Here is a 288,358-nt window from a genome sequence, read left to right as displayed (position 1 = left end):
AGGGACAGAGCCAATTCCACAGGAACCTATTCGTCAAGAGGAAACCATCATTGCAGAGTCAGATACTCTGAGCACTGCTCAGGAGCAGCTGGTGGCTTCACCACAAACGAGCAGGGACTTTACTGTTAGACGTTCACAAAGGACTCACAAGCCACCAGAGAGATTGATACTGAACTGTTAGATTCGTCAAGTATGGAACATGATGAATGGAGACTCCTTATGTGACCCTCAGGAATGGTTGTTTGTTAAGAAATTCATACTGAAATCTTAAGGGGGGAGGGATATAGTAATCTGGGATGTTATGATTAAGGTTATCCACCAGGTGGTGCTGTAGCCAATTCTGCTGCTAAGGTCAGAGGTTTGCTTCCTGTTAAGGTCAGAGGTTTGCTTCCTGTCTAGGTCAAAAGGTGAAATGCCAGGATGCAGGCATGATGTTTGTTACTCTGTTTGTTAATAAAGTACTCGTGTTAATTCTACGATATCGCCTCTTCGCGTCCTTGTCTCACTACATGGATTTATCACATTTTAATAATTACTATATTCGCTGCTTGCAGTGCGGTCTCCTCTACATTGGAGAGACCAAATGCAGATTGGGTGATCGCTTTGTGGAACACCTCCATTCAGTCTGTAAGCGTGACCCCGAGCTTCCGGTCTCCTGTTACTTTAATCCTCCACTCCACTCCCACTCTGACCTCGGCCTTTTACACTGTTCCAACGAAGCTCAAGGAATAGCACCTCATCTTTCAATTAGGCACTTTACAGCCTTCTGGACTCAACATCGAGTTCAACAATTTCAGACCATAACCTCTGCCCCCATTTTTTCAGATGGCAGCTGTTGATGATTCTGCCATTCCCATTTACACCTCTTCTAGACTCATCTTTTGTTTCTTTACTTGTCCAATTTCCATCTCCTTTTGCTTTGTACAATCATCCCTTTTGTCATTTAATCTCTCCTGCTTTCCACCCAATCACAGACCATTCCTTTTGTTCTTTCCCCTCCCTCCTTTCCTTGCCTCTGCCCTTGCTTAAAATCTGTTTATCTCTAACTTTTTCCAATTCTGACAAAAGGTCATTGACCTGAAACATTAACTCTGCTTCTCTCTCCACAGATGCTGCCTGACCTGCTGAGTATTTCCATAATTTTCTGTTTTTATTTCAGATTTCCAGCATCTGCAGTATTTTACTTGTATCACAATATTCTAACTATGGTCTAATAGGTTAAGTTCAACATTAGCTTCTTGCTTTTGTATTCTATGTCTCTAGAAACAAAACCAAATAATTCAGTTTGCCTTTTTTATGGTTATGCAATTTTGTAAAAAAAAATGCCTGTCAGCAAAGTAAACCATTCAAGTGTCACACATTCTTCAGCCATTTTCCTTCCAAGTTTCTCCCCTCCTGAGCTGAAGGCACTGGCTCTTCCGGGGGAAAGGTAAACAGGTGCTGGCAGCTCTCCACTACTTCATTAAAGTGGTAATTCTTCATGTGTGAGCCTCAACATTGAGTATTAGCAGGTTATCTGACCATGGAGGGATATCACAGTTGACCCTGATCCTGTCCTCCTGACATCCTTCCACTTGCACTTTTCAGCAGGGATCACGGGACAGCCATCAGGGATCAGGACACTGATTTGTTTTTGTGCCCTAGCTAGCCTAGGAACACTGTGTTACACTTTTTCTATCCGCTCCAACTTTCTCCTCACTGTCTCCATTGCTGGGAGATGGTTCCATGCTTGCTAAACCTCCTCTGGTCCTGAACATCAACAACCAGCAGGCTATTCAACAGTCATGGAAAATCACAATTGACCCCATCCTGTTGTTATCAGATGTGCATTTCCAGAAGAGGCTGCTGGATAGCGATCAGGAGCAAGAAGCCTGACAGATTTTTCCTTCCTTAACCTAGGGCCACTGAAAACAACTGTAGCCCCCCTTTTTGCTACATTGGCGGTGATCAGCTAACTCTGCACAGACCAGAGATTGAAACTAGGTCATTCAATTATTTACTTAAAATCTGTCTATTATGTGTAACTGTCATAGGCTCTCATGCGGAGAAAATTTCTCAGATTAAGACACAAATTTAAAAACTGATATAATTGCATTGTACACAGTGGCGCTGCAGCCAAAATCACCACAATTTAAAACATTTTTTGGAGTACTTTCTAAAATACCCTTGCATTAAAAACACAAACGGCATCCTGTTTCCTTCAATTGCTCCAATATAGAATTGATTCTGAGTGCATTACAAGGCTCAAAATCAAACAGGATTTCAGACTACACCATGTGCTGCTTGTTTGTGAACTTTTCAATTGAATTAGCAGCTTGATAATCTCTCCCTTGTCTTCATTGAATGTACTTTATGAAACGCTAAGTTATGTTTGTTAACCCTATTTTTCCTCTTTTTGTTCCAGTGCCATACTCCCATGCCCCCTGCTCCCAACAGATGTGGGCGGGAAACCTGCTCCCAGACCTTCAGGAGGTGGTGGGAGTGACCTGGAGTGACTCAGCTGCCAATTTTCCTTCCAGCTGGAGAAGCATGTAGCCTCATCTCTGCAAAGGCATGGCTGAAAGCAGAAGCTCAAACACTCAATCCTGTGTCCTACCAGTCTGCGCTTCTGTGCACCAAACACAATACTCTATTCTGCCCCTATCTTTTTTTTTTCCATTTATTTTTTTCTCTCTCTCTCACATGGCAGCTGTCTTTCACTCTGCCAGTGCCATTTACACTTCATCTAGAGCCATCTTTTGTTTCTTAACTTGTCCCATTACCATCTCCTTTTGCCTTGCACCATTATTCCTTTTGTCTCTTAATCTCTCCTGCCTTCCATCCTATCACAGACCTTCCCTTTTGTTCTTTCCTCCCCTCCCCCCCCTTTCCCTGCCCCTGCACTTGCTTAAAAACCTGTTCCATCTCCAGCTTTTTCCAGTTCTGACGAAGGGTCATCGACCCGAAACGTTAACTCTGTTTCTCTCTCCACAGATGCTGCCTGAACTGCTGAGTATTTCCAGCATTTTCTGTTTTTATTTCAGATTTCCAGCATCCGCAGTATTTTGCTTTTATTTTATACTACTCTATTCCCTCGACAGTGTGAGATTTAAATAAATATTTTTTTCTTACAGCCACACAGGGCTGATAGTGAGGATGAAAAAGGCCCCAGATATGTTGCTCACAGGAGAAGCTCTTATAAAGAATTGGGGGAATATCTGGGGCAGTTCCAGGTTTGGAATGAGGAGTTGGGTTAAGTGCTGACTTCCTCCCCACCCCCAACCACAGTGGTTCTATCTATAGTTCATAGTGATGTAGGATCTAAAGGTATTTAGCATTGCATGGCACGGCAAGAGATATAACTTTAGGATTTATTCAGTGGAACTTTATGGGTTCATAAATTATACAATAGGTTGCTGCATAATAACAGAACTGATGTATTTATGGAATTAAGACTAGGGACTTTATCACATTAAAATTAAAGTGAAAACGTACAAAGTTTACTATCCCTCCAAAATTTTAAAATGATTTTTCCTCCCCATGTTAAGGTGCTTTTAGAATGATTTTAAAAACTGTGGGGCAGCATTGCAACTTCAAACACTAAACTGAACAAGACTGGCTGAAAAAAGTTTTAAATCTTTACAGGAATACAAAAGTTATGGATATGGCAACATCTTGGACCACTGTACATTTACAAATCGCTTTGATATGAGATTATACAAACCATGAACAGGTGACATAACAATTACAACCCTTTTAAGTTTGTTTAGACCTGTCATCACTTACTTACCAGTTGTTACCCCATTCAATCATGGTCCCCGGCTGGAAAGGGAAAAAATAAATCACATTTGGTATTAGATTCGCTGTCCAACTGATAATTGTTAGAATAAAATAAATCCCTTTAAGCAACTAATGTATTGAGTTCTCGTAACTAGAGTAAAATCTATTGGCCGGATCCTAATAAATTAAAAAAAAAAATGTCACCTTAACCTACAGCTGAGAATGCAGCAAATGCATTCAGCTCTTCACCATCCTGATTAAAATGCTGATTATGGCCATTCTGATGGTCTGTGCTGAGTGTATGATGCGGACAATAAACAGCTCTTCCACGTGGAAGTTGAGCATGTGGTTACGATGGTGTGTTGAAAGAAAAAAACCTACATTTTTTTTTCTCCTTTTAAGTCCCCCTGCACCACAGACTATTTGCAGTCAGGATCTGCTCCCAGGCCTGTGCCAATGGCACGCTGTGACTAGCTAGTCGCTTGTTAATGGAAGCAGTACATGGAAATTCAGCTCTGTGTTTTGGGCCTTCAGTGAAGTATTTTTCACACACATCTCTCTCTCTCTGTTATGTACCCTCCCAGTTATAATTTCAAAATGATCTGGCGATTCGTTGTTACCACAAATACCTCCCTTCACCCCCCGTGCCCTGCCAATAAGATTTTCTTGCGGAAATGTTGTAGCCTTTTGGATTGACATTTTTAAGCTGGTGCCATCACAGAGTGTTCAGAAGGAAGTTTGTCCCCACAATTCTCCACATGCCGAAATCTTCCTTGGGGTGGCACTGAGTGCAGGGTTGGTGTTTCTCCGCAGCGAGGGGACAAAAAAAGGAATGAGTCACCTCAAGTCACTCTCACAGAGAGTGAGACTGGCAGAGGCTAACAGGTAGGTTTCCATATTATTAGATAGGGATGGTGATGGAGAAGGGAGATAATGCATTACAAAGAGGGAGCCTATCTCAACACACATTCCACCAAAAACCAATTAATATATTACACACGGCTCAAATTTCCAGTTTACTAGTAGAAATACTACTGTATTTGATGAAATATAATGGAAGTTGCATCACAATGTGAACTCTGGAGTAGAATTTCAGAGCAGTTTTAGCAGAAAGATCTTGTTTTTCTCTCAGTAGTTACTTATGCTCAATTGGTGTATAGAATCATAGGTCGGAATTTCCTTGGAGCTGCTCCTACTCTGCCGCTATATCCTCACTGGATGGAAGTGGGTCAGAAACCCCGCTCACTCTGAGGAAATTCACAGCCATAGAATTTTACAGCAGAGAAGGAAGCCATTCAACTCATTGGACATGTGCTAGTTCTCCGAAATAGCTATCCATTCCCCTACCTTTTAAATCTACCGTTGATTCCTACAAGGCACTGGACATTAAATTCTCTATTAGAGTGATCTACCTTTAAATAGTAGGTCCTAAGTTCATAAATATTAGGTCCTGGCCTTGGTAATGGTTCATTCCAAAAACTGAATTCCAAGAGTAACTGATTCTTACGAGCCAGCAACATCTTGCTTCTTTCCTTTCGGTATTCCAAATATTCCTGAAAAATATGGAAAGCAGTCAATCATCCAAATGCTCAAACAGGAATACACTAGAAAGAGTCTCAACATTTCCAATAAACTGACAATAAAACCAGTAGTTTTACACAACAACAACCTGCATTTATTTATCTGACACTTTCAACTTAATAAAATATCCCAAAGCACTTCACAGAAGTGAAACCAGACATTGAGCAGAGTTGGGGAAGCTGACTAAAGGCATGGTCAGTCGAGTAGGGTTTCAGGAGAATTTTGAGGAAGGTAACAAGACAGAGAGATTTGGGAAAAGTATTCTGGTGTTAGGGCCAGGACGGCTGAAGAGGAACCCTGATTCAGAAAAACAGTGGGCCTGTGCTGGCACATAAGGAAGGTTCCAGAGATGGGGCAGGACAAGGCCATGGAATGAGTGGCTTGTAGATGAGGGCATGGATTTGGGTGTTGGGGATCCAATGGAGGTTGGGAAGGATAAGGGGATGTAAGGGACCAAGATTTACTGGGACAGAATTTCAGGGGAAGAGTTTTGGATGAGTTTTCTGATATCTAGAAAGACTGGAGATGAGAGTATTAGAATGATTGAGCCTAACAGTGATGATTGCATGGATGAGAATTTTAGTGGCAATGGATGAAGTAGGGGCTGAGGGGGGTGATGATGATGAGATGAAAATAGGCAGATGTTAGTGGCTATGATATGGGGTTTGAAGCTCAGTTTAGGGTCAAACAGGCACTGATGGGTTAAGCCTGAGTGAGAAGCCAGAGGAAGGGATGAAACCAGGGACTAGAGTGTGGGCTTTTTAAATGGGAAAACATGATGGCTTCAATCTTGCCAATATTAAGATGGGGAAAGTTAATCCATGGCTTGATACTGGACAAGCAGTTGAACGGCACACTGGTGGCTGTGGGGTTAAGGGTTGTGATGCAGAGATTGAGTTGGGTGTCAATATACGCATGGAAGCTGACCCCATGCCTATGATGATGTCACAAATGGGCAGCATATAGATGAGGAAAAAGGGCCACGGATGGAACATTGGGGCACACCTGAGGTGTCCATGCATTTTTAGGGGGACAAGCCACTAGAGAAGAAGCCACAGCAGGAAATGCGCTTGCTGCGTTGGGACAGGTAGATGTGGAACCAAGCTAGGGCACTGCCATGGAGGTGAAATGATAGAGAAGTATGGGATGGTCACTTTTGTCCAAGTTGTCCACACCAGCAGTAATGACTGGTGGTCTGAAATTTGTTTAAATAAGTCAGTCATTTTTAACCTTTACATTGGCATGTCTTATAGTCATAGAAAACACACAGTATCACAATATCAGGTCACATCAGCATTAGCGTATTTGTCTTAATCCATTCTTCTTCTCAACACAGTTATTCATTTACACACTACCCATTAGAAAAATACAAGCATGTGTACAGACTAATGTTGACTGTATAAAGTGAAAATAAATTTAACTGTCTGAGGTTGGATGTCTGAAGCATTGGCTTTCATCTATTACCTTATTTTGTTTAAGCTTCTCCATAGCATCTGTCAAAGCAGGATAACCACCAGAAAACCGCCACAAATGCACTGTGCAAAATAAAACGATGACAAATTTGCCGTGTACACAAAAACGGTGTTACAGTATGAAAGAAGAAATCTGGTTATATGCAGTAATAAATTATATGCCACGGGCATTTTGAGGAGTTCCTCCACAATAATGAACCTTTGCTAAGGTTATTGCAATGTAAAAGGCAAAATACTGCGATGCTGGAAATCTGAAATATAAACAGAAAATGCTGGAAATACTCAGCAGGTCAGGCAGCATTTGTGGAGCGAGAAACAGAGTTGATGTTTCAGGTCTGTGACCCTTCGGGTTAACTCTGTTTCTCTCTCCACAGATGCTGCTGAGTATTTCCAGCTTTTTCTGTTTACATTTCATACAATGTAACCTCTACTGGTTTATCTTGCCAGTGCAATTTAGCTGTACATAGTTGGCACCAGGTAATGTTTTGTCAGATGGCGTGTAGCAGGTAATGAGTGATACACTGTGGACACAGCAGCCCCACAGCCCACGTATGCACTTCTGAAGTTTTAAAGGACCCATTTGGTCAGAAGACAAAAATCAGGCTCGTGTAAACTCAAGCATACCGAAGATTCTGCATGCAAACATCCTTCTTTTTTAAATTAAGAAACCAAAGTGAAAGGTCCACACTCATATTGCAGGGCACCACCAAGGTTAGAGTTGAGGCAAATCAAGAATCAGTGTTTAGCTTGGATTTTAAAAGCTATAAATTGTAGCAGAAAGCAGAGAGGCAAGTAGTTCCATAGTTCTGAGGTCCTGGGAAAGAATGAATGAGTTAAATGAGGAAATGTTGCAGTCAGGCTTAATTTCAACAGCAGGAGGATGAAGACTATGCAGGAATATGCATTTGTAACCTGAGTGGAAGAAGAGAGGAAAGTTTAGAGGAACAATGAGCATATAGTATCGACAAATTAAAGCAAGGGGAAACAAATTGTGACACAGAAAGGAAGTTTGGTGGCTAGAGCTGAGAGAGGGAGCACTTACCTAACAACAACATTTTATGTTTATATTCAGCAGTGTGAGAAAGGCACTGGAGGAGCAAATATGGAAGCAGTCTTCAAGTCTTGTGCTTCAAAGAATTGTTGAAGGCAAAAGGAGTGTTTGGTACGAAAGAGAAAACCAAACTTTCTGGAGGCAGCTTTAGCCTCAGGAGGAGATGGTGGATTCTTGACTTGCCGCCCAGGTGTAAAACCATTGTTGCGGATCGGTGCCGATTATAGAAACCACCTGATTGTCATTACCATTGATTTCAACTGCAGTGAAAATTGGACAGTTTCTATATCGGGTGGCCGATTCACAATGGCAGTTTCAGGCTTGAGTAGCAAATTGAAAATCTACCCTAGTGAGGCCAAGAGTGATAGCAAATGAAGAAAATCTTGATGGCTCTAACCATAGTCTAAGAGGGAAAATGAGGAAAATTAAAATAGGGTACAAATTGAATCAAGGCTGAATGGAAGACTTACCCGATTGGTCCTGTTCACCATACCACGTATTCCAGCTCCCTACGATCTCACATGGGTATTCAGGGTCGTTGTGTAGCTTTTGCAATATTTGCTCCCTGTGGTCATTAACAAAGGATTTTTATTTACCAAAAGACAAACAATCTAAATCTAGGCACATCAAATGCATCTTTCAGTGGAGCTGAATATCAATATTGGTATTTTAATATTTTGTGAAAAATGAAGAAGTTAGTTCCAAAAAAACACGCAATCCCTTAGTAAATTTATATATTTCAAATTTATTAATATGGGTGGGGCTCTAGTTTTTAATCAACAATTGGCCTGATATTTGTGGAAATATAGACAGCACAAAATAATATGGTCACTAATATTTGAAGAGAAAATGAAACCACGATGAATATTAACAAGCTTTTAGTTCAAAAGTTTATTCATAAATAATTTGCCAGGACATGAAAGATTAGGTGGCCTAAGGCACTAAGGTCAGAGTACATGACTATGAAGAAATGGTGCTACATTTTTTGAGTGAAATAACATGTTAAATTACTGAAATTTAGTAAGGCAGGTGGTAACATTTCTTGGACAGAAATAAAGGTCTCTCAAAGCACAAGGAGCTGACAGTGAAGTAACTTAAGCAATTGTAAGCAGAAAAGTCTTCCCCCAGTTTATAATGCTTTTGTGTTTCGCTGCACAGTGCTTACTAATTATTTAAAAAATTTAGATTTTTGAAAATGATCATGGTTGAGGCATTGTTCGGTTTTCACAGTACCTCACCATTCTTTTCTCTGCTGGTTGCTGCAAGGAAACTACAGTAATTTAGTTCTGTATGAACCAGCTGGAATGAGTCAAGTAGAAGAAATTAGACAAAACTTGCACAACACCAAACACAGCAAGGAAAGGCAAAGGTCACTGGGAACTACTGGAGCAATAGCCTAGCAACCCAGAGATTGTGTAAATCCCACCACAGCAAGTTGTGAAAATTGGTCATTTGTGGGCTATCATCCAGAGTGTCGTTAAAAACCCAAGTGGTTCCTTAATGTCCTTCACCTGCCACCACAACATGGAACCTCAGTCTCACAATATGATGTTGACTCTTAATGCCCTCTGGAGTAGTTTAGAAAGCGACTGAGCTGTAAAACAACTGCGTAAAAAAGAAAGAGCAGTAAGAGAAAGAAAATGGCCCAGGCATTATATTAAACTATTGCTTCACCATCACCGGGTCAAGACCTTGGAATTCTCGACCTCCCACGATAGTGGAAGCAACATCACTACAAGGACTGCAGTGGTTCAAGAAAGTAGCCCGCCACCATCTTCTCAGGGAAACTAGGGATGGGCATTAAATATGGTCTTGTCAGCATCGTCTGCAGCCAGAGAACAAATATTAAAAAAGTACTAAGATATTTGGTGGGAGAGAACACAAGGAAAGCTAAACAAATTTTATCCTACAGGGTGTTTGTGAGGGTGGAGAGCATCATTAGGTTAATTTTTTTCTTGGAATACAATTTATTATTTAACAGTCAAATGAAAGTATTCATATCACATGAAATAAGGTGAAGATAAAAAACAGGATACTACATTTAAACATGCAGAACTGACAATTTGCACACGTGGCAAGTTGCTGGTGTGCTACGATTGCTGAGTTTTTCCAGCATTTTCTGTTGTTATTTATGCTGGTGTGCTATGTTTGGTCAAGTGGTTTGGTGAAGCCACGGCCGCCAATGGTGGAGCGATTAAAATCGGGGATGTGCAAGAGACCAGAACTGGAGGAGCGCAGATATCTCAGGGGGCTGTAGGAGGTTACAGAGATAGGGAGGGGCGAGGCTATGCAACTGTATGGAATGTGCTGGTGTGGAGGAATTCATCACAGAAAGTAACACACAAAATGCCATATCACACAGCTTTAGAGGCCACGGCCACTCTATAAATAACATCAACTGATTTTTAAGAGGTAGGGAACTTACGATAAACTGTTGTATGCATCCAGACATTCTGGCTTCACATTATGAACTAAGACAAAAACAAAGATCTTTCAGTATGAGTTAAACTATCAGTTGCATTTTGATATAATGATTAAAAGGTGTGGACTGAACAATTCGCACTTACACTGCATTTTGTACAAGCTGCTGGTCTCCTTCTTGGAAAGAAGATTCGAGTGAGCATCTTTTCTTTGATTTACTCTGTGGACAAAGAATGATCGAAACCACCCTTTATCCTGTTGCTCTCCTTTGCTATTTGCCCTGAAAGCACAAAAAATGATGGAAAAGTTCATGTGTGTTAATATAGAAATGGAGAAGAGTAATTATTGGCTGTTTCTGTCCTACAGGCCTGTGTATAGACACTGAAGTGTAAACACCAAAGTGGAAAATACTTCAGCTTCTTTGTGCAGACAAGAGGCACGGTGCTCCAAGCGCTACAGGGTGGCAGGGCCACTGCCAGACTGTAGCTGTACCAACAGACAGAGACAGCAAGTATAAAATCACACAGGTTCATGCACCTTCTGAAGGGCAACTAGGGATGGGCAATAAATGCTGGCCTTGCCAGCGATGCCCACGCCCCATGAATGAATTAAAAAAAAACCTCCTCTCCCAATCCATTCGTACATATGGTGGCCAGCTTAAATTGGCCTTGACAATGGCTTGGAAGCAGGTATTGTATACCCAAATCATTACCATTTCTTTACTGTTGAGAAGCCTATTTGAAGGGCCAATGCCCCAAGTGCAGCAAAGTAAAAATGAATGGGAGAAAGGATAAGGCAAATCAAAAAGTGTTCAGGTGGCCTCAAGCTTTGGTTTTTAAGGGGCCATTTTGCAAGGCAAGGCTCCTGTAATTTGTCTTGCAAAATAATTTATCAGATCGGTAAACGGAAAGAGTACAATCAGCAGTTTCAACCATCTCATTGTATCCCTCAGTACAAAATTTATCTTTTCAATTAGGTTGCAAACATTGTAATAGTTCACATTGCAGCACAAAGTTGCCACAGAGTTGCCTACCATAGGGTTTTCATAACACGATCCCAAACTCATTAAGGAAATAAGAGATAAAATATTTTATTGGCAGATGTACCTACCTATATCTGAAATTAAACAGTAGTTACCAATCTAAGTATCTGACAACTGCTATGTACAGTTGGAAGACTCGTTATACTGTAGACTGATCGCAGTCTGACAGGCACTGAGGTAAAGTGGCAATCGAGCTCTCCACGTATGCTTTCTGACATATGTCCAGTGCTCTGCTCTCCTGACAGTAAGTTTAATGTTAAGAAATTAAGAGAGAAGCATTTGCTTTATCCTAACATTAAAAAGATTATTTAGATAAAAGTAGAGTATTTTTGTCCAATGTTAATGGCTCCTCTCTTTGTACTGCATTTCTTAGCTTTAATAGCAAGTTATTTTAAGATACCACCCTCAAAATTGCTTTCAGCAAATGCATGCTAGGAAACTAGCTTTGCTTCATGCATATCAGAAAAAAAATCGTTCATGCTAACAATGTTGATTACTAACAGATCTTCTTAGGCAGTCCCTTGGAACTGAGGATGACTTGCTTCCACATTAAAAATGAGTTCTCAGGTGACTGATGAGTCCAATGCGGGACCTACAGTCTCTGTCACAGGTGGGGCAGACGGTGGTTGAAGGGGCGGGTGGGTGGGGTGCTTGGGTTGACGTGCGCACCTTGCGCTTGGCTTCCGCTTGCTCCTGGCGAAGAGACTCGAGGTGTCCGGCGCCTTCCCGGATGCTTCTCCTCCACTTTGTGCAGTCTTGGGCCAGGGATTCCCAGGTTTCAGTGGGGATGTTGCACTTTTTCAAGGAGGCTTTGAGGGTGTCCTTGAAGTCTTTCCTCTGCCCACCTGGGGCTCTCTTGCCATGTCAGAGCTCCAAGTAGAGCGCTTGTTTTGGGAGTCTTGTATCGGGCATGCGGACGATGTGACCCGTCCATCGGAGCTGATCGAGCGTGGCCAAAGCTTCGATGCTGGGGATGTTGGCCTGCGCGAGAACACTGATGTTGGTGCGCCTATCCTGTCAATGGATTTGCAGGATCTTGCTGAAGCAGTGTTGGTGGTACCTCTCCAGTGCTTTGAGGTGCCTGCTGTACATGGTCCATGTCTCTGAGGCATACAGCAGGGCGGGTATCACTGCTGCTCTGTAGACCATGAGCTTAGTGCCGGGTTTGAGGTCCTGGTCTTCAAACACTCTCTTTCCATACCTCAAGAGCCTACTGTCAACAAGGGCAGACGTCGATGACGAAGTCCACTAACAGATATGTGTCTGAAGTCATCCAAGTGCTAAAAATAATTAAGTTATGTCAACAGGCCACAACATTATCTGATCAGAGTAGCTTCAGCAGAGACAGCTCTCGTCAGACACCACAAGTCATTGGCATGGTTTGTGTATTTGTAATCGAACTACCTGATCATTCTCTAACTAAAACATCTTGGTCTTGAAGGAGAGACTGTATTTCAAAGGATTTCAGTCGGTGCAAAGATCACACACTTTAGATTTACTAGCTAGTTGTGGTTTTAGCTTGGTTGCAACAGACTCTGCAGACAGGAACACCCATATAATTTCAAGACTATAATCAGAATGGACTGAATGGCTAGAAATGTTTAAAGATCATTTGTCTGAAATATCTGCAAAGAATGTCAGTCAAAGGAGCTCAACTGACCAATTTGATTATTTAACCCTTACATGAACTGATTCAAAGCTAACGTGTTACCTAAACTTACAACTGACAGGTATTGTTTGCTGCTGTAAATCATCTTACATGTTTGGTAGTTTAGTCTATCATGAAAGTATCTGGTGTGACTGATATTAATTATCCTCTGAAATGATGGATATAAGGAAACCCTACATGTTATCCTGAAAATAAATGGGTGTAAGATATACTAATCCTAGATTACTTTTCAAACAAGGTCTTGTTTCAGTTTATAGGAAGCAGCTGGGCATAAGGAAAAGTATCTGGAGAAGCCTGAAACCTAACAAATCTATTTGAAGTTTCAAAGTTCCCAGAGGTTGATGCATCAACCAGAGAACATTTAAAATGTGGCTTTGCACTAGACTGGAGTTATTCTGCAGCTAGTGTAGGAGTTTTTAAAAAGGGCTCGCGCTACTTGGCGAGACTGTACTTGGGTGTCAGATCAGGACCTGACATCCGAGTAGAAGTACCTATTCTCACCTTGATGTACACCCAAAACCACAGTATAAGTGCACTCTAATGGCACATTCACACTCCACCTGCTTAGTGGCAGTATGAAGTCGAAACAGCTTTCCATCAACACTGAACTGAATTGGGTGTCAAGGCCCAACCTGACTTTAAAGGGAAGCATTGCTTGCCTACCTTCTCCATGGAATCTTACTCTGCTTTGTTCCGGTGTCAGGTTAAGCCATGACATCAGATTCTGCCTGCATTTACACTCTAACTAGTGTTGGTGCGAAGCTAAACCACTTTTGCACCAATGCTACAGTTTATAATGTGAATGCACCCTGAGCTAGAGACAGTAAATATGATTGGTTTATTTAACTATAAGACATGACAATTTTTTTTGAACATCTTACTTTGGAAAGTGGGCAATTTTTCACTGTCAATTCATCACAATTAAAAAAAAACCTATGAAACAGAGAATTTAGTTAAAAAATCAAAATAATTTGAGAATTCCACTCATTTCATAACATTTATTATTGAGAAGAGTGAGGGAGTAGGAATCAAATACCCCAACCCACACACATAAAAGTAAGTTTTAATTTGTAGCTAACAGCAAAATATTGAGTAAATACAACTGACTGTAAGAACCTGGTTAGAACTATAACATTGTGTCAAAGTACAAACTTCAAATGGTTACATTTCACAGCGTTCTGAAGCAGAATCGCAGTGTTGTTTTTGAATGGGACACATTAAGCACGCGGTAATAATACCATGAACAGAAAGATCACTCCTTCAGCACTGGGACCTGTTCCGCAGGGTCTCTGCCAGCGGACGGGGAACATTGCTAGCACAGGGACACAGAAGCCGGCCAGAGGCTACGGCATTACCTGGTGAAAGTCAGTGCCACCGCAGTCCGCGTTAACACTGCCGGCGATTTCCACATCCGAGCAGGCCACATCGCCGCCATCTTCTTGTTTTTTTTCTGGCTGGAAAGGTCGGCGTTTGTGTGTTTTTCTTCCAAGGTCTGCCAAAGTCCTCTCGGCGAACGTCGTTCAGCAGGGGACGTGAGCGCCACATCAGTGCACATAGGCAGGAAATGGAAAGTGCTCTGGTCGTGTTCCTGTCTAATTGTATATAATGTGTATCATTTGATATTTGAGAAATAATATCGAAATAGTACAATATAGTGCAGCATGCTTTGGAGTCCACCTGTAATAAATTTCTATGGAAGTAACATTTTAATCAGAAATTTATGTTTTTCAAATCCAATATTCCAATTTGTCAACAAAATATAGGACTGGACTTTAAAATCTATGTATGAATTATGTATATACGCACACATTATATTTAGATCTATAGATAGATAGAAACAAATATCCCATTCCTCTTTGGGCCAGATTTTGCTCTCAAAATAACAATGAGGCAAATGGCACTCGCCATTATTTTTGTGTAAATGGTTCACCAACTTCAGGTGAGTGGCAGGTGCGCGGTTAAATGCCAATATCCAAAAGTTGCTGTCCGAGTTGCGCCACACCGTTGTTAGCTTTGCGGAAGCAGCACCATGCTGTCTGCCTCATCATTGAAAAATGTAAGAAGTCACACAACACCAGGTTATAGTCCAACAGTTTTATTTGAAATCACAAGCTTTCGGAGCGCTGCTCCTTCGTCAGGTGAAGTGGAGAGATGCATAAAGACACAGCTTATATAGTCAGAGAATAATGCCAGATGATTACAGGTAATCTTTCTAACTGCCATTTATCACACCTCGGCAGAGAGATAATCACAGCAATCAAAGGTGTGAATGGTGTCCAAACAGGTCAGTCAGGAAAACATTACACCAAAGAACAATGAGGTGGGGTCTCAAGGAGTCAAATGTTGCAGATGCTGGAGTCTGTATGAAAAACAAAAAACAGACAAAAAAACATTTTTTTTGCTGGAAATCACAGCAGGTCCGGCCGCATCTGTGTAGAGAGAACAAGCCAACGACAACGCGAGTCTGGATGACCCTACGTCAGGTGGGGGTACATGTAGCGTGACATGAACCCAAGATCCCGGTTGAGGCCGTCCTCATGAGTGCGGAACTTGGCTATCAGTTTCTGCTAGACGATTTTGCGTTGTCGTGTGTCTCGAAGGCCGCCTTGGAGAATGCTTACCCGAAGATCGGAGGCTGAATGTCCTTGACTGCTGAAGTGTTCCCCGACTGGGAGGGAACACTCCTGCCTGGCGATTGTTGCGCGGTGTCCGTTCATCCGTTGTCGCAGTGTCTGCATGGTCTCGCCGATGTACCATGCTCCAGGGCATCCTTTCCTGCAACGTATGAGGTAGACAACATTGGCCGAGTCACATGAGTATGTACCATGTACCTGGTGGGTGGTGTCCTCACGTGTGATGATGGTATCTGTGTTGATGATCTGGCATGTCTTGCAGAGGTTGCCGTGGCAGGGTTGTGTGGTGTTGTGGTCGCTGTTCTCCTGAAAGCTGGGTAATTTGCTGCAAACGATGGTCTGTTTGAGGTTAGGTGGCTGTTTGAAGGCGAGTAGTGGAGGCGTGGGGATGGCCTTAGCGAGGTGTTCGTCGTCATCGATGACATGTTGAAGGTAGCGAAGAACATGGCGTAGTTTCTCCGCTCCGGGGAAGTACTGGACGATGAAGGGTACACTGTTGTAGGGTCGTAGGATCATCCAGACTCGAGTCATCGTTGGCTTGTTCTCTCTACACAGATGCGGCCGGACCTGCTGTGATTTCCAGCAAAAAAAATGTTTTTTTGTCTTTTTTGTTTTTCATACAGACCCCAGCATCTGCAACATTTGACCCCTTGTGACCCCACAATGGCCCAGAAATTCGAGTCGGGGGCTTGCCGCGCATGTAAGCCCCCGATCTGCACTTACCCGACGCGCCGGCCGTTGAGCTTCAGGGACGCCTGGAATTGCTGTTTTAAAATGTTGACTCCTGGGCAGCGTCTGACGTCACGCCGCCCAGGAGTGCAGCCAGCGCGAAGCCTGTAGCGCGCTGTGCAACTGAGACACGCCCCTTGAGGTCTCAGTTTAATAGGACACGCCCCCAATGTTTCTCACAAGCTGCTAAGCATTTTTACATGCAAAGCAGCATTTTAAATAGGTTTTTGGTATTTTTATGAAGCTTTTGGTAACTGTTATAAACTTTTAAAAACGTTTACATTAAAACTACTTCAGATTCTTCAAAATAAACAGAATTAAAGCAATTTAAAGACTTTTAAAAGCCCTAAAAGAATTTTTTAAATTCCATTTATTTATTTAGCAATGTCGTCATCATACGTGTCTTCACACTGTTCCCTTTGGGGAACTGTATGAAGTGGTGGAAGGATTTATGGCCGTGATTAACGCTCATTCCGTGACCGTAACCATCTTTGAACCAGCCATTAGGGCGGTTAGTCCTATGGCGGGAGGGTTTTACGGGCTCCCACAAGCTATACAAGGAGGGGGGGCCATCCACACCCACGGACGCAAATATCCCACTGGATTTCAACCCAGAATTTAGAGCCGGAGCTCCGACTCCGCTTGCCGGGACTGTCTGGAGCGGGGTTCGAAACCCTACCCTGATCTGGCCCAGCGGCGGGGATCCTACCGCTATGCCAAAGGCCCAATCCGATTAGCAAAGTGAAATGGCTTGAATGAGCACAATTCACGGCATTAAAAGAACTCACAATTGAACTGATGATGACCTCAGCAATCTCCTCAAGGAGGTGGAGGCGCGCAGCGCCTGCTCATCATTGGTAATGAGAAGTCAAAGGCGCCGCAAAAAGGGCAGATGATAGCTTGGTCTTTCAAGTGGCAGCATAGGGCTCCAGTCACGGGGAGGGAAAAGGCGCAGGAAACGTATGGGTGTCACCTTTTGTGCGGAGTGGGCCTTTTGCGTAGCAGTAAGCATCCCTGCCGCTGGGCCAGAAGGAGTAGGGTTTCGAACCCCGCTCCAGACAGTCCCGGCAAGTGGAGTCGGAGCTCCAACTATAAATTCTGGGTGGACATCCAGCGGGATACTTGCGTCCGTGGGTGTGGGTGGCCCCCCCCCTCAGATGGGTTGTGGGAGCCCGTAAAACCCTCACGCCATAGGACTAACCACCCTAATGGCTGGTTCAAAGATGGTTACGGTCACGGAATGAGCGTTAATCACGGCCATAAATCCTTCCACCACTTCATACAGTTCCCGAAAGGGAACAGTGTGAGGAAACGTACGACGATGACCTCTTGCGCAATGCACCTCCTTGGACCCTCAGTCGCAGATGCGAGGGGGCAAATCGTGCAATTGTTAAATTTTTCATTTTATTGACATGTAAAATGTTGGCCCAGTAATTCCATTCCAAATGCGCGAGTACGGTCGGGGTACTTATGCGTCTGGCCGGAGGAAATGCCGGTTTTCAGCATGCACAGTGCATGTGGGGAAAACCGGCATTTCCTGTCCTCTGAACGAAGGGGTTCAGAGGCAGAACGCGTGCGACTGCACAGGCAGCGCGTGCGCAGTAAAATTCGCCGCTTTCATTCATGCTTTCAGTGAGGTCAAGTCCTTACAACTTACACATGAAAAAAGCATGGGTACAGTTGCTCCAGAGGCTGCGGAGGAAGATATTTCTTATCGTGGAGCTTCTGAAAGTATGTATGTCTGTATATATTCCTTTGCGTGTTATGTATATATTCCTTTACTTATGTGTATGAATGTATTATTTAATTATGACTTTCAGAGAAAGTAACTTATTGGAAAATCATAATTAAAAACATACATTCATACACATAAGTAAAGGAATATAAAACATACATACATATACGTAAAGGAATATATGCGGACATACATACATAATTACTTATTACCGATGAAAAGTTTCTTTCTTAAAAGTGCTGGAAATGTTACATTACTCATTTTAGAACACTCATTTTCACATTCCATTCACACAGCCACAATTGCTCCTTCTACCTACCGTTCTGAAAACCCGTTTAAAAAAAAAAATTTAAACTTTAAAACTTACTTAAAATTTCTTAAAATAACTTCCCTCCCTTTCCCAAACAAAAATATTGCCTTTCAGAAGCTCCACGATAAAATATATCTTCCTCCGCAGTCTTGGAGCAACTTTACACATGCTTTTTTCAAGTGTAACTTGTAAGGACTTACCCTCACTGAATCCATGAATGAAATCGACGAAGTTCACTGCGCAAGTGCTGCCTGTGCAGTCGCACGCGCTGTGCCTCTGAACCCCTTCGTTCAGAGGACTGGAAATGCCGGCGTTCCCCGCATGCGCTGTGCATGCTGAACGCCGGCATTTCCACCGGCCAGATGCGTGAGTACCCAGACCGTACTCACGCATTTGGACACGAATTTCTGGCCCAATGTTTTCCTGACTGACCTGTTTGGGCACCATTCACACCTTTGATTGCTGTGATTATCTCTCTGCCGAGGTGTGATAAATGGCAGTTAGAAAGATTACCTGTAATCATCTGGCATTATTCTCTGACTATATAAGCTGTGTCTTTATGCATCTCTCCACTTCACCGGACGAAGGAGCAGCGCTCCGAAAGCTTGTGATTTCAAATAAAACTGTTGGACTATAACCTGGTGTTGTGTGACTTCTTACATTTGTCCACCCCAGTCCAACACCAGCATCTCCACACCATGGCTACTATCGACACCACAAACTGCCGGCTCAAAGTGGAGAGGATCTCCAAGAAGATCGCGCATATCGACACAGACATCAAGTTTCTACAGAGATGCAAGAAAGCAGACAAAATCCTGAAAGGACTACAGATCACGAACCCACTCAAGTCGACCTACAACACAGACTACGCTGAGAGACTCTGCTGTCGTACCTCTCGCACACTCCTCAACCATCTCGTACACCAACTCTACAGCAGACGCCGCAACCTCGAAACCGAGATAGAGTCCATGTTCTCAGCCTGTGCTCAGGACACAGCAGACCAGCTATGAGACACCGCCAAACAGACGAGGCAACGGAACTACACTGCCTACATGCACACCAAGAACAGGAAGCTTGAGAAACTCGGCATCACCACCAGCAGCAACCAAGCCTCCCCCGGTACCACAGTTGAAACCACAGGGAAGTCCATCGTCAACTTGTCCGGCCACACCCTTCAACCAGACGAAATTGAAGTTCTCAGCCGAGGGCTCAATTTCTGCCCCACCACCAAAATGGACCCCATCGGTCTCGCGGCAGACACAGAGGAATTCATCAGGAGAATGAGGCTCCGGGAATTCTTCCACAAATCCCAAGATGTCAGCAGCGAACCTAATGAGACAACCAATGATCCGGAACAGCAGACAGAGGGATCCGCAGTGCAGCAACCGAAGAAGAAAGAGTCAAATTGGACCCCTCCGGAGGGTCGCTGCCCTAAGCTTGACATGTATGCTCAAGCTGTCAGGAGATGCATCAACGCCAGATTCATCAGCCGCACTCACAAGACAGTCCAGAATGTCACCCGAGCACAATGCAACGCCATCCACGCTCTCAAGACCAACCGCAACATCGTCATCAAGCCAGCAGACAAAGGAGGAGCCATCGTCATACAGAACAGAAGGGACTATTGCAAAGAAGCATACCGACAACTGGACAACCAGGAACATTACAGACAGTTACCCACAGATCCGACCAAAGAACACACCCGCCAACTCAACAGACTGATAAAGACCTTCGATCCAGACCTTCAAAGCATCCTACACGCTCTCATCCCACGTACTCCCCGCGTGGGAGACTGCTACTGCCTCCCAAAGATACACAAAGCCAACATACCCGGACGTCCTATCGTATCAGGCAATGGAACCCTGTATGAGAACCTCTCTGGATACGTCGAGGGCATCCTGAAACCCATCGTACAGGGAACCCCCAGCTTCTGTTGCGACACTACAGACTTCTTACAGAAACTCAGCACCCATGGACCAGTTGAACCAGGAACACTCCTCACCACGATGGACGTCTCGGCACTCTACACCAGTATCCCCCACGATGACAGCATCACTGCGACAGCCTCAGTACTCAACACCAACAACAGCCAATCTCCAGACGCCATCCTACAACTCATCCGCTTCATCCTTGACCACAATGTCTTCACCTTCGACAACCAGTTCTTTACCCAAACACACGGAACAGCCATGGGGACCAAATTCGCACCCCAATACGCCAACGTCTTCATGCACAAGTTCGAGCAAGACTTCTTCACTGCACAGGACCTCCAACCAACGCTATACACCAGATACATCGACGACATTTTCTTCCTATGGACCCACGGCGAAGAATCACTGAAAAGACTACACGATAACATCAACAAGTTCCATCCCACCATCAAACTCACCATGGACTACTCCTCAGAATCGGTTTCATTCTTGGACACATGAATCTCCATCAAAGACGGATACCTCAGCACTTCACTCTACCGCAAGCCCACGGACAACCTCAGGATGCTCCACTTCTCCAGCTTCCACCCTAACCACATTAAAGAAGCCATCCCCTATGGACAAGCTCTGCGAATACACAGGATCTGCTCAGACGAGGAGGAACGCGATGGACACCTACAAACGCTGAAAGACGCCCTCGTAACAACGGGATAGGATGCTCGACTCGTCGATCGACAGTTCCGACGGGCCACAGCAAAAAATCGCATAGACCTCCTCAGAAGACAAACACGGGACACAACCAACAGAGTACCCTTCGTCGTCCAATACTTCCCCGGAGCGGAGAAACTACGCCATGTTCTTCGCAACCTTCAACATGTCATCGATGACGACGAACACCTCGCTAAGGCCATCCCCACGCCTCCACTACTCGCCTTCAAACAGCCGCCTAACCTCAAACAGACCATCATTCGCAGCAAATTACCCAGCTTTCAGGAGAACAGCGACCACGACACCACACAACCCTGCCACGGCAACCTCTGCAAGACATGCCAGATCATCAACACAGATACCATCATCACACGTGAGGACACCACCCACCAGGTACATGGTACATACTCATGTGACTCGGCCAACATTGTCTACCTCATACGTTGCAGGAAAGGAGCATGGTACATCAGCGAGACCATGCAGACACTACGGCAACGGATGAACGGACACTGCGCAACAATCGCCAGGCAGGAGTGTTCCCTCCCAGTCGGGGAACACTTCAGCAGTCAAGGACATTCAGCCTCCGATCTTCGGGTAAGCAATCTCCAAGGCGGCCTTCAAGACACACGACAACGCAAAATCGTAGAGCAGAAACTGATAGCCAAGTTCCGCACTCATGAGGACGGCCTCAACCGGGATCTTGGGTTCATGTCACGCTACATGTAACCTCACCTGACGTAGGGTCATCCAGACTCGAGTCGTCATTGGCTTGTTCTCTCTACACAGATGCGGCCGGACCTGCTGTGATTTCCAGCAAAAAAAAAATGTTTGTCTGTTTTTTGTTTTTCATACAGACTCCAGCATCTGCAACACTCTAATTTACTCTTGCTTCTCTGTTAATGTCACAGTCCTTCAATCTGATTGGTTAAGGAGATGCACAGTTGGTTGCTCTGCTCCCTCAGGTCCCAGATGTCCTGTTTCCCTCGCTGCACTGTCAGCAGCTCACACTTTCAGCAACTTGCCATACAAAAAATTAAAAAACTTAAACGTACAAGGACAAGTCTAACTAGCAGAGGCTCTGCTACAGCAGAATGTGGCCTGAAGTTTTTTTTTGGTCAGCCAATGTCTGATGTGCATCCATATAGGCACAAAAAAAATCACAACTGGCTAACCAGAAGATCGTTAACTGTCTGAATGATTACTTCCTCCAAATGTTCACAAGGGAACACATGAGTAACATGACCTCCCAAAAAGAGATAATCAAAGTGAATGCAATTACTTTGATATAAATCAGATGGAAGTCTCAGACAGGCTAAAAGAGATCAAAACAAAAAAATCACCAGGGGTCGATAATATTTATCCCATAGAGCTGAAAGAGACTAGGGAGGAGATTTGTGAAGCATTCATACCATTATGAGGGAATCACTGGACACTGGGGAGATACCAGTACATTGGAACAGGCCAATGTGGTGCTCATGTTCAATAAGGGAATAAAACTGATACAGGCAACTACAGAGCCATTAGTCTCACCTCCATTCTGTGTTACATCAATTTTCATGAGTAAACTCAAGGAGTATTTATATAATAACCTAGTTAACAGTAGCCAACGTGGACTTAGACGGGGAAGATCATGCCTGACTAATCTCCTTGACTTTGAGGAAGTAACATCCCAAGTGGACTATAAAAAGCCCGACAACATAGCGTACCTAGACTTACAAAAGGCATTGGATAAACCCCCTCATGAAAGAGCATTAATTAAACTAAAATCTGTGAGGATTCAGGGTAAATGTTAGGAATGGATAAGAAACTAACTGAAGTGTAGAAAGCAATGACTACTTATTAGGGGAATGATGTCAGGGTGGAAAGGAAGTATGAGTGGAGTGCTCCAGGGCTCTGTGTTAGGATTACTGTTTTCTATTTACAAATGGTAGGGTAACCATTTTTTCTAAACCGAATCCGGGGACACACAGGGTGGGAGAACAGCAAAGTAGCCAATACTGAAAATGTAGGTTGCGCAGCGAAGCAAAGGTTTTTAGTAGCCTATATTTTAACAGTTGCACATATACACTATGCAAAACAAGTGTGCATATAATCACTGCGGAAGTGACATCACACTATTGAAGTGTAATCAGACACATTCCCCCCCCAGTGACTGAGGTCACACCCGACCCCGCCCCCCAGTGACTAAGGTCACACCTGACCCGCAAACCGCCCCCCCTCGCCCCCAGTGGCTGAGGTCACACCTGACCCCACCCCCCAGTGACTAAGGTCACACCTGACCCGCAACCCCCCCGCCCCCAGTGGCTGAGGTCACACCTGACCCGTTCTCTACCCCCCCAACCCCCACAGTGACTGAGGTCACACTTGACCATCCCCCTAGTGACTGAGGTCACATCTGACCCCTCCTCCCAGTGACTGAGGTCACACCAGACCCACCACCCCCCCACAGTGACTGAGGTAACACCTGACCTGCCCCACCCCAAAGACTGAGGTCACACTTGACCCCTACCCCCAGTGACTGAGGTCACACTTGACCCCTACCCCCAGTGACTGAGGTCACACCTGACCCCCTCCCCCCCAGTGACTGAGGTCACACCTGACCTGCCCCCCCAGTGACAGGTCGCACCTGACCCGCCCCCTCCCCCAGTGACTGAGATCACACCCGACCCCCGCACAGTGTCTAGGATTAGCCCGCCCCCCACCTTTCACCGGTGACAGTGACTGGGCCCTCCCCTGCAGCCTCTCCCTCAACCGCTCCAGTTGCCATGCTCCTAGGCACTTCTGGCGCCGACAATCCACCAGCACAAGCCCAGCCGGAAACTCAGAAACAACAACTGGCACATGCGCAGGAAGACCGCTCAGTCGCGCATGCGCAGTGAGTCACTCTGGACATTGTACAAGTTGTTGTTTAATTTAGCCTTAGAGCCACAAACTAATAACTCACTGCCCAGGGGTACACTTTGGGAATGAGTTTTGTGAACCAGGGATTCTTCCAGGGACATTGCCCGGGGACACAGTACCTCACCTGGGGATTGTCCCCGGAAAAGGGGGCGTATGGTCACCCTAACATATGGACCTGACTCACAAACGCAATGCAAAATGGTCATATTTGCTTCTGTACTAAACCAAGTGGGGCAGTGGGATTGGAGGAAGCAGCTCAGAAACTGCAGAGTGAATTGGACAAAGTTAGCATGTGGGCAGATCAATGATGAATGCAATTTAATGCAAACAAGTTCAAAATAGTGCACATAGGATGGAAAAACAACACACATCCATAAATAGTGTAGAGGTAGCTAAAGATGAAGTGGAAAGAGACGAGTCTTAAACTGAACACTAAACTATTTGAATAGACTATTTGAATTAGATAGGTTAGGGAGAATTGGGAGATATGAGTGCAAGATATGAAAGCATAGAATTAGGTTAGATGTCAGGAGGATTTTCTTTTTGCAGAATATCATTGACCTCTGGAACAAGTTGCTGCCTCAAGTGGTCAGAGCAAATTTGCTGCAAATGCTCAAGAGGTGGATGGAAATGTTCCTGGCTGAGGCTGATAGCACTGTGTACAAGAGATAGCTGAGTTGTTGGGTGATATGCCTCGTGGCACTGTGGTCTTCTGAACTTGCTTTGGCTGCCTTCAGGGAATTTCCCAGAATTCTTTTTTCCCTGAATTGGCTTTCTGGTTTCTTGCCTCACCCATGGTATTACATGGCTGCTGGCGGGCAGGAAAATTGAGGGGTCATGATGCTTAGTTGCAATATGACTGTACAGGACAGGCTTGATGGACCAGCTGGCCATTTCCTGTCTGTCTTGTTTGTATGTCCAACCAGTATAGGGCAGCAATTTACAAAGCCAATAGAATGTTGAACTAGGTAGCCAAAACAGATGAACTTAAGCCAGAAGAAGTCATGATCAAACTGGACGTTGCTCTACTCAGACCACACATTGAATACTGTAGCCAGTACTGGTCACCAAGACACAAAGGAGACATTCAAGTATTGGAGGCAGTGCAGAGAAGAGTCATACGGCTGATCCCTGGTGTCAAGGCCCTGAGTTATGAGGAAAGAATAAAGACTACTTTAGGACCTATATCAGAAAGTTCTTCTTCGTGCAGAAAGTAATCAAAACTTGGAACGGATGTCACAGTAGAATGGTGGTGGTGAAAACCCTGGATACATTTAAGAAACAACTGGAAACTGCAATGGCCTAACTGGAGTGTGCTTCTGGATGGATGAAATAATATGGGCTGAATGGTCTTCCTCATCTGTAATTATCTTGTGAAAAGGCGGGGGCACCTTGTTCCCCTCCCCCTACAAACTTTTATTTTCTCCTTTTCCTCCTTCACTCCAAATGCCAGAATTTCCCCTGTTGTTCCATTCATTAAACTTCGTAAACCTGGTTCCACCTCTGTACATGGAAACTTATCACCTTGCATAAGAGGTGGAGGCTGGGTCATTGAATATATTTATGGTGGAGATAGACAGATTTTTGAACGATAAGGGAGTTCAAGGGTTATGGGGAGCGGGCAGGGAAGTGGAGTTGAGGCCAAGATCAGATCAGCCATGATCTTATTGAATGGCGGAGCAGGTTCGAGGGGCCAAATGGCCGACTCCTGCTCCTATTTATTATGTTCTTATGAGTGTCCAAACTAAGTGTTATCAATTTCATGGGTATACATTAGATAGTCTCTTGTGTTTGGTGTCACTGGTCACTTACCTCATGATCCTTACAATCTGGATTTACTGCCCAATATCTAGTTAAACAATAGCCAAATCCAGAGATCATAACACTAGACCCTTCATTGTTGATACTATGATTCCATAGCAGTTTGGACTCCGATGGCAGAGGACATAATTGAACAGACAATACAGATGCCATGATCAGGGGAGAGGGTGGCATTTCATTCACCTTGAGGTAGAAGGTGATTTCATTCATGGTGGTAACTTAATTATAATCGCTCAACCATTGGTGGCCATGCCTTCTGTCGCCTAGGCCCTAAGCTCTGGAATTCCCTGCCTAAACCTCTCCGCCTCACTACCTCTCTTTCCTCCTTTAAGTCGCTCCTTAAAACCTACCTCTCTGACCAAGCTTTTGGTCACCTGCCCTAATTTCTCCTTATGTGGCTCGGTGTCAAATTTTTTGTCTTTTAATACTCCTGTGAAGAGCGTTGGGACGTTTTACTACGTTAAAGGTGCTATATAAATACAAGTTTTTGTTGTTGTTTGATTGAAAGCTCAGTAAGCCAATCCTCAACACACAGAGCTGAGGGAGTGAGGGTGTGGGGGTCAGAGAACCGTGTAAGATTACTTTAATTTCTTGTTCAGAATACAAAAGGCTAAGAAATCAAATGAGACACTGTAGTTATTTTCTAACATTAAAGAACTTAATTTGACATACAACGCGACAGTTTGTACCAGAAACCTTTTTCTTTCTAGCGAGTACAGCTCAAGACAAAGAATTGATCAGATTCTTTGTCTTGGGGAGAAAGCAAAGGTTCCTTTCCTGTGGCTTCTTATTCTGATGTCATCCATGGTTCTCCCCAAAACCCTTGTAGAATGAACTGCTTTACATGATTTCCTTTCCAAAATCTGCTGTTTAATTATCAAACATCAAAGAATCAGTTTGCAGGCCTTGCTTCCTTATCTCTGCATTTTTTTCAGGTACAGGAAACTTTGTGCTATCCGGCACCGACGGGACCGAGCTGTTGCCGTCCCATCAAAACTGCCGGACAAACCAGCGCTAATGTTGAAACATATGGAGATTTTGAGCTCCGTATCTGGCAACAAACCCTGTTGCTTAGCAACAGCTTCTAAACAGTCGGCCGTACCTTGCAAGCGTCTCTGTAGCTTAGCAACAGCTTCAGCGAGACCTTGCAGAGCCTGACTGGTGAAAAAAAAGCAACGAAAAGAAAAAAAACCTAATGAAACGGCTCCTGATTTTTGCTGGTGGCTCGAGCATTCCAGACAGTTAACCTCCGGATAAACCAAAGTTTCCTGTAGAATCTTATGAAGACTCCATTTCATCTGGCTAACACATAGGTTTCTCTCTCTCAGCATCCTGGAAAATATGCATCCTAACTTCAGTCAAGCTGATAGCAGTGTTCTTTATCAAGAAAGTGAGGGTTTCATTCCAAGCCCATTATTTTAGTCTTTAAAGCAAGTATCAAAAGTTCAAAATCCTTCAACTATCTTTGTTTTCTCTCTCTCTCACTCCCTCTCTGTGAGAGAGGGGGGCATTGTGGAACAGTCTATTTCTAGCAATGAGTGTAGGTTGGTCAGAAACACACATACGGGCTTAAGTATGGTAGGGTGAACCAATACTGCTTGAAATCAAAACTAGGGCCAGAACTTTGCTGACCTCAGTGGGACCGGGGCGGGCGACGTCGGTGGTGGGTCCCGACCCCGCTGCTGGCTCCATCTTGCTGCCTAAAATGATTTTCCCTTGATAGGGCATGTTAAGCTCGCCCAGTGCATTTTCCAGTCCAATTAGAGGAAGTGGGTCTGAAGACGTCATTCATGATGCGTCATCAGTCGGTTTCCTTAACGGGACCATGGCCAACTTAATTTTGACATTTGTGCTGTCGGTGTTCTACAGCATTGAGGTGCTGCAAACACTGACAATCATTGCACAGAGGGGCAGGGCTGCACCCAGGTTCTCCCTTGACTCCCTCCATATGCTTATGGAGGGAGTCAGAGCACGCAGGGTGGTCCTCTTCCCTTCCGATGGGCGAAAGAGACCTCCCCAGGACACCAACACAGCCTGGTTGCACACTGCACAGGAAGTTATAAGCAGGGATGTCGTCAGGAGGACCTGGATGCAGTGCCGCAAACCTTTCAATTATCACATTAGATCACGAAACATTAGTACAAAGCCACACTCACCTTCATCCTGCTGTGCCTCTCATCACATCCCCATCACTCTGCCTTCCTTATCCTACTCCTGAACATCCTTACTCACACCAACTTACCTTGCACCTCCACCCATCCCTCCCTATCTACATTATCACATCCCCATCTCACTAGCCACCCCTCACACTCACCCTCATCCTATTGCAATCATACCAACTAACACACAAGGGTAGCCACGTGGTTGTTTTATTCAATGTTCATGTAAAGTTTCTGTTAATGTGCTGTCAAACATTGAAACCTTTATTTTCAACACTTTGCGTTCTTGGACAGATTTGTGTGTACCTTTGGAAGTGGCTTAGTGAGTTGCAGTGAATGGTGAGACATAACCGTACCCCCCACAATGGTGATGAGTGTGAAAGGAATGGCTTGGACATTGTAGGGATGCTTTCTGGTGTTGGTGTGGGGTGGTGCCAACCTGGCACATCATGTGGCAGCCAGGGTGTCCAGTGAAGTAAATCTGGCCATGGTGAGGCCATCGATGGTGTCCCGGGCAGCAATGTGCTCGGGTGCTGATGCCCTGTGTCCTGTGCAGCATCAGGTGATAGCGGAGAAGGTTGGCGTTGTTGTTGGTGCTGCTGGTGTGCCTGGTGCTGCTGGTGTTGGGGCTGATTGTGGTCGGATTCAAGGTGAGACAGTATAAAGGGCACCCATGTTGATGGAATAGATGGCAGGTGAAGTAGAGATGACAATGGTGAAAGAGTTCTTCCAACGAGGTGATACTGGATGGAGAGTGGAAAGTGGAAAACCTGCAGAATCTGTACTGGAAATGGACTGAGAAACAGCTTGTGGCTGAGAAAAGTGATGATCTGTCAGGTGGGAGCTTTTACTGCACATTTGAAGCTGGCAAGTAATCAGCCGGAGCAATGGCCACTGAACTCCCACCTCAGGTTGACAGCTATGGTCCCCGAACAGTGTGGTTCCCATGGCCATGAAGGTAAAGTGAAAAGTTAAGTTAAAAAAGCCTGTTAATGATCTGTCAACTAGATGTTAATGAGATTAATTGGGTCGCCCACTGCTGCCTGTCGGGACTGCTCAGCACTGATAGACCCGACATTGGGAAAGGCTCGTGGCGGCAGGTTCACTGTGGGGTCCCGACACGCTGTCAAAAAAAAGCACTTTCCCACCTGACCCGCCACCGATCCCGCCCACTGACACCCCGGAAAATTCCGGCCTTAGTGTCAGTCAGTTCAGAGACAGCTAACTTGCAGGTGAGTTGGTGAGTTTAGCTTATAATGGAGTCAAAATTGTGTATTTTGTTGTTTTATGGTATGAGGAGCAGTAGGAAATAGATGTATCTCACTGAGAAATTGTATTCTGATCAGTCATGTATTCTATGCAACATAAATGAGTTTACTGGTTTATAATTAGCCTGACCTCAGTTGTGTGCTTTTCAATCTGCCTTCCATAAAGACAGAACACATGACATGACAATGACATCCCATCATCTCAAAGCTTATGTAACATGCAAAAGTACACAATTTGATGGCACTTCTATTTAGGGCCCCACCTAATCATATTGTGCAAGATTCTAAATGGCTTGTGTATTTCTGGGAGTTAATCCTTTATAAGGTGAACCTGGCTGTATTTCAATAACATAATAACTTAAAATAAATCAAAATTCCTTCCAGGCCAAATAGATAAAAGCCCTAAAGTGTTACATCAGGCTACAGAGAAATCCACATAGGTAGAATTTCTGTATTTTTAAAAATTCGCTCATGGGATGTGGGTGTCACTGGCAAGGCCGGCATTTATTGCCCATCCCTAATTGCCTTTGAGAAGGTGGTGGTGAGCCGCCTTTTTGAACCACAGAGGGCAGTTAAGAGTCAATCACATTGCTGCGGGTCTGGAGTCACATATAGGCCAGACCAGCAGATTTCCTTTCCTAAAGGACATTAGTGAACCAGATGGGTTTTTACAACAATCCGGTGGTTTCATGGTCACCATTACTGATACTAGCTTTTTAATTCCAGATTAATTTAATTCATTGAATTTAAATTCCCCAGCTGCCTGTGGTGGGATTTGAACTCATATTTCCTGATCATCTGCTAGATTACTAGTCCAGTAACATAACCACTATGCTACCGCTCCCCAATATGGAGTGTACACTGTCTCTCCATACCTTCATCGAGAGATTAGGCATAAATTGGCAAGAATCAAGCCTTATGGAACCTCCATGGATGCTACAGTTTAGCCAATTAAAACTGCAATTTATGAACACAGAGCCTAGTAAAATACCTGCTGCTTGTCCAGCCAGAAGGACCCTATCTGTTACTTGTACTTCTTGCAATCTAGTATACTGTATTCGCTGCTAACGATGTGGACTCCTCTACATTGGGGAGACCAAACGCAGATTGGGTGACCGCTTTGCGGAACACCTCCGTTCAGTCTGTAAGGGTGACCCCGAGCTTCCGGTTGCCTGTCATTTCAATTCACCGTTCCATTCCCACTCAGACCTCACCGTCTGCGGCCTCTTGCATTGTTCCACGGAAGCTCAGCGTAAGCTCGAGGAACAGCACCTCATCTTCCGATTAGGCACATTACAGCCTTCCGGACACAATATCAAGTTCAACAATTTCAGATCATAACCTCGGCCCCTATTATATTTTTTATCCACACTTTTGGTTTGTGCCTTTTCCCTTTTTTTTCTCTCTCCCACATGGCAGCTGTCTCTCACTCTGCCAGCGCATTTCACACTTCATCTAGAGCCATTGTCTGTTTCTTTACCTGTCCTATTACTCTCTCATCTCACCTTGAATATCTCTTAATGTCTCTTCTTTCATCCCCTCCCCCATTTCCCAGCCCCCAAACTGCATTTTAATCTGTTTCATTTCCTGCTTTTTTTTCTCAGTTCTGAAGAAGGGTTTCGACCTGCAACATTGACTCTGTTTCTCTCTATGGATGTTGCCTGGCCTGCTGAGTTTTTCCAGCGTTTTCTGTTGTTATTTCCTATCTGTTAGGACATTGACTTACAGGGTTATCAGGAGGTGAATGGGAAAAATTTCAAGTACCATTAATGAGCCAGGCTGGCTGACTAATTATCAACAGTGCCCTGGAGTACTGCAGATGAGATCACAATAAAACCTTTCTTAAGTGTATGTGGAAAACTTGTTTGAACAAGCTTTACCCATGCATGGTGGAATCACCTACCTGTATATAGTACAGCTTGTGATGTGCCAGCCACCTGATTGTTTGAGTGTCCAAGTCCAATGTCATATATTAAGCTTGCTTGTTGTCAACTGCTTAATGCAGGTTCTCAAGTGAGGAGCTTTACCAGATAAACATGGTGTCGGTGAGCCTGACTTCACCTTCAAGGTGATCAGTAACTAGTTGTGTAGATCAGAGCCCTCTCTCCCGATAATCATTTCCCCTTTTTTCTATAAATTCACCTCACAGTTGATTATGGATCTCGCACATGGGCTAAAGGAAGTCCTTCCGCTTTGTGCTAAATTTGTCGCAATTGGGTAGGCGATCCAAAATTAAAAACAGAAAATGCAGGAAATACTCAGCAGGTCAGACAGCATCTGTGGAGAGAGAAGCAGAGGTAATGTTTCAGGTCGATGACCTGTCGTCAAAAATTGTATTTCTCTCTGCACAGATGCTGCCTGACCTGCTGAGTATTTCCAGCATTTTCTGTTTTTATTTCAGATTTCCAGCATCCGCAGTATTTTGCTTTTGTAAACTATCCTTCCTTGTCCTTTTTGACCTGTCTGCAGCCTTTGACATGGGTGACCACACCATCCTCCTCCAATGCCTCTTCACCGTCATCCAACTGAGTGGGACTACGCTCTCCTGTTCCCATTCTTATCTATCTAATCGTAGCCAGAGAATCACCTGCAATGGCCTCTCTTCCCACTCCCGCACCATTACCTCTGGTGTCCCCCAAGGATCTATCCCTGGCCCTCTCCTATTTCTAATCTACATGCTGCCCCTCGGCGACATCATCTGAAAACACAGGCCGGAATTTTTACCGTGGAGTCGGGGCGGGTGCATGTGGGCCGTGTAACGGGTCGGGAATGTGATGTTCTGAGCAGCGCGTTCCTCAGAGCGACTTTAACTTAATGACCCCAACTGAGAGACTCATGCGCGTTTCCCAGCCCTATTAAATAGTGCGGGTCTGATGACAACAGCAATGACTCATTTTCAGCGCCCATATTTAAAGCAGCCTTGCACTCAACTCATTTGAAGGTTGCTAGAGGAGGGTGGAACCTGACAAACAAAGGCCTGAGTTCTGTTATAAAGCAGCAAGGATGGATAGCCAAAGGCAGAGGGCTACACCACGCTTTTCATATTCATCCCCGCATACTCTGGTGGAGGAAGTCAGAGCACGCAGGGAGGTCCTCTTCCCTGCTGATAGGCGACGGAGACCTCCACAAGAGACCAAAAGAGCCTGGATGGATATAGCTGAGGAGGTCAGCAGCAGGGATGAGATGAGGAGGCCCTGGATCCAATCCAATCCAACAATTCAATGATCTCATGAGGTCAGGAAAGGTGAGTGTAATGCCACACTCACCTTCATCCTGATGTGCCCAACACATCCCCATCACTCTGCCTTCCCAAGCCTACTCCAGCACATCATTCCTCACACCAACATACCTTGCACGTCCACCCATCCCTCTCTCTCTATGTACATACTCACATCCCCATCTGACTAACCACCCCTCACACCCACCCTCATCCTAATGCAATCATAGCAAGTAACCGCCCCATCAGTCTACTCTCAATCATCAGCAAAGTGATGGAAGGTGTCATCGACAGTGCTATCAAGCGGCACTTACTCACCAATCACCTGCTCACTGATGCCCAGTTTGGGTTCCGCCAAGACCACTCGGCTCCCGACCTCATTATAGCCTTGATCCAAACAGGAACAAAGGAGCTGAATTCCAGAGGTGAGGTGAGAGTGACTGCCCTTGACATCAAGGCAGCATTTGACCGAGTCTGGCATCAAGGAGCCCTAGTAAAACTGAAGTCAATGGGAATCAGGGGGAAAACGCTCCACTGGCTGGAGTCATACCTAGCACAAAGGAAGATGGTTGTGGTGGTTGAAGGTCAATCATCACAGCCCCAGGACATCACTGCAGGAGTTCCTCAGAGCAGTGCCCTAGACCCAACCATCTTCAGCTGCTTCATCAATGACCTTCCCTTCAACATAAGGTCAGAAATGGGGATGTTCGCTGATGACTGCACAGTGTTCAGCACCATTCACAACTCCTCAGATAATGAAGCAGTCCGTGCCCGCATGCAACAAGACCTGGACGTTCAGGCTTGGGCTGATAAGTGGCAGGTAACATTCACGCCACTGAAGTGCTAGGCAATGACTATCTCCAACAAGCGAGAGTCTAACCACCTCCCCTTGACATTCAATGGCATTACCATCGCCGAATCCCCCCACTATCAACATCCTGGGGGTCACCATTAGCCAGAAACTTAACTGGACCAGCCACATAAATACTGTGGTAACAAGAGCAGGTCAGAGGCTAGGTATTCTGCGGCGAGTGTCTCACCTCCTGACTCCCCAAAGCCGTTCCTCCATCTACAAGGCACAAGTAAGGAGTGTGATGGAATACTCTCCACTTGCCTGGATGAGTGCAGCTCCAACAACACTCAAGAAGCTCGACACCATCCAGGACAAAGCAGCCCGCTTGATTGGCCATCCACCACCTTAAACATTCACTCCCTTCACCACTGGCGTACCGTGGCTGCAGTGTGGACCATCTACAAGATGCACTGTAGCAACTCGTCAAGGCTTCTTCGGCAGCACCTCCCAAACCTGCGACCTCTTCCACCTAGAAGGACAAGGGCAGCAGGTGCATGGGAACACCACCACCTCCAAGTTCCCCTCCAAGTCACACGCCATCCTGACTTAGAATTATATCACCGGTCCTTCGTTGTCGCTGGGTCAAAATCCTGGAAATCCCTCCCTAATAGCACTGTGGGAGTACCTTCACCACACGGACTGCAGCGGTTCAAGAAGGCGGCTCACCACCACCTTCTCAAGGGCAATTAGGGAAGGGCAGTAAATGCTGGCCTTGCCAGTGATGCCCAGATCCCATAAAAGCGAATTAAAAAAAAAACACAGAAGGAGGCCATTTAGCATTGGCACCCCACTCCCTCATATCGCCCTCTGCAGATGTAACCCATCCATTCCTTACACTCATTCCATCACTCTCACTCAAACTTCTCTTTCCTTCCTTGCAGGAGAAAAAAGCCCAGAACACACGAGAGAGATAGAGAACCGGAGGTGGCCCTCCAGTCTTCACCCAGCTAACAGCAGCAAAGGAGGGGACTCTGGGGATCGCGGGAGTTGGAGAGATGCTGGCGGTCGGAGACAGAGAGGGGGACATCCCAGCAACCTGGTGACATAATCACATCTCATAAAGTCACATGGCATACAACAGTCACTCATATGGTGACTGATGGCAGCAGCCAGTGAAATGCCATCATGTGCATAATGGCAACGTTACCCATTCTTATTATAACATTTCGAATTAATCTCTTTACTCTCCCACAGGTCCATCAAATGTTCCCCCCACCGTCCAGCCGGAGGAGGAAGATGACACCTCAGAGGAGTCTTCAGCCTCTGAGGGTGCACCGTCAGCAGACCCAAGCACACCCAGCACCAGCGCAGATACGCACACCTCGGTGGGTCCTTTGCGCCATAGAGTAGAATTGTCACCTGGTGTCTTGCAATTCACATGTGAGCAAGAGCAGGTGGTGTTGACAGGGACAGCAGTGGAGTGTCCTCGCCAGAGGGTGCAGGAAGCTCCTAGCTCTGCTGAGCTGCATACAGACGCTGAGCCTCGGGGGCCAACGAGAAAGAGGGTGATCTTGGAGGGGCAGCAACAATTGCAGGAGGCTCTGTCATCTTTTGCAGCCGCGATGTCTGCAAATGTTCAGAAAATGGACAAGTCCATAAGAACATAAGAGCATAAGAACATAAGAATTAGGAGCAGGAGTAGGCCATACAGCCCCTTGAGCTTGCTCTGCCATTCAATAAGATCATGGCTGATCTACGACCTAAACATCACTTTCCTGCCCTATCCCCATATCCCTTGATTCCCCTAGAGTCCAAAAGTCTATCTATCTCAGCCTTGAATATACTCAACGACTGGGCAGCCACAGTCCATCTCCAACATGAGCACCACCATGTCGCAGGCAATGGCGACAATGTGCTGTACCATGGAAAGGATGGCCACCTGCATGGAGCAGCAAATGCGCCAGTCACATAAGCACATGCTAGCTGTGGACAACAGATGGCAGGCGCTCATAGACCTCCTCTCAAGGAATGATGTAAACGTAGATTTGGGCGTTCATCGCCCCACTGCTATGCAGCAAGATGCTCTCCAGCCCCTTGCTAGCAGGAAAGTGCGGGTGGCTCATGGGAGGGATGATGGTGAGAGGGGACATGGAAGTGGGGGCTCTTCTCAAAGCGCTCCCACTTCTCTCTCATTGCCTCCCCTTTAGTCAGAGCCCAACATGCTTCCTTGGATCCTGATGGCCAAGTCTGCCCTTCACAGTTGCTGGCGGAGCAGACTTTGGCGAGGCCATCACAGGCTTCAAAACCCAGAGGACCCAGGGTAAAATGGAACCAAAGACTGACAGGAAAAACTGTAATGGAACAATGGGTGATCTTTAAGGAGGAGATGTTCCAAGTACAGGCTAGGTACATTCCAACAAGAGGGAAGGGTAAGGGAACCAAAGCAAGGGCTCCTTGGATGATGAGGGAGATAGAGAAGATGATAAAACAAAGAAAGAGAGTGTATGATGCATGTCAGGTGAATTCTTCAAGGGAGAACCAGACCAAATACATAAGTTGAGAGGGGATGTGAAAATGAAAATAAGATTGGCAAAGAGAGAATATGAGAGTAGAATGGCAGCGAACATAAAAGGGAACCCAAAAATCTTCTACCAGCATGTAAACCATAAATGGGTAGTAAGAGGCGGGGTGGGGCCTATTAGAGACAAAGAAGATGATGTATGCTAGAGGTGCAGGGCAAGGCTAGAATACTCAATGAGTACTTTGTATCGGTGTTTACTAAGGAGGTGGATGCTGACAAAATACCAGTAGAAGTGGAAATTGTAGATGCAATGGAAGGGGTGAAAATTGATAGACAGGATGTACTAGAAAGGCTGGGTGTGCTTAGAGTGGACAAGTCGCCTGGTCCAGATGGCTTGCATCCCAGGTTGCTAAGGGAATTGGGGGAGGAGATAGCAGAAGGGCTTGCCATAATTTTCCAATCTTCCCTAGATGCGAGGGAAGTGCCTGAGGATTTGGAAGTGGCAAATGTGACACCATTGTTCAAGGGTGTAAGGACAATCCTAGTAACTACAGTGGTGGGTAAAGTTTTAGAAACAATAATCAAGGAAAAAATTAAAAGGCACTTGGAGAGGTTTAAGCTAATTAAGGAGTGCCAACATGGATTTGTAAAAGGAAGATCGTGTTTGTCTAATCTAATTGAATTTTTTGATGAAGTAACAGAGAGGATTGATGAAGGGAATGCAATGGCTGTTGTCTACATGGATTTTTGGAAGGTGTTTGACAAAGTACCACATAGAAGGCTGGTTAACAGAATTGAGGCTCATGGACTAGGTGGGCCAGTGGCAGCTTGGATAAGAAATTGGCTTAAGGACAGAAAACAGCGAGTTGTGGTAAATGGCTGTTTTTCAGACTGGAGGATGGCAGACAGTGGTGTTCCCCAAGGGTCAGTGCTGGGGGCCACTGCTTTTTAAAATATATATAAATGACCTGGATATTGGAATACAGAGTAGAATTTCTAAATTTGCCAATGACACCAAACTTGGGGTGTGTGGCAAACAGTGATGATGATATCAATCGACAAGTGGCAGATGGAATTTAATACAGAGAAGTGTGAGGTGATGCATTTTGGCAGAAGGAACAGGGAGAGGCAATATACACTTAATGGCACAGTTTTAAAGAGTGTGCAGGGACAGAGGGACCTGGGAGTTAATGTGCATAGGTCCCTGAAGGTGGCAGGACATATTGAGAGAGTAGTTAACAAAGCATAGGGGATCTTGGGCTTCATAAATAGAGGTATTGAGTACAAAAGTAGAGAAGTTATGCTGAACCTTTATAAAGCGCTGATTAGGCCACAACTGGAGTATTGCATCCAGTTCTGGTCACCACACTTTAGGAAGGATGTGAAGGCCCTTGAGAGGGTGCAGAGGAGATTTACCAAAATGGTTCTGGGGATGGGGGATCTTAGCTACAAGGACAGGTTGGAGAAGCTGGATTTGTTTTTATTAGAGCAAAGGAGGTTGAGGGGTGATTTGATGGAGGTCTACAAGATTATGACGGGTTTGGATAGGCTAGACAGGAAAAGGCTGTTCCCACTAGTTGATGGTACAAGAACTAGGGAACACAGATTTAAGGTTTTGGGCAAGAGATACGGGGGGAGGCGAGGAAAAACTTTTTTATGCAGCGAGTGGTGATGACCTGGAATTCGCTGCTGACGGAAGTGGTGGAAGCGGAGACACTCAATGTTTTCAAGGGGAGACTGGATAGGCACTTGAGTGAAATAAACTTGCAGGGCTACGGGGATAGAGTGGGGGAATGGGACTGACTGGATTGCTCTACAGAGAGCCGACGCGGACTCGATGCGCCGCCGAATGGCCTCCTTTTATGCCTTTATGACTGTATGAGGTCTGCCAAAAGTGTCTAAGGAGTCGCAGCAGGGAAGTGAGCAGCCTTCAACTACCTCTGCTGAAGCCACAAGGGTTGCACCTCATAGAAGCACATTGAGGGAGTGGAAGTCGTTGCGGTTCACAAACACTCCTGGGTGATGCTGGGATGCCTTGATGGCCACATGTGTGCAGTCAATGATGCTCTGTACCTGTGGGAAGTCAGCCAGAGCCGCAAAGCCGAGCTCCCGCTCAGTAACACTGGCTTCATCAGTGGCAAAGTTGACATAATTGGCTGACTTGTGGAACATGGTATCGGTCACCTTTGTGATGCATCTGTGGGCGGCCGACTGCAAGATCCCACAAATGTCTGCTGCAGATCCCTGGAAGGAGTCTGAGGTGAAGATGTTGAGGGCGGTGGTGACTTTGACAGCCACTGGTAAGGAGTGTCCACCAGGACCTCTGGGCAGCAGGTCTTGTTCCAGCAAACTACGAATGTCTGCGATGACCTGGCGCGACAGCCTGAGCCTCCTGAAGCACTGCTGCTCATGTTGAGGAAGCTCATTCTCTGCCTGTATGCCCTGTGTTGGGGGTTTCGCCTCCGGCATGCTGCAGCCCTGTGGTGCCACCCTCTCTCCTGTGGAGCATCAGGTCGTTGAGGAGATGGCTGCTGCTGTGGTTGCTGCTGGTGTGGCTGGTGTTGTTGGTGGTGGTGCTCATCTTGGTCCGATTCTGAGGGCCAAGGTGAGATAGTATAAGCGGCATGCATGCTGATATAGTAGATGGCAGGTAAAGTAGCAATCAGGGGGACAATCCCTCAATGTTGTGATAGTGAGTAGCAATGTGGTGAGAGTGGCCTCTGAGGTTTCAAAAATGACCTGAAAGCTGCAAACACCCAAATCTGTGGACAGAATGGTGTGAGCAAAAGCCTTTCTATGAGGCAAGTAATGATGTGTAATGTTGGAGTATTTATGTGCTTTTCCCAGCTGTCAAAGAATAAACTCACCAATGGCCACTGAGCTTCCGCCTTTCCTTCACAGGCAAGGTACCCGACCTCCGTGAATCCCGTGCTCCAACAGTTAAAGACAAAAGCTGGCATTAAAATCGCTCTTCAGGGTCTGTAAACAAGCACTTAATGATTTCAATGAGGTTGCCCGCCTCTGCTGATCGTGTCCCTGTCACACCTTCAAAGCCGCTAAGTTAAAGGCACGAAGCGGCAGGATGATGGCGGGTTCCCAAACCCGCACGCTTGGCAACAGGAAAATTCTGGCCACAGTGTCAGTTTCCACATGTACGCTGACGACACCCAGCTCTACCTCACCACCACCTCTCTTGACCCCTCCACGGTCTCTAAGTTGTCAGACTGCTTGTCCGGCAACCAGTACTGGATGAGCAGAAATTTCCTCCTATTAAATATTGGGAAGACTGAAGCCATTGGGCTGGACTTTCATTCAGAAGTTGGGTTGGAGGCGGGACTACAACTTTTGGGGTTGTAGTCCCGCCTCCATCGAGATGCGGCCAATCCACGCGATTTTAACTTGATTGACCTTGTTGAGCCCGCCCAGCGGACTCAGCAGGCCAATTAAGGGCCACCTGGCAACAGGTGACGTCACAGACTGAAATTTCATCTGTCAAGACGTTTTGACAGATGAAATATCAGTGTTTCACAGCTGTTTGAAGCTGTCAAACACTGATAGTCTTACTTCTAACATGAGTCCTTCTCCACAGACTCAGTTAGAAATCTCTCCTGCACAGAAAGCTGCAGGCTGTCACTTTTGACAGATTGCAGCCATTCTGCTTTCTGTGCCGGTGAGATGAGGGACTCCCCGTACCTAAAGGAAGGCTGAAAAGGTAAGAAAATGTATGTAAAACTTCTTTAATCACTTTAGACACACCAAACACACTTACCTTTGTACTCATGCACACATCACTCACCTGAACACCGACATCTCGACCCCTCCAAGCCCTTCAACCCGACAGCCCGACTCCTCCAACTTGGCGTGGTTTGGAGCCATCGGGAATCCCACAGTTCAAGCTTAAAAATAGGGATTAGGCTAAAAACTGCCTGTTAACTACCTGTTAACAGGCAGTTAATTGGCACTAATCCCCTTCCCGCCTCGGGTAGGTGGGTCCCAGTGCGGGGCGGATACCCGCCTCCTTTGAAATTGGCATGGAGGCGGGTTGGGGGCGGGATGGGGTCGGGACCCCTGATTTCGGGAATTTAACCCCCCGCACGCCTCCAAACCCGACTCTACGGCACAATGAAAATCGAGCCCATTGTCTTCGGGCCCCGCCACAAACTCTGTTCCCTAGCCACCGACTCCATCCCTCTCTCCAGCAACTGTCTGAGGCTGAACCAGACTGTTTGCAAGGGTTGACCCTGAAATGAGCTTCCGATCACATATCTGTGCCATCACTAAGACCGCCTATTTCCACCTCTGGTACATCGCCCGACTCTGCCCCTGCCTCAGCTTATCTGCTGCTGAAACCCTCATCCATGCCTTTGTTACCTTCAGACTTGACTATTCCAACACACTCCTGGCTGGCCTCCCACGTTCTACCCTACGTAAACTTAAGGTCATCCAAAACTCTGCTGCCCATGTCCTAACTCGCACCAAGTCCCGTTCACCCATCACCCCTGTGCTCACTGACCTACATTGGCTCCCAGTTAAGCAACGCCTCGATTTCAACATTCTCATCCTTGTTTTCAAATCCCTCCATTGTTTCACCCCTCCCCGTCTCTGTAATCTCCAGCCCCACAACCCTCTGAGATATCTGCGCTCCTCTAATTCTGGCCTCTTCAGCATCCCCAATTTTAATCGCTCAACTATTGGTGGCCGTCCCTTCAGCTGCCTAGGCCCTAAGCTCTGGAATTCTCTCCCTAAACCCCTCCACCTCTCTTTCGTCCTTCAAGACACTCTTTAAAACCTACCTCTTTTGGTCATCTGCCCGAATATCTCCTTATATGGCTTGGTGTCAAATTTTGTTTGATAACACTCCTGTGAAGCGCCTTGGGACGTTTACTACTTTAACGGCGCTATATAAATACAAGTTGTTATTGTTGATTAGACGTATTTCAAATTCTTTATTGGACACAATTTACTAACCTTTTAAGTTACAATTTTTTTCCACAGACATAATACAAGAGGAAGAGTACCGAGGTGAAGAGAGAATAACAGCAGATGATTCATTTCAGCAAAATCATAAACAACCCAAAGGGTTTATGAAGGACTGAGTAAGCAAGAAGAAGATAAAGTGAAGGCAAGAATCATGTGAAAACCCACATCCCCAAGGGGTGGGTTGTGTGAAAGGTCACAAGAAGATGCAGGTTGTGTCAGAATGCCACTGTACAAGACTATCACTAGGTCAGAATCAAAGTGATTCACTGAACCAGTATCTGTGATTTAATAAACTTTGACCAGAATGGTAAATGAACAGCTTATTTTAATTCATCAGCCAGTCATGACAATGGTGTTCAATGACATTCATCAAATGTTTGTTTAACTATGAGCATTGAATAGACCGTGTATATCATTAGAGAATGTCATTAGGAAGTTAACCTATTTATTTTCCAAATTCTACAAAGCTCAGTGTTGAGCAGCATGTTTTGACTTTCAATGCAATGTTCACCGGTGTCTATTGATGTTTACAGGAGAAACAATAAACTAAAAAAACAAATTGAAGTGGCAGCATTTATCATTTAAAAGCATAACATAATATAAGTAATCTGGAACTGTGCAGTGCAGTGGATTGGCACAGTATTCTTTCACATCCGGGACCTGGATTTGCATTCAGTCTAGATTAATGGGACGAGAGTCATCTATCTTTGTTAGCTTTAGCATTTGGGCAATCTCCACCCTAAGTGGGTATATAGTCTAGAACAGAATTCAGTGCAAATTGAAAATCGTAGTGGTCACAAAGATGGATAGTGAGAGAAATGGAAATATTTATACTTGTGAAATAGGGGATTAGAGTAAAGGTCTCTATTTTGTATCTAGTTAATATTGTACTGGATGTGGGAGTACTAATAGTTAAAGAGTGTTCCACTCCCCAATCTTACTGCGTTATTTATATTTAGTTGAATCTGTTTTGCAATGATGAATTAACAGTGGTACAATTTCCAAATGATGTAAAATAATACTTTTCTAACCACTAGAGGGAGCAAACATTAATTGCTGTATTCTGAAACAATTTTCAATTGGGAATGAACAAACCACAGCATATGGTCTACTGATAATTCGAAGTTGGTTGTTACGCTAACAAATGAATTATCCAATAACTTGAATGAAGCACAATAAAAAAATACACAGTAGAATGGAAATTTATTGGGAATGTATAATTTTGACTTTGCTATATCAGCAGGAGTGCAGCCCTGATTTCAACCTTGCTGCCATGGAAAGTTGGTAAGTGGAGGTTAGTGTAGTTATGGGTTGTGGGAGTAGGGGAAAACAAATAGCTATTCTCCCGATACAACTTGCATATATCTTCTAGTTAACTTGCTGTACACTGATACTGGTGGATCCTTGAGAGCAGGGCCCCAAATTTACTCTGTTCTATGGTGTTATAATGCTGTGATTTGGACAGGGGGTGAAAACCATGGCAGGACTCTTTTTCATATTTGTTCTTAGCATATGGGCGATGCTGCTAAGGTTTTGTATTAGTTGGGAGAGGGGAAGGTTTGCAAAGTGGCAAGATGTTTCTTTAGGGGTGAGGTAGGACTCTGAGGTGTGTAGTGCAGTATAAAATAAGGAATTCAGGAGAAACTTCTTTACCCAGTGAGTGGTTAGAACATGGAACTCTGTGGGACCCGCTACAAGGAGTAGTTGAGGCGAATAGCATAGATGCATTTAAGAAGAAGCTAGATGAACACATGAGGGAGAATGGAAAGATAAAGTTGTTGGGGTTAGATGAAGACGGGTGGGAGGAGGCTTGTGTGGAGCATAAACTCCGGCATGGACCTTGACATGAATCTTGTCATTCATATGGAAATGACTTATGAAGTAATACTGGGTGGCCTGCTGGTGGTGCTGTCCAGGGAGAGTATAAATACTCGGGCATGGGCCCAGCTTGCTCAGGACATTCTTTAACAGGAACTAGTGAAGGACACAACTAGATCTCCATGTTGAAAAACAGTTGATTAAAGCCTTGTTTAATACTCAGACCAAGTGCCTAGTAGTTGTCTTATGTCAGACCTTTTGGGCTGAATGGCCTGTTTCTGTGCTGTAAATACTATGTAACTATAAGTCTACAAATTCTTTGTTGATTTGGGTGGGATCGGAGGCCCTCTGCTTTCCTGATTTAGCAGTTCTGTTTTGTGAGGCAGTCACAGGATGTGATGTTAGAAGTTTCACCAGCTGCTGTTGCAAGGTTTACAACAGGCATTTCCCCTCCTGCTGTCACAGGGTACATGTCAGGAGATTCCGCTGTTTGTCCCCTTGCTCATGGTATTTAGCCCTGGTGGGGTTGGGAGCCTTCTTTTGCTCCCACTGATAACAGGCTGTTGAGCTCGCCTCTGGTTTATGATCGAGGCTTGCTCATTGCTTTCTGATTATTATCTTTTGTGCTGAGTTACCAGCTCCATTATCCTTTGCTCCATGTCCTTCTAGGTCTGCATTATTCTGCTCCTCAGTGGAGGAGAAGGCAATCATATGGTCCTGAGGTCTGCCTTGATGATTTTCCAGAGTAACGTAAGAGAGTCATATTGCGGTTTCAGAATTGAGGCATTAAATAAGATTTAACACGGTTTGTATTTAACCAAAATGTTCAATTTTTTGGACTAAAATTAATTGTTGTACTAGATGTATAGTTGACAAAATGCAACTGATAATTTCATTCAGTTGCAGAAATTATTAATACAGTTTCTACTTTAATAATTGTTATTGTTGTGTGGCAATTAGAAATTCTTCAGAAATGTTGTAAAATAGAATCATAGATTGGTTACAGGACAGAAGCAGGCCATTCAGCCCATCGAGCCCATGTCAGCTCTCTGCAAGAGCACTTCAGCTAGTCCCACTCCCCCGCCCTTTCCCTGTAGACCTGCAATTTTTTTTCCTTCAGGTACTTATCCAATTCCCTTTTGAAAGCCACATTTCAATCTTCCACCACCACCCTATCAGGCAGTGCATTCCAGATCCTAACCACTCACTGCGTAAAAAAGTTTTCCCTCATGTCGCCTTTGTTTCTTCTGCCAATCACCTTAAATCTGTGTCCTCTGGTTCTCGACGCTTCCGCCAATGGGAACAGTTTCTCTCTATCTACTCTGTCTAGACCCCTCATGATTTTGAATACCTCTATCAAATCTCCTCGCAACCTTCTCTGCTCTAAGGAGAACAACCCCAGCTTCTCCATGTAACTGAAGTCCCTCATCCATGAAACCATTCTTGTAAATATTTTCTGCACCCTCTCTAAGGCCTTCACATCCTTCCTAAAGTGCGGTGCCCAGAATTGGACACAATACTCCAGGTGAAGCCAAACCAGCGTTTTTTAAAGGTTCATCATAACTTCCTTGCTTTTGTACTCTATGCCTTTATTTATGAAGTCCAGCATCCCGTATGCTTTTTTAATCGTTTTCTCAACCTGCCCTGCCACCTTCAACGATTTGTGCACATATACCCCCAGGTCTCTCTGTTCATGCACCCCCTTTAGGATTGTACCCTTTAGTTTATATTGCCTCTCCTCGTTCTTCCTACCAAAATGCATCACTTCGCACTTTTCTGCGTTAAATTTCATCTGCCACGTGTCAGCCCATTCCACCAGGCTGTCTATGTCCTCCTGAAGTCTATCACTATCCTCCTCACTGTTCACTATACTTCCAAGTTTTGTGTCATCTGCAAATTTTGAAATTGTGCCCTGTACACCCAAGTCCAAGTCATTAATATATATCAAGAGAAGCAGTGGTCCTAGTACCGACCCCATGGGAACCCCACTGTGTACCTTCCTCCAGTCCGATAAACAACCGTTCACCACTACTCTTTGTTTCCTGTCACTTAGCCAATTTTGTATCCATGCTGCCACTGTCCCTTTTATTCCATGGGCTTCAACTTTGCTGGCAAGCCTATAATGTGGCACTTTATCGAATGCCTTTTGGAAGTCCATGTACACCACATCAACCACATTGCCCTCATCAAAAAACTCAATCAAGTTGGTTAAACACGATTTGCCTTCAACAAATCCATGCTCACTTTCCTTAATTAATCCACACTTGTCCAAGTGACTGTTAATCTTGTCCCTGATTATTGTTTCTAAAAGCTTCCGCACTACCGAGGTTAAACTGACTGGCCTGTAGTTGCTGGGTTTATCCTTACACCTGTTTTTTATCAAGGGTATGACATTTTAAATTCTCCAGTCCTCTGGCATCACCCCCATATCTAAGGAGGATTATGGCCAGTACCTCTGCAATTTCAACCTTTACTTCCCTCAGCATCCTAGGATGCATCCCATCTGGTCCTGGTGACCTATCTACTTTAAGTACAACCAGCCTTTCTAGTACCTCCTCTTTACCAATTTTTATCCCATCCAGTATCTGAACTACCTCCTCTTTCACTATGACTTTGGCAGCATCTTCTTCCTGGATGCATGAATCCTTCAATGTTTTCATTTTGTTAGGTAGCACAACAACAACACATTTATAAAGTGCCTTTAACGTAGAATAATGTCCCAAGGCAGTTCACAGAGGCGTAATCAGAAAAGAATGGATGCAAAACCAAAGAAGGAAATATTAGGAGGGGTGACCAAAAGCTTGGCCGAAGAGGAGGGTTTTAAGGAGAGTCTTAAAGTGAGGTAGCGATGTGCAGAGATTTACAAAGGGAATTCCAGATTGAATTTTTTGAAGAGCTGACTAAAGTAGTGGATATTATTTATATGGACTTCCGGAAGGCATTTGATAAAGTCCCACATAAGAGACTGTTATCTAAGGTAGAAGCCCACGGAATTGAGGGCAAATTATTGACAAGGTTAGGAAATTGGCTGAGCGGCAAGCAACAGAGAGTAGGGATAATGGGTGGGTATTCTAATTGGCAGGATGTGACTAGTGGTGTCCTGCAGGGATCTGCGTTGGGGCCTCAACTATTCACAATATTTATTAACGACTTAGATGATGGCATAGAAAGTCATATATCCAAATTTGCTGATGACACAAAGATTAGCGGCATTGTAGGCAGGTGAAAACATAAAATTAAAAAGGGATATTGATAGATTAAGTGAATGGGCAAAATTGTGGCAAATGGATTTTAATGTAAGCAAATGTGAGGTCATCCACCTTGGACCTAAATGGTGAAAATCTAAAAACAGTGGATGTCCAAAGAGACTTGGGGGGTCTAGGTACATAGATCATTAAAATGTCACGAACAGGTAAAGAAAATAATCAAAAATGTTAATGGAATGCTGGCCTTTATATCTAGAGGACTAGAATACAAGGGGGTAAAAGTTATGCTGCAGCTATACAAAATCCTTGAGCACTGTGAGCAATTCTGGCACCACACCTTAGGAAGGATACATTGACCTTGGAGGGAGTGCAGCGTAGGTTTACTAGAATGATACCCAGACTTCAAGGGTTAAGTTATGAGGAGAGATTACACAAATTAGGGTTGTATTCCCTAGAATTTAGAAGGTTAAGGGGTGATCTGATCGAAGTTTTCAAGATATTAAGGGGAACAGATAGGGTAGAGAGAAACTATTTCTGCTGGTTGGGGATTCTAGGACTAGCGGGCATAGTCTAAAAATTAGAGCCAGACCTTTCAGGAGTGAAATGAGGAAACACTGCCACGCAAAAAGGGTGGTAGAAGTTTGGAACTCTCTTTCGCAAATGGCAATTGATGCTAGATCAATTGTTAATTTTAAATCTGAGATTGATAGCTTTTTGTTAGCCAAAGCTATTAAGGGATATGGACCAAAGGCGGAAATATGGAGTTAGGTCACAGATCAGCCACTATCTCATTGAATGCCGGAACAGGCTGGAGGGGCTGAATGGCCTACTCCTGTTCCTATGTTCCTAAGACTGCTTTATCCTGACAATGGTGCAGAAAATGGGGGAAAAATTATTACCAGGCAGTGGAAATGCTCACCTTTAATAAAAGAAATTTAAAATGAGTTTGGTTAAAATTAAAAAATAACTTTTCCAGAATCATAACTCTAGTTGTAATGCAAATGAGATAAAGGGCAACAAGATAAATGTTTGCCAATTCTCTGGAAAGCAGCTGAGACCTGATAGTAGTAGAAATTCCAGTCCTGATACAGACATTGAAAAGCAACCTCCTTTTCTTCCTCTCTCCAGCTAAAAGTAGATTGGTGAAAAACATTGTTACAGTAGTTCTTGCTATTAAATTTGCATGTCAAATTTCTAGCTTGATGGTTGCATATTATTTATTCTATATTTTAGACCTAACCAAAGTCACAAGCAGTATTCTCTGTGACTGTGACCATGGTGAATTATTCCTCCTCATCCTTCTTGACCTCTCTGTAGCCTTTGACACAATTAACCACAGCATCCTCCTCCAGTGTTTCTCCTCCAATGTCCAGTTTGGTGGGACTGTCCTCATTTGTGTCCACTCTTACCTATCCAATCATAGCCAGAGCAACTCAACCAATTGCTTTTCTTCCCACCCCCGCACTGCCACCTCGGGAGTCCTCCAAGGATCCATCCTTGGCCTTTTCCTCTTCTACATGCTGCCCTTGGCAACGTCATCCACAGATATGAGGTCAACCTGCATGTATGCTGATGCCACCCAGTTCTACTTCTCCACCACCTCTCTCAACCCCTCCACTGCTTCTGTGTTGTTAGACTGCTTTTCCGACATCCAGTCTTAAATGAGCAGCAATTTCTTCCAGTTAAATATTGGGAAGACTGAAACCATCATCTTTGGCCACTGCCACAAACTCCGTACCCTCACCACTGACTCCATCTTACTTGGACTCACAGCTCCCCAAAACCTCAAATTTTAAATTCTCATCACTTGTGTTTAAATCCTCCATGGCCTTGCTCCTCCCCTTCACTAACCTCCTCCAGTACTGCAACACCACTGAACTCTTTGTTCCACTTGTTCATTTCTCTCCTTCTTGTCCTACCACTGGTGACCGTACCTTCAGCCGCCTAGATGCTATGATCTGGAATTCCCTCCCCAAACCCCTCTGCTTGTCTACTCTCTCCTCTCTCCTCCTCCTTAAAACCCACCTCTGACCAAGCTTTTGGTCATCTCTCCTAATATCTTTCTTTGGCTTGCATCCATTTTTATTTCCTTCCACCTCTGTGATGTGCTGTGGGACATTTTTCTACATTAAAGGAGCTATGTAAATGTAAGTTGTTAAGTTTTTATTTGCATTTCTACTCCTTTAAGTTAAAGGTAACCATATGTACTTGGCATCAATAGTTGGGAGAGCCGATCAATTTCAAAAGTATAGCATAAACATGACTTTCAAATTGGGTTTATATTAAAATGTAATTGTTGCACACCTTAAAATGATAAATATATAAAATGTAATAGTTTTTATATAGTAATTTAATAATGTTTAATATACTTAAATTTGAAGAACATAGATACAATATTAGAATATAATAACAAAGAAGATTTTAGTCCAATACTTTAACCAAATTAGAGCACATTAACGGCATTTAATTCAAAGTCCGCAGCATTCCCGGTTTTCTTTATATCCCTAAATCGAGGAATCACCGGTGTCAGATTAAGATGACCCCTGCTCCTCTCCTGTTTCAAAAGTTGTAAAGGTTCCTCCCACCCCATGTGGTTGCAATCAGCAGGATGCACGATGTAACGGTCCTTTCCTGCAATCCCGAACCTCTTGGTGTGACATACACACTACTTACGGGACTTGGCCTGGAGGGTGTTGCACGGAGCAGTCCAGTGCAATAAGGTTTTAAGTGGACTCCCAGGCCGTCTGCCTTTTCTGTGGCCTGGAGGAGTCTGTGTCCCATGTTTATACTGAGTGTGAGAGGTTGCAGCTCCTCTTCCATTATTTGAAGGGGCTGCTCCTCGATTTTTGGCTGCACTTCAGTCCCACGCTCCTGATCTTCGGTCACCCGGTGCGGAGGAGAGCAGGCAGGTCGGGGGAACCTCCTTGTAGGACTGCTCCTGGGCCTGGCCAAAGTGGCCATCAACTGGTCCAGGCAGCGGGCGGTCGAGGGGAGGGGGGGGCTCGTTCGGCCCGACTGCCTGCCTCTCTTCCGCGGCCATGTTCGTGCCCGGGTGGCCCTGGAGACGGAGCACGCGGTGTCCGCCGGCACACTCGAGGTGTGCCGCGACCGGTGGGACTGGAGTGCGTCATCACCCCGGCCAACCAAATTTTAATTTAAATATGATAGCAAAATACTGCAGATGCTGGAAATCCAAAATAACAACAGAAAATGCTGGAAAAACTCAGCAGGCCAGGTAACATCCGTGGAGAGAAAATAAAATCAACGTTTCGGGTGAAAACCCTTTGTCAAGACTAAAGAAGCACAGGAAATGAAATAGATTAAGAGGCCAGGCTGGGAGAGCCTTAATTTAAGTATGTTAACTAAAAAAAAATTAAAGAAAACTTAACAGTTTATGTGTTTTACAGTGTGCACCAAAAGAGTACACACGACTCACAACGCAGCTCGACAGCGACTTCCTCGTGATTGACAGTTGGCAGTGGCCAACCGAACTTTGAGTTTTGCGCGCAACGCGGCCGTTGAGCCAATCAGCGGGTAGGATGGGCGGGACCTCGCACCCGGGTGTGGGTGGGGCGGGGCTGGAAGCAGCTTCAAGTTCAGTCAGCTGGTGGCGGGCGAGGGGAAGCGGAGCTGGCAATCGGTGGGAATGGCAGCACTGCCTCGGGTTACCCTCTCCGCCTCATTGCTAATTGTTTAACCAACCACTACCCTCTCACCTATAAAGTTTAACTGCGGCCGGAGCCGGGATACTGGGCGATGGATTGATGGAAACTGAAGGCCGCGTCGCTACTGCCTTTTTTTTAATAAGAAAGTTTGGGGGTGGGGGGAGAAAGAAAGTTAGGAGTTTGTAGGTAATCATCGGTGGGAAGAACGACGTCTTATCCCAGGGGAGAGGAGGGGGAAAGTCAAATCACAAGAAGGTGGCAAAGGAAAACCATCCGGTTTGCAAACTAACGGGTTACCATAGAAACCTTCCGCTCCCCTAGCAACCGTCACCGGGCCAGCTCCAGCAGTGGCGGGCGCTGCTGATCTTGGCGGCCAGGATGTCGGTGGCCAGCAGCATAGCCGCGAAAATGAACCTCGGCTCCTTGAAGAGGAAGCGGATGAAAACTTTCAGTGTTCGGATTCTTACCATCGATGCCGAGATGGAGTTTAGCTGCGAGGTACTGTACTTTGCACTCGCTTGTTGCAGGTTTTGTGTTGTCACCTTCTGTTTTGACAGCATTTCACCCCCCCCCCCACCATTCCACCGAAAAAGTTAGCACAATCTTTTTATAGCCATCTTATGCGGTTTTCTTTAGAGAAGCATTAAAAAATAGAAAACTCCGTTTTGTAATCCAAACATTACAAATTTTTAATAACAACAGAAAATGCTGGAAAAACTCAGCAGGTCAGGCAACATCCGTGGAGAGAAATTTGAGTTGACGTTTCGGGTTTGACCCTTCTTCAAAACTGGAGAGAAAAGGAACTAGATCGAAGGCAGGGCTACAAATTTTTAGCTGGCTGAGAATGCGTTAAAAGGTTCTCCGCAGTATGAACAGAGAATGACTTTGGAGCAGTTTATAGCCAATTGAACCCCCCTCCAAATTTGTTAGAATTAAAAGGACGACAATACTCTGGGGAAAATCTTTACCTTAAAAAAAGTACATAATAATAAAAAGTACTTTCCTGTAAATAAGTTCGTTTTTTTTTATAACTACCCTACCCAAGAGACGTTCCAACTTTTCAGAGCAATTCATTTAGCAGGACCCCATATCTTCGAGTGCATTACTTTTTAATTGTATTGAAACACCAGGATCAAAACCATTGCCCAACACCGAGAGGCAGACAATTGCATCTTTTTCCAGTGGGAGATCAAAAACAAGTGTTCAATAGGCTACATTGGTGAAAAATGTGGGAATATTGGTCCACTTTAAGTGCTTGAAGTCAGTTTTTTTTTTAACATAGGTCATTTTTGTCTTCTATGTTTGCAGTTACCTTTTTTTCCTCCCTTAAGAACATTGTAATACACATCTGAGAGTAAAATGTAGGAAAAATTGGTAAATTTTTCACAGTAGATAAGTTCATCAGCTGTTCAGTATATATCAAAGCATTTTGCAGTGATTTGCTAGAGTAATGTGACAGAAATTAGTTGGCTTGGCCACATAGAGGAAGCTAAGAATATTTGGATCCAACTGTGATGGCAGGAAAATTTACAGCATTTGTGTATAACAGTATTGTGGAAAATGACCGCTGGTAAGAATTTGCATTAGGTAGTGAGAGTAACAAAATGTTCAACCAGTTTATAAAACAGCCAAGAAATGGCAATTATATAAGATATACGGCACAGAAACAGGCCATTCGGCCCAATCGGTCCATGCGAATTAAAAGATTGAGACTCTAACTATTTTATCTTTTAACTCACTTAAAATAATGAAATCTTGAGGGAAAAATACTTTTTTGGAGTGGGAAGAGAATTTGTCAAATATGAGAATTTAATGTAGAACAACATTCCATGGAAGGTTTTGAGAAGTTCCATTGCATTGTGCTAGAGGGAAGTAGTTGGAAACTTGAAAAATATATTGATTGATGGTCTTCAGTTTAAATTTATCAACTGAATTGTGTTTTTTAGCCACCAATCTTGCAATGATGTAAACCATGAGAATAAAGAAACTGATTAAACTATTTGGTCCCATGAAAGCACAAAGCTAATTGTGGATACTATAAATAATGCTTCTTGCAAAAAATAAAACTGGCTTGTCAAGACTGAGTCTTAAAAGGAGGAGGCCTACCACAAATACGAGGTCCAAAGCATTTATATACTTGTCAAAATTATTGGGTACAAAATAGCTTAGTAAAGCTGTTTGGTGATCAAATGTATTTGCCAATCAGTTGTTTTGTTGGTGTATGTTGACAAAGATGTAAAAAGCAAATTATGAAAATTGTAGTATACAGATTATTAACAGTCTGCTTCATTACTGCTGATACAAATCTTATTTCAACAGAAATGCAGAACATATCTTTCATTTATGTTGTATTTTAGTATGGGGTATGCAGAGTGGAGAGTTAGAATATTATTTTTCTGTTGTACAAAAGACTTACTATTTTGAATCAAATATACTAGTATTGCCAATTACTTAGCCATCAAATATTCCAGTGCTTATTAAAACAGTCATTTAAACCAGCAGATTTACCATGGTGTTATTCATAAGTCAAAGGATATGCTGTTTCATAGTAATAGGGCTGTTATGCCATGTATGGGATAACCTCAGGGCCACTGTTTACAGTGACTGAATAAGTCTAAATCCATTTGTATTAAATTTATATTCTGAGAATTTTACTGGAGCTTTGGGAACCAAATTCCACAGCTGTCCATTATTCCATGAAAACCATAAATAACTGACCTTTATATGTATTATTTACCCATGTATTTAATTTTTATCCCTTACCAGAATGTGAGCTAACACAGCAACATGTACCAGTTGGAGTTGGATATCTGGGGGTAGAGTTTCCGCCTTGGGGCCAATCGGCAATTCCAACGCAAATTGCGCCTGTTTCCGCTCACTCATTTGCATATCACCAAACGCAAAATCTGCCATGAACTAGCGCTATCGGGCAGCGTTTTAATACGTGATTTAAAAAAAATTGCTTTAAAAATTATTCCATGATATATTTAAGAGTGGTAACTTGGTAAAGTTTGATTAATACAGCTAAAAACTGGTTCATCACAAAAAATAAGCATTTTAAATTAGTGTCAATCCACTATTTAAATGACTGAAAATGACTTCTAAAAAAGATACAAAACTATTTTCTAGTTAGATTGGGGTACAGTAGTCAGTTCCTTTAGTAAATTAAAAAAAAAAAAAAATGAATTCAAAATCTTTCCAAACGTACCTATTAGTGTCCTTGCGCCCAAAAGATCCAGCTTAATTTTTTGAGCTTCCTTGAAGGCCTGCAAATTAGCGGAAACTCCCAATGGTGATTAATTCACCCTGGGGGCGTGGGCAGGGCCTGCTTCTAGCACGATATTTAAAAAACTAGCGCAAAAGATCGTGGAAACTCGAGATGCGCTGAACGCAATTTGTGCTTAAAATTCCACAATGCTTTGCGGCGGTTACGGCGATATTGGATGAAATGCGCCAAAAAAAAAGCACAATCAAAGTGGAAACTTCAGGCCCTGGTATTTAGCGGTACTGGGTAGGGGAATGGGGTTTACATAGAAGATTGGAGCAGGAGTAGGCCATTCGGCCCCTCGAGCCTGCTCTGCCATTCAATGAGATCATGGCCGATCATCCAAATTCAGTACCCTGTCCCTGCCTTCTCCTCATATCCCTTGATCCCTTTAGCCTTAAGAAATATATCTAGCTCCTTCTTGTCCGATCCTGTCACTGTTTTCCAAGTGCTCTGCTATTACACCTTTTATAATGGACTCTAGCATTTTCCCCACTACCGATGTCAAGTTTACCGGTCTATAATTCCCTGTTTTCTCTCTACCACCTTTTTTGAATAGTGGGGTAACATTAGCTACCCTCCAATCCATGGGAACTGTTCGAGTCTATCGAATTTTGGAAGATGACCAGCAATGCATCTACTATTTCTAGGGCCACTTCCTTGAGTACCCTAGGATGTAGATTATCAGGCCCTGGGGATTTATCAGCCTTCAATCCCATCAATTTCCCTAACACCATTTCCCTACAAATACTGACTTCTTTCAGTTCTTCTCTCTCATCAGACCTTGTGTTCCCCGACATCTCTGGGAGGTTATTTGTGTCTTCCTTTGTGAAGACAGAACCAAAGTATGTATTTAATTGGTCTGCCATTTCTTTGTTCCCCATTATAAATTCCCCTGATTCTGACTGCAAGGGACCTACGCTTGACTTCACCAATTTTGTTCTCTTCACATATCTATAAAAGCTTTTACAGTCAGTTTTTATGTTCCCTGCAGTTAGTGTGGTACTGCACTTTGGTGGAGGTTGGAGCAGTCCTTGGCTTGGATGGGCCTCGGGGATGTTGGAGCTTTTGTCGCACTGGGTGAACGTGCTGGGTTTTGGCAGCACTGTGGTGGCTCTGCTGGGGTCTTGCAGCGTTGAGGAGGAGGGGATCCTTTGGTCTGGCATCGCCGTGGAGGAAAAATTTGGGATTTGGCAGAATTATGGAGGGATAACTTGAGGTTTGGCAGAACTAAGGGATGAATTTTGGCGTTTGGCTCACTAGTAGATTCCTAGTATGTGTGAGCGGTGAGGGGAGGCATGTGTCTGACAACACTGGATCTGGTAGCACTGATCTAACATTTTAAGAGATCACTGTAAACATTGCAAGTTCTTTTTCTCTTTCTTTGTGTAGTATTGCTGCGTTGAACGTACTTCAGTTTGTGTTATTGCTTATAATAAAATACAGTTGGAGCGTGTGGTGCTTTTTATCAGACTTGTTTCGTTGGCTACAGGTGGACAGCAGTAGATAATCGCTTCCTGCAATTGAATAGTGTGGTTTGGACTGCGCTGATTTTGTACTGTGATTTGAACTGCAGTGAATTTGGGGTTTACTTCACTGCAAGGAAATGCATATCCTCCATCTATGTACATCTCTCTCTCTCTCTCTCTCTCTCTCTCTTTATAGATATAGTCAGCTGTGGCTCAGTTGGTAGCACACTTACCACACAATGAGTCAGAAGGTTGTGGGTTCAAGTCCCACACATAAATCTAGGCTGACACTCCAGTGCAGTGCTGAGGGAGTGCTGCACTGTCTGAGGTGCCATCTTTCGGATGAGACGTTAAACCGAGGCCCGGTCTGCTCTCTCAGGTAGATGTAAAAGAACCCATGGCACTATTTCGAAGAAGAGCAGGGGAGTTATTACCTGGTGTCCTGGCCAACAGTTATCCCTCAATTAACATAACAAAAACAGATTATCTGGTCATTATCACATTGCTGTTTGTGGGAGCTTGCTGTGCGCAGATTGGCTGCTGCGTTTACCACATCACAACAGTGACTACACTCCAAAAAAAAGTACTTAATTGGATGTAAAGCGCTTTGAGACGTCCGGTGGTCGAGAAAGGCGCTATATAAATGTAAGTTGTTTTTTTTTCTCTTTTTCTTCCCCCCCCTTCCCCCCCCCCTCCCTTCCCCCCTCCCTCCTTCCCCCCCTCCCTTCTTCCCCCCCTCCCTTCTTCCCCCCTCCCTTCTTCCCCCCCTCCCTTCTTCCCCCCCTCCCTTCTTCCCCCCCTCCCTTCTTCCCCCCCTCCCTTCTTCCCCCCCTCCCTTCTTCCCCCCCTCCCTTCTTCCCCCCCTCCCTTCTTCCCCCCCTCCCTTCTTCCCCCCCTCCCTTCTTCCCCCCCTCCCTTCTTCCCCCCCTCCCTTCTTCCCCCCCTCCCTTCTTCTCCCCCTCCCTTCTTCTCCCCCTCCCTTCTTCCCCCCCCTCCCTTCTTCCCCCCCCTCCCTTCTTCCCCCCCCTCCCTTCTTCCCCCCCTCCCTTCTTCCCCCCTCCCTTCTTCCCCCCTCCCTTCTTCCCCCCTCCCTTCTTCCCCCCTCCCTTCTTCCCCCCTCCCTTCTTCCCCCCCCTCCCTTCTTCCCCCCCTCCCTTCTTCCCCCCCTCCCTTCTTCCCCCCCTCCCTTCTTCCCCCCCTCCCTTCTTCCCCCCCTCCCTTCTTCCCCCCCTCCCTTCTTCCCCCCCTCCCTTCTTCCCCCCCTCCCTTCTTCCCCCCCTCCCTTCTTCCCCCCCTCCCTTCTTCCCCCCCTCCCTTCTTCCCCCCCTCCCTTCTTCCCCCCTCCCTTCTTCCCCCCCTCCCTTCTTCCCCCCCTCCCTTCTTCCCCCCCCTCCCTTCTTCCCCCCCTCCCTTCTTCCCCCCCTCCCTTCTTCCCCCCCCTCCCTTCTTCCCCCCCCTCCCTTCTTCCCCCCCCTCCCTTCTTCCCCCCCCTCCCTTCTTCCCCCCCCTCCCTTCTTCCCCCCCCTCCCTTCTTCCCCCCCCTCCCTTCTTCCCCCCCCTCCCTTCTTCCCCCCCCTCCCTTCTTCCCCCCCTCCCTTCTTCCCCCCCCTCCCTTCTTCCCCCCCCTCCCTTCTTCCCCCCCTCCCTTCTTCCCCCCCCTCCCTTCTTCCCCCCCCTCCCTTCTTCCCCCCCCTCCCTTCTTCCCCCCCCCTCCCTTCTTCCCCCCCTCCCTTCTTCCCCCCCCTCCCTTCTTCCCCCCCCTCCCTTCTTCCCCCCCCTCCCTTCTTCCCCCCCCTCCCTTCTTCCCCCCCTCCCTTCTTCCCCCCTCCCTTCTTCCCCCCTCCCTTCTTCCCCCCTCCCTTCTTCCCCCCTCCCTTCTTCCCCCCCTCCCTTCTTCCCCCCCTCCCTTCTTCCCCCCCTCCCTTCTTCCCCCCCTCCCTTCTTCCCCCCCCTCCCTTCTTCCCCCCCCTCCCTTCTTCCCCCCCCTCCCTTCTTCCCCCCCCTCCCTTCTTTTCCCCCCCCCCCCCAATTCAAATCGCTTTATTGGCATGATGAGGTACATCTTATGTTGTTAAAGTATCGAAAAACATTTATGGTTGAACACAGAAATGCAGATCTATCCATACAGTGTATAAACATATATCCCTGAGTGTATAAGTATACATTCATATAATTTGTATATACTTTTTTCTTAGATTTAATGGTTGTCCCTCTGTTTATGGCAAGCTGTAACATAGTGTGCCGCTAAGGTTACACAATTTCTCTGTTCCCCTAGTAGGTATTGGAGTTTTTGGTCGTCATTCAAATTTCTGAATTCAGGTCATATTTTTGTGAATTTTGGGTAGAAATTCTCCCTTATGCCCTGATATTTTCCACAAGCTGTGAGGAAGTGCATCTCTGTCTCCACCACTCCCTGACTGCAGTGAGAGCATATCCTGTTCTCTCGTCAGCCAGGTCTGTCTGTGTCTGCCTTTTTCGATAGCCAGGCTATGCTCACTAAGTCTGTACATAGTCAAGGTTTTTCTCAATTTGCTATCTTTTACCGTGGTCAGGTATTCAGCCATGTTGTATTGTCTGTTTAGGGCCAAGTAGCAATTGAGTTTGTTTTGGGTTTTTGATGTTTCTGCCCAATATGACAGATATTTTTCCTTTTGCTTAGTGACAATTGTGTTGGGTCGAATTCTCTGTGCTACGATGTCACTGTTCTGGGGCTGGTTATTGTTAGTAGTGTTAGTAGGTACTTCACTGAGTCCCAGGACTAGTTGACTGAGGGTATTCTTCTTTATGATCCTCTCTTGGCATTTCAGGGCTTCGTAATGATAGCAGTGGAGGTTGCTCATCTTTAGGTGTTTCCAAAATTTGGTGGCTCTTTTTTGGATAGCAATTATTAATGGATATTGGCCTAGTTCTGCCCTGCATGCATTGTTTACGGTTTTCCTTTGAGTCCGGAGGATACTTTTACAGAATTCTGCATGTAGGATCTCAATTGGGTGTTTGTCCCATTTTGCAAATTCTTGTTGTGTTAGTGGTCCCCACACCTCACTGCCATAGAGTGCAATTGGTTCAATTACTGATTTGAAAATTTTGAGCCAAATGCTAATTGGGATTTCTATTTGGATTGATTTTTTAATGGCATAGAAAGCCCCCCTTGCTTTCTCTTTCAGTTCATTCACAGCCAGATGAAAATTTCCCGTAGAACTGATTTTTAAGCCCAAGTGTGTGTAGTTAGTGGTTTGTTCAATTTTAGTTGTTCCTAGTGTGAAATTTATTCTGGGTCCCTGATCTCTCTCTCTCTCTCTCTCTCTCTCTTTCTCCCCCCCCCTGCTATTTTATATAATTTCAAAGGTAACTTCTTCAAAAACGTCACAATCAGAATGACCTTTTTTTTGGAATTTTTCTTACTGAGACCTACACTATACGTAACCAAAGTGCTGTGAGTCTCCGTGCACCTGAAATTATTCAGATTCTGCCCCACCTCCCCATGTCTTTAGAGGGATTAAATAACTGGAATGGCCTTCCCAATTGGCTTTACCAGCCGTTCTGCATAATAATGCAACCGGAGCAGCAGAGGCTCCGAGAGTGAGATGCCATATCGGAAGACCGCAGCTCACTTGCAATTATACCTATTGGTGGCACTGCATTTCCGCTTGCTTTATGCCATATTTATGTTCTGGTGTAGGCAAATGAGCTCGGCAGGAAGTATGGGCATAAGTTCCCGTCGGCATGATCCTGCAGAATCTGGTACAACTTTGGATGCAATTAAGATCCAGGAAATTCGGGGCTATATATGTAGCCTGGCGAAATGGAGCAGCACAGGACACGAACTTTCGTTTTTGGGGTTTTTTATTCTGTATTAATAACTTGGGTCTAGGTTTAGGATGAAATTGTAAATACATAAAACACAGTCGACAAAATACGGCAGTGGCTTGCTGTAAAACAGAACATGAGGTAAACCACAAATCATTATACAAAACAAAACATATCATACCATACATTCGTATGTCCCGTTATCACTTGTTACCTCTTACAAGCAAACAGAAAGTATTTAACTCGTTCGAAACGTAGCCCCAAGGACTCAACAACAATTTTAACAAAGGTTAACACCAGCACATGGTGGGACAATCTACAAGCATCCCCGTGATATCGAGTGATTTGGGAAACAATATCACTTTAAAACTATGTCTGGCTGCACTAAATGCTGTTTTAGTTGTACTTTACGCAGACTAAGTTCATTTCAAAAGTCATATTCACCCCAACTCTCCTCAGAGCACACCCCTCACGCTGGATCTAGAAAATGGAGGCTGTGAAGAAAGGGGAGGTTCCTTTGGCATCACATGGCCCTTCCCATAACCCTTTTCTCCTTTTTTCAAATTCTAAAGGGGAAAATGAACCGCGCCATCTAGTGGACTTAAATATTCACTGCATTTTCCCACTTGGCTACATTCTCCCCTGCTTTAAAGTCAACGTCCTCGGTGACTTAGCACCCGTTTTTCACTTCTTTTACAGCTTCTTGAAAAAAGGCAGTACCCAGACTCGATAAAACATGAGAGAACACCTCAGGACTGAGTGAGACTGCATTACAGGCTGACTGAGGCAAATGGTATGGGTTAGGGTTTACCCCAGCATTGGCTCTTTTAGTTCTGCGAGGAGCCGGAATGGGTACCTCAACCTCAGTCCCACACTCAGAAGGATCTGAATGCTCTGGCTCAGAAACAGCCTCTGATTCCTGTACATCTTGGGCGTTACCAACAGGATCATTGTTTACTTTTTCCTCCTGAGTTAACTCTGGATAGGTGACTTCCTCTACCACAACAAACTCAGTATCAGAGGGCTCTGGCAACGATTCTGTCAAAAGAGTGACAGGGGGTACGGTGACGGGGGACTTGGTTCTCGTCCGCCTAGGCTCAGGGACAGGGGGTGACACATGGCCTAAGATTAACTCTATGGACCCTTTTTAAAGGACCGCCCTCTACAGGCTCAACTGCATGTGTAGTACCCTGTACCTCCACCACTCTGTACACAGTAGGACCCCAAGCATCCTGAATTTTGTTCCTACCCAAAGGCCTGTGTCGTAAGTATACCAACTGACCCACCTCAATGGTTGGACAGTACACTTTGTCTTTGTTAAGTTCAATTCTTTGAGCTGATTTCTTTTCAGTGTACTCTCTTGCCCTTGCATGTGCCTCCTTCAAACGCTCTTGGTGGACAACCAACCACTCATGTTTCTTGTCTAACACTTGCTCCTGACCTAATAAAGCATCTACAGGAAGGTGTGGATGAACCCCGAAAAGCAGATAGTACGGTGAGTAGCCAGTCGTAGCATGGGGTGCTACATTGTAGGCATACACCAACTCAGATAAGTGCTCAGGCCAGCGGTGCTTCTTTTCTGGAGGCAGTGTACGCAAAAGATCATGTAAAGATCTGTTGAATCTCTCACATTGAGCATTTCCTTCTGGGTGGTGTGGGGTAGTGCGGGTTTTCTTTACACCATAAAGCTTACACAGCTCGGCAATGATTTCACTCTCAAAATTTCGACCTCTGTCTGAATGCAATCTTTCTGGGGCCCCATACTTCATGAACCACTCTTTGAGAAGGACTTTTGCCGTGGTATCAGCCTTTTGGTCCCAAGTAGGGAAGGCTTGTGTGAATTTAGTGAAAACATCGGTCACCACTAACACATTCTCACGACCATCGGAGGCCGGTTCCAGCATGGTGAAATCTACAGCAACTACTTCAAGGGGCCGGGAGGCTAGAAATGATTTCATAGGGGCATGTATCTTGGGGTGGGGCATTTTTGTCAAAACACACCTCTCGCATTTCTTGACCCACTGTTCCACATCCCCATACATCCCAACCCAAAAACATCTCTGTCTCAAAAGGTTCTGTGTGCGCTCTATTCCCTGATGGCCCATACGATCATGCACACCTTCAAGCACGACTTCTTTCAAACAAGAGGGCAGTAGTAGCTGGTGACACTCACCAACATGGACATCCTCGATTACACGGTACAACAAACCATCTTGCTCACAAATACGGGGCCACTGCTTTAACGTGGATAATACTAGCTTGGATAACTGCGACCTCTCCTTGTAAGTTGGCCTTCGCTGCTCACCCCAAAACTTCCTAAACACGCTGAGGGTGGGGTCTGTGTCCTGAAACTTACGTAGTTCCTCTTTAGAGTAACCGGGAAGTGTTGGTGTGTTACCCTGCAACTCACTACGCTCAGTACTTTCTTCTGCGTCCGAAACACGGATCTGTCTGACTTTACAGCACTTGACTCCTGCTGTCCCTAAGTCTGGTCCTAGAGCTGTTCCCTTGTGAGTGACATTACATATGGCCACACAACCATCATAGTCCGCATCCCCACTGTCTGACTCGGGCTCCCCTGCTAACGGCTGCCTAGAGAGGGCATCTGCTGCTGCATTACAGCGGCCTGGGCGGTACTTGACGTCAAAGTCAAAAACAGCTAACTGAGCCACCCATCTTTGCTCAACAGCACCTAACTTAGCTGTAGAAAGGTGACACAGGGGGTTGTTACCTGTTATGACAGTGAACTTGGAACCTAGAAGGTAACCTCGAAATTTCTCTGAAACAGCCCATTTGAGGGCGAGGAGCTCTAGTTTCATACTGCTGTAGTTTCTGTCATTTCTTTCAGCATTACGGAGCCTCCTACTGGCATATGCTATCACTCTCTTCCTATCTCCCTGCTGCTGGTGGAGGATGGCACCTAATCCTAGGTTACTGGCATCCGTCTCTACAATAAAAGGCTGAGTGAAATCTGCGTAACCTAACACTGGAGCACTGATCAGCTTTTCTTTCAGCTGTTCGAAAGCAACTTGGCACGCCGCTGTCCATGAACCTTCAAACAACCGTTTTGCTGGGCTGTCTTCCCTAAGGCATGCATTGACTACGTCATGGAGAGGGCCAGCTCGTTTAGAAAAATCCTCAATGAACCTCCTGTAATAACTACAGAAACCAAGAAATGACCTCAGATCTTTGACTGTACTGGGGACCGGCCACTTCTTTACGGCGGCAATTTTCTCTGGATCTGTCCCTATACCCTCCCCTGAAATTTGATGCCCAAGGAACCTGACTTCCTGCTGCAGGAAGTGACACTTTTCAAGCTTTACTTTCAAACCTGTCTCTTTCAGTCGTCTTAGAGCTGTCTCAAGCCTCTCTAAATGGTCCGGGAAGGTCTGAGAGAACACAAGGATGTCATCTAAATACACTAATAGGATGTGGAACACTAAATCGCTCATAGTCGCTTGCATAAGTCGTTGAAAAGTCGCAGGTCCATTACAGACACCAAAAAGCATTCTGAGGTACTCAAAAAGGCCAAAAGGAGTTGTAAAAGCAGTCTTAGGCCTGTCACTTTCACGAACAGCAACCTGGTGGTACCCACTTGCAAGATCAATGGTCGAGAAGAACTTTGCACCATGAAGGGCATCAAAACTCTCGTCAATGCGGGGCAAAGGAAATGCGTTACGTCTGGTTTTTGAGTTTAGTTTCCTAAAGTCAACACATAGTCGTATGTCTCCATCAGTCTTACGAACTACCACTATGGGTGAAGCGTATGAACTATTGCTCTCCTGGATGACACGCTTTCTTAAAAGCTTAGTGATGTGGTCCCTCACCTCTTTGTACAGTGTAGGTGGGATACGACGGTATGGCTCTGTAACTGGTGCGTCATCTACCAAGTTAATCTCATGCTCAACTTTATCAGTGTAGCCTAGGTCCTCATCCTTAAAAGCAAATACTTCCGAATACCTGGCTAAAAGTGCACCTAACTCTGCTTGTTGGCCCTGTGTGCCACCTATGTGTAGTTTGTCCAAAAGCAACTGAATGTCTTGGTCTGTCATCTGTCCTTCTTGTCTGCCAACAGTTACTTCCTCTGTGTTAGCGGAGATGCGTTGAAATCGCACCTCACAGGAGTCCTTGTCTACACACTCTGCCTGAGTCGGAATACCAAGCCTGGTCCTGGGGTTTAACCACACATCCTCCTCAGAGAAATTTACCACCTGCACTGGAAATAAATGTCCCTTTGATTCAACTAGAGTGGGGACAACTACCAGGCCACCTGGCAATGGTGTGTTACCTGGCTCCAACAGCATTTTAGTGCTGCCACCTGACTGAGTTTTAAGTCCCTTTACATAGACTGTAGCTATGGAAGACGCAGGCACATGTACAGCACCCCTACCAGCTACACGGACAGAAGATGACTTTGGAGTGATGTTACACTGTTGTACTTGCTGAAATGCTTCCCTCCAATCTGAATCCAACTTTCCCCCTAGAGCAGTGTCAAACTCAGCATGAACTAGTTGTCTGCATCGGCTGATGATGTTCATACCAATAAGACCTGGTGCTGCAGGCTGTGACTGCTGATGCTCTTTGACTACCAGGAAACCACATTCGGGTAAGGTTATGCCCATAGTTTCAACGTCTAACTCAAGGTAGCCCAAGTAGGGAATGTCCAACCCGTTGGCGGCAGTGATCTTAAGCCACCCGGTTGTAGGCAGCATATCCTCATCCCTCCCAAGTAAGTGCTCTCTGAAAAAAACTTCAGTAATAGTGCTGACTTGGCTCCCGGTATCCAGTAAACAGTTAGCAGTAACCCCCCCAATCTTGAGATCTACTACTGGACATTTACCTACTGCACGGTCAAGAAATCTGTCACGAATACCAGTACTGTTCTGAGAGCCTGCAGGTTTTCCTCGCATTGCCCGGCTCATGGCAATCGAGGGAGTTAGTTTTCCTGCACCCCAGCCAGCATTGGTGGATGTGTTTGCTACCTCGTGCTTCTGAGGACACTGTTTGGCAATGTGCCCCGCCCCGTTGCACTTAAAGCAAATAGGCTGACCTTCATCAGTGAACTTTGGCTTGGCTCTAGGTTTCCCAACCTTGTCATTACCCGTGTTTTCCTTCTGTAGAGCAAGACCCCGTACTGCCTCTGTTAGTTCCCCGATAGCTTTACCCTGTTCCGCCACCACTTTAAGAACATCCTGTAAAGTGACAGCCTGGCTGCCTGGTACCCCAATGGCAGAACACTGAAGATCCCTCCCCGTACTGTCACACACTACATTCTTGCTCTTTGCAACTTTAGTGCTACAGGGCTGGTCTTCTAAGGACCATAAGACAGCTTCCTCACGTACATCGAACAGGGTAGACTGGGGGTTGTCTCGTACAAACTTGCGCAACTCTCTCCGGAGTGAGGGATCTCTAACACCATCAACAAATCTGTTTCTGACAACCCGTTTTGTGTCCGGCACAGCATCAGGTGATTGCTTTACCAAAGTTCTAATAATCTGAGAGAGTGCATGTGAGTATTCTTGGAAACCTTCACCCTCTTCTTGCTTGCGTCCATAGAAAGTTTCTAACAGCTGGGACTCACTGCGTTTTTCGGTGAAAGCCCCCCTTAGGTAACTGAACAGGTCACTGGGCTGCTTAGACTCTCCACCCAACCGTAACCTAATTTCCTGTAGGGCTGCCCCCCTCAACAAAGATCGAATGAAATCTACCTGCTCTGCAGGAGTCTGATCTCTAGCTCGTAGTACACTTTCAACCTCTTCAATGAACTCATCAACTGAACGACTATCTTTAGATACCTCACCACTGAATGGTTGGATCTGACGCTCTCTGGGTACATACACATATGACTTGGTTGCCCCATTACCTAGAGTGGCAATAATTGCCATTGCTTGGTCATGGTTTTTTTTCAACTCTGAAATTTGTGCCTTGAGTTGATCTATCTGGTTGCCCTCACCCACACTCGAGGTATTGTCCTCACCATCCGAATTGTGAGCTCCACCCGCCTCCTCAGGAGGGTCTAACATTTTGACTCAGTTCACAAGTCCCTGACAGTCACTGAATGGGATGGCCGCTGTGACGATTCTTCTCCAATGGTGTCCCTCCTCGGTGCCTTGATGGGTCCTCTCCCAGATTGGTCCTGGCGCCCTCTGGATCCCGTCTGTCTGGTCTGGTCCTCCTTAGCAACCCCAGGCAGCACTCTCCGTCCGTCTCCAGGTCCACTTGGCACCACACCGCTCTTCCCCCACTGCCGTATTTTATGTAACTTTCCCAAACCTGAGAAACTCCAAGCTAACAGACCCCACTCCTGGTACCAAAATGTGTAGCCTGGCGAAATGGAGCAGCACAGGACACGAACTTTCGTTTTTGGGGTTTTTTATTCTGTATTAATAACTTGGGTCTAGGTTTAGGATGAAATTGTAAATACATAAAACACAGTCGACAAAATACGGCAGTGGCTTGCTGTAAAACAGAACATGAGGTAAACCACAAATCATTATACAAAACAAAACATATCATACCATACATTCGTATGTCCCGTTATCACTTGTTACCTCTTACAAGCAAACAGAAAGTATTTAACTCGTTCGAAACGTAGCCCCAAGGACTCAACAACAATTTTAACAAAGGTTAACACCAGCACATGGTGGGACAATCTACAAGCATCCCCGTGATATCGAGTGATTTGGGAAACAATATCACTTTAAAACTATGTCTGGCTGCACTAAATGCTGTTTTAGTTGTACTTTACGCAGACTAAGTTCATTTCAAAAGTCATATTCACCCCAACTCTCCTCAGAGCACACCCCTCACGCTGGATCTAGAAAATGGAGGCTGTGAAGAAAGGGGAGGTTCCTTTGGCATCACATGGCCCTTCCCATAACCCTTTTCTCCTTTTTTCAAATTCTAAAGGGGAAAATGAACCGCGCCATCTAGTGGACTTAAATATTCACTGCATTTTCCCACTTGGCTACATATAGTTTAAAACCAATGTTCCTGTTAATTAGCACATACCTCGAGCTGCGGGTACTAACGGCTCTTGAAGTTCTGATTTAAGATTTGCCTGTTAATGCAGCAGTAGCGCTAAGAGCAGTCTTTTCGAAACAAGATAAACCAGCGAATAAGAAGTCAAAGAACTAATGGAAGAGCTCGTTGGCTGCATTGCTAGGGCTTGAGGATTGCATTTGATCCGTGGAACTTATTTTTACATCCTTGATGTAATGGCAAATAAATTCCATTTGAAACAATGGAAGTATATTTAAATGTGAATCCATTGACCGCTTTAAACTCTCTTCTACTTGATTGTATAAATAGTGACAATTTTTATAGCATGAATAAACTTTCCCACATCTGTAGATTGTTATTTACATGTTCTTCATTTTATGTTGTTGGGATCGAGATATGTTGGCAAGGTGCTGAGTTAGCGTGGTCCAAAAACTTGAAAGCAAGCTTGCATTTAGATGAAATTGCCATATCCTGCTTGAAGACTGTAAAGGAAGTGTACAAAATCTGCTAATGCAGTTAACGCAAAAGCAGTTCTTTCTCGAAATCTGCTTTTTTAATGTTTTAACATTCTACTGCTATTTAAACATTGTATCAAGCAATTTCAATGTACCCCTGTAAAGGTGAATACCGGGAAGTATTTGATAAGTAATGCAATAACCTCCAAGAATAAAAAAAAACATTATTTCAAAGGAACTGATTTATCTGTGATTTAGTGGTGTAGGAATAACTGTGATTACATCTGTGCCAACTGGGCATAGGCTGAAGTCCTAGGGCTGCCTGTTTCTTATGGTACAGTTATACCACAACTTTTAAAAGAAAGAAACTTTTATGATGATGCAGCAATGTGGTTTTGGTTATTGATTAATGCAACATTGTCAGCTTGACTCTGGAGTCGAATTCCTATCTGACTAGTATGCATTAAAACCAGCCAGTATGAAACCCGATTGAGAAGACTCGAATGTGAGGTGAAGCTGGGTTTAAAAGCTGCTCAGGGGGTCTGTTGGATCTTCTGGATACTTTCAAAACATACTTACTGCAGTGTCTTATGTTTTGAGACTTTCATCTTCTGTGACTTAAATATTTAATGTTTGAGAGCACAGATGTATTACCTGGGAGGCAGATTATGTTTACCAGAATGTGTAATTGCTAGCATGAGCAGGCAAAGTGCAATTCACAGCCTGTTTCATAACAGTAGGTCTTGTCAACTGCTTATTTTTCTCAGACCACTGGTGCAATATAACCTCAGCCTCATATCTGGTTTAAATAACTAGTTCTTGGACAAACTATTAGGTGTTGCATCTCATGGTAGCAGTGTTCAACTTGAAGGGAAAAACATACCTTTTATTTTTCTTTGAGCTTTGGTTGCCCGATCGCAAGCAGGTTTTGAAAGATGAGTTTCTGGGTTTGCCCTTTTGGCCAAAGGAGGTCATGTGGAAGAGCTTGCCATGAGAAACTTAAATTAAAAAAAAAAAAAAGGGTGATTTTAAGTTTAGAATTCATTTTATGTGTCATACTTTAATTGACCGGTTCAGTCCAGCAGAAAGCGCTACTACAGCATTGATTGCAATATTGTGCATGGTTTTTGTATTTCAGAACTTAGATAAAAATGAATGCATAATATCTTGACAAGTTAAAGCCTGACGAATGTTTACCAAATTTGCAACGCCGTGCAGATATCAACAGCAACTTGCATTTATATAGCGCCTTTAACATGGCAAAACGTCCTAAGGCATTTTACGAGAGCATTATCAATCGGAATTGGACACTGAGCCACAGAAGGAGATATCGGGACAGATGACCAAAAGCTTGGTCAAAGAGGTAGGTTAAAGGGACCATCATAAAGGAGGAGAGAGAGAACTAGAGAGGCGGAGAGGTTTAGGGAGGGAATTCTAGAGCGTGGAGTGATTAAAATCGGGGATGTGCAAGATGCCAGAATTGCAGGAGTGCAGAGATCGCGAAGGCTTGTAGGGCTGGAGGAGGTTGCAGAGATGGGGAGGGACATGGAAGGATTTGAAAACAAGGATGAGAATTTTAAAATTGAGGCGTTGCCGGACCGGGAGCCAATGTAGGTTAGCAAGCACAGGGTGATGGGTGAACGGAACAGCGAGTTAAGCTACGGGCAGCAGAGTTTTGGATGAGCACAAGTTTTATGTAGGGTGGAAGATATGTGGCCGGCCATGAGAGCATTGGAATAGTCAAATCTAGAGTTAACAAAAGCATGATTATGGGGGATTTTAATTATCATATTAACTGGACAAATCAAATTGGGCAGAGCAGCCTTGAGGATGAGTTCATTGAGTGTATTAGGGATGGGTTTCTTGAGCAGTATGTAACTGAACCGACCAGGGGGCAAGCAACCTTAGATTTGGTCCTGTGTAATGAGACAGGATTAATTAAAAATGTCCTAGTAAAGGATCCCCTTGGAATGAGTGACCATAACATGGTTGAATTCCATATTCAATTAGAGGGTGAGAAGGTTGGATCTCAAACAAGCGTGCTGAGCTTGAATAAAGGCGACTATGAAGGTATGAGAGCGGAATTGATTAGAGTGGACTGGGAAAATAGATTAAAGGGTAAGACAGTACATGATCAGTGGTGTACATTTAAGGAGTTATTTTACAACTTCCAAAAAAAAAATATTCCACTGAGGGGGGAAAAAAGGGTGTAAAAGAAAAGATAGCCATCCGTGGCTAAGTAAAGTAATTAAGGATAGTATCCGACTAAAAACAAGGGCATATAAGGTAGCCAAATCTAGTGGGAGGATGGAAGATTGGAAAGTCTTTAAAAGACAGCAAAAAATAACTAAAAGATTGATTAAGAAAGGGAAGATAGATTATGAAAGTAAATTAGCAAAAAATATAAAAACAGACAGCAAAAGTTTCTATAGTTATATAAAAAGAAAAAGGGTGGCTAAAGTAAATGTTGGTCCCTTAGAGGATGAGACCGGGAAATTAATGGTGGGAAACATGGAGATGGCAAAAACGCTGAACAATTATTTTGTATCAGTCTTTACAGTAGAGGACACTAAGAATATCCCAACACTGGACAAACAGGGGGCTCGGGGGGGGCGGACTAAATACGATTAAAATCACTAAGGAAGTGGTACTTGGTAAAATAATGGGACTGAAGGCGGATAAATCCCCTGGACCTGATGGCTTGCATCCTAGGGTCTTGAGGGAAGTGGCGGTAGGGATTGTGGATGCATTGGTAATCATTTTCCAAAACTCCCTGGACTCAGCAAAGGTCCCGGCAGATTGGAAAACTGCTAATGTAACACCCTTATTTAAAAAGGGTAGTAGGCAGAAGGCTGGAAACTATAGACCTGTTAGCCTAACATCTGTGGTTGGTAAAATGTTGGAGTCTATTATTAAGGAGACAGTAACGGGACATTTGGATAAACATAATTTAATAGGACAAACTCAGCATGGCTTCATGAAGGGGAAGTCATGTTTGACAAATTTGCTGGAGTTTTTTGAGGAAGTAACATACAGGGTGGATAAAGGGGAACCAGTGGACGTAGTGTATTTAGACTTCCAAAAGGCATTTGACAAGGTGCCACACAAGATTATTGCTCAAGATTAAAAAATCACGGGATTGGGGGTAATATTCTGGTGTGGGTGGAGGATTGGCTCTCTAACAGAAAGCAGAGAGTTGGGATAAATGGTTCGTTCTCAGATTGGCAACCAGTAACTAGTGGTGTTCCGCAGGGGTCAGTGCTGGGTCCCCAACTCTTTACAATCTATATTAACGATTTGGAGGAGGGGACCGAGTGTAACATATCAAAGTTGGCAGATGATACAAAGATGGGAGGGAAAGTAGTGAGTGAGGAGGACATAAAAAACTTGCAAGGGGACATAGACAGGCTAAGTAAGTGGGCAGAGATTTGGCAGATGGAATACAATACTGGAAAGTGTGAGGTTATGCACTTTGGCAGGAAAAATCATAGAGCAAGTTATTATCTTAATGGCAAGAAACTGGAAAGCACTGTAGTACAAAGGGATCTGAGGGTCCTGGTGCACGAAACTCAAAGTTAGTATGCAGGTGCAGCAATTGATCAAGAAGGCCAATGGAATGTTGGCTTTTGTTGCTAGGGGGATGGAATATAAAAACAGGGAGGTATTGCTGCAGTTGTACAAGGTATTGGTGAGACCGCACCTGGAATACTGCATACAGTTTTTGTGTCCATACTTAAGAAAAGACATACTTGCTCTCGAGTCAGTACAAAGAAGGTTCACTTGGTTAATCCCGGGGATGAGGGGGTGGTCATATGAGGAGAGGTTGAGTAGATTGGGACTCTACTCATTGGAGTTCAGAAGAATGAGAGGCGATCTTATTGAAACATATAAGATTGTGAAGGGGCTTGATCGGGTGGATGCGGTGAGGATGTTCCCACTGATGGGTGAAACTAGAACTAGGGGGCATAATCTTAGACTAAGGGGCTGCTCTTTCAAAACTGAGATGAGGAGAAACTTCTTCACTCAGAGGGTGGTAGGTTTGTGGAATTTGCTGCCCCAGAAAGCTGTGGAAGCTACATCATTAAATAAATTTAAAACAGAAATAGATAGTTTCCTAGAAGTAAAGGGAATTAAGGGTTACGGGGAGCGGGCAGGAAATTGGACATGAGTCTAGGTTCGGAATGGTCATGGCCCTGTGGGTAGTGGAGTGGACCCAGGGGCCGTGTAGCCTGGTTCTGCTCCTACTGTGTTCTAATTCTATGTTAGATTTCAGGAGATGGTTTTATTCCTGTTCCTGGCTGGGGTGGAGATCGCCTTTACAGAAGGTAAGTACTGTAGAAAATATAGGGATAGAGTGATCTCCTGGAAGAATTTCGATCGCCTAGATGGGTCGGAGAGGAATTTCCCAGATTTTTTTTCTCCCAAATTGGCCATTGGGTCTTTTATCTGGTTTTTCACCTCTCCCGGGAGATCACATGGGTTCGGGTGGATGGAGAGTGATAGAAGATTTGAGGTTAGGATCAGATCAGCCATGATCTTATTGAATGGTGGGGCGGGCTCGAGGGGCCGATTGGCCTACTCCTGCTCCTATTTCTTATGTTCTTATGGATGAGGGTTTCAGCAGCAGATGAGCTGAGGTAGGGGCAGAGTCAGGCGATGTTACGGAGGTGGAAGTAGGCAGTCTTGGTGATGGAGCGGATAAGAACATATGAAATAGGAGCAAAAGTAGGCCATTTGGCTGATCTTCTACCTCATCTCCACCTTCCTGCACTATACCCATAATCCCTTGATTCCCTTAATATTCAAAAACCTATCGGTCTCTCTCTTGAATATACTCAACGACTGAGCCTCCACAGCCCTTTCGGGTAGAGAATTCCGAAGATTCACCACCCTCCTGAATGAAGAAATTTTTCCTCATCTCAGTCCTAAATGTCCGACCCCTTATTCTGAGACTGTGATCCCTGGTTCTAGATTCCCCAGCCAGGGGAAACATTCCCCCACCCCCCTGCATCTACCCGGTCAAGTCCTGTAAGAATTTTGTATGTTTCAAAAAAAATCACCCCTCATTCTTCTAAACTCAAGAGAATATAGGCCTAGTCTACTCAACCTCGCCTCATAGGACAATCCTCCCATCCCAGGAACCAGTCTGGTGAACCTTCGTTGCACTCCCTCTATAGCAAGTATATCTTTTCTTGGGGGTAAGGAGACCAAAACTGCACACAGTACTCCAGGTGTGGTCTTGCCAAAGCCCTATATAATTGCAGTAAGACGTCTTTACTCTTATACTCAAATCCTCTTGTAATATAGGCCAACATACCATTTGCTTTCCTAATTCCTGCTGTACCCAGGGTTGCAAAATTCCAGGAAGTTTTAAAAGAGGAAACTTTCCATGGGAACTTTTGGGAATTTATGGGAATTTTGAGTGTTTTTGCACACTGATGGATTTTGTCTCTGACCCTTATATTATCTTTGTCATCAAAATAGACATACTGTTCCAGTCAAATAAAAACAGGCTTTCAAAACTTTATTTAGGTTATAATTTTGAACTTTATTGAACCCCCACAAAAAAGACACATCTAAAATAAAATAAAAAGAGCGTCAGCTTATTTAGCCTGTAATTTGTCCTTATTTTGTCCCTTTTGAGTCTTCTACTCATCATTGCTCCTCCTGATTCTCTGGCTCTGACGTGTCCATTTCCTCTTCTGTGTCACTGTCTAGCTGTATGGTGGACACTTCTGTATCTGGCTCAATAAGTTGTAGGTTTGCCCGGATAGCCACCAGTTTCTCCACTCTCTCGTTAGTCAGCCTGTTGCGCACCTTTGTGTGCATATTCCCAAAAAGTGACCAGTTTCGTTCAAAGGCCGCTGATGAAGGTAGGATTTGGAGTATCACCGATGCAATAGGTGACAGGGCCTCAGATGCACAAAGTCTCTTCCACCAGGTATGTGCACTGATATGCTTGCATGATTCCCATATCCCGTCCCCATTCCAAAGACCTTGCTTGGTAGAGAACTTTGCCAGACTTCCCAGAACTTTGCCCACGTCCAGATTGAGGTGGCATGAGAGGGCAAAAATCACACTAAGCGCTGTTGATCTGTTCTCCAGAAAGTATTGGTCTCCCAACATGCTTTGGGTCCAGCATGTATGCTGCAGCATGAATTGGCTTGACACAAAATTCTTGACGCGTCTATGAATTGAACAATTGCCTTCTCCTCTGCTTTGAGCAGCAGGGATGTGGGTAGGGCAATGCTGATTTGTACTTTTAAATCAGCAAAAAGCTTGAACATTTAACAAGACAGCATCATTTCCTTCAATCTGAGCAATTGCAGATGCTACTGGTGAGAGTAGTTTAAGGCTGCTAACCACTCTCTCCCAAAACACATCATCCAGCAGTATTTTCTTGATGGTGGTTTCCATATCCCCAGACTGGGATATTGCCATTTCTTGCAGCGACTCCTTACCCTCCAGAAGGCTGTTGTACATTATGACAACACCACCCCATCTAGTGCTGCTGGGCAGCTTCAGTGTGGTGTTCTTGTTCTTTGTCGTTTGCTTGGAGTTGTAGGTTGCTGCAACTACCTGTTTTCCCCTGACATACTTAACAACTTGCTTGGCTCTCTTGTATAGTGTTTCCATGGTTCTCAAACCCATGATGTCCTTGAGGAGCCGGTTGAGCCATGAGCTGCGCACCCAATAGATGCAATATGAGGGTAGGCCTCCTCCACTTGAGCCCAAGCAGCCTTCATATTTGCAGTATTGTCAGTAACTACTTTAAAGACCTTTTGTGATCCAAGATCATTGATGACCGCTTTCAGCTTATCAGCAATGTATGTGTCTGTTGTCCTTAGTGTCTGTGCTCTTGAACACTGGGAGAGGAGTGGAGACGATGTAGTTTATGATGCCCTCCCTTTGTACATTTGAACACCCATCTGAGATAACTGCAACACTCGTTGCATCTCTATCATTTCTTTGAGCTTTCCTTGGACTCTGTTATACTCAGCCTCCAGCAAATAAGTAGACAAAGCATGTCTGGTGGGAGGACAGTATGCAGGGCAAATAACATTGAAAAATCGCTTCCAGTACACATTGGCTGTGAGCATGAGGAGTGAGCCTGTTGCATATACAGCTCGAGCAAGGCACTCATCTGCATTCTTCTGGCTATGGTTATCCATTGTATCGAACCTTCCAAGTGGGCCAGGAGTTGCTGATAAGGAGGAGCCTGATGCTGAATGTGAACCATAATTTTCTTGAATGGAAGCAGAGGAACTCTGGGTAGACTGCTGTGAGCTTTGAGTGAAGTTGTTGCATTTGGATAAATGCTGCTGCATCTTTGTGGCATTCTTTACATCTGGCTTTGTACAGTGTTTGCACATGTACACAGTCTTTCCATCTTTAATGCCTGGGGTAAAATGCAGTAAATGTGGCATTGTTCTATGCAGAGAAATAAAGGGCATTCATCTCTGTGTCGAACTGCGGTCGATCAGTACGATTGCAACAGGGTGAGTAAATTTTTCCTGATGCTCCATGTGATGGAAGCATGACCTGTGCACGCACGACGCTACATCACCAATAGAGGGAGCTAATCGCTCATCCACTCATCCAACCAATCAGGACACATTTGTTCACAGTCGCACACACAACTTGTAATTATTAAAACAAGTCAAGTAAGAAGATAAACATATTGATTTAAGAAATTCCTTAATAATAATTAAGATTCCATCTCTGTTAGTAATTTTAAGAGAGGACCTGTGAAAAGAAATGAAAGAAATACAAAAAAAAATATGCTAGTAAGTGCTTTTTTGGGCAAAATTCCCAAGCTAAACTTCCCGTGGAAAATTTCCAGAAATTTCCCGGAAACTTTCCACCCCTTCGCAACCCTAGCTGTACCTGCATGTTAACTTTCAGTGATTTGTGTACAAGGACGCCCAGGTAGCTTGACTTCATGAGTTTCCCAGAGCTATTGCTGTCTGTTCAAGAGATTACAATTCCCAACACGCATCTGTGCCTAGAATATTTTTCAAAATAACCATTCACAGAATGTTGCTGTTTATAAGCCCACCCCCTCTTCTGCTTCTGCCCGTTGATAGAAAATGACTGAGGACTAGGGAAAGCATTTTTAGGTACAGTGAAAGTATCCAGGATTTGTTTTTTTTATCTAAAGCATCAAAAAAAAGTAATGCGTGTTCTCTTCAACCTTTTCTGAGGCAACTTTGCTAAGAGAAAACAATGTAAATTCCTGTAGTCAAGGGATTGTTGATTTAGCGAATACATCATGTTACAGATGTGTCAGTGGGAACAAATGTTTTTTTTTTGTTCATATACAGGATGTGGGCATCATTGGCAAGGCCAGCATTTATTGCTCTTGAGAAAGTGGTGGTGAGCTGCCGCCTTGAACCGCTGAAGTCCATGTGGTGAAGGTACTCCCACAGTGCTGTTAGGTAGGGAGTTCCAGGATTTTGACCCAGTGACCATGAAGGAACAGCGATATATTTCCAAGTCAGGATGGTGTGTTGCTTGGAGGGGAGCTTGGAGGTGATGGTGTTCCCATGTGCCTGCTGCCCTTGTCCTTCTAGGTAGTAGAGGTCGTGGGTTTGGAAGGTGCTGTCAAAGAAGCCTTGGCGAGTTGCTGCAGTGCATTGGTGGTGGAGGGAGTGAATGTTTAAGGTGCCCAGTCCAGTTCCCTGACCAGTATTTACATCCCAAAAACAGCCTTCCATCATCACCATCACAACTTCAGACCTTGGGGCCGCCTCTCACTACTCGCATATCCCATTGTCACTCTTGAGCTCCACCAGTGCTCTCAGACCATACTGTCACAATACTCCTATACCTTGATACCCCTTTCTGCAGTCTTTCCAAACTCCCTGACCTCTTTAAAGCTCCTACACCCTGATATCACTCATGCCATGTTCCCAGATCACACTACCCATACACTCATGATCCCCCTCAATCCCTGCCACATCCCAGAACCACAGTTGCAAAGATCCCACACCAAATGTACTCTCTCAACCCAGGATCTCTCTCCCAGTACTTGAAGACCCCGATGCTCCTTTCCCTCCCCATTCCTCTAATACCCCAATACCCCGTCCCACTCTATCACATCCTGGCATCCCCTTCCCACTGCTCCCAAATGCTAAGAGCCCAGGACTGCTGTCCCACTTCTCTTGTGTCCTGGTATTTCTCTTTCCCCTCCCCGCCCCCCACCTTTTGATCACTCATCCCTATCCTTTACCCAGTGCTACCAAATTCTACAAATCTGTCCAGTAATTACATCCCGGATTGAGCCTTCCATCACCACTGTTACGACCTCATACCTTGGGTCTCCTCTCCGTACTCTCATATCCCATGACACCTCCACGTACCCCAAATTACCTTCCCCATTTTTGCCACACCCTGAACTTTCAATTCTTCCAAACCTGACACTTTCCTCTCCAATAGATATATAATGTGTTCCTTTAAAAAAACAACAACTTTCCTATATGCCTTCCTCTCATCATTTTCTCCTTCAATACTCGCCCTAACTCTCTTTCCTGCATGTTATCCCACCAGTGTTTCTCATTGACCACTACTAAACTCTCTACAATCCCTAACTTCTGCTTCAGCCTCTAATCTTTCATCACTGGTCATCTTTCAGCCCAAACTCCTGCTTTACCATCCACTTAGCAACATCAAACTCTCTGAAGTTCTGTTCTTTCCTCCTCCTTTCAGCTGCTATTTTATACCTGCCCCCCCCCCCCCCGCCAATGTAGCATCCAACTTCATATTTGTCTAATAAACTCCCAACACAACCCCGTCCCCTTTGAAAACACGTCTTCAAAACATTGTGCCGCAACTTGCTGCCTTATGATGCATCTCTGTCACACATTAATCAACATAAACACTGTAGTGTCTGTGTGTAGATAAAGACACTGAAGACAGGAGTTGGTTCATAGGTATTTACTAAGCAAAGTCTGGGGGGGGTTCTAAAGGATATACACAATACACAGGCTTATATAGCCCAAGTGGCAATTACCGGCATTACGCACACCTGGGGCTCTTAAAGGCACATACACCACAATTCCTCCCCTTTTAGCTAACCAGTACATCATATTTTAAGTAATTATTAATTACATGTTATATGCAAAATAATATACATTGCTGCAATTAATTAATTAGAAGTTAGTCTCTCGGGAGGCTTCCTGACTCGGTCTGGATAACGCCTCGGGGGTGTAGTAGTTTCTGGTGGTGTAGTAGGTTCTTCTGGCAAGGCTGATTCGGCTTGAATGCCAGTGTCGGGTTCATCGGGTTCCAGTATCACCGGATCGGAGGTAGATATGGGTATCTACTTCATCGTTAGATGTATAGAGTGGTGGTGTAGGTTGTCCCTTTTCGGATGACTTTATGATTTGGTCAGCATGGCGCCTTATGCTTTCTCTGATGTCCACGGTATACATCAGTGGTCCTAGTCGTGTGCAGATAGTTCCAGGCTGCCATTTCTCGGTACGGTAGTCCCGGGCCAAAACCTGTTGGCCTATCTGGAAGGCCCTAGTTGGCCTTTCATTCATGCCTTGAAACTGCCGGTTCTCCACGTCCCTTCTGATGTTGGGCTTGACCAAATCCAGCCGGCATCTTAGGTTTCTATTGAAGAACATCATGGCAGGAGTTTGGTTGGTAACCATATGTGTTGCATTCCTGTATGCGAATAAGAAATTATCCACCTTGTGCTGAAGTTTTATGTCTTCATTACTCATGGCCTTTATGGCCTTCTTGAAGGTCTGGACAAACCTTTCCACCAATCCATTGGTGGCGGGATGGTATGGGGCGGACGTGTAGTGCTTTACCCCATTGTTTTTTTAAGAACTTTCTGAATTCTTCGGACGCAAATTGCGGTCCATTATCAGAACATAGCTGTTCCGGCAGCCCATTCCTGGCAAATATGGTCCTTAATACTGTGATGGTTTTTTCCGTGGTGGTGGAGGGCATCTTTATTACCTCCGGCCACTTGGAGTGTGCATCAACCGCGATTAAGAACATTGAGTCCATAAATGGACCAGCAAAGTCGATGTGCACTTTGCCAGGGAGATGAGGGCCACTCCCATGGATGTAGAGGGGCCTGTGGTGGAGCGTTTTGGAACTTCTGGCATCCTAGGCAGCTCTTGGTCATGTCTTCGATGTCTCCATCGATACCTGGCCACCATACAAACGCCCTAGCTAGGTTCTTCATTTTCACTCCACCCAGCTGCCCCTCGTGAAGCTCCTTTAGCACTTTATCCTGGAGTTTGGGTGGAACCACCACTCTGGATCCACACATCAAGGTTCCTCGGCACACTGACAGCTGTTCTCTTCTTTGCGAGAATGCTGGCAACAGTGGTTCGCCATGTCCTGGCCATCCCTTCACTGTTAAATCGTAGACCTGAGAGAGTCTGGTCATTTCTTGTCTCCCTTTCAATGGCAGAATTTGTCACTGGTAGACATTCCACTATGGTAGAGTGGAATATCTCTACTGGGTCTACTGTAGGTGCCTCTTCTATCGTTGGCAACGGTAGGTGCGATAAACCGTCAGCATTCCCATGCTGTTTTGACCCTTTGTATTCTATGTTGTATTGGTGTGCCCCTAGAAAAAGGGACCACCTCTGTAGCCTTTGTGCTGTCATAATGGGAACACCTTTTTTAGGGTTGAATATGGAGATGAGGGGTTGATGGTCAGTCAACAAGGTAAATTTTTGTCCGTGTAGGTAATGGTTGAATTTCTTCACTCCCCATACCAGGCTGAGTGCTTCCCTGTCTATTTGGGCATAGTTACGCTCAGCTGAGTTTAATGAGCGTGACGCAAAAGCTATCGGCCGTTCTGAGCCATCAGGGAATTTATGGGATAATACTGCTCCTATGCCGTAAGGGGATGCATCGCACGCCAGTCTGATTGGTAGTGATGGGTTGTAATGAGCCAAAACTTTTTCGGATGTGATTAAGTCTTTGCATTTATGGAAGGCACGTTTACAGTCTTCGTTCCACTTCCAAATTACTCCTGTTTGTAGCAGTTCATTAAGAGGGTGTAGGAGAGTTGATAAGTTCAGTAAAAATTTATGATAGTAATTTATTAATCCCAGGAATGACCTTAATTGTGAAACATTTTCAGGTGCTGGGGCTTTTATAACTGCTTCAATTTTTTCAGGTGATTTATGCAACCCTTCATTATTAATTATGTGGCCACAATATGATATCTGATTTTGGAAAAATTCGCACTTGGGGCGATTTGCTCGTAGGCCCCGTTCTTTCAGCCTAGTGAGCACCTGCTCCAAATTGGCAAGGTGCTCGTTGTCGTTTTCTCCTGTTATAAGGATGTCGTCTAGGTAGCATTGAGTTCCCGGAATCCCTTGCAGGACTTGCTCCATAGCTCTTTGCCAGATAGCTGGAGCTGATGCTACTCCAAAAACCAGTCGATTTTACTGGTACAGGCCTTTGTGTGTGTTTATTGTGAGCTATTTTTTAGAGGCGTCCTCAACCTCCATCTGTAGATATGCCTGTGCCAAGTCAATTTTGGTGAAACGTTTCCCTCCGGATAGTGAGGCGAAAATATCTTCTATCCTCGGAAGAGGATACTGTACCGTGTGAAGGACCGGGTTTACAGTCACCTTGAAGTCACCACAGATGCGAATTTTTCTCTCTTCAGAGTTATTTTTCAATGCTTTTTTCATGACTGGAACGATGGGTGTTGCCCATTCGCTCCAATCTATTTTGGATAATACGCCTGCTTTTTCCAAATTCTCCAGCTCTGCCTCGACTGCTGGACGTATTGCGTATGGCACTGGTCTTGCCTTAAAATTTTTTGGAATTGCTGCATCTTCCACTTTTATTAAGGCGGTGATGCCTTTCAAGGTTCCTAGTTTCTCTTGAAACACTTCTTTGGCATTGGCCAAGATGTCTTTTAATCGTTCAGGTATGATGTCATCATTGTTTTTTTCCTTACTGGTCACCGTCAGTGCCTGAATGGAGTGCCAGTCTAAACGTATCTTCCTGATCCATTCACGTCCCAACAACGGTGGACCACCATCTTGTAGAATGTATAAATACAACTTTTGTATTTCTTTGCCGTTGTATACAACAGGCACCCTTATTTTTCCTTTGGGGTATACTTTCTGCCCCGTATACGTTTTTAAGATAATGGATGTGTCTTTTAGAGGTATATGCGAAAATAGCCTCTCGTAATCTTGTCGATTTATTACGGTTAGAGCTGATCCTGTATCTAGCTCCATTTTAACTGGGGACCCTGCTATTGTGAGGGTAACCCAAATGGTTTGGTAATCCTCTTTGGCAAGTACATTATGTAATTTGAGACAGCTTAGTCTCTTGTTTTTGAAGTCGCTATCGCTCTTCTGGTCTTCGGAGCTACTGTCCGTCATCATTTGTACCTTCCTGTACTTTTCTTTATTGATTTTTTGTTTTCTGTCAGTGGATTTATTTTGTCCAGATTGGCATACCCGTGCAATGTGTCCAATCTTCCCGCATTGCTTGCATGCTTTGTCCTTGAACCAGCAGTCCCTCTGCTTATGGGTGGATCTGCCGCAGCGATAACATCTTCCGAACCCCTGTGTCATTTCATGGGTGCCGAAGTCCTGTGTCTTTTGTTGTATCTCTGCAGCTCCTTTTGCTGCTGCTTTGTATGATACAGCCATACTGAAAGCTTTGTCCAATGTTAAATCTTTTTCAGAAAGTCTTTTTTGTGTTCCTTCACTTAAGAGACCGCAAACGAATTTGTCTCGAAGATAATCTGATAGTCCTGCCCCGAATTGGCAGTACTTTGATAGCTTTCTTAATTCGGTTCGGTAATCAGCGTTACTTTCATTCTTGTGTTGATTTCTCTTGAAGAACTTGAATCGTTCCGCTATCAGCAGCGGTGTTGGGTTTAAGTGCTCCTGCAGGGTATCAACAATTTCTTTAAAATTCTTGTCCTTCCTTTGGTTTGGCTGGAGTGATTAAGTTTCGTAACAGCCCGTATGTCTTTGCGCCCATTAAGTTCAGAAGTACTGAAGCTTTTTTTCATCTTCTATTCCATTTGCAGTGCAATATACCTCTACCCTTTCCACGTATGTGGTCCAATCCTCTATTTCGCTATCAAAAGCATCAATATTACCAGATTTAGGCATTTCAGAAAAGATATGGCGCTTCCCGCGCTTTCCCGCCGCTGCTGCCGATAACAATGCTGTTTTACTGCAGTTTCCGTTTATTCACTGTTGGAGACTCGTTCCCGCCGGAGGTCTGAACGCTGACCTGCTTGCTGCGCCGGCCGTCTCCCGAGTGCTCCCTCCCAGTCAGTTATTGCTTGCCTCCGATTTCGCTGCCTGTCTCCGCTGTAGAGCCAGCCGCTGGAGCCCCAGCCTGACGCCCAGGAAGGATTAGCGCAGTACCTGCCACCAGCTTGGCCAGCTGGTGAAACCACAGTTTCTCTCACTTCCTTGAGTCTTCTGGACGCCTGAGGAATCGATGTCCTTGAGGTGCTGCCGAATTGCAGGTAAGTCCGTTTCCACTTCGTTGCCACTGTAGTGTCCGTGTGTAGCTAAAGACACTGAAGACAGGAGTTGGTTCATAGGTATTTACTAAGCAAGGGGGGGGGGGTGCGGTTTAAAGGATATACACAATACACAGGCTTATATAGCCCAAGTGGCAATTACCGGCATTACGCACACCTGGGGCTCTTAAAGGCACATACACCACAAACACTACTTTCTGCAGCACACAAACTGACATTCTCACAAATATAAACTCACCAGTGTTTATTTAGCAACAGCAGCCGATTGAACTTTGTATGAACACAGAATTTACTTAACAGCATTTAGACTTTGTTGCCTTCAGAGATACAGATTTAGCTTAGCAGTAGTTAATATACTGTGCATTACATGGCATACGCTCCAGACTTTATGGAACAGTGCAAGAAAGAAAGAACTTATTATAATTATATAGTCCCTTATCTGCAAAACACTTCACATTCAGTCAAGTACTTTTTGAAGTGCAATCAATGATGTTATATGGTTAAACACTACAGTCAACTTTTTGGAAAGTTATAAAGCCCAAACCGACACATAGCAGAAACTGACCAATTAAATCACTAAAATAATTTGGTGCAGTTGATTTGGGTTGCCATCTTGAATTTTAACCTATCTGAAAATGTACCAGTATAAGTAACGTTAAAACATACAAACCTGTATAAGTAACACTTATAACACACACATCCATTCAAAGTCAAACAGTTCAGTATAAATGCTTTGACTCGGTGGGGTGGGGGGGGGGGGGGGCAGAGAGAGAAAGAAAAAACCTGTTTCTATGGCACGGTTTGGCGTCTCATCTGAGGGACGGCACCTCTGGCGGTGCGGCGCTCCCTTTGTGCTGCACTGGAGTGTCGGCCTGGATTTTGTGCTCGCGTCTCTGGAGTGGTGTATTAACCCTCTGTGCCACTGGGGAGTTGATCAAGTTATCTAGATGAGAATGTAAAGTCTAAAATTCTGAGGAGTTGATAGTGTTGAGTGCTGGTTCGTGACTTTTATTTTGGAAGGTTCTGTGACTTTATTACACAGTAACTGGGATGCCTTTGATGTGCTAAAGGATTAGATCTGTGTTTGCTGGCAAATCTCTCTCCCAAAAGAATGACCTATAATCATCAATGCAGTCTTCAACTACCAGTAATTAATGAATCTAACCAATATTTATAACCTCAAGTTTTGATATTTCATGGCCTACATCTATCCGTCACCAGCTACACCTCATGGAGAGGCGAGAAACGCAGCTGGGCTGACGATTCCTTCACTGTGACATTTTAATAAGATAAATTGCTGCTGCTTCTAGTTGCTATTCCAAGCTTCAAGTGGTTGAGGGAGTATTCAAGTAGGCGATGTGATGTATAGAGTGCTTCCACACATTGCACACTCACTCCTGTGTTTATGGAAGCTGTTCTTCTCTTTATTGGTGGGTTTTTATTTTGTATTGTAATGGTTTTGGATCAGTCATAGAGAAGTATAGAACTCTTCCCCCCACCCACTCCCCGTCTGACTTTAGGGCAATGGTAATGAGATGTTCTAGTGATTTCAAAAGGAAAAGCTTCAATTTAACAAAGCACCAGAAAGGCTAAGAGGAGATTTGATAGAGGTGTTTAAAATCATGAAGGATTTAGACAGAATAAATAAAGGGAAGCTGTTTCCAATGGCTGAAGGGTCGATAACCAGAGGGCACAGATTTAAGGTGATTGGCAAAAGAACCAGAGACGACATGAGGAAAAACTTTCTTGTGCAACGAGTGGTTGAGATTTGGAATGCACTGCCTGATAGGGTGGTGGATACAGATTCAATAGTAACCTTCAAAAGGGAATTGGATAAATACTTAAAGGAGAAAAAATTGCAGGGATATGGGGAAAGAGCGGGGAGTGGGACTAACTGGATTGCTCTTCGAAAGAGCCGGCGCAGGCTCGATGGGCCGAATGGTCTCCTCCTGTGCTGTACTATTCTGATTCTATTACGTTTCTCAGGACGTCCCAAAATGCTTCACATTCACCAAGTTACTTTTTTGAAGGGCAGTCATCCGTGTTATGGGAATAAACATGGCAGTCAATTTGTACACAGCAAGGTTCCACAAACTGCAAATGAGGTGAATGATTAGTTAATCTGTTTCTGGTGGTCTTTTAAGGGACGCATATTGACTAGGACACCAGAAGAACTCCCTGATCTTTGAATTTTTATGTCTATTTTAACCGTACAGGTGAACAGGATCTTTGTCTGACAACGCAGCACTTGCTCAGTACTGCACTGAAGTGTCAGACTAGATCATAAATTGAAGTACCAGCTTGGGGTTTGGATCAATAAGCTGCTGACCCGGGTGAGCGTGAAACCAACTGTGCTAAATTGACAAGTGTATTATCCGACTTGTTTAGTATTAACAAGTAAAATGACCATAAACTTTGGGTATATAATTCACACCCCCTAATTTATGGATGGCATTTTAATAAAGTATCATTATATATCAGTAGGGGTAAGGTAATGTAGTGGTTATGTTACTGGACTAGTAATCCAGGGGGCTAGACTAATCAGTGAAAATGAGTTCAAAATCATGACAGTTTGAGAAGTTGAATTCACTTTATAAAAAAAAAAAAAAAAATCTTGAAATTAAAAAGCTGATCTCAGTAAAAGTGACCATGAAGCTGGCGGATTGTTGTAAAAACATTAACTGGTTCAGTAATGTGAAGGAAACTTGCCATCCTTACCCAGCCTGGCCTATATGTAACTCCAGTCCCACAACAACGTGGTTAACTCTTAACTGCTCTCTGGTGGCTTATCAAGCCATTCAGTTGTATCCAACCAGGGCAACTAGAGATGGTCAATAAATGCTGGCCTTGCCAGTGATGCCCACATCCTGAGAATTAATAAAAAACATTTAGAGATGATAAAGATATGCATAAACATGTGACTTTATAATACATCAAGACAAAAATGGATAGTCTTTGCTATGAAGTCCAGAGCAACAGTGACGATCATTAACCAGTAAATCAGCAGGGTTATAGGTTTTTTATATGCTTGGTTTCAAAATAGTTGCTATGTGCTTTTCAGTATTCTAAATGGTTCTGTGAGTAATCGGCACTTGCAGCACACCACTAATGTCACTAATTAATTTTGCCTGCCAAGTAGCTAGATGCAATGGATTAAGAGAACTAGGCAACGAATGCTTGAACTGACTCCTTTTTCATTTAGAACACATACTGACTCATGTGGCGGGCACGTGTGTTTAATGCACCTTTTTTATAAGTGCCTAAAAAATAACATTAAAATTGCAAGAAGCAGCAATTTTCCTGAGAGCTAGGATTACCATGCATAGAAACAGGAACTCCCCCAGAACCAGGATGTTCAATTCCAGGCTTATCTTGTTAGATAATCTTTGGTAAAAGTGCTACAAGTTGTTGTCTGTGTATAATAAGACACAGACTGCAGGAGAATGGTACAACAGGTGTTTACTCAACGTGGCTCATAGTGGAACTGATCTGTACAGATTACTACTCAGTGCTATATACAGGTGTGGTCACTGCCGGTACTGCAGTATACATGAGCTGTAAAAGATAGTTCCCCCCCCTTAAAGGTATATACATTACAATTCCTCCCCTTTTTAGATTAACAGTACCATAACACTCATTTAACAATGAAATATCAAACTAATTACAATTAACACTTTTAACATGCAACATTAGCTGAAAATAGTCTATTTATATATTCAGTCTTTGGGGAGGCTTCCTGATCCTTTCTGGATAGCGCCTTTCCCGAGTGTCTTGCTCTTGCTGCGGAGGCGATTCTGGCCCCCTGTCGTCTGTTGGTTCATCAGCTTCCGATGCTACTGTTTCTGGGGTAGATGCGACCTGTACATCGGGTTCATCACCAGGTACGTATGGGCGAGGCATGGGGTTGACTTGTTCCTGTGACTCTAGGATCTGGTCAGCATGGCGTCTCACGATGCTCTCCCCAACGTCCACTGTGTACATTAGTGGGCCCTGCCGTGTGCATATCGTTCCTGGCTGCCATTTTTCTGTTCGGTAGCCGCGGGCCAAGACTGGTTGCCCTACATTGAAGCTCCTTGTTGGCTTCTCATGGATGTGCTGGAATTGCTTACTCTCAACATCTCTTCGTATGTTTGGTCTGAGCAAATCCAGGCGAGATCTTAACCTTCGGTTAAAGAACATCATGGCTGGGGCCTGGTTGGTGACTGCATGTGTCGCATTCCGGTAGGCGAACAGGAAATTGTCCACCTTGTGCTGCAGCGGAATGTTGCCATTGTACATAGCCTTTATTGCCTTCTTAAAGGTTTGTACGAACCTCTCAGCCAATCCATTTGTGGCTGGATGATACGGGGCGGATGTGTAATGCCTTACCCCATTCTTTTTCAAGAACCTCCGGAACTCTTCGGACACAAACTGTGGTCCGTTGTCGGAGCAAATCTGTTCTGGCAAGCCATTCCTGGCAAAAATGGTCCGTAGGACTGCAATAGTTTTCTCCGTGGTGGTGGAGGACATTTTGATGACCTCAGGCCATTTCGAGTGCGCATCCACGGCTATTAAAAACATTGAGTCCATGAATGGACCAGCAAAATCAATATGCACCCGTTGCCATGGAGATGAGGGCCACTCCCATGGGTGTAGAGGGGCCTGTGGTGGTGTATTTTGGACTTTCTGGCATCCTGAGCAATTCTTGGTCAGGTCCTCAATTTGTTTATCGATTCCCGGCCACCACACGAGCCCTGGCTAGGCTTTTCATTTTTACCCCTCCCAGATGACCCTCATGAAGCTCATTTAGCACTCTATCCCTTAACTTGGGTGGAATTACCACTCTGGATCCACAAATCAAGGTCCCCCGGCACACTGACAGCTGTTCTCTCCTTGTCGAGAATGCTGGCAACAGTGAGTCGCCATGTGCTGGCCATCCCTTCACCGTCAAATCATATACCCGAGACAGTGTCGGGTCATTTCGGGCTTCCTTTTCGATACAAGCATTAGTTACCGGTAGGTATTCAACTACAGTCGAATGGAATATTTCGACAGGATCCACTGCTGGTGCTTCCTCCGCAGTAGGCAGTGGCAGGCGTGATAGCCCATCAGCATTTCCATGCTGTTTTGTGCCCTTCTATTCAATCTCATAGTGGTGCACCCCTAGAAAAAGTGACCATCTTTGTAGTCGTTGCGCAGTCATCACCGGAACGCCCTTCTTCGGATTAAAAATGGAGACATAAGGCTGGTGATCAGTCAGCAAGGTGAATTTCTGCCCGTGCAGATAGTGATTGAACTTTTTCACTCTCCACACTAGGCTGAGGGCCTCCCTGTCAATCTGAGCGTAGTTAAGCTCGGCTGAGGTTAGTGATCGTGACGCAAAGGCTATTGGCCTCTCTGAGCCGTCCGAGAATTTGTGCGACAGCACCGCTCCAATGCCGTAGGGTGACGCATCACGTGCCAACCGAATTGGTAATGCCGGGTTGTAATGGGCCAATACCTCTTTCGATGTGATTAGTGTTTTGCTCTTCTGGAAAGCTCGTCTACATTCGTCACTCCACTTCCATGGCACCCCAGTTTGCAGTAGGGTGTTCAGTGGGTGTAGTATTGTAGACAAATTTGGCAAGAACTTATGGTAGTAGTTTACCAGCCCGAGGAACGACCTCCGTTGTGACACATTTTCCGGTGCTGGAGCCTTGACTACTGCTTCAATCTTCTCTGGGGACTTATGTAACCCCTCTTTATCGATAACGTGGCCACAATACGAGATCTGTTTTCTAAAAAACTCGCATTTGGGGCGGTTAGCTTGGAGCCCATATTCCTTCAATCTAGTGAGCACCTGCTCCAGGTTGGCAAGGTGATCACTGTCATTTTCGCCCGTGACTAGGATGTTGTCCAAATAACACTGGGTCCCTGGGATCCCTTGCAGGACTTGTTCCATTGCCCTCTGCCAAATCGCCGGAGCTGATGCTACCCCGAATACCAGCCGGTTGTATTGGTAGAGACCTTTATGGGTGTTGATTGTGAGGTATTTTTTTGATGCTTCTTCTACCTCCATTTGCAGATACGCCTGGGCCAGATCAATCTTAGTGAAGCGTTTCCCTCCAGATAGCGAGGCGAAAATATCTTCAATCCGCAGAAGTGGATATTGTACGGTGTGAAGGACCGGGTTCACTGTTACCTTAAAGTCCCCACAGATGCGAACCTTCCTTGGTTCCCCAGGCGTGCTGCTCAATGAATTTTTCATCACCGGGGCGATGGGTGTAGCCCACTCGCTCTAGTCTACCTTTGACAGTGCACCTGAACGTTCCAGACTCTCCAGCTCTGCTTTGACGGCTGGGCGGATCGAAATAAGGTACCGGTCTGGCCTTAAAAAATTTGGGGCTTGCGTTTTCTTCAATTTTAATCGTCGCTGTCATGCCTTTTAGCGTTCCGAGTCCTTGCTGAAACACTTCTTTCGCGTCAGTTAGGATCTTTGACAGTCGCCCAGGTGTGACGTCGTCATCCTTTTTGTCAGCCACAATCAGTGCCTGTATGGAATGCCAATCCAGTTGTATTTTCCGGATCCATTCACGTCCCAGTAATGGTGGTCCTCCATCTTGCAATACATACAGGTCTAGTTTTGGTGTTTCCTTACCGTTAGATATAACGGTCACCCTTATTTTTCCTTTGGGGTAGACTTTTTGCCCCGTGTACGTCTTCAAAATAATTTTTGTGTCTCTCAAGGGTATGTGTGAGAATAGCCGCTCGTAGTCCTGTCAGTTTATGACTGTTAGGGCTGATCCTGTGTCCAATTCCATCTTTACCTGGACTCCTGCTATCTTGAGAGTGACCCAAATGGTTCGGTGATCCTCCGTTGTGATCACATTATGTAGTTTCAGACAACTCGGTTCCCTGCTTTCGGAGTCGTTATCACTCTTTTGTTCATCTGAACTATTCTCCGTCATCTTATGTACCTTCTTGTCCTTTCCTTTGGTAGGTTTCTTATTGCTGGTTTTCTTTCCCGACCTGCAGACTCGTGCTATGTCCTACTTTTCCACACTGTCTGCACACTTTGTCTTTGAACCAGCAATCATTCTGGTCGTGTGTTCTGCCGCAGCGATAGCACTTCTCTGTTCCATATGACATTTCGTTTGTGCCATATTCTTGCGGTCTCTGTTGTATCTCTGCAGCACCCCGTGCTGCTGCTTCATATGATACCGCAATGCTGAAAGCCTTTTCCAGCGTAAGGTCCTTTTCAGATAAAAGCCATTTCTGGGTTCCTTCACTTTGAAGCCCACACACAAACTTGTCCCTTAAGGTATCTGCCAGTCCCGCTCCAAACTGGCAGTGTTTCGATAGTTTGCGCAGTTCTGTTAAATAATCAGCATTGCTTTCATCCTTATGCTGGTTCCGTTTGTGAAACTTGAATCTTTCTGCTATCAGCAGTGGTGTGGGGTTTAAATGTTCCTGTAGTATCGTTACTATGTCTTCAAAACTCTTTTCCATTGGCTTCGTTGGGGTTACTAGATTTCGTAATAAACCATACGTCTTTGCACCCATTAAATTTAACAATACCGATGCTTTCTTGTCATCTGACACCTCATTTGCCTTGCAGTATACCTCTATTCGTTCGACATATGTAGTCCAATCTTCGACTTCATTGTCAAATGCGGTGATACTGCCACTCTTCGGCATTTTGGGTGTGGTTTAAAATGGCATCTCCCAATGGCTTAAAATGGCGTCTCCCGCGCTTTCCTTCCTCCCCCGCTGCTGCCAACGCCGCTCCCGGCGGTTCTCGTGGCAATGGCGGCGTCTCGCGGGTTTCTGCGCGTCTCTCCTCTCTCTCTCCCTCTCTTCGACGCTGCTCGGCCCTTGCACACCGGCTGCGCTCTGCCCCCTCTCTCTCTTCCCCCGTCGACGCTGCTCGGCCCTTTGCTGTGCCGCTCGGTCGGGCTCTCGCCCGCCGCTGTCCGGGAAGGGTCTGCGCACTACCTGTTGCCAGCCCGTTTCGCTGGACCACCTCGACTGGAAAGCCAAGCCTGGCTCTCGACAGCCTCCCCCGCAATTCTCGAGTCTCTGCTGGATGACTGGGCGGTTGCCCGTGGTCGACGCCCGAGTCTCTGGCCTTGACCTCCAATCCACTGATCTCCAGGAACGAATCCCCGGGACGTGATGCAGAGTTGCAGGTAGGTTCGAACTTGCCTTGTCGCCAATGTTGTGTCCGTGTATAATAAGACACAGACTGCAGGAGAAACGGTACAACAGGTGTTTACTCAACGTGGGTCATAGTGGAACTGATCTGTACAGATTACTACTCAGTGCTATATACAGGTGTGGTCACTGCCGGTACTGCAGTATACATGAGCTGTAAAAGATAGTTCCCCCCCTTAAAGGTATATACATTACACAAGTGTTCTAGCATCCCCAGATTAGGGAAAAGGAAATGCAGCCAGTGTCCTGGCTCCTGATCATTTCCAGCACAGGCTACTAGAGAGAGGGCAGGATTGGGTTCAGCTGTGATCCCCCCCCCCCACCTCTCCCCCGGCCCCATGGCTGAATAACCAGCAACAGACTGTCTAGTTTCACAAATAAAAGTGGCCACATGGGCGAGCTACAAGAAGGCAACTGCCATCATTGGCACTGCATCTCCGCATGGACTTAACGCTTTCAAGAGGTGAGAGGAGAAAACATTTATTTCTAATTTTATGGTGAGGGTGATCGTGGATTTAAATTTGTGTTGTGTTTTTAAACACTGGGTGGGAAAAAAACCTTCTAATTAATTTACAGGGTAAATGCATGAACATTAGAAGTACAGACCCTGCTTGTGATTTTAGGACGACTTTGACTAACAATTGTTGTTTAATTGGCATAAATGGTCTGAAATTGATTTAAACTTTAAGATCTATGAAACATGCTTTGAAGTTTGAAAGTTCATTAGAACTTTAATATTTATTGAATATTCTAGATGTTATGCTTCATTTAATGCATGTGTCTCGTAATTTAAATTGTCTGTGATTTGTGCCAGAGGATGTGAAATTAAGGGAGTGATGATATAGGGCAGGGCTTCTCTATCAAAATGTCTGTCAGTGCTTGTGGATCTTCGACAGTAGCAGTAATAGAATGGACTAGTGGTTGATGCAGTTGACTGGTTTGCCTTCAAAATCAGTGGCAGACCAGTGAACCAATTCTTTACCTTTGGCAGCATTCATTCCATTTGAATGGCTTTTCTTTCTTTTAAATCATTGGAGGATCGAAAAATGATTTTAATCCTTTTCAGGACATTAAAAGCATATTTACCAAGTAATTGATATTGAAATTAGATTTAGACACAACAAAGAATGTTCATATTTAATTAAAAGAACACTATTTGTCCTGTTGGTAGTATATGATTCAATAATTGTCATTTTTTTTGTGTGCTGTACATCCACGGTATTGCGTTGTATTTATGCAGCATAGGAATCCGTTACAAGACTTTAGTTCAGTCACAGAGCTTAGATGACCTCAAAACCCATCCTTCTTTGTTTCTGCGTTGCCCTTTTCAGTGTTTCCTCATTATTGCATGCTTGTCTCTTTCTCCCTATGTCAATGGCCTTTTCTGTTCTACGGTCTCCTTTCCAAAGTGCTATTTTAAAATGTCCATCTTCCAGTTGAATTAGTCTAGCTTTCTAGATTCCTACCAGATAAATGATGACTCTCAGAAACTGTTCTACCCAGGTATATGAGAATCAGTGCTCTAAATTATTGTAGTATAAACCCATATGATCATTTACTGCTTCACAATTGCCTTTTTCCAGCCCTCTTCCCCCTTCATGGTACTCTCTTTGGTCTGAGTTCAGCAGCTACTCACTTCTCAAATTCTTGTGTGGTTGCTTTCCTATAGTTGAGTAATTTCACATGTTCAAAATTGCACTGGGCCAACTTATAAATTCTAAAGAACATTACCAATATTTTTTCTGGAAGGAACTAGTTTTTTTTTAAATGGATTTTCAAATAAGCCAAATATTGTTTATTTAAGCAGCAGTTTCTGTCTTAAATCTTTATCATCTGTTCCATTATAAGAATTTTTGTAGAAATTTGGAGGGGTTGGAGTTAGTATTTAATCATCAGCAATAACCACAAGGTGGCAGTCATTGAAAGGAATTAAAAAGTAGACATCCTAGGGTAAAGTTTAAAGAACTACCATATAAAATACAACATAACAATTGTGACCATGATCCCTATATGGCCTCCATGGAAGCACCATCTTGTAAACTTTATATTACTTGTTTTGTCCAAATCCTACTATTTCATAACAATCCCTCACCTGAGGCAGCAGCATGAATACTGGATTATCCTGAAGTACTGCATTATGGCTGTTCTGTCATTCATTAAAAATATATTTGGTAAGCTGTTCATTGTCATGTATTTTTTTTCATCTCAAAAATGATTCCTCTATTTGAGTATCATTCATTTAATGCCTAGGCAAAAGCAAGGCACTGTTTTCTGGGAGCTTGTCCATCAGGTCCCCGCATTCATATTTTTTTCTTTCTCTCTTGACCTTTCAGCCATAAATACTTTTTATGCAGTTCTGAAAGAATCACCTTTGGATGCAACTGACCCATTGCTTCCACAGGGGTTCAATGGCCTGAAATTGTCTGTAGCAATGTTCAAATCTTGGATCGGCTTGAGCTTTATAGGAAATTAAGAGTCGTTGGGGGAAATAAGCTTTTGGCACAAAAGAAGAAATGCTTCAGCACCGGCGATGATGGAGTTCAATTTGAGATCTGAGGAGTTAGCAAGGCTGGAATCTCAACAGATGAAGTCCTCAAAGATCCTTCAGGGTATTGAAAAATTGTACCATGGCTCTGAGAATGATAAGGAGGCATTGGATGTCGCTCAAGAAAGGGACGATGAACAGACAGATCAGATATAACTACTTTTTACAGAGGCTGGTAAATGTATGAAATGGACTGTCTAGGGAGGTGACTGAGGCTGATAACATCAGTTGTTTTAAGAAGGAATTGGACAGACCTATATTGGGGAATATAGGTAGTGAACTGTGTATTCTGTTCTTGAACTCTGGGGCTGGTCATATGGATCAAAGTAGTCATTTCTATAGAGTTGATTTTGATTGTGTGGTGCTCATCAGGCAGGTGGTGGGTACAGCGACAGAATGCATCAGCAAGAGCCCAGAACCATTTTGATGGTCGGGTTTCATATGAATCTCATAGGTGAGCTGCCCGTGCATTTACAGCATTGATTGGCAGCTCACTGATTTGGAGAATGGAATATCCAGCAGGCCTGATGCCTATTTAAAATGGGCTTGCATCTCTTAAAGCAGAGGGATCTTTTAATTTCTTGCTTCGTTCAGCCACAAATATCAAGCTTTGGGTGTCTCCTGCAAGGGCACCACGATTTGGTGTAATGAATAAGTAACAGCCAAGCTGTTCCAGTACAGCTACAACACTGGCATCTATCTGACAATGTGGAAAACTGTCCAGGTATGTCCTGTCCACAAAAAGCAGGACAAATCCAATCCGGCCAATTACCACCCCATCAGTCTACTCTCAATCATCAGCAAAGTGATGGAAGGTATTATCAACAGTGCTATCAAGCAGCACTTACTCACCAATAACCTGCTCACAGATGCCCAGTTTGGGTTCCGCCAAGACCACTCTGCTCCCAACCTCATTACAGCCTTGGTCCAAACATGGACAAAAGAGCTGAATTCCAGAGGTGAGGTGAGAGTGACTGCCCTTGACATCAATGCAGCATTTGACAGAGTGTGGCATCAAGAAGCCCTAGTAAAACTGAAGTCAATGGGAATCGGGGGGGAAAACGCTCCAATGGCTTGAGTCATACCTAGCACAAAGGAAGATGGTTGTGGCAGTTGAAGGTCAATCATCACAGCCCCGGGACATCGCTGCAGGAGTTCCTCAGGGCAGTGTCCTAGGCCCAACCATCATCTTCAGCTGCTACATCAATGACCTTCCCTCCAACATAAGGTCAGAAATAGGGATATTTGCTGATGACTGCAGTGTTCAGCGCCATTCACAACTCCTCAGATAATGAAGCAGTCCATGCCCGCATGCAACAAGACCTGGACGACGTTCAGGCTTGGGCTGATAAGTGGCAGGTAACATTCGTGCCACACAAGTGCCAGGCAATGACTATCTCCAACAAGTGATAGTCTAACCACCTCCCCCTGCCATTCAACGGTATTACCATCGCTGAATCCCCCACCATTAACATCCTGGGGGTCACCATTGACCAGAAACTTAACTGGACCAGCCACATAAATACTGTGGCAACAAGGGCAGGTCAGAGGCTAGGTATTCTGCGGTGAGTGTCTCACCTCCTGACTATCCAAAGCCTTTCCACCATCTACAAGGCACAAGTCAGGAGTGTGATGGAATACTCTCCACTTGCCTGGATGAGTGCAGCTCCAACAACACTCAAAGCTCGACACTATCCAGGACAAAGCTGCCCGCTTGATTGGCACCCCATCCACCACCTTAAACATTCATTCCCTCAGCCACCGGCGTACTGTGGCTGCAGTGTGTACCATCTACAAGATGCACTGCAGCAACTCGCCAAGGCTTCTTCGGCAGCACCTCCCAAACCCGCGATCTCTTCCACCTAGAAGGACAAGGGCATGGGAACACACCACCACCTCAAAGTTCCCCTCCAAGTCACACACTACCCTGACTTAGAAGTATAGCGCCAATCCTTCATCGTCACTGGGTCAAAATCCTGGAACTTCGTCCCTAACAGCGCTGTGGGAGTACCTTCACCACACGGACTGCAGCGGTTCAAGAAGGTGGCTCACCACCACCTTCTCGAGCATTTTGGGATGGGCAATAAATGCTGGCGTTGCCAGCGATGCCCACATCCCATATACGAATAAAAAAAGTGTGTGGATGGAGCCCCTGCAGAACCTATGAGTTAATGGAAAACTAATCAAGTGCAAAAGTGTGTAATTTAAGAGGAAACTAGATAACCATGAATGTAGCTTTGTTGCGAGGCCATATGATAACTTATTTATAAATGCCTGATACCTGATCCTTGCTAAAGCTTTGAAGGTGTCCAAGGCAATGAATCCCAAAAATGATCAAGGGCAGTGTTCCAGAGGTACGCAACATAGACAACAAGGTGGAATGGACAGGCTGAAAGCCATACTGGTAATCGTGGATTATGCCAGGACAACGTGAGGGATAATTTGAGAGTTGGCAGCAGCTGCCATAATTGTGGAAAGTACTGACGCAAAGACAACAGAGTGCTAATTCAAAGGGTATTTAGGATCACCTGTCTAGGGATAGAGAGAACATGAGCAAATTTCCAAGGAGAAAGAAAGGTGCTGTGAGAGCGATTGAAAAAGCAACATAGAATTGTGCTGTTTGGAGGATGATGGTTTGGGACACCATAAGGTGGTGGGTGGGTCTGGCGGGGTGGGTCGGGCGGGGGTTGGGGTGGGGGGTCTTCTTGGGCTACAGAGAACTAAGGACCTGACTGGTGGGGATAAAACGTGATGTCATTCATAATGGTTGAACAAAATGGCGCAGTGATCTGAGGCTTGATCCCAGGATTGTCAAGATTGAAATTGGAGGAGAAAAGTAACACAAAATGATCAGCTCTCTGTTTTGAGGTGCTCTAACTGTACAATCAGTATGGAAAAGAGGATCCACAGAAATTACAGGAAAATGTTTTGGTAAGAGACCAGAAGGAGTGGCTACTGAAAGAGCAGGAAGATAGTCGTTGATTCTTTTCAGTAAAGTTGAGTTTAGCAAATCTGCTAGTAGATTTATAAAAAATTATGAGCAGAGATAAATTTGGCTAGGATGTTTATGGGCCATTGTGAAAGGTAAGGTTTGCAACCCTTCTTGCATTGTCAATGAAATAAATACAAGAGTAAGGAAGTCTCGCTACAATTGTACAGGGCTTTGGTGAGACCACACCTGGCGTACTGTGCACAGTTTTGGTCTCCCTTTCTGAGGAAAGATATACTTGCCTTGGAGGCGGTGTAACAAAGGTTCACTAGATTGATTCCTGGGATGAGAGGGTTATCCTATGAGTAGATTGGGCCTATACTCTCTCGAGTTTAGAAGAATGAGAGGTGATCTCATTGAAACATGCAAGATTCTGAGGGAGATTGACAGGGTAGATGCTGAGAGGTTGTTTCCCTTGGGTGGGGAGTCTAGAACTAGGGGGCATAGTCTGCTAATAAGGGGTCAGCCACTTAAGACCGAGATGAAGAGGAATTCTTCACTCAGGGTTGTGAGTGGATGCTGAATTGTTGAGTTTACTCAAGGCTGAGATAGATATATTTTTGGAATCCAGGGATATAGAGATCGGGCAGGAAAGTGGCATTGAGGTCAAAGATCAGTCATGATCTTATTAAATGGTGGAGCAGGCTCGAGGGGCCATATGGCCTACTCCTGCTCCTAACTTCTTATGTTCTTATCATTATAGTAGCCTTGATTATTAAGCTGCAACCCAGATATTAAGACTACTTCTGCTAGTCCTCTGCAGGTGTGGTAGTAATCATTTCCTTTGATATTTAAGATATATGGAGGTAACACATCATAATCCCACCTTCATCTTGAACTATTTAGTCTTTTCACCTTGGCCCAGCCTAACCTACTCCTGTAAAAGCTTTACAGTATGGAGGCAGTTTTTTTTTTTTTTGCTGGGTACTAATAAAACACTTAAAAAGCATATGAACAGATGTTTCCTGTACTGTCTCTACTTTTCAAAGACCAGCCTAAGGGTGAAGATCTGCTCCATGTTACTTCTGCATCTCAAAACCTAGCTTGTAATTCTGAGGGAATGTCTTCAGTCTGACTTCTGACCTATTTCAGGATGATGGTCATTACTGATTCTGCAGTTATTTGTTGTCGCTCGTCTAACTATCTGCATTGCTTAATTCCAGTCTTAAGTTTTCCAGATTGCTCCTGACATCCACTTTTTAAAAAAAAAACCTGCAATAAACAAGAAAATATCAGACCAAAAAGATTAAATGAAAGAAGTTTTTGAACAACAGATTAACAAATACAAAAACGTGAAAATGCTGGAATTACACAGTAGAACAGTATCACCTGTCAAGATGGAAAAAGCAAGTGTGTGTTTTGGGTGTAACCTTTTGTCAGAACCTAACTTCTGTGCATTTCTAGCATTTTCTGTTTATCTCCGATATCCAGAATTTGCAGGTTTTTTTCTTTCTAAAGATACAGTAATAGAATACAGATGTGAAAGTGTATGTTAGGATGTGGCTAAGAGAGGAATTATGGCGCGTGAGGCAAAGTTGAATACAGTAGAACCATGAAAGAGATTGCATAGCTTGGAATAGAGCAGATAGAGCTAGGAACAGAGTGATGAAGTAGAGCCAGAGCAGTCTTAAAGCAACGAGAGGAAACGCTGATCTTGGGGAATGTAGGAAACCAAGTTCACAGAGCCAAGATAGAACTTGGGAAAAGTAATATGCATCTAATCAGAACTGAAAGATGAAATAAGAAAGAGAATCTGAATTTGCATTACACAGAATCGGGATTTACAGTCAGCATTTTGACAGCTTGCTCACTGGCTCTTGTCCTGGAAATTAAGGTGGTTACTGTGCATCTAAGGTGCACTAACTTAGTACTGTTTTTATTTTATTGAGGAAAATATATTATTGAAAAGAGAATTTGGGATGTACAGAGTGAGTAATAAGGTTGTAATCTCATTTTGGCATTTTGGTTGCTGGTAAGATGATAACCTGGAATTTGCAGTTGTTATGCTGGTGAAACTGTCAGCGCTCGCCATCATCACTGTGTAAAACTGACAGCAACTTCTGGCAAGTAAACACGGAAATCCGGAAGTTGCCATCAGTGATGCCCTGCTCCTCCACAGGGTGTGCTTCTGCAGTCTTTGCAGATGCAGTCGACACAATCAGTGATTTGACGTGAACTTCAGCTTTTTACGCACTGTTCTTGCTGTAAAAACCATTGAAAAAGTTGAGCCTTGTTGAATGAGGTGTAACTGAGTTTTTAACAGCGTATTAGATCATAATTACTGGTGAACAACCTCTCTGGCCCTGAAAAACTAATTTTATAAGTATGGAGTGTCATTCTCCTCCATTCCATGATAAAAATTCCATACTTTTAAAATATATATTTTTTAAAGTTTCTTTATGATATTTCAGCTTCTAACTTAATCCCTTGTGTATGTTCCAATCTTTAATTCGCTTTCTGTAAAATGATTAAAACATGATTAATAATCAGTGCTTTTTACTTCCTGGTTTGTCATCTTTGAGAATTTTAGGCTGCTCAGCCTGCTTGAAGTCTTCACTGTTCCTGGACATCACAGATCCCCTACAGATAGTGCTAGATAGAAACTGATGACGGAGTAGGGAATATCGATGTTACAGAGCCCGCTAAATCTTTGTCCTTTCGCCACTGACCACAAAATCCAGGCCATTGTCAACAGAATATCTCAAATTATGAAGTTATTATTCACACCAAACCATTCTTTATTCCATTATTAACTCACTTGTACCTGTAGGAATACCTGTAACTAATGGAAGACCCTGTATTTTTAATATTCATTTTACTTTCTGCATCAAAAGATTTACTGTAATCTGCAGTATCTTTTGAATTACCAGTTTTCCTTTCATCCACACCCCAACATTAACTTAAAAAAAAACAAAGATTTTATTGCATATTGAAATGACAGCATCAATTGCATACTATTCATGTATTCTAGTCATGTGATCAGATAAGACACTAATATGAACAGGCTTATTGCTTCAGTATTGTAGAAATCAATATCAAAAACTACTGGTACAGTAAATTGATTTGCCATGCATGTTGATAAAATGCTACTTGCGGCTTGGCAGGGACAATGCTACACTCATCACCTACCATTTGAATTGATGACCAAATCCAAAATGCAAATGGCTGTATAGCCACTCTTGACAAATATTCTAAGTGAAAGGTTCCAATTTGCTTTTGAAGTAAATATTATGCTGAATGTAAAATAGTTAAAATGTTAATCTATAGTATGGAAAAGCACATGCTAAGTTACTTTGCCCTGAAATTATGCTGTGGGTAATCACATATGAAAGCATTCACCTGAAATTCCTCTTGCCTGATAACCCATCTATTTTAATGAGGTTAATCCTGCCACTAATATCACAAGAGAAAGAAATCCAGAAAAACATATTAATGTATTCAAATGTGATTGTCCACAATATAATTCAAAATGAATCTCTTTTCTATGGTAAACACATGTTTTATTAAATGACAGGTTATAATTTTCACAACACTATCCAAAGCACTATAACATTGAGGGGTTCATGTTTCAGATGCACCTTTTCCTATAAATTACTTTTTTTTTTCAGCAGTATGTTTTTATAGGCAGAAAGGGTGAGTAAAAGAGTACTGCCTATATTTTTAAAAAAATGCAAATTATGGATGACCCTCTGTTCAGTGTCAAATCTCAACACAAGTGCACTTAAAAATCTAGTGCCAGATATTCCTGGAACTTCTCTGACAAGCTAGGGGGTATCTCCTAGTACCCTGTCTAGATAGAATCATACAGCACAGACGGAGGCCATTTTGCCCATCATGTCTGTGTTGGCGCTTTGAAAGGCAGGTCCCACTCCCCTGCAAATTTTTCCTTTTCAAGTATATATCTAATTCTCTTTTGAAAGTTACTATTGAATCTGCTTCCACCACGCTTTCAGGCAGTGCAGTTCAGATCATCACTCATTGTGTAAAAAGCAATTCTCCTAATCTTCCCCGTTTCTTTTGCCAATAATCTTAATTCTATGTCTTCTAATTACTGACCGTCCTACCAGTGGAAACTGTTCCCCCTTATTCGATCAAAACTCATAATTTTGAACACCAATATTAAATCTCCCCTTAACCTTCTCTGCGCTAAGGAGAGCCACCCCAGCTTCTCTAGTCTCTCCACATTACAGAAGTCCCTCATTCCTAGTACCATTCTAGTAAATCTCCTCTGCACCCTCCAAGGCGTTCACATCCTTCTGAAAGTGTAGTGCCGAGAATTTATACCGTACTCCATCTGCGGCCGACCCAGTAATTTATAAATGTTTACCATAACTTCCTTGCTTTTGTACTCTGCTTCTATTTATAAAGCCATGGATTTTTTTTTTTAACTGTCTGTCCTGCCACCTTCAAAGATTTGTGTATGTGAACCCCCAGGTGTCTCTGTTCCTACATTTAGTTTATATTGCCTCACTTCATTCTTCCAAAATGCATCACTTCACGTTTCTCTGCATTAAATTTCATGTGCCATGTGTCTGCCCATTTCACCTGTCTGTCTATGTCGTCCTCACTGTTTACTACATTTCCAAGTTGTGTGTGAAATTATGCACCCTATACCCAAGTCCAGGTCATTAATGTATATCAAAAAGAACAATGGTCCTACCCCTGGAGGCCACCATTATATATTTCCATCCAGTCTGGAAAAACAACTACTCCCTGCTTTCTAAAGTCTCAGCCTGTTTCGTATCCACACAGCCACTGGCCCTTTTAATCTCATGTGCTTCAATTTTGCTAACAAGTCTATTATTTGGCACTTTATTAAATGCCTTTGAAAGTCCATATATATATGAACTGCACTGCCTTCATTAAATTTATTAAATCAAAGAACACAATTCAGTTTGTCAGATGCAATTTGCCAGATAGTTTGTATAAAGTATCATTTGTGCATTTAAAGCTTCTATGTGCACAAAGCAATTCAAAAGGTCCATCTGGAAATCTTGAACAGGTTGATTCGATGGATCAGTACGCTGGTGTAGTTTTTTGTTAGGTAATTTTTTGCTAATCGAAAGAAAGAAACAAAGGAAATACTTGCATTTATATAGTAACTTCCATAACCTCAGAACGTCTCAAAGAACTTCAGTCAAGGAATTCTTTTTTTGAAATGTAGTCACTTGTTATGTAGGCAAATGCAGCATTCAATTTGCACACAGCAACATTCCACAAATAGCCTCTCCTCCTTTAAGATGCTCCTTTAAAACTTTCCTCTTTGACCAAGCTTTTGGCTACCTGTCCTAAAATCTCCTTACATGGCTCGGTGTCAAATTTTGTTTGATAGCTCCATGTGAAGCACGTTGGGACGGCTTACTGCATTAAAGACACTAGATAAGTGCAAGTTGTTGTTGTTCCACTAAAGTGTCAATCTAGTTTTGTGCTCAAGTCCTGGAAATGAGCTTGAACCCATGAGCTTCTGACTCCGAGATGACAACTCTACCACTGTAATCAAGTCAATTGACTAATTACTGGTGAATTATTTCCTGCTCTCCCAGCCATCTAAAGTGTGTCTTGGACAGATATTCAGAAAAGAAAAAGATTTTCATATTTCAGTTTATCTTGCTTGCATTGCCATGCACTGAGCACACAAAATTGATTGACTGAGCTTTGATGATTTCCTGAAGGGTTCTAAAATATTTATTTGCAGCGTGTATCAAGCATGTTAAATGTCTTCAGAACATTACATTTTGAGTGCCAGTTTCTAGTAATCTAATTGTGTGTGACCGTAATGTAAAGATTAATATTTACAAATGACCATAGTTCTGTTATAAATGACATTGTGCCATTTCTAATTTCTACACCGTTTCCTATATATTGTCTTATGTTCACAAACAATTTGTTTCTACATGCTGATGCAGAAAGGAATGCAAGTTCTAAATGATTCATTGGGGTATATATCGTGCCCCCCCCCCCCCCCCCCAACAATGAGCGGGAGAGGGGCGGGGTTAAAAATGTAAAAATCACAGAACGTGACTCCAATCAGCCACGTATGTGCCTGCTGCCATTTTGCGGTGGTGGGTTGCATACTGTATTTGTGTCCTGCTTTCAAGAGGCGGGGCACCTCATTATAATTATAATTAAATAGGGCTCCCACAGTGCAGTTGGGATTTAAATTTAACGCTGGCCGGCTGGCTGGGTTTCCCAGGGCTCGGGAAACCCGGCAGCTAAATGGAGATTGGAGCAGCCAGATCAAGCAGGTAGGTGCTTTTTATAGCAAAATGTATTTTGGTGTTATCGCCTCATGCCTTTTTCACTGCACAGTTTGAGTGAATAATACAATATTTATTCTGTTTTGTTTTTGTGGACTGTTCAAACTGACCTGGATAGATGATGTACCGTTGCAATACTTCAGAAGCAACTTATAACTTGTACTTTTGAATTCTCGTTTTGGCATCAACTCTATATTTGTCTCTTTATTTGGCAGATACTTGGGGGGGAAAAATTTGGTTGCTTTGCACCTCCCGTTGGCACCCTAAGAGGGAGCTAACGGGGGCTAAGCAACTAGCGTCCGGGCGTGGCGCCGCCAACGCCTCCCTCAAAATTCAGCGGGAGGTTAGCGGCGGCGGTAACTGTTGGCACCCCGCGGCACTGCGCCACTGGCGATGACATCATTGTCGTGCGCAGCGCCCTGGCCGCAATCTTCGGTAGTGCCCCCCTGACTTGCCGCCGGACGCTATGTCCGACGGGGTCAGGGGGACCTACCTGCGGCCGGGGCAGTGCTAATTAAAGGTGAGGTGCTGGGCGGACATTTTTGTTGTTGGCTGCCTGCCAGCACCTGCCCCCGTTGCCATCCCTGGCCTCCTCCGCAGCCTCCCCGTGGAGTGCCGGCTGCGCTCCGTGAGCCCGGCACTTCTCTTGAGTGCCGGGCTCTTTTGCCGGCACTCCGATCCCTGGTGGCCCAGTTGGGCCCCGGGTCGCGCTGTGCAAGGCCCCTCCCCTTTTAAGGAGAGGAAGGCCTGCAATACCGCCGCGCGACGTGCCACAGCGTGTGGCGCTGCGGCATGTAGCGCCGTGATATTCCCTCGCAACACCCCAAGAGGGAGGCAGGGCGCTTCCTGTAGCGTCCCGCTTCCCTCTTGGGGCGCTACCGATGAATTTCGGCCGCGGGGGCGCTAATTTTTTCGGGGCGCTAAAAGTAAAGCCCCGGCGAAGTTAGTGCCCCAAAGGGGGCGCAACTCAATTTTTTTCCCCCTAAAATGTTTCCAAATACTGCTGCTGCTTAGTGAGGTGCAAGAGCATTTGCTGAACTACTATAAGCGGCAACTATTTAAAAAGAAAATGAATACTAATCTACTTTCCCTGATTTGTCCCATATTTGGATTTAGAATATATCAATCTCAGTGTGTGATAAATAAGCATATTACTGATTCTGTAAGAAGCTTTGACGTGTAGGGAGAAAAGGGAAAACAATGTAACGTTTTGTTATAAGCAGGTTCAAATAATTCAACTTACCATGATAAACATTTCATTTTTTAAATTTCAATTCTTAAACTTTTAAACTACAGTTGCTTAAAAGAATGAACAGTGTGGGGCACAATTTGATAGGTTTATATTCTACTAGTAAGGTTAATCCTGAAGGGACAGCCTCACTTGGCTATAAAATAGACATTAAGGGCTGGATTTTGTGAATGGAGGTGAGTTGGAAGCGGGACTGCTGCTTGTCGTGTCAATGTCCTGCCTCCATCCTCGCCTGACCATTCAGAGGGATTTTCCCCTGATTGAGCTTGTTAAGCCTGCCCGGCGGGTTCAGCAAGCCAGTTAGGGAAGAAGTCACTGACAGATCACGTCAACATCAGACGTGCTATCTGTCAAGACTTCTTGAAAGAAGAAATGACAGCGTTTGACAGCTCTGTGAAGCTGTTAAACACTGACATTCTCTTTAGTTTGATGAGTCTTTGTGGTAAGGACTCAACAAACATTGAAAATAAGTAAATTTCTGATGGATCAGAGGGTCCATCAGCCATTACCTGAAATTGACAAGGTGGATGTCCGTTCTCCCAATCCAGCGCAGCTAAAGACTATAGAAGGAAAAAAGGTAAGTAAACACTTTTTTAAACTTATCACTCGCCTTGCATACTTACCACTCCTCACTTTCACCCGTCACTCACCACTACACCTTACTTCCAGGTGCCCTGACCACCGCAGACCTCCTCCACGTCTACTCCAACCCGGTGGGGTTCTCCCGAGGTCAGGAAGCCTTCACCTGTGAAGGTAAAATGGCACTAATCCTTTTGTATGCCTGTTAACTATCTGTTAACAGGCAGTTAAAAGGATTAAAAGCCTTTCCCGCCTCCAGGAGACGGGATCCAAAGCTTCACATCTTCCCGCCTCCTGGCAAGTGGGCACGGAGGCAGGATGGGGGCGGGTTTGCCATCCGCCCTCACTTTCTCCGATTTTTACGGGCTGTCCCGCCTCCATGCCCGCCTCCTCGGGGCTTGGAAAATCCAGACCTAAATGTTTCCATTCTGTATCTTTATATTTGAAAGTGCAGGTATTGAGTATACATTTAGATTTTTTTGCACACAGTTCTCCTCTTGCATGATCATACTCTCAATAAACAGCAATGTTAAGCCAGGGCTTTTCTGTTACAGTCTAGAGATTTACCAATCTCCTCCCTTGCAGTAATGGAGACTGAGCTGTAAAATTATGTTTAAAATCATGGTTCTTAATGCACAGAGTGTGCTAAATAATAAGCCGTGTGGATGAATTGATTAGGAAGCAATGAGACAAAAGACACCAAAGACCCCTCTTCTTCACTTCCCACCACGCCCCCCCCCCCCCCATCTCCTACAGCTTGTTTGTACTTACAATCTTGCACAGTTTTTAAACTATAATAATGACAATTCTAGAATATCACTGTGAATATCAACTTGTACATATTGTTCTCCAATTGGTGATTTTTTGGTGAACTTGATTTCATTTTGAATTCATAAATTTAGAAATCAGATTTGATTAGAATTGGAATTAAGCAGTACATTCAAACAGAGCAGTAACACACATAGATTAAACTTTTTCAGACTTTGCAAGCATTGTATTGGAGTGAGTAATATCTGTCCGTCATGTAAGCATCTAATGTTGAAGTACTTGCAGCTAATCAGTGGGCATATAGATGTTTTACATCAAACTGTGACAAGTGGGGGGTGGAATGGGGAGGAGAATGATGACAATATTGGCATTTCAAATACTTCAGTGTGGCACTACAGCTTGGTTAACCTGACGACAACTGTACTAGACTAGAATTCTAAGTTACTAAAGCAAAATACTGCGGATGCTGGAAATCTGAAATAAAAACTGGAAATGCTGAGCAGGTACTCCGTTGTAAATACTCTGACGAAAGGTCATCGACCTGAAACGTTAACTCTCTTTCTCTCTCCACAGATGCTGCCTGGCCTGAGTATTTCCAGCATTTTCTGTTTTTATTTTGGAATTCTAATTTCGCCACTTCTGTGACCGCTCCGAGTTACTGTACTAGTGTGACATTTTCCATTTCCCACACTGGACATTCTCTCCAAGTGAAGTTGGCAATTACTACTAGTTTGTGCAGTGATTCCCATGCCAACTGGAAGCTGGATCGAGACTGCCCCAACTCCTTTCACATTTGACTGTAACAGATAGGAAACTTTCATTTCATCAGTCTGTGGTAGATTCAAACCTAGATTTCAGTGAAAGGGCAGTGTGCCAAACCTTGTGCACCAAATATAATTTTATATTTTGTTTCATACAGTAAGTAAACTGCTTCACTTAGATTGCTGTAACTCTTCTGAAGTTCAAAGGTCAATATTTCTACTTTCTCAGGTTTTCCTATATTAAAATATTTTTGTGAAACTCCTTGATTCAAATGGTATTTTAATAAATGTATTTAAATTTTAACAACAGTAAATAAATTGTGTATTTTTCATCTTTGTTCAATCTTTAAGCCATGTATATTGCTTTAGAAATTCCTGTTTTCAGTTAAAGATTTGAAATCATCTTGTGGAAATACTAAAAATGTGAACTTTCTTCAATGTACTTTAGGTAAAATGGAAGGGTAAGGACCTCTTTGATTTGGTCTGCCGGACAATTGGACTGAGAGAATCCTGGTTCTTTGGCTTGCAGTATGCAGTGAAAGACACAGTTGCATGGCTGAAAATGGATAAAAAGGTACTCTGCATAATGATGGCTATTTTTAAGTATTGAAGTTACTAGTTTTTTAAAAAGAAAATGACAATTGTAAAGATAAAAGAAAGTAATTTTCAAAATCTGATCTATGGTATCTAATAGGTCGTGGATCATGATGTTTCTAAAGAAGAACCAGTCATTTTCTATTTTCTTGCCAAGTTCTATCCTGAGAATGCGGAAGAAGAGCTGGTACAAGAGATCACCCAACATTTATTTTTTCTACAGGTATTGGATAGATCTTAGTACTTCTTTTACAAATTTAATAGTGCAGTGCATTTTGAACATTTTACCTCATTCAGCATCTCTATGTTACAGGAGGATATCTAGGTTGATAACCTGGAGAATCAATATAGGTGTAGACCTTGCGAGATGTTTTGATACCATGGGGCTGGCACTGAATTCTTCTGACAGTCCCTTTTTATTTCCCATATAAAGCGGTTTGCTGTAGATTGCTGCGTCCATTCTTTCCTCCACTGTTAACCGAGCAGTTGCTCTTTGCTGTTGTTTCCACTCAGTTTGTTGTGATTGCACATTTTTGGATTCTTTCTTTCTGCAATTAGCATTTATATTTATAACTTTGGCTGGGATTAAACAACATAAAGCCAGAAGGTATGTAACAGTATATTTACTGTCACTGTATCTGGCACCTTGGTGTTGAAAAATTCCATTGATTTCTGCTAGTCTTTGTAGGGTGGCCTTTTTAAAAATCAAGACCGACACCAAGGCCCCAATATTTACTCAGGCTGGGAAAAGAGTGGGGGTGGGAGGATTTAAGGAGGGGAAACCCAGAAGTATAGGTTTCCTAGACATCCTGCAGAAATTAACCACAGGACGTCTTTTAAATTTTTTCAACAGATTTCCTGCCCAGCAGCTAACCAGATTGACTGGCTGGCTGCCTGTCGGGCGGAAAAGCACCAGGGAGCGGATGTCGGTTAATTCGGACATCGCGGGGTGTGGGTTGGGGCTTGGACATCGTGGTGGTGAGGGGTCGGACATGGGAGAGGTGGGGGGGGTCACAGGGAGTGAATCGGACATCCCGGGAGGGAGGGGGGTGTTGGTGTGGTGGGAGATTTGGCTGATTTGTCTGGTCCAGATCACAAGTGAATTTCACTGTTGTACTCCTGAGTCCCGTTACTATGTTAAAAGGTACAGGGCAGTGGTCAACTTCTATTTATTTAAAAAAAAGACATAACCAGACCACTTAAGGGAGTGATCCAACCTGATACCTGAGGCAGATTTGAATTCACAGGGTCTTTCCTTTGATATTCTCTGGGGCACAATGATGCTAGGGACTCCTCTAAGCAGTCCGAGTGTGTCAGTACTATCCAATCTTTATACGTTCGTTTAACCTGCGGTTTAGTCCCTTGTGATCTCAACTAGATATTCATGTCCTTCGCATGTGTGCTTCTTGAGCTTCTTCAAAGGCGTACCATGAAAACACTTGGTAAGGCAAGATATCAATCATTAAGCTTCTTTATTTCACAGTGCATGAACATCCAGAGCAACTGTTATGATCAGCTCTAAGGTTAAGAGTCATTTTGATCGTGCTGCTCTGTACCTTCTCCAGCTCAATATTGTCTGTGCTAAGTGCTTTCTGCAAAGTGGCTAAGTCATCAATTCTGATGGTAGAAAAGCACCTGTTACTGACTGGTATAGAAAGTATCAACACTGGTATCACTCAATCCATGCCCATATCCGCTTAATATAGTTTGGCCTTGGCTTTAGAATTCGCACGGATTTTGCTAAAAATGTGAAGGACATGTCAAGAATCCGCACTCTGAACTTCCTGTTCAGCCTGTTAGGGATTCACATTGTATGTTATTATGTTACACACATGACTCCTCTAGAAAAGAATTGATCTATCAGCTTGGGAGGAGGTAGCTTTGTACAGTGCTGGAAGGAAAAGTCTTAAACTAGTGGTATGATGCCATTTATGTCACAAATTTCTTTAAAGTTCTTATTGATTCTTCCTGTTGGCAATGTGGGTTGACTCCTACGGTATGTGGAAGATGCTTTTATTTGGAAAAATAGGGAAGATTCAAATGGAGGGTAAGTTTACAACAAAGGCTACAGTCTACTTTGAATAAAGCTCAGGGATTGGTTGACACTCTTTATCCATTGTCTTTGTGGCTCAGTTATGCAGGTTTCCTTGGTGATCAGTCCTTCTTTTGCATCAACCATGAGGCGCGGCTCCGTAATCCTTTTGATTTCAGCCAGTCCGGAGCATATTTTTATTTTCTCCTTTTTATACAAAACCTTCTTTTGTTGTGTGAAAATTCTAAATAAGTACCATGCAAAAATTATAACAATATTAGTAGTTAATTTGAATTAAATCAAAATTTATGATTGGCATGATGATTGGCACATGCTTAAATTTCTTATTGATAAAATCTCTTTGCTCCCCAAAAAAGTACTGAAATTAAATCTAAAAATGGGTTATCCTAAAAAATGTATTCATAATTGTACTTTTTGATTGAATAGATTCTACTCTGGAAAAGGAGACTGTTGGCTCATTATTTTAATCAGCTTTCTGTAACCTATTCCAGCATGGAGCCTCCTCGATCATTCTATTGCCTCAGTGCAAAGTTAGAATCGAATTTGTTCATAGACAACAGATTTTTGCCAGTGGCTGAAATTGTCACAAGCCAATTTGATTTTCACCAGCAAAACTCATTTAAGCTGGCCTCAGTGGCAAACTAGAAATTGAATACTCTGGATTGGATGTTGAGACCTTGCTAGCACATATTTGTTAGTGTTGGTAAAGATGATTGCCAGATTTAAAAAAAAAAAATCACTTTTTATGTTTCTAACCTTTTGTATATCTTATTAATAATGGATACTTCTAGTGAAGTATTTCTAATGAGCTCATAAATGAAGATGGGAATAACTCTTTGCAGTGTGTGAAAAAATTAACATTCGGTTGTGAGTACAGTCATTTGTAGAAAACTGTTCCACTGTATCTACAATCTAAAGAGAATCCTGTGTAACTACCCTATCTTTATCTGCAACCGGTATCAAAAAAGAGTTTGCTTTACAAGTAACCAGATTAGCAGAAATATTTTTTAAAAAATGTACTGTTGTATTGTTCTGTCTCTGGGCATGAAGACTAAGTCGGTAGCAAACATTGGGTAATTGCTTGCATTTATCACTTAGTGCATGATTTAATATTTTCTGAGGTTGATTTACAGACTGATGTAATCATACAAATCAAACCGTTTAAAAGCCAAAAATGAACCACTTGCCCTTTGATAACAATGCAGATCTAGTTTCCTCTGGTACCTGGTCTAAAATCCTACTAAAATATAAGCCATGTTTTGTAGAATACATGCTTTGTACAATTAATTGTGTCTCAGTTGTGAGTCCAGCACCATTCACATCTTGGGCAAGCCATGACATCCCCTGGTTAACCTGGTAGGTTTTTCTGTTCACTATTTCTTTGGGATTTTGGTAATTTGTCCCTTCTGGTCTACAACAAAAACCCTCTGGGGAAACTTGTGGGCAGTTAGGGTGGTACCAGGGCCAGGCAAATCTTTATTAAATCTTCTAAGTTGTTTAAAGGTTTTGGGGGAAAAATTCAGTTGGTAGCGCCACCCGTTAGCGCCTTAAGAGGGCGCTAAGTGGGGCGCAAACCAACTAGCGCCCGGGCGCGGCGACATCTGCGCCTCTCGCGAAATTGACCGGACATTTTACGGCGGCGCTAAACACTACCGCCACAATCTCCTGCGTCTGCAGATCGTGACGTCAGTCGAGTGCGCAACGCCCCGGTAGCGCCCCGGACTGGAAATTGAGTGGCGTCCCCTGCCTTAACACCTGCCGCTAGCAACGACAGGTTGAGGGGAGCGTTTTGCAGTCGGGAAGGGACTAGGGGAGCGCTATTTAAAGGCGACCGCTTCCTGCCTTTTTTTGTTGGTGACATTTTTGCACCATGCATTCTGAGAGAGAGACTTCTGGAGAGATTCTACACTGTGTGAAGGAGTTTTGGGTACTGAGCAGCACTTTGCAGGTTCATTTTGATTTGCCCTTGTATCAATTTAGAAGAGACTGTGGGGGCTGCACTCTGAGCTCTTTCCCTGGATGTCTCCATTGTTCTTTCCAGCAGATTTGATGTACAGGTCTCTCCAGGCCGAGACTCAATGCTGCAATGAACAGGATGTAGATGGAGACCAAGATAAACCCTCCCCTTTAAGATAAAAACAGAAAATGCTGGAGAAACTCAGCAGGTCAAGCAGCATCTGTGAAGAGAGAAACAGAGTTAACGTTTCAGGTCGATGATCATTCATCAGAACTCCCCTTTAAGAATTGGCTGGTGCCAGTGTGTCTGCGTTCCATTGCTGACTGACATCACATGAGCTTTGCCAGCGCTGTGAGCGCCTCGCTCCTTGGCATTTGCGCCTTAAGACAGATGTGAAGCACCTGATTTAGCGCTCCAATCACCTCCAGGGATGACAAAGGCCAAGTTTGCATTCAGAGGTGATAATTAGCGCCAGGCGCTAATCTTTGCGCCCGGCCGATAATTGCGCCCCAAATGGGGCGATACCAAATTTCTCCCCCTTTGTTTCTCAGACCTGCCAACTCAGCAATTGTCTTCAAGCACAGACGAAAGGTACAGCAAGTCCCATGTTCTTCCAGAGAAAAGGCAAGCAACTGGATATTTGGTGTGGGAGTCTTTATTCATAGGAACGCTGTATATAACCTATTACCAGGTTATAAAATTTGGCTTCTGCCGTAGCTTATTAATAGGTCTGAGAGTCTACTTTCAACAACTTTATTACTTATTAAGAAATACAAGATTTAGCCTCTGCCTTATCTTGTATTGATACATGCAATCATAGTAAACATGCAAGTGACATATCTGTATATTTACATGTAGACAACTTGCTGGATGAACATCTGGTCGCAGGATATGATGTAACCATAAGCACCTGTGCTAATCTTTTTTTCTCTCGACCCATGATGCTTTCTGCTCATGTAGTTATCCTAATTTAGCCATTTTGTATGTGCAGATTTCACCATGTGCACATTGGTTTAATTTTGTGCATAACCAGTTGACCTAAATTGATATCACTACTCAAATTTCTATATATTGGTAGAAACTGGCTATAGACACATGCAGCAAACATAAGCCAGCTGGTGTAGTTCCTTCAAAAGTCAGCAGCATTGAAGCAGTGACCATGGCCAAGATTTTCCAGGGTGTCAGCAGACTGGATCGGTGGCAGGTTGGGTTGGAAAGTGTTTTTTTTTTTGACAGAGGGTTGGGAACCCACTGTCGACACGCCTTTCCCAATGTCAAGTCTGTCAGCGCTGAGCAGGCCCGACGGGCAGTGGCGGGTGACCCAATTAAACTCATTAGCATCTAGTTGACAGATGATTAAGAGGCTTTTTTAACTTACCTTTTGACTTTAATTCATGGTCACAGGAACCACACTGTTCGGCTGTCAACCTGAGGCAGGAGTTCAGTGGCCACTGCTCCAGCTGATTACTTGACAGCTTTAAATATACAGTAAAAGCTCCCACTTGACGGATCATCACTTTCCTCAGCCACAAGCTGTTTCTCAGTCCATTTCCAGCACAGATTCTGCAGGCTTTCCACTCTCTCCATCCAGCCTCACCTCATTGGAAGAATTCTCACCAGTGACGGAATGCTTCTGTCATCTCTACTTCACCTGCCATCTACGGGTGCCCTTTATACTGTCTCACCTTGGTCCTCAGAATCTGACCACGATCAGCCCCAACACCAGCAGCACCAGGCACACCAACAGCACCAATCTTCTCCGCAATCACCTGATGCTGCACAGGATGAGGGCATTAGCACCCAAGCACATTGCTGCCCAGGAGGCCAGCGATGGCCTCCTCATGGCCAGATTTACTTCACTTGACGCTGTACACCCTGGATGCCACATGATGTGCCAGGTTGGCACCACCCCACACCAACACCTTAAAGCATCTCTACAATGTCCAAGCCATTCCTTTCACACTCACCACCATTGCGGGGGTGGGTATCGTTATGCCTCACCATTCACTGCAACTCACTAAGACACTTCCAGACGTGCGCACAAATCTGTCCAAGAATGGAAAGTGTTGAAAATAAAAGTTTCAATGTTTGACAGCAATTTAACAAACTTTATATGAACATTGGATAAAACACCCAAGTGGCTACCCTTGTGTGTTGTTAGTTGGTATGATTGCACTAAGATGAGGGTGAGTGTGAGGGGTGGCTAGTGAAATGGAGATGTGATAATGTAGATAGGGAGAGAGGGATGGGTGGAGGTGCAAGGTGAGTTGGTGTGAGTAAGGATGTTCAGGAGTAGGGTAAGGAAGGTAGAGTGATGGGGATGTGAAGAAAGGCACAGCAGGATGAAGGCGAGTGTGGCTTTGTACTAACGTTTCGTGATCTAATGAGATCATTGAAAGGTTTGCGCCACTGCACCCAGGTCCTCCTGAACACATCCCTGCTTGTGACCACTCTGCAATGTGCAACCAGGCTGTGTTGGTGTCCTGGGGAGGTGTCTTCTGCCCATCGGAAGGGAAGAGGATCTCCCTGCATGCCCTGACTCCCTCCATAAGCATGGGAGAACATGAGTGCAGCCCTGCACCTCTCTGCAGTGATTCAGTGTGTGCAGCACTTCAATGCTGTAGAACACTGACAGCACAAATGTCAAAATAAAGTTGGCGATGGTCCCTTTAAGGAAACCGGCTGATGATGTGTCATGAATGACATTACTAGACCCGCTTCCGCTAATTGGACCGGGAAGCGCACTGGGTGGGCTTAACAAGCCATATCAATGCAAATTAATTTTCCAGAGCGGGATGGAGCTAGCAGTGGGGTCAGGACCTGCCACTGACCCCAGCCGCACTGGACCCGCCGAGATAAGGAAAATCTCGTCCCATAAGTTTGTTTGCTTCTTGAAAAAGAGTAAGATTAAAAGTATGGGAGAGTGCAGTTAATGGAATTAACTTGGTATCTCATGGTGAAAAACACTGGTGTAAGTTTGATGGGCTGAATGGCCTATTTCTGTGCTGTAACATTCAATTAATGTTAGTGAAAGGATGTGTTAGAAGGAAAAAAAAGTTATTCTGTCCTTTCAAAAAAAGAGCAGTGTACCTACAGAGATTAATAGCAAAATGCCTGGCTAAAATTTAAAAATTAAAGTGTGACTATAGGAAATGACTTCAATAAGCTCAACAAGATGACCGGGTTAAGCTGCTCCATTGTAAAAGTCTACAAAGCAAGGGTAAAGATAGGGCTGTGCAATAAAAATAAATTACTTTTTTCAACTTTTCTATCTCATGACCATGCAGCAGAGTACATCCACTATGTCAGAATATAGGTAAGTTACTTACGTACATCATTATCATGTAATTTACTGTGTAAAATATAAACTATACCCAATATAAGTTAATATGTATTTGGCAAAAATATATTAAACATCATCTTAAACACATGCTGGTAGATTAGTGATTTATATGGCAGTCTCTAATTAATTAAAAAAAAAATAATGTTCAAAGTTATATTTTCATAAATCATTTTTTTAATACCTACACAGATTATTAGTCCATATGATAAACCATATCTGGTTCCTCTGAAGAAACCATCATGGTAATATCTGAGAAATAGGATTAAGTCAAGAAGGAGGAAGAAAGGGTGGCATCATTGGCAACATGAAATGTCATTCAACATCCAAGAAGCGTAAAGCAGCCACAAGAGCATGGCACCTTACAATATATTGCATAGGATGTTTTGCAAAAAGGCAAGATTCCATTTTATTGCACCTGGAACCCATTTACCTACAGGGGTCAGTTGTTACCCTTTGAATGCCTATACTCTCATGTTTTAAGGCAGCAGAAGATGGGAATTGTGAGGGGACAAAACATTGTGAATAACCAGGTGCATAGGGATATTTCATCCTTGCATCATACAAGGCAGTTTGGCAAGGAGTTAGCTAAGTAAGTCAGATTTCTTCTCAATCTGCTGACTACACTCCCCTGCGAATTTCACCCTTCATGCAATCAAGGATCTTGCTAGTCAAACTTCCTTAGAGTTATCTGATAGCCAGTCCAATTCAGTTGTTGGAACTGTGGCTGATGTGCCACTCGTCTCTCGAGTTTGGCCTCGTGGGGGGTCCTATTACTGATGGTTCCTCCTGAAGTTTGGATTTGAACAATGTTATTTTTATGAAAAGATAATGGCACTCACCATTCATTGCACTTAGTCTGTGGGCTTTTACACTGCGATTTGTGGTAATTAGAGAGCTGAAACAGTGCGGCGCTCCCTACTTGAGATCTGGGACCCGTGTGAACAAGACAAGCAATGTTGTGTCTCTTTAACCAATCAGATTGAAGAATCCTTACTGAGACATGCAGTCTAAACCAGGAAGTGTAAGTTAGAATATTTAATTCAATGTAAAATCATGTACTAGTGAAATAGAGAGGGAAAGAAAGATGGGATTAACAGAGGGAGATGAAGGAAAAAGTTTAAAAAAAAAAATGTAATTAAAAAAAATCTCCAACATTGATTAAAATCTGAAGGAATAAGACTCCACACTTGTAAAAGTAAATTTTCAGTACCGGAGAAGTTGTTTGGCAGTAATTAAAACTTCTCATGCTGTTAAAAATTCACTTAAACTTGAATGGACAAGCCCTAATTTTTTCTGGCGTGTTAAGTGGGTAAGCACCACAACTTCACTGCGTTGCATGTATGTGGATGCCGAGTCTCTTGGCGAGGTACGGGTGTAGCGAAGCTTGTGGAAGAGCAGGGCAAGTCGGACAGCAACTTCCTGATTTCCATGTTTAACTGTGCATGTGTGGACGCTGAACGTTGCTGTCCAATTTACACTTTAATAACGGAGACGCTGATAGCCTCACCGTTGTTCTTACCACAAAATCCGGGCCAATCAGTACTGAAGTTAACTACTAATGATTTTCCTTTACTGTGTAGCTATTGCTTTGTTACTAATGAATGCATTTAAATAAAGTTTTTCTCATTACTTTGTGTTCCTGGTTCTTTATTGATTATGTGGAAAAATTGACTACCATTTAAAATAAAATGTAAAACATTATGGTAGCAGAATTGTGAAGCGGCTCTCTATCTTGTCTATACTTTTTTGGGAGTCTCTTATCCAGTATACTATGCCTTTATCCTCAGTCCTTAATTCCTTAATACTGTACATATGTGCCCAGTGTGGCTTCCTTATACAAGTATATATCGTCAAAATAACTAGAAAGGTACAATTTCATATATATATAATTAAATATACTTCCTCTAACCACTGTTTTAATGCAGACATTAACCTGGTTATTTTAAGTGGGTTAAAGCCGCTGTTAAAATTGTGGGCAAAGGATTGTATTATGAAAGCATTCAGCATTCAGCATTGTTCTGCTAATATTGTCAACAATAATTTCTAGGTTGCTTTTGTGATTCTATCATAGTACAAGTTACAAAGGTTTTATAAATCACAGTTCTTTATGTAGCAGAATGAATATGGTAGATTTCTGATTGAGCTTTTCTCTTTTATGGAAGGGTAGTATTTAATCTTACTCCTGGCTTTTACTGCATGTTTTATTGGATAGGCATTTGCAGGAAATAAACTTGCAGGGCTACGGGAATAGAGCGGGGGAATGGGACTGACTGGATTGCTCTGCAGAGAGCTGGCACTGGCTCGATGGGCCGAATGGCCTCCTCCTGTGCCATTATGACTGTACAAAAAAGGGTACAAGATCTTTATTGGGTGTATTTAGCATATCCATCCTTTAATTTTTTTTTGTAATTTATTACTATAAATGCTAATATATAATGTATGATATAAAATAAAGTAATTTTTTTTCTCCTATCCCATGTTATCGCTGTCACCCGGACTAACACAGAACTAAATTTAGAACATTCTTGATCTGTGCAATACACAAGGTATTTTACTCACTCAGCCATTCAGGAAGCTAGCAAAACTAATTTTGATGTAGAAATATTAATTTTGTGATGAATTCCAAATACTTTAAAACACTACTGCAGAAAAGATGATTCCTTTCAAATCTAACTGACTAGTTGTGGAAATCTTGCACACAAAAATAAATTAGAATTACTTGTGGTTTCCTCACCTTATAATCATATCCACAGATCTCTTCAGATTCCCTAGAAAGAACTTAGTGCCATAGATGATTACATCACAGAAGAAAGCCATTAGGTCCATCATATCTGCTAGTTGTTTGCTAGAGCAATCTAAAACAATTCTGCTGCCTGACTTTCTACCTATACCCCTTATCTGTCTGTTTCAGATTTTTATGCACTTTTTGCTTCTATGCACTTCTAAGAATCTGCCTACAACTAACATTAGATTAACTGGTCTGTAGTTTCCCAGTTTATCTTTCTCTCCCTTTTAGTTTGAAGGGAGAAATTCTAAATCTCCCAAAGCGCTTAGCTTATTGATTTAAGATTCAGCACCATTCTTATTGACCTTTTAATAAACTTTTTGCAGTGCCGCGATCTCTCTAACTACAATGACCTAAATTTAATATATAGTCTAACTGTTGTCTAACCACTGCTTTATATTGCTTTTTAAAAAATACTTGATAGAGCTATCCTTGTAGGTTATCTGCTTTTATTTCCTCCCACACAGTTTCAAAAACCTTTCAATGTTTGGTACTCTAAATCTTCTACCTTGTCAGATTGCTTTATTACTGCTACCTGCTTTTCCTCCTAGTGTCACTCTTAACTCACTACTTAACATTCTTCAAGACTGCCACCCTATTTGACAGTATCTGATTCTATGAACAACTCCATCTCCCTCCCTCTATCTCGGTCTTTGCATGACCCCTTATAACCAGTGGAACATATTTTAGGGCCGAGACAAGTCAGTTTACAAAGTCTAGACAAATCGGAAGTGTTAATGTATTAACTAAATAACACCGGGAAACTGCAACACGGAAGACTTGCCTTTGCTTATCACATTTAAGTGCATATTGGGAAAAATAACAGCAAATGGAAATGTAGTCTGAACAGTAAATTTCTCAATAGAATGGAAGAACAGAGATATAGGGCACAGATAGATTTTTAAAAGCTGGCTTGCTGGTGAAAAAAGCCATTAAAAAGAGCAAATTGCATTCTGGATTTTAAACATGGCTGCATTGAATAGAGGAGCAAGGAGATGCTAAATCTGTATAGGATATTGGTTAGCCCACAGTTGAGAGTACTGTATGCAGTTTTGGGCCCCCATTGTAGAAAACCTACTGAAGCTGTAGAAAAGGTGATACCTGGAAAGAGGGATTATAGTTATGATGCAAGACTTGAAAAAACTAGGGCTACATTCACTGGAATAGTAAAAGTTAAGGGTGATCTAGTAGAAGAATTTCAAAGCTTTTGAGAGGGTAAATAGTGTCTTGTTTTGCACACTTTGTACAAAAATAATAAATTGCAGGACAACAGAGTATTACAGTTTAAACTCTTGTATGAAGCATCAGGTCTGTGATCTCAATCATACAACACAGTGGGGACAAGATGATGTTAGGACCCCTAGCCTGGGTCTTCCAAAACAATAGCAGTCCTTACAGATGCCTGCAGGCCAATGACAACTCAGCATGTGATCACATGTGAATATAATAGGTATTCCTTACAGATGCCTGTGGGCCAATGATAATTCAATATGCAAATGTTACAAATAGTATTAAGTTATTTCCACAGATCATTGTTTTGTAAATTTAGGTTTAGCACTAGAAGCATAAAGGGAAAGCTTAGAAGATTTTTTTCCATGCAAAGGACTATTAGCATATGAGACATTACCATAAGTGAAGCTGAGTCAATCAAAATATTTAAGAATAAATTAGATAAACGCTGGATGTAAAATGTTAAAGGGCCTGGAGAAAGAGCATGGAAGGGAAATGAGATTTGACTAGATAGCTCCCATGTGGAGCTAGTGCTTCACTGGAATGATGGGTTGAATGGCTGCCTTCAGTGCTAAAGTTTGAGATTTTATTTGTATATTATTCATACATACATATATATAATATATGAAATTTCAGTTTGTGAACAATGCCAACCAGAGCTCAGTTATGTTTTTAAAATTTGTTTATGGGATGTGGGCGTCGCTAGCAAGGCCAGCATTTATTGCCCATCCCTAATTGCCCTTGAGAAAGTGGTGGTGAGCTGCCGCCTTGAAACGCTGCAGCCTGTGTGGTGAAGGTACTCCCACAGTGCTGTTGGGGAGGGTGTTCCAGGATTTTGATCCAGTGCCAGTGAAGGATCAGCGTTTTACTTCTGAGTCAGGATGGTGTGTGACTTGGAGGGGAACTTGGAGGTGGTGGTGTTCCCATGCGCCTGCTGCCCTTGTCTTTCTAGGTGGAAATGGTCGCAGGTTTGGGAGGTGCTGCCGACAAAGCCTTGGCGAGTTGCTGCAGTGCATCTTGTAGATGGTACACACTGCAGCCACGGTACGCCGGTGGTGGAGGGAGTGAATGTTTAAGGTGATGGATGGGGTGCCAATCGAGTGGGCTGCTTTGTCCTGGATGTTGTCGATCTTCTTGAGTGTTGTTGGAGCTGCACTCATCCAGGCAAGTAGAGAGTATTCCCTCATGTGATGTTACTGAGACGTTACATATACTCCAGCATGTGGTATTTAGCTTCAATCTCAAAATCACCAGTGAGCCCTTTGACCTGTTTAGGAAGATCCTGACTTAAATGTCCTCGTCTTCAAATTTACGGTTTAGAGCAGTATTTTGAATTACTGTAAGTCAGCTGCATTTCTGTTGCAGATGGAGTCCTGACACACAGATCTTTGCCTTGCCTAAGAACATGTTAGGACACCTAGGAGGCCAGGCCACAACTTGGAGGAATTTATATTTTTTTAAAAATGGAAAGTGGAAACTTCAACATCAAGGAGACTTTAGGATCAGGTTGCTGTAGCGCCTTCTCCTGTAATTAAACAAATAATTGAGGAAAAGTTAAAAGAAAATAATTTGGATTTAGTTGCCTGTAATCTGTTTAAGATGTGGTGAACAGAGAGATTTCCCTCCCTACCTACTCCTAACCCTGCTTTCAACCAACTTCCTCCACTAGTTTGGGAGTGGCATGCACATTATTGATGTTGGATCATGTAATTCATCAACAAACCAACCCAAACTGTTTCATTTTGTCATATTCAACATTTCAGCTGCTGTGATCAAAATGTACTGCCTGCCACTATTTTTATTCTGTAAACTGACCAAACAAAATAGATATATCATATAAAATTACATTTGAACTATGAGTAGTAAATATCTGTCAGAAGAATTAATTTAAGTACTTCACGAATATCTATATCTGCTGTCTTTCCCAGGTCAAGAAATGGATTTTGGAAGAAGAAATATATTGTCCACCAGAAGCTTCTGTTCTTTTGGCTTCCTATGCTGTTCAAGCTAAGGTAAATAGGGTTTAATTTAAATAAATATAACAATGGACAACTAAAAGGAATAGCAAATTAAAATAACATCGAATATTAGAGGAGCAAAACATTCAAAATGAGTAATACATTTGGAATCTGTTTAAATTTCCCTCGAGCAGTGCCAACATTTTGTAAAATATTTAATGGTTGCTAAATCTTTATAATAAAATGTGTCTGTCATGAACGTGACTGCTGTCTATATTGAGCTATCAGTCATTTTTCTTCTTCATTATTGATTAAGTATTTACATGTGATTTTCCTATTGCTAATATTCTACCTTTTTTGTTATTCACCAATTTTATTACACAAATCCTTTCTCCCTAAATTCAATTTTCTCCCCGTCACCAAACAAAGTTCCACACAATCACATTCCATCAAAAAATATTTCAACTTGATTCCAGCAAGTAAGAATTTTGTAAGATACAGCTGCAATGACTATTTCCTCACCCTGCACTGCCCCAAGCCCCATGCTTTGCTGCTTCCTCCCACACTCGACCTTGAGTTGGCTGCCAAATGCTCACAAGCCTGCTTTCACAGGCCCCACTCAATCTACCCTTGCTCCACATATAAGCCTATTTCTGTCTAGCTCCCTCCAGACAATGTCCTGTGCTCAACTCTGGGCTTTCCACTATCTCTGCTGATGTTTGCTCAAGCCCCTGTCTTTGTCACTTGCTCCATTCTCTCTGTCCTAGCCCCTCTCATACCCGGGATTGGTGCAACAGTTGCTGCACTTGTGAACACGGGGTAAGGATTCCTCTGGTCATTAAATTCAGAAATCTATTCTAATGAATGCATTTACAATATCATTACACATAGTGACCAGAGGATTTCTTGGTTCATTATTGGGATCCTTCATCCAAACAGTGCTACTCCTGACTTGTAAATGTTTAATATTAATACTGGTTGTAAAACATGGAAAAAATATCCCAATTATCTGGCACTGACATCCTTCACTTTAATAAGTGCAAACATTCACCGAAAGTGTAATTTAATGGCATGTAAAAGAATGAGGGAAAGTTTTATTAGGTAGTTTTAAGTGACCTCAGGCATTCTAATGATTTTTTTAAATTTAGGAATTGATTTTAGAACAGAATCACAGAAACCCCACAGTGCAGATAGAGGCCATTTCGGCCCATCGAGCCTGCACCGACACATATCCCACCCGATCCCCATAACCCCACGTATTTAATCCCCCCTAACACTAAGGGTCAATTTATCATAGCCAATCAACCTAACCCGCACATCTTTGGACTGTAGGAGGAAACCGGAGCACCCGGAGGAAACCCACGCAAACACGGGGAGAATGTGCAAACTGCACACAGACAGTCGCCCGAGGCCAGATTTGAACCCGGGTCCCTGGCGCTGTGAGGCAACAGTGCTAACCACTATGCCACCGTGCTGCCCTATGTCCTGAAATAAATCACTTCTCAAAGAACAAGTGCGAAGATCTTCTTCAAAATATTAACACATTTCTGCCTTATTGTTTATTTTTGAACATAGGAAAAATCAAACATATGCAACTATTTGGCATTAAAAAAATTACAGAACCTTTTGAATGTCACCCTTTTCAAGGCAAAAGCATGTTGATAAGCATTCAAACAACTGAGATGCAATTATGCCTGTTTATTTATTGTGCTATCTTGGCAGCATTTATTTTAAGAATAACCATCAGCGCTGGCAGCAATTAAGTCCATCTTTGCAAAGGATGAGAATAAATTGCGTTTATTTTTTTCTTGCATTAAACCAAATGAATTAAACAGCTGCTGTAGGGAAACAGTATCTACATGATGAACCTTAACTCTTAAATTGCATTAATTCACTAAGTATTCTATTCACCGAGACACATTGTGGCAACTAGGCAAATGCATAAGGAAGGAAATAGGGGGAGAAATTACGATGCATCTCTGACATTTTCGGGGCCCAAGTTGAATACAGCAGCATGATATTCTGCTCCGAAAGTGTGTGTAATGCCATATTATTCCAAGTGCTTGATAGGCATCCATGGCGCACGCCTGCAACAAGCGCAGGCTTAATTTAAATATGATAACAAGGGTCTTGCACTTGAATTAAGGATCTTTTTTAAAAGATACATGCCTGAAACATCACTTCCTTAACCTGCCCAGCAAATCATGGCGGGAACAGTTGGTAAGCAGCTTTCGCAAGTGGTATTTAAAAGGATCCTCACCACCATCAAGGTAAGTATCTGCTTGGCCATTTTAGGCTGCTTGGGTGCTTTTGGGTCAGGTTTTTTGGCTGTTTTGGCAATTGTTTCTCTGTTTAATACTTTTGCAAAGTGAGTTTGTGGAGGGCAAGAACTGTTCCACCTGAACCACATAAAGGAGCAGTGTGTAATGTGGCTGTGTTTTAACAGGGAGACGGACACTTGCTTGTGTCATCTATTGCAGCGAGAATTGGAGTCCAAAACCATGGCATACACCGCACTGCCTGAGGCACTGAAAGTCATCGTGGCTCTAAATTTTTATGCCTATGGCTTCTTCCAAACTGCTTCTAGTGACATCAGCAACGTCAGTCAGTTTGCTGTCCGCACAGCCATCCAGCAGGTCACTGATGCAAAGTGTCAACAGTTCATTACTTTTCCCATTGGTGCTGATGAGCAGGAAGAAAGAGCACTGGGATTTTCCTGGATTCGGGTGCATTATACCAGAGACTGCATGCACGTAGCAAGTTATCCAGGTCTGTGCCTAGTTTCCTGGCAGTAGTCCAAAGATGTGCGGGTTAGGTTGATTGGCCATTTTAAAAAATAAAAAATAAATTGACCCTTAGTGTTAGGGGGGATTAAATACGTGGGGTTACGGGGATAGGGCTTGGGTGGGATGGCTGTCGGTGTAGGGACCGGGTGCTAGGGTTTGGATGATCAGCCATGATCTCGTTGAATGGCGGAGCAGGCTCGAAGGGCCGAATGGCCTACTCCTGCTCCTATCTTCTATGTTTCATACTGCGCCAGTCCTCAATCCCCTCTGTTTCATCAAGACCATCAGGTGGCAGGCTGACAGCTGGGGGGACACGGGCTATCCCCATACCAACTGGCTCATGACTCCTGTCAGGAACCCGGCACAAACGTGAAGTACCGATATAACGAGAGCTATGCAGCAACAAGGGTTCTGATTGAGCAGACCATTGTTGTTCTGTAACAGCGGTTTGACAGTCTGGACAGCTCGCGAGGGATCCTGCAGTACAGCCCAGAGTGAGTCGATCTGTTATTGTTTGCTGCATGCTCCACAATCTTGCTATCCAAAGGGGAGTGCCTTGGAGCTGCCTCAGGAGGAAGAAGTGGAGCAGAAGGGGATGAGGATCCAGGCAAAGCAGAAGAGCAGCATAACTCCTCAGTACAGTGAGCTGCCAGAGCTGTAAGGCAGCAATTTATTAGGAGAGATTCTTCTGAACAAAAGAAAAATACTGCGGATGCTGGAAATCTGAAATAAAAACAGAAAATGCTGGAAATACTCAGCAGGTCAGGCAGCATCTGCGGAGAGAGAAACAAAGTTAACCTGAACCGTTCACTTTGTTCCTCTCTCCACAGATGCTGCCTGACCTGCTGAGTATTTCAAGCATTTTCTGTTCTCCTGAATGATTGATTTTCTCCCCGCCCTGAGCGCCAGCACTCCCTCCTTCAAGTCCTGACGCCACCCTATCAATGCTCTCAAACATTACAACTTCATGGGTGTTCTTGGTCTTCATAATCTTAGTGATGTAACAACAGCTATACCAAAACAAAACATTTTTATTTCCAAAAGAATCCATTCTTGATTTCACAAATGGTTACATGACTGCTACATATCTAGAAATCACCCTTGTGCAAAGCCCTAGTGCCTGCCGTGTGCTATTTTACCTATTCTAGTACTCCTATGAAATGATTCTCCATGGATACAGCTTGGGAAGTGAAACTTCCACTCCGTGCTCTTGAGGTGGTGTGATGGGCAACCTCGAGAAGCTCGGGTCATTGAGGACCAGACTGCTTGGCCTTGTCTTCGGCTAGAGCAATCTGGCCCAGCTAACTAGCTGGCAACAGCAAGGGTACAAGTTAGGATGTTTACTGCCACATGATTGGGCACTGCGCATTCTGTGCATAAAATAGCACACAGCAATTTCTACCGCATAGATTCTTAAACCCTGATTTTTCCAAGTCTGTCAAAATTGAGGCTGAGCCTCTACCAGCAGTGGGAAGGGCTGACCTTACTGAATTTTGTAGAAAGATCCTCCATTTGAATAGGCACCATGTGCGTAGAAAGCATGCACAAGGAGTCCGTCCTGCAAGCTGGTCGACTGCAAATCAGAAATTTGGGAAAAGTAGCAGCTGTTAACGGGCTGCTACTTTACCTTAAAGATAAGTTACCGGCAATTGTTCGGCTGAAGGAATCCCACATTTGGAAGCAACATTGAGGGCGGCAGCACTAAAGATGGCTTTCAGTAAAAACTCATTGGAGTTGTTGTTGTAGGAAGTATCGTGAGGTAAGGTGGGCTGTTTGGTGATGAAGAACACCCATTTGTAAAATTCCTGGTACAAGCTGCATGGAGTGAGTGAATGAATTCAGCCTCTCGGGTCTGATGTACCTGAGAGCAAATGAAGAAGTTTAGTGTCAAGAGAAGTGCCAAGATAAGTGTAGGCACCTTTGTATACATACAGGGGGGGATTTTAACTCGGGTGCGGGATGGTGTCGTGCTATCTGAATTTCGTGTTTCCCACACAAATCTAAATGGATGTGGGAGATTGATGCAATTTTAACTGAATTGGCCAATTGATTTCCAACGTGTGGGAAGCCTTTGCAAATGGGTTTTTCATGACAAAGTCCCCTCCGATGACGTCATCATTGCTGCTGCATTTAAGGTCCACAGCAAGCCTTGCTTCTGCAGACTGCCAAGCTTCTTGACTGTGCAGTGAGAGGGAGCTGCTGCAAATATGACAAGCGGGAGGGCCAGATCAGCTCCTCGCTTTGACGAGGTGGCACTGCAGGCATTAGTGGATGGGGCTAGGGCCAACAGGGAGGTGCTCTTCCCTTCATCAGGGAGGAAGAGGCCTCCCACTCAGACCAAGGCAGTGTGGATGCAGGTGGCTGAGGAGATCAACTCCTTGGGAGTCACCCGCAGAACCTGGATACAGTGCAGGAAAAGATTTCATGACCTTCAGTGAGTATGAATTTCCCATCACCCTCAATCTGATCCCCATTGCCTTTCCTCACCACCACTCAGCTTTAGCAATCTCTTCCTCCACATCCCACTTGACACTGACATCCATGCACCCTTACCCATTCCCTCTCTCTCTCTCTCTATGTTCACATAACTATTCGACCATCCAGCCCTCTCACTCCCCATCACTCTGATGCTTTGAACACAACTGACAACACACAGGGAGGGCCCTTGGTCTTGCAACCTCACTCCATCTTTGTCTCCTTCTAAGTATCTATGCTATGCAATCTCTACACTCTCTCCTTCATTCTCACTCAACCTCCACTTGTCTCCCTTATTGCAGGAAAAGAGAGCTCACAACAAAAGAGAGCGAGCCAGGACCGGAGGAGGGACAGCCTCAATAGCCCACCTGACCCCCTGGGAGGAGGCAGTCCTGGAAATTATGGGAATAGAGGATGATTCGCGCGTGGGGGACGGACAGACGGGTGTAACACAGCAAGCTGTTGATAGAAAAGTTTCCCATCTCTTTGACATTGCATGAGTCGCTGATAATGATTGTGAAGCTGTAACAGATGGACTTATGAGCATCTGCAAAAAGCTATGTGCATGTAGCTTTTGCATCACATCTCTGACTCTTTCCTTTACTCTCCCACAGGACCATCACAAGCATCCGTTCCCCCTCGCCAGGAAGAAGAGGCTGAGCAGCCAGACTCCTCAGAGGAAGCTGCAACCTCTGAGGGCGCAGCGTCAGCAGAATTCAGTGCACCCAGCACCAGTGCAGACACTCGCACCTCGGTGGGACTTTCGGGACATAGAGTAGTGTTGTCACCTGGTGTATCACAGCTCACAAGTGAGCATCAGCAGATTGTGGAGACAGGGACAGCAGTGGAGAGTCCTAGCCGGAGGGCGCAGGACTCTGCAAGCTCGGCTCAGCAGCATGTCGACCCTCTGCCTCTGGGTCCATCCATAAGATCAGAGGTGATGGAACTCCAGGCACAGATGCAGGAGTCTCTGGCAGGTTTTGTCTCTAGGATCGCTGCAAGTGTGGAGCGAATGGAGGAGACCATAGTGAACATGAGCAGAGTCTTTGTGGAGTCATTGGCGCATGAACGCATCACCACGGAAAGGATAGCTACCTCTGTGGTAAGGTTGGCTACCGTAGAGGAGAGGATGGCTACGGTAGAGGAGAGGATGGCTACGGCCATGGAGGAGCTTAGTCGCCAGGGTATGGAAAACATGGTCATTGTTCAGAATAGAATGACATCTCTTGAGTGATGAGCATCTATTGAACAGAGAAACCAGACCTTCATGGAAGCCCTTCTGAGTAGGACTGCCATTGCAGATACGGGTCCCCATGGCCACCTGATGTGCAGCAAGGTGCTTTCCAGCCACTTGCAGGCGCTGAGGGGGACCTGACCCATGAGAGGGAGGTTGGTGGCAGACTTCAAGGAAGTGGGGGCTCCTCTCCAAGCGCTTACACTTCCATGCCACTACAGAGCCCTCGGTCAGAGCCCCACCGGAGTCCACAAGTGAGATAGACGTCTCAACCCCTGCACAGCCGCAGGAGCAGCAGACTGTTGACGAGCCCTCACGGGCTCGCAACCCCAGAGGACGCCCGCCAAAGGTGTTGTGACAGGAGCAGCAGGAAAGTGAGCAGGGGGCCTCCACATCTGCTGAAGCCACAGGGGAGGCACCATGTAGGAGCACGTGTAAGAGGAAAATTCTGCACAAATAGTCACAAGGGTAGTCACTTGGGTGCAATTTTGTGTTTATTGTAAAAATGCCATCACGTCGTTATTGAGCATAAAAATTCTGATGGCAAATGTTGCAGTTGTGGCGTCTGTCATTTCGCTATTGGGACTTCCACATTGAGGCCTTAGGAATACTTGCAACTGTCAGTATGGTGGTCAGAGTGCTAGGAATCCTCTGGTTCTTGGCCATTGTCAAAGCTCTGGTAAGAAGCAGCGAGGCAAAAGTGTTTGAGTAGGCTAAGCAAATCTGGCCAGGATGAGTGCATTCCTTGCATCCCGGGCAGCAATGTTTTCGCGTAATGCTGCCGCTGGTTGATGGGCTTCTGCAGGATGCTGCTGCTGCTGCTGCATCTCCATCTCGGCATCTCCATCTCGGCATCTCAAGCGCATGGATCTGGTGGAAATGTGGCGCTCAGCTTCGTTGGCTGGCCTCCTCAACGACGTCATTAGCCACGTCCTCGGGATAGCCCTTGTCTCCAAGTAGCCATCCGTTAAGTTGGTCTGGCAGACTGAATAGCGGAGGCACACTAGACTGGCGCAGTATGAAGGAGTCATGGCAACTGCCAGGGTACATGGCACAAACATGCAAAATTTCCTTCTTGTGGTCACACACCAGCTGAACGTTGAGGGAGTGGAAGCCCTTGCGGTTGACAAAAATACCTGGATTGCGATGGGGTGCCCTAAGGGCCACGTGTGCAGTCAACGATGCCCTGCACCCTTGGAAAGCCTGCCAGATTAGCTAATCCAACCGCTCGCGCCGTGACACTTGCTCGATCCTTGGTGAAATGGATGTGATTGTGCGCGAGGGCATCGGTTACCTGCGTGATGCAAGTGTGTGCGGCCGCCTGGGAGATGCCACTGATGTCTGCTGCTGATACCTGGAATGAGCCTGAGGCAAAAAAGTTGATTGCGATGGTGACTTTGATGGCCACTGGTAATACTTGTCCACCTGGTCCTCTGGGCAGCAGGTCTTGCTGTAGCATTGCGCAGATGTCAGCCACTACACCTCTCGAAAGTCAGAGCTGCCTTTGGCACTGCTGCTCAGACATGTTGAGGTAGCAGATCCTGTTTGGGGGGTATCTCCTGCGCCGATTGGCTTCCAGGCGCTGGCACCTTCTGTCCTGTGCAGCTTCAGGTGGGTGAGCAGCAGCCTGGCGCTCCTGCTGCTGCTGTTGCTGCTGTTCCTGGTTCTGCTGCTGCCACGGCTGGTGCTCGAGCTCCTCTAATGCCCAGATGGGAAAGAAAGAAATGGCTCCCATGCTTCTGGTATATGCCTCCATTGAGGGTCCCGCCCGCCCGCCAGTGTTTGCGATTTTTTAACCCCCCGCACGCCTCCAAGCCCGTCTCCATGGCTCAATGAAAACGAGGCCATATACTCTTCCTTCTAACAAGACATGGAAACAATATAAATGTTCATCTGCATTTTCAGCAATGAGCTGGAAAGTAGGCACAGAGCTTTGACCTCTTCATTCAACAGAAGTTGTTGCATGGCCCATTTGCAGTAGGGGACAATTAACTCATGTCATGAGCATAATATTTTACAGATCATCGGCAAAAGAGTACTGGAGGATAAACATTGTGTAAACTAATTCGATAAATCCTGGTAGAGAGATGAAGATTGTTCGGACATGCTGCTTGAAGTACTGAGGCACTTAACATCTTCATAAATGTATCATGCTTACAGGTTAAGGCTGCTCAGAACTGTTGGGAAAGAACCAGTACCAACAGGTGGGCCAGCTGTGCTGCCGCAGCTGTCTTAACTTTGTGGCGGTGGCCCTTAATATTTTGGCCATAAATCTTGGGCACCCAACGATGGGATCTGTAAATGTTGGATTTGACAGATTGGGGAAAAAGCTGTGAAAAGAGGGATTTGCACATTTTGGAAATGCCCTATGAACTGCTATCATGGGCCTGCTACATGTTCACTCCTCTTTGGGAATCCAAAATTATTGGACACTACGGCCTAGAAATTGGATAGTGCTAAAAAATGAGCGCGGGCACCGCAATGCAAGATATGCCCACACCCATCCAGAAAGGACAGGCAGCATGTCAACTTCGTGCTGCCTGCTAATTATAATGATTGCAGTGCACAGCCTAGTGCTGAAGGCTACTTAAAGCTAGCCTACTCCTCTTAAAGGCAGTCTGCACCTCTTAAAGGTGAGCTGTCTTCTGATCAAAAATGGTAAAAGTGCTTCAGCACCAACACAAATGGCTCAACAGGCCAGGGAAAGAGAACCCAGAGTCTCAGACCCTGGGTGCTCGAGCTTTGTGCAGGGGGTCAACACTGGAAGAGAGGTCCCCTACCCACAGGGGGCCAGGAGGCCCTCCAGAAAGAAGGATGTGGGACCAGATCGCTGAGGTGCTCACTGCCAGCAGTGTCTCCCCCCAGAGCCTGGCTCCACTGCCCAAAAATGTTTCATGACCTCAGACGAGTGGTCAAGGTCAATGAATCCATCTTCAAAAGCTGTCTCCTACCAACTGCACCAATAGCCTCATACACTGGGAAGTGGGCAGAAGCAAGGTGGCCGCCATCTTTTCTTCCAAACCAGCCTTAACGGCTGGCGCAAACTGGTCCGGTTTTCCGGCCTACATTCCAGAGCAGCACCCTGCTGGAGTGGCCTAAACAAGGAAATTGTTACTTCAGTATTCCTATGCAATGTTCCCCGTAATTATTTTTGGGTGTGCGGCCCCTTTAAGGGTTTGCATAGCCCATTCAAATTACCGCGCATGCGCAGTTTTTGCCATTAGAATGCCACGGAGCCGGCTGCGCAGCATCTGCAGATAACTGCGTATCCGCGTGGTTGCGCAGTTAAATGGGAAAATTTTTCCTATGGTGTGTTTCACAGTAACTCAGCTGGCAGCAGGGGCCTAATTGTGTGTGTATTTCTAATTGGGATCATCAGCCATGACAGCCCTGTTCTCCAAAAAGCCACCAGTTCATCTTTTGGTACCGTCAAAAAATGCAAAATGAGAGTATCATGGCTGATCCTTGGATAATGGGCATTATTATGTAGCTCTTGTTTCAATGATCTGAGACCACTGCATATTTATGAAATTGTATCCCTTCCTGATGATGTATGCATTGGGTGGTGTGTGGAACTCTAATGACCACATAGGTTCCTTCTGTAACTCCCTAGACACTTGGAAAACCTGCTATTTGGTAAACCTTCTGTGGCCTCCTCAGTTGGCATCTCCTTTTCACTGGAAACTGATAATGTTTCCACCGCCAAACATTTGCTTTATACAGTAGAGATTCAGATCAGCTTACCTGGCAGATGTCCCCTGCAGTGGCTTGGAAAGATCTTATTGCATGGAGGCTTGGTACGCTAGTGACCTTCACAATTATGTGAAGAGCTCTCCTTGTCCTTTGAAGTTGTCTGTAAAACAGCCAGCAGCATAGGAAGTAGAGATATTGAAGATGGGTCTCCTCTGTGACAAAAGCAACCTGTACATGACACCAGCGAGGCTGCTTGCTATCAGTAGAGCCTTGGAAAAACAGGACTTTATTGTATGATATACTATGACACTCTAGGTATAAGTACTAAGAGAAAGACATTTCTGTTTAAATACTGACAGACATTAACATAGATCGATATGTTTTTTAAAAAAAATTAAAAATTCTCAAGTGAATATTTCAAATAGTTTCCTTTTTTTGCATGTGAATGGAAAGTTTCATTTGTTTATTAAAAATACCAAGCTGTGCCACATCACAGTAATGGAAATGGCTTCTAAAATGTGATTACACCTGCTGGATTTGCTGTACAGTTCTGAAAATCTATAGCCATTGGTTTTATGTAGCAATTTGAAAAATGAATTGCTGTGCCCCCGAGACACAGAAATTAATTTGTATTGCATTTCTTGCTAGATACATTTAAGTTGTGTCACAGCGAGTAGATTTTGTGTTTAAAATTAAAATGTGATAACATTCATTGCCATCCCTGTGGAAATCCGCTCTGCTGTCCCATTCAGCTGTTGCTTTGGGGCTGCATGTTGCATTGTGTGAAATTAACTTGATTAATGACAGGTACTAATATATAGACTTTTAAGAGAATTTTTTCAAATCTTATAGGCACTGTTTTAAAATTCCACTGAGAAAATGTTCTGTTGTCACGTTATTATTGTAATGATAAATTACTGTGTTTGCTTAGGAATGCTCATGCTTAGGAAAATTACTATGTTTTGAGTAACAAATATGTAAAAGGATGATTAATATTAAATCAACGTATTTATAAACAACCTGGCTTACTTCATCTCTTGCCCCTTCATCTCATTTTTCTTTATCAAAGATTAGCCTTCCTTTATTGTAAATATAATTTTTTGTCATCTGTCTACTTTTTCTTCCTCTTCTGCTTTTTCTTGGGGTCCATATAATCCTCTGTGCATTTGTTTTATGAAAAGTAGATATGCGTATACAGGGGCATGAGACAGTAGAAACCAGTAATGGCGTGTTTGTCCATTTGTACATCACTGAGTAATGATCCCATCATAAAATGGACTCTCAGAAATTAGCAACCATCTCCTCTCCAGCTTTTTGCTGCTTAATACCTTGTTCTACAGGAGGAGGTACAGCTGAACCATTTTTTAAAAAGTTGATGCTTGTGAAAACACAAATGTTTTCATTTGGATTAAACCTTTAATATATAGTTGAAGCAGACTACAGCTGATGCACGTTACACGCTGCAGAGGCAAAACTCAATTGGCATTTCTCCTGCCTTATGCTATCATATTCGCTTTTGCAGAATTGTATTTTTATTGTTGGTTCATTATAAAAAGAAAATGCAGCAGTTTAGTTGCACAAGTTTCTAGATGTGTAACTGCACAGCTCATGTGAAGATTTATACGGGAGAGCATTGCGTAACATATGCTTCCAATTTTGCTAGCAATGTCCTGCTTGACTCGGCTCTGTGTCCCAATGCCCAACATTAAGTGGATCTTTGTTGCAGCACATTGATGCCCCAATGTATTGTATGATAGTTGTATGGGGTAGGTTTGTTCCTGTAATTCCCCAAATAATGGGTACCTGATCTCGGTTGGGCAGTTGAAGGAGGGTGCCATTGGAGGCAAGCAGCAGAGCTGTGCATGAGCTGTCCTTGGTACTGCGAATCACTTCCTGTCAGGTACAGAGTCTTGAGAGTTGTTTACTCAGCCAGAAAATTATGTGTAATACAGAGGACATAAAAGGTTAGACTATGGGGATAAAATAAGAACATAAGAATTAGGAGCAGGAATAGGTCTTATGGCCCTTCGAGTCTGCTCTGCCATTCAATAAGATCATGGCTGATCTTTGACCTCAACTCCACTTTCCCACCCGACCCCCTTATCCCTTGATTCCCCTAGAGTCTAAAAATCTATCTGTCTCGGCCTTGAATATACTCAACGACTCCGTATCCACAGCTCTTTAGGGTAGAGAATTCCAAATGATTCACAACCCTCTGAGTAAAGAAATTCCTCCTCATTCAGTCTTAAATGGTTGACCCCTTATCCTGAGACTATGCCCTCTAGTTCTAGACTCTGCAGCCAGGGGAAACAACCTCTCAGCATCTACCCTGTCAATCCCCCTCAGAATCTTACATGTTTCAATGAGATCACCTCTCATTCTTCTAAACTCCAGAGAGTATAGGCTCAATCTCTCCTCATAGGACAACCCTCTCATCCCAGGGATCAATCTAGTGAACCTTTGTTGTACCGCCTCTAAAGCATGTATGTCCTTTCTCAGATAAGGAGACCAAAACTGTGTACAGTACTCCAGGTGTGGTCTCACCAAGCCCTGTACAATTTGTAGTAAGACTTCCTTACTCTTGTACTCCAACCCCCTTGCAGTAAAGGCTAACTCAAGAAGCTTGACAACATCCAGGACAAAGCAGCCTGCGTGATTGGCACCGCATCCACCACCTTAAACATTCACTCCCTCCACCACTGGCATACCGTGGCTGCAGAGTGTACCATCTACGAGATGCACTGCAGCAACTCGCCAAGGCTTCTTCGGTAGCACCTCCCAAACCCACGACCTTTACTACCTAGAAGGACAAGGGCAGCAGGTGCATGGGAATACCACCACCTCCAAGTTCCCCTCCAAGTCACATATCATCCTGACTTGGAAGTATATCGCTGTTCCTTCATCATCATTGGGTCAAAATCCTGGAACTCTCTGCCCAACAGCACTGTGGGAGTACCTATACCACACGGACTGCAGCAATTCAAGAAGGTGGCTCACCACCACCTTCTCGGGCAATTAGGGATGGGCAATAAATGCTGCCCTTGCCAGCAACACCCAGATCCCATGAATGAATTAAAAAAAAAAAAAAAAAAAAATGCCATTTGCCTTCCTAATTGCTTGCTGTTACCTGTATGCTAACTGTGTTTCCTGTACGAGGACACCACAATGTCTTTGAACAGCAACATTTAATAGTTCCTCACCATTTATATAAAAAAAAAATCTGTTTTTCTATTCTTCCTACCAAAGTGAATAACCTCACATTATACTCCATCTGCCACCTTATTGCCCACTCACAACTTACTTTCCCACCTAGCTTTGTATCATCAGCAAACTTGGATACATTGCACTCGGTCCCTTCATCTAAGTCATTAATATAGATTGTAAATAGCTGAGGCCCAAGCACTGATCCTTGCGGCCCCCCACTAGTTACAGCCTGCCAACTGGAAAATGACCTGTTTATCACTACTCTCTGTTTTCTGTCCATTAACTAATCCTCTATCCATGCTAATATATTACCCCCCAACCCCATGAGCCCTTATCTTGCGTAGCAACCTTTTATGTGGCACCTTATCGAATGCCTTTTGGAAATCCAAATATACTACATCCACTGGTTTCCCCTTTATCTACCCTGCTAGTTACATCCTCAAAAAAAATCTAAATTTGTTAAACACGATTTCCCTGTCATAAACTGCACTAAAGAATGAGCATATATTTTAACGTTTCTTTTCTTGGGCAAGAAAAGACAGCTTAGCCCATCAAACTTGCTTCACCGAGTCCATGTATAATTCTATTATCATTGGCAGAGCCAGTGAAGGACAGAGGAATCATGACAATTTCCCCCCCCCCCCCCCCCGACTGCAAATAATTTACTCGCTGGAATTTTAAATTCCTGATTCGCATTTCTGTTTTGAGTACAATGCGAACAGCAGCACGGCATTGGAGAACGTGGTCATGACTGTGCTGTGCCAAATCAGGACTTCGACCCCCCCCCCCCCCTATTTTTGGGCTGAACAATCCCATCATCCTACCTGCTTCTAACCTCTGCACTATCCCCCAGCTCTCTGTCCAAAACCCTTTCAAATGACCAACTCTCTCTCTTTGGACCTCCACCTGCCTCAACACAGCTGCTATACTCAACATGCTTTGATGCTACTTTACTTCTGCCTTTGATGTCCTCATCCCCTCTCAGTCCCCCACTGTCTCCCAACACATAACATCCTTTGATATAATTTCCATCTGCTGGTCTGAGTGTGCCTGACACAAGACTTGTCTGGTTTGTCCATTGCCAGATCTTACTCGATTGCCTAAAGGTGCCTCCTCAGCCAAATTCTTTCACTATTCCAGGATTATCCCAAAGGGCAAGAACAACCCCAGGCTCATATTTCATTGACAAACTGCCTCCTCTGACTTCCCCTCTTTTTCTCCTCCTATTTCACCTCCAACACACGTGGTGCTTATTAATTTCTGCACTGCAAAGATTGAGCCATCTGCTCGGGTGCCTCAGCCGCATCCTCCTCAGCCCCAGACTCGTTCAAAAATAACCAATAATGGACTGTATCTACTCTCATTCCCCTTACTCTAGATACTATTTACCAGAAATATCAAAAATAAATCTGACTAAGCTGTCACTTTTTCTAGTGCTAAGTCCTGCATTGGCAGATATTTTTTATTAAACACTAATCCTCTGTTTTATAAAGCAAGGTTTTATAAACTTAATAGAAATTTGTTCTTTTCTAAATTTGGAAAAATTCCATATTTTGTATTAAATGTGTAAAACCCTTATGCTGAAGAGATTTAACAGTTTGAACATGGAAATAAATTGAAGCAAGCTGTCATTATAAGATTATTATTTTCCTTCTTTCCATGACTCCTTGATTCCAACAAGAAGACTAATTTCTGCCTCCTGCTTCTTTGAGTCGAAAGATTGCTTGGCTAGACACAACTTGCCAATAGAAAATAGCTGGGATCTCTTTTAAATAGACAATTTTTGTTTGGGCACTAAATGTGAAGACTCACGTAAGCACTGGATAATAGGGTCTTCAATTTCTTCTACACAACCTTCAAACTTGGTTAGATATGTATATAGAACCAAGTGCATTTAATAATAAAGGGCAACAATTATATAAGTCAGCAACTGTTGGCACTTTGCATCTTGCTGCTCCCTTTTCTCCCCTGCATAGAACAGTCAGAGTTTTGCCTTACCAATCATATATTAAAAATTGCAGAATGTGCTGCAATAAAATCATCTCAAAATGCATTGAAAATTGCTATGTCAGGCTTTGGCAATGGGAAAACCCATTTAAAAATTGTAAACACTTGTCTGCAGCACTTGTTCCCACCTATAAGTGGCACTGTGATTGGCTTAATTATGTTAAAAGTCCTGCCATATAATCTAAAGTTCAGACACAATAGTGGAACTATATCTTCTACCTGAGAGGCAGCATATGTGTAAGCATGTGGCTCTTAATCAATTATGTGGCAGTGCAGAATAAATGATTATGTAACATGCCTAACATATATTCGCTTTTGTTTGTATCACAACTTTGATTCTAATCCTCAGCTGCTGGTAAATGCATTTGGCGGTTCACCCAGCTATCTCTTCCCAAATGAGCCCTTTAAATCTGCCAGAACACAAAATAACAACACCCATGAGAAGAAATCTAGGCAATAGTGACAATAATATAATATGCTTTAAAATAATAATTGAGAAGGATATAAGTATGACAAAGTCCAGGGTAATAGCAGTCCCTCGGAACTGAGGATGACTTAAATAAAGCCATAAGGGAAAAATTGAGGCTAAGGAATAAGGCATACATTAAGTACATGGACAGCAAGGGAGAGCATGATGAGGGAAAAATACGAAGAGATTAGGAAAGAAGTAAAAAAAAAAAAAATTAGGAAGGCAAAGGGGAACTATGAAATTAAATTATCAAGGAACATAAAACAAAATAGTAAAATATTTTACAGGCACATCAATTATAAAAAGGAAGGTCAAGATGGGAATAGAGCCACTAAGGGATGGACAGGATAATACCACAGGCAGTGATAGAGATGGCAGAAATATTAAATAATTGCTTTGCCTCAGTATTTACCAGGGAGACAGAACGGGTGGATATGACATTGGATGATGAGATTAGTAATGAAATAACTGCATTTAAAATAAAGAGGAGAAATATTAAATGAACTAATCAAACTCAGAGGGAAAAAAAAAACAGGTCCGGTAGGATTTTGAAAGAATCTAGGGAAGAGATAGCAGAGGCATTACGACACGTACTTAATAATTTGTTAGAAAAAGGTGTAATGCCAGAGGACTGACGGATAGCTAACATAATACCTATATTTTAAGAAGGGAGATAGAACATGTCCAGGGAACTATAGACTAGTCAGCTTAACATCGGTGGTAGGAAAAGTAATGGAATCCCTACTAAAGGAGAAAATAGAAGAACATCTAGAAGCCAAAAATATAATAATGAACAGTCAGCATGGATTTCAAAAGGGAAAGTCTTGCTTGACCAATCTCATTACATTTTTTGAAGAGGTAATAGAGAGAATAGACAAAGGGTAATGCAGTAGATGTAATTTATCTAGATTTTCAAAAGGCCTTCAATAAGGTACCACATAATAGACTAATGAATAAGGTCAGAGAATGCGGAGTTGGGACAAGTAGCAGAATGGATATCTAGCTGGCTTCAGGACAGTAGGGGTAAAGGGTAGCTATTCACAGTGGCAGAAGGTGGGTAGTGGTGGTCCACAAGGATCAGTGCTGGGACCACTATTTTTCACAATTTATATTAACGATTTAGAGTTTGGAATCAAAAACGCAATTTCTAAATTTGTGGATGACACCAAATGAGGGGGATAGTCAATACTGAGGAGGACTACAGCAAATTACAGGAAGACATTAATAAATTTGCAGAATGGACATATAATTGGCAAATTAAATTCAACACACATAAATGTGAGGTATTACATTTTGGTAGGAAGAATAGGGAGGTCATTTATTACTTGGAGGGTGCGAGTCTGGGTGGGGTAGAGGAGCAAAGGGATCTCTGAGTACAAATACACAAATCACTAAACGTTGCGACACAGGCCATAAAAAAGCAAATCGGCACTAGCGTTTATTTCTAGAGGGATAGAATTGAAAAGTAGTGAAGTTATGCTAAACTTGTATCGAACCTTGGTTAGACCACACTTGGAGTACTGCGTACAATTCTGGTCACCATATTATAAAAAGGATATACAGTACAGGCACTGAAGAGGGTGCAGAGAAGATTTAAAAGGATGATACAGTTTGAGCGTCCCAATTCCGGAATCCGGACTCTGGGACGATTGGTGGCAGGGCTCTGGAATCCGTAAAATGTTCCAGAATCCAGACACCCTGAGGGAGGCTTACCAAAAACCGGAACCTGGGCCCAGGCATTTCCGGACTCGGCATGTGTTTCTGATGTCCGAAGTCTGGAAATATCACAACCTGGGCTCTGGCATTTCCAGACTTCGGACATCAGAAACACGTTCCGAAGTCCGGAGAAACCTGAAAACCGGCTTTGCCTCTGTCCTGAGGTTGCCGGATTCGGGACGTTCTACCTGTACCAGAAATGCGAGGGTATACCTAGCAGGAAAGGATGAACAGGCTGGGTCTCTTTTCGCTTAAGAAAAGAAGGCTGAGGAGTGACCTAATTGAGGTCTTTAAAATTATGAAAGGTTTTGATAGAGTGGATACATAGAGAATGTTTCCACTTGTGGGGAAAAGCATAACTAGAGGCCATCAATATAAGATAGTCACCAAGAAATCAAATAGGGAATTCAGAAGAAACTTCTTTACCCAGAGAGTGGTGAGAATGTGGAACTCGCTACCACAGGGAGTAGTTGAGGCAAATAGTATAGCTGCATATAAGGGGAGGCTAGATAAGCATATGAGGGAGAAAGGAATAGAGGGTTATGCTGATAGATTTAGATGATGAAAGATGGGAGGAGGCTCGAGCGAAGCATAAACGCCGAATGGCCTGTTTCTGGTCCGTAATCCTATGTAAATTTAGGGCTGAGATGACGGGAAAGACAATCCACCCCAACCCAACCCCTGTCCCCATCCCAAGATAAAGTTGCAGTCTGCCCCTCCCTGCTGAGGTAGATTCCCTACCTGTACGCTTGTCCCCATCCCCCTCTCGCCGCCTCCTTTTTCACCCGCTGCTTTTGTTTCCATTTTCATCTTCCATCCTTCCCTCTTTTCCCTTCCCTTCCCCACCTTCTGTTCATCCTCTTTCCTCCCCTTCTGTTTTTCCCTTCCCCACCTAGGTTCAGTTATTCCCCCTACCATTTAATCCTGCTCAACCTGAATACTGCACTTGGTCTTGACTCCCCTTGTACAATGCCACAGGAGATTGACTTAATATATTTAATTTTTCCCTCCTATTCCTAGGGTTAAATTACGAGGACAGGTTGCATAGCTTAGGCTTGTATTCCCTTGAGTCTGGAAGATAAAGGGGTGATTTAATTGAGGTATTTAAGATAACTAAACAATTTGATAGGGTAGATGGAGAGAAATGATTTCCTCTGGTGGGGAAGACCAGAACAAGAGAGCATAACTTTAAAATTGCTAGGCTGATCATGGGTGATGTCAGGAACCACTTCTTCATGCAAGGAATAGTGGAAACGTGGAACACACTCGCCCACAAAGCTGTTAAGGCTAGGTCAATTGAAAATTTCAAAACTGAGTTAGATAGATTTTTGTTAGGTATGGGTATTGAGGATTATAGAACCAAGGTGGGTAAATGGAGTTAAGATACAGATCAGTTCTAATTGAATGGCGGAGCAGACTCGAGGGGCTGAATGGCCTACTCCTGGCCACCTTCCCACAACTCAGCCACTCAGGGTCGTTACAAGTTACTGAATTGAATATGCAATGTTCTCAGATGACACAAATGTTGGTGTTATATTTTTGGTTCTCTTCTATCCTCCTTATCTAGGTTTTTCTGCTCCCGTATCATAGATCACTCTAATAGGAAAGTCCTAGGGCTAGAAATTCCATAGCGCTCTGGTTGGGGCGCTAACTTTTGAAAAGTAGCGCCAGCTGCGAATGATTCTCCTGCCGGGAAATTCAGCTTTAGCGCTCCAGGAGGGAAGTGGAGCATTAAATCAAGCGCTAACCACTTCACTTAGGGCGCTAAAGTCCGAGAGTGGAGCGGTAGCAGCAGAGCGCGGAACAATTTAGACGGCACCAGAGGCTGCTTCCCTCGCTCAAAGGGAAGGGCCAACGATGGTGCACAATCTACTTGCTGGTTGTTCCACGTTGCAAGGATACCTGCGCGACTGCCATTACAGCCCCAAACACACTCTCAAAGTGGAGGGCTCGGACATCTTGCAGCAATGAAACATCAAAAACTTTGAGCAGGCACCAGACTGGTGCAAATAATAAAGGTTGGCTGACCTGAAAACCATTCCCTTTAACGTTCCCCAATCAGCCAGCCAAGTTGACAACACCTCCTTCCTGCCGTTGTTCACGCCCGGCGATACAGCAGGGGGCGGGAGGCAATTTCACATCTGGGGCGATAACGGGGCGCTGCGCACTTTATGACAACACAATCTGCAAGGCACTAGAGGCCCAGGCGCTAAGAATGATAGCGCTAAACTGGCACTGAAGTTTGCGGGCGTCGCTGCATTCACTGCGCCTGGTCGCTAACCCCTCAGCGCTCAGTTAGTGCCCCCCCCCCCCCGACGCTAACGTGAGGCGCTAGCCAACTGAATTTATCCCCCCTAGTTTCCTATGCTTTTAAGATTATTTTCACTAGAGATTATATATAGATAAGTTTTCAGTAACATGCCCAGGATAACAAACAGAAGAACCTTTCTGTTAATTATTTTAACAATTGGAATTATCCTGTGCCTCCATAGGATCTCTTTCCTGTCTTCTATCAGTGTTAGTGCATCACAACATCAGACCTCTTTTTTTTATTTAACAAAAGATGAATAAAGAAATAACAATATATTATTTACAGTAAAAACCCTTCTATCTAGTTCCTCCTAAAAGAAAACAATAAATCATTTCAATCTAAATGCTAAGCTATTCTTTTGTAAATAACTTTTAATTACACAGTATTTTTTATCCTTGTATTTCTTATCACTCTGGGAAGCTGCGCTAGTTTGAATTGTATCTCTTGTAAGTTCCAAACTGACTTTAATTCAAACAGATCCAACTCCTTAAGTCTACCCGTGTATTCAGGAATTCCTGGATTTGCTTAACTGTTGACCACATTTGAAAATAACTGGCTCGAATGCACATGGCCAAACATGCTGTCATTACAGCAGAGTGACTGAGCACTTAGACAAATTTGAGCTGATTACAGAGAGTCATCATGGATTTGTAAGTCATGCATGATTAATCTAGTTGAATGTTTTGATGAGGTCAGTGACCCGGTGGATAAGGGAGTGTCTATGGATATTATCTATATGGAATTCCAGAAGGCATTTGACGAGATTATTAGCAAAAATGAAAGCAGAAGTAATTGGAGGCAACCTTTTGACATGGGTTCGAAATTGGTTGGAAGGTTGGTGACAGAAAGGGATAAAGGTTACGTATTTTGAATGGCTGGATGCGACAAGTGTGTTCCCCAGGCCTCAGCTTTTCATCATATTTATCCATGACTTGGATGAAGGAGTAGAGAGTTGTATATCCAAGTTTTCAGATGGCACTCAATTGGGAGGCACAGTAGGTAGTGTAGATGGGAGCAGGAAGTTACAAATGGACCAATGTTCCCCCTGAGCTGCATGGGTGCACGGCCCTGCATCGATCGGGAGGCAACGCGCAGGCTGCTCACCAGCTGTTGACGCTGGAGAAGATACCGTGCAGCAAATTTAAAGGGGCTGTGCACGGAAAAAAAATTAGAGGGAACATTGAAAGGGTCATAGACAGATTAAGAGAATGGGCAAAACTGTGACAAATGGAGTTCTCTGTGGGGAAGTGTGAGGTCATCCACTTTGGATCCAAGGTTAAAATGATAAAAGGATTTGATAGTGTAGATAAAGGGAATCTATTTCCTCTGGTGGGGGAATCCAGAACAAGAGGGTATAATCTTAAAATTAGAGCCAGACCTTGCAGGAAGCATTTCTTCACTCCAAGGATAGTAGAAATCTAGAACTCAGTCCACCAAAATGATGTGAATGCTGGGTCAATTGAAACTTTCAAGACTGAGATTGATAGATTTTTGTTAGGTAACGGTCTCGAGGGATATGGAGCACAGGCGGCTAAGTTGGGTTAAGGTACACATCAACCATGATCTAATTGCATGGAGGAGCAAGCTCGAGGGGCTGAATGGCCGACTCCTGTTCCTATGTTCCAATTTGTATTGAGCTAAGCTTGTGTAGATTCTGACTAGTTATTTTTATAAACTTGGGGGAAAAATTGCGTTGCTTTGTGCCTTCTGTTAGCGCCAAACCCCTAACGCCCAGGCGCGGTGGCGCTAATGTCTCCCGCGAAAGGTTAGCGACGGGCGATAGCTGGTAGCGCTCCACGGCTTTGCGCCTACGGCGATGATGTCATCACCGAGTGCAGCACCCTGGCCGCAAGCTTGGCTGCGCTCCCTGGCCTAGCACCGGACGATATGTCCGACAGGGTCAGGATGGCGTTTGTGCAGCCACGGAGTCCGTATTTAAAGGGGCAGGTGTTGGGTGGCTTTTTTTTCTGGCCGCCTGCCAGCACCTGCCCGCTTCCCTCTTTTTCAGTCGGGGTGCTGGCGCGATCGCTCAGCAGGGCCCCTCCCCTTTAATCAGGGGAGGGAGGCCTGCAATACTGCGGCATTGTTGCACGTAGTGCCGCGATATTCAGTGGTAGTGCCCCAGGAAGGAGGGGGAGCGCTTCCATTAGTGCCCCGCCTCCTGCTTGGGGCGCTACTACTGAATTTATGGCGCGGGGCACCACCGAATTTTTCCCCCCTTGTGAATAGCTAAAAACATAAGAAATATGCGCAGGAGTTGGCCATATGGCCCCTCGATCTTGCTCTGCCATCCGATAAGATCATAGCTGATCTTCCAATTCCACTTTCCCGCCTTATCCCGATATCCCTTGATTCCCTTAGGGCGGAATCTTACCTTCCAGGCCGAGTTCGAGGCGGGACTGCTGGTTTTCAGGTTTCAGTCCCGCCCCTAGCGAGGTCTGATGAACAGACGCTATTTTGCCCCGATTGGCCTTGTTAAGCCCGCCCTGCGGGCTTGCTGACCAATTAAGGGAAAGCTGGTGTCAGAGGACGTCAGCTGATGACGCTTCATCTGCCGGTTTTCTTAAAGGCATATGAACCACACTTGTTTGCCAGATGATTTGACAGTGTTTGACAGCATTGAGGTGCTGTCAAACACTGACCAGCACTGTCCAAAGGTGAGCCCTTGCACCCAGGCTCTCCAATTACTCTCTGCTTAGGATAAAACAGATGGCAGCTGCAGCTGAGATTGCAGAAGCCATCTGTCACTTCTCCCGATGAGCTGAGGCTACACAAACACTTCACAGCTTGTCATCTGCAGAAACATCTAAACACATTAAAAATTACTTTCACAGCATTTCCTTACCTCTGATACTAACCAGTGTCCCATTGCATCCTTCACACCACTTCTGCAGTAGTCATATAAACACCAACATAACAGCAGACCCACAGCACGCCTCACTTACCCTGGTGGGGTTCGCCAACGTCGAAAAATTGGAAAAAGCCTCTTAACTGCCTGTTAACAGGCAGTTAAGTGGCTATAATCCTCTTCCCGCCACTAGGAGTCGGGTCCCTGTGCAAATTGGGGACTCTCCAGCCAGGGGAAACAGCTTCTCGGCATCCACTCTAGTTACTGAATTAAAGAAACCTCTGCAAAGCTAAAACAACAGAACTGTCTCATTGTTGTCCTAGATTGACTCTTAACTGCCCTCTGAAACGAACGAGCAACCCACTCAGTTGTATTAAACTGCTACGCAAAACAATAATAAGAATAAAAGACGGACCACCCGGCATCGACCTAGGCACTGGATTTGGACACGACAAAGGCACACCCAGCCCAGCCGTCCTTGCAAAGTCCTCCTCACTAACATTTGGGGACTTGTGCCAAAATTGGGAGAGCTGTCCCACAGACCAGTCACGCAACAACCTGACAGAATCATACCTTTCAGCCAATGTTCCAGACTGCTCCATCACCATCCCTGGGTATGTCCTGTCCCACCAGCAGGACAGACCCACCAGAGGTGGCGGCACAGTGGTATACAGTCTGGAGGGAGTGGCCCTGGGAGTCTGCAACATTGACTCCGGATCCCATGAAGTCTCATGGCATCAGATCAAACATGGGCAAGGAAAGCTCCTGCTGAATACCACCTACTGCCCGCCCTCAGCTGATGAATCAGTACTCCTCCATGTTGAACACCACTTGGAAGAAGCACTGAGGGTAGCAAGGGCACAGAAAGATTGGGGCTCTCGCATGTGGAAAAGGCAAATCTAAAATAAAGTTTCTTAAACATTTACATTTTTATTAAAATGAACAAATTTCACTGCACTAAATTAAAATTAGTTTTCCAGGCCCTTAACCTTTGTTTAGCAGTCAATACACTGTTAAAAACCCCAGTTACACCTAATCCTTTTGGGTCTAACTTTTAGTGGGGAATTTAACAGCGAAATTACTGCGGAATGATTTACGAGATTTCACTGATTGCTGGCTCTGAGCGAGGTGCGGAGAGTGGGGGCACAGCGCAGCTAGTTTCAGAGCTTGACAGACCACAACTTCAAGCGCGTGTGCCAAATACCGAAGTTGCGCTCCGTTTCAACGGCTGAAGAGCTCCTCCCAGAGTCACAATGCGGATTCTGCCCATTAAGGGGCACAATGGACATGATCTTCACCGCGCGTCAACTACAAGAGAAATGCAGGGAACAGCACCAACCACTCTACATGGCCTTCTTTGACCTCACAAAGGCCTTCGACACCGTCAACCGTGAGGGTTTATGGAGTGTCCTCCTCAAAGCCGGCTGCTCTCAAAAGTTTGTTCCCATCCTCCACCTGCTTCACGACGACATGCAAGCCGTGATCCTCTGCACCATGTTCCATGTTTTCTTTTTATTTGTTCTTGTGGGGGTTACTGGCAAGGTCAGCATTGATTGGCCATCCCTAGTTGCTCTGATGCAACTGAACCGAGTGGCTTACTAGGCCACTTCAGAGGGCAGTTAACAGTCAACAACGTTTGTGTGTGACTGGAGTCACATATAAGCCAGATGGGTAAGGGCGGCAGGTATCCTTCCCTAAAGGACATTAGTGAATCAGTAGTGTTTTTGCGACAATCCGACAGCTTCATGGTCACTTTTACAGATACCGGCTTTTATTTTCCAGATTTAAAAAAAACTGAATTCAAATTCTCAAACTGCCGTGGTGGGATTTGAACTCTGGCTTACTAATCCAGAAACATAATCACTACAGTACTATACTCTCTAACCTCTTCAGCATTGGAGAATTGTGCTCCACCTTCAGTCCTTGACAAGATTATGACTTGAGTACCATCCCAAGATTTGCTAAGGCCAGATCTCCATGATTATACTGAGAACACAAGAGGTGCTGCAACTGTACTTCAGTATTCTGTATGAATAGAAAAGATTTGCACACTAATACAAAAGCAAAATACTGTGGATGCTGTAAATCTGAAATAAAAACACAAAATGCTGGAAATACTCAGCAGGTCAGGCAGCACCTTGAAGAGGGAAACAAAGTTAATGTTTCAGGTCAATGACCTTTCATCAGAACTGGAAGACTTTAGAGATGGAGCAGGTTTTAAGCAAGTACAGAGGCAGAGAAAGGGGAGAGGAGAGAAAAACAAAAGGGAAGGTCTGTGATAGGGTGGAAGGCAGGAGAGATTAAATGACTACTTGTGCCTGTAGAATTTACCTCTCAAGAGAATGTCATTACCTGAAATTTTGTCTCTTTTATAGATAAATTCTCATGTACAATTAAGCATGACTTGGTGAACCAGGGTTGCTGGTGCATGACTTGTATATTGATACAATTTCTCAAGTCTTTCTACGTCCCAACACCAGCAGAATTAAGATTGTGAAACCGCTATCTTCAATGAAGTTGCCTCCAGCAAAACGTTGTTATACAAAAAGAAAATTATAGGAGTACGGGTAATTACAAAAGATGATATCTAAGTTATGTATAATTAGCGTACCTTATATTGTCAGTAACAGCATGACAATTATACATGAGCAATATGCCTTCCCCCTCCTACACTTTGCTTCATTACACAGGTAATGTAAAAATGCTGTTGGGTACTACATCATGTTAGTAGTGATCAGTGTAACATAGACAGCAATTCTTATTGACCTTATCATTTCAGGTTGCAGGATCCAAATATATGTCAACCAGTACCTAGGTAGAGAAATTACATTTTAGATGGGACTGTTGTTTTAATAAATAGCTCCACAAAAGGCTAAGGTTAGAAATCTTGCTGAGCATTTTTCTACAGAAGCAGCAACATGTAATGTAATATACTTTGGACAGATTTAACCCTTTGATATTTTACAGCACACAAAGTCTCCTCTTCACTATACAGCATACTTATTGTTCTCTTATTATTGGCTCTGATCACTTTTTATATCCAAATTAATTTCTTAGGTTCTTAGGTAATTTATTGTTAATATGGTGTTTCCTATTTGTGCCTTTTATTAGTATATACATATATTATATTTTGAGGTACCAGAAACAATAAGGTGATTTTTTTCTCACTTCAGGTTTACTGAACATCTAGGGCATGAAGAAACTTGAATGGAATTATTTGAAATAATGAATTCTAGTTATTGGGCCAGATTTTGCTGGAGCGCGGCATCTCATGGCGAGCCCCATTAGTTAGACTTGCTTGTGCACGTTTAGGTTTTTAAATTTTTGTTCACAAAATTGCTGGAAATGTGAACCATTAACAGTGCAGCGAAGGCATCAGAGCACCTATTCAGTAGCCCTTTCCCAATACCCTTTAAAATTTTTATTTTCCAAATATTTACTCATTTTCTTGTTTCCTATGGTAAAGGCCTGAGTGACAACAATGAAAACCTAGAGAAACTATTGTTAAAAGTATAGAATACTTCAAAGATCACTTTTTTTTGTTCTGTAAAACAACTTCAAAACAATGTAAAGCTTGAACTGTTTCAAGGTAACCATCAGGAAAAATAATGGCCCAGATTTTGTTTCCAGTATAACGGAGAGTTTAATGGCACTCGTAAATCGCCCAGCAGCTTGTGGCAATGAAAAGATACTCCCTGAATTGCGAATCACCACAAGTTGCTGGACAATTTGCTGTTAGCCTCACGAAAACAGCAGCTCGCCCTCAACCTCCTCGTAAGTTTCATGAAATTGCTGCATTTGCACATTAATCACCAATTAAACTCGCCGCAGAAAACTAGGCTACTACTAAACATAAGTACCTTTTTTAATTAAAAGATTTATGCTCCTATAATGCCCTCAATTTTGCCGACCGAGGCGGGTTCGGTGCGGCTGGAGTCGGTGTCACGGTCCCAGCCCGCTGCCTGCTCCAGCCCACACTCAAGTGTTTTACATTGATGGGGCTTGTTAAGACCGCCCAGCAAGGTTCCTGGCCAATTAAAAGGAAACGGGTCTAATGACGTCATTTGATGACGTATCATCAGCCGGTTTCCTTAAAGGGGCCATGTCCAAACTGATTTTTACATTTGTGCTGTCAGTGTTCTACAGCATTGAGGTGCTGCAAACACAGACAAGCACTGCACAAAGGTGCACGGCTGCACCCAGGCTCTCCCACGGCTCCCTCCATATGCTTATGGAGGGAGTCACAGCACGCAGGGAGGTTCTCTTCCCTTCCAATGGCAGAAGACACCTCCCCAGGAGACCAACACAGCCTGGTTGCACATTGCACAGGAGGACACAAGCAGGGATGTCATCAGGAGGACCAGGCTGCAGTGGCGCAAACCTTTCAATGATCTCAATAGATCACGAAACATTACTACCAAGCCACACTCAACCTCAACCTGCTGTGCCACTCATCACATCCCCATCACTCTGCCTTCCCTACCCTACTCCTGCACATCTTTACTCACACCAACTTACCTTGCACCTCCACCCATCCCTCTCTATCTACATTATCACTTCACCAGCTCACTAGCCACCCCTCACACTCGCCCTCATCCTACTGCAAGCATACCAATTAACAACACACAAGGGTAGGACTTGGGTGGTTTAGCCAATGTTCATGTGAAATTTCTGGTAATGTGGTGTCAAACATTGAGATCTGTATTTTCAACACTTTGCGTTCTTGGACAGATTTGTGTGCACCTTTGGAAGTGGCTTAGTGAGTTGCAGTGAATGGTGAGACATAAGAGTACCTCCCCCCGCAATGGTGATGAGTGTGAAAGGAATGGCTTGGACATTGTAGGAATGCTTTATGGTGCTGGTGTGGGGTGGTGCCAACCTAGCGCAGCATATGACAGCCAGGGTGTACAGCGTCAAGTGAAGTAAATTTGGCCATGGTGAGGCCATCACTGGCGTCCCAGGCAGCAATGTGGTCGGATGCTGATGCTCTCTGTCCTGTGCAGCATCAGATGATTGCGGAGAAGGTTGGTATTGTTGTTGGTGCTGCTGGTGTGCCTGGTGATGTTGGTGTTGGGGCTGATCGTGATGGGATTCTGAGGACCAAGTTGAGATATTTTGAAGGGCATCGATGCTGCTGGAATAGATAGCAGCTGAAGTTGAGATGACAGAAGCGATCTGTCAATGGTGAGATAGGTTGCTCCAAGAAGGTGACAGTGAATAGAGAGTTTACTCCAAACACTTCCAAACTCGATACAGCTCAAAAGTGTCTTCCAAATCCTGAAGGCTCAAGCTTCTGACATTGCAAAGTGAACAGCTGTGAAATGGTAGCTTTTATACCACTTTTGCAGCTGTCACCTATTCGCAGCAATGGAGAGTCAAAGAGAACCCGACACACTTACCTGACGTGATCTCCGAGCGATGGGAACCTCATGGAAAAGTTGGAAAAATGGCTAGAAAGAGGTAAAATGCTGTTCAACTACCTTTAAATATCCTCTTAGCTATCTCAATTGGCTGACCTGCCGCTTAGTGCTGGGTCTGCAAAGCGCAGGCAGACCCCGCATTTGGGAAACTGACATGGAGGCGGGTTCAGAGCAGGATCCCGACCCGCTGTCAAACTTTTAGATTTTGACAGCGGAGCTGCCTCTGAACACGCCCTCTGAGCGCTGTCAAAATTCCGGCCCACCTCTCTGACCCAGAAAGGGAACAATTTAAACTGGAGTTTCATTCCTACAAGTACTAAATTGTTAGATTTAAAAAAAAAAAATTAATATTTAAATTTATTTTCTTGCTTTTCATTTCTGTCTCTTCCCCCCCTCTCTTAAACCAATCTTTCTTTCCCTCTCTTTATTTCTTTTTCTGTATTTAATTTGACACTAATTCATCTTTTTTCCTTCTCCGTCGTTCCTCTGTTTTTCTCAATCCTCAAATATAATTGGTTAGGTCCCATCATTCACCAAGGTCCTAGATGCCCCAATACCCCTGTTATCAGCCCACACTTCCAGAAACTTACAGGGCAAAACATTTTTGAGCTGGAGGGTGAGGGAAAAAGTCCAACGAATGGGGCACGCTGTGAGATGCCCTGCTACAGCAAATTCTGGGCCATTGAGTATTATATAGGAACAAAACTTCTAGAATTCAGATAAGGATGTGTCAATTCTGAATCCCCAGACTCCTCTGGAGAAGGCCACCCTGAATATCCTTGCCTTTAAGATCATCAAGGGAATAAGGGAAGCTGGTGCCAGAGGCTTCCCCCTAGATCAGGGCTAGTACCATCTTACTGTTGTTATTTCTTGTCCACCTTTTCATTCACTGACATACAGACATGCACACACAATATACTGCAATACAAACTCTGTTTGAAGATGTGTATTGGGAGTTAGCATTCTAACATTTGGTATCTTCCTGTCATTGTATCTGGAAAGAGCAGCCTACCAGCACTATTAGTGGTGCAGAACAAGCCAGCATCTCTCAGTATCCTGCATCCCTCTCACTAATGTTTGCAAGCACCAACACGACTATACACATCCCAGAGGATGCAGTATGTGAATTAGAGGAGGTAACACCTCCTCAAGCTCACTACCTATGCCTTACGTCAAGACAAGGCTGTTTTTAAAGCATCCCAAATGCCCAAATCAGATGAAAGAAGGGATCCCAGGGAGATCATCAGGAACCAGAGCCATAGTTCCCACACCTGCCATTATGTCATTGTCCATATCTGGAGGTCCTGGCACAATGTGCAGGTAAGGAGGATCAAGTGCTGGTTGCAGAGGAGAGTCAGGATACCCACCCGATTTCCTGGCCCTCATAGGAATATTTTGTACTGAACCAGGCTGTTATTCTCTCCTCCCACATCTCAGGAGTCATCTGGTACAAGTTTATAATCTGTAAGATCAAATAAGTATATAGATTGTTTTAAAAAATCATTAAAAGAGAAGCAGAAAATATACCCGTGTATAATTAGGCATCTAGGAAGAAATGTCTCATTCTTAGCAATATGAAACTAGGAAAAAATATGCAGTATGTAAGGATTGTATCCATTGTATTTTAGACTTCAACTTGTTTTTATTACAGTATGGAGATTATGATCCAAAAATACACAAACCTGGTTTCCTAGCACAAGAGGAGTTATTGCCAAAGAGGGTAAGCAGAACAAGTACATCAGAGAAAGAATCAAGTTTGTTCTTTTAAAACAAGCCTTGTGGATAATGAAATAGAGTATCACTAGTTCTAATAAATTAAGAACTTAACCTTTTTAACAAACTGTAATAGTCTTTTAAAAAAGACTTACCCTTGAGGAGATGCGGTTTCCAATTACACTTTATTATCTGTAAAGAACCATAGATAACTTTATAACTTTTTTTGGTAAAGATTCATTTAACATGTATGGTGTAGGGTCTCAGCATTGGCTGTAAATGATATCATAACCTTTTCCAATTTCTTCAGTTAATCACAATGAGTACTGCTGTGCAGTACTTGGCCTAGATGTTTCACTTATGCTGACAAAATTATTTTCATAAGTTTAGGTGATAATAAAAAATAAACAAAATGCTTGATAGTCTTACTTTATGTGAATGAGAGATTTGAACAATGAAGAGTTATTAGCAAATACAGTAAACAAATAAAGACTAATATTGTTTTTCTTTATCAACTTCAACTGACATTTCATAAAACTGAATTACTTGTTTTGTGTGTTTAGTTTTTTAATGATATATGTAAACAATCTGTATACTTACTTGATTTTACAGGTTATAAACTTGTACCAGATGACCCCTGAGATGTGGGAGGAGAGAATAACAGCCTGGTATGCAGAGCATAGGGGCCGAGCAAGGTATTAGATTGAGTTTTTAATAATAGTCCTGTTAACCTATTGAGTATAAATTCTGCTAGTGTACACTTGAATACTATTACAGTACATTTGACCTTGGAAGATACAGGAATTGCATGCCACTTGTACAGAAGACATGTATTCTTTATACAGGAATCCAATGCTGTTTCTTTGCATTTAAGATGATAGATAAATGAATGGTGAGTCTTCCATAATGAGCACAATTTGTCTTACTCTAAACTGCCAGCATCTCTTTTATAGCAGGCCTATTTAATAATTTACTTGTGTAGGAGTTGACACTGCGCTATCCTCTACATAAGGATTATCACTTGCAAAGGAATTGCCAGCTTTAGATCAGTGCATTAAGTACTGAAAGTAGCCCCACAATACGAGTTGCCAATCCACTAAAAAAAAATGAAAGAAGTGCTTCTACAACTTGCGAGTGAGTTCAATCTTGGTTATAATGTATTCATTACATGATTACATTTGTGTACTTAATTATTTGATAATGTGGTCTGATATAATTAAAAATTACAAAATTATATCGATCAAGCAGTCTTTTGTGGGTATAATTACATTTGAAACATATATACATTTATTTTTCAAACTTGGTTGCAATGATGCAACCTTGGATCAATCCCTTTCCAGGTGAATAAGTTATGATCCCTTTTCTACCTTATGTACAGAAGCAATGCATAGATTATGTACATCGAATTTTCTATTAGTCCATTTTGGCATTCTGTGAGTAACACGTATGCAGTAATTTTAGTGATTTGCACTTTACAAAACTTTTATTTTCTGTTTTTTTTATTGTTTTCTATTTCATTTTTTTCCAGATCTACTTCACTTTCTTTCACTTCTTGAAAGGTCAGCAACCTGAAACGTTAACTCTGTTTCTCTCTCCACAGATGCTGCCTGGCCTACTGAATGTTTCCAGCATTTTCTGTCTTTATTCCACTTTCTTTTTCATTTATTTTCTAAAGCATTTGTTGTTCCACTGCTCTGCATGTTTGTGAGTTAGTGTTGGAAGTAGTTATTGGGCTGGATTTTCCAAGCCCCGAGGAGGTGGGCATGTAGGCGGGACAGCCGGTAAAATCGGAGAAAGTGGGGGCGGATGGCAAACCCACCCTCATCCCGCCTCTGTGCCCTTTTGCCAGGAGGCGGGAAGATGTGCAGCTTCGGGTCCCATCTCCTGGAGGCGGGAAAGGCATTTAATCCTTTTAACTGCCTGTTAACAGGTAGTTAACAGGCAGAAAAAAGGATTAGTGCCATTTTACCTTCACAGGTGAAGGCTTCCCGACCTCGGAGAACCCCACCGGGTTGGAGGAGACGTGGAGGAGGTCTGCGCTGGTCGGAGGCACCTTGAAGTAAGGTGTAGAGGTGAGTGATGGGTGCAAGTGTGGAGTGGTAAGTATATAATGTGAGTGATAAGTTTACAAAAGTGTGCACTTACCTTGTTTTCTTTCTACAGCCTTTAGCCGCGTTGGATGGGGAGAGCCGATATTCTCCTTGTCAATTTCACATAATGGCTGTTGGATCCTCCGATCTTACAGACATGTGAAATTTACAAAGTTGACAGGTTTGATGTATCCTCACCATAAAGACTTATCAAACTAAAGAGAATGGCAGTGTTTGACAGCTTTACAGAGCTGTCAAACGCTGTAATTTCTTCTTTCAAGAAGTCTTGACAGATAGCACGTCTGACGTTGACGTGATCTGTCAGTGACTTCCTCCCTAATTGGCCTGCTGAGCCCGCAGGGCGGGCTTAACAAGCTCAATCAGGGGAAAATCCCTCTGATTGGTCAGGCGAGGATAGAGGCGGGACATTGACATGACAAGCAGCAGTCCCGCCTCCAACTCGCCTCCATTCACAAAATCTAGCCCATTGAGTCAAAATCAGTAGCAATTATAATTATAATCTCCCACAGCTCCCTTTACCTTTTACAAATTAATAAAATAATAAATCCCTAAAATACTGTGATGAAATATTCCATTCATCACTCATCAGTATTTCTCTGCCTGTGACTGTGGTTGGTTTCAGTTTCATTTCCATTGTATTGTACTGTGTGTAGGGCTCCGCCCATACCTGGCTCCTATGTAAGCTGGCCCAGCCTGCAGCACATCCAGTACGGCAGAGCTCTGGATGGAAGATACATTCTCCTCTGTGTGTTACCTTCTAAGTCAATAAAAGCCTTGTTTTGTTTCGCTAACATCGAGTCTCGGATTTATTGAGGCACATCAATTTTATTGACTTAATTTTCAACACAATGGATCAACTCTTGAAACCCGAACGTTTGGATTTGGACCAGCATGCTTCGGACGCATCGGCACGCTTCGGACACTGGTTTATGTGTATGGAATTCTTCCTGGACAATTCCGCAGCCGTCAAAGACGCTACGGACGCTGCGAGTATGAAACTCGGAATTCTGCGGAATTGGGTAAGCCACCGGGTTTACCCCCTCATCCAAGACGCCGACACGTACCCGGCCGCCTGCGACATCTTAAAGGCGCATTACCAGCAGCCTACGAATGAGGTGTATGCTAGGCATCTGCTCGCTACTCGCGCACAGCGACCTGGGGAATCGGTGGAGGAGTTCCTAGGCACCCTGAAAACGCTTGGCAAAGACTGCAAGTGCCAAGATGTAAAAGCCGCAGTGTACACTGACGAGCTTGTTCGCGATGCCTTTATCACAGGCCTCAGCTCCACTTACATCCGGCAGAGACTGCTGGAAAAAACGGGATTGGACCTGAAACAGGCTGCGGACACAGCACGATCCCTGGATGTGGCCCAGAGAAACTCGGACGCCTACTCTTCAGCCCGCGCCGTCCACGCCGCCACGTGTGCACCAAGGGCGCCGCCATCTTGGAAGGCATCTTCCCCGCCCGGCAGCCCGACACCGTCGGGGCCCCGCTCTCCCCCCAGAAGCCCTACGACAGCCGCGACGCGTCGGGGACCCAACTGCTACTTCTGCGGGCAACCGAAGCACACCAGAAACCTGTGCCCGGCGAAAGGCACCACCTGCTTTAAGTGCGGTAAGAAGGGGCACTTCGGGAAGGTGTGCAGAGGGAACCCCGCCGGAAAACCCGCCACCGCCGCGTGTGCGCCATGGGAGCGGCCATCTTGGACGCCATCTTGCCCGACCTCGTGGGGTCCGCCATCTTGTGAGCAGACAGCGTGGACGCCATCTTGTCTCGATCAGGGCCCTACAGTGGCATCGGTCACAGTGGACCAGACCAGGCCGCACCCGCTATCCAAATCAATGGTGGACATCGAGGTAAACGGGTGCAGGGTTAAATGTTTAATTGACAGTGGAAGCACGGAGAGTTTTATCCACCCTGAACTGGTACAACAACTCTCCCTAAAGGTGGTCCCTACTCTGGGTACCATCTCCATGGCTGATAAAACCCAGACATCGACCATTATGGGTTACTGCACGGTACAATTGTCCGTTAACGGAACTGTATACGATAATTTTAAAGTATTAATCATGAAGAATCTATGTGCGAGCGTGATCCTGGGCCTGGATTTCCAGTGCTACCACCAAAGCATCACGCTCAATTACGGTGGGTCCCAGCCGCCCCTCAGTGTGCGGTCTGGCTACCCTGAAGGTAAAGCCGCCTTCGCTATTCGCGAACCTTACCCCTAACTGCCGGCCAATAGCGACCAAAAGCAGGAGGTACAGCTGGGAGGACAGGCGGTTTATCGCGACCGAGGTAGACAGGCTCCTGAAAGAGCGCATTATTGAACGCAGCAATAGCCCGTGGCGCGCCCAAGTGGTGGTGGTAAGGGGTAGCGAGAAGAAACGGATGGTGATCGACTATAGCCAAACGATCAACAGGTACACCCAACTAGACGCCTACCCGCTACCCCGCATATCAGAAATGGTGAACCAAATCGCCCAATACCGGGTGTTCTCCACCATCGACCTCAAGTCAGCGTACCACCAGCTCCCTATCAGACCAGAGGACCGCCCGTACACCGCCTTCGAGGCGAACGGACGCCTCTACCAATTCCTCAGAGTCCCCTTTGGGGTGACGAATGGGGTCTCGGTCTTCCAGAGGGAGATGGACCGCATGGTCGATGACCACCACTTGCAGACAACCTTCCCCTACCTCGACAACGTCACCATCTGTGGTCACAACCAGCAGGATCACGACTCGAACCTCGAGAGGTTCCTGAAAACCGCACAAAACTCAACCTCACCTACAACGAGGACAAGTGCGTTTACAACACCACGCGCCTCTGCATACTAGGCAGCGTGGTGGAGAATGGGGAAATCGGACCAGACCCCGACCGATTGCGCCCCCTACGGGAGCTGCCCCTGCCCAACACTCCCAAAGCCCTGAAAAGGTGCCTGGGGTTATTTTCTTATTCCCAATGGGTCCCCAACTACTCCAACAAAGCCCGCCCCCCTCTTGAAAGCATCCTCTTTTCCGCTCTCTGCTGAGGCCCATGCCGCCTTCAAAAGCATTAAGCAGGATATTGAGCGGGCCACGCTACAGGCAGTGGACGAGAACACTCCCTTTCAAGTGGAAAGTGATGCGTCTGACTTTGCCTTGGCGGCCACCCTCAACCAGGCGGGGCGGACCGTAGCTTTCTTCTCGAGGACCCTCCAAGGGCCCGAGATCAGACACTCCTCCGTAGAAAAGGAGGCCCAAGCCATCGTGGAGGCAGTGCGCCACTGGCGCCACTACCTAGCCGGCAAACGCTTCACCCTACTTACCGACCAGCGGTCGGTAGCGTTTATGTTCAATAATAAACAGGGGGAAGATTAAAAATGATAAGATTCTTAGGTGGCGGATCGAGCTCTCCACCTTCGATTATGACATCATTTACCGGCCAGGGGCCCTTAACGAATCCCCCGACGCCCTCTCACGAGGGATGTGTGCCAGCGCCACCGGGGATCGGCTACAGACCCTCCACAATGACCTCTGCCACCCAGGGGGTCACGCAGCTGTTCCACTTCATAAAGTCCCGCAACTTACCCTACTCGATTGAGGAAGTTCGGTCCCTGACCAGGAACTGTCGCACTTGCGCTGAGTGTAAGCCTCGGTTCTACCGCCCAGATAGAGCCCACTTAATCAAAGCTACACGGCCCTTTGAGCGGCTCAGCTTCGATTTCAAGGGCCCCCTCCCGTCCGTCGACCGCAATGTTTACTTCCTGAACATTGTGGACGAATACTCTCGTTTCCCATTCGCCTTCCCCTGCCCAGACATGACCAGCGCCACGGTCATTAAATGCCTCAACAGCCTGTTCTGCCTGTTCGGTATTCCGAGCTACATCCATACGGATAGGGGGGCGTCCTTCATGAGTGAAGAGCTACGCCAGTACATGCTGTCCAGGGGGATCGCCACGAGCCGTACCACCAGCTACAACCCCCGGGGTAACGGTCAAGTGGAGCGAGAGAACGGGACAGTATGGAAAGCAGTCACTCTAGCTCTAAGGACCAAAGGCCTCCCTATCTCCCGCTGGCAGGAAGTCCTCCCAGATGTGCTCCATTCGATACGGTCGCTATTGTGTACTGCCACTAATGCCACGCCTCATGAGCGAATGTTTGTCTTTCCCCGGAAATCCACCTCGGGCGTATCCATGCCGTCATGGCTCTCCACCCCAGGTCCGGTATTCATGCGAAGGCATGTGAGGGGCCACAAGACGGACCCTCTCGTGGAGTTAGTGCACCTACTCCACGCCAACCCCCAATACGCGTATGTCCGGCACGCCGACGGAAGGGAGGACACCGTGTCCATAAAAGACGTCGCCCCAGCCGGTAACGACAACAACCACGACGACAGCAGCAACAACGACCACAGCAACTCTTACCCACCCACTACTCTTTCATCACCCCCGGAAGAACATCGACCAACGGTACCCCCACCAACTACCCCTTCAACAACCCTGGCGGCACCCCCGGCAGAGACCCAGGAGGCCACCGGGGACACCCAGCCGACACCCGCGGCACCACAACAGCCACGTCGGTCGCAGAGGACTATCAAACCCCCGAACAGACTAAATCTATAGAAGGGGTGAATGTGATGAAATATTCCATTCATCACTCATCAGTATTTCTCTGCCTGTGACTGTGGTTGGTTTCAGTTTCATTTCCATTGTATTGTACTGTGTGTAGGGCTCCGCCCATGCCTGGCTCCTATGTAAGCTGGCCCAGCCTGCAGCACATCCAGTACGGCAGAGCTCTGGATGGAAGATACATTCTCCTCTGTGTGTTACCTTCTAAGTCAATAAAAGCCTTGTTTTATTTCGCTAACATCAAGTCTCGGATTTATTGAGGCACATCAAATACTCCAATATATTTTCACTGGTGCTTCCGATACACATCATAAAGTTGTGATAACCAGTCAGGTAAATGCACTTCACCGAGCCGTTGATGTCCACCAATCCTAGTAGCATTGTAGTGTCTTGTATTAATAATAACTAAGACAGCTACTGTCATTGAGTGGTTGCTCCATACTGCTACAGGGATTATTGTGAGATGTAGAAATGTGGATGAAGCTGATTGTGAGTAGGGGTGAGAGAAGGGAAGTGCGTCATGCATCATAAAAAAGGAGTTTCTATGATGATTGCAGACAACTAAAAACTAAGACTCATCCTGACTTGCTTGAGAAGTTTTTAAGCACCCTAGAAATTGTACTGCACATCAGCAATTCATATATAAAATTGCCTCATGCTGTGTTTGGTTTACAGATGTGTTTGCCTAGTTTTGTGATGTAAGTGTATGATAATGTTTTGTCTAGGGATGAAGCAGAAATGGAATACCTGAAGATAGCACAAGATCTTGAAATGTATGGTGTTAGCTATTTTTCTATCAGAGTAAGTCTTTTACAGTATGTTCCTTATTGTTTTTGTTTCAAAATTTATGTTGTCATATCTGCAGCAACCCAAATGTTTTAAAAATGCAAGAAATCTTACATTCATTTATAATTTAATTTCCTGTCCAGTTATGTGATGCTTCCTCCACTTCAACCTCTTCATCCCCCTCTGCAGTCTGCACACTTGCATGCACATCGTCCAGTAGGTTCATGGCTCCTTCATGACTGCCAGATGTTGTTGGTTACTCAGATGGTAGGAGGTAAAAATCCTGTAGTGTAAGATGGTCAAAATATCAATTATTTTGCCTCACCTAAACTCCTGAAACTCGTCTTCAATGTAATCAGGCCATTTAAGTATCAAACCCCACTAACGCTCGGGCCCATAACCACAGCAGTATGGCACTAAGGTTCTTCAAAAGAAGATCATTTTAGTGCGACAAGTTTAATTAACAAGTTAATTGCTCCCAGTAGGAAAGGGCTGAATCTAAATATGTATATGCTGTGCAACTTGGATAAATTTATTAAGCTTTATAACTCCTACAACATTTCATGCTGTTATATAGAATTTTCTTTATGAATTTCTATCTAGTAACTCTATAGGAAACATTATTAAGAGTTATGGGGTAACATTTTTGTACTAATGCATTTTGCAGTATGTTAAATCAGTTCACGCACACACACTTTGACATCTGTAAGGCTCTGTTGATTTAACAATCACATTGCAATATAACAAATTAAGTATGTGGCAGATGCTTTTTCACTTAGAGGACATATGCTTCCTAAACTGTTTTCTTTCCAGCTTGAAATGTTGGTTCCGTTCTACCACTATTTCAAAGACTTCTGACATTACTGGACAGTATTGTACAATTAAATGTGCTCCCTCTGTTGAATACTGTGTGCTGGGGCTAATTTATAAGGCTGAATTTTAGCCCATGAAAATGCAAGCACACAATATGAATAGTACCGAAGTACTGTCTTTGAAACTGGCTGATAATCACAATTACTCCACTAAGTGGGACTAAATCAGGGCCACATTTTCCATTTAAATTAATATAAGCACTGTTGGGATTCTAAATGCAAAATTAACATTCTGCATAAAATAGAAACCTTTGTACTAATTTACAAAGAAAGCAGATTATATATATGTGGTTGACCATTATACTTAAATTAACATTTACAGGAAACTTTGGTTTATCCGGAGGTTAACTGTCCGGAATGCTCGAGCGACCGGCAAAATTCAGGAGTCGGTTCAGTAAGTTTTTTTTCTTTTCGTTGCTTTTTTTTCACCAGTCAGGCTCTGCAAGGTCTAGCTAAAGCTGTTGCTTAGCTACAGAGACGCTTGCAAGCTACGGCCGACTGTTTAGAAGCTGTTGGGTTTGTTGCTAGATACGGAGCACAAAAGCTTCCGTATGTTTTAACATTAGCGCTGGTTTGTCCGGCAGTTTTGATGGGACGGCAACAGCTCGGTCCCGTCGGTGCCGGATAGCACAAAGTTTCCTGTAGTTTGACTTTGAAATTAATAATTTATCATTTTTACTTACGGAAATATAACAATAACTATTTGTATATAATTTTCTATGAATTTTTCATAGCTTGCTAGGAATATAATACATTTTCCAGAAATAATTTTGAGTGAAAGGGGTTATTAAAAAAATTTAATTCATGAGTGCAACCTGCATTACAATTGTAGTGAAATTTCACCAGTAAATGAGGACTTAAGTCCTTAAAGCTTAGAATTAGATGTGGCATAGACATATCAAAATAAAATATTGGCTTAGATATATGTTCAGGCACTAAATTACCTCTTAAACCTCCAAAGCCAGAAGTGCGGTGCCAGCCATATTGGTAAAGGCCAAAACAATCAGCATGCAGTGCCCTTGCCTGAAACAAGTATTTATCCCTTTGCATATGCAAATAAGGGCTTAATACCTGTTTAAGGCCTCCACTGCAAGATTGGTTTGCCCTGTGGCAGCCGGCGCCACTCAGGAAAATCAGACCTATATGCGGCTTTACAGGTGGCCCAAAGGGACTGCCTGTTGGGCTGCACCCAACAAGATAAGATTTTAAAATATACTTACCTGAATGTGGAGCCGGGAGGAGCAGGAATGCTACTCCAAACCCCACCTTCAAAGAACGAGGGCCACTGCCGGCCACTGTTCCTCCGACCATCGTGGCTATCTTGCCCTCCTCTCCCCCCCCCCCCCCCCCCCCCCCGATCGCAACGTTACCACTCCTGGCCACCGCTACCACCCCCGGTGGCTACCACTAGCTATTCCAAAGCACCACTGTAAGATGTCAAGCTGTTGTCTGCCTGTCCTCACAGTTGGGGTATGGTATTGTGCAGGATGTATCTATGGAAGTGAGTGCAAATTAACTTGCAAAAATTAGTGAAGAAAGCTATGATTTCTTGACATACTTTATAGTAGTGGGTTGCACAGTAATTTAATTGTTAAAGTACTTAACTTCTGGCCAGGCTACAAGTTTGGTTACCAGAGCTGTGTGTAAAAGTTGCTTGCCCCAGTTGGAGGATTTTTGTCAGCTTTTGGTTGAATTACTAAAGGAGTACTTTAAAGCAAAATATTCCATCTCTGAAAGGGAGGAAAAGACTGATCTTATTCAGCTCAAATCTCCTACAGCAGGGAGCAATATTGACAAAATCATGGAGGAATTCACTATTCAAACTCTCATCCCTTGTTTTCATTCAGCCCCCTCTGGAAGGGTGCTTTGTAAGGAAAAGCAATGGGAAGAAAAACAATATGGAAAATAAGTTGCCTCTAGTTACCTTCACACCAAAACAGAAAGGTCTGTGTGTTCACAGACCATGATGACAGCTGTCAATCTGTTATAAGAAACATTTGCTACTTATGCAAGCATGAAGATCCATTGCCTGCAGCTTGCTGAATCACATACACTGTTTTCGAATTCTTTAGCGTCTTAAAAAAATCCCTAACACCTTTTAATTTTTCTTTTATATTTCTCACACACAACCTGGACCACGATCTTAATGAGAAAGTCACCAGATAGATTTAAGAATCAAGAAAAGGCCATTCAACCTATCAAGCTCATTCTATCCATTACTCCATAATGGACTTCCCGTAGCCCAGTCAACTGTTCTTTCTTTATGGGGCATAAGTTCCTTCCTTTACCTCTCATGGGGAAAAAAAATCCTAACACTGGCTTCTACTAGTGGAGCTCTGCAATGAACACAAGAAAAGTTTGACAGCAACCTGGGTTTTCCCTGGGACATCCACTCTGGATTTTTCAAAATGACCCCAGCTAAGATCAAAAACTTGTGTAGAGTGTCCCATTCTATTGCCATGTGGAAATTTGTTATTGCATCTTTTTGCTTCAGGCACATAAATATGCTTCATTCCTATGCCATTTTTACTGAAACATATTTAAATTGGTTTTGGAAGGTAGACTGGAGAGCAGTAACTCCAGTTAATCGAATTGTACGCAGCATTGATTAATTTGTGCTGACTCACAGAATCACAGAAACCCCACAGTGCAGATAGAGGCCTATGACTATATATGCACAAGACATAAATTAATGCAGTCAATTATCTATGGAACAATCTGCAACTCCTTTTATGTAATTTTTTACAATAAGGCAAAAACAAAATAGAAATAATTGATTGAATGGACACCTATTAATGCAGTGGGATTTAGAATAAGGAAGGAACAGGATGAATAAAGTGGGAGGCTTGCCAGTTGTAGAGGATCTGATATTCAGCAAATGGCCAAAAATTCATTCTCCGAGTCAATACACCACCAAGACAAAATGATGAAATTGATGACTCATTTGAGCTAATTAGAGGAGTTGCTTTGAAATGTTAATTATCCTGAATAAAGTGGACAGTAGATTCTATGTATATTAGGAATAAATCAAAAATAGTTGTTAGTCTTCTCATTAAGGAGCACTAATCTTAATATCCTTTGATTTGATATTATGGTAATGGACAAGATTTTATTCCAATATAGTAGTAATTCTTAACATAATGGCTTAAAGTTGGTATTTTACTTACATAGATATGTGCCACCTGTGGTAAACCACTGTTTGTATTCCATTGTGTACATGCCTCGGCTGACTCCTCCCACAAGTCCTAGTATAAAGGTGACTGCTCCCCAGCCCTTTGTATTTCTGGACCGGTCGACCACTCGAGGCAGACCTTCATTCTTTTGTTAATAAAAGCCTTTAGTTACTCTCTTAACTCTCAGTCTTTTATGAGTAATTGATGGCGCATCACCACCTGATGAATATTTAATTCATAATTTAAATTATTTCCCACTACCATTATTATTTTGATGCTATGCCATAAAAGGAAATAAAACAGCAATGGCAAACAGTGCTGGTAGGCAATAAGAATGGGAGCCTGGTGCCCCCACTATACCTCTCCCACCATAACCATTGCTTCTGAGTTGAAGTGTGTGCAGTAGAGAAATATTTTTAAACTATGGCAGTATATATCATGGCATAGAACGGGAACCTCCCAGTCCATTAGCCCTCCCATGATAATTATGTATCAGGACTATTGAAATTAAAATTTATGTTTATTTTTCTATGGTGCTGTTTTACTAATCCTAGTCATCAGTCAAACAAAAAGTTTAAACTTGTGTAAAATAAAATCTATGTATATTCTGTAAACAGAAAGCACAAGTGTAATAGGGTAACTGTAGAATTAATGAATATTCATAAATATAAGCTTTTTCAATAAGTTGGAATATTCAATCTTTTCATTTATGGTGTAGTATTTAAAGAGAATTGGTATGTATTAAGTAGATAACAAATGAAATGAATTCACAGATAATATGCTGTATTTTGAAAATGTAACTCTGACAATAGTGACTAAGATTCAGTAATACAATACCGTAAGTTCTGAGGGAAAATCTTCCCTCTATTTCCTTTATACAGCCATAGCTATTGTTAGTTTTAGTCAATTGTATTTCCATGCTGTACATGTACAATTGATATATTTTCCATTTTTAGAACAAGAAGGGAACCGATTTGTTGCTTGGAGTTGATGCCTTCGGCCTCCATATTTATGATCTTGAGAACAAACTGACACCTAAAATATCTTTTCCATGGAATGAAATTCGTAACATTTCCTATAGTGATAAAGAGGCAAGTTGTTGCTTTGTTGTGGAACATGGTGAAATTTTTAATATAGACTTGTATATCTTCCATGACATTGCTCACGGATAGTCTGGGGTCTGGAATGCAATTTTTGATTTTTACGTGGCCTGCTTTGAGGTTCCAGAATTGCTGTTCCTGCTCTGAGGCAGCATTTTGGCTCTGACTCAGATGCTGGCATATTGGTTCCTGGAGCTTTAACCAAGAAGAAACCATACTTAAACAATGGGGAAGAGGAAAACTGAGAGATTTACTAAAATGGAAATTGATGGACATTCATAACAGACACAATGGTCACTAACGGGAGTTATACTCTATCTAGTGCCAAGCCTAATTAGTGTGAAATAGGCTGTTGCAGGGGGTTTTATGTGCTTTTATGCATTTCACAGGCAGATCGAGCCCTGATTATAGCGTTACACTGGCATTTTTGCTCAGTCTGCACCGAAACCACTTTACATTGACACAAAAGTACAGTGTAAGTGTGTCCTTATAATAGCCAGAGATGGTGAGCCACCGTTAACCCACGGTTTGATCATGCAGTCTCATGGGAGAGGCAAAACAAAATGTTTCTTAAGATGTTTGTTTCCTACTTTGTTGATTTTTTTGGTTCTGTTTTCTCAGTTCTGTATTTCTCACTTTTTCCTCCTTGCTTTTTAAATCTTTGATTTTTGTTTTCTGAATTCTGTCTTATTAACTGTATTCCTCCTCTACTCTTTTGTTGTGCTTTTTCCCTTCAGTCCTGCTAAGACTGTTGTATTTTTGTTTTGCTCTGTGACCTGTTCTTGTTTCCTGCACACTGGCACTCATCGCTGATAGTGCCAAGGAGGTCAGTAATGGGCAAAACCTAACATTAAGGGGCACTGAATAGTTACATTCTGGGAAAAATCATTCATGTGTGCAGCACATAAGTATCATACATCAAGTGTGACTGTGGGGCATTAAGTAGTTAGTAATGGCTTGAGAAAATTGCATTGGCATGTAGTAAAATAAATCTTAAAAACATCACAAAAGAAGGATTAAGTAAATAACAAGAGCTCTGGAAAGGGAGTAACTGCATGGCAGAGGCAAGTAAGAGAAAGGAAGCATAGGATAGGGATAGGAGGACTAGTGAGGACAGGAGGGGTTAGAGCAACATTACCATGCCAGAAATCCCTAAAATGATGGGGGAAGGAGATAATTAAAATAGGGGTAAAATGGAAAATTGTCTTGGAGTCCTAAATTAGCATTATATTTTCTGAGCGACGAGCAGATCTTCCAGCCTTCTAGGTAATCAAGGGTCAGGAGCACAGTTGTGATATTTAGCTGCTAACTGGCCTATCTGTTTAAGGTCATTGTTCAAGTACTCAAGGATCCAGGTAATTCTAGGTGCTTATGACTTCCTCAGGAGAATTAGAGGTCAATAAATTGCTTATAAATTTCAGGCTACAAGTCAATAATCAGCTTTCTCTTTTTTTAAAAAGATTGTGATGTCTGGAGTATGATTGTCATGTGCTAGACTTTGATATAATATACATGTTTTTGTGATTTGTTTATTTTTTGTGAAGGGAATTTTTTGAGAGATAGTGTAGTGCAGCTTGTGTTTTTATGAGTTTTAAGTGTTTTTTGATTGGCTGAAATTTCCCATTCACTAAACAGCAACCAGACAGAATAGTTCATGTCCTACAGTAAAGTCAGGGGGCGTTATTTTGGTGAAAGGGTGAAAACTGGCGCTAAATGGGTGCTGTGTTAATAAGACATGGCTGTTTGAAAGTCTGGTTTTAGCATGCAATTTTGGTCCAATTTGCTGATTACCATAATTTGAACTTTCCTGGAGGCACTAAATCAGATAACTGCAGGTTTAGCACTCAAGCTCTGATTAGACGCAATTTTTGAGGAGCAGTATATGTGGGCTCCACGCACCCACTTCCACTGGGCGCACAGGTTCTTGGACGCGGCATTGGAGGTCCTGGTGGAGGATGTCTATAGGAGGATGGATGTCCTGTACCTGCAGGGGGAAGCAGGCCACTTCTCCCTCCTATCCTTCCTGTCCCTCTCTCCTTCAGCAGCTGGTGCTGCACTACCTGGCCTCATCTCCTCTTCCCATTCCTCCTGCAGACCAAAGGAGACCCCCTAGCAAGATGCCGGTGACCAAGCACCCCCTTTCTCCTGGTGACTCCTATAAGGTATCCAAAAAGGTAGAGTAGCACAGCACTCACACTTTTTAGGTGAAGTCCTCAGAGAATTTCCAAAATAAATGTTGATAGTGTGATCATGATAAAGTGTCCCAGGAAGTCTCCCGATGTGTTTCAAAAGTCCTCTTCAAACCTACAGCAGTAAGTGAACAGTAAAAGGTGATATACTTTTAAGTAGGGCTCGAAATTCTCAGCAATGACTTGTTTACTCCTGTTCAGCTGGTCGCTGTTAGGAGAGGTCGTTAAATGAAGCGTTATCCACCAAAATGGCATGTAACCTGCTTAATTAATGCTAGCTGGCAATCAGTCCCTTAATAATCCTCTGGGCGGCTGTTACTGTGCTGGCTTCAACTCCTTTACCAAGATGGCACCTTGCGCTAAACATGGGCTAAACTGGTGTTGCAGCTTAAGACCACATGTTCACAACCTCTTTATTAGCACCTAAAATATTTGGCCAAAATCACCCCCAGGCACTTTCCCAAGCCCTATTGAAGTGGCAAATACAAAACTGTTAATTATAATTATATTATCAATCATTTAATCTACAGTAATTATATATCAAAAACATAATTCACAAAGGTCTGTTTTTGCTACCTCAGTTGAAGTACAAGTTAATGTAGAATTTTCTCTTCATTTAAATAAATATGTTCTTTTCCAGTTTGCTATCAAACCCTTGGACAAAAAGACTGATGTTTTTAGGTTTAATTCTTCAAAATTACGAGTCAATAAGCTGGTAAGTAAGATAACCTGTAGCCCAATATCTGTTGGTATTATAATGTACAGTATTAGGTGAGAATTGAAATCTCAGTGATTTATTTCTCTGGGCTGCTTTCACTCAACGTGCTTACTATGACTTTGGTGTTTCATCAAATGGATTCTATCTGCAGGTAGATGAAAATTGAGCCAGTCTATTTCAAGCAGCCCTTGAAAACAGGTGTTCTTTGAAAATCCAATAATGTTCTCAGTAACGAACTAAAATATTATTTTCAACCTGTTTAGATCTTAAACTTTGTTTTAAACTTGCAGGCAACCAACAGTATAAAGCATACCAAATATAAAATGTATCTATTTAAGATCAATACAGCATATCGAATAACTATCACCCCAATATTTTGTGTGAATTTTATATCAAACAGCTTTGAATGGAAAAAGAACTTTTGAACTATTTGGTTGCCTTCTATGCAGTTGAGCATACTGGTGTTTTTTCTATAATATTGTAAAATGAAAGTGTTACCCAGATAAATTACAGTACTGAATATTTCTGAGAGGAAAGTCAGCTTGGCAGCCTAGATATGCTTTGTGCAATATTCTTGTTCCTATATTTGTGGAAGATCTGATGTGAAGACCCTTTCTCTGCAAACTGATAGTGTTAAGGGAATTTAGCTCCTTAATAATATAAGAAGTCACACAACACCAGGTTATAGTCCAACAGCTTTATTTGAAGTCACAAGCTTTTGGAGCGCTGCTCCTTCGTCAGGTGACGTGGAGAGATGCATAAAGACACAGCTTATATAGTCAGAGAATAATGTCAGATGTTTACAGGTAATCTTTCTAACTGCCATTTATCACACCTTGGCAGAGAGATAATCACAGCAATCAAAGGTGTGAATGGTGTCCAAACAGGTCAGTCAGGAAAACATTACATCAAAGGACAATGAAGTGGGGTCACAAGGGGTCAAATGTTGCAGATGCTGGGGTCTGTGTGAAAAACAAAAAAACAGACAAAAAACATTTTTTTTTGCTGGAAATCACAGCAGGTCCGGCCGCATCTGTGTAGAGAGAACAAGCCAATGACGACTCGAGTCTGGATGACCCTACGTCAGGTGGGGTTACATGTAGCGTGACATGAACCCAAGATCCCGGTTCAGGCCGTCCTCATGGGTGCGGAACTTGGCTATCAGTTTCTGCTCGACGATTTTGCGTTGTCGTGTGTCTCGAAGGCCGCCTTGGAGAATGCTTACCCGAAGATCGGAGGCTGAATGTCCTTGACTGCTGAAGTGTTCCCCGACTGGGAGGGAACACTCCTGCCTGGCGATTGTTGCGCGGTGTCTGTTCATCCGTTGTTGCAGTGTCTGCATGGTCTCGCCGATGTACCATGCTCCGGGGCATCCTTTCCTGCAACGTATGAGGTAGACAACGTTGGCCGAGTCACATGAGTATGTACCATGTACCTGGTGGGTGGTGTCCTCACGTGTGATGATGGTATCTGTGTTGATGATCTGGCATGTCTTGTAGAGGGTGCTGTGGCAGGGTTGTGTGGTGTCGTGGTCGCTGTTCTCCTGAAAGCTGGGTAATTTGCTGTGAACGATAGTCTGTTTGAGGTTAGGCAGCTGTTTGAAGGCGATTAGTGGAGGCGTGGGGATGGCCTTAGTGAGGTGTTCGTCGTCATCGATGACATGTTGAAGGCTGCGAAGAACATGGCGTAGTTTCTCTGCTCCGGGGAAGTACTGGACGACGAAGGGTACTCTTGGTTGTGTCCCGTGTTTGTCTTCTGAGGAGGTCTATACGATTTTTCGCTGTGGCCCGTCGGAACTGTCGATCGACGAGTCGAGCGTCATATCCCGTTCTTACGAGGGCATCTTTCAGCGTCTGTAGGTGTCCATCGCGTTCCTCCTCATCTGAGCAGATCCTGTGTATTCGCAGGGCTTGTCCATAGGGGATGGCTTCTTTAACATGGTTAGGGTGGAAGCTGGAGAAGTGGAGCATCGTGAGGTTGTCCGTGGGCTTGCGGTAGAGTGAAATGCTGAGGTGTCCGTCTTTGATGGAGATTCGTGTGTCCAAGAATGAAACCGATTCTGAGGAGTAGTCCATGGTGAGTTTGATGGTGGGATGGAACTTGTTGATGTTATCGTGTAGTCTTTTCAGTGATTCTTCGCCGTGGGTCCATAGGAAGAAAATGTCGTTGATGTATCTGGTGTATAGCATTGGTTGGAGGTCCTGTGCAGCGAAGAAGTCTTGCTCGAACTTGTGCATGAAGACGTTGGCGTATTGGGGTGCGAATTTGGTCCCCATGGCTGTTCCGTGTGTTTGGGTAAAGAACTGGTTGTCGAAGATGAAGACATTGTGGTCAAGGATGAAGCGGATGAGTTGTAGGATGGCGTCTGGAGATTGGCTGTTGTTGGTGTTGAGTACTGAGGCTGTCGCAGCGATGCCGTCATCGTGGGGGATACTGGTGTAGAGTGACGAGACGTCCATCGTGGCGAGGAGTGTTCCTGGTTCAACTGGTCCATGGGTGCTGAGTTTCTGGCACTCTACACCAGTATCCCCCACGATGACGGCATCGCTGCGACAGCCTCAGTACTCAACACCAACAACAGCCAATCTCCAGATGCCATCCTACAACTCATCCGCTTCATCCTTGACCACAATGTCTTCATCTTCGACAACCAGTTCTTTACCCAAACACACGGAACAGCCATGGGGACCAAATTCGCACCCCAATACGCCAACATCTTCGTGCACAAGTTCGAGCAAGACTTCTTTGCTGCACAGGACCTCCAACCAATGCTATACACCAGATACATCGACGACATTTTCTTCCTATGGACCCATGGCGAAGAATCACTGAAAAGACTACACGATAACATCAACAAGTTCCATTCCACCATCAAACTCATCATGGACTACTCCTCAGAATCGGTTTCATTCTTGGACACACGAATCTCCATCAAAGACGGACACCTCAGCACTTCACTCTACCGCAAGCCCACGGACAACCTCACGATGCTCCACTTCTCCAGCTTCCACCCTAACCATGTTAAAGAAGCCATCCCCTATGGACAAGCCCTGCGAATACACAGGATCTGCTCAGATGAGGAGGAACGCGATGGACACCTACAGACGCTGAAAGACGCCCTCCTAAGAACGGGATATGACGCTCGACTCCTCGATCGACAGTTCCGACGGGCCACAGCGAAAAATCGTATAGACCTCCTCAGAAGACAAACACGGGACACAACCAACAGAGTACCCTTCGTCGTCCAGTACTTCCCCAGAGCAGAGAAACTACGCCATGTTCTTCGCAGCCTTCAACATGTCATCGATGACGACGAACACCTCGCTAAGGCCATCCCCACGCCTCCACTACTCGCCTTCAAACAGCTGCCTAACCTCAAACAGACTATCGTTCGCAGCAAATTACCCAGCTTTCAGGAGAACAGCGACCACGACACCACACAACCCTGCCACAGCACCCTCTGCAAGACATGCCAGATCATCAACACAGATACCATCATCACACGTGAGGACACCACCCACCAGGTACATGGTACATACTCATGCGACTCGGCCAACGTTGTCTACCTCATACGTTGCAGGAAAGGATGCCCCGGAGCATGGTACATCGGCGAGACCATGCAGACACTGCGACAACGGACAACAATCGCCAGGCAGGAGTGTTCCCTCCCAGTCGGGGAACACTTCAGCAGTCAAGGACATTCAGCCTCCGATCTTCGGGTAAGCATTCTCCAAGGCGGCCTTCGAGACACACGACAACGCAAAATCGTCGGGCAGAAACTGATAGCCAAGTTCCGCACCCATGAGGACGGCCTGAACTGGGATCTTGGGTTCACGTGATGCTACATGTAACCCCACCTGACGTAGGGTCATCCAGACTCGAGTCGTCGTTGGCTTGTTCTCTCTACACCGATGCGGCCGGACCTGCTGTGATTTCCAGCAAAAAAAAATGTTTTTTGTCTTTTTTTGTTTTTCACACAGACCCCAGCATCTGCAACATTTGACCCCTTGTGACCCCACCTTATTGTTCTTTGATGTAATGTTTTCCTGACTGACCTGTTTGGACACCATTCACACCTTTGATTGCTGTGATTATCTCTCTGCCAAGGTGTGATAAATGGCAGTTAGAAAGATTACCTGTAAACATCTGACATTATTCTCTGACTATATAAGCTGTGTCTTTATGCATCTCTCCACTTCACCTGACGAAGGAGCAGCGCTCCGAAAGCTTGTGACTTCAAATAAAGCTGTTGGACTATAACCTGGTGTTGTGTGACTTCTTACATTTGTCCACCCCAGTCCAACTCCGGCATCTCCACACCTTAATAATATCTGCTGGCTGAGATATGTGCTTCCACAATTGTGGCGAACTTTATCTAATTGCCCTTCTTGGGGAAGGAATTTGCTTCACATTCAGAAAGAACTGCCTATTGTTCCTGGGATTGGTGTATATTGGGGAGGTTATGCTCAGTTTGAGTAATTTAATTTCTATATGTATGGAAGACCCTATTCATAATAATGGGAAATGCAACGGCAATTAATTTTCCTCTTTTGTTCAGTTTTGAAAGATGCATTATTTAGATTTTAGTATTCTGGGAATTAGCTACATTTATTGTATTGGGAAATGTATGAGTGATGGGTAGAAGAGGTGTCATGTCAACGTATTTTTATATTAGATCTTATTTATCACTGCTGAATGTAAATTTCTAAGTTGATGCTGAAAAAACCCTTTGGAGCAACAACTAAGAGATTCTTTAATAACAAAGATTTGATGGTAATTTTCACAATCAGAGGTGATTTAAAGTAACACTTCCTCAAATACTTTAGATTTTGCAGCTTTGTATTGGAAACCATGACTTGTTCATGCGAAGGCGAAGAGTGGACTCTTTGGAGGTCCAACAAATGAAAACCCAGGCAAGGGAAGAGAAGGCTAGGAAACAGGTAGGTGGTAAATTAGACTGGTTTAAAAGAAATAGTAATGTGTAATATTGAAAGGCTCAGAGAAAAAACTAGAGCTCTGCAGAAGGTGGATTTTCAGTTTGGTCTGGCCTGGCATGCAATTTCTGCAACATCGCTGTAATCTGATCGGTCTTCTGTGACCTGTCAAGCTTGGTTTGTGTTGCTAGACATCAGCCTGATATGGGTATAATAATACAATTTATTTGCAATGTTTCATGCAACTGGTGTTGAAAATTCTTCTGTAAAAGGTATTAGGTGGTGCAATTGTTTTTTTTTAACTAGTGGGATCAGAATTCAAAGCCAGTGCAAGCTGATCAGATGAAAGTCTGCTTTTGCTGTTGGCTGTAAAAGTCCAACGTAAAATTCTTAAACCAGTTGCTAATAAATATGGAACCCCACAGCATGACTTTGGCACAAGTAGACAAAAAGTTGTCAGTCTCACCCAGAGCGGCCATAAGAATGTCTAGTGTATTGGAAAATTTGCACTGGTATATTAAGGGTTGATTGAGTTGAGGCATATTGTTGTGGTAGAATCAAGGGATCTTTACCATATATTTCTTAGTTCCATGGCTTTGCGCAGCATCCCAGGTTCTTATAATTTATTACCCTAAGCACAATTGCGCTTGCCTCATTGAGTCTAACAGGTTATGTGTGAGACTCCTATGTCCCTCTGCATTGCAGTATTTTCATCATTATCCACATTCAAACAAAGCTAAACAGTTTAGTTACAGAATCATACAGCACAGAAGAAGGCTATTCATCCTCTTGTGCCTGTGTCGGCTCTCTGAAAGAGCTACAAATTGGTCACACTCTCCTGCTCTTTCCTGATAACCCTGCAAATTTTTCCTTGTTAAGTAGCGAGCCAATTCCCTTTTGAAAGTTACTATTGAATCTGCTTCCACCACCCTTTCAGGCAGTGCATTCCAGATCGTAACAACTCCCCATATAAAAAAAACTCTCCTCATCTCCCCTTGGCTTTTTTACCAATCATTTTACATCTGTGCCTCTAGCTACTGGCCCTACTGCCAGTGGAAACGGTTTCTCCCTATCTACTCTTATAATTTTGAACACCTCTTATACTCTCCCTTCTCTGCTCTAAGGAGAACAATCACAGCTTCTCTAGTCTCTCCAGATAACTGAAAGCCCTCATCCCCGATACCATTCTAGTAAACCTCGACTGTACCCTCTCTAAGGCCTTGACATCCTTCCTTAAATATGGTGCTCAGAATTGAACACAATACTCCAGCTGAGGTCTGACCAGTGTTTTATAAAGGGGTAGGCCATTTAGGACAGAGATGAGGAGGAATTTTTTCACCCAGAGAGTGGTGAACTTGTGGAATTCTCTACCAAAGAAGGCAGTTGAGGCCAATTCATTGAATGTATCCAAGAAGGAGTTGGATATATTTCTTAAGGCTAAAGGGATTAAGGGATATGGAGAGAAGGCAGGAACAGGGTACTGAGTTTGGATGATCAGCCATGATCTCATTGAATGGCGGAGCAGGCTCGAGGGGCCGAATGGCCTACTCCTGCTCCTATCTTCTATGTTTCTATGTTTAGCATATCTTCCTTGCTTTTGTACTCTATGCCTCTATTTATAAAGCCAAGGATCCTGTATGCTTTTTTAACAGCTTTATCAACTTGTCCTGCCACTTTCAAAGATTTGTATATGTGAATCTCCAGGCCTCTCTCTTCCTGCACCCCCTTTAAAATTGTACCATTTAGTTTATACTGCCTCTCGTCATTTTTCCTCCCAAAATACACCACTTCACACTTCTCTGCATTGAATGGCATCGGCCATGTGTCTGCACATTTCCCCAATCTGTCTAAAGTTACTAAATCGCTTCCCTTCATTCCTTGAGGACACCAATAATTTTTAAATTATTCTAGCATTTTATTGTGGCTGCAATATTTTGTTTGCTAGCTTTTTTATCATAGGACATTAAACAGCTTAAAATTATTTTTGATGTGATTTTAGTGTACACCATGGCGTGTTTACCACTGCCACATGTCTCTTAGTGTAGCAAGAGGAGAAGGTGGCTTGGGACCAACAGTGGCATAGGAAGCTTACTGCTTAACAATCCTATGACTTACTTAAATAGGAAGGGCTATTATTCTATCAATGTGCAAATAGTATGAACAGAATAATCAAAAGACAATGGGGGAAAAATTTGTCCCCTTCGCACCTCCCGTTAGCATCAGTAGATGGCACTAATGAGGTGCTAGAGCAGTATTGCCGGGGCGAGGCGAATCCAGAGCCACATGCCAAATCCGGTCCCCTGTAGCGTGGCCGGTAAGAGGTATCACCGGGAACGTCAACGGCAGGTAGATTGTGACGTCAGTGTGCAACACTCACTGACTGCCCAATTTGCTAAATTGATTGTCGCCACCTACCTCAGCGCCTGGAGTAAAGACCGACAGGGAGAGCTGGCGTGCATCGCCAAGAAGCCGGCACCAGGGATTTTATTTAAAGGGATCATCAGTAATCACTCGCAGCTGTCAGGTTAGTGCAGTTTGACCTGCTGAGTGTTTCCAGCATTTTCTGCTGTTATTTCAGATTTCCAACATCCGCAGTATTTTGCTATTGTTCAGTGGTTTCTTGTCAGTTTCACCCACTGCAACAGTTTCATTCAGTAATTTAAAGGTACTTTTGTATCAGGAGTCTTCTGGCAACTAAAAAGTAGCTACATTTATTCTTCAAAGATTCAAACTGCTACGCTTGGTAACATTAATGGGGGCTGTACCTGCAGTCGACCTCGCCCTCCAGGATCGATGGCGGAGGGAGCGTAGGCAGCGAGAAATACGAGAACATGTGCGCAGAGAGATGAGGAGGGACATCAGGGCTCTCACCAGGAGGCCTTACCCTCCGAGGGTATTCCGAGAGCACTTTTCCTACCTTCAGTTAAGCGAGGAGCAGTGTATTAGATGGCTCTGCCTCACCAAGGAGGTGGTCACAGAACTCTGCCACCTCCTCCAAACAGGTCTCCAGCCTCACACAAGGATGACGTAAAGCCCAGATCCCCATTGCTCACCACATCCCCATCATTCCATCCCTCTCGCAGGCTGTATCACACCACAAAACTGAAATGACAGAAACCACAAAAGAATGGTAAGTGAATTAATAAATTTATCAAAAATCAGTGAACACATATTTACACCAAAATATTAACCATTCACCCTTGTGCAATCCCTTAGTGCCTGTTGTTACTGTGCCTTTGCCTACTCTAGTGCTCCTACGAAGTGTTGGCCCAGTGACTGCAGCACAGCTGATGGAAGGCTGCTGAGTGTCCATGCGGGAGACTTCACATGGCCTTGCAGTATGCCCTCGACCAGCTCTGGACCTGCAAGGCCCGGCTGTAGACTGCATCACCTCAGCATGGGTGGCAGCAGTCTGGGCTGGCTGGATGACGGGCAGTGACGAGGGCAATGGCGGAGCGCCACTGGTGGGAGCAGGAATACTGTCATCCTGAGAGAGGACAGCAGATTCCTGCTCCACTGACCCACTGCCACTCCCCCGGAACAGCACCTCAGCATCCCTAGCAATCTGTTGGACCACAGATTGCTGGGCTGCTGCGACACCGTGAAAGCCCCGGCCGACAGTGGTAGACCCAGCCACGATGGCAGCAGTCAGAGCTTGCATGGAATCAAGCTGAGACTGCATGAGAGCAGTCTGAGATTGGATGCCACCAAGCATAGACTGCATTACAGCACAAGACATTGTGTCGCTTCCACCTGTGCTGCAATGGAATCTGCCCGATCGCCCATCACACGTAGCATCAGGTCTGGGTCACCACGGTCTCTCTGGGAATCTACCATCCTTTGCAGACTGGAAATAATGGGCTCCATGGTGTGCGCAGAGCCTTGTGCAATATTGGAGGTGGACTCCTCCACGTTCTTTACCATTGCCAAGAGGCTCTCGGCACCCTTGCCATTGCACCTGTCATCTTCGTGTGCATGCCCATCACCCTTCATCTAAAGGCCTCCCCATCGAGGTCCTCATCTGAGTCCTGTGCAGCAGAACTCACCCTCTGGGGAGCTGGCCCCCATGCTATCCATTCCCCCTGGCCTTGCTGCAGCCCACGCGTCCCCGGTGCCTCACCCTGTGCAGATCCCACCACTATACTAGCCTCTAAAGAACGTATGTGCCAGTACCGGAGCTGGTGTCTGCGGGTGAGAGATGCAGTGACGTGGTGTGTTCTTCCTCCCCCACTTCTCCCACCTCGCTCTCTACAGTGCCCTCAGGGACAGGCTGCTCAGGTGCTTGCTGATTATCTGAAAACATAAAAGGCACAAGAGTCGGGTTAAGGTGAAGGGAGGGGGCAGGAAGGGAGAAATGCATGCATCCAGCATGATTAGCTGGAAAATGTGAAACGCTTGTGGGGTGAGGGGGGAGTGGGATGTGAGAAGAAGGAGGAGGGATGAACAGACCGTTGTTGCCCCCAAGGGGGTCAACATCGCCGATGGCCACGGTGCCCACCACCTGGTGCCCAATGATCTGCAGCACTCGATTCTCCAGCTCAGTCAGTGGTTGTGTGTCGGCTTGTCCCCTGCCTGTGCGCTCCTGCTCCTTCCCATTGTGAGCCACCTTGACCTGTAAGAGAAAGGAAAATGTGCAAGTGAGTGTGGAGCAATGGGTTTGGGTAATGTGCCTTCCATAGTTGAATAGCTGTCATTGTGTGCAAGTTGTGAGATGTTGGTGTGAGTGTTGGTAGGTAGAGATTGTTGGTGGGTGAGTGCTGGGGGTGTGGTGCTTTGGGCAGTGTGTGAAGATTGTGGTTCAGATGGTGGTATGTAGCATTTGTTGAAACATTCACTCACCCTGACCACCCGAGTGAGGTCGTTAAATTTCTTCCTGCACTGTGTGTGGGTCCTGGGGACCACAGTGCTGCCGATAACGGGCTGCGCTACCTCCCTCCATGTGGTGCGGTAGACTTGTGGCAAGGGCCTCGTGCCACTTGCCGGGTAGAACACCACCCTCCGTCTCTCCACAGCGAAAACCAATGCCTCCAATGCTTCATCGGTGAATCTGCGGGCTCTCTCCCTGGGACCTGGAGCTTCAGCTTCTGCTTCTGCTCAGCCAGCATTGCAGAGAATGAGGTGCTGCAGCATCAATGAACCTCCCCTTTAAGTAGTGAAAATAGTCTCTGGCAATCATGACTTGATTTAGGACTCCAATTATTATATTGAGCAGTGAGCACAAATTTTGCATGCAGTTTAATGCATTTGCCCTGGCGCTAATTCTCCAACTTTTCTACACCTCCCATTCCTTGGCTATAACGAATTTCTAGCCCAATGTATGTGAATACATGCTTCTTGAAGAGTATGCATGAAGTTTCATTCTTAGGTAATCAAACATACAGTTCTTTGAAAGAGAAGGAAGGTTGGCTCCTCTGAGATATAGGCCATGGGAGATTAGGTATAGGCAGTGCACCTATACCTAATAAACCTTTGTACTCAAACAGAGACCAGACATAATGAGGCACATGGGTAAACTAGGTCCTTTACTGAGCAGACAACTGGAGTGCTAAAGCAACATGTCAGATGCTTAGCCCCTACAGTATCATCCAGAGAACTTTGACAAAATTCTAACTGTGCGCTGCATGCTCAGTATTGCTAAGGATAGAAATGAGCAATCGCTGTTGCCTATGATCAGCTTCCACTTCCTCTAGCCTAGAAATTCGGGACTTACACAGCGCATGAATGGTGAGGCCTCGGACCTCATTCGCATAGGAGGAGACCAATAAATTGAAAAGTGGAAGATTTGGGCCGCTGCTTGCGCCTCATTGATCCACAAGTAAATAATAGTCTTGGTGGGGAGGGAACACAGGCCTCAGTGGGGCTGTCGGAGGTGGGGTTAGCGTCAGTAAGCAGTGGCTCATTGGATCGGGGTCCAGGTGCAAGGGAGATCGGTAGCTGGGGGGTCAGGGCTGGGGATCTAGGGGTCGGGGGAGGTGGGAGATTGGGGGTCAGGGTGGGAGAGCTTGGCGGTCGGGGATCTGGGGCCAGGGGGTGGTGCTGGGAGTGGCGGTGATCAGGAGGGTCCTTTAATAGTTGTTAATGGTGGTAATGGCAGTTATTCACTCATTTTCATTCCTGCCAGAAACTAGAATAATTCAATGACCAGATTGTTGTGTGATATTGTGGAGTTTTTTGCTAGCAGTTTTTGTGCTTATTCTTTGGGGATGAATTGTGCTTACATTACCTATATTTTTGCTTGGATCTACATTGAGTACAATCCATGTTTGGTGATTTAATCAATTCTAAGGGTGGGGGGAGGACAGGGCAGAACTCAAGTTGCAGATAGCCTATGAAGCCTCCTACAAACCTTCAGTCTGAGTGCATCAGAAGTCACAGACTATGCTTTTTAAAATCAATTAACTTTAACAAAGTCGTTCTGGAATCAAATGGACAAATTGCTGTTTTATCTTAATTTTGACACTGAAGAGATGAAGGTAAAATAACCCAAATACTTAAGTTTTCTCATTGAAAGCACACATTTTTAAAGATTTAAATGTTTGACTATAAAATATGCATTTTCAGTGTATAAAATAATTTTAAATGACAGCTTAAATCTTTATAGATTGCTTGGTTATTGTGCAACAGTTAAATCAGTACAGTGTTGGCCTTCACCACATAGAAATTACATTTGAAAAATTATAGAAGCATTATTTTAAAATAAGTTTTCCAATCTAGGTGATTCAGTAAACATAACACTTAGACATCATGAATAAGACATGAATCATTTGTGCCTATACATAAACTGCTATTCAATGCAGTGCTGTCTTGCATATTTATTTAGTTCTATTACCCCCTAAATAATACTGATACAAAGAATATCAAAGCATTGTTTTGTTAACGTGACCTATGTACATCTGCTGATGTTGTAAAATGTGTTGTGGGATTTCTCTCTGCCCCAAAGCAGATGGAGACGAGCGTGTACTGGTTTCAAGTGATCTTTATTCAAGCACGAGCAGGAAGAGGCCCTCTCTGTCTGAGCTGAGACGGGAGTCTAATTTTTACATTCGAGCAGTTGGTTTATATACAATCTTACATCTTGTTTCCTTCACATCTTCGGGACTTGGCCAATTAATTGTCCAAGTCACGTACACGTAATCACATCTCCACAAAACACATCTTGGGAGTGATTTTACCAATGGGGAGCTTTTGGAGGTGGGACTCCCACTTGTCGGGTTTCAGTCCCGCCTCCATCAACTTCTGGCCAACCCACGCTATTTTCCCTTGATTGACCCACCCAGCTGTGAAGCTGTCAAACAGTGACATTCTCTGTAGTTTGATGAGGTCTTGAAAGACCTCATCAAACCTCTTTCTTTTGCAGAAATGAGATGGTTGTTGCATTGGAGAATGCAACGGCCACCTGTCATCTCTACCGCGGAGGTGTGAGACTCTCCGCATACCCACCGACTGAAACCTGTAGGAAGAAACAAAGGTAAGTACACTTTTTCTAACACTTGCCACTTACCTCAGATAATCACCTCTCCACACTTGCACCCACCACTCACCTCCACAGCACACTTTTGGATCCCTCCGACCCCCGCAGACCCACTACTCGCCTCGCTGACCTGGCGGATTTCAGAGCCTTCGGGAAGCCCGCTCTTGTGAGGGCCAAAAGGGGATAATCCTATTTTCTACCTGTTAACAGGCAGTTAATTGGCTTTAATCCCTTCCCGCCTCCAAGGAGACGGGACCCGGCGCGGGACGGCTACCCGCCTCCCGGCAAGATGGCATCTGCCCCCAAATTCTGCCATTTTCCTGGCAGTCCCGTCTCCATGCCCACCTGCCCAGGGCTGGCAAAATTGCCCCCCTTGTTTATCTCATTTGCCCTGTTTCCACATCTGCTATTGTTCTACTCTTTAGCTCTTATCCAATTTCGTACACTTAACCACATCTTCGCAAATCACATTGGCGGCCCATTGTTCAATGTATGGCCTCCTTGCCTTCTTTCACTCCCCCATTCATCGTGTAATATGCTTTTTCCAACTTTCTTTCTTCTGCCAGACTTCTCCTTTATTACATCAGCCAGCTAGTCAGTTAAGCCGTTAATCTAACTTTTAACCCCTTCAGTTGCATAAATTAAATATTTCATTCAAGTTGAGATTACTGTCGGATGTACTGTCACGTGTTGGTTTATGCTGAATATAATGTAATATTTATAATGTTTTAATCTTGCTTATTATTCCTATATACAGCTGCCTCAGTATTACTTAAATATTGTGATCGATAAGTGTCATAAGCTGGGTGAAGTAGTGTTTCTTCTGACTTAAGTGTATATATACAATAAGGAGGTGTAGGTATGCTGATCATCTGATGGTTCTGCAAACCTACCAGCTATTCTTACAGGTTTATTCTGACTTTATCTAAATACAGTTCAGTATTTTCTTAACCGTTGTTTTAAAAGCTCTTGTTTTGTTAGTTTATGTTCCATTTTAATTTGCTATAAATGTAAGGTAGTCAATATTATTAATGTCCTTTTATGTATTTGTAGCTAAACAGAAAACTATGTGATTAAACATATATTTTACTCAAACTTGAACATGATTAAAAAGAACTAATAGAACATATTTTTTTCTTTTTCCTCAAAGAATAAAAAAGTTATTGCTATGCTGAACTTGCCCATTATGGATCTTGATCGATTAAACACTGCTTTTCCTTACCATTTGGTAGATGGAACGTCAACGGCTTGCACGAGAGAAACAGCTCAGGGAAGATGCAGAAAGAGCGAGGGATGAACTGGAGCACCGATTATTACAGCTTCAGGATGAGGCACAGCTGGCAAATGAGGCTTTAGTAATCAACATTATTATTCTGTGCTATTCTATGATTCTGTGTCTTGTAAAAGTGTTGCTAATGTCTATAAAATGCCTTCTATGTTTTGAATTCTGAGTAAGCAACCTGCAGTTAAACCTGAGAATTTGTCTGTCTCTAGCTGAGATCTGAAGAGACTGCAGACTTACTGGCAGAAAAAGCCCAGATTGCAGAAGAGGAGGCCAAATTATTGGCCCAGAAGGCAGCAGAGGCTGAGCAAGAGATGCACAGATTGAAAGTCACAGCTTTAAGAACAGAGGAAGAAAAAAGACTGATGGAGCAGAAAGTGCTGGAGGCAGAGGTGTTAGCGCTTAAAATGGCCGAAGAATCTGAGAGACGGTAAACATTTCAGTCTTTATATGATAGCAAAAATCTATTCAGCAACAGTACACATTGTTGACTGTCAAATTCTGTAACCTGAACGAAGGGCCAACACTCCTAACCTGTTTACTAATCTAATTGATTTGTTTCACTGGTTGTGATGCTAGAAGCTAAATGGTTAGCCCACAAAGGGAAGAAAACTGTCAGTCCTTAGTATCTCACTCTGTCGACATGAGCCTAGTCTTATGAATTGGAGATTTCAATAGATATGAAAAAGGCTGCAGTGTGTTTTTCAGCCCTCTTGGCTCTTCGAGATGCACTTAAGGAGAGAAAACCTAATATAAATATTTTCTGGTAGCCTTGTGGTTGTGTCACCCACTTCTTATTTGTGTGTTTGTGGGTTTGAGTCTCAGTACCGCCTTTCATAGTGGGATGAATTTGATTAGCTGATATCCAAAACAAGACATTGACCTCAATATTAACTCTCCCCACTACGGGCAGGAGAGGGTCGGGGATGTGGGAGGGTGGTTAAAGCGTTAAATATGGGGAGCGCGACCCCAACATGCAATGCACGAGCCCGCCACCTTTTTTACAGCAGCGGATGTCGTGGTGTCTGAGTATCCCACCATAGAGAGTCGGGGCACTCATTAACATATTTAAATCGGCCACCCATAATGCAATTGGGAGCCCGATTTAAAATGTACTGTTGCTGCACGGCTTTCCCAGGCATCGGGAAACTCGGCAGTGAAAGGGAGGTGGGAGTTTCTGGCACCACAAGGTAAGTGCCTCTTTCAGCACTCCTTGTAGTCCAGGAGGAGCAGGAGTGCTTCTCCCACAAGGAAGCCTTCGGATTCTTCCCCCCTCCCCCTCCCGATCATCGGCCCCTCCCCCCCCCCCCCCCCCCCCCACCCACCCTGAATGCGGGCCTCTGCCTCCTCACGATCGCCAGCCTCTCCCCTCCTGATTCTCGACCTCCCTATTCCCGATCGTGACCCACTCTGACCTCACGATTTCTGTGGACCGTCACCCAGGCTGCGGCCTCGTGCCGCTGGTGTTCCCTCCCACCAGCTGGCCAGAGTTTGGCAGGACCTCCGCGTCCTTGGCCTTGCCAGGTTCTTCGCCCATTTTCAGCCTGACTTGCGCCCTCCCTGCCTTCCTGAAAATATCGGCGTCATTTTCTTGTTTACTTGCAACATCATCATCTTTTAGCCAATTATATATTGGATTTGAAATTTGTCGTGAAGAAATCTGTAGATTAGACTGCTTATCCTACTAGTTGAAGGATCATGTGAACTGTAAGGATATCTTTACACAAGATCTGTAGAGTTATACTGATGCATTTTGAAAATGTTTAAATCCGGGTTTGCGTATTCGGTGTTTTATTATTTTTTATATTTATCTTGCCTTCAAATTCTCTTTATAATATTTTCTATTTTTAATTTATTTATACCAGATATATTATACTGTTGCATGTCTAAATGAAGATACATTATATTATTTGAAGAATAGCTTATCTCAAGCCTTTTACTTTGCTTTTGATACAGTGCAAAAGAGGCTGAGCAATTGAAACAAGATTTGCAGGATGCACGAGAGTCTGAACGAAAAGCCAAGCAAAAACTTATTGAGATCACCAGCAAGTCGTCATACACAGTACTCTCTTTACCATTTAATACGTAGATGTATAACTTTTAACTCCATTTGGGTAATTGTATCAGACTTTTTGCATTGCCACAAAACCTACAGTGTAACTAAAATGAAACCAGTATCTTGCCTCTGAGCTAGAAAGGTTGTGGGTTCAAGTCCCACTCCAGAGACAAAATCTAGGCTGACACACAAGTGCAGTACTGAGGGCATGCAGCATTGTCGGAGGTGTCGTATTTTGAATGAGACGTTAAACCTTCGCTTCCTCAGGTGGAAGTAAAAGATCCCATGGCACTATTTCGAAGAAGAGCAGGGGAGTTCTCCCCAGTGTCCTGGCCATATTTATCCAACATCACTAAAAACAGATTATCTAGTCATAATCTCATTGCTGTTTGTGGGACCTAGTTGTACGCAAATTGGCTGCCACGTTTCCTACATTACAATAGTAACTACACTTTAAAAATACTTCATTGGCTGTAAAGCGATTTGGGACATCCAAAGGTCATGATAGGCGCTAAATGAAAATCTTTTATTTTTAGGTGCCACTGGAACTTCGCACTGGTTGTAGTATATTGTACAAAGCCAACTTGTTAAGCTTTAATTTTAAATTTAAAAGTTCCCAGCAACCCTCTGATTCTTAAAAAAGTCACATTAAAAAACTAACATTAAAATTTCACCGGCATTCAAATTACAGTCAGTGCAGCTCTGTTTTTCCTTGATTTCAGAGCAGTGTAGAGACTTCAGGATAACTCAGTGCTGCTGGCTCATAACATTCTTGGATTAGTTACTGCTTTTAAGTGGTGCGGCAGTATAACAAGAGCAGAACTCTACCAATACTGTCTGCTTCAATAAGTCGATTCTTGCCGTATCAAACATGCCAACTGTTTCATTAGTCCTGTAAATGTATTACACTGTAAAACATTATGGGGAAAAAATTTGTTCGCGCCCGGAAAGTAGTCGGTGTCCTCGCCAACTGCCGCTAACGGCCGCCCGTAATGGCGCTAAATGAGGTAAATTGGTGTGGGGGGCATGGTGGTAGGTGGCGCAGTGCTAACCTTGGGTGCAACGCCATCCTGGTGGCATTGCACGAGGGATCCGGGACCAATTTGTTGTGCTGGTGCGGCGTTGCTGCTTCTCCTAGCATCTGTGTGAGAGGCCGTGAAGCTCACAATGCATTGTGGGCAGTGAGGAGCTCTGAGATTTAAAGGGCCATGCACATTGAAGCAAGGGAAAATAAAATGCGTTGATTCAATACATTTTTCAGCCCTTTCTGTCTTTTAACAAATAATCAATATTTAAAAGAAGTTCCAAATGTCAATATTCATCACTTAAAGCTGAATTACCTTCCTAAACTCAACAAATGGGAAACTGCCTCAGCACTATCACAAATGGCTCAGCAGGCCAGGGAAGGGGCACCCAGGGTCCCGCATGCAGCACTCCAGCTTTGTACAGGGGGTCAACACTGCAAGACGGAGGGTCAGAGGGATCTGGGTGTGCAAGTACACAGATCCCTGAAGGCGGCGGAACAGGTGGATAAGGTGGTAAAAAAGGCATATGGGATACTTGCCTTCATTAGCCGAGGCATTGAATATAAGAGCAAGGAGGTTATGATGGAGCTGTATAAAACACTGGTTAGGCCACAGCTGGAATACTGTGTGCAGTTCTGGTCGCCACATTACAGGAAGGATGTGATCGCGTTAGAGAGGGTGCAGAGGAGGTTCACCAGGATGTTACCAGGGCTGGAGCGCTTCAGCTATGAAGAGAGACTGGGCAGATTGGGTTTGTTTTCCTTGGAGCAGAGGAGGCTGAGGGGGGACATGATTGAAGTGTACAAAATTATGAGGGGCATAGATAGGATGGATGCTGAGGAGCTTTTTCCCTTAGTAGAGGGGTCAATAACTAGGGGGCATAGATTCAAGGTAAAGGGTGGGAGGTTTAGAGGGGATTTGAGAAAGAACTTTTTCACCCAGAGGGTGGTTGGAGTCTGGAACTCACTGCCTGAAAGGGTTGTGGAGGCAGAAACCCTCACAACATTTAAGAAGCATTTGGATGTGCACTTGAAATGCCATAGCATACAAGGCTACGGGCCAAATGCTGGAATATGGGATTAGATTAGACAGGGCTTGATGGCCGGCGCGGACACGATGGGCCGAAGGGCCTCTATCCGTGCTGTATTACTCTATGACTCTATGACTGGCCCTCTACTCACAGGGGCCAGACCATTCTTGGCAAGGGCATGGCTGAGCCCTTGGCCAGCAGCGGGGCTGAAAGGATACAAGATGCGAGTATTCTCATACATTATCTTCCTTCTGGCATGCACCTCTAGGCTTCCTGCCCTCCCATCAGCACAACTCCATCCATGTGCCTTCCTCATTTCACACACCCAAGAAATGCATCCTGCGCAACCAGTGGGACCGCAGGTGGATGATTCCATCCCAGATATGCTGGCCACAAAGGGGCTGTCTGGGATGCATCCTTCAGTCTGATTGCTTCTCTTCAGCATCTGCGTCTTCCTCTTCCCATGCATGCAGATGCTGTAAATGTGAAATGACAGCATAACATTCTGCAAATACTCAGTTGGTCGGTCAGCATGTCAACCTGAGACGTGAACTCCATGGATGTTGCATGACCTGCTAAGTATTCGCAGCATGTTCTGTCTTCGCAAAGGTGTTCACTTACCATCCAAGCCCTTGCAAGCATCCAGTTGCACTCCCAAAACACTTATTTAAAAAAAAAAAAACCTTTCCCCTTATATTTCAGCAAGCCATCACTTAAAAAAAAAAATCCAGTCCAAACCCTTCCATTCAAACTTAACCGATTGATGTGTGTGTCCCTTTAACAGCTGCAGATATTGTTCCTGTCAGTGTCTGTCAGCCTGCTTGCACGCCAGGTTAACCTGGCGTCCTTAGGACCCAGCGCTGACTTGAGCGCTAGAGTCGAAGTTCGCGTAGGGGATGTTAAGTTGGTGTAGCACGCCGACTGGCGTCACCACGCCGCCATTTTTCTTTTCAGGGCGCTGCCGGTTATGGGCAGCGCAAAGGGGGCGACCAATATGGCGGCCGCCGCAGGACCACCTCCAGCTGGTGCAAGAGCGGCCGCCGCCATTTTTTCATGCATCGCTGGCACTACCAGGTGCCGGTAAGGACATCAATTTCTCACCCTATAAGATTTGCTAAAGTACTGAACAGAATAAAAATGACTTTACTTGTATTTCACTACGTTTTTATTTATAATTCTTTTGCAGCCTTTGAGTTCAAACACAACTTCCATGCCAACAGAAATCCCAAGTCTTAACTTTGCGACTGATAGCTTCACTTTTGATTTCAAGGACACTGACATGAAACGGCTTTCTATGGAGATAGAAAAGGAGAAGTGAGTTTTCCCTTTTTCTTGAATAGATGTTGGCACAAATCCTTTAATTTGAGTTGTATTGATTGCATTAGGTATCAAACATGAGAATTTAAAAAAGAAAATGGTGTTTTAAAAAAGAAAACAGCAGTGTACACAGCATCCGAAACAAAACGGGGGTAACTGGAGGCAATAATTCATAGCAAGAAGCCAGAAATAGTAGAGATAACTGAAATGTGGCTTAATAAAGAACAGGATTGGCAGTTTAATATTGCAGGATTTAACGTATTTAGAAGGGATAGGGAAGGAAGAGGGGGTGGGGTATCTGTACTAATTAGATATAACACAATGGCAGTGGAAAAAAGAACAACGACGTAGAAAAAGGGACATAACTAACATTACGATAGAAACAGAATCCAAATGGATTGAGACAAAGGATAAGAAGGGATTAATCGCGATAATAGGAGTAATCTACAGACCGCCGAATAGTGGAAGGGAAGCTGAGGAAGAAATATGTAGGTAAATCTATGCAATGAGTAAAAGACGTAGAATAATAATCATGGGAAATTTCAATTCTCCTCAAATAAACTGGCAAGAAGAGGTAGGGAAATGGGAAAAGTGAATGGAGTTTTTACAGTGTATTCAGGACTCCTTTCTTTCCCAGTATGTAAAAAGCCCAACAAAAGAGGAATCACTACTGGATCTAGTAATGGGAAATGAACCAGAGCAGATAAGAGAAGTAAGCATAGGGGAACATCGAGGCAATAGTGATCATAACATAATAAGGTTTAAAATAATGATTGCGCAAGGCATAAGTAACACAAAGATCAAAGTAATAGATTGGAAAAAAGTTAATTTTGAGGGGATGAGACTGGAAATAAGGAAGATAAACTGGAAAAAAAATGTTGACAGACAAAGAGATAGAACAGCAGTGGAAAATATTTAAAACAACAGCAACTTGTACTTATATAGTGCCTTTTAATGTAGTAAAACATCCCAAGGTGCTTCCCAGGAGGGTTATAAAACAAAATTTGATACCAAGCTACATAAGGAGAAATTAGGGCTGATGACCAAAAGTTTGGTCAAAGAGGTAGGTTTTAAGGAGCGTCTTAAAGGAGGAAAGAGCGGTGGAGAGGTTTAGGGAGGGAATTCCAGAGTTTAGGGCCTTTGCAGCTGAAGGCACGGCCACCAATGGTTGAGCGATTAAAATCAGGAATGCTCAAAAGGCCAGAATTAGAGGAGCGCAGATACCTTGGTGGGGGTGGGGGTGGGGGAAGGGGGGAGTACGGTGGGGTGGGGGGTGGTGGTGGGGTGGGTGGAGGGGGGGGTGGTGGGGCGAGGCCATGGAGTGATTTGTAAACAAGGATGAGAATTTTAAAATCGAGCATTGCTTAACTGGGAGCCAATATAGGTCAGAGAGCACAGGGGTGATGGGTGAACGGGACTTGGTGCGAGCTAGGACATGTTTGGAGAGTTTTGGATGACCTCAAAATTTACGTAGGGTATAATGTGGGAGGCCAGCCAGGAGTGTGTTGGAATACACTAGTCTAGAGGTAACAAAGGTAGGGATAGGGCCACTAAAGGATGCACAATATATACTTGCAGGTAATGACAGCAAAATGGCAGAAATATTGAATAGTTGCTGTACTTCAGTATTTACCAGGGAGACTAACAAGGTGGGAATGACATTAGAAGAGATCAAAAAGGTATAAAGACATTTAAGATAGAAAGGGGGAGATAATTGATAAATTAATCAAAGTTAGAGAGGATAATACCCCTGGTCTGGATGGATTGCTTCCGCGCATGTTAAAAGAAGTTTGGAAAGAAATAGCAGAGGCACTATTACATATATATAATAACAATTAGAAAAGGGAATAATGCCAGAGGACTAGCAGACAGCTAATGTGATTCCTATATTTAAAAAGGGAGATAGAACAAGTCCAGGGAACTATAGACCAATTAGCTTAACGTTAGTGGTAGGAAAGATAATGGAATCTATACTCAAAAATGTAATAGAAAAGCATCTAGAAATATAATAAAGAGTAGTCAGTACAGATTTCAAAAGGGAAGGTCATGCTTGACCAACCCTATAGAATTCTTTGAAGAAGTAACAGAAAGAGTAGAGAAGGGTAATTCAGTAGATGTAATATATTTGGATTTTCAAAAGGCCTTTGATAAGTTACCGCATAGTACACTCATGATAGTAATGAAAACAGAGAGATGGGGTTAAGGGTAGCTACTCAGACTGGCAAAAGGTGGGAAGTGGTGTTCTACATTGATTGGTGCTGGGATCACTGCTGTTCACAATTTACATTAAAGATTTGGACACGGGAATCAGAAGTACAATTTCAAAATTTGTGGACGACAACAAATTGGGAGGTGTAGTTAATACAAAGGAGGCATGCAACAAAATACAGGAAGACATTAATAAGCTTGCAGAATGGGCATGTAATTGGCAAATTAATTTCAATGTAGATAAGTGCATTTTGGTAGGAAAAATAAGGAGGCCACATACTGCTTGGTTAGCAAGAGTCTAAATGGGGTAGAGGAGAAATGGGATCTATGGGTACAGATACACAAATCATTCAAAGTAATGACGCAGGTTAATAAGGCCATTTAAAAAAAAAAAAAAGCAAACCAAGCACTGGGGTTCATTTATAGGGGGATAGAATTATTAAGTAGAGAAGTTATGTTAAACTTGTATCGAACCTTGGTTAGATCACACTTGGAGTACTGTGGACAGTTCTAGTCTCCATATTATAAAAATGATATAAAGGCATTAGAGAAAGTGCAAAGTAGATTCACAAGGATGATACCAGAACTGAGAGGATATACTTATCAGGAAAGACTGAACAGGCTGGGGCCCTTTTCTCTTGAAAAGAGAATGGTGAGGGGTGACCTGATAGTGGTCTTTAAGATAATGAAAGGGGTTGATAGGGTAGATGTAGAGAAAATGTTTCCATTTGGGGAAGTCCAAAACTAGTGGTCATAAATATAAGACAGCCACTAATAAATCCAATAGGGAATTCAGGAGAAACTTCCTAAATAGTGGTAAGAATGTGGAACGTGCTACCACAAGGAGTAGTTGAGGCAAATGTCATTGATGGATTTAAGGGGAAGCTAGGTAAACACATGAGGGAAAAAGGAATAGAAGGATATGCTGATTGGGTTAGATGAAGTATGGTGGGAGGAGGCTCATGTGGAGCATAAACGGCAGAATAGACCACTTGGGCCAAATTGCCTGTTTCAGTGCTGTGAACTTGAAGTAACTCGATCTAACTACTTACAGTTAAAGTCCTTGTCCATACAGATTTTTTAAATTTAAGTAATCTTTTGTTTTTTATCAAAAATTTCTATTAACTGAGCTTTCAGTTTTGTAAAAGCAACTGAATTTGTCCAGTTAAGTTAAGTTGGACCTGAATTTGACAGTACAAATACGAGCAGCATTCTATGCTCTGTTTTGTTTTTTTTTGTTTTTATTAAAGGCTTTCATTAGTATTTACAAGATTATATGTGATTGAATCGCATGGCATTTCACACACCATTATATTCCAGGGCCATAAAACTGAAAATAGCATTGGAACAGTTATGAATATACGAATGATTAAACACATTGGATAGACATTCCAGCTGTTTCCTGACAGTGAAATGTGGCCATTGAGGTAGCTGTTCAGTTGGTGAGGAGATGATGAAGGGTTCCATAACTGTTCTATGTTGGAATGGGGTCTGAATTATATGTGTTGGGAATTTCTGGGATTTAGAATGCAGTTTCTTTTCCTTGGCCCTGTTTGCCTTGGCTATCTAACTAGCAGAGGAAAAGAGTGCTGGATTGCCAGCTGTTGGAGTGACCCTACATTAATTGAATTCTTTAGAGAAGGATACACTATATATTTTGTAGAGTTTAACTTCCTGTGTAGAAATTGTCAATAAAGTTTATATCTGAATTTTTAAGCAGAATTTGTGGTTAATATCTTCTTCCTAACTGAACTTTCTAATCCCATTTTCATACCAGGAATACTGTATACTTGATCTTCCCGTTCATCTTAATTCTCTCTACCCTCTGATCTGTATGTGATCTGCAATATATTGTAATAATGAAAATATTCAACTAAACTGAAATGATTGTTTCAGTAGAAATAAGAGATGCAGAATCTGCTCTAACAAATGTGCTGCTGGTGTTAATTTGTTTATGGAAAAGCTGAATTAGCGCTTGATTAAATGAATGTAAATGAAACTTTGATTACTGCTTGTGCTTAAAGTACTTAAACCTCAGGGCCTCAATATCACAGTGGATTAGCAAACTGTCCTTTCTCTTCTAGTACCTGGCTCATAGCACAAAATTAATTTGACAGTTGTTGGCAATTTCCCCGAGACTAGCCATAAGGAAAACTGGCATGAGAAATGGACATGTCACACTGATGCAGTAGAGGTGTTTTTCTGAGACTGGGGTTATAGCAAATGATTGGGGCAGAGTAGAGGGAGGTTTACTCTTGTGACATTGGATCCCAAAAGAGGAGTAGTGTATTTTAACACTTCACCTTGATAAGGACCAAAGCATTAAAATAGAAACAAAATGTGTTTAAGTCTTGTGATATCTTCTAGACTATTGCTATCTAATGTTACTAATTGAAGGTTATTCCAGTGAGTGAGGAGGCACTAGTGAAGATTAATGGTGTCTGGCTGAATTTTACTTCTGAAGCTCTTTGCCTAGATGATAATCATAGAAACATAGAAATTCAAATCATGTTGGCTGTAATCAATCCTAGTGGGAAATGTTTTCTGCTTAGAAACAAAACAGGAACCCCCTCACCCCTATGTTTGATTCTTCCAGGCCATTTCTATGAATTAGAGTGAAGTGTAACAATAACATTTTAATGGCTGGATTTTCCTTCCTTTTACCACCCATTTCTGGGCGGTGCTGGGTTGGTAAAAACAGTAAAATGTAAGAGATTTAGGATAGACAGCAGCAGAAACGTTTTACACGGAGGGGTTTGAGGCTGCTGAATGCATTTCTGGATTTAGTGATTGAAGCAGAGACCATGTCAACATTTAGAATATATTAGATAGGTGATTGGAAGAAAGGGAGATAAAGAGATATGAGAACTGGGTCAGCACATGTTTGTGTGAAGGATAAACATCAATGTAGACTAGTTGGGCCCACGTGGCCTGCTTCTGTATTGTAATATCTATTTAATTAAAGTAAAATGGGTGATATGGCCCACCACCCTACCACTGCAAAAAATAGCCTGCAAAATTTCACTGAGCCAAAACCACCATTCTTCAGTACTGCTCATCTGAGCCCACCCCACCACTTTCAACTGATCTTTGCACCATTTTTCCCAATTAGTGCCCCAAACCTGACCTCTGAGAACGCCAGCACTATAGTAGAGGCAGTATTGGCAGCACAGTCATATCCATGAGTTGGATATTCTTCCTGTGAAGCGTCTTGGGACTTTTCTACTACGTTAAAGTCGCTTTATAAATGCAAAGTTGTTGTTGTTGATATAGCATTGAGCAGGCCATCTTGGTTCTGATATCTGAAGCTTTGTGTAACTTTTCCTGGACAAAAAATGTGAACTCCTTTAATCAGCTGCAGCATTTTAAACACTCAGTGCCACTCAATTTCTCTCCCTCCAGTGGTGGTAAACCAATAGGTAGCTGTTTTACTGCTGCCATCCTGCATAAATAATGAGGGCCAGAGCAGGAAACTTGACCTGGTTAGCAGTAGATTCGCATGGGCAGGCAGACGTCCTGCTCTGCCACTAACCTGGCAGTGGGAGGGGAATTTGGCCCTGTGATTCTCTGTTCTTAACACAACTAATTGTGGAAATGTTGAAAGCTATGACTAGTTACAGCAGGTTGCAGCATTCATTAGGAGCTATGCCATTGTTCTATGTATAGAAATGAGTGGATTCCTACTTATTTCACATCAGTCTATTTAATCCTTTCTCACCAGTTGGCCCCCCCTTAGCCATTGATTGGTATTACTATTAAAATGTGTCCCAATTCTCTACCATCACATCATATAATAAGCTATATGAAAACTTTCAAAACAGCAGCACAGTTTTATAAATATGCATGTGTTACTGCTGCAATGACTGAAAAATTATGCCTCGGATTATTCTTTACTGGTAGATATTAAAGCATGAAATATTAATACTGTTGTATCTCTTTTCCACTCCATGTTTAAGAAATTGTGTAATCTTTTAATTTGCTTTGATGTTAACATGAAGCACAGAATGCGTTAGTGCGTCAACACATTTTGAATGAATGTTGTTGTGCATTTTTTGTATCGTTTGGGTTTATGTAAAACATTTTAGGCCAGTCAGCCTAACCTCGGTGGTGGGCAAATTATTGGAAAAAATTCTGAGGGACAGTATTAATCGTCATTTAGAAAGGCATGGATTAATCAAGGACAGTCAGCCTGGATTTGTTATGGGAAGATCGTGTCTGACTAACTTGATTGAATTTTTTGATGAGGTAACAAGGAGGGTCGATGAAGGTAGTGCATTTGATGTAGTCTACATGGATTTTAGCAAGGCCTTTGACAAGGTCTCACATGGCAGACTGGTCAGAAAAGTAAAAGCCCATGGGATCCAATGAAAAGTAGCAAGTTGGATCCAAAATTGGCTCAGTGGCAGGAAGCAAAGGGTAATGGTCAACAGGTGTTTTTGTGACTGGAAGTCTGTTTCCAGTGGGGTTCCGCAAGGCTCAGTACTAGGTCCCTTGTTTATTGTATATATCGATGATTTAGACTTCAGTATAGGGAGCATGATTAAGAAGGTTGCAGATGACACAAAAATTGGCCGTGTGGTTGATAGTGAGGAAGAAAGCTGTAGACTGCAGGAAGATATCAATGGACTGGTCAGGTGGGCAGAAAACTGGCAAATGGAATTCAATCCGGAGAAGTGTGAGGTAATGCATTTGGGTAGGGCTAACAAGGCAAGGGACTACACAATAAATGGTAGGATACTGAGAAGTGTAGAGGAACAGAGGGACCTTGGAGTGCATGTCCACAAATCCCTGAAGGTAGCAGGACATGTAGATAAGATAGTTAAGAAGGCATACAGGATACTTTCCTTTATTAGTTGAGGCATAGAATATAAGAGCAGGGAGATTATGCTTCAACTGTACAAAGCACTAGTTGGGTCACAGCTAGAGTATTAAGTACAGTTCTGGTCACCACATTACAGGAAAGATGTGATTGCACTAGAGAGGGTATCAGCAGGCAGGGCATTAAATTCGTACTGCCTGCTGGTTTCCATGATTGCTGTGTTCAGCCAGTGCTACCCACACTGTTCATTGGCTGCACACATCAGCAGATGGCCCAATATCGCGAGTGGTTAGTGCTATTTAACGGTAGCCTGTGCCTCTTACAGGGGAATTGCATTGATGCTGCTGGAAGTGGTGTCAGGAAATTAATTGATTTTGAAGTATTTGGTCAAGATGGCTCAACCTGCGAGAGAGCATGCACCAAGGCTTTCTGATAATGCACTGGAGGTCTTGGTGCAAGACATGGAGAGAAGGAGCGACATCCTGCATCCACAGGGGGCAGGAGGCCCTCAAGACAAATGCTAAGGAGGAAGTGGGAAGCAGTAGTGGCGGCGGTCAGTGCCAGGAGTATAGCTCCAAGAACATGGATGCAGTGCAGGAAGAAGTTTAATGATTTAACACGAGTTGTCGAAGTGAGCGAGTTTAATCTTCAAATCACACATTCTACCAACTGCACCAATAGCTTCACTGCTCAATTCTCTACACCCCCATCACCCACCTACCAACAATCTCTATCAGTCAGTACTCAACCTTTCAATTCATATGGTTTACCTCACCCTCACGTACTTAGCACTGTTGCAACCCTCGCATCCATAGTTCACAGCTTGCACACACTGGCATCTATTCAACCACGATAGATACGTCACACAAACATATTGCAGGACACTCACTGACACACTTCCCTTTTCTTGCAGGAGAAGGTGGCACATTACAGGAGGCAACAGGAAAGAACTGGAGGAGGACACGCACACCTGCATGTTTTAACACCAATGGAGGAGACAGTGCTGGTCATCATGGGAAAGGGCATTGGTGAGGCCGTGGCCACTGGCGACGCTGGAGGGATTGATGATGAAGGTGTCTGCATACCTAATCTTCCTTCTCTCATCCCACTTTTCCCTCACCCCACAATCTCTTCTGACTCAAAAGCTGCAGATAGTGTAAGCACACACTTCTTACATTCTCCTCTCTTCTCACCACAACCCAACCCTTGTCCTTTTTTCATTTCAGATACCCAAGAACTGGAACCTTCCCAGTCAGAGGAGGAAGAGGAAGAAGATAGTGAAGGTGAAGAGACACCATCACTCAATCTTAAACTCACAGCCAGTAGCTCAGATACTGACAATGCGTGTACTTTAGAGGCTAGCATAGAGGAGGGATCTGCATGTAGTGAGACACCGGGCACAATTGCACAGGAGCCAGGGCAGGGGATAAGTGCCAACTTGCTGGAGTACGAGGTCGCACACTAGTTCTGCTGCAGTGGAGTCAGAGGAGAACTTCGATGACCCAAGCTACAGAGGAAGGCTGATGGGCATACACAATCAATTGCTTGGTGAACTGAAAAGCCTGCCAGAAAGCCTGCGCACAATGTCAAGAAGCATGGATGAGTCCAGCTCCACTTGCATAGGGCTTTGCACAGAGCTTGGAGCCCATCCTTTCAAATATGGAACAGGTGAGCACCTCCATAAGGACACCTGTGGAACCTACCATGATGCAGCATCTCATGGCCGGTGTCATAGCTTCCACTGCAGCACAAACAGCTTCCATCAGAGGTTTGACTGCATTGGAATCTGAGACTGCTGCCTTGCAAGCTCAGACTGCTGCCATCGTGACTCTGGATACCACTGTTCAAAGGGATTTCCAGGGCATCACACCAGTCCAGCAATCTGTTCTCCAACAGATCACCAGGATTGCTGAGGCACGCCCCAGGAGAGTGGCAGTGGCTCCATGGAACAGGAACCTGCTATCCTCTCGTAGGATGACAGCATTTCTGCTCCCACCTCTGCCAGTCCACTTGAGCCCTTGCTGTTGCCTGTCAGCTAGGCAGCCCAGACTGCTGCAGTCCAGGCCGAGATGGTGCAGTCTTCAGCTGGGCCTTCTAGGCCCAAAGCTGCTTGAGGTCGTCCTCCAAGACCATCTGCAATCTCCTCAATTGAAGGCCAGCAGCCTTCCACTTCCCACGCTGCAGCCGCCACTGGGGAAGCACCTTGTAGGAGCACGAGGAAACGTAAAGGCACACAGAAGACAGGCACTAAGGGAATGCACAAAGGTAATTAGTTTCATTTTGTATGCATTATTTAATGAGTGAATTTATACAATTGGATTTGAACTTGCATATTCCTGGTGGCTTTTATTTCTGTGTTGTCAGAAAGAGGACAATGTGATGATCAGTGATAGAGGAAAGGTAAGGAGTGTGGGACTGTTGGTGAATGGGGAGGTGTAGTGAGGTTACTGTTATTGCTCATGAACAATCTGATCATGTGGAGCCCAGGCAGAAGGGCTGTCAATGTAGCTTCTCTTCCTCCACTTCCTCTTGCACTTCCTCCTCCTCCCTGCACCCCCCTCCTCCCTCTTCTAGCAGCTTGTCCTGCTCCGCGTGGCCTCTCTTCATTCTCCCAGTCATGTTCAATTTCCAGAGGATGCCCTACCAAGCCGCCCATATCTGGAAGCAACTTGTTTCAGCACAAGCTTTTAAACCAATTCCAGCCACACCACTTCCTGTAGACTATTCAAACTTTAGGCAAGTATAGGAAAGCTCCAAAAAAGTGTACAATTGCACCAAAAGCCAGAAGAAATAATCCAGCAACTAACCTGTAATTATTTTATGGTCCCTTTAAATAGTGCTGGTGGGGATCCTTCGTTCCGTTTAATGTTGTGTTCAGCTGTTCCGAGTTTAAGACAGGACATTGGCTGGAGTAGGAAGTTGGAAAATGGTAGTGATGGCTTCAAATCAGCGTTGCACACTCATTCGCGTTATTATCTCGCTGTTCTGCATTCTGCCGGCGGTCCCATTGGAAGTGTCCGCAAGCATCTCAGACTCCATTTGCGAGTTTTATATGGCCGCGTAGCGCCTATAAAATGGGCGCTACACGGCCCAATTTATCTCCCTCTGAATCCTCCATTAACTCATCACAAAAGGCATATACATCATTTGCTTATATGCTGTGAAAATCTCAGACAAGTGAAGAAAATTTGACACATCTGGATCCTGAAGGATTTTTCTGTTACCACAAATTGCCTTATACCATTTTGATTGCCTCCTCTTTTTATCTTGCCTTGATATTTTGTGTTGTTATTTGCTCCACTGCAGGATGGATTTCAAATCTGACCCAGAAATCAGAGACTTCAATACCCACTTCTTTGAATGGAATTATGTTCTGTGCTGAAGTTCCACACTGGCTTACAAATAAAATGAGCATCCTACAATGATACACAGTACATTCTGTGCCAAATATGCTTGACAACACAACTGATTTTAGATATTAATTTTTTAACATTAGCTTATATATATATATATATATATATATATATATTATATATATGTGTATGTATATGCTTGTGTGTTTACGGCTTGTAGAAATAAATGTAGCTATATGGCAAGTTAGCAGTTTAGGTAATATGTTAGTGTGACTGAGATTTCAGCATTATTTCATGGCAGTACTATCGTGTGGTTTTTAAACATTCTCTGATGTTTTAAACAATTTATCTTGGTTGAGTCTCTAAGATAGACAGATAGTCCAAAGCATTTGCATTTATGCTTCAGGTTAGTGGTTCATTATGATTCCATTTCAGATAGATACAAATAGGAAAAATCCTATTAATTTGTCCAGACAGGACTTCAGTTAATGTCAGAAGAGCCAAAGTGCGTCCAATCTAGATCAACAGTGTCCTTGCTTTATTTTTGAATTTTGATCAACATTGGTTAGTGAGACATACCTAAATCATATAGAAAAATATTTTTACTTGGCTGGCTAGTAATTTCATTTTATTGAATCTGGAAAGCAGAAAAGGTAAAATAAGTTGAAAAGTCCTGGGGTACATAATTATTGATACTTTGAACACTATTATTTCATGGATTAATTTGCCATCTGATACACTGAAGGTTGAATCAGCTGTTCAGAAAAGAGACTTTTCTGTTTTCTAAATTGAGATAAATAAGGAATTAGACTTGGATCTAATCTCTCATAAACTTCTTTTGTTCTTCATATATCCATTCAGAAAAGAATGTAGTTGTAGAGTTACCCCAATCAATATAGCTTAACATCGACAGTAACTTATTTATATCCCTATAATATAAGATTGTGTGAAACCGTTTTCTTATTTTTAACATCTGTCCAGGTTGATGATGGCATGATTTTACTCAGGATTCTAAACAGGTACTTATTTGTGTAGTGCCAATATTAAACTACATTATTGATTACACCACTATCTTATTTTTTTGTTTGAACTCTGCCATTTTAGATCCACATAATGTTTTGTGAATGAAATGGATGCAATTCATATTCAAATAAGAATACAGGTTGAGCGTCCAAAATCTGGAGTTCTGGAATCCGGAATGTTACGGGATCCGGAGTCCGGGACAAATGGTGGCAGGGTCGTCCAGAATCCGTAAAATGTTCCGGAATCCGGACACCCTGTCAAACCGTTTCCGCCAGGCTGCAACCACGGCACCACGCCGCCCTGGTGGCCTAGTGTGGGCCATCGGATGCTCTGCAGAACTCGCAGCATCCCTCCCCTTTAACAGAAGGGGAGGGGTGGAGAAACGCATCAATGCTACACGGAGCGGCCCAGGCATTTCCGGACTTGGAACGTGTTTCTGATGTCCGAAGTCCGGAAACGCCCAAGCCCAGGTTGCGATATTTCCGGACTTCGAACATCAGAAACGTGTTCCGAAGTCCAGAAAAACACGAAAACCGGCTCGGCCCCGGTTCCGAGGTTGCCGGATTCAACCTGTATACACAAAATGAATATTATTAATGATTGCTTACCTACTAAAATCAGCAAGGATAATTTTAGGATGTGAACTGAGTGCCATTCTGAAAGCTTCTGGGGAAATGATTAGAATGTGCAAGATTGGGTAGGTACCGTTCACAATATATAAATCTGACTGTGAATGTTCAGATATTTAAACCACAGAGTACATTGGAACAAGAATGAAACAAGTAACATACGCTGTGGGAAGCAGTGAAATATATAATTGATTTCACAAGTCAGTGGTCTGCATTCTCTTAATGCATGAATACACTAAACTGAGCATTCCACTGTTCCCTTCTAATAGTCTGCTTATATGAAAAGTAAGAGCATAATTATGTTTAAAAAATAATTCATTAAAAAAAAGTAAATGATTTTATTTGTAAATTATTACAAGAACAGAGAGTATTTTAATACTCCCCATCGTGTCATTTAAGCTCCAATTGTGACTAAAATTGTGATCTTGTGAATCCCTTCAAAGGGATAAGAATTGAATCCCTTGGCCATTTATCCAAATACTGTTCGTAATATTTATCACTGTCTGCTTTCCTGTCACAGGCATGCAATGTATTTTTCCTTGACAGTATGAAATCCTTCTGTTGTCATCGCCTCCCTTCTATTTGCACAGGTCCTGCTGAGCTACTCACCTCCTTCAACAGAGAAGAATGGGTGGATGAGTTGTGTCCACTAGTTTGCACAGCCAGATAATACCTTTCCATTCAATTCTTACCCCCACCCCTTCATCTGTAGGGAGGCTGCTGTCTTCTATTCACCTCCTCACAACATTGAGGCCAAGATTGGGAATTCAGTGGAGCGGGAAATTAATCCTGCATCCCTCTCTCTCTAACACTCTGTGCTGGTGTTCAAAATATAACATTATCTTGTGATGTGAAAACAGTGTAAGAATTGCACAGCATGTGGAAAAAGCACAAATAGGTTAATCTTTTGTGTGAGACCCTTTAGATTTTAGATTTTCGGCAGTTACAGACTTTTTATTTCTACGATTTTATGATGATTCAGTATCTCTGATTTCACAGCAGTTTCCTGATGATATAAGAAACCAGCTTTACCTACCTTCAGTGTTTTAACTTTCAACAGATTGCTGTATGTTAAATTGTCTAAATTTAAAAACTAGATTATGCCATTTTTTTCCTGCAGTACAAACAGGATACATAGTGAAAAGTGCTGAAATACCAAGATTTCTCTGCTCACAAGAAATAGTGCTTCCAAGTTTTGAAATATTTCTCAGTCTACGCGCTGTGTACACACCCGTTGGGACATCGGAAATGCCGGTTTCAGGCATGCCAAGCGCACGTGCTGAAAACCGGCATTTCCGATCTGTCAAGAATGCTCTTGACAGATCGGATGCCTGCCCTGGAGAAGGGCCTCTGCGGAGGGGGGGGGGGGGGGGAAAGAGTTCCGCTTTCTGGAGAACCTCCGCCCGCAGAAAACCCTTAGAAATCTTACGCCTGGTAAAAGCAGACGTAAGGCCTGCTTTTACCAGCATATGATTTGAATAAAGGTTAAAAAAAAAAAAAAAAATTCACTCATTTATCATTTAAAAATACTTTAAAAAAGGTACGTTTATTTTTAGCCCCGTAAAAAACTTTAATTATTTTTTTCAAAAAATCAAATTTTTGTTTAAAATATTTAATTTATTGTAATTTCAACTAATTTTAAAAATGTGATTTAAAAAAAATTATTTAATGTTTCACAGTGTTTTTGGGGTGATCTCCATTCATATATTTGACAGGTCTATCTGTCAAGTGTATGACGGGAGATTCCCTTCTTTGATTGGCTCCCCATGGCCCACGTGATCCCAGGGACGCTTGCGAACCGCATGTGCCTCTGGGATACGTGGGCCCTGCACATTTCGAGTTGGAGAGGCCCAGGAGCGGAAGTGTCCGGACCTCGGGAGCCCTCGGGTAAGTCTGTAGATTTTTTCCAGATCGGAGGCCTCCGCACGCATGAAGCCTCCGATTGGAAAATACGGCCCATTATATCACCTATATCATTACTATCAAGCTATTATATACAATTAACCAAAAAGGGTCAGTTTTCGCTAATATACTCCACAGTAGTTTTGACACCAGAGGTTACTGTTTCTAAGGTCGACCAATATTTTATAAGATAGTCAGTTATAAAACATCTTGAAACTGTTCACTGAGACTTCAGGATGTTAGTATGAGAGGAGCTCAGCATAACTCCATGACTGCAAATCCTGAGGCTCTTTTTCAAGTTGTTAGATTATACTGTTGATACAATATGTGATTGTTTGCTTTTGTTTCTGTTTCATCATCACCTAGCTGTTACATATTGCATTCTTTTGCTTGCAGCTGTTACTGTAAATGTTACTGTAGAATTGCTACTTTACAAAGGTACCTTATCATTGGATACTGATTTCTTCTCCTCTCCAACATTTTTACAGAGTTGAATACATGGAGAAGAGTAAACATCTCCAGGAACAACTGAATGAACTGAAGACCGAGATTGAAGCACTAAAGCTAAAAGAGCGGGAAACACCTCTGGATGTCATACATAATGAGAACATGGAAACGGGCAACAACAAGTACAATACTCTGAAAAAGGTCTAATGAAATATGTTAGTCTTATACAAACATTGCACCACAGAGCTAGACCACTGAAGGCACAATTTAATTTCTTTGCCAGTGTATATCCTTTACAGTATATCCTTTCTAAGATTGCAGTACACCATACAATGGCATTGTACCGTGAACGAGTTAAAATAGCATTGTCCGCATCCATAAATAATCCTTTTGAAAACTCAGAATGAGGCTTCAATAGTACCCAAAATAATCATTTAAACACTGCTGATTTGAAGATTTACAAACAAAATTAGTAGAAAGGTTTCTGATGTGCCCTGAATATTGAATGTGAACAGAGGGGCATCTTCTAATTGTGTTGACATGTTGCTATCACCACGGAGAAGAAGGTTAGCAAAGCAGATTTCTGTCCGACTGGCTACTTGGCTGATATTCTCTGCAGTCACAAAGTTGTCTTCATTCACATTATTCACAGTACAAACTAAAATGTTGATGTCCGCTGCATTTTGATGCTGAAATGCTGCCAAAATCCTCAGAGATTTAACTTCCATACTTTAAATTACTAGTAGATATGATTTATTTTGTCAGAAGAATTTAAATATTCGGTATTGATACACGTACCAAATAATATAAGGATTAGGAGATCCTGAATTTTAAATAAACGTTCCTTCCCAAATCGGTTCTCAAACACTTTAATTGCTATTGTTAAAGCCTCAAACACAATTCTGCCATGTTAATTTTACTGTAGAAATGGTAAAGATGTTCACACATGAACTTTGTCAAATACACAATCTTCAGAACACCAATGTGGGAGGACCAGGCTACGTCACATTAAGCTTGATGAGTTGGTGATGCAGGAATCATTAAGAACACTAATCAGCCTTGTATCACAAAGAGAAAGTGCTTACAAGCAGTGAATTAATTATGAATTATCAATAAGCTATGCTGAATATATATTTATTTTATGTAAATTATTTATATTCAGATCTTTACAGAGATTAGTCAGTGAAAAGTAACCTGTAATTATTTTAGTGTATTTTCCATGAAGCCAAGCATGAATGGTCCTATGAATGTTTACTAATTGTATTGTACTATTGTAAAGGGTAGTCAGTGGTTATAATTTGCTATAGCTTAATTCACTTTATTTTTTAATTACTGGTTCTGCTACAAGTCCAAGGCAGAAGACCTATCTGCAGTTGAAGTTGGATTTCAGATATTTTCAAGTATATAGAAGGTCAGAAATAGGGATGTTCGCTGATGACTGCACAGTGTTCAGCGCCATTCACAACTCCTCAGATAATGAAGCAGTCCATGCCCGCATGCAACAGGACCTGGACGACGTTCAGGCTTGGGCTGATAAGTGGCAGGTAACATTTGCGCCACAGAAGTGCCAGGCAATGACTATCTCCAACAAGCGAGCATCCAACCACCTCCCCTTGACATTCAACGGCATTACCATCGCCGAATCCCCCACCATCAACATCCTGGGGGACACCATTGACCAGAAACTTAACTGGACCAACCACATAAATACTGTGATAACAAGAGCAGGTCAGAGGCTGGGTATTCTGTGGCGAGTGACTCACCTCCTGACTCCCCAAAGCCTTTCCACCATCTACAAGGCACAAGTAAGGAGTGTGATGGAATACTCTCCACTTGCCTGGATGAGTGCAGCTTCAACAACACTCAAGAAGCTCGACACCATCCAGGACAAAGCAGCCCATTTGATTGGCACCCCATCCACCACCTTAAACATTCACTCCCTCCACCACCGGCGTACTGTGGCTGCAGTGTGTACCATCTACAAGATGCACTGCAGCAACTCGCCAAGGTTTCTTCGGCAGCATCTCCCAAACCCGCGATCCCTTCCACCTAGAAGGATAAGGGCAGCAGGTGCATGGGAACACCACCACCTCCAAGTTCCCCTCCAAGTCACACACCATCCTGACTTAAAAGTATATCGCTGATCCTTCATCGTCGCTGGGTCAAAATCCTGGAACTCCCTACCTAACAGCACTGTGGGAGTACCTTCACCACACGGACTGCAGCGGTTCAAGAAGGCGGCTCACCACCACCTTCTCAAGGGCAACAAGGGATGGGCAATAAAGGCTGGCATTGCCAGCGACGCCCTGATCCCATAAGCGTATAAAAAAATACATAACTAGAAGATAGTGGTCTAAAACCTTCATTAACAGCAACCTGTCCAAAAATATTAATTTGGAACAGAGAAAAGGCCTTTGAACCCATCATTGCTAGCCTTATTTACTGTATCTCATTGCTCATGCTGACTCTTTCTTTCATATTTGCAAACAACATTAATTCTGTACTCTCACTAACTTGTATATACCTAACTTTGACGTTACTCCAGTGTTGTCTTACCACATGTCCAAATGTAAGACTATCTTACATAGTCAACTCACTGATCGAGGTGCTTGTGCATTAATTTGCTGGTTAATAATATTGTAAATTTAGACCAATGGCTGCTGCTGATAATTTGATGCTACTAGAATATTTTTATTATTATTCAGAAACCTAAGTGAAGGGCCAAGGCCCTTAGTACAAGACATCACCAAGGGTGGAAAAAAGTAGGAGACAATTCGAGGTAAATCAAGAAGCAGGGGTTAAGTGAGTGACAGTACAATATAATAGAATGCAAACATTGCTATTACAGACAACACATTTATTTTATATTTGCTAAAGGAATAGTATTTTTCTTCAGCATACAACTTTTTCAAAGCTATTACAGACCTAGCGATGATAACCAACAGGGTAATTTTACAAAATCACGCTCCCCACAGAGAGCTTTCCCTGCCAGGAGTGCATATCGGGAACTTGGGCACGTAATCCCCAGAGTTTTCTGTTTATTAAAATTAATTGATGGAAAATTAGGGGCACACATATTCCCAATATATCCCAATAACCCCCCCGAGATATCTGTGCTCCTCTAATTTTGCCCTCTTGAGCACCCCTGATTATAATCACTCAACCATTGGTGGCCGTGCCTTCTGTTGCCTAGGACCTGAGCTCTGGAATTCCCTGCCTAAACCTGTCCGCCTCGCTACCTCTCTTTCCTCCTTTAAGACGCTCCTTAAAACCTACCTCTTTGACCAAGCTTTTGGTTGACCAAGTCACCTGCCCTAATTTATCCTTATGTGGATTGGTGTCAAACTTTCTGTCTTATAATACTCCTGTGCAGCACCTTGGGACGTTTTACTACATTAAAGGTGCTATATAAATACAGGTTGTTGTTGTTATATGTGCTCTCAGCAGTTTAGGCTCTGTGCTGGAACCCTGATTTTGTAAATATCAGCATAACAATGAGTCCTTTCAGATTTGGCCGAACAAAAAGGCAGTGAAAATGCATTCAACAAAGCTAAGCCTGTAATATCTCTTGCCATGAATCTTTTAAATCCTGTATATCTGCTCTGCTGCTTGTCAGACTGCTTGTCCAACATACAGTTCTGGATGAGCAAAAATTTTCTCCAATTAAATATTGGGACGACCGAAGCCCCGCGACAAACTCCGTTCCCTAGCCACTGACTCCATCCCTCTCCCTAACATCTGTCTGAGGCTGAACCACACTTTTCGCAACCTTGTTGTCATATTTGACTCTGAAATGAGCTTCTGACCACGTATCCGCAGCATAACAAAGACTGCCTACTTCCACCTCCGTAACATCGCCTGTCTCTGCCCTTGCCTCAGCTCATCTGCTGCTGAAACCCATATCCATGCCTTTGTTACCTCTAGACTTGACTATTCCAATGCACTCCTGATTGACCTCCCACATTCCACCCTACGTAAACTTGAGGTCATCCAAAACTCGGCTGCCTGTGTCCTAACTTGCACCAAGTCCTGTTTGCCCATCACCCCTGTGCTCACTGATCTACATTGGCTCCTGGTTAAGCAGCGCCTCGATTTCAAAATTCTCATCGTTGTTTTCAAATCCCTCTGTGGCCTTGCCCCTTCCTATCTCTGCAATCTCCTTCAGCCCCAGAATGCCCCGAGATATCTGCGCTCCTCTAATTCTGCCCTCTTGAGCATCCCTGATTATAATCGCTCAACCATTGGTGGCCGTGCCTTCTGTTGCTTGGCCCTAAGCTCTGGAATTCCCTGCCTAAACTGCTCTGCCTCGCTACCTCTCTTTCCTCCTTTAAGACGCTCCTTAAAACCTACCTCTTTGACCAAGCTTTTGGTCACCTGCCCTAATTTATCTTTATGTGGATCGGTGTCAAATTTTTGTCTTAAAATACTCCTGTGCAGCGCCTTGGGACGTTTTACTATGTTAAAGGTGCTATATAAATACTAGTTGTTGTTGTTGCTGCAATTAATTTTGGAGAATTTGTTTAGTAAATGTCTGCTCTATAATCAGTACTGAGCTGAAATATTGATTCAGAGTAAAATGACCTTTCAGAGGAGTGTAGGATTAGAGTTGTATGCCTGGCACAGTAAATTTTTTATAGCTCCAATGTTGACCTGAGCTGCTTTTTTTCCCCCCAAGATCATACCAATTGCGTATTGCTGTGTCATCTGCAAACCTCCTCCCATGTCCAACAAAATAGCAGAAATTAAAGGGTAGTAAGCAGTGATAAGTCATTGGTTGATTTAGATAAATAGATAATGAAGTGGATGACTTTAACAAGGTGAAACAGCGCTTTACTTGTACTTCTTGCAATTTAGTATACTATATTCGCTACTCACGATGTGATCTCCTCTATATTGGGGAGACCAAACGCAGAGTTAAAACTCCACAGCACACGAAGAAACCCTGAACAAAAAGCAGGACAAATCCAATTCGGCCACTTACCGCCCCATCAGTCTACTCTCAATCATCAGCAAAGTGATGGAAGGTGTCATCGACAGTGCTATCAAGCGGTACTTACTCACCTATAATCTGCTCACTGATGCCCAGTTTGGCTTCCGCCAAGACCACTCTGCTTCCGACCTCATTACAGCCTTGATCCAAACATGGACAAAGGAGCTGAATTCCAGAGTTGAGGTGAGAGTGACTGCCCTTGACATCAAGGCAGCATTTGACAGAGTGTGGCATGAAGCAGCCCCAGTAAAACTGAAGTCAATGGGAATTGTGGGGAAAACTCTCCACTGGCTGGAATCATACCTAACACAAAGGAAGATGGTGTGGTAGTTGCAGGTCAATCATCACAGCCCCAGGACATCGCTGCAGGAGTTCCTCAGGGCAGTGTCCTCGGCCCAACCATCTTCAGCTGCTTCATCAATGACCTTCCCTTCAGCATAAGGTCAGAAATGGGGATGTTTGCTGATGACTGCACAGTGTTCAGTGCCATTCACAACTCCTCAGATAATGAAGCAGTCCATTCCCGCATGCAACAAGACCTGGACGACATTCAGGCTTGGGCTGATAAGTGGCAGATAACATTCGCACCACAGAAGTGCCAGGCAATGACTATCTCCAACAAGCGAGAGTCTAACCACCTCCCTTTGACATTCAATGGCATTACCATCGCCGAATCCCCCACCATCAACATCCTAGGGGGTCACCATTGACCAGAAACTTAACTGGACCAGCCACGTAAATACTGTGGCAACAAGAGCAGGTCAGAGGCTAGCTATTCTGCGGCGAGTGTCTCATCTCCTGACTCCCCAAAGCCTTTCCACCATCTACAAGGCACAAGTAAGGAGTGTGATGGAATACTCTCCACTTGCCTGGATGAGTGCAGCTCCAACAATACTCAAGGAGCTCGACACCATCCAGTACAAAGCAGTCCACTTGATTGGCACCCCATCTACCACCTTAAACATTCACTCCCTCCACCACTGGCGTACGGTGGCTGCAGTGTGTACCATCTACAAGATGCACTGCAGCAACTTGCCAAGGTTTCTTCGGCAGCACCTCCCAAACCCGCGACCTCTTCCACCTAGAAGGACAAGGGCAGCAGGCGCATGGGAACACCACCACCTCCAAGTTCCCCTCCAAGTCACACACCATCCTGACTTAGAAGTATATCGCTGATCCTTCATTGTCGCTGGGTCAAAATGCTGGAACTCCCTACCTAACAGCACTGTGGGAGTACCTTCACCACACGGAATGTAGCGGTTCAAGAAGGCGGCTCACCACCACCTTCTCAAGGGCAATTAGGGATGGGCAATAAATGCTGGCTTTGCCAGTGACGCTCACATCCCATAAACAAATTTTTTAAAAAGGGCCCTTATAGTGCACAATCCAACACAAAGGACTTTGGAAAATAAATGATATGTTCACCTGTCAAAACCATACAAATAGTATACTGTACTAGTATGAAGATAAAGATAAGGTGGTAAATGTGAAAAAACAATTTCATAGATGCATATTGTTTCCAGTACTTTATTCCTTGTATATCATTGATAGTTAAAATGAAGCAGCGGTCACTAGTGAACACTCCCTTTTGCTCTCATTCTTGATGGAATCATTGTAGATTTCAAAAAGTCTACCTATTGTTATTGCCCCACAATCTTTCTTCCTATCATTTTTCTGTTTCCAAATGCCCTCTCATATTACCCATCTCTATAAAACACAAAACTATGGTAGGAAGACATTATTGTATGTTTGGTGTGGGCATTTAATGGAATTACACCTAATCCAAAGTTCAACAAAGAAATGTTTTGGTTGATCTCATGAAAACATTTAATCCAAATATAAAATTGTTTATATCTATCTATATATATAAATATAAAAGGATACATCTGTCTGTCTGTCATTCCGTCTGTCTATCTGTCTTGAATTAACTCGAAAGTTATAGAGCGTACCTACACGTGCGTTACGTCGAAAGAAAGCTGACGATTCCACAACCGTCCTAAGCCTATTTATGTTTCGGCCGGACAAAAATTGTTCGCGCGTTATGCAAAAAACCTTCAAAATTAAACTCATTATCTGCTAAGTAGCATTGATTGACTGACGTCAAGGTCGACCAATCCTGTGCCGGCACGATTGACCAATCCTACAGTTCAGTCGCCTGATGGTTGGCCAATCGCTGCGTCTGTGGGCAGGACTAATGCTTTTCAACTCGGGCATCGGGCAGCCATTGCTTCACTACTTCCAGCTCAAACTACTCTGCTGATCCAGCTTCGAAAAAGTTAGTATCTCTTATAAAACGTTTTTGGTAAATCTTGTTATTTTTAAAAAGTACTTTCACTTTCATCTTTCAAGGTATTAAAAGGTAGAAATGTTGCCCGGCAGCAGATTGAGAGAGGGACACAGAGACAGGGCCCAAAAGCCTGGGACTCGATTTAAAATGTTGCCCAGCAGCAGATTCACACAGGGACAGACAGACAGGCCCCAAAGCCTGGCACTCGATTTAAACCGCCCGGCCCAAAACAGCCCTGGCAAAGCCGGGCTCCCCCAGCTAGTAATTATATAAAATTGCTCCATAATCTTAAATGGTTTGGATAACCTTGGCCAGTTTCTTTCTTATAATTTTACTCTAAGTACAGAAAAAGTAAAATGGCTTAGCATATCACCTGGTGTGTACTGAACCATACAGATCAAGAAGATCCTAGGTTCGATTCTTGGTCTGTGCTGAGATAGTTTATCTCAGCTGACAGAAGGCATTCAGGGACACACACTTGGTCTCCATGGCCTTGGTTAAGGAGTGGAGAAATCAGTCTGGGTTCATGCTTCTGATCACTTTTTAGTGACCCCTGCTGAAGTGAGCCCATGCGTTGATGTTAGCTGAGGACAGGATTAGGCTCAATGCCCAGTTTTGAACAGGCAACAAACTTAGATCTTCACTTGCACCAGGCCAGACAATGCAATAAGAGCAAATTAGAATGTAAGCAAAGGCTCCTTCTGGTTGTCGGATCACTAACTTTCAGAACAATGAGCTCGATGTCCTTCTGGAAGAGATGAGGTTAATATGGGACAGCCTGTTTGGGATGTGGGGCAGGAGGTCATTAAGAGAGCTGGTTGCAGCCTAATGGAGGGAGGTGGCATTGACTACCTGCTAGATGGCAGCTCAATGTGGGCGGAAAACATTTAAAGACCTCATAATGATAGACAAGGGAACAGATGTCAACTACAGCTTCCAAGAATGCACTCTACTACTGTAACTGTTATTCCCTCACCACCTGTCATTGTGTGCCATGGCTTCCACTGGTTCCTTGCTTTTCAGCATTGTCCATCGGCACCTATACACTCCCATCCTACACCTGAAAATGGACCTTCTCTCACAACCTCATCTAAATGCTCATCTTAGACTGGAAGATCTTGGATTTTCTACTTTAACACAAGCATCTTATCAGCACAGCTGGATACTCTACTTGCGCACATCTGGGTTCTACTGCAGCTGAAAAACAGATATTTTACATTGTATTTTTGTTTCACAAGAATACAACCAATAATATGAGGGACAGACAGACCACAGGGGGTGGGCCAAGCAACATCAGATCTCTGAACCCCTATAAAAAGGAAGTGTTCCTGGTTGGGGAGGCCTATAGCTGAGAGAGCCCAGGATAGAGAAGTAGAAGGGCAGGTGCCAGCTGCAGGTTCATTATGACATTCTGGACCTCTTCCATCTGTTGCTGAAGAAGCATATCAAATGTTCTTGCAAACAACATCATGTTACTTCTTATTCTGAAAGAGTATAGAGATCTCTGTTTCTCCTTCCCTCAGTCTAATCTTTTCCTCATCAAGAAGAAACCTCTCACTCACTCTCTCCATCCACAGGACCTTCTGGATTTTGCCATATATACCCAACGTCCCTCTCTCCTTCCCCAGACAACTCAACTTCTCACAGCCCAGTCCTTCAGGATCGTTACAAGTGATTCAATATACCTAATAAAAAAAATTGTGTAAAAACAACTTTGCAATAATTGGACACTGTAGAAACAAATTAGGAATATCTTCAAGATTAAAATGTACCCTTGCACTGAATGGTTCTGTTACAGAAACAAGAAAGCATATTATTGGCTGGCTTTCTATATAGATGTAAAATGGTATCTGGTTCAGTCTGTACTTGTTCCTCAGGAAACTGCATATCCAAGTAAAACAAATCTATCTTTAAGTAAAGAGGGCTTGGCAGTGCATTTCACAGAGGCATTGTGTTGCCACTAAACCAAGTGACTTTATTTCCACAGGGCTGAGGAAGACATTAAAGCTTTTTTTTCTGTTTTGAATAGACCTATTGAACAATTATGGAGAACTATATAGTGCCATGTCTTTGTGTGCTATTGATTTGTAAAGCCAGTTACCGCAGTGAAAAGTAACATGTGCAATGAATCACTCTAGACAGCTGTGTAGACTAAAAAGCACTCACTGATCAGTTCATAAATTTATATTGTGCGGTATTGGCTATTGTAGTATAGAAGGATCCTGAGAGACTAGGCATATTAAACCACTAACTGGCAAGAAGAGGGTGCAGCAAATGGCAAAGATACAGAGGGAAAAATTGACTAACCCCGAAAACAGGAGTGGGGATCGCGGTACGAGACTAACCCACGCCCGTTCATTGTGTTGCAGGCAGCTCGTGCTGCCTGCTCTTAAATGATTGCCGCATGCAGCCAATGCTCCCCGCGCTGTTCATTGGCTGCACGCGTCAGCAGGGGGCCTGATATTGCGAGGGGCAGCCTGCACCTCTTAAAGGGGAGGTGCGTTGTGGCTGCAAGAAGTGTTGGGAGTTTTTTCAAAAGTCAATCTGGGCTGTGATACTTTGAACAATGGCTGAACATGCGGGAGAGCGAGCACCAAGGTTTTCAGACAATGCACTGGAGATCTTGGTGGAAGAGATGGAAAGAAGGAGAGACGTCCTGCATCCGCAGGTGGTATATAGACCTCCAGACATATGCTCAGGAGGCAGTGGGAACAAGTAATGGCGGAGGTCAATGCCAGGAGTGTTGCTCCAAGAACATGGATGCAGTGCATAAAGAAGCTTAATGATCTGACACAAGTTTTCAAGATGAGTGAGTTCATCTTAAAATGGCATATCCTATCAACTGCACCACTAGCTTCATCCACTGCTCAATTCTCTACACCCCCATCACCCATCTACCAACAATCTCTCTCAATCAGTATTTAACCCCTCAATTCATATGCTTTACCTCACTCTCACATACTTAGCACTGTTGCAAGCCTCACACCCACAACTCTCAGCTCACACACATTGGCAGCTATTCAACCATGACAGCTTCGTTACCCAAACATATTGCAGGACACTCACTGACACACTTCCCTCTTTCTTGCATAACAAGAGGCAGCAACAAAGAACTGGGGAAGGACAAGTGCGCCTGCATGTTTTAGCCCCCATGGATGAGACAGTGCTGGCCATCATGGGAAGGGGCATCACTGAGGCTGTGGCTACTGGCGGGGCTGAAGGGATCGATGATGAGGGTATCTGCATACCTAATCCTCCTTCTCTCATCTCACTTCTCCCTCATCCCGCAATCTCTTCTGACTCTCACACTATAAATGGTGTAAGCACGCACTTCTGATTTTCTCCTCTTCCCACACCGCAACCCAACACTTGTCCCTTTTTCAATTCAGATACCTAAGAACTGGAACCTTCCCAGTCAGTGAAGGAAGAGGAAGAAGACAGTGAAGATGAAGAGACACAGTCACTCGATCTTACACTCAGAGCCACCAGCTCAGACACTGACACACTGTGTATTTTAGAGGCTAGGCTAGAGGAGGAATCTGCACAAGTGCGCAGGAGCCAGGGCAGGGGGAAAGGATAGCGCAGGTGCCAGCTCGCCAGTGGGTGAGGTTGCACTCTAGTTCTGCTGCAGAGGAGTCAGATGAGGACTTCGCTGGACCAAGCTTCTTCAATAGCACCTCCCAAACCCACAACCTCTACCACCTAGAAGGACAAGGGCAGCAGACACATTGGAACACTGTCACTTCCAAGTTTCCCTCCAAGTCACACACTATTCTGACTTGGAAATATATCACTGTTCTTTTATCGTCGCTGGGTCAAAATCCTGGAACTCACTACCTAACAGCACTATGGGAGTACCTTCACCAAACGGACTGCAGCAGTTCAAGATGGCAATTAGGGATGGGCAATAAATGCTGACCTTGCCAGCGGCACCCACATCCTGTGAATGAATAAAAAAAACTGCTGATGGGTGTACCAAATGCTTGGTGCACTGGAAAGTCTGCCAGAAAGCTTGTGCTCAATGTCAAGGAGCATGGAGGAGTCCAGCTCCACAGGGCTTTGCGCAGAGCTTGGAGCCCATCCTTTCCAACATGGAATGGGTGATCATGTCCATCAGCACACCTGTGGAACCCACCATGATGTAGTGTCTGATGGCCGACGTCACAGCTTCCATTGCAGCAAAAATGGCTTCCAGCAGACGTCTGAGTGCTCTCAGGATGATAGTATTCCTGCACCCACCCTGCCACTCCACCAGTGCCCTTGCTGTTGCCTGTCAGCCAGTCAGCCTAGACTTCTGCCGCCCAGCCTGAGATAGTGCCTGAGATAGCCTTGAAGAAGTTCTGCTCTTCTCTTCGACGGGATCTCTGTTTGGCTCTTCAACCTTGTTCATCTTCATTACTTTCAGTTTCCCTTCTCGTGTTTGATCAGGTATCTGCCAAGACTCGGTTTCACAGCCACATCATTTTCCTCAGCAACTGTCTCCAGTTCCGACTTATTCCACGTGGATTCCAACTAAACGTCCACCCTTCATGCTTCGGATCCACCCAGGATTACAAATATCTCCAAGATATTCATCGTTCCTCGAACTACTGCTCTCGCCGCATCCTGAGATCCACGCTCAACGCCATGCGGCGCCACATGAACACTCTCGACCTCTCTCTTCAGCAACACCAGCGCACTCTATCTCAAAGCTGTCCGGGTCCACAGTTCCCTTTCATCATCCGACGCTTCAACAAAAAACTTTTTTCTTCCTTTCCGATGTCAAGGATCGCAAGCTTCATCAACTCTTGGACACCAACGCCCCTCCGGAACGTTCTTCCCCTTCATTTTCCTCTGACCCCCCTTCCCCCCAATCTCACCCCCTGCCACGTTTTCACTATCCCCTCTGACCTTCCACTCTCTGACCCCGAACGATCAGTCCTCAGCAAAGGCCTGAGCTTCATCCCCTTACGCCCCCACCTCAATGAATTTCGAGCTCGGCACGATGTTGAGCTCTTTTTCCGCCACCTTCGTCTCCGTGCCCACTTCTCTGGCCAGGAGTCTTCCCCCCGCACAACTGACCCTTTCTCCCGCTTGCAGAATTCCCGTTCTACCTGGACCCCTCCCCCTGGCCTCTTACCCTCTCTAGATCTTTTCATCGCTAACTGCCGCCGTGACATCGGCCGTCTCCATTTCTCTGCTCCCCTCACTCCAACCTACCTCCCTCTGAACTTGCAGCACTCCATTCTCTTAGATCCAACCCTGACATTGTCATTAAACCCGCTGACAAGGGTGGTGCTGTTGTTGTTTGGCGTACTGACCTCTACCTAGCGGAAGCTGAACGCCAACTCTCCGACACCTCTTCCTACCTCCACCTGGACCATGACCCCACTACCGAACATCAAACCACCGTTTCCAAGACTGTCATTGACCTCATCTCCTCTGGAGATCTTTCCCCGCTGCCACCAACCTCATAGTTCCCCAACCCCGCACAGCCCGCTTCTACCTCCTTCCCAAGATCCACAAACAGGACTGCCCTGGTAGACCCATCGTTTCAGCCTGTTCTTGCCCCACAGAACTTATCTCTTCCTATCTTGACTCTATCTTTTCTCCCCTTGTCCAGTCTCTTCCCACCTACATCCGCGACTCTTCGGATGCCCTCTGCCACTTTAACAGTTTCCAGTTTCCTGGCCCCAACTGCTTCCTTTTCATCATGGACGTACAATCCCTCTACACCTCCATCCCCCACCCGGATGGCCTGAGGGTGCTCCGCTTCTTCCTTGAACAGAGGCCCGACCAGTCCCCATCCACCACCACCCTCCTCCGCCTGGCTGAACTTGTTCTCACATTGAACAACTTCTCCTTTAACTCCACTCATTTCCTCCAAATCAAAGGTGTTGCCATGGGTACCTGCATGGGTCCTAGCTATGCCTGCCTTTTCGTGGGCTATGTGGAACAATCTTTGTTCCAGTCCTACTCGGGTCCCCTCCCTCCCCTCTTTTTCCGATACATTGATGACTGTATCGGTGCCGTTTACTGCTCTCGCCCCGAACTTGACAATTTCATTCACTTTGCCTCCAATTTCCACCCTTCCCTCACCTTCACATGGTCCATCTCTGACTCTTCCCTTCCCTTCCCTTCCTCGACTTCTCCGTCTCCATCTCTGGGGATAGGTTATCGACCAATATTCACTACAAGCCCACTGACTCCCACAGCTACCTGGACTACACTTCCTCCCACCCCGCTTCCTGTAAGGACTCTATTCCATTCTCCCAGTTTCTCCGTCTCCGCCGTATCTGCTCCGACGATGCCACCTTCCACACCAGTGCTTCAGACATGTCTTCCTTTTTCCGCAACCGAGGATTCCCCTCTACCGTGGTTGACACTGCCTGCGACCGTGTCAGTTCTATCTCCCGCACTTCTGCCCTCACCCCTGCCCCTCCCTCCTGGAACCACGATAGGGTTCCCCTTAAGAACATAAGAAATAGGAGCAGGAGTAGTGATATACCTATCAATTCGTCCAATAAAAGGCGACGAGTTAGGAACGTAACTAAAGGTTTTTATTGACTAAATAACAGAGCCCACCCTCGTGGGTGATCGGGTCCAACAAGGAGGAATACCAGCCAGTCGACTACCTTTATACCTGGGCAGGTAGGTGGAGCCATGGGCGGAGTTGGAGGTGGTCAGCCCAGGTATAACAGCGCGACAAGAGGCGACCTCGTATCGTGATACAACGGTGATAACAATACAACAGTGATAACTATAGTGTAACGATAAAGTGGTTTACCACATTCACCCCTTGTTTAGATTTGAGTCCGGCGGGGTGAAGTGTACTACCAGTTCTGGTATGTCAGTCTGTCCGGAGGCCTCGTAAGCCTCTCCGATCGTCGCAGCGGCGGTGCTGCATTATCCGGTGTTAGTGCTGGTGTCTGCGTGGTCGGCGAAGGCTCGTGGGGTTCCGGCATGCCGTCTACCTGGGCTGGAATTGGGGGGGTGGTGGGGGGGGGTAAAGGTGGTGTCTCCGGAGTGCCCGAGGGTGCGAGGTCTCGTAAGGAGACAGTGTCCTCCCGCCCGTCTGGGTAAGCCACGTAGGCGTACTGGGGGTTGGCGTGCAGGAGGTTCACCCTTTCGACCAGGGGGTCTGTTTTATGGGCCCTCACGTGCTTTCGCAGCAAGACGGGCCCCGGAGAGGTCAGCCAGGTTGGTAGAGTGGTTCCAGTAGTCGACTTCCTGGGGAAAACAAACATTCGTTCATGGGGGGTGGCGTTAACGGCAGTGCAAAGTAGTGACCGGATGGAGTGCAGCGCTGTCGGGAGGACTTCCTGCCAGCGGGAGGTTGGGAGGCCCTTAGACTTTAAGGCTAAGAGGACGGCCTTCCATACCGTCGCGTTCTCTCTTTCCACCTGGCCGTTCCCTTGGGGGTTGTAGCTGGTGGTCCTACTTGCTGCAATACCTCTCGCTAGTAGGAACTGACGGAGTTCCTCGCTCATGAAAGAGGAGCCCCGGTCACTATGTATATAGTTTGGGAACCCGAACAAGGCGAAGAGGTCGTTCAGGCATTTAATGACCGTGGTACTGGTCATGTCTGGGCAGGGGAAGGCAAAGGGGAAACGGGAGTACTCATCAACAATGTTGAGGAAGTACACATTACGGTCAGAGGACGGGAGGGGCCCCTTAAAGTCGATGCTCAGGCGCTCGAAGGGGCGGGTGGCCTTGATCAGGCTTGCTCTGTCCGGCCTAAAGAAGTGCGGTTTGCACTCGGCGCAGGTCTGGCAGTTCCTGGTTATGGTCCTGACCTCCTCGATGGAGTAGGGCAGGTTGCGGGCCTTAATGAAGTGGTAAAGTCTGGTGACCCCGGGGTGGCAGAGGTCGTTGTGGAGGGTCTGAAGTCTATCACTTTGCGCGCTGGCGCATGTAATTCGTGACAGAGCATCGGGGGGTTCGTTCAGCTTACCTGGCCGGTACAAGATATCATAATCGTAGGTGGAGAGCTCGATTCTCCACCTCAAGATCTTGTCATTCTTGATTTTGCCCCTCAGCTTGTTATTAAACATAAAAGCGACCGAACGTTGGTCGGTAAGGAGGGTAAATCGTTTGCCTGCCAGGTAGTGCCTCCAGCGTCGTACCGCCTCCACAATCGCCTGGGCCTCCTTCTCGACCGACGAGTGTCGGATCTCAGGGCCCTGTAGGGTCCTTGAGAAGAAGGCCACCGGTCTCCCCTCCTGGTTAAGGGTGGCGGCTAGGGCGAAGTCGGATGCATCGCTCTCGACTTGGAAGGGGATGGACTCATCCACTGCGTGCATAGTGGCCTTGGCAATGTCTCCCTTAATGAGGGAGAAGGCTGCGCACGCTTCCTCCGTAAGGGGGAAGGATGTGGACTTCATGAGGGGTCTGGCTTTGTCCGCATAATTGGGCACCCATTGGGCATAGTAGGCGAAGAGCCCCAGGGTTCTCTTAAGTGCCTTAGGGCAGTGGGGGAGGGGTAGCTCCATGAGGGGGCGCATTCTTTCGGGGTCGGGGCCGATGAGTCCGTTCTCTACTACACAGCCAAGGATGGCAAGGCGCGAGGTGTTAAACACACATTTCTCCTTATTGTAGGTGAGGTTCAGCCGTTGGGCTGTACGGAGGAATTTCTCCAGATTCACGTCGTGGTCCTGCCGGTCGCGGCCGCAGATGGTGACGTTATCTAGGTAGGGGAATGTGGCCTGCAGTCCGTTCTGGTCAACCATCCGGTCCATCTCCCTTTGGAAGACCGAGACCCCGTTGGTGACACCGAAGGGGACCCTAAGGAAGTGGTATAGGCGCCCATTCGCCTCGAAGGCGGTGTACTGGCGGTCCTCGGGGTGGATAGGGAGTTGGTGGTAGGCCGACTTAAGGTCGATGGTCGAGAATATGCGGTATTGTGCAATCTGATTGACCATGTCAGATATGCGGGGAAGGGGGTATGCGTCCAGCTGGGTGTATCTGTTTATGGTCTGGCTGTAGTCGATGACCAGGCGATTTTTATCGCCGGTCTTAACGACCACGACCTGGGCACGCCAGGGGCTGTTGCTCCCCTCGATGATGCCCTCCTTCAGGAGACGCTGCACCTCAGAGCAAATGAAAGCTCTGTCCCCAGCGCTGTACCGCCTGCTCTTGGTAGCGACGGGTTTGCAGTCGGGGGTGAGGTTAGCGAACAGGGAAGGTGGCGGCACCTTGAGGGTGGATAGGCTGCAGGTGTTACGCGGTGGGCGGTTTAACCTTCGCTGGTTGTCGACTGTGAGTGGGGGGAGGGGTCCACCGTATGCTAGGGTTACACTTTGGAGGTGGGATTGGAAGTCCAGCCCTAGTAGGACGGCAGCGCAGAGCTGGGGGAGGACGAGGAGTTTAAAGTTTTTATACTCTGTACCCTTAACCGACAAGGTCACAGCACAGTAGCCGCTAATGTCCGTGGCGTGGGACCTCGATGCCATCGAGATTCGGTTGCGCGTTGGCAGGACAGGGAGGGAGTAGTGGCTCACCGTGTCTGGGTGGATGAAGCTCTCCGTGCTTCCGCTGTCGAACAGGCAGGTCGTGGCGTGGCCGTTTACTTTGATGTCCATCATCGACTTGGACAGGTGGTGTGGGCGGGCTTGATCCAGAGTGACGGAGGCTAGCGTGTAGGTAAGCGAGTCGTTGTCGTCTGCGGGCGAGGCGGTCGTCGGGTCCGGGGGCCCGGTGGCAGTCGGGCGTGGTGGGTAAAATGGCGTCTCCCACGAGGTAGGACAAAATGGCGGAGAAGATGGCTGCCCCCATAACTCACATGAGGCACTATTGGGGTCGGTTGCCTTGATCAAAGATGGCCGCCCCATGACTCACGTGTGGGGATACTGGCCTCAGTTGCCGTGAAAGAAGATGGCCGCCCCCACAGTTCACATGAGGCACTGCTGGCCTCTGAAGATCCGCTCCTGCAGGCCTTAGAGAAATGGCCTTTCTTCCTGCAGGTTGTGCAGGTAGAGTTCCTGGCTGGGCAGCGCGACCTCGGGTGCTTCTCCTGGCCGCAAAAGAAGCAGCCGGCGGCCCGATCGCGGGTGCCCGATGTCGGAGCCGGTACCGGGGGTGGCGGGCCCGGTCGGGTCCGGGACGCCGACGCTGAGGTAGGTCCCGGGGGCGGCGCTGCGAAGGGTATTGCGGTAGGGGTCGGGCCCGAGTCCCAGGGTCGCGAGCAGTACCTGGAAAACGCCTCCTGGTCCTGATGGGCCACCTCCAGGGAGAGAGCGAGGGCTTCAGCTTTGTCCAGGTCGAGGTCTTTAGCTTCAAGCAGTCTTTGCCGTGAGTAGTCGGACCGTAGGCCTTTCACAAAGGCATCGCGGATATTATCTTCCGTATTTTCAACAGCCGTCACCGCTTTAAAGTCACAGTTCCTGCCGAGTGCTCTTAGCGCCCGTAAAAATTCAGCTACAGACTCTCCTGGCTGTTGCGGGCGGGATCTTAGGAGGTGCCTGGTGTACATGTAATTTACCGGGCTGCGGTACTGCTGTTTCAGTAGGTTGATAGCGGCCTCGTACGTAGTCGTGTCCTGTATGAGTGCGTATACTCTCGGGCTCGCTTGGGCGTTCAGAAGTCGTAGTTTGGATCTCTGCGGGGCGCCGGATTCTTCCAGGTAGGATTCGAAGCAGTCCAGCCAGTGTTTGAAGTTGAGGGCTGCGTTTGCTGCCTGTGGGTTTAGATCCAGGTACGGTGGTTTGAGGGCTTGCAGCCAAGCCGGCTGGTGTGGCTGTGCTTCTGGGAGGGCTTCTGGCTGGCCAGTAGTAGACATCTTTAAAATTTAGTCAATAAAATTGATATACCTATCAATTCGTCCAATAAAAGGCGACGAGTTAGGAACGTAACTAAAGGTTTTTATTGACTAAATAACAGAGCCCACCCTCGTGGGTGATCGGGTCCAACAAGGAGGAATACCAGCCAGTCGACTACCTTTATACCTGGGCAGGTAGGTGGAGCCATGGGCGGAGTCGGAGGTGGTCAGCCCAGGTATAACAGCGCGACAAGAGGCGACCTCGTATCGTGATACAACGGTGATAACAATACAACAGTGATAACTATAGTGTAACGATAAAGTGGTTTACCACAAGTAGGCCATACGGCCCCTCGGGCCTGCTCCGCCATTCAATAGGATCATGGCTGATCTGAATCTAGACTCACGTCCACTTCCCTGCCCTCTCCCCGTAACCCCTAATTCCCTTATCTGCTAGGAAAATGTCTATCTCCATTTTAAATTTATTTAATGTTGCAGCTTCCACAGCTCTCTGGGGTAGCAAATTCCATAGATTTACTACCCTCTGTGTGAAGAAGTTTCTCCTCATCTCAGTTTTGAAAGGGCAGCCCCTTATTCTAAGATTATGCCCCCTAGTTCTAGTCTCACCCATCAGTGGAAACATCCTCACCGCATCCACCCGATCAAGCCCCCTCACAATCTTATATGTTTCGATAAGATCGCCTCTCATTCTTCTGAACTCCAATGAGTAGAGGCCCAACCTACTCAACCTTTCCTCATACGTCAACCCCCTCATCTCTGGAATCAACCGAGTGAACCTTCTCTGAACCGCCTCGAGAGCAAGTATATCTTTTCTTAAATATGGAAACTAAAACTGCACGCAGTATTCCAGGTGTGGCCTCACCAATACCCTGTATAACTGCAGCAAGACTTCCCTGTTTTTATACTCCATCCCCCTTGCAATAAAAGCCATGATTCCATTGGCCTTCCTGATCACCTGCATACTAACTTTTTGTGTTTCATGCACCAGGACCCCCAGATCCCTTTGTACTGTAGCACTTTGCAGTTTCTCTCCATTTAGATAATAACTTGCTCTTTGATTTTTTCTGCCAAAGTGCATAACCTCACACTTTCCAACATTATATTGCATCTGCTAAATCTCTGCCCACTCACTTAGCCTGTCTATGTCCTTTTGCAGATTTTTTATGTCCTCCTCACTCACTGCTTTCCCTCCCATCTTTGTATCGTCGGCAAACTTGGATATGTTGCACTCGGTCCCTTCCTCCAAATCATTAATATAGATTGTAAAGAGTTGGGGTCCCAGCACTGACCCCTGCGGAACACCACTAGTTACTGATTGCCAGCCCGAGAACGAACCATTTATCCCAACTCTTTGTTTTCTGTTAGATAGCCAATCTTCCACCCATGCCAGTATATTACCCCCAATCCTGTAATTTTTTATCTTGATCAGTAATCTTTTGTGTGGAACCTTGTCAAATGCCTTTTAGAAGTCCAAATACACTACATCCACTGGTTCCCCTTTATCCACCCTGTATGTTACATCCTCAAAGAATTCGAGCAAATTTGTCCTCACCTTTCACCCCACCAGCCTCTACATTCAACGGATCATCCTCCGGCATTTCCGCTACCTCCAAAGTGATCCCACCACCAAACTTATCTTCCCCTCCCCTCCCCTTTCAGCATTCCGTAGGGACCGCTCCCTCCGAGACACCCTAGTCCACTCCTCTATCACCCCTAACAGCCCTTCCCCTTTGCCTGGCACCTTCCCGTGCAAGCGGAGGAGATGTAACACCTGCCCCTATACCTCCCCCCTTCCCACTGTCCAGGGCCCCAAACACCCCTTCCAGGTGAAACAGCGATTTACTTGTACTTCTTGCAATCTAATATACTGTATTCGCTGCTCACGATGCGGTCTCCTCTACATTGGGGAGACCAAACGCAGATTGGGTGACCGCTTTGCGGAACACCTCCGTTCAGTCCGTAAGGGTGACCCCGAGCTTCCGGTCGCCTGTCACTTTAATTCACCGCTCCATTCCCACTCGGACCTCACCGTCCTTGGCCTCTTGTATTGTTCCACGGAAGCTCAACGTAAACTCGAGGAACAGCACCTCATCTTCCGATTAGGCACTCTGCAGCCTTCCGGACTCGATATCAAGTTCAACAATTTCAGATCATAACCTCGGCCCCTATTACATTTTTTCTTGTAATTTTTCCACTCCCCCCCCCCCCCCCCCCCCTTTCCTTTTGTTTCTCTCTCACACCTGGCAGCTATCTCTTGCCCTGCCAGTACACTTCACACCTAATCTCAGCCTATTACCATCTCGTCTAGCTTCGAATACCTTTTATTGTCTCTTTTACTTCTTTTGTTTCTTTTAATTCTTTTGTCCGATCGCAGCCCTGCCTTCGATCTATTTTCTTTTCTTTCCAGTTTTGAAGAAGGGTTCGACCCGAAACGTCAACTCAAATTTCTCTCCACAGATGTTGCCTGACCTGAGTTTTTCCAGCATTTTCTGTTTAGTGCAGTCTGAAGTTGGGCCTTCTCAGCCCAGAGCTGCTCGAGATCGCCCTGCAAGGTCTCCTCACACCAGCTGCACATTGAGGGAGTGGAATCCCTTTCAGTTCATGAAAATGGCCAAGTTCACATGAGGCGCATGCAAGGCAATGTGCCTGCAGGCAATGGCACCCTGCACCATCGGGATGTCTGCAGTCCGTGCAAACCCTCACGCTCACTCTGTTTGTCTGTGGTAAGAGGGAATGCTGTCACTCTGTATAGAGAGACTCAGTGACCTCCCTTATGCAGCAGCGTACTGCAAACTACGAGATGTTGCTTATATCTCTGACAGCAGCCTGGAAGGAGCCAGATGCATAAAAATTAAGAGCTACAGTCACAGGCAATGATGTCCTTTCCCTACTTTGAGGTTGCAGTTGTGGCTGTAGCAGTTGGCAGATTTCAGTCACGACCTCTTTTGTGAAGCAAAGACGTCTCAAGCATTGGTCCTCGCTGAGGTTGAGGTAAGAGAATTGCTCCCTACAGACCCTCGGCTGATATGGCCTCCTGCTAAGAGCCCTTCTCCTCCTCCTCCTCCTCCCTCTTCTAGCATCTTGTCCTGCTCTGCATGGCCTTGCTTCATTCTTCCAGTCATGCGCAATTCCGAGAGGAAATGGACCAGGCCACCATGTCTGGAAGAAACTTCTTTCAGCACAAGCTTTTAAATCAACAAAAAAGTACTTCAGCACCAGCCAGACCACTCTCTGTAGTCTTCAAACTTTAGGCAAGTATAGAAAAGCTCCAGAAAGGTGTGTAATTGCACCAGCAGCCAGAAGAAATAATCCAGCAACTAACCTGTAAGTACTTCATGATCCTTTTAAATAGTTGTAGTGGGGGTTCCTTCATTTTGTTTAATGTAATGTTCAGCTGTTTGAGGTTAAGACAGGCCGTAGGCTGGAACGTGTCATTAAAAAATGGCAGCCCTGGCATCAGATCAGCGTTGCACACTGATTGACGTCATAATCTGCCTGCTCTGCATGCTGCCAGCGGTCATTAGGTGCGTGCTTGCAAGGCCCTTTTACTAAGATGGCATCCAGTGCGCTTCCCATCAGAAGTGTGCGCACGCATCTGGACCTCATTTTCAAGCATTAGGAGACCACGTAGCACCTAAAAAAGGGCGCTACAGAGCCCAGTTTCTCCCCCATAGTTTATGATTTGCCCCTAAAAACACTCCGAAAAGGAATGTGAGGATGCTAAACATTTTTACAGAGGTTAGAATAATGTTACTTATATAGTATTAAATAGAATGAAAGATCTAAAAGTAGAATCGAGCCACTATGATAAAAGGGCATTTTAGGTCTTTGAGTGACACCGCTTTTCAGTCACAGGAAGGATTGGTATTCCCCTGGATAGCCTGCTTTGTTTCAATGTACAATTTGTCAGTATGTGGTTTGAGGTACTCACATGAGATGTGCTTAGTTGCATTATAGATTCCAGTAATCCCGCTTTGTCAACCAAGGAATGCAAAAAGCGACATTAATTTTTAATTTAGCTATGTCCAAGTATGTTTTCTAAAAAAAAACTAACATATAGAGAACATTTCTTTGAAAGGAATGACCTTTATTTTCAGCTTCTTTTTCAATTTTCAGTTTCTTTGATAATGCAAATTCTGGAACAAAATATGCAATACAGCAAATCTTTGTGCAATGGTATTATGTTGATGGGGAATATTCCAACCACAGGGACATAACTGAAAGCTTGAAAATCCATTTGAAGACACATTAGAGATCACTGAGTAGCAGGCTAGTGGATAATCATCTCTTTGACTAGCACTGTTTCAGAATAAATCAATGTGATCCTGACATATATAGGTAGAATTAGGTCATCATGGATCCTACAGGCAGGAATCGGTTTCCTATCTGCAATAAAGGGAAGTCATTGTACTTAATTGTTTGATTGCTGAGTTTTTAGACAACATTTTATTGATTAACAAATCACATGGAAATTACTTCCTATGCTTTGCTACTGACAGAAAGTTGATTTCAATTAACTAACCTTGTAATTGATGCAGTCAGCTCCACTTTAAATGGATAACTTGCTGCTGCAAAATTATGTTCACTGACTTAGGGACTTTCTTAGAACACAAGGTCACATTGAATAGGCTTTTCTGCAGAAACATTTGTGGTAAAATTTTAATATAATAACATGGCAAACCATGAAACAGTTGATGCATTTGGTGGAAAGTATAAAACAAGTCTAATGGGGCGGTATGAAGCTTGATGTAGCATGCAATGCAGATTGAAAATAGTTCAGCTTTTCAATTTTTGCAGCCTGATAAAAACAATCACTGGTGAGATATTTGTGTAATTGGACTCATTATACTTCATTAATACAAAATGAAACATCATGACATCTCCAAATAGACTTTGAAAGAAAATAAAGTATCTCAAAGAGGGTCAGTCTTCTGTTTGGTATTTACCTGATTCAAATTAATGCCCATTTATATTTATTGGGCTCTAGTATATTTCACAAGCCTGGCAATAAGATATCAGGAGATTGTGTTATTTTATTACCTTGTTTTTCCTGCCATATTGTAAGTCATTTTACACCATGTGTTCACATTTAATGTGTGAATTGCTTATGTCACATTGCAATTATGCCCTCCTGTTCATGGGGGCACTGCAACCCCTCCACAGGGGAAAGGAGGGTGGAGGAAGATATCAGCCCTTAATTTGCAGTCAGTGGCAAAGCAAAGGCGCTTGCCGCTGGCCCCGAAGAACGCTGCCCACAGAGATCTCGCAATCTCTGGCGAGAAGTTTGCCTTTTTTGATGTTCAATTGATTGCAGTGCTCTGGATTCCCAGCGAAGAGTTGCTGTAACGTCAACAAGCTGTCTTAGCAACCAATCACATTAAAGAATTCTCACAAACAGCAAAGCAGGAAATGAGAAGCTGCTATTATCCGGACTTTTTAAAAATGTTACAGAGAGCGAAATAAAGATTGGGACTTTCACATGGGGGATAAGGTAGAAGCTGAAATATCATGAACAAACTCAAAAAAGTATATACATTTTTTAAAAATTTAATTTTTATCATAATGGAGAAATTTGACATTCCACAAATATAAAAATTAGTTTTTCAGGGCCAGAAACTTTAGCAGTCAATACGCTGTTAAAACCTCAGTTACACCTATCCCAACAAGGCTTAACATTTAATGGGGCATTTAACAGTGATAGCAGTGCGGAAAAGCCCAAGTTTTCCTCAGCTTCACTGATTACACTGATTGCTGGCTATTTGGAGGGGGTGGGGGAGGCGGTCCACAGTGAAGCCTTTGTCGGAGTAGTGAATGACTGACCACAACTTCAGGATTTCTGCGTTTAGATGCACATGCGCTAAATCCTGAAGTTGCGGTAAGTTTCAGAGGGGTAACGACGGCGAATGCTGACAGTTTGCCGTTATTACCCACCCGCAAATTCCACGCCATCATTATAGCTTAACATGAGTAGGTTCCATTACAAACGTGAACATGGGTATTTACAATGGAAAAAGTTGATGGGAAATGTAAGATATTTAGTATACATGATTCCCTGTCTTAATGTCTGAATTTAGTAAGTACGTAGCCAGGTACTGAAAGGAAGTAGTCCCCTCCCATTTATAAATAGCGACTTCCAAAGCTACATCTTTTAGAAGTATCCTCTAAGTATGGCTCAATGATGAAGCATGTTGATGTATAGTCGGCTCCAATGGGATGACATGGGCTCAAACCGGCAATTCCCTACACAAGAAGTTTCCAGTCTCAGTCAGGAGGAACGCAAAGTGTTTCTTCACAGGAAATTTCAATGACCATCACACATTTCTCAGCAGCAGGTTACAGAGCAACTTTGACAAATGTCTGTGACCTGTTTGGCCCATCGATGGAGAGTGGTGTATGGTGTGGGAGGACTCACAAACAGGGATTTAAAAACTAAAAATGGAAATGAACAAAACAAAGTTCATGATATTGGTGGCTGTGAATATGGGTTGCTAGTAAAAATACATCATTCCACCATTATTCTGTGTAATGTACAAATTTCTAAATCTGTTTATTCTAATTGCATTTTCACTTCCTTACAGCTTACTCTACAAAGCACTAAATCCCGAGTGGCCTTCTTTGAAGAATTGTAGTTTCAATACAACACATCTCGCTGCCTTAAGTCTGCCCAGGAGTCACTGATTCAGATGTGAGAAATCATTTGGGCATGAAATTAATGCATGGGGATACAAACTTGAAATGGCCAAAAAGAGATTATGGTTTACTATTTTCCAGAAATACGCTTTATAAATTCTACTGTATTTTATTTATTTGGTTCACTTAATATCATCCATATGACATCACTTGTTATCAGTTGTGTACGAATAACTGAGATGCTATAATATGCATGCTGATCTTGTTTTTATTTGCTGCTGATTTGCACTGTACAGTTTTGAGGCTTTTTGTGCTATGCAGATGAAATGTAAAAACATTTACGAGCAACATAGCCAGTCTAATGCTGCAGCTAAAGTCTTAATCTCAATCATATTCTGTTGGGTGCTTCAAATCAGTAGAATACAGCATGCAGACCATGCTGCATATATATGAAATGTTACTTGCATTTGTTTTTGCCTCAAGCTCAGCATGACCATTGCAGAAATGTTACTAGCTAATACAGAAGATAGCATTGGATTAGATGCTTCCTACTGAAGCAGACTTTAAAGTGAATGTTCTTGATGAAATATGTAACATGCTTTGATAATCTACTGAGATGTAGCAGTTGATTGATAACAAAGCTATTTTTAAATTATACCTTATTATTGAGACAGTTTCTTAACTATTTGAAGACTGCAGTAGCATTTCTGTACCAAAATAAAAAAAATTCAGATGTATTTTTAGTTAATTTCATGAAGGCTATGAATTAGGAAATGTTCAACTTTAGAGCATTTATACTTAAAACCGATTTCTCTCCATTTTTACTGGCGCTTGTATGAAAGAAGAGGTGAATATTTTGCAAGCTAAAGAGCTTTTTGTATGCTCAAAGGTATAATTTCTGGTGTACAATGCAAATGGAAATATTTTTGCTCTGCATCATGAACTCTCAAGTTTTCAAAGAAGCTGGGTTCCAAAGTGCATTTAAATTTTATTCAATCTGAACAATAGAAAGATAAATATGCCCTGTAAATGTAGTTAAATTGCTGAAAACTGCCTATTATAAGATTGTAACCATGATCAAAGTAATATTGTCAAAATGCTTTAAAAAAAAAACTACCTATTGCTCGAATACCATGTTCAATTTACAGTGGCGCTACATTGAAAGTTGTTTTCCTGAAATTGTACAGTGGAGGGAGAATTAGACGTGGATTCAAGTCAGCCTTGCACAGTATAATATCACTGAAGGGAAGATTCTTTGAAACAAAACTTTTTTTTTGTGAAATGTTATTTTGAGATAGACTGCGTCTGAAACTTTGCTAAGCTTTTATTAACTCTCGTACTATTTTTTCATGAGTTGATGTTTTAAGTCATGTTTATATGTATCTGAAGAGCAAGATTTTTAAAATCTTGTTGCTATTGTTTTTATAGTCCATTTTTGTAACAATAAATGGAACTAGAGATTGTGAGAACAAGCATTCCTACTTTATGGCATCCCATCTGCACGTACTACAGGCAAAGTCTGAAAGGGTTTCCAACAAAAGTGTGACTGCAGAGGATGTAAATGTGGTCTTCATTGTAAGCCAGAACAGTCTTGTAGCTGGTATGGCATAGATGAAATGATTTCTGTAAAATTGTGTAGTGTGTTTCATCTAGTCTTCCAGTAGCCTCATGGGTGACTAAAATAACTTGGTCTTGAAATATGATGCAGTATTCTTAACCATCAGTCTGGAGTTATTTACAAAATTCTTCTTGTGAGTCAAACATTAGTAGCATAGAACTAATTGAATTTAAGAAAAGTAGTGATAGTGAGAAAATAAATTATATTTAGTCTTTGTTCTTGATTTTACTTTCTGAGAATATTATTTTCTTAAGTAAGAAAATTAATTCCCTTTTTGTTTAGAAGTGCATCCAATTTACAACCCCGCCACCTCCCGTCCTCAACTACAGTGCTGGAAATGCCCTCTCCGTTACCAGTCTGACTTAATCTTCCCACATCCTATTCTTAGTCTTGATTAACTTAATAAATTTCAATCCCTTTGCAACTGTGATACAAGACATTCGGTCACAATTTCAGCCCTAACTAAACATTATGATTTATCTCAAATAACAAGCAGAAGTTCATAATAACATCTATTTTTAACATTTTAATATTGGTTCAATGACGCATACAGCAGCCATTTTTATTGTAAATTTATGAACGTGCACTTAAACTAAATGGAAAAAAATTCCTATATTTTAATAAAAATACATTTATCACAACACTTTCCGGGGAGTTGAAATGTACAAAGAAATCCTAAATCACTTTATTTTCTCCAATCTGAAATCTGGAAAACAGATTGAATTAGCATTAAAATCGTAGTTTGGATTTGTACCTCTCCCCATGGATTTATTATATTAATGATATTAAAAAACTAAACATAAAATGCAGCATATAATGCTTCCACTAGACAGGTAATTTAATCCCATATCTTTTATTACAGCTTTAAGTCTACCTTCATGTCAAGTTCTACTTAAATTTCACTTTCATCAAATGCCCCTCGTCCTGTATAATTGATAACCATTGAATGAAATTTTCACACAGTTACATTCAATTCGCAGAAAAAAAGTTTATAGTGATTGGCAGCTCACTGTAACTTCAGGAACATTGAAAAGTATACCATTCATTGAGTTGCAGTAGGCAAAGCACACATTTCATAACTTTAATCTTACTGGCCGGAATTTTATTTGGTAGGGTGTGGGGTTGTGGTGGGGGAGCTGAGGCGGGGGCAGGCCCTGGCGACTTTACCGGCAGGGCCTAATTTGAATGTGAGGCCTCGTTTTCCCGCCCGCAGCCAGCCAGCTTGAGAGGATGGCTGGCTGCGGGCGGGTAGGCCTCAGTTGTGAGGGGCCAATCCGGGGAAGGGATTGCGGGAGGGGGTTTGGGATCGGCGGGGGCGGTCAGCAATCATGGTGAGGGGGGTCGGCGATTGGGATAGGGGGCGAGAGAATTGGGGGGGTTGCAAGATTGGCAGGGGATTGGCAGGCAATGGGGGTGGTAGGGGATCGGCAGGCAAGCAGGGATCATGGGTGTGGGGTAGGGGGGGGCAGCCAGAGATCAGAGGCCTGGGGTGGGGGCGGAGGATCGGGGCCAGCCACCGGAGGATTGTGGCCAGCTTCATCAGCACTGTTGGGTGTGGGGGGAGAGGCCTGGGAATGTGATTGGAGGCCTCGTGGTGGGGGGGGGGGGCCTCTGATCACGGGGGGGTGGTGGGTATGGTAGACACCCTGGAGCCAGAAGGTAGGTATAAATCCACTTACCTCCTGGATGCAGCAGTCCCCACCTCTGTTTAACTGCCGGGTTTCACGAATTGTGTGAAACATGTCCACAGGCAGCTAAATTCAAAATGGAGGGGGAAAATAGAAGCTTCCAGCCTCATTATAATATTTAAATTACGGTAATGCCCCCTGGGAGCGGGATGGCTGCCTGCCCCCGGGGAAACCAGAAGTGGGCAGGTTGGAGACGGGATCACGTTGGGATTCACATTTTTAACAGTCTAACTGCCCCCACGCTCCAAACCCACCCATTTTTTATGGGAAAATTCCGGCCATTGCGTCTAGCTTCCTACTTCAACATAAGAAATAAAGGTTTGCAAACAGTTTGGTATCAAGACCTCATTTCATCATTTTTCATGCAATTCTCACTTGTGTGTTGTGTGGTATCAGTTCTACTCTGCAGTTCCTAGAGATGGCTTGGGCTGGTTATTGTCCAACCTCCTGAAACAGTAGGATAATACAGGCCTTGCTGGTCTGCCTACAGGATGGCGATTGTTAAGTATATCATAGGGTTCAGTGCTCTGCCAAAGCTAGTCTAGCTCATTTATCGGAAGGGTTTTTTGGGGATTAGTTTGGAATTATTATCTTTCATTTTCATCAGAAATAAAAAGTAAAAAAATGCAAATATGCAAATATTGAAAATCTGAAATAAAAACAGAATCTTCTGGAAATATGCAGATGATACGCTGGCACCTAAACCGATCAGTTACATTTTGAGTGGAGACCCTTTATCAAAAACTGGAAAGGGAATGTAAGCAAGCTTTTTTTATAGGACTCAGGATCGAATGAAGAACAACTGGTAATAGTCATGATTCAGGTTTGCTAAACATTAGTACAAAATGTGTTTAATAGGCTGGGAATGAACTATTTTAAACTGGGAGAAGTTGAAAAGTACTGCTAATTTTCAATGTTTATTTCAGTCAGATTGTGAAACAGTATTAGAAAGATAAAGCAGCACCAAAATGGAAAGGAGAATGAATGAATGACCAGCAATGCCTGTATTATCCTACTGTTTCAGGAGGTTGGACAAAACCAGCCCAGCCCAGCCAGACAGGCATCTGGGCTGGAGCTTTAGGGTTAGGGTTATGAAGAACAACTGGAAGGACCCAAATGCAAGGACCCAATAGCTTGAATAACCTCATTGAAGGTGATGGGAGAATCCAGTAAAGCACAGTCCTTCTCATCCAAACAAGTAATATGCAGGCCAGTAAGGTATTCCCTCTCTGACTTAATGTCAGCAGGGAGGTGAGCTTTGAACCATCCCATGACTTCACTATTGGGCTAGCTCTATTGCTTTGCTGATCACATAATGCACAGGCAAGGAGTCAACCAGGCTTATCGCCAAGCTCATAAAAGCAAGGGTTGATCAGCTGAATTAGACACTTCACTTTAGCGTCTGAGAGAGAATCGCTCCCGGAAAGCATCAGACACCTCTGAAGTCTGGGTAGTCTCATGAGTAGATTCTAATCTTCAGGTGATGGTAAACAGGCTTAAGAAGTGAGAACCTCCCACTTCTTATAGGGGTAACAACATCAGCAACTTGCATTTATATAGCACCTTTAACATAGAAAAATGTTCCAAGATACCTCCCAGAGATGTAAGTGAAATATTGTATGCCAAGCCAAAAAAGGAAGCAAAAACAATGATATTCCCATGATGTTTCGCTGAAAATCAATAACCTGTTCATCATGTGATGTGTAGTTGAATACATTATTGTTGATATCACTGATCAGTTATTTCAGGCAGGTCTAAAGCTGGTAAGACACTGGTGGTATATAAATTTACTTATATTAATGAATCTTTGTTGTATGTAATTTTAAAAAAAATCATCGGTACAGGTAGTTTGGTTTTGTGTTTTGTAACATCATCTGACCCCCTTAATTTTGTTAATAGCTCTTGTTTTATACCGTTTATCTCATTGACCAGACTTTGCTGTATTTGTAATGGCCAGGATTTTGCGGTGGTACTGATGGCGAAACTGTCAGCATTCGTCGTCATTACTCCTCTGAAAGTGACAGCATGCGCAGATAAACGCGGAAATCTAGAAGATGCTGTCAGTCATTCCCTGCTCCTCCACAGGTTGCGGTGTGGAACTCCCCGGAGCTGGCAATCAATTCAAATCACATTGAAGGACAAAAACTTCCCCTATTACAATGGAATATCACTACTGAACCCCCAGAAAAAGTAAAGCTTTGTTGAAAAAGCTGTAACTGGGTTTTTAATGACATATTGACTGCTGAACAACAGTCCTGGTCCTGAAAAACTAATTTTATATTTGTGGAATGTCAAATTTTTCCATTAATATGGTAAGAATTACATGGTTTTTAAATAAATAATAAATAAATATATTTTTTAAAGTTTGTTGATGATATTTCAGCTTCTACCTTAATCCTATGTGTATGTCCCAATCTTTATTTTGCTCTCTGTAAAATTTATAAAAAGTAAATTATAATTTGTGCATTTTACTTCTTGGTTTGCTATCTGTGAGAATTCTTCAGTGTGATTGCCTGCTTTGCCTGCTTGATGACAGCACTGTTGCTGGATGCTGGAGATTTGCTTGATTTTTCTTTTATTCATTCACAGGATACGGATGTCGCCAGCAAGGCCAGCATTTATTGTCTTCTTGGATATAAGCTGCCTTTTTGAATACAACTGAATGGCTTGCTAGGCCATTTCAAAGGGCAGACACATATAGGCCAGACAAGGTAACGATGGCAGGATTTCCTTCCCTAAAAGAAATTAGTGAACCAGATGGGTTTTTATAGCATTACTGATACTAGCTGCTTCTTCCAGATTTATTTAAATTTAAATTCCCCAACTGCCATGGTGGGATTTAAACTCATGTCTCCAGATCATTAGTCCAGGCCTCTGGATTACTAGTCCAGTAACATAACCACTATGCTACTGTACCCCTGGCGCCAGATTAACATCAGGAGAGCTGAAAAACACGCCACAGGGAGCGCTAGATCGTTTCACTGCTGACCGCAAATTCCGGGCCATTATATGGAGCTTTGTTTTATAATTAATTGAAATCTGCTTCATAAAAAAGAATAAAGCAAAGAAATATTGATGAGGAAGGGAACTCCAGATACTGCTGTCATCAGCACACTGACCCACAGGCAACTATTGTTACACTTTACACTTCAGCCGTGATTTTATCAATGGAGGTGGGCTGGGTGCGGGTCAGGTGGTTTCCGGCTTCCAGTCCCGCTCCCAGCTGCATCCGGCCCACAGACGTGATTTTACGTTGATTGATCTTGTTAAGCCCGCCCTGCGGGCTTGCCGGCCAATTAAGAGGAAGCCGGTCAGATGATGTCATTTGATGACGTGTCATCTGCTGGTTTTCTTAAAGGGACCACACGCAATTTTTTTTGATAGTTGATTTCTCAGTGTTTGACAGCATTGAGCTGCTGCAAACACTGACAATCACTGCACAAAGGCCACCTCTTGCACCCAGGCTCTCCAATGACTCCCTCCATAGGCTGGAATAGATGGCAGCTGCAGATGAGGTGACAGAAGTGATCTGTCACTGGTGAGAGAGGTTCTCCCAATGAGGTGGCACTGGACATGGATTTCAAAACTTGTAACCTAAAGAAATAGGTAAATGTATTAAAAATGCATTTCCCAACATTTTCTTACCTCTGAGACTCACCAGTGCAACATTGGATCCTTCACACCACTTCTGCAGCTGTCATCAATCCAGAAACATCACAGTAGACTCACAACACGCCACACTTACTGTGGTGTCCAGACGTCGGGAAACCCGAGGCAGAAGCGGCAAAATTTAAAAATAGCCTGTCAACTACGAGCAACTACCTGTTAATAGGCAGGTAATTGCCTTTAATCCTCTTCCCGCCACTAGGTGTCGGGTCCATCCGCAAACCGGGGACCTGACACTTGGGAAAATTGTTTGTGTTAAGTCTGTGTGTTATATTGAGAATTACTACACAGACCACAAGAGTAAAATTTAACAGGTCTTTACTAGTCGAAGGTCAGGGCGGAACTGCCCAATAAATCATTACACAGCACTTATATACCGGTGTGGTCACCACCGGTATTACAGTATACAGCAGCCAAGATAAAGTAGTGCAACCCTTAAAATAGTTCTCTTAAAGGTGGAACGGTTACATACACTACAGTTTGGAGGCGGGTTGACGGCGGGATCGCAACCCGCCGCCAATCAAAACAATTTTACCCTTTGACTCCCCTCCAAACCCGTCCTCTGAGCGCCGGCAAAATCGCGGCCTTCATCTTTACATCACTTCTGATTTGTGAAGAAAGAGTACTGATCCAATTTATTTTTACAGTGTACTAGTATGTTATGACATTCAGGTCAGGAACAGCTGCCCCTTTAATCTTTCAAGAGTTAGCTTGCAGAAACTTGACCATAGGGATTTGTCCAGAATATGTGTAAGAATATGAAAGCATTTTTTTTAAGAAACTGGTTCACACCAGGCCAAGTGTCAGCTTCACAAGTATAACATTTTTAGATCTGAAAGCAAATAAAACAAGTTGTGAAAGATATTTAAAAACTGGGCAATATTCCAAAAGCAACACCTTTAATCTCAGTGAAGATGGCAATTTTGTTTTGTAAAACCTGGTGTAAGGTAAAATATATTCAATAAATTTTTAACTAAGGATTTTGCGGGGGGGGAGGGGAGGGAGGTGATCAGCGGGCGTGATCGGTGGCAGGTTGGGTGGGAAAGTTTTTTTCCCGAGCGGGTCGGGACCCCGCTGTGAACCTGCCGCCATGCGCCTTTCCCCGATGTCAGCACTGAGCAGACCCAACATGCAGCGAAAGTTCACAGCAGGGGACCCAATTCAGGTAATTAGTGGCTTGTTTAGAGCCACTTAAGAATGAATTTCAGCTCACCTGCATTTGACAGCTCGCCCATGGGGTCCACATTGGTCATGGACCATGTCTGTCAAGCTGAGGCGGGAGTTCAGTGGCCATTGAATCAGCTGTTGAGTTGACAGCTTCAAATGTACAGTAAAAGTTCCCACCTTACAGAGATATCTTCCCTCAGCCACAAACTCTTCCTCACTACATTTCCACAACACATTCACCACACTGCAAGTCTTTACACAAATCTCCATCCAGTCTCACCTCATTACTTCTCTCACCATTGACAGATCGCTTCTGTCATCTCTACTTCACCTGGCATCTATTCCATCAGTATGGGTGTCCTTTATACTCTCTCACCTTTGTCCTCAGAATCCCACCACGATCAGCCCCAACACCAGCAGCACCAGGCATACCAACAACACCACCAACCTTCTCCGCAATCACCTAATGCTGCACAGGAAAGAGGGCATCAGCACCCGACCACATTTCTGCCCGGGAGGCCAGGGATGGCCTCACCATGGCCAGATTTACTTCACTTGATGCTGTACACCCTGGCTGCCACATGATGCGCCAGGTTGGCACCACCCACACCATAAAGCATCCCTACAATGCCCAAGCCATTCCTTTCACATGACCATTGCGGGGGTACCGTTATGTCTCACCATTCACTGCAACTCACTAAGCCACTTCCAAAGGTGCACACTAATCTGTCCAACAACACAAAGTGTTGAAAATAAAGGTTTAAATGTTTGACACCATATTTACAGAAACTTTACATGAACATTGCATAAAACACCCAAGAGCCTACCCTTGTGTGTTAGTTGGTATGATTAGACTAGGATGAGGGTGTGTGTGCCTGGGTGCAACCCTGCACTCTGTGCAGTGCTTGTCAGTGTTTGCAGCACCTCAATGCTGTAGAACACTGACAGCATTGAGGTCAAAATAAAGTTGGCCATGGTCCCTTTAAGGAAAACCGGCTGATGACACGTCATCAAATGACGTCACCAGACCCGCTTCCTCTAATTGGCCGGGAAGCAGCTGGGTGGGCATAACAAGCCCAATCAGGGTAAATTCATTTCAGAGGCCGTGGGATTGGGACCCGCCACCGACGTCGCCCAACACGGACCCGCCAAGGTTAGTAAAATCGCAGCCAGTGTTATGGCCCAGCATTTTATTTCATTGTATATTTACCAACCTCATTTAAAGTCTCAGTTATAAGACTCTTGGGCCCTTGGGGCTCAATTCTAAAATTTAGATTAAATTTAATGCTGTGCTATAGGATTTTAACTGTAATTCTCACCATGTGAAATATTTAACTTAAGAAAGGTATTACAATGGACCAGTTTGCATGAAGTCATCATTGTCAGGTTTCTTCTTTGTGACTAATTTATTCTTATTCTGAGGGTATGAGACGGGAATTGGGTAAGATTGATTGGATGGTGTTTCTGGGGGGATTGACAGTGGATAGACAATGGCAAGCATTCAAAGATAGAATGGAAGAATTCCAGAACATGTTTATACCAGTTTGGCACAAAAATAAACCTAAAAAGGTGACTCAACCGTGGATAACGAGGGAAATTAGGGACAGCATAAAATTAAAAAAAAGGGCATATCAACTGGCAAAAAAAAGCACCAGACCGGAAGATTGGGGGCAGTACAAGATACAGCAAAAGAGGACAAAGGGATTAATCAGGAAGGGGAAAATAGAATACGAAAGTAAACTTGCAGCAAACATAAAGACAGACTGCAAAAGCTTTTATCGGTATATCAGGAGGAAAAGACTGGTAAAATCCCAAGTCGGTCCCTTGCAGTCCGATTCGGGAGAATATATAATGGAGAATAAGGAAATGGCAGACCAATTAAACTCATACTTTGGTTCTGTATTCACAAAGGAGGACACAAATAACCTCCCAGGAATATCGGCAAACATAGGGACTAATGAGAGGGAGGAGCTGACAGAAATTAGTATCTCTAGGGATATGGTGCTGGGTAAGTTGAGGGGACTGAAGGCCGACAAATCCCCGGGGCCTGATAAACTACATCCTAGGGTACTTAAGGAGGTGGCCCTGGAGATAGCAGATGCTCTAAGGATCATCTTCCGGAACTCCATTGACTCGGGAACAGTACCCGTGGATTGGAGGGTAGCTAATGTTACCCCAATATTTAAAAAGGGGGGTAGAGAGAAAGCAGGGAATTATAGACCAGTAAGCCTTACATCGGTTGTGGGCAGAATGCTAGAGTCCATTATTAAGGATAAAATAGCGGAGCACTTGACAAATGGGGAAAGGATCGGACAGAGTCAACATGGATTTACAAAGGGTAAATCGTGTTTGACTAATCTGCTGGAATTTTTTGAGGAAGTAACTGGTAAAATAGATGGGGGAGAGCCAGTGGATGTGGTGTACCTTGACTTCCAGAAAGCCTTCGATAAGGTTCCACACAAAAGATTATCATGCAAAATTAAGGCTCATGGGATTGGGGGCAAAGTATTAACGTGGATAGAGAACTGGCTGGCGGATAGAAAACAGAGAGTTGGAATAAACGGCTCGTTTTCGGAGTGGCAGGCAGTGACCAGCGGGGTGCCGCAAGGATCTGTCCTGGGACCCCAGCTGTTCACAATATATATAAATGATCAGGGAATTGGATGCAATATTTCCAAATTCGCTGACGACACTAAACTAGGAGGAGGGGTGGGCTCTGATGAGGATGTCAGGAGGCTACAGTGCGATTTGGACAGGTTGGGGGAATGGGCGGATACGTGGCAGATGCACTATAATGTGGATAAATGCGAGGTTATCCACTTTGGGGGTAAAAACAGGAGGGTAGATTATTATCTAAATGGCAATAGATTGGGAGATGGGGAAGTGCAGAGGGACCTGGGTGTTCTTGTGCACCAGTCACTGAAGGAGAGCATGCAGGTGCAACAGGCGATTAAGAAGGCAAATGGTATGTTGGCCTTCATATCAAGGGGGTTCGAGTATAGGAATAGGGATACCTTACTACAGCTGTACAGGGTGCTGGTGAGACCGCATCTGGAGTATTGTGTACAGTTTTGGTCGCCCCATCTGCGGAAGGATGTTCTTGCCATGGAAAGAGTGCAACGGCGATTCACCAGGCTGATACCTGGAATGGCGGGAATGACCTACGAAGAGAGATTAAATAGTTTGGGCTTGTACTCACTGGAGTTTAGAAGATTGAGAGGGGATCTCATCGAAACATATAAAATTATGGCAGGCCTGGACAGGCTGAATTCAGAGAGAATGTTTCCAATGGCCGGGGAGCACAGAACCAGGGGCCACAGTCTAAAAATAGCGGGCAAATCATTTAAAACAGAGATGAGGAAGAATTTCTTCACTCAAAGAGTGGTGAGCCTGTGGAATTCCCTGCCACAGAGGGCTGCGAAGGCTAATTCAATAAATATTTTCAAGAGAGAATTGGATATATTTCTGAAGGCTAAGGGGATTAAGGGTTACGGAGAAAAGGCGGGGACGGGGTACTGAACTGGTAAGATCAGCTATGATCTCAGACGAAGATCAGCCATGATCTCATTGAATGGCGGAGCGGGCTCGAAGGGCCGAATGGCCTACTCCTGTTCCTATCTCTATGTTTCTATGTTAATTAGCGTCAATCGGTTACTCAGCATGTTTGCATGAATTCAAAGGTGATTTTCATATCAGATTTATTGAAAAATGTCAAAATAATGCTAAATTTTTTAAATCTTCAGTATTCACCAAAACCAGAAAATTATTACTTGTGTTCGATAGAAGAACGGCAATAAAACCTGTTTGGAGGTGATTAAACCTATGAATTGTCTCTTTCTGACAAGAGTCCCCCTTCCATCTGTCTTCACTGTGTTCAGTCCTATAAAGGGGCTTGTTTATCCAGTACTGATGGAAGTTTACACCTGAAACATTAACCTGTCTTTTCTCTTTACAGATGCTGACACATCTGTTGTGCATTTCTAGCATTTTTTGTTTTATTACAAAATATCCAATGTGTAGCAACTAAAATCTGCCAACACCGTGTAAATAGAACTATTTTTTTTTTGGTTGATAAATTTAACAACTAGTTTACTATGGGTGTCACAGAATGCTGCAAATTATTTTATAAAGATACAGTTTCACTGATGATTGACAATTTAGGGAACTGCATCTGTAAATCTAATTTTTACAAACATATTTTTTAGTTATTTGCTTAATTATATAAGCAAAACAATTTGTATTCTTTGCACCCAGTCTTGAAAACACATTCCATATTTCACTGGAGCTTCTAGGACTATATGCGGCCATGATGCATTTCTGGAGATCATGATGATACTTCTTTCTGACAGCAGTATGATCTTTCCACTTGGCACTGGGCCAAGCTGTCATGGGGCAGCCAGTCAAAGTCGTAGTCTCTGAGGTGCAGCTTCTTTCAAAGGTCACATATCACATAGAGCACTCACTACACCAATAAATGTCTTTATTTGAAATTGAATCTCAAACAATTGTTAGAGATGAATCGGCCATAAATTAAGGGGGAAAAATTGGGTTGGTTAGCGCCTTCCGTTAATGCCTCCGGGGGCGCTAACGGGACACTAATGACTTACCGTCCGAGCGCAGCGATTTTAGCGCCACCCGGGAAATTGACCTGGCGCTTTGCGGTGGTGCTAAACACTACCACCATGATCTCCTGCGCCCAGAGATCATGACATCATCGAAGCGCGCAACGCCCCAGTAGTGCCCCGATCGGAAATTGATTCTTACCCCCTGCCATAGCGCCTGCCATGGCAACGGCAGGTAGAGGGGGACGTTTTGCAGTCGGCAAGAAGCTGGGGGAGCGCTATTTAAAGCCATGCACTTCCTACTTTTTTCTGTCGTCAAATTATTCTGCATACGCAGGTTGAGAGAGGGTGAGAGGCACCTGGAGACATTTAACGCTGTCCTACAAGGAGTTTTGTTCCCGAGCAACACTTTTCAGGTTCCCATTTCTCTAAGCTTCATCACTACCATATTTACAAGATTAAATGGGGGCTGAACTAACTCCAGGTGTCGCCCTCCAGCTTCGCCTTCGGAGGCAGCAGAGGTGCAGAGAGAGAGTGGCAAACGTGGCCAGAGGGAGGGGGGCCAACAGGCATCTGCACAGGAGACCTTACCCTCCCAGGCTATTCCGGGAGCAATTCTCCTACATTCATTTGTCCGAGGATCAGTGTTTCAGAAGGCTACGCTTCAGCAAGGAGGTGGTCACTGAGCTCTGCCGCCTCCTGCAACCAGATCTGCAGCCTCAGCTCAGGACCAGGCCGTCTCTCTCAGTGGCAGTGAAGGTCACAGTGGCTCTGAATTGCTATGCCAGCGGCTCTTTCCAGACTTCAACTGGGGACATAGAGAATATCTCCTAGTTCGCTGTCCATTGCTGCATCTGGGAGGTCACAAATGCTCTCTACAAAGGGAGAAGGGAGTACATCTCTTTCCCCATGATCCGGGACAAACAGCGTGAACGCGCATTTGGCTTCACTAGGATAGCGGGCTTCCCCATGGTTCAGGGCGCCATTGACTGCACGCATGTGGTGACGTAATAAAACTCACTACGCACTTGGTTTGAGCATAAAGCAAGGCTTTAATTAACTTGTTTCAGAACATGGAGGTCTAGTTGTACTTCACTAGTTCCTGTCTTACAAAATGTCCCTGGAAAGCTGGGCCCACGCCCGAGTATTTACACTTCTTGGGCGGCGCCACCAGCTGGCCGTCCAGCGTTATTTCATAAGTAGTTTCTTGATGATGAGATTTATAACATTCTTCCTGCCTAAAAGATTTGGAAGTCCAATGACTTCCTCTTAATGGATTAGGCGGACCACGAATAGCCGCAGTCTTTTAGATTTTTGTTTATGGCCAGAAGGCACGTCTCCCCGGACCGTGTCTTGGTCCCTGGGCCGCTTGATCCATACCGGTGGATCGACAGGGCCCGTGTTGCTCTGATCGACCCAAGGGAGGCTGGGGAGATCGTGACTCCGGGTGCGGGTCCCCACAGGTGCAGAACTGGCTTCGTCCCGTTGGTTAGCCTGGGATTGACCGGCGTCCTGGCCCGGGGTGGCCATCCCACGGGGAGCGCTCGGCTCCCTGAGCGGATCTGGCGTGGCAGCCGGCAGATCCCTCGATGTCCCAGGTAGGGCGTCATCCTCGGGGGAGCGCAGAGTGTCGGCCTCATCCCCGCAGATCCCTCCATCAGTTGGGTCCGCGGAACCGGCCGGACAGGGAGCCATGTCCCGGAGCAAAACGGTGGACTCCCAGCCATCCGGGTACCGTACGTGGCGTTGACGTCCGTAAGTTCTACCTCGTCGACTGGAGGATCGGTTTTCGACGATCGGATGAATCTTTGGAGCAGCACGGGGCCAGGAGCTGCCAACCATGACGGTAGAGATGTCCCATGGGTGGAGCGACGCTGGAAGCTGAAGAATCGCTCGTGAGATGTGACATTGGTAGAAGTAGAAAGGAGAGACCTGATGGAATGCAACGCGTCAGGGAGCATAGTTTCCCACTGCTGGTCTGGTAGATTGCGTGACCTCAGCGCAAGACGAACAGCATTCCAAATGATAGCGTCGTATCTCTCAATCTGTCCGTTACCAATGGGATGGTACGGTGTTGTTTTACTTGTGGCGATTCCCCGTTGGGAGAGATAACTTTTGAGTTCGCTTGACATGAAGGAGGGACCCCGATCAGAGTGGATGAAATTGGCCGTACCGCAAAGGGAAAGGCTTGATCAAGGCATTTGCTCACTGTGGAAGTAAGCATATTGGGACAGGGGAAAGCAAAGGGAAAGCGTGAATATTCGTCCACCATAGTCAGTAAGTAGGTGTTCCGCATTGACGAAGGCAATGGCCCTTTAAAGTCAATGCTGAGTCGCTGCATAGCGTGTATGAGCAAGCCATCCGATGGACGGAAGAATTGCGGTTTTAACTCCACACAAATTTTACAGGAGGAGTATGTTCTTTTCACATCTTCCGTAGAAAATGGGAGATTTTTAGATCGCACAAAGTGCAACATACGGGTAACGCCAGGATGGCATAAGTCAGTATGAAGATCCGCCAGAGTCGAAGTTGACACAGAAGAGCAGAATGCCCGCGTGAGGGTGTCCGGGGTCACATTCTCTTTGCCGGGTCGATAATGTATGGTGTATCCAAAGGCAGCCAATTCCATCCTCCAGAGTTGTATTTTGTTATTCTTGATCTTAGTGCGTTTCCGGTTATCCAGCATAAAGGCCACGGAGCGCTGATCGGTTATAAGTGTGAAATGGCGACGAGCGAGAAAATGACTCCATTTACGTACCGCTTCGATGATGGCCGTAGCCTCCTTCTCGACAGGAGGATAATGGAGCTCGCTACCCTGCAAAGTTCTGGACAGAAATGCAACGGGTCGACCACCTTGATTCAAGGTAGCAGAGATCGCCACATCCGATGCATCGCACTCAACCACGAAAGGAAGATTTTCATCAATGGAACGAAGCGTGGCTTTTTCCAGTTGTCGCTTGAGGAGGTTGAAAGCTGAAATAGCCGTTGCCTCCAATGGAAATGACTTTGCGTGAAGCAGGGGCTGGATCTTGTCGGAGAAGTGGGGTATCCATTTCGCATAATAGGCGAACATGCCGAGTGCCTGATGAAGAGAGCCGAGATTCGTAGGGAGAGGGAGCTCCTGAAGCGGACGAAGTCGCTCCGGATCCGGTTTGATGACGCCGTTGCCCACCCAGTAGCCAAGGATGTTGACTGATGGTACTGATTTCACAGATTTGGACTCATTTAAGGTTAAGTTGCGATGACGGAGAACGTCAAAAAATTGCTGGAGGTTGGCATCATGCTCCTTCTGGTCATGACCAGCAATGGTGATATTATCCAGATATGGAAAAGTGTCTGTTAAGTTCTCCTGTTTGACTAGGCTATCCATTGCCCATTGAAAGACGGCCACCCCATTGGTGACCCCAAATGAAAGGCGACAAAACTGGTAAAGCCGACCATTGGCCTCAAAGGCTGTATACTTTTTGTCAGAGTCCTTTAACGGTACTTGATGATATGCGCTCTTTAAATCAAAAGTTGAAAATACCTTGTAGTTGGCAAGGTTATTGACCATCTCATCAATGCGTGGTAGTGGGTAGGCATCCAGGTCGGTATACTGGTTAATAGTTTGCGAGTAATTGATGCAAAGACGTTTCTTGTGTTACTTCAGAGGATTTTTAACAATGACGACTTAAGCCCGCCAGGAAGATGAACATGGCTCAACGATACCGTCAGCTAGAAGGCAAGAGATTTCTGCTTTGATAAAGGCTCGATCATCTTGGCTGAAACGTCGTGATTTAGTGACTTATGGGCTTACATCGGGGGGAAAGATTGGCAAACAAGGAGGGCTCGTCAAGTGAAGCCGCCGAAAGCGCACAAAACAGTACTTTGGAAATAGTAAGCTCTGGTTTTGACCCTCCAAACTCGAAAATGAGTCTTTTGTGTTGTTTCTGGAAATCCTGTCCCAGGAGCACATCACTGCATAGGTTCTTGAGCACCCCAAGCCGGGTGGAGAAATAAGTGTGGCCATTGAGGATAAGGCCGACAAGACAAAAGCTGGAAGAATTGGTGGTCAGTGCCGTCGGAGCCATTGCAATTTCCCTGCCCGAGGAGTAAATACGCAGTTTTAACTTACTGACAGCCCGCTCACTAATGAAGTTGTCAGAGCTGCATGAGTCGATTAGTGCACTCAAAATGTGTCCATTTACCGAAACTTTCGTGGCTGCATGGGACAGACTTTGGGGAAAAACAGCTGTGATGGGAGGAGGGGCAGTTTTACCCTTGACAGCTGTAACCTTAGTAGTGGTTCTTGGGGGAGGAGCAGTTTTATAGATTGCAGCTGTAACCTTAGTAGTGGCTCTCAGGGGAGGAGCAGTTTTATAGATAGTAGCTGCAAAACTAACAGGAGCTCTCGACCGGTATACCTTAGAAAAGTGGCCTTTCTTACTAACAGTGGCTCTTGACTGGCATACCTTAGAAAAGTGGCCTTTCTTGCTGCAATGATTGCAGGTTGCGTTGCGAGCAGGACAAAATTTCCTATAATGGAACGCACCTCCACAGAAGAAACACTTCCTTCCGGATTGCCAAGATGCCGCTAGGGCGGGGTCATCATCAGTGTAGGTTTCTAGGCTAGGGTTGCCATCAGCCAGGTTGGAGTCGTCATCCGTGAGGGCTTCCGCCCGAGGCCTATCAAAGGAGTCACTAAAAGTGGTAGCAGCAGCCCGTGCACGTGGTGAAAGATAGGTATCTGCATTCCTCTTTGCTAAGTCCAGAGAACATGCCTGGTCATAGGCAGCCTGTAACTTGAGGGTTTTATTCTCCAACAGATGCTGACGTATGAAGGGAGGCGCAATCCCATTAATAAAGGAATCACGAATTAACTCCTCCTGGTACTGCTCAGCTGTAACCGCTTTAAGATTACAATCCTTGCTGAGCCTGCGAAGTTTCTGAAGGAATTTGTCAAGTGATTCCCCGGGTTGTTGTCGAGTTGTGGCCAGTAGATGCCGAGCAAAAATTTCATTTGGGGCCTTGACATATAGCTGCTGTAATATTTGGATAGCGGCATCATAATCTACACAGTCTATGATATAATCAAACACATGAGGGGATACATAATTCGCAAGTATCTCTAATTTATCAGGAACATTTTCACCACACACTCTGAGGAAGTTGCTGAAAGTACGATACCAGTGTTTCCATACCTTAGCAGCTGTAAGTGAATTCGGGTCCAGGTCGAGACCGGCGGGGCTGAGTAGTTTCTCCATGATGGATCAATTACTTGTCTGAGTTCCCTTCTACGGTTTGAGTCATAGCTGGCTGTTCCCGAAATCACCCAAAGCGTGGAGTCGATATCAAGTTGATTAAATTGACGTAATAAAACTCACTACGCACTTGGTTTGAGCATAAAGCAAGGCTTTAATCAACTTGTTTCAGAACATGGAGGTCTAGTTGTACTTCACTAGTTCCTGTCTTACAAAATGTCCCTGGAATGCTGGGGCCCACGCCCGAGTATTTACACTCCTTGGACGGCGCCACCAGCTGGCCGTCCAGCATTATTTCATAAGTAGTTTCTTGATGAGATTTATAACATGTGGCATTGAGGGGACCTCATGAAAATGCAGAGGTTTTCCGCAATCGCAAAGGCTTCCACTCTCTCAACGTCCAGTTGGTTTGCGTCCACAGACAGTGCATCCTTGCCGCCATTGCCCGCTATCCTGGCAGCAACCACGATGCTTTCATCCTGCGCCAGACTGGTGTCCCAGAGCTATTCCAACGACCGCGTCAACCTCGTGGCTGGCTCCTCGGGGACAAGAGTTATCCACTCTGCACCTGGCTGATGACACCGCTCCGTAACCCCAACACTCCTGCTGAGCTCGCATACAATGAGAGCCATAGTGCCACCAGGAACCTCATTGAACAGACAATCGGTGTCTTGAAGCAACGGTTCTGGTGTCTTGACCAATCTGGAGGAGCCCTGCAGTACTGTCCCGAGTGAGTATCGCTTTTCATTGTTGTGTGCTGCATGCTTCACAACCTTGCAATTATGAGGTTCCAGCCATTGCCACCAGGGATTGGTGCTCTGCCTCAAGAGGAGGGAGAGGAGGCGGAGGAGGAGGATGAAGATGAGGATGAGCAGCACCAACGTGGGAGGGAGGTACTCAATGTTGTCTCTGCAAGGGCCACCTGTGAACCCCTGATAAGACAACACTTCTGATGAATAACAGAGAAGATGGCTTTTGGGATGAACAAGCATATCATCACAACCATCCCGCAGCCCCTATGAGTCAAATGAGCAAAGTTGTGAACTTCTAATAACATTTTTTATTTATCTGACAAACTGTCTTATTTATTCAGCACAACCAATAACAAACAAACACAACAATTCATTAACTAACAAAACTGGTTCTTACCACATCGAGATAAGCATAAATAGAGTGAACAATATATTAACATGAACATCCAATTTTGGAATAAACATTCCCCCCATTTGTTGGAGAATTTTTAGTTATTCGCCCTTCAAGAATGATCTCCATCCCCTGTGCACTTCCCCTCTTCCCACCCTATTGCTCCTCCGTAATGTGGCCCCAGTGGCTGCAGCAAGGCTGGCGGAAAGCTGCTGAATGCTGGATCCAGAGACTGCAGATGGCCTTGAAACATAGAAACATAGAAGATAGGAGCAGGAGTAGGACATTCGGCCCCTCGAGCCTGTTCCGCCATTTAATGAGATCATCCAAATTCAGTACCCTGTCCCTGCTTTCTCCCCATATCCCTTGATCCCTTTAGCCTCAAGAAATATATCTAACTCCTTCTTGAATATATTTAATAAGTTGGCCTCAACTGCCTTCTGTGGTAGAGAATTCCACAGGTTCACCACTCTCTGGGTGAAGAAATTCCTCCTCATCTCAGTCCTAAATGGCTTACCCCTTATCCTTAGACTGTGACCCCTGGTTCTGGACTCCCCCGCCATCAGGAACATCCTTCCTGCATCTAGTCTGTCTAGTCCTGTTAGAATTTTATAAGTTTCAATGAGATCCCCTCTCATTCTTCTAAACTCTAGCGAATATAAGCCTAATCGACCCAATCTCTCTTCATACATCATTCCTGCCATCCCAGGTATCAGTCTGGTAAATCTTCGCTGCACTCCCTCCATGGCAAGAACATCCTTCCTCAGATAAGGCGACCAAAACTGCACACAACACTCAAGGTGTGGTCTTACCAAGGCCCTGTACAACTGCAGCAAGACATCCTTGCTCCTGTACTCGAATCCTCTCGCTATGAAGGCCAACATACCATTTGCCTTCTTAACCGCTTGCTGCACCTGCATGCATACCTTCAGCGACTGGTGCACAAGGACACCCAGGTCTTGTTGCACTTCCCCTTTTCCCAATCTATTGCCGTTCAGATAATAATCTGTCTTCCTGTTTTTGCCACCAAAGTGGATAACCTCGCATTTATCCACATTATACTGCATCTGCCATGCATCTGCCCAATCACCCAACCTGTCCAAATCATACTGGAGTTTCTCTGCATCCTCCTCACAGCACACACGCCCACCCAGCTTTGTGTCATCTGCAAACTTGGAGATATTACATCTAGTTCCCTCATCTAGATCATTAATATATATTGTGAATAGCTGGGGTCCTAGCACCGATCCCTGCGGTACCCCACTAGTCACTGCCTGCCACTCGGAAAAAGACCTGTTTATTCCAACTCTTTGCTTCCTGTCTGCCAACCAGTTCTCTATCCAAGTCAGTACCTTACCCCCAATCCCATGTGCTTTAACTTTGCACGCCAATCGAAGGATGCCCTCGACCTGCTCTGGGCCTGGAGGGCCCGGCTACAGACTGTACCAACTCTGCATGGGCGGCAGCAGTCTGGGCTGGCTGTATTACAGGCTGTGGCAAGTGCAATGGCAGAGTGGCAGTGGTGGGAGCAATAATACTGTCATCCTGAGAGAGGACAGCGCCTTCCTGCTTGACCAACACACTGCCACTCCCCCGGGGCAGTACCTCAGCATCTGGAGCAATCTGCTGCAGCACAGATTGCAGGCCTGCTGCGGCACCGTGAGATCCCCAGTGGACAGTGGGTGACCTAGAGATGATGGCAGCAGTCAGTGCTTGCATGACATCAATCTGAGACTACATGAGAGCAGTCTGGCATTGGATGGCACCAATCAATGACTCAATTACAGTACTAAGCCGTTGTGTTGCCTCGGCCTGGCTGCAATAGATCCTGCCACCTGATCCATTACACGCAGCATGGGCTCTGGGTCCCCACGGTCTCCCTGCAATTCAACCATCCTCTGCAACGAGGCAAGGATGGGTTCAAGGGTTTGCGCACAGATGCCAGCTGTGCTGGCAGCGGACTCCTCCACGCTCGTAGCCATTGCATCCATGCTGTTGGGCACCCTTGCCATTGCACCCATGAGCTCCGTATGCATGCTCATAGCCTGAGTATTCATGGCCGCTATATTGAGGTCCTCATCCAAGTCCTGTGCAGCAGAACTTGTGTGCGCACCCACCCTCCGGGGAGATGGACCCCGAGCTTCCCTTCCTCCATGGCATTGCTGCAGGCCGCTGGGTCCCAGAACTTCACCCAGATCGTATCCAAACCCCCTACTCCCCTCCAGTGAAAGCGCGGCCCCAGTGTCGGATGTGTCGCCCTCGGGAGACGCAGGCGGTGAAAGGCGGGCTTCATGTTCCTCCTCCTCTCCCGCGTCGCTGCCACTGGGAGGCTGAGGGATAGGCTGGTCAGCTGCTGGTTCACTATCTGAAAGCAGGAAGGTACAAGAGTGGCTTTAACGTAAGGGCAGGAAGGGAGCAAGGACTGGAGACAGTATAGTTAGATGGAACGTGTAAAAGGCTGGTGTTGTGAGGGGGAAGTGGTATGAGAGAGGAGATAAAGATGATGAACATACCGTTGCTGTCCCCAAGGGGGTCGACCTCTCCAACGGCCACAGCGCTGACGACATGACTGGCAATGAGTCTGTGGACTCTCTCCTCCAATTGTGTGAGGCGGTGCAGCTCCGCCTGTCCGCCTCCCATCTGTTATTGCTCCCTCCGATTATGTGAAAGCTTGGCCTGCAAGAAAAAGCGTGTGAGTTAGTGTGCAGCCATGTGTTTGGCACATGTGCCTACCATAGTTGAATAACCGTTAATGTGTGCAAGGTGTGGGATGTGCATGTGACTTTTATGAGATGGGCATAGTTGTTGGGTGAGTGTTGGGCATTTGGGTATTTACACCGTCTGTGTACAGAGTGAGGTTGAGATGGTTGGATGTAGAGGTTTTTCAAGCAGGTACTCACCCTGACCACCCGAGTGAGGTTGTTGAACTTCTTACAGAACTGCGCATGTGTCCTTTGGACCAGGCTCCTCGATGAAACATGCTGGGTAACCTCCCTCCACACCCTTGTAAACTCCCGGGGCAATGGCCTCCTGCTAGTCTCTGGAAACAGCACTGCCCGTCGCCGTTCCTCAGCGCCAACCAGAGCCACCAATGCTTGGTCGCTAAACCGGCGAGCTCGCTCCCTGGGCCTCTGAGTATCCATCATAAATCTTTGATGAAGATTTTTAACTGCTTGCAGGCCCATGTCAAACGCAGCAATGATCAGGGTGAGGCTGTGCAGCAAGATGGACCCTCCCCTTTAAGAACTGGAAGGTGCCAGTCTGTCTGAGTACAAGGTAATTGACATCGCCTGAGCTTGAGTAGCGTTCTGGGGTAGCGCCCCATTCCCTGATGTTAGCACCCTAAGAGAGGTGTGTAGCGCTTGATTTAGCACTCCAATCACCTCCAGGGGCGCTGGAGACGAGTTTCGCGGTCAGTGGCGATAATTAGCGCTGGGTGCTAAAATTTGCGCCTGGCAGATATTAGCGCCCCAAATGGGTGATACCCAATTTTCCCCCTAAGAGTTACAAAATGGTGATATTTTATGGGATGGATGCTTCCAAGATTGTGTTTCACTATAATTTTCTAATTTCTACAATAAGTTGTTTTTGGTATTTTAGCAATTTCATTATATTGAACATGTTTAAATTTTTTCTGCTATGTGACTAATGAGTTCTGATTTGCTTATTTTATTAATATTAAGGGCAACACTGAATACTTTGGAAATGAGAACTTATTATTTCTTGTCTTTTTGATTACTCTTGCTTTAAGAACATAAGAAAATTTAAGAACAAGAAAAGGCCATCAACCCTTTGAAGCTTGCAGCTCCACTGCCCTAACTCTCCCATTACAGCATCCAACTGCATTTGAACTTCACTAATATTTTTGCCTCTAATACCCTGTCTGACAAATTATTCCAAACATTTATCACCATTTGAGTAAAGAAGTTATTTCTAATAATTTAAAAAAAATCACTTTCACTAATTTAAAATTGTATGGCTGATTCCATGATCGGGCCCTTCAGGTGCAGAATGGCTGGTCAGTGAGTCGCAGGTCTGTTCTACCTCATTTTTTGTCCATTTAAATTAATCAGGCACTATGAGCTTGCATATTCCACTTGGCTGTGGAATCAGCCTTTAAATGCTCTGGTCCTACTCTCCTGGCTTACTGTAAAGTAATCCTGGTTTATCTTGTCTATCTCATATAATACTTTATATACCTCCATGAAGACCGTAGCGGTCGAGTTTCTCCAATCCTTCCTCATAGCGCATTCCCTCTACACTGCATCAGTCTTGTAGCTCTTCTACACTATCCCAATGCATGTGTATGTTTTTTGTAACCAAAATTGGTGACCGAAATTGAACACTGTATTCCAAGTGACCCTTGGTCAGTGCATTCTAAAGCCTTAGTATAAATTCCAGTGTGTTGTGTTCTACTGGTCTGGATATATATCCCAGGATTATATTCGTTTTTTTCATTGTTATACCACATTGTCCAGACATTGAAAGTAATCAGTCTACCAACACTTCTAAGTCCTTTTTAAAGTGCCCTCTGCCAATTGATTCCACTCATTGAATGCCTGCAATGATCATTTTTGACTAATCTGAAAAATATTACACTAACCAATATTGATTTTAATTCATCATTTGTCACTACAGTTGCACAACTAATCTAAATCTTTCCACAGCTCTTTTACTGCTTACTTTGTCTGTAGTGGTCTTCTAATTTTGTCAGCTAATTTGACGAGGGGGTACATTTATCTTCAATATCCAGGTCATTATGTAGATTGGAAACAATGGGATCCAAGCACTGACCCCTGAGGAAGTCAACTCTCCTTAGTCTTGCGCCATGGCTTGTATTTTCCTGGAGAAACCTACCCTAATTCGGGTGATGCAGAGGTGGTGTTGTCATGAAATATGGATGCGGCAATCTTGCACCTAAAACCCACTTCAAAAAATAGCCATCGGAATTTTTCTCGCCCTAACTATGACCACTTCAGCCCACCCTGAGCCCATACCACCACATGTAAGCGATGTAGCCATTTTCTGTCAAGTTCCTATGCTTGGGAAACATCAACGCTATAATGGTGATGGTGTTGAGACCAGATTAGAGTCCCAGAGGTGGGAATACATTGGGAGGCTTTTGTTGACACTTATCAGTAATCCTGTAAGAAAGTAGAGCCTGGAAGTGACTGCTAATATCTGAGCCCCTTGAAAACTATGGCATTAAAGGTAGTCGCTAAATTCTGCACAGAATTAAAAAACTTAAGTTAATTTTAGGAAAATAGTGGATTTCTCTCTTGGAATTCCAATGTTCCTGTGCTTTGTTGAGGAAAATGATGGGGACATGGAGGAGGAGAGGATGGAAGCCAGAAGAGTCCTCAATGAAATCAAGGAGAGTTGTCAGAAACAATCTTCTCATCCTAAATCCATGCCGACGTGTTTCTTATCAAGTTATTGCTCTAGAGATATTCTTTCAACTTATAACTTAATATAGTTCCCATTATTATACTTGTTATTTATGTTAATTGACATAGTTACCTGGATCTAATTGCCACTCTTTTTAAAAAATTGATACTCATCCAATTATCCCCTGCAATCTAACCCCACTTCACCTGAAGAGTGCACGTGATCTTGACTCGCGGTGTGCAACTCTAGTTTATAATAATTTATATGTTTTTTGAACACTTGATGTGCTGGAGATGGTTCAAGGATGATTTTAAGGGGGAAATTTTTCGGGAGGTCAGCGGAGGCATTTGGAGATGGGTCAGCTGGGGGAAAAAAAAATTTGACAGTGGGTAGGGAGTCCGCTGTCAACCCGCCTCCACGCTAGTCTTCCAGATGTCGGGTCTGTCATCGCTGGTACTGAGAAGGCTCCAGGTTTGATGTCTGACCTGTGTTGAGTTAGTTTATGCCAGCCTGGTCAGTGGTAGGGCACTACAATTTGTATCAGTAGTACTTGTCCTGTGTACATGCATGGATGTTGGAAGAGGACAAGATTGGACTTGGCTATGATGGTCCCTAAATTCAAATAACGTTCAGTCTTGTCTTGCACATGAGGTATGGCCAATTGGGTGAGGTACTGTAGCCAGTGGAACCACAGCCTTTAGGAGCGGAGAAGAGAAACTTGCAGGGTGAAAATTATTCTAAACTCACGCCATCTTTCTTTTCATGATATAATTCAACCTTTCAGATATTTTCTTCTGTCATCAGTAACCAGTGACTGAATGCTTCCCAATTTTCACAAATATATCAAACTTGAAGGGCTTGATTTTCCAAGCCCCGAGGAAGCGGGTTTGGAAGCAGGGGTGGTGGGAAAATTGCAGAATCGGGGGGCAGGAACCCATCCTGCCCCCAACCTGCCTTCGTGCCACTGTCCCAGGAGGCGGGTACCCGACCTGTGCTGGGAACCGCCTCCCCGAGGCGGGAAGGGGATTAGTGCCAATTAACTGCCTGTTAACAGGTAGTTAACGGGCAGTTTTTTGCCTAATCCCTATTTTTAGCCCTGAAGTGTGGGCTGTCCGATGGCTCCGAACCACGCCAAGTTAGCGAGGTGGACCGTCGGTCTGCAGGGGTTGGAGGGGTCGAGATGTCCGTTGTGCAGGTGAGTGATGGGTGCATGTGTGCAGAGGTAAGTGTGTGAGGTAAGTGTAAAGTGTTTTAATAAGTTTTACTTACCTTTACTTTCTCCTGCAGGCTTCCTTCCTTCAGTTCTCGGGAGTCCCTTAGCTCACCGGCACAGAAAGCAGAATGGCCGCTGAACTGTCAAAAGCTGCAGCCTCTGCTTTCTGGTCTGGAGAGCTCTATAACTGAGTCTGAGTAGAAGGACTCAAGTTAGAAGACAGATTGTCAGCGTTTGACAGCTTCACAGAGCTGTCAAACGCTGATTTTTCATCTGTCAAAAGCTCTTGACAGATGAAATGTCAATCGCTGACGTCACCAGTAACCAGGTGTCCCTTAATTGGCCAGCTGAGCCCACTGGGCGGGCTTAACAAGGTCAATCAAGGGAAAATAGCGTGGGTTGGCCACAAGTCGATGGAGGCGGGACTACAACCCAAAAAGTGGGAGTCCCGCCTCCAAAAGCTCCCGATTGACAAAATCCAGCCCGAATTCTTTGTGAATTTGAACATTTTAATAGTTTTTCGTAGGCCTGCAACCTTGTTCTTATTTTATTTGTTAACTACAGATCTTTCCAGTCACTGAAACCTGTAATACAGAAACAGATGCTTGGTATACTCTGTCATTATATCTAACTTTTCTTCCATTCATCAAATATGATGCTTTCACCAAATTACAATCTTAAAATTGCTTTTTAAATGAAAATTAAAAACTACACGGTTTATTTGCTTTTCCCATTTTAGAGGACAGCTGATTCCAATTTGGTTTACCCTTGTCCTCCCCTCTGACCTTATGAAATGGACTGTGTTCTCAGATGTGAAAATTAAAAATGAGATCTGTCCACTTCATTTAAGATCCATTGATGGACCATAGTAATCTTTATGACATCGTTATTTTGTACCTTCACTGTTATGCAATTTTTGTCCTAGTTTCTTCTTTTGCCACTGATTCGGTCCTTTTTCCTCCTCTCTTTTCCTGAAGGCACTGACTTATACTGGGTTGCAATTTCACATAGACCAGGAACCTTTGGGTGCCTCACCTAAGTGGCCATTCTTCAAGTTTCTCTTCTTTATAGGCCCCCAGGCCCTGAAATGAGCCAGCGATCGCAGGAAAAGGTGATAGCTTCCAGCAGTGCCACTCTGTGGTATCCAGTAGGGTTTGCTAAAATGCTGATTTTTTTTTTCTTTCTCCCTTCCATTGAATAGACATCTTCCATGTGGTTGGGTGCCCTGGCTAACACTTTGCTCTTATTGGGAATTAGAAGATTGAGTATAAATGCCAATTTCAATGTCAAATCAGGTACAGAAAGAGAATTAAAGAGAGGGAAAGAAAGATTGGATTAAGGAATAGAGAAAAAAGAGAAAAAGGAAAAGTAAAAAAAGGAAAAATTTTAAATCTGACATTTTAAAAATCTCCAACAATTAATACCTGAAGGAATGCGAATCCACCCTTGTAATAGTTAATTTTCAGTGTCAGCGAGGTTGATTTGCCAGTAATTAACATCGTTAAAAGGGTACTTACGCTTGAAATGACATGACTTAAGAACATAAGATTATAAGAAATATGAGCAGGAGTAGGCCATACGGCCCCTCGAGCCTGCTCCGTCATTCAATAAGATCTTGGCTGAATTTCTACATCAACTCCACTTTCCCGCCCTATCCCCAAATCCCTCGATTCCCTTAGTGCCCAAGAATCTATCAATCTCAGTCTTGAATATACTCAATGACTGAGCATCCACAGCCCTCTGGGCTAGAGAATTCCAAAGATTCACAACCCTCTGAATCAAGAAATTTCTCCTCATCTCAGTCCTAACTGGCCAACGCCTTATCCTGAGACTATGACGCCTAGTTCTAGGCTCTCCAGCCAGGAGAAACGGCCTCTCAGCATCAACCCTATCAAACCTTCTAAGAATTTTATACGCTTCAATGAGATCACCTCTCATTCTTCTAAACTCCAGAGAATATAACTTTAATATATTACTAAAATATATAACTTTCTGCGAATAGTTTAGTTCATATCTACCATGCAAATACAGCAACTTCACGATATTCAATGCATTTCAATGGTGAGGCAGACAATGAAATGCTGTTTTCACAAAGTTAATAGATGCTAACAGCAATTTGGCCAGAAACTTTTGGATATTCGCAATTAGCCATGTATCTGCTCCTTGCCTGAAGTTGCAGTACCATTTACACATAAATAACGGCGGCGCCATTAGCCTCACCATTATTTTGACAGCAAAATCTGGCCCATTGGCTATTATGTCATTGATCTTGAAGGAATCTTCCAACTGTCAACTCCATTCAGTTACAAATTAATTCTTGTTTCATGCGCAAAACACATGGGTAAGACCTTTTCTTTAAAATAACTACACATTGTGTACTGTGCTATTCTCTGTAGAGTTCATGGGAAATAATAATTTAATTCTATATGGCTACTATAAATACTGCAATTTTTATTTTGTATTGGACTGTAGCGAGCAGAGTTATTGGGCTCCAAGAGCAATTATGTGGACTAGGTATCAGAATGCTTCAGACCATGTCCGTGGAAATGCAAACTGTGTAAAGTTAATGTGCTCTGTGAGATTAATTTGTTTTATGTGATTTAAAAGCCCCCTGGTTCTTTTTTATCTGATCATAAAAATATTATTTTCCAATAGTTATTCTCAATGGAATTGCAGCTAGCAGGTATTTTAAAGTGTTTCCGAGCGCTAAAGAGGATATCTCACAGGTGACTAAATTATACCAGTCATTTCACAGCCATGGAACAACCATAATTCACAGGTACCATAAATATGAGTGAGTTGTACCTAGACTATATCATGCCTGTTGCACAACTCTGTTATGTGGCTTCTGGTTCGGGTTTGAGATTCTCTTTTATAGAATGCTGCTACGCAGTGTTAAGTCATGTTGATTACCATAAGTAATCCTGTGAGTGGTGGAAGTCACTGATTAAATTCATAGAATAGAAAGTATTTAAAGAAACACTGCAGTGCCACTATAACAATGGACCTGTGGAAAGTAAATGAACAAACTGCAGCTCCAAATTAAAGAGATGTGCTCACTTAAGGTAAGTGGGCACATACTGGGGTAAAAAATGTTGGAGCATTTTTAAAGGTTCTGAAATGGTTTGGAACTTTATAATGCCGACACAAACCTTTATAAATACAAGTTGTTGTTGTTGTTGTACAGGGGTTAGAAGTGACAGGAATGGAAGGATAGAAAATCCAACTTGGAGGCACAAAGTAGAGTGTGTGGGCAAGTGGCAGAGTGACATTGCTACTGACTCCATGTTTAATGGCTGACGAAGTAATGGGAGCAAGGAGGGTTGTCCTGTTTGGACCAAGCTGAGGCTCTATCGGCAGATATTTTGGCAGGTGGGTGTGCCACTGTCGGCAGATAAAGTCTGGTGTCTGCTAATCTACCTGAGATGCCTTATTTAATATTGTATCACCTCAACCATGGAATACTGCATGTAGTGCAATTTAAAAACAAATTTACCTGAAGAAATTAAAAAAAGTTGCCCTCAATTATTTTGCAAAACATAAGAACAGGAGTAGGCCATTGAGCCCCTCGAGCCTGTTCTGTCATTCAATGAGATCATGGCTGATCTGTGACCTAACTCCGTATACCCGCTGTTGGTATCCCTTAAATCTCTTAGATTTTTGTTAACCAAAGGCATTATCAATCTCAGATTTAAAATTAACAATTGATCTAGCATCAATTGCCATTTGTGAAAGAGGGTACCAAACGTCTACCATCCTTTGTGTGTAGAAGTGTTTCCTAATTTCACTCCTGATAGATCTGGCTCTAATTTTTAGACTATGCCCCCTAGTCCTAGATTCGCCAACCAGCGGAAATAGTTTCTCTCTATCCACCCTATCTGTTCCCCTTAATATCTTGAAAACTTCAATCAGATCACCCCTTAACCTTCTAAATTCTAGGGAATACAACCCTAATTTGTGTAATCTCTCCTCGGAATTTAACCCTTGGAGTCCAGGTATCATTCTGGTAAATCTACGCTGCACTCCCTCCAAGGCCAATATATCCTTCCTACGGTGTGGTGCCCAGAATTGCTCACAGTACTCCAGGTGTGGTCTAAGCAGGGCTTTGTATAGCTGCAGCATAACTTCTACCCCCTTGTATTCTAGTCCTCTAGATATAAAGGCCAGCATTCCATTAGCCTTTTTGATTATTTTCTGTACCTGTTCATGACATTTTAATGATCTATTTACCTGAACCCACAAGTCTCTCTGGACATCCACTGTTTTTAGCTTTTCACCATTTAGAAAGTACCCTGTTCTATCCTTTTTAGGTCCAAAGTTATTAAATCCGTGAATCTTAAGGTATGGTGTTCTTCAATAAATAGACGGAGACTGCAGATCAACAATCAACAGGTGTTTACTGGATGAGGGTAGTCTAGAAACTAACAGTACAGATCCCTGCTCAGGGCTTATATACAGGTGTGGTCACTGCCGGTACTACAGTATACAGGAGCTGTAAAAGTAGTTCTCTCTTAAAGGTACATACACTACAATTCCTCCCCTTTTAGATTAACAGTACCATAACAATCAAATAACAGGTAACACTTTTAACATGCACATTAACTGAAAATAGTCCATTTATAGATTCAGTCTTTGGGGCGGCTTCCTGATCCTTTCTGGATAGCGCCTTTCTGGAGTGTCTTGTTCTTGGTGCGGAGGCGATTCTGGCCCCCTGTCGTCGGTTAGTTCATCAGCTTCCGATGCTACTGTTTCTGGGGTAGATGCTACCGGTATGTCGGGTTCATCACCAGGTACGCGAGACATGGGGTTGACTCGTTCCTGTGACGCTAGGATCTGGTCGACATGGCATCTCACAATGTTCTCCCCAACATCCACTGTGTACATTAGTGGCCCCTGCCGTGTGCATATCGTTCCGGGTTGCCATTTCACTGTTTCGTAGTCGCGGGCCAAGACTGGTTGTCCTATATTGAAGCTCCTTGTCGGCTTCTCATTGATGTGCTGGAATTGATTATTCTCAACATTTCTTCGCACATTTGGTCTGAGCAAATCCAGACGAGATCTCAACCTTTGGTTAAAGAACATCATGGCCGGGGTCTGGTTGGTAACTGCATGTGTCGCATTTCTGTAGGCTAACAGGAAATTGTCCACCTTATGCTGCAGTGGAATGTCGTCATCGCACATGGCCCTTACTGCCTTTTTAAAGGTTTGTACGAACCTCTCAGCCAATCCATTTGTGGCTGGATGATACGGGGCGGATGTGTAGTGCCTTACCCCATTCCTTCTCATAAATTTCCAAAACTCTTCGGACACAAACTGTGGTCCGTTATCAGAGCAAATCTGCTCTGGCAAGCTGTTCCTGGCAAATATGGTCCGTAGGACTGCAATCGTTTTCTCCGTAGTGGTGGAGGACATTTTGATCACCTCAGGCCATTTCGAGTGCGCATCTACTGCTATTAAGAACATGGAGTCCATGAATGGACCAGCAAAATCAATATGCACCCGTTGCCATGGAGAGGAGGGCCACTCCCATGGGTGTAGAGGGTCATGTGGTGGTGCATTTTGGACCTTCTGGCATCCTGAGCAGCTCTTTGTTAGGCCCTCAATTTGTTGATCGATCCCCGGCCACCACACATAAGCCCTAGCAAGGCTTTTCATTTTCACCCCTCCCAGATGGCCTTCGTGAAGCTCATTGAGCACTCTCTCCCTTAACTTGGGTGGAATTACCACTCGGGATCCACACATCACTGTCCCCTGGCATACTGACAGCTGTTCTCTTCTGGATGAGAATGCTGGCAACAGTGAGTCGCCATGTGTTGGCCATCCCTTCACCGTCAAATCATATACCCGAGACAGTGTCGGATCATTTCGGGTCTCCTTCTCTATATCCGCGTTAGTTACTGGCAAGCGTTCAATTATAGACGAATAAAGTATTTCGACAGGGTCCACTGCTGGTGCTTCCTCCGCAGTAGGCAGTGACAGGCGTGATAGCCAATCAGCGTTTCCATGCTGTTTCATGCCCTTATACTCTATTTCATATTGGTTCGGCCCTAGAAAAAGGGACCATCTTTGTAGCCGTTGCGCAGTCATCACCGGAACGCCCTTCTTTGGATTAAAGATGGAGACAAGTGGTTGGTGGTCAGTCAGCAAGGTGAACTTCTGCCCGTGCAGATAGTGGCTGAACTTTTTTACTCCCCATACTAGGCTGAGGGTCTCCCTGTCAATCTGGGCGTAGTTGCGCTCGGCTGAGGTTAGTGACCGAGACGCAAAGGCTACTGGCCTCTCCAACCCGTCTGGGAATTTGTGCGACAGCACCGCTCCAATACCATAGGGTGATGCATCACACGCCAACCAAATTGGTAGTGCTGGGTTGAAATGAGCCAACACCTCTTTTTTGATGTGATCAATTCTTTGCACTTCTGGAAAGCTCATTTACATTCGTCATTCCACTTCCATGGTACCCCCGTTTGCAGTAGAGTGTTCAGTGGGTGTAATACTGTAGACAAATTTGGTAAGAACTTATGGTAGTAGTTCACCAGCCCGAGGAACGACCACAGTTGTGACACATTTTCCGGTGCTGGAGCCTTGACTACTGCCTCAATCTTTTCAGGGGACTTATGTAACCCCTCTTCATCAATAACGTGGCCACAATACGAGATCTGCTTCTGGAAAAACTCGCATTTGTGGCGCTTAGCTCGGAGCCCATATTCGTTCAATCTAGTGAGCACCTGCTCCAGGTTGGCGAGGTGATCATTGTCATTTTCGCCCGTGACCAGGATGTCGTCCAAATAACACTGGGTCCCTGGAACCCCTTGCAGGACTTGATCCATTGCCCTCTGCCAAATAGCCGGAGCTGATGCTACCCCGAACACCAGCCGGTTGTATTGGTAGAGACCTTTGTGAGTGTTGATCGTGAGGTATTATTTCGAGGCTTCTTCTACCTCCATTTGCAGGTACGCCTGGGCCAGATCAATCTTAGTGAAGCGTTTTCCTCCAGATAGCGAGGCGAAAATATCTTCAATCCGCAGAAGCAGATATTGTACTGTGTGAAGGACTGGGTTCACTGTCACCTTAAAGTCCCCACAGATGCGAACCTTCTTTGGTTCCCCAGGCGTATTACTCAACGACCTCTTCATTACAGAAACGATGGGTGTAGCCCACTCGCTCCAGTCCACTTTGGACAGTACTCCTGAACGTTCCAAACCTTCCAGCTCTGCTTCGACAGCTGGGCGGATCGCATAAGGCACCAGTCTGGCCTTAAAAAACGTTGGGCTTGCATTTTCCTCTATTTTAATCGTCGCTGTTATGCCTTTTAGTGTTCCGAGTCCCTCCTGGAACACTTCTTGTGCATCAGTTAGCATTTTTGACAGTCGTCCAGGTGCGACGTCGTCATCCTTTTTGGCCTCTACCGTCAGTGCCTGTATGGAATGCCAATCTAACTGTATCTTCCGGATCCATTCACGTCCTGGTAGTGGTGGTCCTCCATCTGGCAATACATATAGGTCCATTTTTGGTGTTTCCTGGCCGTTGTATATCACGTTCACCCTTATTTTTCCTTTGGGGTAGACTTTTTGCCCCATGTACGTCTTCAAGACAATCTCTGTAGCTCTCAAGGGTATATGTGAGAATAGCCGCTTGTAGCCCCTTCGGTTTATGACTGTTAGGGCTGATCCTGTGTCCAATTCCATTTTCACTTGGACTCCATCTATCTTGAGCGTGACCCAGATAGTCTGGTGATCCTCCATTTTGATTACATTATGTAGTTTCAGACAACCCAGCTCCTTGCTTCCGGAGTCTGTATCACTTTTCTGTTCGTCTGAACTACTCTCCGTCACCTTATGTACCTTTTTGTACTTCTCCTGTGGAGATTTCTTGCTGCTGGTTTTCTTCCCCGACCTGCAGACTCTTGCTATGTGTCCTGCTTTTCCACACTGTCTGCACACTTGGTCCTTGAACCAACAATCCTCCTGGTCGTGTGTTGTTCTGCCGCAGCGATAACACTTCCCTGTTCCATATGACATTTCATTGGTGCCATATTCTTGCGGTCTCCGTTGTATCTCTGCAGCGCCCCGTGCGGCTGCTTCGTGTGATACTGCCATGCTGAAAGCCTTGTCCAGCGTAAGATCCTTTTCTGATAGAAGCCGTTTCTGGGTTCCTTCACTTTGAAGCCCACACACAAACTTGTCCCTTAACGTATCTGCTAGTCCCATTCCAAACTGGCAGTGTTTCGATAGCTTGCGCAGTTCCGTTAAATACTCAGCATTACTTTCGTCTTTATGCTGGTTCCTTTTGTGAAACTTAAATCTTTCTGCTATCAGCAGCAGTGTGGGGTTTAAGTGGTCCTGTAGGATTTCCACTGTGCTTTCGAAATCCTTATCCACTGGCTTCTCTGGGGTTATTAGGTTTCGCAGTAAGCCATACGTTTTTGCACCCATGGAATTCAACAAAACCAGTGCTTTCCTGGCATCTGGCACTTCATTCACCTTGCAGTACACCTCAATGCGTTCCACATATGTCGCCCAACCTTCGACTTCATTGTCGAACGCTGTGACACTGCCACTCTTTGGCATCCCTGGGTGTGGTTAGACTGGCTAAAATGGCATCTCCCGCGCTCTCCCTTCTTCTCTGCTGGCTCAAAATGGCGTCTCCCGCGCTTCCCTTTCTTCCCGCGCTCGCCCTTCTTCTCCGCTGCGGCTTCAAAAATGGCATCTCCCGCGCTCTCCCTTCTTCTCCGCGGCTCAAATGGCGTCTCCCGCGCTTCCTTTCTTCCCCCGTGTGGTGAAATAAGTCTTATAAGTATATACCTTATTCTACCTGTGTATAGTTTCCTATTGTAATCTATTGTAACCCTGCTGTTTTCTTGGTTGGCCAGGAATGCTGATGTACTGTATACCACTCTGCTGTGCCATTGATTGTCCTGATCTGACTTCGCCCCTGGCTCCGCCTCCTAGCTCACTTCTGAGAAGCTGGTCAGAAGGCTAACATGTGTGTTCTGTTCTGTCCAGTTCTAAGCTATTAAAAGCCAACTGTTTGAGTTATAACTACCAGTCTCTGTAGCTATTTAAGGTATATCAATTTTAATAGCTTATTACTTCCAGGGATGGACAGACTCCTGAAGCCGGAGCGTCTAGACAGTGATCCACATTCGGCGGACGCATCGAAGAAATTCGCACATTGGCTCCGCTGTTTCGAACATTTCATTGCATCGCTCGATGATGGGGCCAACAAACTGGGCCTACTGACTAACCTAGTAAGTCATCGGACTTACTCGCTAATCGAGGACGCTTCTACATACGAGGATGCACTCGCGACTCTCAAGGCCCAATACCTGAAGCCTGTTAACGAGGTGTATGCCAGGCATCTCTTGGCTACCCGCAGGCAACTACCGGAGGAATCGCTGGATGATTTTCTACAGAATCTAAAGGCCCTGGCGAAGGACTGCAACTACAAGGCCGTGACGGCCATTTTGTACCAGGAAGAAGCGGTTCGCGATTCGTTTATATCGGGCCTTCGATCGAATTACATTAGGCAGAGGTTGCTTGAAAGGGACACTCTGGATCTAAAGACGGCCGTGGCTACAGCTCGATCGCTGGATGTGGCGCAGAAGAACTCCGAGACCTATGCGTCAGGCCATGCGGCCCTCTCAGCCTCGTGCGCGCCGAGCGAGGAGGCGCCATCCTCTCTGCCTGGGCCTCGGACCAGCCCTATACCACGGGAGTCTCCACCCAGCCCCACCACTGCAGCGATGTCCCGCGGACCAAGATGCTACTTCTGCGGCCAGCTCAAGCACCCCAGACACCGATGTCCTACGAGAGACGCCACATGTTTCAAGTGCAAGAAACGGAGACATTTCAGCAAGGTATGTAAGGGGAATCCTGTACCTGATAGTCTCCGTGGCCCTACATGTGGTCCCAGAATTTGATACCGTCTCAGCGGCCGCCTACGGATCTACGATAGCCTCAGTCACGGTTGACCAGTCCAGACCGCATCCACTATCAAAGTCTATGATGGACGTTAAGGTAAACGGACACCCGACGAAGTGTTTAATCGATTGTGGGAGTACTGAGAGTTTTATTCACCCTAGCCTCATCAAACCGTACTCACTAAAGGTGTACCCTACCCGGAGCAAAATCGCGATGGCATCTAAGTCCCTCACTTCGGAGGTAATCAGTTTCTGTAAAGTAACACTGACTGTTAAGGGCACAGAGTATAAAGATTTTAAACTCCTTGTGTTGCCGCAGCTCTGCATGAAACTAATTCTAGGCCTAGATTTCCAGTGCCACCACGAGAGCGTCACACTTGCATATGGCGGATCCCAGCCCCCGCTCACAGTTTGCGGCCTCTCCACTTTAAAGATAAGCCCACCATCCCTGTTTGCGAACCTCGCCCCAAACTGTAGACCTATCGCGACCAAAAGTCGACGGTACAGTTCGGAAGATAAAACATTTATAAAAGAAGAAGTAGGAAGGCTACAGCGGGAGGGTATTATCGAAAATAGTAATAGCCCGTGGCGTGCTCAGGTAGTGGTGGTTAAAACTAACGAAAAGAAACGGCTCGTGGTCGACTACAGCCAGACCATCAACATATATACGCAACTAGACGCTTATCCCTTGCCTCGCATCTCCGAGATGGTGAACCAGATTGCCCAGTATCGTGTGTTTTCCACTATTGACTTAAAGTCTGCCTATCACCAGCTCCCCATAAAAGTAGACGACCGTCCTTATACGGCATTTGAAGCAAATGGGCGCCTGTACCAATTCCTTAGGGTACCCTTCGGGGTCACGAATGGAGTTTCTGTTTTCCAACGGGAAATGGACCGTATGGTAGATGAGAATGCGTTGGAGGCAACATTTCCGCACCTGGACAATGTTACTATCTGTGGACGCGACCAACAGGAGCATGACCGGAATCTCGCTAAATTTCTAGAGACTGCCCAAAAGCTAAACCTGACCTATAACGAGCACAAATGTACTTTCAACACTACTCGCCTGTGTATTCTCGGCTGTGTGGTAGAGAATGGGGTAATCGGGCCAGACCCTGAACGATTACGCCCGCTTAAAGAACTACCACTGCCACATAACCCTAAGGCCTTAAGAAGGTGTCTGGGATTCTTCTCTTATTATGCTCAGTGGGTGGCCAACTATTCGGACAAAGCCCGAGCCCTTATCAAGTCGACGTCCCTCCCTCTATCAGTAGAAGCGCAGGAGGCATTCACCAACATCAAACGGGACATTGAAAAGGCCGTGGTATGTGCTGTAGATGAGAGGATACCCTTCCAGGTAGAGAGCGATGCTTCTGATTTCGCGTTGGCTGCAACCCTCAACCAGGCCGGGAGACCGGTAGCCTTCTTTTCCCGTACACTACAGGGTCCTGAAGTCAGGCATTCTTCCGTTGAGAAGGAAGCACAAGCAATTTTCGAGGCGGTCAGACATTGGAGACATTATCTCGCCGGCAAACGTTTCACACTCCTCACTGACCAGCGGTCTGTGGCCTTCATGTTTAACACGAAGCAGAGAGGCAAGATAAAAAATGACAAGATCCTAAGATGGCGGATAGAACTGTCCACTTACAACTACGATATTATGTACAGGCCAGGAGCACTCAACGAGCCACCCGATGCCCTATCTCGAGGGGTATGTGCCAGCCTTAGTACTGACAAGCTCCAAAGTCTCCACGACGCACTCTGCCACCCAGGAATCACCCGATTGAATCACTTCATCAAGTCTCGCAACTTACCCTACTCCATTGAGGAGGTCCGAACGATGACCAGAGCCTGCCGCGTTTGTGTGGAATGCAAACCCCGCTTCTACAGGCCCGAACAAGCTCACCTCATCAAGGCAACTCGGCCATTCGAGCGCCTAAGCCTTGATTTCAAAGGTCCTCTCCCATCGGTTGATCGTAATGTCTATTTCCTCAACGTTATAGACGAATACTCTCGTTTCCGCTTTGCCATTCCCTGCCCGGACATGACCAGTGCTACGGTAATCAAAAGCCTCTGCAACTTATTCTGTCTGTTCGGTATGCCCAACTATATCCATAGCGACAGAGGGACGTCGTTTATGAGTGATGAGTTACGCCGGTTCTTACTATCAAAAGGGATTGCTACTAGTAGAACCACTAGCTACAACCCCCGGGGCAATGGGCAGGTTGAGAGGGAGAATGCGACAGTGTGGAAGGCAGTCGTTCTGTCTTTAAAATCGAAAGGCCTACCGACCTCTCGCTGGCAGGAAGTTCTTCCCGATGTACTGCATTCCATAAGGTCTCTGCTGTGCACCGCAACAAATGCTACTCCTCATGAGAGGATGTTCGGTTTCCCCAGGAAATCTTCCTCAGGTATTTCACTACCCGGGTGGTTGATGTCCCTGGGCACTGTACTGCTACGAAAACATGTGAGAGGTCATAAGACTGATCCCCTAGTGGAGGAAGTACAGCTCCTCCACGCCAATCCTCAGTACGCATATATTCAATACCCTGATGGACGTGAGGATACTGTTTCAATAAAGGACCTGGCTCCGGCAGGAGAAGAGAGAGAGAGCGATGCTGCTAGCGAAGATGCGGGTGTGGAGCACCGTGATGCGCCGCCTGTGGGGGTGGGATGCCCGGAGGTACAAGACGTACAAAACGTCGTTTTGGAAAACCCAGCAGATGCCGGGACGGCGGAGGAACCTGAGCAAGTCCCCCAAGAGGTTCCTCGGCCGACGCTACGTCGCTCACTACGAACTGTAAAACCCCCAGTCAGACTTAACTTATAGGAGGGGTGAATGTGGTGAAATAAGTCTTATAAGTATATACCTTATTCTACCTGTGTATAGTTTCCTATTGTAATCTATTGTAACCCTGCTGTTTTCTTGGTTGGCCAGGAATGCTGATGTACTGTATACCACTCTGCTGTGCCATTGATTGTCCTGATCTGACTTTGCCCCTGGCTCCGCCTCCTAGTTCACTACTGAGAAGCTGGTCAGAAGGCTAACACGTGTGTTCTGTTCTGTCCAGTTCTAAGCTATTAAAAGTCAACTGTTTGAGTTATAACTACCAGTCTCTGTAGCTATTTAAGGTATATCACCCCGCGGATGCTGCTCAGCCCTTGAGCCCTGGCTGCGCTCTGCACGTTCTCCTGTGCACCTCTCTCGTTGCTGCCGCTCGGTCCTGAACCCCGGCTGTGCTTTACCCTCTCTCTCTTTTTGTTTTCCGTCGACGCCGCTCGGTCTTCAACCCCCGGCTGCGCCCTGTGTGCTTTACCCTCTCTCTTACCCCGTCGACGCTGCTCGGCCTTTTCTGTGCCGTCGGTCGGCTCCAGTCGCCGCTGTCCGGGAAGGGTCTGCGCTGTACCTGTTGCCAGCCTGTTGCTGGATCGTCGTGGCTGGAGAACCAAGCCCAGCTCTCAACAGCCTCCCCTGCGATGCTCACTCTCTGCCGGATGACTGGGCGGTTGCTCGTGGTCAACGCCCGTGCTTCCGGCCTCGACTTTCTTCCACTGTCCTCCAGGAGCGAATCCTTGGGAGGAAATGCAGAGTTGCAGGTAGGTTCGAATCGACCTCGTTGCCACTATTAAATCCGTGAATCTTAAGGTATGGTGTTCTTTAATAAATAGACGGAGACTGCAGATCAACAATCAACAAGTGTTTACTGGATGAGGGTAGTCTAAAAACTAACAGTACAGATCCCTGCTCAGGGCTTATATGCAGGTGTGGCCACTGCCGCTACTACAGTATACAGGAGCTGTAAAAGTAGTTCTCTCTTAAAGGTACATACACTACAAAAGTGACCTCACATTTGTCTACATTGAGATCCATTTGCCACAGTTTTGCCCATTCACTTAATCTATCAATATCCCTTTATAATTTTATGTTTTCATCCACCCTGCCTACAGTGCCGCCTATCTTTGTGTCATCGGCAAATTTGGATATATGGCTTTCTATGCCATCATCTAAGTCGTTAATAAAAACTGTGAATAGTTGAGGCCCCAACACAGATCCCTGGGATTTCCTGCTCTGCTTTTGTTTAAGAAGTGTGATTCTTAAATGTGTGATTGACTTTAATATTGTGTTTAAAACTTTGTGGTTTTACTTTGCTTTCCGCATAGCTGTATCTGCATTATTGTTGGCGCATTACTTGCAGCTGGTGTTTGCAGTGGCATTTTTGCATTGCAAGACTCCTTTTGTAGATGCCGTTTCCCCATAACACATAGAAACATAGAAGATAGGAGCAGGAGTAGGCCATTCGGCCCTTCAAGCCTGCTCTGCCATTCAATGAGATCATGGCTGATCATCCAAGTTCAGTACCCTCTCCCTGCTTTCTCCCCATATCCCTTGATCCCTTTAGCCTTAAGAAATATATCCAACTCTTTCTTGAATATATTTAATGAACTGGCCTCCACCGCCCTCTGTGGCAGAGAATTCCACAGGTTCACCACTCTCTGGGTGAAGAAATTCCTCCTCATTTCAGTCCTAAATGGCTTACCCCTTATCCTTAGACTATGACCCCTGGTTCTGGACTCCCCGGCCATCAGAAACATCCTTCCTGCATCTAGTCTGTCCAGGCCTGACAGAATTTTATAGGTTTCGATGAGATCCCCTCTCAATCTTCTAAACTCCAGTGAGTATAAGCCCAATCGACACAATCTCTCCTCATACGTCATTCCTGCCATCCCAGGTATCAGCCTGGTGAATCTTCGCTGCACTCCCTCCATGGCAAGAACGTCCTTCCTCAGGTAAGGCGACCAAAACTGCACACAATACTCAAGGTGCGGTCTCACCAAGGCCCTGTACAACTGTAGCAAGACATCCTTGTTCTTGTACTCGAACCCTCTCGCTACGAAGGCCAACATACCGTTCCTGACAGCTGCTGCTTCATTAACAGCAACCATAGTGCTCAGCACAGGAATTGTATTGCAATCCAATGGCAGTGCTGGATTTGGAGGAGAAAGGGGACTTCATGCAGAGGGAAGAAAGGCAGGTACGATTGCACCTCAGTAGCTGTCATCCACACTGCCTCATCCCAAGAGCCAAGTCCTCTGAGCTAGAAACACGAATGTCTGAAGAGACCTGCCTTCACCAAATACATTTCAGGAGAGAGTAATTTTGAGTCTGACCTGCACACAACATCTACCACAGGGACAACCCTGCCCATGGCTGTGAATATTACTACTGCATTAAATTGTTACATGACTGGATCTTTCCAACCACAAGTGACATTTGCCGCAGCTGTCAATCTTCAGTCCACTGATGCGTAGGACAAGTGAAAAAAGCTTTGTTTGCCAGGGGAAACACTGTCATCACTTTCCTCATGGAAAGGAGGCAACAACATCAGCTGCAGCTCGTTCACCAGCTGACAGATTTTCCAAAAGTGCAGGGTCACGTTGATCGTACACATGCGGCCATCAGGACCCCCAGTAAAATTCCCACAGCGTACATGAATAGTAAAGCTTTTCACACCATTATTGTGCAGCTAGTGTTGGACCACAGAAACAGAATAATACAAATAAACACGAGATACTCTGGGAGCAGTCATGATGCTGTTGTTTTCTGCCAGTCTCTGACACACATATGCTGACTTTATTCCATCAATGAGAAGCCGGAGTTCTGGTGATTGTCAAGATTGTTACTTTGCCACAACTAATTCAAACATCCTTTTCTTTTGTCATCCAGGGCCTTCGTGCATAGAACAAGAGTCGCTGGAGGTGCATAAGGATGATTTGTCAGAAGACCTCAATCCTTCTGAGGGTGCAGCATCACAGGACATACAGCCATGCACCAGCGCAAATACTCACACTTCGGTGGGTCCAGTTAGAGAGTTGGGTTTTCACCTGGTGATTCTCAATTCACAAGTGAGTACGAGGAGCCAATGGTGACTGGGACAGCTGTATAGAGTCCGTGGTGAGAGACACAATCTCTCCAAGCTCTGCTCAGCTGGACACAGATGCTGAATCCCGGGAGCCATCATTGAGAAGGAGAATGGTAGAGGTACAGGAGCAACTTTGCAAGGTACTGACAGACGGGTCATGCACATTCGCCACAATAGCGGAGAGGATGGAGGAGTCCAACTCGAACAGTAGTGGATTGGTGGAGCAGATAATTGTGAGAATGTCTGCCATGGCCGCCTCCATGGAACTTCAAGCACGGCTCAAATGAATCTATGCAGGCCATGACCTCAGCCGTTCAGGTGATGTCTGCCGCCTTAAACGGGATGACAGATACTGGCCTTACAATGCGTAACTGATCTTCACCAAGCTGCTCTCCAGCAGAGTGGTAGGTGTGATGTGGCATTGGCCTAGGAGAGTGATGATGTCAAAGGGGACGTGGAAGTGGGGATTCCACTCAAACTGCTCCCACTTCTCACCCGTTGCCCACCGCTCAGCCAGTACCCAACATGCTGCCTCATCTCCCGATGGCCGAGTCTGCTCTTGCACAGGTGTAGGTGGAGCATTCGCTGGTAGGCCCTCAGGGGCTCCAAAACCCAGAGGTCATAGGCCAAAAGCATTTCAGAAGTCAGGGCAGGAATCTGAGCAGCCTGCCTCTATCTCTGCTGAAGCCACATGGGATGCACTACATAGAGGTGGTACTAAGTTAAAGCCATTGTAATTCACCAAGGGTATGCACATAGGTGTTTGACAAAATGTTACATTGTTAAGTTTCCTTTTTTTATAACAGCACTTAAAATGTATTGATTAGCACCACCTCCACGTCTTGCCTATTATTGCATCCCGAGGGCCAACTTGCCCTTTCACTTGTTTCATCATAAATATCAATACGTGACAGGACCGATTGGCCTGTTGTGCAATGGGTGTATGCATGGTTGAAGGACTGTTTTGTGCAAAGAGTGGTGGGTGGTGGGGAGGTGGTGGGCGGCGGGGCGGGGGGTGGGTGGTTGGTGGGTGTTGGTGGTGGCGGATTTAATTTGTTATTTTTTCCAGTCTGACTGACTAACTGAACCTTCGAGCTATGAGGGCATCCCTGGCCTCCTGGGCAGCAATGTGCGTGGCTGCTCTGGCAATGGGTACTCCACCTTCATAATCCTCCTCCTTTTCTTCAATGTTCTCATCATCAGAAGATGCCTGATGAGCAACTTGGTTGTACTCCACGTGTAATCCTCTCTAGGCGGTTGAAAGGCATCTTCAACATTCCAAAGGCATGCTCGATGTCACACCTAGCAGTCACCTAATGGCTCTCGTTGTCGTGCTCCTGCACCTCATTGATGGAGTTTCTCACAGATGTCACGAGCCAAGTTTGAAAGCGGTATCCCTTATCTCCTATGAGCCAGCCCTTAAGTCTGTTTCCTGGTATAAAAAGGTCTGGACTGTTGGACTGCCATGGTATAAAAGCATCATGACAGCTCCCAGGTAATCTGGTTACACACATATATGAACCTCTTCTTGTGGTTGCACACCAGCTGTTCATTGATGGAATTAAATCCCTTGCGGTTGATAAAAAACTCCTGGTTGATCTGGTGGTCCTCAGATTGCCATGTGTGTGCAATCGATGGCACCCTATACCTGTGGGAAGCCAGCCAGAGAGGCAAATCCAACTGCCACTCATTCTGGCTATTGTCACCGCAGGGGAAGTTGACATAAGTTGGCGCGCTGGCAAAGAACTCAGCCGCGACCTACCTTAAACATTTATGTGCAGCCGACTGAGAGACCCTCGCAATGTCTCTGGTGGCACACTGGAAGGAGCCAGAGGCAAAGTAATTGAAGGCAGTGGTGACTGGCAGCGACGGGCAATGCGTGGCCACCAGGTCAAACACAGAGCAGCTCTTTTTGAAGGAGGCTGCAGATGTCTGCGACCACCTGCTGTGTCAATCTTAGCCTGCAGTAGCACTGCTCTTCAGGTAGGTCAAGGAAGCTGAGCCTCTGCCTGCACGCCTCCTCACGTGGCTAGTGCCTCCTGTGACCTCGACCCCTCTGTTGCTCTCCTCTCTGCTATTCTTTCTGACTGTGATAAAGGTAAACTATCCCTCCTCATCCTTCTTGACTTGTCTGCAGCCTTTGACATGGTTGACCACTCCATCCTTCACCAACGCCTCTCCACTGTCGTCCAGTTGGGTGGGACTGCACTCGCCTGGATCCATTCTTATCTATCTAATTGTAGCCAGAGAATCACCTGCAATGGCTTCGCTTCCGGCTCCCACATCGTTACCTCTGGGGTCCCCCAAGGATCTATCCTTGGCCCCTTCCTATTTCTCATCTTAGGCATATAAATAGTAAACAGTTAGTAAGAGGAGGGGCGGGGCTGATTAGAGACCAAAAAGGAGACCTACACATGGAGGCAGAGGGCATGGCTGAGGTACTAAATGGTGTCCCCCAAGAATCTATCCTTGGCCCCCTCCTATTTCTCATCTACATGTTGGCCTTTGGTGACATCATCCAAAAACACCGTCAGTTTCCACATGTACGCCGAGGACACCCAGCTCTACCTCACCACCACCTCGCTCGACCCCTCCACGGTCTCTAAATTGTCAGACTGCTTGTCCGACATCCAGTTCTGGATGAGCAGAAATTTTCTCCAATTAAATATAGGGAAGACTGAAGCCATTGGTTTCGGTCCCCGCCACAAACTCCGTTCCCTAGCCACTGACTCCATCCCTCTCCCTAACATCTGTCTGAGGCTGAACCACACTGTTCGCAAACTTGGTGTTATATTTGACCCTGAAATGAGCTTCCGACCACATATCCGCAGCATAACTAAGACCGCCTAATTCCACCTCTGTAACATCGCCCGTCTCCGCCCTTGCCTAAGCTCATCCACTGCTGAAACCTTCATCCATGCCTTTGTTACCTCTAGACTTGACTATTCCAACATACTCCTGGCTGGTCTCCCACGTTCTACGCTAAGTAAACTTGAGGTGATTCAAAACTCGGCTGCCCGTGTCCTAACTCACACCAAGTCCCGTTCTCCCATCACCCCTGTGCTCGCTGACCTACACTGGCTCCCGGTTAAGCAGCGCCTCGATTTCAAAATTCTCATCCTTGTTTTCAAATCCCTCCATGGCCTCGCTCCCCCTCCCCCATCTCTGTAATCTCCTCCAGCCCCACAAACCCCCAAGATATCTGCGCTTCTCTAATTCTGCCCTCTTGAGCATCCCTGATTATAATCGCTCAACCATTGGTGGCCGTTCCTTCTGTTGCCTGGGCCCTAAGCTCTGGAATTCCCTGCCTAAAGCTCTCCGCCTTGCTACCTCTCTTTCCTCGTTTAACGCGATCCATAAAACCTATCTCTTTGACCAAGCTTTTGGTCACCTGCCCTAATTTATCTTTATGTGGCTCGGTGTCAAATTTGTTGTCTTATAATACTCCTGTGCAGCACCTTCGGACGTTTTACTACTTTAAAGGTGCTATATAAATACAAGTTGTTGTTGTTCTCCACTCTGTTCTCTTCTCTGCTGTTCTCCACATCTGTGTTATGCACCTCTCTCTTGTGCACCTGCAGATCCCACCACAGCACAACATCATTGCTGTGGATGGTGATTATCTTCCTTGTACTCTTAAACATCCATGCCCACCCCACCCCCCCACCCCCAATCCCGACGTTATCCATTTGAAAGCCTCCAAACTTCTCAAAAACCTCTATCACAAGAACTCTGCAAAACGAATGCCAGAGGGAACTGACAAAGTAGCTGTATGCAGTGAGCCTTTATTGATATCAGACAATTTGAACTTTAAAGCCCCCGTCCTCCCCCCATCCCCATGAAGCGCCTCGGTTAAACCCGGAAGTGGGTGCTTTGGAGGCAGGTTTCGGTCGCGCTTGGAATTTCTACAACTTTTACTTCCCAACCCATCCCTTTACAACCTTGACAAGGTGCCCCAAATTAGCTGTGTTTGCTGTATATTGCACAATTTTGCCATTCAGATGGAGCCATGGCGCAGGAGGAGGAAAAGGAGGGAGAATAAATGACCGTGGGAGACATGCAGCCAGGGAGACTGGTGCATTGATAAATAATTAACACAACTTTTACTTTAACTCTTGGGGAGGAGAAAAACTTGCTAGATTTCTTGGCCGAGAGCTATCTCCTGATGCCTGTAGGAATCTGTGTGCAGAATTCACATTACATGGATGTGAAAATTGAACCCTCAGTGCTGAAATAATAAGACGGAAGGCATTTGAATTTGTGTGCTACAGACAAATGCTGAAATTATGTTGGATAAGAATGACTGATGAGAGGGTCCTTGAGATAGCATAAGAGGAGTGATGAGGCTATTGAGTAAAATGATAGACTGTGGGCACATTATTCAGCAGTCAAGGAAAATTGCTGAAATGTTACTGTCTGAAAAAGTTGACGTAATAGATTGAGATCTGCAAAGAAAATTGTGGTGAGATGGTGTGATGGAATGAGCAGGTGTACCTTCAAGACCTGGTACAATCACCTGGCTGAGGTTGGATACTGGTCAATCACCTCCAGAATGAAGAACGCAGATAGAAAGTGACAGAGAGATAAAACATACAGTACAATTCTTCCCATCTTTAAAAATGCTTCTCTTCCTTTTGTTTAGGCCATTCCTTAGTCCCAAACCCACACTAAAAGGTAAGTAAGGAATCTAGCCTTGTTGTTCAGTAGTTGGCTAATACAAGATGTGTAAGAGGGAGCCATGTTGGCTCGGTCTCCAATCCTGCATCCCTCCCTGTGGAGAAGAATTTGGACTCTGCTTTATGTTGTCATGATGGCTGAGATCAAATATCCACTGTGTAGGAAAAAATCTGTGTGATCCTGCATCCTACCTCTCAGCAGTACAGACATTGCATTCAATTTGAATAAGAGGCAGCAGTGCTCAGTGAAGGCTAACCTGTGATGACATTTAGTATGTGGTTAAAAAAAAGTTCCATGGCTTTACACCAAAGATAAAATACCATTTTCATAAAGCTCTTAATTAAAAGCTCACAATCACTGCTTGAGGATAACTAAACAAGACTTTAGAAAGGAATGACATTTCAACAACACACAGCTTTTGAAACATGTGTTCGAGCCCCACTGGGTTGGACTTTTATTTATCTTCCTAGCTGGTCCTCATTAACTTTCCGCTGTACCCAATAAATCAATGGGTTCTTTCAGACAATTAAAAGGCTGATCGATCAAGATCTCTAACTCGAGTAACTGTTTGATTTGTTTTTTCCAACTAAAGGAGCTAGAAAATTGGACCACCTTCCAGTGCTAATTGATATCATGTCAACAAGTAAAATACATTGACTGCTTATTGGGTTCTCTGTCACACTGGATTATCTGTGTGCAGGTAATATGAGTGTCAAGTTAAACTGTTTACTTGCAAGGAATGGATAAAGAGTCTAGATAAAAGTCTAGCTACTTCAGTAAATAAGATAGCACTGTTTAATTTACACAAAAAGAGCAATTGTTATTCCAGATTGAATTTGAATTAATTGATTTCTAAGCATGGTCATGATATGAAGGGAAGGAAAATCTCAGAACAGTTTGGATCTACATGATGGAGGATGGTTTCTGCCACTGCATCACTCTGCAGCCAGGCTCCATCTAACAGCCAATTTAATCTGCATTGACATTTCATCTGATCCCAGATAATTTCAAATTATATCAGGAACAGCTGCATGGTCCTAAAATCATTAATACTAAAAAAATGAGAGATAATGAAAATAATAATTGAAAAATTAAGAAGGATCCACTGAATGGAATCCCATGTCAACACTGCCAGTGTCAGCCGTGGCTCAGTGGGTAGCACTCTCGCCTCTGAGTCAGAAGGTTGTGGGTTCAAGTCCCACTCCAGAGACTTCAGCACAACAATCTAGGCTGACACACCAGTGTAGTACTGATTGATTATTGTAGGGGCTGTCTTTCGGATGAGACGTTAAACCAAGCTGCATCTACTCTCTCAGGTGGGCATAAAAAAAACCATGGCATATTTCGAAGAAGAGCAGGGGTGTTATGCACAAATTGGCTACCGTGTTTCCTACATTATAACAGTGACTACCCTTAAAGAATGTACAGGAAACTCTCTTTTAACCGGCACTTAAATAACCTGAAATCTCTGTTAACCGGCAACATTCAGGAGTAGGTTCAGGTAAGTTTTACTTCATATTAGTGGCAGTTCCTGGATCTGTGGCTGTGTAACTGGGGTTTGTGCACTTGTTGCTAAGCAACAGGGACGCTTGGTCTGTGGCCGGAGTTCCTGCACATGTTGCTAAGCAACAGGGAAGCCTGGATTTGTTGCTGTATACGGAGCTCTCATACCTTTTAACTATATCTCTCTGTAATCCGGACTTTTTGATAAACCGGCACCCCGCCGGTCCCGTTGGTGCTGGATAATAAAGAGTTTCCTGAACTTCATTGGCTGTAAAGCATCTGGTGGTCATAAAAGGCACTATATTTGCACTAATTGCAAGTCTTTCTAACAAAAAGGTAATTAACTTTATTTTCTGTGCAGCATTATAACAATAGCACTGGTCCTTGTACTTAATATATTATTAATATCCTCTTGGAACTCCCGACTCCAACGATATAATGCAACTGAGTCTAATGGGAGCAGACTATATTGTTTTCTGATGCACTGTCTCACAACCGAACTCTGGCCCCAATGCCACTGCTGACCTCCCTGAGGTTACCACCATCACTATCAAACTTCAAATGTTATCATCACCTAGGTTATGAGTTACTGATAATTTCTGAGACATTTATACACCAAACACTATATGAAATCTTCCTGTTTCTTAGGAAATCCATTCAGCTGTCTGAACTCTGGGCTTCCTCACTTTTGCAGGTACCAGATGGCACTGTGCTGTGCATTGGCAAATAGTAAATAAAACAATAGTAATGTATGAGTCAAAGAACAAGAGTTGCATGAACACAGGGCTGCTGTTGTGGCCTCCGATGCAAGTAATCTCTCAGCAGGGCTCCGTCCATTCGTACGATTTCCCATTCAAGTTAGAGCATAAGAGATTTCTCGTCTAAAGACCTTTTACTAAATCTTTCCTTCAATTGATCAGCCTGTTTATCCAATGAGTAGCTGAGTCGTACAACCAGGAAGGTCCCAAGTTCAATTGCCAGTCTGCTGTTAGCTGATCACAGCTGGGGCAGTGGCAGTGGCATTAAAAAATTGGTCTCAGTGCCTTTGGGTTAGCGAGAGAAAAATTGGAGAGGGTTTCCATTCCTGATCATTACCCCTGGTGACATTACGTGTATATGTTAGGTGAGGGCACAATTAGGCTCAGGCACAGCTGTGATAGCCCCTATAGTCCAAAAGTCTTCCAAGGCTCACACAGGAATAATGCTCCTTGGGTGTGGTACTGAAAAGCTGCTGATGCTGATGGAATTTTCTTCTGCATGATGAAAATACAGTCAACAAAAACAATATGGTTCTCTGTACCATTTCCCAACAGAGAGGGCAGGCATTCTGTGCTAAGGTGTCCTGCAGTTCACTACATCGCCATACACTTTTGCTATACATACATTCCCTTTACCCATAAGACAGGGGAGAAAGCATCTGGGCACAAAGTGTCCAACATTATTTCTTTCACTTGAGTCAATTCTTCCTGGAATTCAGGGAAGAGAAGCTATGAAAAGCAGCCCAGACAGCTCCTGTTGCTCACAGCTGTCAACACTGGTTTGGTGACAGTTATAGTGGCACAGTCAGCATGAACAATGATGCGAGAGATGAAGCGTTATCCTGGCACCAAGGCAATTTTAAATCATGGGATTGACCATGGACGTTTTGTTCGTTAATGTGTTATATGTACAGTCCCATTTATTGAACAGGTCAATTCTTGGAACAGCCCAGTAATTTATCTGTTAAGAGTTTTGAGCCTAGAAAGTACTGTTTGTGATATGAAAGAGAATATGTACTAAAGATAAATGATTAGGAAGTCTGACCTCTTAAAGGATAATTATCACAGAATGATTAGTAAGTTTAAAGATAAAGGGGCTAGGGTTGTGGTCTCTGCCTAGTTACCTGTCATTACAGAGTCATCAGAAAAGGACCGCAGAATCACTGGCATCAATGACGGAACAATACTTAAGCTTTGCTTGATTGCCTTATGGGGCTAGAGAGGAATTTCCCAGAGTTTTTCCTAAATTGGCTGCAGAATTTCCTCTCTTTTTCCAGGAGATTGCATGGTTAAGGGTTGGATAAATGATGTATGTGGCTGGTGCAGTCTTGATGGGCTGGATGGTCTTTTCTGTTGTGTATGTACCTTTAAGAGAAGAACTGATTCTATGCTCCAGCACCGGAAAATGTGTCGCAACTGAGGTCGTTCCTCGGGTTGGTGAACTACTACCATAAGTTCTTGCCGAATTTATCTACAATTCTGCACCCACTGAACGCCCTACTGCAAACTGGAGTAACATGGAAATGGAGTGATGAGTGTAAGCGTGCCTTTCAGAAATGTAAATGCCTAATCACTTCAAAAGAAGTATTGGCCCACTACAATCCAACACTACCGATTCGGTTAGCATGTGATGCGTCTCCCTACGGCATCGGAGCGGTGCTGTCACACAAATTCCTTGACGGTTCAGAGAGGCCAATAGCCTTTGCGTCGCGCTCGTTAACCTCAGCCGAGCGTAACTACGCCCAGATTGACAGGGAGGCCCTCAGCCTGGTGTGGGGGGTGAAGAAGTTCAATCACTATCTGCACAGGCAGAAATTCACCCTACTGACTGATCATCAGCCCCTGGTCTCCATTTTTAACCCAAAGAAGGGCGTTCCGGTGATGACGGCGCAACGGCTGCAAAGATGGTAACTTTTTCTAGGGGCACATCTGTACGACATAGAGTACAAGGGTACGAAACAGCATGGAAACGCTGATGGGCTGTCGCGCCTACCATTGCCTACGGTAGAGGAAGCACCTGCAGTGGACCCTGTTGAGATATTCCATGCGACCACAGTCGAATGTCTACCTGTTACACACTCAAGTATAGAGAAGGAAACCCGAAATGACCCAACACTCTCTTGGGTCTATGATTTGACGGTGAAGGGATGGCCAGCACATGGCGACTCACTGTTGCCAGCATTCTCGCCAAGGAGAGAACAGCTGTCAGAGTGCCGGGGGACCTTGATGTGTGGATCCCGAGTGGTAATTCCACCCAAGTTGAGAGATAGAGTGCTCAATGAGCTTCATGAGGGTCATCTGGGAGGGGTAAAAATGAAGAGCCTAGCCAGGGCATTTGTGTGGTGGCCGGGAATCGATAAAGAAATCGAGGATATGACCAAGAGATGCACAGGATGCCAGAAGGTCCAAAACGCTCCACCACAGGCCCCGCTACATCCATGGAAGTGGCCCTCATCTCCATGGCAACGGGTACACATTGACTTTGCTGGTCCATTTATGGACTCAATGTTCCTAATCGCTGTGGACGCCCATTCGAAATGGCCAGAGGTCATCAAAATGTCCTCCACCACCACGGAGAAAACTATTGCAGTCCTACGGACCATCTTCGCCAGGAATGGCTTGCCAGAACAGATTTGCTCTGACAATGGGCCACAGTTTGTGTCAGAGGATTTCCGGAGGTTTCTGAGGAATAATGGGGTGAAGCATTACACATCTGCCCCATATCATCCAGCCACAAATAGATTGGCTGAGAGGTTTGTTCAGACCTTTGAAAAGGCAATAAAGGCAATGCATAATGATGACATACCACTACAACACAAGGTGGATCATTTCTTGTTTGCTTACCGGAATGCGACACATGCAGTCACCAACCAAACTCCAGCCATAATGTTCTTCAACCGAAGGCTAAGATGTTGCCTGGATTTGCTCAAACCAAACATAAGACGAGATGTTGAGGATAAGCAATTCCAGCACATAAATGAGAAGCCAACCAGGAGCTTCAAGATAGGGCAACCAGTCTTGGCTCGCGACTACTGAACAGAAAAATGGCAGCCAGGAATGATATGCACACAGCAGGGACCACTAATGTACACAGTGGACGTTGGAGAGAGCATCGTGAGATGCCATGCTGACCAGATTCTAGAGTCACAGGAACAAGCCAAACCCATACCACGAGCAGGTGCACCTGGTAATCAACCTGAAGTACAGATTGCATCTACCTCAGAAGCTGTGGTATTGGAAGCTGACGAACCAACCAATGACAATGAGCCAGAATCAACTCCGCCGCAAGAACAGGATACTCGAGAAAGGCGTTATCCAATCAGGATCAGGAAGCCTCCTCAAGGACTGAACTTATAAATGATTATTTCAGTTGATGTATATAGTACAGAGAAAATTGTAATTGTAATTATTATTTAGTTGTTAAATGAATGTTATGTACTGTTTATCTAAAAGGGGAGGAATTGTTGTGTATGTACCTTTAAGGGAATAACTGATTCTATGCTGCAGTACCGGCAGTGACCACCCCTGTATATAAAGCCATAGCAGGCTTCTGTACTTCAGTCTTGAATTACTCTCTGTTCAGTAAATACCTGTTTTATTGTTCTCCTGCAGTCTGAGTATTATTGATCCTCGGACACTACATTTTCCTGTCCTTTTCGTATGTTGGTAATGTGCACACAGCAAGCTTCAAGCACCTGTGGCTATAGCGCTGAGCATCACATTATCAGCCCCATAATAGGAGGCAGCTTTCTGAAACCAGTTACAGTACAACAGTAACATCATCAAAAGCAATTCTGTGGAAGCCAAACACATGTATTTGTTTCCAATCTTTTTGCCTTGGTGATTCAATTTATCTAAAAGCAGCTGGTTTGGAATAAGGTTCTGTTTGCAAAAGCATAAAGAACAAGATTGTTAAAATAACATTGCGAACAAAAACATTTACAATAAAATAGTGATAAAGGAATAATAAAATAGTGAGAAGGAAAGAAAAGCTGCAAATCTACTGCAAATACAAACCAGGCCAGTCAGCGTCTGAAAGAGAAAGGAAGTTTAACACTTTCAGTAGAGCCGCTGATCAAAGATCACGTTACTCTCGATGATAAACTAGCTTGTTTGCACATTTAAGAATCAATCTTCTTAACAGATGCTGACTAATCTGCTTTTTTCAGCATTTTCTGCTCTTATTTCAGATTTCCAACATTTTCAGTTTTTTTTTATACCCAAGGCATTAACTTATCTTTTCTCTTTACAGATACTGACTGACCTGCTGCGTATTTCCAGCATCTGTTGTCATTTAGTATATTTACAGGCTTGTTTTCAATTTATCTTTAGTTCGAAAGGCCTGTAAAATACAAGTCCCTGTAAGAATAGGAACACTTCAGTTTGAGAGACCACGAAGATGGCTGAATTGGGAAATATAAATAACAATAGTTGGTCCTGATCTGAGATTTGAATCAAGACATATTGTGGGTAGAACATGGAGGGAGTTTCACCTTTTATCCACTCTCTATACTAATCTATCCCTAATCTGTCAAAAATGTTCCATTCTTTAGCACCGACATTTCGTATAGACTTGAACATAAAATTCAGTCAAGTTCAAAAATGAAAAAATGCAATTATAGTGAAACTATCTAATTAAGGATGATAATTGAAGTTCAGTGATTTAAACATTGCTTTAACTGTAAATGAAAAATCAAGCTTGTTTCAAATGATTCTCTGAAGCTTTTTCATGCCCGTGTAATTATCCAGGGAATTATTATCAAGTAGTACTTAAAGATGCTTCATGGAAGATACGCATCAAGCATAAAACCTTCCTTGATTAGAAAAAATCTTTTTTTCTTGATGCAAATTGAAGGTAGTAAGTTATGATCTAGATGAGGGAACTAGATGTAATATCTCCAAATGTGCAGCCGACACAAAGCTGGGTGGGCGTGTGTGCTGTGAGGAGGATGCCGAGAAACTCCAGTATGATTTGGACAGGTTGGGTGATTGGGCAGATGTATGTCAGATGCAGTATAATGTGGATAAATGCGAGGTTATCCACTTTGGTGGCAAAAACAGGAAGGCAGATTGTTATCTGAACGGCAATAGATTGGGAGAAGGGGAAGTGCAACGAGACCTGGGTGTCCTTGTGCACCAGTCGCTGAAGGTAAGCATGCAGGTGCAGCAGGCGGTTAAGAAGGCAAATGGTATTTTGGCCTTCGTAGCGAGTGGATTCAAGTACAGGAACAAGGATGTCTTGCTGCAGTTGTACAGGGCCTTGGTGAGACCACATCTTGAGTATTATGTGCAGTTTTGGTCGCCTTATCTGAGGAAGGATGTTCTTGCCATGGAGGGAGTGCAGCGAAGATTCACCAGACTGATACCTGGTATGGCAGGAATGACGTATGAGGAGCGATCGGGTCGATTGGGCTTATACTCGCTGGAGTTTAGAAGAATGAGAGGGGATCTCATTGAAACTTTTAAAATTCTAACAGGACTAGACAGACTAGATGCAGGAAGGATGATCCCAATGGCGGGGGAGTCCAGAACCAGGGGTCACAGTCTAAAGATAAGGGGTAAGCCATTTAGGGCAGAGGTGAGGAGGAATTTCTTCACCCAGAGAGTGGTGAACCTGTGGAATTCTCTACCACAGAAGGCAGTTGAGGCCAATTCATCTATATATATAAAACGGTATGTCTTTCCCTCTCTTTCCGTCTTTCTGTCTATCCGTCTTTCTGTCTGTCCGGCTATACAATCAAAAGTTATAGAGCATACCTACACATATGTTATATCAAAAGAAAGCTTATCATTAGGGGACTCTCATAGGCATATTTACTTTTTGGTCAGACAAAAATTGTTCCGACAGTATACAAAAAAGGTTAAAAAAACGGCAACATTCCGCTCATTAGCGTTGAGTGACGTGATGGTTGACCAATCGTACAGGTGATTAACCTGATGGTTGACCAATCGGTGCATCACGGGGGGGGAGGTTCATTGTGTGTGTGGGCGGGCCATCCTACAGGGGATAGCGTTGAGTGACATGATGGTTGACCAATCCTACAGTTGAGTGACCTGATGGTTGACCAATCGCTGCGTCACATTGCGTGTGTGGGCGGGCCTAATCCTTCTGACCTGAGGTGAGTGGCCGCCATCTTGACTCCTAACTATTCATTTCTTTTTCCCACTTTCTGCGTGTTTCTTTTGAAATATAGATTTGCAGCAAAAAAAAATTGGTTTTAAAAGAAAAAAAAATCCTTTTCCAAAGGGGACTCGGGCTTTCCCCCCCCCCCCCTCGGCGGTGGATGAGCTGCCTGCAGGCTTCAAGCCTCGGCCTCCTCGCCAGCCACGCCCGAGCTAGGCACCGCCCGTCCCACCCTGCGATTGCCGCCATCTTGGTAAAGGCTGGTGGCGCGGGACTGAGCCGAACATAGCCATCACCACCATCTTAGTAAAGGCGAGTGGGGCGGTAGTCAGCGTGCGCGTCAATGTCGGCCCGGAGCACGACCTGAGCTAAGGTGAGTCCCGCCGGGCCTCACGCGCTAGGTCGCGCACCGGCTGGCTCTGAGGCGCTGATCCGCGGAGGGGTAGGGAGGGAGAGTCCGGCCGGGCCTCACGCGCTAGGTCGCGCACCGGCCAGCTCTGAGGTGCTGATCCGCGGAGGGAGAGGGAGAGGAGAGGAGAGGGGGAGGGAGGGAGAGAGCTAACGTGAGTCCGGCCGGGCCTCACGCGCTAGGCCACGCACCGGCTGGCCCTGAGGCGCTGATCCGCAGAGGTGGAGGGAGGGAGAGGAGAAAGGGAGGGAGAGAGGGAGGGAGAGGAGAGACAGGGAGGGAGAGACAGGGAGGGAGAGGCGAGAGGGAGGGAGAGGAGAGGGAGGAAGAGGAGAGAGGGAGCGAGAGAGGGGGAGGGAGGTGGGGAGGGAGAAGGGGGGAGATGGGGAGGGGGAGACGGGGAGGGAGAGGGCAAGACGGGGGAGGGAGGGGGAGGAGAGGGGCAGGGAGGGAGAGGAGAGGGAGGGAGGGAGAGGAGAGGGGGAGAGAGAGTGAGGAGAGGGGTGGGGAGGGAGGGAAAGAGTGAAGGGGTGGGACAGGGAGGGAGACCTCACCTTCTTCCTTCTTTCCTTCCTTCGCAGGGGTCGATCGGGCCAGGCCTGAGGCGCTCCTTCCCCCCCTCTCTCTCCAGGCTAACCCCGAACTAAATCCAGCAGTCTCTCTCTCTCTCTCTTCCCCCCCGTCTCTCTCTTCTCCCCCCAGTCTCTCTCTTCTCCCCCCAGTCTCTCTCTTCTCCCCCCAGATTCTCTCTTCTCCCCCCAGTCTCTCTCTTCTCCCCCCAGTCTCTCTCTCTCTCTCTCTCTCTTCCAACAACAACATGCCCTCAAAAAACCCTCGGCACCGCCGGGCACTCCAGCTAGTTAAATATATTCAAGAAGGAGTTGGATATATTTCTTAAGGCTAAAGGGATCAAGGGATATGGGGAGAAGGCAGGGACAGGGTACTGAGTTTGGATGATCAGCCATGATCTCATTGAATGGCGGAGCAGGCTCGAGGGGCCGAATGGCCTACTCCTGCTCCTATCTTCTATGTTTCTATATGTTTCTATTCCTGTTAAACGTAAGTTGGTAATGAGCCAGCACCTGAGAAATTAAAGACATTTTACTTGCGAAAATGCCAGGCTCAACTGATAAAGGCACGTCATTGAAGCCATCTTTGGCAACTACCCAAAAAGACCATGGCTATGAAAGAAACATTAGGAAGATCATTTATGTATAGTGTATAAAGAAGTCGGCCAAGGTCAGAGCTCTGAGGGATGGCAATGGATGAAGGTTGCAAGGCAGATTCACAGGCCTGAAATATAGGCTGGAATCTTGGTGGACATAAAAGATCCCATGGCACTATTTTGAAGAAGAGCAGGGGAGTTATCCCCGGTGTCCTGGCCAATATTTATCCCTCAACCAACATAACATAACAAAAACAGATTATCTGGTCATTATCACATTGCTGTTTGTGGGAGCTTGCTGTGCATAAATTGCCTGCCGCGTTTCCCACATTACAACAGTGACTACACTTCAAAAAATACTTCGTTGGCTGCAAAGCACTTTGAGATGTCCGGTGGTCATGAAAGGCGCTATAGAAATGCAAGTCTTTCTTTCTTTGACAGATCGCTCTGTCATCTCAACTTCAGCTACCATCTATTCCATCAGCATCAGTGCCCTTCAAAAAATCTCACCTTGATCCTCAGAATCCCACCACGATCAGCCCCAACACCAACATCACCAGGCACACCAACATCACCAGGCACACCAGCAGCACCAACAACAACACCAATCTTCTCCACAATCACCTGATGCTGGACAGGACACGGCATCAGCACCTGACCACATTGCTTCCCAGGAGGCCAGGGATGGCCACACCATGGCCAGATTTACTTCACTTGATGCTGCACACCCTGGCTGCCACATGATGCGCCAGGTTGGCACCACCCCACACCAACAACATAAAGCATTCCTGCAATGCCCAAGCCATTCCTTTCACACTCATCACCATTGCAGGGGTCCCCTTATGTCTCACCATTCACTACAACTCACTAAGCCACTTCCAAAGGCGCACACAAATCTGTCCAAGAAGGTAAAGTGTTCAAAATAAAGATTTCAATGTTTGACAACACATCAACTGAAACTTTACATGAACATTGGTGAAAACACCCAAGTGCTCACCCTTGTGTGTTGTTAGTTGGCATGATTGGACAAGGATGAGGGTGAGTGTGAGGGGTGACTAGTGAGATGGGGATGTGATAATGTTGGTGTGAGTAAGGATGTGCAGGAGTAGAGTAGGGAACCCAGAGTGATGGGGATGTGATGAGTGGCACAGCAGGATGGGGTTGAGTGTGGCTTTGCAGTAACGTTTCATGATCTACTGAGATCATTGAAAGGTTTGTGCCACTGCAGCCTGGTCCTCCTGACAACATCCCTGCTTGTGCCCTCCTGTGCAATGTGCAACCAGGCTGCATTGGTGTCCAGCGGAGGACTCTTCCGCCCATTGGAAGGGAAGAGAACTTCCCTGCGTGCTGTGACTCCCTGCATAAGCATATGCAGGGAGTCATGTGAGAGCCTGGGTGCAGCCGTGCACCTTTGTGCAGTGCTTGTCAGTGTTTGCAGCACCTCAGTGCGGTAGAACACCGACAGCACAACTGTCAAAATGAATGTGCACATGGCCCCTTTAAGGAAATCGGCTGATGACGTGTCATCAAATGGCATCATCAGACCCACTTCCTTTTAATTGGCCGGGAAACTCACAGGGCGGGCTTAACAAGCCCAATCAATGGAAAATTCTTCTCACAGTGCGGGATGGAGCTGGGAGCGGGGTCGCAGTCCGCCACCTACCTCGGCCGCACTTAGCCCGCCTCGGTAGGCAAAATCGCAGCCATAGCTTTTGAAATTAATTGGAATGATTGATCTCCAATATCAAGCTGCAACTGCAAGAACAGCATGATTGTACTTTTGTATGTTTTGCTTACCACAATCATTTATTATCTTAAATATTGCCCTGATGAATTGAAATGGCCATGGAATGAGGATACCTGGATATACCAGTAAAAATTGTATTACAAAAGTGTTTCTTGATAAATTATTGTTCCTGTCTCATTTACATTTTGTCACTTCGAACTATTTGCCATGGAGCATTCAACCCTGGGATTTTCAGTAATTTAATGCAAACTGCAGAATCAAATGATAAATTGAGCCTGTTCTAGCTGTTCTGCACAATCAGCCCACCAATTTACAAGGCCATCTTGTGAATCACCAATGAAATTTAGAACCTACAGGTTATAAAAATGCAGTGATGAGAATGCAAGAGAGTTGTTTGGGAAAGAATACGGTGACCCAAATTCCTTACTGCTGCTCATCTAGAAAGGCTCTAGCAAGATAATTATTTCACTAAAAGAAACAAGACAGTTGAGCTTTTTCAAAGTGGTACAGTAAGTGGAAAATAAAAAAAAAATAGTAAATTTATGTGTCACAAGTTTACACCAGGAAATGTCTTAAGTCATTATGCTTACCTACAAAGGCACTATATTAATGGATTTGCAGAACATCTATTCTAAGGCTTGTTGTCAGGACATTAATCATTTAAAGCTTAATTATATCATTATCATGAAAATGTGCAAATAACCTCACTTTCATGGGCTGTAATTAGTAAAGTTTTCATTTCTTGTTTTTGTGAATTTGATGCCCATCATGGTGAGGGACAATGGGGAAGAAATTTCGGTATCGCCCCGTTTGGGGTGCAATTATCGGCCAGGCGCAAAGTTTAGCACCTGCCGCTAATTATCCTACTGCAACTTTGGCTTCTATCGCCCCTGGAGGTGATTGGAGCGCTAAATCAAGCGCTACACACCTCTCTTAAGGCGCTAACACCGAGGAGCTACCTCAGAGCGCTGGCGAAGCTCATGTGATGTCAGTCAGCAATGGAACACAGACACACTGGCGCCGGCCAGTTCTTAAAGGGGAGGGTCGATCTTGCAGCCATGAATCTCGGCCTGTACATCAAATCTGCTGGAAAGAACAATGGAGAGGCCCAGGGAAAGAGCTCAGAGTGCAGCCCCCATACTCTCTTCTAAATCGATGCAAGGAAGGTCAAATCAAAATGAACCTGCAAACTGCTGCTCAGTACCCAAAACTCCTTCCCACAGTGTTGAATCTCTCCAGAAGTCTCTCTCTCTCAGAATGCGTGGTGCAAAAATGTCGCTGACAAAAAAAGGCAGGAAGCGGTCACCTTTAAATAGCGCTCCCCTAGTCCCCGACTGCAAAACGCTCCCCTCAACCTGTTGTTGCTAGCGGCAGGCTGTAAGGCAGGGGGCGCTACTGGGGCGTTGCACACTCAACTGACGTCATGATCTGCGGGTGCAGGAGATCGTGGCGGTAGTGTTTAGTGCCACCGCAAAATGTCTGGCCAATTTCACAAACATCGCCGCGCCCGGGTGCTAATTGCTTAGGGCGCTAAGCAACTGAACTTTTCCCCCAATAGGTCTGAAAACAGAACATTTTTATTTGACTTTTGAATTAGCAGCAGAGATAGCTAAAGTTAGACACAGCTTTAACACTTTCCTAACCCTGATTAAAAAGAGCGTCCTCTATTGAATCAAGGGGATATGTCCATTTCCTGGACAAGGCTTTTTAGTGCCCTATTTGTGTGAGATTGTCCTATTAGTTGCCAGCTATGTTATGAATTCATGTCTATTGAAACCAGACAAACTAATTTCATGGATGCTTAAACATCCATTAGGGAGAGGTATGTTACTCCTATGAGTCTTAACTGGTCTTGAACCCAGCTCTCAGCAGTGAAATGGAAGTATTTAGAGCATTAATGTTTCCCATAAATGACTTCTTTCAGTCATACAGCATTGCTTATTCTTTGAGCTCCAATTGATTATTAGTCCACTCATTGTAAAGATTAGTGAACATATCAGAATGTATGAAACCATGGAGCAAGTACTGGCCATTTGGCTTATTAACCTTACTTGTTCCACAAACCATGCACTCTATCATGGCCTCTACTTAATCTGTTTAATCTCCGAGGAAAATATTCTACAATGTTTCTCCCTGCCCCTCCCCAAATGTAAATCAAAAAAAAATTCAGAAAACTACTTGCTTAAATCCTTTGGGGGATAAATTCGGTATTGCCCCGCTTGGGGCGCTGGTATTTTTTTTTATTCATTGATGGGATGTGGGCGTCGCTGGCTAGGCCTGCATTTAGTGCCCATCCCTAATTGCCCTTGAGAAGATGGTGGTGAGCCGCCTTCTTGAACCGCTGCAGTCCATATGGTGTAGGTACGCCCACAATGCTGTTAGGAAGGGAGTTCCAGGATTTTGGCCCAGCGACAGTGAAGGAACAGCAATACAGGTCCAAGTCAGGATGGTGTGTGGCTTGGAGGGGAACTTGTAGGTGGTGATGTTCCCATGTGTCTGCTGCCCTTGTCCTTCTAAGTGGTAGAGGTCACAGGTTTGGAAGGTACTGTTGAAGGAGCTTTGGCGAGTTGCTGTAGTGCATCTTGTAGATGGTACACACTGCAGCCACAGTGCGCCGGTGGTGGAGGGAGTGAATGTTGAAGGTGGTGGATGGAGTGCCAATCAAGCGGGCTGCTTTATCCTAAATGGTATCGAGCTTCTTGAGTGTTGTTGGAGCTGCACTTATCCAGGCAAGTGGAGAGTATTCCATCACACTCCTGACTTGTGCCTTGTAGATGGTGGAAAGGCTTTGGGGAGTCAGGAGGTGAGACACTCGCCGCAGAATTCCCAGCCTCTGCCTGCTCTTGTAGCCACAGTATTTATATGGCTGGTCCAGTTCAGTTTCTGATCAATGGTAACCCCCAGGATGTTGATAGTGGGGGATTCAGCGATGGTAATGCCATTGAATGTCAAGGGGAGATGGTTAGAGTCTCGCTTGTTGGAGATGGTCATTGCCTGGCACTTGTGTGGTGCGAATGTTACTTGCCACTTGGCGGTACGCAAAGTTTAGCGCCAGGTGCAACTTATCGCCACCTCGAGCGATATTGGGTTGCAGCGCCCCTGAAGGTGATTGCGGCGCTAAATCAGGCGCTGCACGGTACTCTTAAGGCGCTAACCCGGCGGCGCTACTCAATTTCTCGGCGGCCGGGCGCAGCACAGGTGCTGTCAATAATCGATGTCCCCGAGACATGCTGGCGCCGGCCAGTTCTTAAAGGGGCGGGTCAATTAACATCAACAGCCACACTCTACGCCTTGTAGGCCTCAAAATCGGCGGTGACCTACCTGTGGCGTTCAAAACTTCCAAGACATGGAGAGGGTCAGGCAGCGAGCGGAGCGCTTTAGCGATGGGGCATTGGATGATCTGGTTGGCGCAGTGGAGCACCGGCGAGCTGTGCTGTACCCCGAGAATGGCAGGAGGCCTCATCAGAGCAAATACCTCAGAGCTTGGAGGGATGTTGCCCAAAGAGTCACCTCCAGCAGCGTCGTGCCCAGGATTCCTGTGCAATGCAGGAAGAAGTTCAACGACCTCACTCGGGTCGTTAGGGTGAGTGCCTTTTTCACATTCATCTTCATCCCTCCATCTGCACCTGACTTTATGGCCAGAGGGTGCGCGAAGTCCCAATGACCATCTGCCAGCCAGCACCCATGGCCCTTTCTGGAAACACACACGCACATTCAGCTCAGTGCATAATGTAAGGGCTATTCTACCATGGGGGGCATGTAATGTCAGCTCAGGGCAGCATGTTTCATCACTTTCCGTCCTTTCTCCTGCAGGCCAAGCTGGCCAGGAACCGTAGGGAGCAGCTTCGTACCGGAGGAGGCCGGCCTCACCTGCAGACCCTCACAGACCTCGAGGAGCAAGTCCACCAGATTGTTGGAAGCCGGATGAGTGGTCCTGTCACCTCTGGAGCTGCTGACTCCATTGTGCACAGCAATGGTAAGGTCATCACCTTTTTGAGCTCTCTCCTTCCACTTGTTCCCCCCACCAGCATGCTTTTTCACTTTGGACCCAAATCAGTGCATTGCAGCACTCATGCATCCCTTGCTGACACCCTGTCCTTTCGCTAAAGCCACTCTTCAACCTCCCTGCTTTCAGATGCTGCATCACCAGCTCGGGAGCCGGGCCCTCAAGCTGCCACTGCCACTGACTCCGGAGGCGACGAGCAGGAGGAAGCCAGACCATCCCTACCACCCTCAGGCGAGCCAGCCCCTCTGCAGACTGGGGAGACGACTTCCCTGGAGGGGAGCGGGGGGGAATGCTCTGAGGAGGAACCAGTTCCAGAACTTAAAAACAAAAAGGGGGCAAGCACTTTGCTGGGAGTGTACTATAGGCCCCCAAACAGTCAGGGGGAGATAGAGGAACAGATATGTAGGCAAATCTCAGAAAAGTGCGAAAATAATAGGGTAATAATAGTGGGGGATTTCAACTTCCCCAATATAAATTGGGATAGTCAGAGTGTGAAAGGCTTAGAGGGTGCAGAATTCTTAAAGTGCATCCAGGAGAGCTTTTTGAGCCAACATGTAGAAAGTCCTACAAGAGAGGGGGCGGTACTGGACCTAATTCTGGGGAATGTAGCCGGGCAAGTGGTGGAAGTGTCAGTAGGAGAGCATTTTGGCAACAGTGACCACAATTCGGTGAGATTTAAGGTGGTCATGGAAAAAGACAAAGACGGCCCGGAAATAAGGGTTCTAAATTTGGGGGAAGGCCGATTTTAATATGATAAGGCAGGATCTGGCCAAATTGGACTGGGAGCAGCTACTTATAGGAAAATCCGCATCAAAACAGTGGGAGACTTTCAGAAGGGAAATAGAGAGAGTACAACGCCAACATGTTCCTGTAAAGGTCAAGGGTGGGACCAACAAGCAAAGGGAACCTTGGATGACAAGGGATATACAAAAATGCATTAGAAATAAAAGGGGGGCTTTTGGCAGTTACAAAAGACTAAAGACGGAAGAAGCCCTAGAGGAGTATAAAAAATGCAGGGGCATACTTAAAAAAGAAATTAGGAGGGCGAGGAGGGGCCATGAAATAACACTGGCGAGCAAAATAAAGGAAAATCCTAAGATGTTTTATAAGTATATTAAGGGCAAGAGGATAACCAGGGAAAGGGTAGGGCCCATTAGGGACCAAAGTGGCAATCTGTGTGTAGAGCCAGATGATGTAGGCGGGGTTTTAAATGAATTTTTTGCATCTGTGTTCACTATGGAGAAAGACGATGCAGACATAGAAATCGGGCAAGGGGGCTGTGACATACTTGAACATATTAGCATCGAGAGGGAGGAGGTGCTAGCGGTTTTAGCAGGCCAAAAAGTGGATAAATCCCCAGGCCCAGACGAGATGTATCCCAGGCTGCTGTGGGAGGCAAAGGAGGAGATTGCAGGGGCTCTGACACAAATTTTCAGAACCTCTCTGGCCACAGGGGATGTACCAGAGGACTGGAGAACAGCTAACGTAGTACCATTATTCAAGAAGGGTAGCAGGGATAAACCAGGGAATTACAGGCCAGTGAGCCTAACATCTGTGGTAGGGAAATTATTGGAAAAAATTCTGAGGGACAAAATTAGTCTCCACTTGGAGAGGCAAGGATTAATCGGGGATAGTCAGCATGGCTTTGTCAAGGGTAAATCATGTCTGACAAATCTGATTGAATTTTTCGAGGGGGTGACTAGGGGGGTGGATGAGGGAAATGCTGTGGATGTGGTTTACATGGACTTCAGTAAAGCTTTTGACAAAGTCCCGCATAGGAGACTGGTCAAGAAGGTAAGAGCCCATGGGATCCAGGGTGCCTTGGCGCGTTGGATCCTAAACTGGCTGAGTGGCAGGAGGCAGAGGGTGATGGTCGAAGGTTGCTTTTGTGACTGGAAGCCTGTGTCCAGTGGGGTACCTCAGGGATCGGTGCTGGGTCCCTTGTTGTTTGTGATCTACATAAATGATTTGGATGAGAATGTAAAAGGTATGATCAGTAAGTTCGCAGATGACACGAAAATTGGTGGGGTCGTAAATTGTGAGGAGGAAAGCCTCAGGCTACAGGACGATATAAACGGGTTGGTCAGATGGGCGGAAAAGTGGCAAATGGAATTTAACCCTGAAAAGTGCGAGGTGATGCATTTTGGATGGACAAATAAGGCAAGGGAATACACAATGAGTGGTAGGACCCTAGGAAGTACAGAGTGTCAGAGGGACCTTGGTGTACATGTACATAGATCCCTGAAGGCAGCGGAACAGGTAGATAAGGTGGTTAAAAAGGCATATGGGATACTTGCCTTCATTAGCCGAGGCATAGAATATAAGAGCAGGGAGGTTATGATGGAACTGTACAAAACGCTGGTGAGGCCACAGCTGGAGTACTGTGTGCAGTTCTGGTCGCCTCACTATAGGAAGGATGTGATTGCTTTGGAGAGGGTGCAGAGAAGATTCACCAGGATGTTACCTGGGATGGAGCGCCTCAGCTATGAAGAGAGGCTGGACAGGCTGGGGTTGTTTTCCTTGGAGCAAAGAAGGCTGAGGGGGGACCTGATTGAGGTGTACAAAATGATGAGGGGCATAGATAGGGTAGACAAAGAGGAACTTTTCCCCTTAGTAGGGGGGTCAATAACAAGGGGGCATAGATTCAGGGTAAGGGGCAGGAGATTTAGAGGGGATTTGAGGAGGAACTTTTTCACCCAGAGGGTGGTTGGAATGTGGAACTCAATGCCTGAAAGGGTGGTAGAGGCAGGAACCCTCACAACATTCAAGAAGCATTTGGATGAGCACTTGAAATGCCATTGCATACAAGGCTATGGACCAAATGCTGGAAAATGGGATTAGACTGGACAGGGATGGATGGGCGGCGCAGACACGATGGGCCGAAGGGCCTCTTTCTGTGCTGTAAAACTCTATGACTCTATGACTCTATGACTCTAACCAGCGGGCTGCAGCAACGCAAGGGGGGTAGGGAAGCTCGGGGGCCGTCTCCCCAGAGGACACGAGTCAGGCCGCGAGTGCTGCTGCACAGAGCGCAGAAGAGGTGCGTGCCCTCGCAGAAATGAGCGCCCAGGCTGGGCTGAGGCACACTGAGCTCATGGCTGCAGTGGCAAGGATGCCTGAATCCATCGAGACACACTGGCAAGGAGTGTCCAAGACTTCGGCGCAGCACAGGCAAGGAGCCTCCAAGACTTTGGGACAGCACAGGCAAGGAGTGCGCAGGACTTCAGGACAGCACTGGAAAGGACTGTCCAGGGCCTCGGGACAGCACTGGAAAGGACTGTCCAGGGCTTCACCGAAGCACTGGCACCTGCCACGCAACTGCTGAGTGCTGCCACGCAGTCACTCGCTGGTCTAATGCAGACACAGATTGAGGCCACACGACCACTGACTGCTGCCACCCTCGCTGGATCAGGCAGGATTGCCCGGGGCCCTTGCAGCACCACAGCAGGCCAGCAATCTGTGGACCATCCGATTGCTGTGCATGCTGCGGTGCTGCCCCGTCAGAGTGCCAGTGTGTCAGCCGACCAGGGAGCTGCTGTCCGCTCTCAGGATGACAGCATTCCTGATGCCACCGCTGGCACGTCTCCACTGCAGCTGCCACCACCTGCAGGACAGACTGCTTCCACCCATGCACAGATGGAGCAGTCAGCAGCCGGGCCCTCCAGGCCCAGAGGTCATCCAGGCCGTCCCTCAGGGGCATCTGCGCTTTCGGACAGTCAGCAGGCCTCCCCCAGCCTTGCTGCAGCCACTGGGGTCCCATTACGGAGGAGCTGCAGGGAGGGAAGGGGCCAATCTCGCAAGAGAAGCAGATCACCATCAAGGGGGAAAGAGTAGAAGGTGCTGCTGAAACGACTTATTTGTAGAAATCAAGGCCGAGGATGCTGGTCTGAATGTTAGTTATGTTCTGGACAGTCTCCCGGGTATGCGAGCCACTTATGTGTCAGTGTGTTAGTTTTGCTTTCAGTTGCCATTGCTTTGTCTTGTTGGAAGGAAGCACATTTTGTACAATAAAAAACTTTCTTTATTTACAATGGCCATGTCTGCTATTTACATGCATTTTGCCCTTCACAGGCTTTGGGGTATCAGAACGGTTCCATCCGTCTTCTTGGAATGTCAGCAAGCATTCCATGAGAGGGGCCTAGAAGCGACTTCTGATCAGCCTCTGACGGACGGCCCTTCCAATTTGTGCCTCCCTCCCATCATGGTCCTGCTCCTCCTCCTCCTCCTCCTCTGCTGGTGCTTCAATGTCTGGTGGCATTGGCTGGGTCCGTAGGATAGCGAGGTTATGGAGCATGCAACATACAACCACGAAGTGGGAGACTCGCTCATGCGAGTACTGCAGGGCTCCTCTGGAATGGTCCAGACAGCGGAATCACTGCTTCAGCACGCCGTTTGCGTGCTCCACAATGTTCCTCGTCGCCTGATGGCTCGCATTCTTCAGCAGGGGTGCTGGGCGAATGGAGCGGGGTCATCAGCCACGGGCACAGAGGATAGCCCTTGTCCCCAAGAAGCCAGCCTCCTGGGTGAGCCGGGGCCTCGAAAAGGTCTGCAACAGAAGTCTGGCGCAGGATGAAGGCGTCGTGGCTGGTGTCTGGGAACTGCGCATTCACTGCGAGGATCAGCTGTCGGTGGTCACAGACCAGCTGGACATTCAAGGAATGGAACTCCTTGCGGTTGCGGAACTCCTGGCACCCTGCACCATGAGGAAGTCCGCTATTGCTGCGAAGCCCTCTGCACGCTCCTGCTGCTTGTCCAGGGTCATTGGGAATGAAATGTACTGCCGCCTCCTTTTAAACAGGGCATCAGTCACTTGATGGATGCAGCAATGCACCGCAAACTGTGAGATGTTGGCTATGTCCCCAGTTGCGGCCTGAAAGGAGCCGCTTGCGTAGAAATTTAGGGCAACAGTCATCTTCACAGCCACCGACAGAGATGTCCTGCACCTTATCTGAGGCTGCAGATCTGGCTGAAGCAGGTGGCACAGCTCAGTCACCACCTCCTTTCTAAAGCGCAGCCTTCTGATACACTGCTCCTCCGACATGTTCAAGTAGGAAAACTGCTGTCGGAAAACCCTGGCAGCGTAAGGTCTGGTGTGGCGACGTCTGTTGGCCCTCCTCCGTCTGGCCAGGCCTGCCCCTCTCTCCCTGCGTCTCTGTGCCCTTTCCAGATGATTTAGCAGCAGGACGTTCCCCTCCAATGCAGCCCCCATAATAAGTGCGCACAGAAAGGCTCCCCGTTTGATATGCTCACCAACAGCAAGGTGATGGTCAGAAGGCTGAAGTTCTTCTGCCAGCGCTGGCTCAGTGGTGAAATGGCTCTCAGTGTGCAGCTCAGCAACTCTCTCTAACTCTCGAAGAAGTTGTGCTCCAAAAATGACTGACACTTTTATACCACAGCAGTCCCCTTTAAAGAACGCCTCCCCAGCCCCACAGCGACTGGGGAACGTTCCAGGTAAGCCGTCCTTATTAGCGCTAGGTGGAACGGACGGGCGCACCACTGAATTTCTGGTCCGGGGCGCCCAAAAGGCGTTGCACATTGAAATGACGTCATGATCTGCCTGCGCCTGTGAGCGGGCGCTAAGGTTTAGCACTGGCGCAAAATGTCCGCTCAATATGGGAGGAGGCGCAGGGTTTGCTGCGCCCGGGCGCTAGCTGGTTACCGCCCCACTTCTTGGCCTCTTTAGGCACTAATGGGTGGCGCAACAAACCGAATTTCTCCC

The 288,358-nt window shown here is 44.7% G+C and overlaps 2 protein-coding genes across 7 annotated transcripts in view; one reads left to right on the top strand and one right to left on the bottom strand.

Moving 5' to 3' along the window:
* nipsnap1 (nipsnap homolog 1 (C. elegans)) overlaps positions 1-14,527 on the bottom strand; it is a 51,867-nt gene extending 37,340 nt beyond the window's left edge. The window contains exons 1-7 of the mRNA XM_085961737.1: positions 14,351-14,527; positions 10,431-10,564; positions 10,289-10,334; positions 8,334-8,428; positions 6,805-6,875; positions 5,172-5,312; positions 3,770-3,801 (exon numbers count right to left, since the gene is read on the bottom strand). Of these exons, the coding sequence (XP_085817863.1) occupies positions 3,770-3,801; positions 5,172-5,312; positions 6,805-6,875; positions 8,334-8,428; positions 10,289-10,334; positions 10,431-10,564; positions 14,351-14,430 (599 nt within the window). The 5' untranslated portion in view covers positions 14,431-14,527. The remainder of the gene's footprint in view (positions 1-3,769; positions 3,802-5,171; positions 5,313-6,804; positions 6,876-8,333; positions 8,429-10,288; positions 10,335-10,430; positions 10,565-14,350) is intronic.
* Positions 14,528-49,322: 34,795 nt separating this feature from the next.
* On the top strand, positions 49,323-222,566 carry nf2a (NF2, moesin-ezrin-radixin like (MERLIN) tumor suppressor a). Of its 6 annotated transcripts, XM_085961730.1 has the most exons (18): positions 49,325-49,888; positions 103,663-103,788; positions 103,909-104,031; positions 117,105-117,188; positions 146,949-147,017; positions 147,623-147,705; positions 154,454-154,529; positions 155,709-155,780; positions 159,516-159,650; positions 162,489-162,563; positions 167,393-167,506; positions 176,204-176,326; positions 176,466-176,683; positions 178,210-178,315; positions 181,319-181,444; positions 181,551-181,678; positions 196,104-196,263; positions 220,674-222,566. In XM_085961730.1, the coding sequence occupies exons 1-18, from the start codon at positions 49,769-49,771 to the stop codon at positions 220,722-220,724; spliced, it is 1,989 nt and encodes a 662-aa protein (XP_085817856.1). In that variant the 5' UTR covers positions 49,325-49,768; the 3' UTR covers positions 220,725-222,566. The 6 variants fall into 6 exon arrangements, with proteins under 6 accessions (XP_085817859.1, XP_085817856.1, XP_085817858.1 ...); XM_085961733.1 differs by lacking the exon at positions 196,104-196,263 and having other exon boundaries at positions 49,323-49,888; XM_085961732.1 differs by lacking the exon at positions 117,105-117,188.
* The last annotated feature ends 65,792 nt before the right edge of the window (positions 222,567-288,358 follow it).

This window comes from Somniosus microcephalus, chromosome 19 (genome assembly GCF_052327205.1).
Source record: "Somniosus microcephalus isolate GS21.2 chromosome 19, FLI_Smic_1.0, whole genome shotgun sequence".
Classification (NCBI taxonomy): domain Eukaryota; kingdom Metazoa; phylum Chordata; class Chondrichthyes; order Squaliformes; family Somniosidae; genus Somniosus; species Somniosus microcephalus.
Note: the sequence above shows the minus strand (reverse complement) of the source record. Positions and strands in the feature narration are given on the sequence as shown.

Bases quoted from the DNA above. Each gene is read 5' to 3' on its own strand.
- nf2a (XM_085961730.1), top strand. From the start codon at position 49,769: ATGTCGGTGGCCAGCAGCATAGCCGCGAAAATGAACCTCGGCTCCTTG. The intron at 49,889-103,662 runs GTACTGTACTTT...AATGTACTTTAG, and splicing joins AGATGGAGTTTAGCTGCGAG to GTAAAATGGAAGGGTAAGGA. The intron at 104,032-117,104 runs GTATTGGATAGA...TGTCTTTCCCAG, and splicing joins AACATTTATTTTTTCTACAG to GTCAAGAAATGGATTTTGGA.